This window comes from Callithrix jacchus, chromosome 7, assembly GCF_049354715.1.
Source record: "Callithrix jacchus isolate 240 chromosome 7, calJac240_pri, whole genome shotgun sequence".
Taxonomy (NCBI): domain Eukaryota; kingdom Metazoa; phylum Chordata; class Mammalia; order Primates; family Cebidae; genus Callithrix; species Callithrix jacchus.
In genome coordinates, this window is record NC_133508.1 from 151,789,370 (window position 1) to 152,077,727 (window position 288,358).

The window sequence follows — 288,358 nt, forward strand, 5'->3', positions numbered from 1 at the left end:
GTGCGAGAACAGCCTGGGGTCCCGGTGAGTGCGGCCCCTCCTCGCCGTCGAGCCATATCCCCTCTAATGCTAGGAAAGGTCCAGCATTTATTTTGAATATATCCCTAGGTTACGAAAAATTGCAGATGGAAACCATGTTTAAGATTTTAATAAGATTTTTCTTCAAATCTTAAGGATACCGATTGCATAAATTTGAAAAGTGTGCCTACCAGAGAACACACCAAAACTCGTCACTGTTCATATGATACAGTTGCTGCCCAGAAACTCGTTTAGAATTTCATCCTCGCTTTAGCTTTTACCTGGGTTTCTTTTATGTATTTATTTAGAGATGGGTGGGGCGGGGTGCTGTGGCTTCCGCCGGTAATCCCCTAGCTTTGGGAGGCCGAGGTGGGAGGATTGCTTGAGGCCAGGAGTTCGAGATCAGCCTAGGTAACATAGTGAGAGCCGTTGTCCCTCAAAAATATTTTTTAAATTATCCGGGCACACGCCTGTAGTCCCAGCTACTTGGGAAGCTGAGGGGGAGGAGTGGTCATGCCACTGCATTCTGGCCTGGGTGACAGATCCAGACCTGACTCTTAAAAAATGGGAAATACAAGGTCTTGCTCTGTTGACCAGGCTGGCCTCCAACTCCTGGGCTCAAAGAATGAGTAGCCGGGCCTACAGGTACACTCATGGCGCCCAGCTTTACCTAGAATTCTTTTAATATGTTTGTTTCTTGATAAAGACATTTGGAAGTAATCGATTATAGTGATATACTCAGCAGATAAAATAACTGGTTTGATATCACCAAAAAAGTTTATTGAGCATCTATTGGATACATTGTACTACAACAGACAGAAAATAATATCTCATTCATTTTTCCCTATTGGGCTTCCGAATGAAAAATACACACAAATGATGTTTAAGCAATACTACATGCTTCTAAAAGTTATAAATACAGTTCTTTAAATAAGATTTTTAATGCATTAGGGAAAGTCAGGTAGATTCTTTTTAAAAAAACAATTACCTGCCAATTTATTTGCTACATAAAATTAGAGTTGAAATAGATTCTCTTATGGGAGATCCATATTCATATAGAAATTTGTTTTAAACTAGTATTTTTGATTGGCTGGATAGAAATTGCACATGATCTAAAGACCCTATATAAACATGTGCAATTGAAACATAGCTATTAATATTTCATTGATTACTTTTCAGAATTGGCAACTTAATGACTTTGGTTAAAAGTTACCAGGAATGTAGCTGAATACCTTGTTGTTATATTCAAATAATTGTCATTATTTGCACATTTTATTCTCATAAATATAATTTCTCATTTTCTTAATATTCCAGTTTTCCACAACATTTGGGAAGATTTATAAGGTATACTACATTTAGGCAAAAATAACTCCCAGGAATAGTCATTGTCAAGAGCAGTTTGTATTACAACCTACAAGGTTAAGATTTTTTTAATACTTTTTTATAGTAAATTCTGGCAATGGAGAAATTAGTTGAGATCTAAATCTTACAGACCTTTTGAAGTTTCTGTTTATGTAAAAAAGTAAGATAAAAATAACTTGCAAAAATGAAAAATCCATTCTAAAAGTGTTTCTCATACAGCATTCTCTACATAAGCTCAAGTGACAAACTTTTTTGCAGTTTTCAACTCAATGTAAGTAATATGAAAAATGCAAAACTGCCACTTATTTGCATTTTGCTTTTCTTTTAAAAGCTATTAACATTAGCATCTCTTTATATTTGGTATTATGCATATAGAGCATTTACTTAACTAGCAGTATTCTAGTAGTTTTGTTCGCACGTGTATTTGTAGCCCATATTCTTATAAATCTGGAGTTGTATTAAATATTCCAAGTTGGTGGTGGATTCCTTGGTCCTTTGGGTTTTGAAAAACGGTTTGCAAAACCTGGAAACAAAAATAAAGTTGAATGAAAAAAAGATGTTTTAAATATAGAAATGAATACTTGGCTTTTAGAGTATATTATATGCAAATATGTGAACTTTTTTTAAAGGTTAGGCAGTATCTTGACCAATTTAGTAATAGATTGTTAAGTCATTATAGTAATCTAAAGTTTAAATAACAGAATACTAATAACACTTTAAATTTGTCGAGCACTTAAAAATTTAATAATGGTAATAATAGGATGAAGAACACTGGTTATATACAGCTTTTGATAATTTAGTATATAATATCATTTATCTGTGACTTTTTGTCATCCACTCCTAACCATCAAACGAAGCTGGGAAATTTTAATTTCACAAAAATAGAGCACCGTTATTTATAACATTATTGTATTACATCCAGTTATACCTCTATGTCGATCCAGAAATCCTTCAGTTTACTAAGAGATTATGGTTGAAAAGCTTAGAAAAAATAAACAATCCTGAAAAACTAAGTAGGTAAGTATTATTATCATTTATCTTTATTCTTCAAACCTTGTTCCCCCTACCTCACCCCAAAGAGGGGAAGATGAGGAAATTTTCACAACTACTTAAGGCTATTTTTGGATGCTTTCAAAAGATGTGCAGGTTGATGACGTTGGTTCTTTATCACTTTAGCAACATATGACTTTTATGACTTTTCTTTAATGGCGGTGTCTTTTTTGTTTGTTGTCTCCCAGGCTGGAGTACAGTGGCGCAATCTTGGCTCACTGCAACCTCTGCCTCCCAAGTTCAAGTGATTCTCCTGCCTCAGCCTCTCAATTAGCTGGGATTACAGGCATCAGCCACCATGCCGAGCTAATTTTTGCATTTTTAATAGAGATGGGTTTCACCCTGTTGGCCAGGCTGGTCTCAAACTCCTGACCTCAAGTGATCCACCTGTCTTGGCCTCCCAAAGTGCTGGGATTATAGGTGTTAGCCACCATGCCAGGCCTAATGGCAGTGTATTTTTAAGTTATCTTACACTAGCAACTTTAGGGGTTTAAAATGAGAAACGAAAGGTTTGAAATGCAGGGGAATAATAAAATGGAAAACTCAAAGATATTCCTAAAACTTTAATTTCATCATCATACAAATTGTATTATCTTACAAAATTGATGTAAGGATCAAATGAGATATTTGCGTAAGAATCGATTGGGGCAGGGTGCAGTGGCCTGTAATCCCAGCATTTGGAGGCCTATGCAGGAGGAATTGCTTGAGCCCAGGAGTTCAAGACCAGCCTGGGCAAATTAGTGAAACCCTGTCTCTACAAAAAAATACAAAAAAAAATAGCTGGATGTGGTGGCTTGCACCTCGGGTCATTTGAGCCCAGGGAGGTCAAGGCAGTAGAGGAAAAACAAAACAGAAAACAAAACAGCATCCAGCACAATGCCTGGCACATAGCAAGTACTCAAATGTTGCTCAGGCCAGTCATGGTGGCTCACATCTATAATCCCAGCACTTTTGGAGGTAAGTTTGGAGGATAGCTTGAGGCCAAGAATTCACATAGTAACTACTCAAATGTTGCTTAAATTTCAACCTAGAAGCCAGGCACAGTGGCTCACACCTGTAATGCGAGAACTTTGGGAGGCCGAGGTGGGTGAATTACCTAAGGTCAGGAGTTGGAGACAAGCCTGGCCAACATGGTGAAACCCCGTCTCTACTAAAAATACAAAAATTAGCTGGGCATGATGGCAGGCACCTGTAATCCCAGTTACTCAGGAAGCTGAGGCAGGAGAATTGCTTGCACCTGGGAGGCCAAGGTTGTAGTGAGCTGAGATTGCACCACTGCACTCCAGCCTGGGCAACAGAGCAAGACTCGGTCTCAAAAAAAAAAAAAAGTCAATCTAGAAAACTATGCCAGAAATGGAAGAGAAGGAGAGTAGGGAAGGGGAAGGAAGGCACATTCAAATTTGTTAATGGTGATGATTTTAAAAAATTGGTGGAGGGGACACACAGCCTAGTTCATGCACATTTTACTCTTCTGAGTGGTAAGAAAGAAGATGGAAGGAATACTTCTGGTTAAATAGTTTCACACACAATAGTCAGAATCATCCTGTCAGTACAGATCACTTGATTGTAAGCCAAGTGAATTAGGAGTAGAGGTAAGGACATATGTTAGTACTGAGTACCTAAAATTTTAGGAATACCTATATTCAGTCTCTTTCACAGATCAATAGTTTAAAACAGTTTCAAGCTACCTTTTTTTTTTACATGGGAGCCAATTCAGGGAAAATAAACTTGAACCCCAAATTTTTTATTCAGATTTAACTACTTTTTTGAGTAACATGCCCTTAAATTGATGTCGCCTGAAAAAAGTAAGTGCTGATTCTTTGGGGTTTTTTTCCAAGACAGGGTCTTGCACTGTCACCCAGGCTAGAGTGCAGTGGCGTGATCACAGCTCTCTGCAGCCTCAACCTCCCGGGCTCAAGTGATCCTCCCACCTAAGCCCCCTGAGTAGCTAGGAGTACAGGCACATGCCACCATGCCTGGCTAGTTAAAAAAAAAAAAAATTGTAGAGACATAGTCTCACTGTGTTGCTTAGGCTAGTCTCAAACTCCTGGCCCCAAGCAATCCTCCTTCCTCAGCCTCCCAAAGTGCTGGAATTACAGGCATTGAAAGTGTTGCTTTTTAAGTAGGTAAAATGTTCATTTAGGCATATTTGAGAGGAAGGAACATGGAGGCAGCTCTCTAATATTTTATCCTCATATTGGATTATATAGACTGTTGTTAAGCTAGGTAGGCCTAGAGTTACTCAAGTTGTATCACTGATTTAGAGTAAAGAAGGAAGCAGAGGAAATTTGTGTTCCAGGAAAAGTTGGGAACTTTTTCCTTTTTCTTTTTTTTTTAAATGAGATGGTCTCGTTATGTTGCCCAGACTGGTCTTCAACTCCTGGGCTCACGGGATCCTCCCACCTTTACCTCCCAAAGTGCTGGAATTACAGGCATGAGCCACCATGCCTGGCTTGCTTTTTTCATAGTTTATGCAATATTCTATGTAAATGTTTTAGCTAAATGATTTTATATAAATTATACATTTTTTTTTTTTGAGACAGAGTCTCACTCTGTCGCCAGGCTGGAGTGCAGTGGTGTGATCTCAGCTCACTGCAACCTCCAACTCCCTGATTCAAGAGATTCTCCTTCCTCAGCCTCCTGAGTAGCTGGGATACTTTGTAATCCCAAAGTGCTGGGATTACAGGCATGTGCCACCACGCCCAGCTAATTTTATATTTTTAGTAGAGACTGGGTTTCACCATGTTGGCCAGGATGGTCTCAATCTCCTGACCTCCTAATCCACCTCCCTCAGCCTCCCAAAGTGCTGGGATTACAGGCGTGAGCCACCATGCCCGGCCTAAATTACAACTTGTTAAACCTTAAAGTTAATGAAATCCAAACAAAATTTTGTGGCAAAAAAGGCAGATCCAGAGATTTTAAACATTTTGTGAAGATGACATAGGGATTCTAACTTAAGTGTGGCAGAGATTGCTACTTGTCCACCAGTATCTTTCTTTGCTTCTTCCTCAAATAGAATTGTATGTAGGCAGTTTTATATGCCCAGCAATATTACATTTCCTAATCTCTTTGCAATTTAATTATAGTACATCTCTAAGTTCTCATCAAGAGAATATGGGTTGATATGATCTGGCCATTTCCAGGCCAGTGCCTCTGAAGACCAGAAGAGTAAGAAGAGGAGGCCACACCCCCACTTTTTCCTGTTTTCTTGCCACCTACAGTCTGGAGATGGCAGCAACCCAATTTGATCTTATGAGTAAAGACAACACCATTAAGCGGCAGTCCTCAAAGTGTGATTCAGGGACTCCTAGAGGCTTCACACTCTTTCAGGGTGGTTTTGGTTAATAACAATTTTTAGTAGTAATAGCCTACCACCAATTGCTATTCTGCTTACAAAAAATTATACATGATACTTTAAATAGTATCATAAATATGTATCACATAGAATAATAGAATTTTTAGAATAATATAAAATTATCATTTTAAGTTTATAGCATATACTTAGGAGCAATTGGGTAAGCAAACCTTAAAACTGTCAGAATTGTGCTTCATTTCCTACTGTTAAATTAGTTATATAAGATTATACAGTGGCAACTGCTGTTCTTTTTATCATACTTGTATGTTTTTTATAAATTTGTTTTAGATATGAACTGGAATATCACAGCATCTCAATTTCTTCATTGGGCTGGTCATATGTATTTACTACATGCCAACACAATAATTTGGTTACCTAGCTTTATTTTTCACATATACTAGATCATTCTGTGTGACATATTAAGAGGTAGTTAAGGTTGAAAATAAAAAGATAAATTTCATGGAAAAAAATATAAACATAAGGAACTATACATGCAACCTAAAATCATATTTAAAGTTGAATCTGTTATACTATAAATGGGTAATTTAGATAATTTTTTTAACTCTTCCATAAAATAACACACATACCAAAATTCAGAAATGAGCTGGAGTTATTTGACTGAACAGATTCTGAAGGCTTGTTTGGTGGGCAAGAATTACAGATACCTAGAATCAAAAGAAAAAATATAAGGGAAAGACTAAAGACAGACCCAGATGACAGTTGGGTCAGATCACACATAATTATTAAGAGTAATTAATAATCCCAAATAAACATATCACTGTCAAATGTCAACAAAATATAGGTGCTTACAAATGAGTTGACACTATTACAAATGAGTTGACAAACATTCTCATTTGTCTTTGTGTTTTTTTCTCAAAAGGTGTCTTTTCTTTGCAAACAGAATGTATAGTAAAGCCCAACACTAAAGAAATAAGATCCAATATATCATGAATCAGCTTGAAATTCACATTTTGGCTTTGGACTTCACATTATTTTTTCCTCTGACCACTCTTAGTACATTTTTACATCATTTGTTCTCCACAATATTTCATCCATGAAAAGTCTATGATTTTTTTTATTTAATCCCCTACCCTGGAATCTCTTATTTTCATTCTACTTTCCAGCCTGATTTTTCTCTAATTATAGGTGGTTCTAATACAGGCCCATAACCTGGCATGGTGACTCATGCCTGTAATTTCAGCACTTTGGGAGGCTGAGGCGGGCAGATCACTTGAGGCCAGGAGTTTGAGACCACCCTCACCAAAATGATGAAACCCTGTCTCTACTAAAAATACAAAAAAATTAGCCAGGCGTGGTGTTGCACGTCTGTAATCCCAGCTACTTGGGAGGCTGAGGCACAAGAATTGCTCAAACCTGGGAGGCAGAGGATGTGGTGAGCCCAGATTGCACCACTGCACTCCAGACTGGGTGACAGAGCAAGGTCCTGTCTAAAAAAACATAATAATATTTAATAATTATTATTTAGGCCTATAATCTCCCAAAAGCATTATTATGCTGCTTTGTTTTGCTATTTTAGTTACTCAGAGGTATAAGTTAATCTATAAGTTACTTATAGGTCATATATATACATTGATATATTCATGTATCAGTGTCTGCAGTTTTGAAAACAGTCCCTTAAAAAGTTTGTCCAAATTTTACACATGCTTTATCTTACCAATGGAAAAAGTTAATTTAGGTTTGTATAAACTTTCTAACAAATAGCATATAAGTGGGAAGATACTGGTATTTTTGTTGTTGTTTTCAGCATTTTCAGAATGCACTGTGAGAACTGCATATGTGTGTTTGCACATGTATACCTAATACTAGAATTCTAGAAAAACCTTCACTTTCCAGCAGGTACCTGAGTATGAATTACTGGAATACATACTGAATTTCAATCAGATCCATTTAAAATACATATTTATTTTATACTTATTATATAACTATAGTAAGTATAATTATACTTAATATATTAAATTCTTAATATAAAGTATAAGTATAAAATACTTAATAAAATACTATTCATATTTAAATACTTACTATGTACTAAGGATTGGTCTAGGCACTGAAGATAGAGACGTGAATATAAAGTGAGTAAAGGTGAGGAAGTTCAGGAGTTACCAGTAATCTCTAAACTGCATAGGAGCTGAAAGTTATATATATCCTTCAGAAAGAAAACAACCATCCCAAAGGAGAATATTGGTTTTATATTGGTTTTTCACAGAGGAGGCACAGATTCCATATATATATATTTATTTTTATATATATTCCATATTTATATTTATTTATATATATTCCATATATATTTATATATATATTCCATATATATATTTATATATATCAGAGGAAATTGCTATTTTGTATTTTGGCTCATCATGGATATTTTTATGCTACCTGCCTAACCTTCATTCCCTCTTCTGATAATAGAACTTGACTTTTTCTTTAGGCAACTACTCCTCCACAATTTTCAGTTTCTGTGCTTCCAGTGGAGCTGATTGTACCTTTAGATTAAGGAAATGACCTATAACTAGGGCTGATTTTCCGTTGGTATATTGGCATGGTCACACCAGATGTACAGGTTTGACCTCATTCCTGATTGGACAGTGTCTACATGTAACAAGTGTTGAATATTAGGGTATGACACTATCCTGCCTAATCAGAACATTGACTATACTGGCAATAATTGATTCAAACAAACCAATTTGGGCAAACGAACCAAACCAAGACAGTCAGACCCTGTTAGCACTAGTCATCACAGTGTGGCTTAAAAACCAAGAAATAGTTATTTTTTTCCCCATATAAGCCTGAACTCACATGATAAAAGCCTGCCTATGAATGACCTAATACAGAGTGAGACTAAGCTGAGAAACATTAAATGAGAGATTAGGTTCTGATTACATCATTTGGACCATTGTTACAAGCCAGTATATTCCCCTTTTCTGCTTAAGTCAGCTTAAGTTAGGTTTTCTGTCACTTGCAACCAAAGGATTTCCGAGCAATTAAAGTTTCCCACCAAAAGTTGGTATCAGGCATCACAGTTGACAGCTTCCACTCTTGTCATTCTATAATTCATTCTTTGTATAGCACCTAGCATGATTGTTTTATACTTTTCTGTGGAACATGTTTAAAAATAAATAGAAAACAAAGCATAAAACATCTCTGCATGAAACCCTCTTATGGCTTCCCATTACACTTAGAATAAACTAAACTACTTACCATGCATGACCCATAAGAATCTAACTACTCCTCCCTGATCTTTCCAGCCTTGCCTTACTCCCGTCTCCTCCTTACCTACTCTCTGTAGCTAAGATGGCTTCCTTTTGAATTTCTACAATAAACCAAATTCTTATACTTCAGATATTTTGTTCCCTCTATCTGAAATACTCTTCTCTGGACCCTTTGGCTGGCTGACTGCTCCTTCATGTTTCAGGTTCAATTGTCACTTCCTTTAAAAGGGTTTCTTGGACAACTCATTCTAAAGTGGATTCCCTTTGCTATCCTCTCATAGTTACCCTTTTGTTTTCCTTCATAGCATTAGCATGTGTTATATGTATGTATTTGTTAATTTGTTTAATGTTGGAATTCTTCACCAAACTTAAGTTCCACAAAGGCAGAGCCCATATCTGTTCTGTTCACCATCTTACAGTGAACAGAGTGTAAGTGCCTTACAGAATGCCTGGAACACAGTAAACACTCAACAAATACTCATTGAATGAATAAATGAATGACACTAGGCCTAGATACTAGCTTAAAATAACAGATGAAGAATCCTAATTTCATTAAAAGTAGGACCAGCTTTACAGTTCAGTGGGAGATCCAGGCTACAGGAAGAACACATGGAATTCCACAATCATGAACCATCTGGAAGGGGCTGAGGACACATATGCAGTACAGTCTAAAGCTTCAATTTTGGGGGCCAGGATCAATTTTGAGGGCCAGATGTTCTTCATTTAAGGGCAAAAGACCAGAGGATCAAGGTAACTGAAAAATACAGCACAGCCTAGATCCAGAGAATGAACTGAGAGCTCTTTCTTGGAAATAAGACTTAATCTCCAAAAGTTCTACTGTATCTTAAAAGCTGTGCCAACCTAAATCTACCTGTAGTTTCTGTTTCTTTGCTTGATACTCTAAGCAGGGTTGGAGATGGGGAAAGAAAACTGTTTTCTGAGTTAGGCTGATCAAACCAATCTTTGGTTGACTGTTTAAGTCACTCAGTTCTTTGTACTTGGCTATTTTCTTTCCCCTGTTTCCTACCATAATTTCCTTTGGAAATGTTTGAATTCTCTTTTGACCGTCTGTAGGAGAAAAGGTATATTTTCCAACTATACTTCAGCCATCATAAGTAAGAAATCAGTTCATGTCAGAGATGAGCTATGATGGCAATGGAGCTTTTGCATAGGCAGACAGAATGAAAACCCAAAAGGAAACCTTCTTTCTTACACTATACCTTAAATCAGATTTTCTCAGTGCTTTCTGTCTCTCCCCTATTCAGTGATTAACCAAACGGCTCAAAAAAAATGTTGAAGTATCTCACCATGGTTTTTAAATTTTATATTTGTAAATAAGATTTCTAAGATAATTTCCCAGAGTTTCAGACTCAATGGAATTTATTTTCATTACAATATAATAAAAATAGTAAGCAACAGAATTTTATTGCTAAAACTTGGTAAAAATGGAAATATATCAATGCTTTGCTTATTTCATGAAGTTAACATATTTGTTTGACAATATGCTTTGCTGTGATTGTTTTCAAAAAATACAACTGAGGTGAGACTCCTGGAAATTTTAAATAATACAATTGCATGACAGCATCTTAAGAGGGGTAGAAAGTGCCAAACATTGGCTGGGTGCAGTGGCTTATGCCTATAATCCTAGCACTTTGGGAGTCCGAGGCGGGAGGATCACTTGAGCCCAGGAATTTGAGACTAAGCTGGGCAATATGGTGAAACCCCATCTGTACTATTAAAAATAAATTTTAAAAATAAATTTAAAAAAATTTTTAATGCCAAACATTGTACTAATTATTCTTATGTATTAAACAGAATTCTCCTCGATTAATATTCTCCTGCCCAATATTAGCACTGTGAAGGCTAGCAAAAAAAAAAAAAAAAAAAAGGCCTAGGGCTGATTGTTCTGATTCATAGGACCCTAGGGAGGCCCTGTTTAGGAATAATATTGTTAATCTTTTCAAAATATTGGTTGGTTATATAAAGAAAAATTACAAAATTGAGAAAACAATATTTTTAAACATAAGTACCAACTTACTCTTTTTCATGTTTCGCAAAATTTTCAAACTCTACAAAAGTGAAGAAAGGGAAAAACGTTAGTTTTTTTCCTGTGAAATTTGAAATACTTTAATCAAGTAGAAATACAGACGTGAGTGAAAGAAATTAATTTCCTTAAAAAAAGCCATGAAAATGTACAGTTATTTTTCCATCTTGCCATTTTTAATTCAGTGCAAAATCTCCAATTGATTTTATCTTGCTATTTATATTCACCCATGCAAGTATCACATTACATATTTTGAAATAATATTATCAGAGGCTGAGCACAGCAGCTCACACCTGTAATCCCAACACTTTGGGATGCTAAGGCAGGAGCACTGTTTGAGCTCAGGAGTTTAGGACCATCTTGGGCAACATAGCAAGACCCCCATCTCTACAAAAAGTGGAAAAAAAAATTAGCTGAGTGTGGTGGCAACTACTGGGGAAGCTGAGACAGGAGGTCTGCTTGATCGCAGGAGTTCAAGGCTGCACCGAGCTGTGATTTCACCACTGTGTTCCAGCCTGGGCGACAGAGTGAGAACATGTCTTTTTAAAAAGATTAATAGATTTTTTTTAAATTATGCTGTCAGACTATTGACAGGGATAGGGGGTGCTGGCAAGGTGGCTCATGCTTGTAATTCTGGCACTTTGGGAGGCTCAGGTAGGAGTTTCCCTCGAGGCCCAGGGTTCAAGACCAGACTGGGCAACATGGTATGACTCTATCTCTACCAAAAATTTTAAAAAGGTAGGCATGATAGTGCAGACCTGTGTTTCCAGCCACTTGGAAGGCTGATGCAGGAGGATCACTTGAGCCCAGGATGTCAAAACTGCAGTCCGCCATATTTATGCCACTACACTCTAGCCTGGGCAACAGAACAAGAACCTGTCTAAAAAAAAAAAAAAAGTAAGGAGGAAGGAAACTCAGCGGGTAGAGGGAATGAAATTCCTACTTCTCTCCTTTATTAGGTCCATTTCAGAATCCCAAATGGCTTCTGAATGTATCCATGATACACAGCCATTTCAATTCTAGCCAAGAATTTTTGCCAGTAATATTTTATATTAAATTTACTAAGGCCTCCTTCCGTACTGTTAGCCGTACTTCCTCTCTCACGTTTATGCTGGAGTCTCTAATTTATCTTTTCAAGGAACCTACCCAAATTTCTTTGCTCCACATTTCTTCAGCATATATGTATGTTTTTAATCTGCTTCATGGCATTTTATTCTGCTTGATAATTTTCATGTTCCTCAAAGATGTTCTACTCCAGCAGATTAACTATACTATTTTCAAGGGCAAATAGTTGTCCTTTATGACATTTCTATTTTCCTAACACCAAACAGAAATGTGCTTTTCTATGGAATAGATATTTAATAAAGTCTTTCTTTGTAACATTTTTAGGGTTTTTTTAATAGATGATTTATTTACAAGTCAGAAAATCTAGTAAAAATGCTCCCACATCCTTGTCTTCAGTCTACTCAGTTTCTAATGCTCCTCCTGGAGATAACCGCTATTAGTTTTTTATCCTCTGTACTTAGTATCCTTCCAGAGTAACTTATGAATATATAAGTAAATACACATATGTATTATATTCCTCTTTTTAAAGTCAATAAATTATATATGAATATATTGAGGAAGTCCTAATACTTTTTTAGCTGCACAGTATTCCATTTGTATGAATATACCATGATTATTTATTTAATTGGTTCCCCTAACAATTAACACTGTTAATTATGTTGTTTCCAGTCATCTGCTCTTATAGATAATGCTGCAGTGAATACTTGGTATACATGTCATTTCATGTGTATGCAAGCATATTTGTAGGATAAATTTCACTTATAGTGAAATTGTTGAGTAGAGGGTATATGCATTTGTAATTTTGATATTGCTAAATTTTCCTTCATAGAAGTTGTAACAGGCTAGGTACAGTGGCTCTCACCTGTAAGCCCAGCACTTTGGGAGGCCAAGGCAGGAGGATCGCTTGAGTTCAGAAATTGGCAACATAGGGAGACCCCCATCTCTAATTTTTAAAAAAAAAATTTTTTTAAAAGAAGTTGTACCGCTTGATATTCTCACCAACAACATTGAGTGTGCTTATTTCCCCATAGCCTCCCTAACAGAGAATATAATCAAACTTTGGGAATTTGCCATTCTGATAGATGAAAAAACAATATGTCACTGTGGTTTTAATTTGTAATTTTTTCATTACGAATGAGATTGAACATATCAGATGTTTAAGGGGCACACATGCTCATTTATTTTCTTCAAACCATGTGATCACATATTTTTGCCCGTTTTTATTTTGCAATTATTTTCTATGAATTTCTTCTTCCTTTTTTTGAGATGGAGTCTCACTTTGTCGCCCAGGCTGGGGAGTGCATTGGCACGACCTTGGCTCACTGCAACCTCTGCCTCCCGGGTTCAAGTGATTCTCCTGCCTCGGCCTCCTGATTGGCTGGGATTACAGGTGCGTGCCACCATGCCCGGCTAATTTATGTATTTTTAGTAGAGACAGGGTTTCACCATGTTGGTCAGGCTGGTCTTGAACTCCTGACCTCAGGTGTTTCACCCACCTTGGCCTTCCAAAGTGCTGGGATTACAGGCATAAGCCACTTTGCCCAGCCTATTTTCTAACAGTTCTTTATATATTAGGGTAACAATCCCTTTGGCTGTGGTGCCAGTTGCAGATTTTTTTTTTCTCAAATTTGTTCTTTGTCTTTTTATTTTTAAGGTGATTGTTTTGCCATCCATAAATTTTCTGTTTTATTTAGCTGAATTTATCTATCTCTTTTCTTCCAGCCCCTGGATTTTGAGTCATAGTAAAGGTCATTCACACTCTCAGGTTATAAAGGACTCTTTCCAGGTTTTTTTGCGTTTGTTTGTTTTTCTGAGACGAAATCTCAGTCTGTCGCCTGGGCTGGGCTGGAGTACAGTGGCTTGATCTCAGCTCACTGCAACCTCTGCCTTTTGGGTTCAAGCAATTCTCCTGCCTCAGCCTCCCAAGTAGCTGGGATTACAGGCACCCACCACTACGGCCAGCTAATTTTTTGTACTTTTAGTAGAGATGGGGTTTCACCATGTTGGCCAGGCTGGTCTCGAACTCCTGACCTCGTGATTCACCTGCCTCGGCCTCCCAAAGTGCTGGGATTACAGGAGTGAGCCACCAAGGCCGGCCTCTTTCCAAGTTTTTTAAGGTCTCTATGGGTTTTTTTTTTTTTAACATTTAAATCTTTTAGCCATTTAGAGTTTATCCTGGTATAGATGTAAGGAGGATGCCCTGCTTTTTTTTCAGGTAGTTAGCTATTTGATTCAACAATAGTTATTAAACTATCCATCTTTATCCCCTGATTTGAGAGATCACCTTCATTATATACTAAATTTCTACATATATTTGTATCTATTTCAGAACTTTCCCTTTTACTCTCTTGGTATGTGTTTCTTCTTATACACTAATATCATGCCTATATATTTTATTTATTTCTTTATTTTTTGAGATGAGGTCTCACTCTGTAACCCAGGCTGGATTGTAGTGGCGTGATCTCTGCAGCCTCCATCTTCCAGGCACAAGCAATCTTCCCACCTCAGCCTCCTGAGTAGCTGGGACCACAGGCACACACCAACATGCCCAGCTAATTTTTTGTAGTTTGGTAGAGATGGGGTTTTGCCATGTTGCCCAGGTTGGTCTTGAATCCTGAGCTCAAGTGATCCACCTGCCTTGGCCTCCCAAAGGCTAGGATTACAGACATGAGCCACAGTGTCTGGCCTATCATGCCATTTTAATTGAGGCTTTACCATATTTGAATATTTGCTAAGGTGATTCTCTTTCATTGCTTTTCTGTTTATTCATTTTTATTTAAAAATTATTTTAGACATTTATCTATTTTTATTTCTATTTATTTGCAGATTTCTGACTACTTTTGCTTCCCCTACTCCCATATGAACTTTGAAATCAGTTTGTCTAGTTCCAGAAATAAACAAGTTGGTAGTTTCATTGGGCATCTTTTACATTATAAATCAACCTTAGGGAGTAATTGATTCTTTTTTTCTTCATTTAGTTTTAGTTTTAGTTTTTAATTTTTATTTTAGATTCAGGAGTATAGTCCTGGTTTGTTATATAGGTAAACTGCATGTCACAAGGGTTTGCTGTTCAGATAATTTCATCACCCAGGTAATAAGCATAGTACCCAATAGGTGCTTTTTCTGGTCCTCTCTCTCTGACAAATGAATCTTTAAGTTGTATTTTTTTCTTCTTTTTGGTTTCCTTCTATTAATTTTGATTGTTATAATATCAACAATTAGTTTTAGTAAGATATTTAATCTAATTTTCCGTCTTAATGCTGGGGAGGGTGAAACTTGCAGTAAGGGAAACCCCCTGGCGTGTCTCCCAAAACTCGTATCTTCTTTACCTTACTCCTTGTGAAACTTTTTCCAGGAGTCTTCAGTGTCTGTTTTGAGGATGTTGAATTTTCCATGCTGTCAGGACAGCTAGTAGAATATGTTTCTATAGATTGGGCCTGCATACCTTAAGAAAAAAAAAAGGAGAAAAATGTGTTTCATTGCATACCTTCTTAAGCCTTCATGTTACATATAAGAAATTGTTAGCTTGGCTATTTTGACTATATATTATGGGTTTTTAAAAATGTATTATTTATGATTTTTTTTTTTTTTTAGAGAAAGTACTACCACTTACAATCTTCATCGGCAAGAATGAAGAAGGACTCTAGAGTTCTTTCTGGGAGAGGAGGTGGGGGAGAAAAACGATCCTGATGTAGTTCTGTGGTAAGAAAGTACACACACACAAAAAAACAGAGAAATCTATGAATTAAAAGTCAAAAGTCAACACCCTTTTTGGCTTTATATAATTTTTTTAATCAATCAATCTTAACCTACAATCACCAAATAAAAAATTATCTGAAAAATGAATGGAGCCTCAGGAACTTTGTTTTTCTACCTTGTTAGCCAATGAGCCTATGATTCATCAGAAATGTATAGCTCACTGCAGAAGTATTTTTCCAAAGACACTGAAACTGAATATAATTAAGCTTCAAGAGCTCACAACCATTTTGCCTGAATGTTGGGGATAGGGGAACATGTTAAATAAAACTATCATGATACAATTAGCCAAGTCCAGAAAGTTAAGCAGTCTTTTAAGACAAATGACCAACTCTCTTCAACAAATCAATGGTGTGAAAAAGTATAGAAAGGAGAATTGTTATATATTTTAAAAGAAAATATAAAGAAAGGAGAACTGTTACCGATTTCAAGACAAATGTAAGAAGACAAACATATAAACCAAATGAAATGTTTAGATTTTGTTTCAATTCAGATTTGAATAAACCAACTGTAAAAAGACATTTTTGAGACAATTAAAAACTGAACAGTCTGGATATTAGTTACTGTTAAGGAATTATTATTAATTTTATTGGTGTGATAATGCTATCATGCTAGGTTTTAAATTTGAAATTTTCCATAAAATGAAGATTTTCAATAATGGACATATTCTCCCATGATGTAAATTTCTTAAAATACAGATGGTATTCTACTGACATAAGCATCTCATTGTACAATGCTGAGTATTATTATTATATTAATTCCTTTTGAAAATGAAAATGTAGTAAAGTACGAGAGGTTCATATGACATTGGTCATTAGGTTTGTTTGGTTCTTCGAGTTTGTCTTATCAATAGTCTTATTTCTCACATGCTGGGTAATACACAAAAGTACAGTACTTATTTCTAGCACCTAATAAAATAACTGGCGTACAACAGACATTTAATAAATACTTAATAACTACTCTGAAGTAGTTCATTATCTCCCAGTTTGCTGTTAGGAGTAGTCTGAAAACTAAAGTTGTTCGTTAACAATCTTCTAGTAAATATCTTGCTAAAATACCATTTCATCTTAATACTCCCCTGACAAAGAACCCACGATGCCTGTTATTTACTGCATTAAATCTAAATTCCTCTGCCTAACTTTGGGTGTATGTGGTAAAATATAAGATTTGCCATTGGTGGCATTTAGCATATTCACAGTACTGTACAAGCATCACCACTATTTAGTTCCAGTACATTGTCATCACCCTAGAAGGAAACTCTGCACCCATTAAGTTGTCACTCCCTATTTTCCTCTTTCCCTTGGCCCCTGGCAGTCACTAATCTGCTTCTGTCTTTATGGATCTGTCCATCCTGGATATTTCATCTGACTAGCTTTTATAAGTCCTTCAGAATCTTGCTCCACATCTTATTTGCCCACATTTAATTTCTATATTTCATAAACTAGAATATCTATTGCATAAAAAAATTACTCAGCTGGGCATGGTGGCTAACACCTGTAATCCCAGCACTTTGGGATGCCAAAGCAGGGAGATCACCTAAGGTCGGGAGTTGGAGACCAGCCTGACCAACATGGAGAAACCCCCATCTCTACTAAAAATACAAAATTAGCTAGGCGTGGTGGGGCATGCCTGTAATCCCAGCTACTTGGGAGGCTGAGGCAAGAGAATTGCTTGAACCCGGGAGGTGGAGGTTGTCGTGAGCCGACACTGCTCCACGGCACTCCAGCCTGATCAACAAGAGCGAAAATCCATCTCAAAAAATAAAATAAATAAAATAAAATAAAAAATAACCTACTCTCCATACACATCATGGTCATTTCTGCCTTTGAGTCACTGTTAGGCTATTCCCTGTTGCTGGTATTCCCTCCTTTTTTCTGTCTATAGAAATTATTTAACGTTCTTTCTTCCTCTCAGCGAAGCTTTTCCAAACCACTCCAGTTATGGCATCCTGTTTTTCCAGATTCCTGGTGATTATAGCTAGTGCCACACAGTTATCACTTAGTGGTTCCATGTGAGTGTTAATTTTATCTACATTTGAATATAAGCATTAAGTAGTACTCTTTTTTATACATCCTGCCTATTCTAACACTGCATAAGGTACACAGAAGTTGCTTAGTAAAATGCTCATTTAATGATTAATAAAAATTATAATTTATAATATTTAAGGAGTATTTATTTGACTAGCACTGGGCTAAACGCTTTATGGCATTATCTTATTTAATCCTCATAAAAGTTATCTAAGGGATTCTATTATTCTCCTTTTAAAAATGAGAAAAGCAGATAGAGAAAGTAGGTAATTTAACCAAGGTTACACATTTTGATAATTCTTCATAGACTGGGGATTTGACTTAAAGCCTATCTGACTCTAAAGCCCATGTTTTTGTTATCATTTTTTGGTAGGGGTTTTGTTTTGTTTTGTTTCATGATGGGGTCTTGCTCTGTCGCCAGGCTGGAGTCCAGTGGTGAGATCTCAGCTCAATGCAACTTCCACCTCCCAGGTTCAACCAATTCTCCTGCCTCAGCCCCCAGAGTAGCTGGGACTACAGGCGCACACCACCATGCCCAGCTAATTTTTGTATTTTTAGTAGAGATGGGTTTTCACCATGTTAGCCAGGATGGTCTCCATCTCTTAAACTTGTGATCTGCCCACCTTGGTCTCCCAAAGTGCTAGGATTATAGGCATGACCCACCGCACCCAGCCTGTTACCATGTTTTTTAGAGACATCATCTTGCTCTGTCATCCAGGCTGGGTGCAGTGGTGTTATCATAACTCACTGCAGCCTCGAACTCCTGGCAAAGTCCATGTTTTTTAGCCTTTATGTTATGTTTATGTGTTTGAATAATATGATAATATGAATAAATATGTTAAGGGCAAATACCACCTGTGATAACATAAACAAAGTTTACATTACCAAATTAATTTCTTCTTCAATGCATAAAAGGCAAAGCTCAGGAAAGTACTGGAGAGGCAACAGCAAATTAAAGAAATACATGGCCAGAAATAATTTTTTGAATCACACTGTTAACAGTAGAAACATCCATATAATGGAAATGCTGCAAAATTTTAAAAGCTTCTCTCTGAAATAGTTTTTAAATGGTTATATATTAAGGAGCAGAATTCTAAAATCCTGTCTTCACCTTGCTTTTAACAAAATTTCTACTCTGGGAAAACCAGAAATAAATACTGAAAACCAATCAATAAATACTGGAAACTATTATGGGAACCAAGTAACTTCATGAGGTGAATTACTCTAAACTTAATGAACCTTTCTTAGAATCTTAGAGCTAAATGTCATCTAAAGCCAAGAGAAATTTTTACCTGATTTAGGACTTCGAAAATTTACACTCTAAAAGAAAAAAAGAAAGGAAAAGTGAAAGAAGAATATGTACACAAATTATACAAATTCAAAGCAAAAATGGCATCTTTGAAATTATATTTCGGATAGTTTTGAAATATAGACCGTTTTTCCTAATTTGTAAGTGTGCTGAATTATGAAATAGCATCCTTCCCTCTTACAGTGATTTTTATATACCATGGCAATTAGTCCTAAATTGATCCCCTTCTGACTTATTTCTGTCCCACCTAAAACATTTCCATGGCCAGGTGCGGTGGCTTACGCCTGTAATCCCAGTAGTTTGGGAGGCCGAGGTGGGTGGATCACAAGGTCAAGAGATCGAGACCATCCTGGCCAACATGGTGTAACCCCATCTCTACGAAAAACACAAAAATTAGCTGGGTGTGGTGGTGCGCATCTGTAGTCCCAGCTGCTTGGAAGGCTGAGGCAAGAGAATCGCTCGAACCTGGGAGGCAGGGGTTGCAGTGAACCAAGATCGCACCACTGCACTCCAGCCTGATGACAGAGCAAGACTATCTAAAAAAAAAAAAAAAAAAAAATTCCCTGAAAATTTAGAGGTAAGTTGCAGAAATTGAAGTTGCTTCATAACATTGGAAAGAGTGATTGTTATTTCCTCTGGGAGTTGTTACGATAAATATGTGTGCTTATTATTAATGACAATAATAATGATTACTAGTATGTTAGAATTATAATTTAAAAGGCAGATAATATTTGCCTATCAGCTTTGCAATTGTATGTTCTTGAAAATGTTTAATTATTTTTCTGATCTCTCAAATTTTAAGAGAATTGGTTCACAGAATACATAGAAATGTATAACATTTTTAGATACACTTTCCTCCAGAAGCAGGACACACTATTCTAAAAGGTCATTCTCTGTAACATATTATCACAGCTCACATGATACAGCCTACCAAATGACTACGGTGAACAAGTTTCCTACTTACGTATGAAACATTTATTTTTGCCTTAACTATCCTTCAAAATCAGCTCAGATGTTTCCTCTAGCACTAAACCTTCCTTCATCACTTCCAACCTGGAGGCATCTCCCACACTTGAAATTCTTTATCTTTCATATGACATCGATCATATTGGCCTTGCTATAGTAAATATAGGCAAAAATAAAGATGTGTACACATCCTATATCTCTACTACTAGACAAGAAGCTTCTTAAAGGCAAGAATTGTGTCTTACACATCTTTTTTTATCCCAACATCCTCTAGCACATTGTTTTATATGTAGTATGTGCTTAGGATTTATGGAATGATGGGTATTAAAAATATAAGGAGTAGATCTGTAGTCTACTGAATCTAAATGAACAGAGCCATAAAAAAATAGACCTTGCTTTGTCTAAGTCTCACAGAGTCATCAAATTTCTTTGGTCCAGATGTTCCACCCCATTCCAGTGATGTTCCAATTTTTACCTTCACAGCCGAGGATAAGGATTTGGGAACATTTGGTGAGAATTCTCCTGGAAGAAAGTGAATGTGGTTCAGTTCTTAGGAGTAGTCTTCTTTTAGAAATCAAATGTTGCTCAGCAAATAGTACATAAAGCATTGAAAGGACCTGAGAAGAAATCTTGTTAATTCATACTTTATTTTATTTTTTGAGACAAGGTCTCACTCTATCACCCAGACTGGCGTGCAGTGGCACAATCATGGCTCACTGCAGCCCCCAACTCCTGGGCTCAAGTGATCCTCTCACCTCCACTTCCCAAGTAGTTGGGACTACATGTGCATGCTGCCATTGCTCTGCTAAATTAAAAAAAAAGAACGTGTTTTTAGAGATGAGATCTCACCATGTAGCCCAGGCTAGTCTTGAACTCCTGGCCTCAATGAACTCCTTGAACTCAAGGCTCCCACATCAGCCTCCCAGAGTGCTGGAATTAAAGGCATGAGCCACCATGTCCGACCCACACTTTATTTTATACTTACTGAACTGTACTCACCAGCTTCCTCAACCACAATAAACGATTCAGGTGTCCGTACAGGAAGTGGAGGGGGGATTTCATCATCTATCCTTGGAGCAGTTGCTATCCAAAATGTCAGAAATATGGTAACAATTGTTAATTAGAACAATCCGAAGGAAATTTTTATATTCTAATATTAATATAAATTTACCGTAATTTATATTTAAATTCCATTGAACCACCATTATTAGTAAGTTGGCACTTGTTCATTCAAGGAAAGAGCAAAATAAATTCTCTTAAGGTACAAACTCAGGAGGTTTTTGCTTATTCTTTAAAAGTTATTGTTTGTTTTAAAAGCTCAAAGATATTTTGATTGAGTCACAGGGTGTCAGTTAACATAAAACATTAATTTTGGAAGCTTTGAATAATCTTTTACATAACTCCTTTTGTTTTACATAGACTATACAATAAAGCATTATAAAGTGCTTTGACATGTCAAAGGTTCAGTTATACATTAATTAAAACATAAAAATTTTAGCATTTCTTCAGTATATACAAAATCTGAGAATATGGGCATTTTTCTGTTTTACAAAACAATAGTATAGGATTGTTTTCTGTATTTCTATACATTGAGAGTTTTTATTAAACATTTTAAATGCTATTATAAGAAACTGCCACCAGATGGCACATGATGATATTTTTATAATCCCTTGAAAATAAGGATTTGTTTAATGCTGCAGATGCTCAGAGAAGTCTAAGGTATTTTGAGTATCTAGGAAAAGAAAATACATTTAAATGTTTAAAAATGTATAAAATAATCTAATCACAGAAGGACCTTCTTAGATCCAGATAAAACATTTTTGCAACAAAGTTATAAATGATCTACACATCTATTTATTAAGAAAATCTACAATAAATAATGTTATAGAGCAAAAGTTTTCTCCACCTCCTATCTATGTAGAATGCACTTTATAAATTATTTGATGATATATGTAAGGAGTTAAACTTGTTCTTTGCTTTCCCTCATTATCTTCCACATCAAATTATTGTAATCATCACAGGATGCTCATTTCTACTTTCCAACTAATCAGTAAAGCAGAACAATATGCATTATATACAAAAATACAGAATTATAAAAGAGATAAAACATGAAAGTAAAGGCATACATAAGATAGAATTTTTCACAAAATACTAAACATGTATTCTCATCTACAAAATTATTACAAAAGGGCAAGAAATCAGGTTGTCCTCTTCCAACTCCTAAGGAAAAGAATTCAATTTTTAGCAATATGTTCAACTCATTATAGCCACATAATTGTGTAACAAAAATTCTGGGTGGCCATGTGGTGCTATTGATCAAATTTTTTTCTGCTCTTCTTTTGCAAGCTGGTTCTATGTATTAGGAGTAAATTCTGAAGCTACAGGCGGTGGCTTGCACCTGTAATCCCAGCACTTTGGGAGGCCAAGGTGGGAGGATTGCTTGAAGCCAGATATTCAAGAACAGCCTGGGCAAGATAGCAGACCCAATTTCTGAAAAAAGAAAAATTAGCCTGGCATGGTGGCATGTTCCTGTGGTCCCAGCTACTCGGGAGGCTGAGGTGGGAGGATCGCTTGAGCCCAGGACATCAAGGCTGCAATGAGCAATGTTCATACCACTGCACTCAAGCCTGGGCAACATAGTGAGATTCCGTTTCAAAAAATATTTTTGAAAAACAGTAAATTGTGGGACTTTCATATACATTTCTAGGAATGGGGCTTGCCTTCTTGAGATGTACTCCTGTTGGTACAGATCCTGTACCAGATCTTGATTGCCTCCATTGCTGCCTGTTTCAAGGAAAATTACATGTTTGATGTTGCTATTTTCAACTTAGAACATCATTAAAACACTACTGGAATTTATTTATATGAGGAATAGCAGGAAGAAGAAAGGGAAGCAGAGGAGAAGAGGGAAAACGAAAAGAAACATTTCTATAGAAACGAAGTGAAACCTAAAACTCTATACAAACTTTAAAAAATAACTTACCTACTACAGCTGACTCTTGGTTCAGTAGTGGGGGAATATTGGTTGGAGAATTCAATGACAAAGAATCATGTGAATTGCAACAAGAAAAGAGGGATGTAGAGGATGTTGGTAACAAAGAACAGGGCGAAACAGTTCCGTCTTGCTTCTCAGGTAAATCAAGAGACATCTTAGAACCAGTACCACTTGGAGGCAATGTTGAAAAATAAGGATCTTCCGCTAAAGATATATAAGAATATACACCAAGAGCACTAGAGTCACAGTGCTTTACATTAGAGGTGTTACATATTTGGTGCTTAGATTCATACGGCAGTGAATAATTCAGTTCTGCTGAAGAAACGTGCATTACTTTTTGAGCCTGCATCTTTACAAAACAAGAATCCTGTGGTTGAGATTCCAAATAAGAAAAGTTTTCCTTGCTGTCCACCTCCTTGGTTTCTCTCTGCTGTATCAATTCAAAAGGAGTTGATTTGGTCCGTGTTATTGGCACCTTTGAATTAAAATATCTTCCTGCTGCATTTACAGGTTTAGAACTAGAACATGCTTCAAACAAAATAGAGCCCAAATCTAAACTTTGATGCTTCTGAAGAGGTTCCCCAACCGGTGGAAATGCCTTTGCCTGCCATTTCATGGCTGTGTCAGCATTTTTGTTGAAACCATAATTTAGCTCCAGAAAGTCAAAAGAAGTGCTTGATTTAGTAGGGTGCAAAACTAGCTCTTCCTCTGCACTTTTTTCAGAAGTCCTAAAGTCAAAGGAAGAAGATTCTGTGCTTTCCTGTTCTGTCCTTTGTTTGCTCTGTTGTTCTATCATTTTTGCTGCCTTTATGGTACTAAAACAAAAAGAAAGCATAATGATGATACCATACCCCAAACAGACCTCTTCCTAGCATCACAATGATGTATAAGTATGAGATTCATCTCCCTGACACAGTTAGTCAACGTTTAGGTATATAAAATTGTACTCACCTTTTTGGTAAATTAGGAGAATAAGAGTCTGCTTGGAGAGTGTGATTTTGCTCAGGAATAGAATACTTTGCTTGACTCTTTAAAAGAAATAAGTCAGAGGCTGGTTTTTAGTGAAGCAATGTCAATGAGATATTTTAATATTTAGAAGGCTGAAAAGTAATTTTTCAGGAAATATAAATATTTAAAATAATTCATGAAAGGGTTAGATTAGCTTCCAAAATATTGAACTCAGCAAGAACTTGTTCATATACTGAGATGACCAGAATAAAGGATTAATAGTGTTACAGAAACTAGAAAGGATTTGCGTATATCATCATCTTTTCAAATGTGGGAGTTTTTAAAATGTTCTTTAGTGGGTAATTTCAGTCTCAAAAACACTCTTCCTTTAGAAATCTCAGCGTCTCAGCCCTTTGTAGGTACTTAACAGGTCTCCAGACCTATTTCATCTTGTTCTACCCTTTTCCTTCTCACTATGCTCCAGGTATACTGGTTTTCTTGCCATTACTTAGTATGCCAAACTTATTTCCAAGTCAAGGCTTTTATACTATTTTCCCTGATTAATACATTTTTGCTCCAAATTTTCCATGCCTAGCTTCTTCTAAGTAGTTAGATCTCTGCTTAACCGTCATCCGCATAAGGAAACCTTCTCTGATCACCCAACCTAAAATCACACTTCTGCCCCTATCCAGCCGCACTCAATCTTCCTTTTTAAGAGACAGGGCCTCTCTATATTGCCCAGTCTGGCCTCAAACTCCTGGGCGCAAGCAGTCCTTCTGCCTCAAGCTCCCAAGTAGCTTGGACACTATAGGTGTATACCACAGTGCTTGGCTTCAATCTTTTCTTAAAATTAAGACAGGTTCTTGTTCTGTTGTCCAGGCTAGAGTGCAGTGGCACAAGCATGGCTCACTGCAACCTTGCTCTCCTGGGTTCAAGTGCTGTTTTCACCTCAGCCTCCCAACCTTTATTTTTATTTTTGAGACAAAGTCTCTATTGCCAAGCTGGAGTGCAGTGGTGTGATCTTGGCTCACTGCAATCTTCACCTTCCAGGTTCAAGCGATTCTCCTGCCTCAGCCTCCTGAGCAGCTGGGACTACAGGCACATGCCACCACACCTAGCTAATTTTTGTATTTTTAGTAGAGACGGAGTTTTGCCATGATGGCCAGGATGGTCTCAATCTCTTGACCTAGTGATCCTCTTGCCTAGGCCTCCCAAAGTTTTGAGATTACAGGCGTAAGCCACTGTACCCAGCCCAATCTTTATTTTTTTTATAGTAATTATCATATTATGAAATTTGTTACTGTGGTTCATAGAATCTTAAGATACTATTGGTTATAAAATATATCTTCATTTCAGAGATGTTAAAATCCATTTTGAACATCTCAATTGATGCAGAAAAAGCATTTGATAAAATTCATGTTGAAATCACTTAACAAAATAGGAATATAAGGAAATGTTCTCAACATAATAGAGGCCATATATAAAACCCATAACTAACATTATATTTAATGGTGAAAGACTAAAAGCTTTTCCCCTAAGATCAGGAAGAAGACAAGATTGCCAACTTTTGCCGCTTCTGTTCAACATAGTACTAAAGTTCTACCCAAAGTAATTTTTTAAAGTAATTTTTTTCTTAGGTAAGGAAAAAAAGGCATCCAAATTGGAAAAAAAAAAGGCTGGGCAAGGTGGCTCATGCCTGTAATCCCAGCACTTTAAGAGGCTGAGGCAAGTGGATCCCTTGAGGTCAGGAGTTCGAAACCAGCCTGGCCAACATAGTGAAAGCCTGTGTCTACTAAAAATACAAAAATTAGCTGGGCATGGTGATGCGCACCTGTAATCCCAGCTACTCGGGAGGCTGACGCAGGAGAATTGTTTGCTCTCAGGAGGCAAATGTTGAAGTGAGCCAAGATCGTGCCACTGCACTCCAGCCTGGGTGACAGAATGAGACTCCATCTCAAAAAAAAAAGAAGTAAAATTATCTGTATTCTCAGATGACATGATCTTATATATGCGATTCCACAAAAAAATCTGCTAGAGCTTATAAACAAATTCAACAAAGTTGCAGGATCAAATAAAATGAACACACAAAACAAGTTGCACTTCTATATGTTAGCAATGAAAAAATTGAACATTAAGGAAACAGTACTACTTATAATGGCATCACAAAGCATAAAATACTTAAGAATAGATTTAACCAAGGAGGCAAAAAACTTGTATACTGCAAACTATAAAGCCTTGCTGAAAGAAATTAAACAAGACATAAATAGACATTCTCTGTTCAAGGAGTGGAAGATTTATTACTGTTAACATAGCATACTACTCAAAGTGATCTATAGGTACAGTGCAATTCTAATCAAAAGCCCAATGGCATTTTTACATAATTTGTTTAAAAAACAGACTAAAATGTATGCAATCTCAAGGGACACTGAATAGTCAAACCAATCTTGAAAAAGAAGAACAAAGTTGGATGACACACTACCTGATTTCAAAAATTGTTACAGAGCTGCAGTACTCAAAACAATGTGGTACTGGCATAATATAGACTAAAGATCAATGGAATAGAATACAGAGCCTAGAAAAAACATTCACATATAGTGAGCAATTGATTTTTGACAAAGGTGCCAAAAACATTCACTGGAGAAAGGGGAATGTTTTCAACAATTGGTTCTGGGAAAAACTGAATATCCACATACAAAAGAATGAAGTTGGGGCCAGGCTAGGTGGCTCACACTTGTAATCCCAGCACTTTGGGAGGCCGAGGCAGGTAGATCATCTGAGGTCAGGAGTTGGAGACCAGCCTGACTAACATGGAGAAACCCAGTCTTTACTAAAACTACAAAATTATCCGGGCATGATGGCGCATGCCTGTAATCCCAGCTACTCTGGAGGCTGAGGCAGAAGAATCACTTCAACCCGGTAGGCAGAGGTTGCAGTGAGCCAAGATTGTGCCATTGCACTCCAGCCTGGGCAACAAGAGTGAAACACCGTCTCAGAAAAAAAAAATGAAGTTGAAATAAACAAACAATAAATAAAGAAATAAAAATGAAGCTGGACTTTTATCTCATGGCACATACAGAAATTAACTCAAAAATTGATCAAATACCTAAACATAAGAGGTAAAATATAAAAGTCTTATAAGAAAATGGGCAGGCTTTATGACATTGAATTGGATTTGGTAACGATCTCTTGGATAGGACACGAAAGGCACAAACAACAAAATAAAAATAGGAAAACTGGTCTTCATTGAGGTTTAAAACTTTTACACACCAAAGGACACAACAGAGTAAAAAGGCAACCCACTGAATGAACGGCAGACATTTGCAAATCACATATCTGATAAGGGATCAATATCCAGAATATGTAGAGAACTAAAACTCAACAACACGTAAACAACTCAATTTTTTTTTTTTTTTTTTTTGACACAGAGTATCGCTCTGTCACCCAGGCTAGAGTTTAGTGGTGGGATCTCAGCTCATTGCAACCTCTGCCTGCTGGGTTCCAGCAATCCTCCTGCCTCAGCCTCCCAAGTAGCTGAGATTACAGGCACACGCCACCACACCCAGCTAATTTTTGTCTTTTTAGGAGAGATGGGGTTTCACCATGTTGGCCAGGCTGATCTTGAACTCCTGACCTCAGGTGATCTGCCCACCTCGGCCTCCCAAAGTGCTAGAATTACAGGCATAAGCCACCTCATCCAGCCTCAATTTAAAAATGAGCAAAAGCTGGGCACAGTGGCTCATGCTTGTAGTCCCAGCCAGTGGGGAGTTTGAGGTGGGAGGATTTCTTGAGGCCAGCAGTTCAAGACTAGCCTGGGCAACATAATGAGACCCTGTATCTAAAAAAAAGTTTCTAAAAAAATTAGCTTGGTGTGGTAGTGCGTACTTATAGTTCTAGCTACTCAGGAGCTGAGGTGGGAGGATCACTTAAGGCCCAGCAGTTTGAGGCTGCAGTGAACCATGATGATGCCACTGGACTTCAGTGTGGATGACAGAGCAAGATCCTGACTAAAGAAAAAAGGGGCATTGGCCGGGTACAGTGGCTCATGCCTGTAATCCTAGCACCTTGGGAGGCCGAGGCAGGCTGATCACCTGAGGTCAGGAGTTCGAGACCAGCCTGACCAACATGGAGAAATCCTTTCTTTACTAAAAATACAAAAAATTAGCCAGGCATGGGGGTACATGCCTGTAATCCCAGCTACTTCGGAGGCTGAGGCAGGATAATTGCTTGCACCCAGGAGGTGAAGGTTAAGGTGAGCCAAGATGGTGCCATTGCACTCCAGTCTGGGCAGCAAGAGCAAAACTCCGTCTCAAAAAAAGGGGGAAAATGGGTGGTGAGTGGGGGAGAGCAAAGGACTTGAAGACACATTTTTCCAAAGAGGATATACAAATGGCCAACAAGACCACAGAGAGGTGTTTAATCATTATGAAAATATAAATTAAAATCACAATGAGATGCCACTTTCCACCTAATTAGGATGGCTACCATCAAAAAAACAGAAAATAAAAAGTGTTGACTGGGATATAGAGAAACTGGAACCCTTGTGTGCTGTTGGTGGGAATGTAAACTGGCACAGATGCTATGGAAAACAGTATGGCTGTTCTAAAAAAATAACAAACTAAACATAGAATTACCACATGTAATTCCACCTCTGGGTTATACCCAAAGTAATTAAAAGCAAGGATACAAAGAGATATTTGTACACCCGTGGCCATTACAGCATTACAACAACCAGAAGGTAGAAGGAACTTGAGTACCCACTGATGGATGAATGGATAAACAAAGTGTGTGTGTGTGTGTGTGTGTGTGTGTGTGTAAACATATACAATGGAATATTATTCAGCCTTAATGGGTAAGAAAATCCTGACACATATTACAACATGAATGAACCTTGAGGACATTAAGCTAAGTGAAATAAGCCAGACACAAAAGGACAAATATTTTATAATTCCACCTATATCAGGTACCTAGAGTAGTCAGATTCATAGAGAAGAAAGTAAAATGATCATTGCCAGGGGCCAGTGGGAGAGGAGAATGGGCAGTTATTGTCTAATAGATACAGAGTGTCTGTTTAGAATAATGAAAGTTCCAGAAATAGTGATCATAACTGAACATTGTAAATGTACTTAATGCCACTGTATTATACACTTAAAATGGCTAAAATAGTAAATTTAAATAATATATTGTACCACAAACAGTATCTCTTCCTCTTCTATTTCCTGGTATAGACTGTACGAAATTCGTGTTAATTCTTCCTTAACCATTTGATAGAATTCTCTGGTGAAACTGTGTGGGCCTGGAGATTTCTTTTTTTTGGAGTTTTAAAATTACAAATTCAGTTTTTCTAATCACTAAGTGGCTATTCAGATTATCTGTGTCATGCTGAATGAATTGTGGTAGATTACATTTGAGAAAATAATCCATTCTGGGCTGGGTACGGTGACTCATGCCTGTAATCCTAGCATCTTGGGGGGCCAAAGCAGGAGGATCCCCTGAACCCAGGAGTTCAAGACCAGCCTGGGCAACATAGGGAGACCCTGTCTCTATAAAAAAGAAAAATGAAAATAATGAAAAAGAAAATAATCCATTTTAGCTAAGTTGCAAATTTACATGCGTAGAGATGTTCATACTGTTCCTTTATTACCATTTTGATATCCACAGGACCTGTAACAATAGCTCCTATTTCATTCCTGATATCGTAATTTTTATTTTCTCCCTTTTTCTGTCAGTTTTTTTTAAAAGGTTTGTCAATTTCATTGATCTTGTTAAAGAACCAATTTTCTGATCTTTAAAATAAAAACCAGGCTGGGCGCCCTGGCTCATGCCTGTAATCCCAGCACTTTGGGAGGCCAAGGCAGGCAGATTACTTGAGTTCAGGAGTTCAAGACCAGCCTGGCCAACATGGTGAAACCCCATCTCTACAAAAATGCAAAAATTAGCCGGGCATGGTGGCACATAGTCCCAGCTACTTGGGAGGCTGAGGCAGGAGAATCGCTTGAATCTGGGAGGTGGAGGTTGCAGTAAGCCAAGATCATGCCACTGCTCTCCAGACTGGGTGACAGAGTGAGACTCTGTTTCAAAAACAAACAAACAAACAAAAAACCCAAACCAATTCTGATTTTCTCTATTATTTTTTTCTAATTTCATTGATTTCTGCTCTTTATTTCTTTTTCTATATTCTTGGAGTAAGACTTTAGATTATTGAGACCTTTACTGTTTTCTAATGTATGGACTCAGTGCCCTCTCAGTACTGCTATAGCTTCTGTCTCATAAATTTTGATATGTTGTATTTCCATTTTTCTTTAATTCAGTGTGTTTTTTTGTTTTCTTTGAAACTTCCTTTTGACCCAATGGATTATTTAGACGAGTGTAGTTTGATTTCCAAGTATTCGGATACTTGTCTGTTACCTTTCTCTCACTGATTTTTTTCCTTTTTAAATTATTATTATTATTATTATTATTATTACTATTGAGACAAGGTCTCGCTCTGTCACCTAGGCTGGAATACAGTGGCACAGTCACAGTTTACAGTAGCCTCGGCCTCCCAGGATCAAGCAATACTTCCACCTCAGCCCCGAGTAGCTGGGACTATAGGCACATGCCATCACACCTGGCTGAGTTTTTAATTTTTTGTGGAGACGAGGGTCCCCCTGTATTACCCAGAATGGTCTTGCACTCCTGGCCTCAAGGAATCCTCCCACCTTGGCCCCTCAAAGTGCTGGAATTACAGGCATGAGCCACCATGCCTGGTCTGTGTTACTGATTTCTAATTTGATTCCATTGTAGTCAGAAAATATATTCTATATAATTTCAGTTTTGTTTTTTTTTTTTTTGAGACGGTCTCACTCTATCAGCCAGGCTGGCATTCAGTGACTCCATCTTGGCTCACTGAAACCTCCGCCTCCCAGGTTCAAGCAATTCTCCTCCCTAGGCCTCCCAAGTAACTGAGATTACAGGTGCCCACTACCATACCTGGCTAATTTTTGTATATTTAATAGACAGGTTTTGCCAGGCTGGCCAGGTGGTCTCAAATTTCTGACCTCATGTGATCCGCTCGCCTTGTGTGGGAATGCTCCCATGTGAGACCCCCAAGCAGTGGGTCACACCACATGGTTGAGCTTGATCCCAGACACAGGCCCCCTGTTGGAGGTAGTCGAGCTATGGGAAAGAAGGACTGCAAGAAGGCTTATGTGATATACAAAAAATAACATGAGTTATTACTCTATTGTGCTGAGGTGATGGGAGGCACAGTGTCCACTTTTGGTTCTCACAGTGTCCACTTTTGTTTCTCTATTCATTATAGTTTCTTCTTAAAGTTATGACTTGAATCTTCAAAGCAAGCTGATAGTAAAAATTGCTTTGTTTATGTCTTTCCTGCACCTGGACCCTTGATATGGTATTTACAATACTGCTTGTGACTTAATGATTTATAATGTAGCCTGTGATTTTCTTGCAAAACTCCTGCCCTAGATAAATAGTTTCTTTTAAACTTTTAAACTTAGATATTGCACCTGGACTCTTGTGACTGATAATTGCACCCCCCGCTTTAACCTGATTATGTATCTCCCTGTTCCCAGCATATTTATCCAAAATATGGTGACTTGTGATTGTATTGTAAAACTTTCTGTTCCCACGAAACACTGATCCCATGACGTACACACTTCTACTTGTAATATATATAATCAGACCCTGAGTTCAATAAAGCTGTTGGTGAAGCATCTGACTTCTCAACCCTCCAGACCCCGTCTGTTCTTTCTTCTCCTCTTCCGTGCACCCCCCTCTCCAGGTTGAGACCCTCTTGCTGGCCAAGAGCCCCCCGGCAGATGTGCCGGCCTCCACAGCCTTGGCTTCCCAAAGTGCTGGGATTACAGGTGTGAGCCACTGCTCCCAGCCTAATTTCAATTTAAAAATTTTTTCAAGTTTGTTTTATGGCTCAGGATATACTCTATCTTGACATATATTTTCCATGAGCACTTTAAAAGCAGGTGTATTCCTGGCCAAGCACTCACTCCTGTAATCCCAGCTCTTTGGGAGACCAAAGTAGTTCACTCCTGTAATCCCAGCACTTTGGGAGACCAGGGCAGGCACATCACAAGGTCAGGAGTTCAAGACTAGCCTGGCCAATATGATGAAACCCCCGTTTCTACTAAAAATACAAAAATTAGCCAGGCATGGTGGCATGCACCTGTAGTCCCAGCTACTTGGGAGGCTAAGGCAGAAGAATCGCTTGAATCCGGGAGATGGAGGTTGCAGTGAGCCTAGATCATGTCACTGTACTTCAGCCTGGGTGACAGAGTGAGACTCTGTCTCAAAAAAAAAAAAATGTGTATCCCTATGTTATTAGGTACAGTGTTCTATAAATGTCAATTCGATTTTGTCTAATTCTATCAAAATTGTTGAAAGAAGAATATTGAAGTCTCTGGCTATGGCTGTGAATGATCTGTTTCTCTCCTTTAAGTTCTTCACGTATTTTGCAACTTCATTGTTTGGTCCATGTACATTTAGGACTGTTATATCTCACTGGCAGATTGACCCTTTTATCATTATATGATGTCTTTCCCTACCTCTGATAATTGTCCTTTCTCTGAAGTCTACTTTATCTGATATTAATATAGCCATGCCTGCTTTCCTTTGATTCATGTTAACATGATATATTTTTTTCTATTTCTTTGTTTTTAGCCCGCTTATATATTTGAAGTGAGTTTCTCATAGACAACATATAGTTGAATTGTTTTTTAATTATCTATGCCAGGGCCGGGCACAGTGGCTCACGCCTGTAATCCTAGCACTTTGGGAGGCCGAGGTGGGTGGATCACCTGAGGTCAGGAGTTCAAGACCAGCCTGGTCATTATGGTGAAACCCCATCTTTTAAAAAAAAAAAAAAGAAAGAAAGAAAAGAAATAATTATCTATGCCAATCTGGTAATTCACTCTACCACCAGTAAATATTGGTGTATTTAGGATTATATGTTTAATGTAATCATTGATATAGTCAAATTTCATTCTATTTTTTTTGTTTCTTATTGCTCTTTTCTTTTTTCTGACATTCTCTCTTTCCTGTATTTTTTTAAATTCCATTTTTCTTTACCTATACTGTGTTTTCTTATATCTCTTTGTATAGCCTTTTTTTTAGTCATAGCTCTAGATATAGATATAGATATACGGTATCACACTCTACTAGCTGGAGTACAATGGTACAATCTTGGCTCACTGCAACCTCCACTTCCCGGGTTCAAGCGATTCTGCTGCCTCAGCCTCCTGGGTAGCTGGAATTACAAGCACCCACCACCACACCTGGCTTATTTTTATATTTTTAGTAGAGATGGGGTTTCACCATGTTGACCAAGGTGGTCTTGAACTCCTGACCTCAGGTGATCTGCCCACCTCAGCCTCCCAAAGTGCTGGGATTACAGGCATGAACCACCCTGCTTGGCCATTTTTTTAAAATTTTTTTTGTAGAGACAATTACTATATTGCCGAGGCTGGTCTCAAACTCCTAGGCTCAAGCAATCCTCCCACCTTGGTCTTCCAAAGTGCTGGGATTACAGGCATGAACCACCACACCCAGCCAAGAGATTATCTTTAAATTTTTATTTCTCTTTGAGACAAGGTCTCGCTTTGTTGCCCAGGCTGGAGTGCGGTGGTGCCATTTCAGCACACTGCAACTCCCTCTCACAGGGTCAAGCAATCCTCCTGCCTTAGCCTCCGGAGTAGCTGCAACTACAGGCACGCACCACCACTGCCAGCTAATTTTTTTGAGTGTGTGTTTGTGGAAATGGGGTTTCACTATTTTGGCCAGGCTGGTCTTAAACTCCTGACCTCAGGTGATCCACCCACCTCGGCCTCCCAAAGTGCTAGGATTACAGGCTCCAGCTACCAGGCCTAGAGATTAATTTTTTAAGTTAAATTACGTCAAATTAACTTGTCCTTTTCCACAGGAAATATTCAGTGCACCCGTATGCACACCTAACACTCTCAATTTAGTAGGAACAAAAGATAAATCCTGCAACTAATCTAACATCCCTTGACCAAAAGCAAGTATGAAAAGTTTTTTGACATATCTAGTTTAAACATTACCTCTGTTCCAGAATGTTTATTGCTGATAACATCCATCTGTCTCTTAAATAGTTCTAATACAGCATTGTAGACCAATTCATATTGTTCCTGAAGAGCATCACAACCCAAAACAAATGAAAACAAAAACAAAAAAATGGTGAACTCCAGTATCAGATTTTAGAAATATAAACACCAATCAAATCCTAATATAGCAGACCCAAAAGTACCATCAGCATGTTATTAAACTTAATAATAATGCCTTATGCTTGTGTAGCCCACTTCAGATTTCAAAGCACTTTTATGCTGCTAAAAATAGCTAAATATTTGATATGCCTCTAACTAATGTTCAAGAATCCCAGGACTTGTTTCTTATATGTTCTAACCCTACGTCCTTATCTTTTTCTCCACCATCATTCCTCTGTTTTCCTTGCTCACATAAAAAAAATTTATTTCATTCTAGATGGATTTTTGTAAGCCACCTTCATCTTTTCTGGAAAAAGAGATAGTGGTTGGTGTGTCTATAGATAACTTCAATATCTATGCTTTAATTTGGTCCTCATAACTGCTCAATAAGTAGATAGGCAATTATACCTATTTACAGACAGTTTATCCAAGGTCATTCAGAAGGAATTTCCAGGACTTGGCTTAGAAATTTAACCTCCACACTCTTAGTTCAGTGCATTTAGATAAAGTTGCTAACATTTCATTCTATTAAAGATACCAAAGAAAAGTAAAGCACTGAATAAGGTTTGGAAATTTGTGGTTACAAAAGGATTTCACCATAGAGAAATTAGACCTCTGATATTATAAGGTTTATGAGTTATTACTACTCTGTTTTTGCCTCTCCCTGCTCGAGCACTTGATTTTGGACCTACTTTTTATCTGGATGCTTTTTCCCCGACACTTCACTCATTTCTGTATAAATAAAGAACAATTTTTTTCAAAGATAATTTTAGCAGGAAAAAATGCAGAGTCTACATCATCCAACACAACTATTAGTACAATCTTTTTTTTTTTTTTTTTTTTTTTTTGAGACAGAGTTTCGCTCTTGTTACCCAGGCTGGAGTGCAATGGCGCAATCTCGGCTCACCGCAACCTCCGCCTCCTGGGTTCAGGCAATTCTCCTGCCTCAGCCTCCCAAGTAGCTGGGATTACAGGCACACGCCACCATGCCTAGCTAATTTTTCATATTTTTAGTAGAGATGGGGTTTCACCATGTTGACCAGGATGGTCTCGATCTCTTGACCTCGTGATCCACCCACCTCAGCCTCCCAAAGTGCTGGGATTACAGGCTTGAGCCACCGCGTCCGGCCTAGGACAATCTTTAATTTTTTTTTTTTTGAGACACTGTTTCAGTGTCTTGCCCAGGTTGGAGTGCAGTGACTCAATCTTGGCTTACTGCACCTCGACCTCCAGGATCAAGTGATCCTCCCACCTCAGCCTCTCAAATAAGTTGGGACTGCAGGCACCTGCCATGATACCCTGCTAATTATTGTATTTTTTATAGAGACAGGGTCTCACTATGTTGCCCAGGCTGGTTTTAAAGTCCTGGGCTCAAGCGATCCACCTGCCTCAGGAAGTGTAGGGATTATAGGCGTCAGCCACCATGTCTGGCTAATTTTTTTTTTAGAAAGAAAAATCAAACAGGAAGCTCTCTTCTGGTTACAGTGCCATTTCCTGGTTAGAGTAGTGTCAGGAAAAACAGCTACAACTGTTAGGTTCAGTCAGTCGTTTGATAATGCCAAAATGTGAAGGCTTTTTTAGCTGTCTTCCAACTCTTAAAAGTAGGCCTGAAATGGAATTCGTTTTTGAAAATGGCGTATGGTTTTATTAGTATTGCAATTTATATAACTAGGTTTCATTCTTTTGGAGTCTTTATGCATTTACATGGATCAGCCTTCTTTCAAGTCTGACAGCATTAAACCAGCTAATGCTTTCATTTCACATACGCCTTCTCCCTCACAGGTTGAATATAGATAACACCTACAGTCAACACATGAAAAGTTATTTTTTTCCACCAGCTATTAGTGGAAAACCTATGCAGGCCAAACAGTTTTATATTAATAATAGCTCTTTATTTTTTCCCTTCAATTCACAGCTGCTAGCTTAAGATATCTGAATTGACATTGTCAGTTGTTTTATCTCTAAAACTGTTTCCATCTTCATTTGTAAGTGTTTTAAACACTTTAAGGTCTTGCTATTTAAGTAGTCAAAAGTAGTTCTAACAAATTACACGTAAGTGCCTGTTAATAAACATCAATAAACATTTGATGGTGAATGAATTCTAAACTCTATATTAAAAATGGAGACCACTTGAAAAACTAAAACCATCGGGTAAAATTACTGGTGTAGAAATATGGGTGAAATTAATAATGTAGACAGTGAGAGATTTGGACCATTCCTAATGGAGTAAACACGTGGCCAATATGGGGTAGGTTAAAAGATTGCGATACATAAATACAGCAATTTATGTATGTGTGTTTAAATATGTAACAAAACCAAATTATGGTTTTGTTAAAGTATGCAGTAGATACGCAAGTATGAGAGTTGTACAGTAAGGATCAGGAGAAACTGTGGCTATCTCTAGGTAATAGGAATATGGTTTTTTTGTTTTTTTGTTTTTTTTTTTGAGACGGAGTTTTTGCTCTTGTTACCCAGGCTGGAGTGCAATGGCGCGATCTCGGCTCACCTCAACCTCCGCCTCCTGGGTTCAGGCAATTCTCCTGCCTCAGCCTCCCGAGTAGCTGGGATTACAGGCACACGCCACCATGCCCAGCTAATTTTTTTTTTGTATTTTTAGTAGAGACGGGGTTTCACCATGCTGACCAGGATGGTCTCGATCTCTTGACCTCGTGATCCACCCGCCTCGGCCTCCCAAAGTGCTGGGATTACAGGCTTGAGCCACCACGCCCGGCCAGGAATATGGTTTTTATTTTTATTTTTCAGTGTTTCTAAAATGAGCACACAGACTGAATTCTCCATATTCTGTTACCACATCCTGAGGTAGAAATTACAAATCCCTGATTTTCTATGCTTTCAGAGACGGATTTTATCACTACAAAATTTCAGGTTAACATGACCTCGCTATCTCAAGTTAGCAAGTCAAACAGCTTGGTGAATAGTTTTACCACATCCCTTATAAGCAAGTAAGTAACATTACATTGGTGTCTTAATATTTTCTGAACAGACAGTGAAATAAACGAATTTGACCCAGGACAAGGGATACAGGAGAAATACTGGGATATTCAGAATTAGAGAAAATGGCAATGGAGCCTAGAGTACTTAATGGTAAATTGGTGTTGTATCTGAGCAGTCCGCTGGTTTTGGATACTTCACCATCAAACATAGAGATGGAGCAAGTCTCAGACACACATTCTGATCCATTCACTGTAGTTCATACCTGAGTTTGAACTAATGAAGGCCTCTGTGTCCGCATTTCCTGGATCAAACTGAAAACACTGAAGTTCTCAGGAATGATCTATCAAATTAAAGGGGAAAACATTTTATTCCTTTCAGTCCTTTGTTAATAAATTATTGCTACTTTCTCATAGTCTTGCACTTCCCTGGCATCTGCTCTTCTAACATGAGATAATATCAGAAAAATAATGCATTTTTAAAACAAATGAGGTTTCTTATCACTTGCAACATGATTTAGAGCCTGGTGTTTTCCTTAGAAAGACTAAAGAAACTCTTCAGAATCATTTCACATGGTGTAATCAAATGTCTAAATCTAGATTTAATGAGGGACAGGATTCAGTAGATGTGCAAGTATGAGAGTTGTATAGAATAAAAGAGGGTGATATAGGTCTAAAGGACATATTTTGAACTTCCCATTTCTTACTAGACATTAAAAAATGATTTATAGGTTGGAACGCAAAGTATGATTGCAGTAAGTTGAGTCCATCCATTAAAGCAGTTTGGATAAAGGAAAAGTAACTGTATAACTTAGGATAGTGGTCCCCAAACTTCAGCAGGCATCACAATCACAGCCGCTCAGGCCCCCATCTCTAGAGATTACGATTCAATTCAATGGGGTGGGGCTCCAGTAATTTGCATTTCTAACAAGTTCTCGGGTGATGCTGATGCTTCTTGTCTGGGGACTATCCTCTAAGACCCACCTACCTGGGAACTAATTTAATCACCTGACAGAGTGGGTCTACAAGTACATTTTCTAGAAAAGATGAATCATGAAGATAGACGTTTCATAGAAAAGGTGAATCACAAAGAAGAAAGCAGTGGAGTAAGGAAACGGGAAGTGCCTACTGAGGGAAACTCACCCCATCTTTTAGCAACATCCACGTGTAATCAATAGCACAAATAACACCAGTCCTTCCACAGCCAGCACTGAAATGAAAGATCACAGTAGCATGTATGCATGTATACTAGAGAGAATGGACCATTGACAATAGCTGGAAAATTTTACCAAGAGATCTGAGGAAGAAGATGCCTGGGAACAATTAAACTTTCCAAACCCCATCATTTCTCAGAGCACATTTGTCATGCCACAGGTCCTGGGCAATTTCTCAGAGCCAGAGTCTCTAGAGCGGTACTACTCACAAGTAACTTATCAGAAAAAAAAACATGAATTTAATGCTTAGGTTGAATTTATTATCATTTGTTTCTGCTATTAGCCTTTTCCCCTTTCAGTTAGAGTCCTGGCCAGACTCTGACATTTGGGTCATTCTAGGTAGAAGGTTTATACATAGCATCATACCTGCAGTGAATACATATGGGAACACTGTCATCCTCTTGGTAACAACGTATATCCCAGATGAGCTCAAGAATAGGGTCTGTAGATGAAGGTACATCATGGTCTGGCCAATTCTTGTAATGAAACTGGTAGATAGTTCGAGTTTCCTATAAAAAAAATAGCCAGACAGGAGGGGAAGAGGGACAAGGGCTGAAAAACTACCTGTTGGGTACTATGCTTACCACTTGGGTGATGGGATTATTCAGTGGCACACAGTATATACGTAACAAACCTGCACATGTTTGCCCTTATACCTTATATTCTAAGATTAAAGTTGAGGCTGGATGTGGTGGCTCACGCCTATAATCCTAGCACTTTGGGAGGCAGAGGCAGGCAGATTACTTGAGGTAAGGAGTTCAAGACCAGTCTGGCCAACATGGGGACTCCTGTCCCTACTAAAAATACAAAAGTTAGCTGCGCATGGTGGCACACACCTGGAGTCCCAGCTACTGGGGAGGCTGAGGCACAAGAGTTGTTTGGACCAGGAGGCACAGGTTGCATAAGCCAAGATTGCACCACTGCACACTCCACACTACAGCCTGGGTGACAGAGTGAGACTCTGTCTCAAAAAAAAAAAATTGAAATTATTTTAAAAATAGCCAGGATAATAAGACAACTCAAGGTTAGAACCCCACCTCATTATACCAAGACATTAGTTTGACATACTGTTTTATCTACATCCTTTTTGAAATTTATTCCGCTTTCTTTTCTATACATCTCAGGTGACCAGATGCTTTCTGAGAACAAAAGTGATTTCAGGTCACTTACTATTGGTTTGTCCCCATCTGCCTCATTCACAAGAGGAGGTAGCTGAATATGAAAGTAGTTCAAACCAGTGTTTCCCAACTGGTGTGCCTTAAATGTGTCACAATTGTGCAGCTATATTAAATCTCTTTGCCTTAGAGAAGCTGGGTAGGGCCTAGGGCAGCCCAGGCTCTCAAACTGGTTCCCAGTCTTTATGCAGTGTTCAGCTTCGGTTCACCCTACAAATATTATCATTTTTTATGTGTGCCATGGTATAGAATAGATTGAAGACATATTACACCAATGATCTCTTTTTTTATTTCTTCTTCTTTGAGACAGGGTCTTGCTCTGTCACCCAGGCTGCAGTGCAGTGGCACCATCTCAGTTCACTGCTACCTCTGCCTCTCAGGATCAAGCGATTTCTCCTGCCTCAGCCTCCAGTGTAGCTGGGACCACAGGCAAACACCTTCACGCCTGGCTAATTTTTTGTGTTTCTAGTAGAGACAGGTTTTTGCCATGTTGGCCAGGCTCAAAGTTCTCTTGAATATAAAGACTTATTTGGGACATCGAAGCCCCTACGACTCCCCATTGTCTTATGCCCAGTCTGAGCCACGCACATCTATATTTACTTGCCTGATCTCTATAGGATTTTGAGTTTATCGTTTTTATTTTATACTTACATTATTGAACTTAACTTTTAGGTTCCTGATTATATAATCAGATTTCCTTTTTTCAGCTTCCTAAAAAGAAAAAGAAGACTAAAATATTAGTTACTGTGAAGACAAGGTCTCTGTAAGGTAGACCCTGGAGGCTTTGCTCAGCTATGAGAACAGACATTTTACTTACACAGGATATGGAGAAAGGGCCAAACTGCAGCTGCATCTCTCCTGGCTCGGCCCAGTAGCGCTCACACTTTTTCTGTTGCACAAAGCAGAATGCAGTGATTTCCCTCCATATATTCTAGTCTCTTCTGGGAATAAAACCCACTCCCTCATTTGGAAGCAAATTCAGCTCTGTGTCCTTCACCTTATGTTATACGTGTTTAACCCCCTTGGGCTTACAAATCCCAACCCCTACGTTATTGGGATCTCCAAAGATGGGAAAACAAATATAAAAGGATATTTAAATTACAGACCTCCTGGGAGTCTGAAAAAGTAGAAATAGAAATCTTTGACCTATATTCAGTATTTCAAAAGAACTAACAGAAACTGTAGTTTCTGTTAAAACTAAACAGCTGTCTACTAAACAGCTGCACAAGCTAAGTAAAATACCTAGTAGTTTCCTGGTTTTGATTAGAATTGTCAACTCAGAATGGCAACAGTAGAACAGTGATATCCAGTAAAATATAGTGTGATCCACCCATGTAATTTTATTTTATTTTATTATTTTTTTCACCCATGTAATTTTAAATGTTCAAATAGATACAATAAAAAATGAAAAGAGATAAAATTAATTTTAATAACATATCTTAGCCCAATATATCAAAACATTTTGACATGTAACCAATATAAAATAATTATTAAATATTTGGTATTTTTTACTAAGTGTTCAAAATCCAGTGTACATTTTATATTTTTAGCTAATTTCAATTAGGATGCCAAATTTTGGAAATATTGTATTTCCATTTAGATTTAATAAAACTTACATTTGAAAAATTTTCACCTACTCAAATAGCTTTCTGCTAACTGAATTGCATGTCAGTTTTTAAGCTTAAATCAATTAAAATAATTGAGCTCCCCAGTCACATTAGTCGTATTTTAAATGCTCAATAGCTGTATGTGGCTAACGGATGCAATGTTGGACAGCACAGGATTAAAAGCTCCAGCTGGCAGTTAAAGATATCTGATTAATAGAAATGGGCAAGTGATTTGTGAATCTTAAAAGCATATCTTGTATTTAACTTCAAAACATAGGGTTTACTGAGAAAACAAATAAAAAGGATACTTGGGGGGGGGGAATCCCTTGAGAGTCGCGTGGCATTCCTAAACTGAAATCTAGGAAGATGACCTAAGTTGTTGTTGGTTTTTTTTTTTCTTTTTTTTTTTCTAGAAAAATGACTGAAAAAGACGTAAGTTTGGCACATTTAGGTAAGTTCTGCTGCCAATTTCCCCCTCCTTTTTCTTCTTTTTTTGTTTTTAGGTCAGCAGGTACTAGAAAGTAACTTACCTTTCCCATTTCATACTCCATGCATGCCATAACAATGATCTGGGGGATGAAACAGATAGAAACTGTAACATTCATATATAGTTAGAAACAGCAGTTAACACCTGGAGGCCCCAAGTCAGAAAGTAGTAACCATTCTTTCTCTGTTTTGTTATGGGTTTTGTGTCTTTTTTTTTTTTTTGAGACAGAGTCTCGCTCTGGTGCCCAGGCTGGAGCATAGTAGTGCTCTCGGCTCACTACAACCTCTACCTCCCGGGTTCAAGCAATTCTCTGCCTCAGCCTCCAGAGTAGCTGGGATTACAGGTGCCCACCACCACACCCAGCTAATTTTTGTAATTTTAGTAGAGATGGGGGTTTTACCATCTTGGCCAGGCTGGTCTTGAACTTCTGACCTTGTGATCCACTGGCCTCGGCCTCCCAAAGTGCTGGGATTACAGGCATGAGCCACCACTCCCAGCCCTGCTGTGTTTTTTTCAACCAAAAAAGAAATTCTGGTAACTTATAAAATATTGCTCTTACTCTTCTTTCATTCTGACAATACTTTCCCTTTCTCTGTTCAAACCAGTAATTTTGTTACCAAATGAGCCTGTCAAGGTGAGAAATTTTTAAGTTTAAAATTTATTATTATTATTATTATTTTGAGATGGAGTCTTGCTCTGTTGCCCAGGCTGTAGTGCAGTGGCATGATCTCAGCTTATAGCATCCTCCACCACCTGGGTTCAAGCGATTCCCCTGCTTCAGCCTCCTGAGCAGCTAGGACTGCAGGCGTACACCACCACACACCCCCCACCGCCAGCTAATTTCTTTGTATTTTTAGTAGAGACAGGGTTTCACCATGTTGGCCAGGATGGTCTCTATTTCCTGACCTTGTGATCCACCCGCCTTGGCCTCCCAAAGTGCTGGGATTACAGGTGTCATCCACTGTGCCCAGCAATTTTTATTATTTTTTAAATTTTATTTATTTATTTTTGAGACAGGAGCTCACTCTGTCACCCAGGCTGGAGTGCTGTGGCGCAATCTCAGCTCACTACAGTCTCAACCTCATGGGCTCAAGCGATCCTCCCACCTCAGCTTCCCAAATAGCTGGGACTACAGGCACACACCGTCATTCCCAGCTAATTTTTATACTTTTTTGTAGAGCCGGGGTTTTGCCATGTTGCCCAGGCTGTCTAGAACTCCTAGGCTCAAGCTATCCGCCCACGTTGGCCTCCTAGAGTACACCTGGCCTAGAACTTTTATTTCCTTGGTCAAGAATGGCATTGTGATTCTGACCAATTTTTTGTTCCATTGACCAATTTTTTAAAAGCACTGTTTTTAATAAAGGAGAGAATAAAGTAGCAAAAGCAACGCTCTGCTTACCAGGACACGGTATTCCCAAATCATCCTCCAGAAGTCCAGCAGGGTTGTAGATAGAGGACCTTGGGTGGCGATATAAGCCTTGGGTCCATAAACTCCCTAAAGGGGAAAAAAATTACATGGGGTGACTACAAATAGTATCCTGTTCTCACCTAGTCCTCCTGTTCCTCTTTTTTGAGGTGTCCTCACTGTGTTACGCAGGCTGGAGTGCAGTAACATGATCACAGCTCACTGCAGCCTTGACCTCCTGGCCTCAAGCAATGCTCTTACCTCAGCCTTTCCAGTAGCTGGGACTACAAGCACATATTACCACACCTGGCTAGTTTTATTTTTTGTTTTTCGTGTTTTTTGTTTTTGAGACGGAGTCTTGCTCTGTCATCCAGGCTCGAGTGCAATTGCACAATCTCAGCTCACTGCGATCTTCACCTCCCAGGTTCAAGTGATTCTCCCGCCTCAGCCTCCCGAGTAACTCGGATTGCAGGCATGTGTCACCACGCCCAGCTAATTTTTGTATTTTTAGTAGAGGCGGGGTTTCACCATGTTGGCCAGGCTGGTCTCGAACTCCTGACTTTAAGCAGTCCACCGGCCTCAGCCTCCCAAAGTGCTGGGGTTACAGGCGTGAGCCACTGAGCCCCGCCAATTTTTAAACTTTTTGTCAAGATGGGGTCTCTTACGTTGCCCAGGCTGGTCTCAAAACTTTTGGGCTCAAATGATCCTCCCCTTTTTTTAGGTATCTAGAGAAATGTGGAATGCTTTTATTTTCTTTCACTGTACCTTAATGAAGTTAGCATTGATGTAGCTGGACTCCTCATCAGAGGTTATCAGGGATAGTTCCACCCGGCTATAATCATCTATAATGAAAAAGACAGACAGTACAATTAAGAAGGCTTAGTCAGCAGATTTAAGTCAGGGCCTAACACTGTGAATAGAGTCTGCTCATGAGTGAACAAGTGCATGAATGAATTAATATTCTTTTGCAGTCACAAATAGTACAAATTAAGTTGTCAATGCCATGTTCCAAGATCAGGATCAGTAAGCAATGAGTAAAAAGAGATAGTAATGATTGAGTTTGGGAGAAAGTATGAGTTTATAGAAAGAAATGGAACTTACAGGGCAAAATATCCTTATATCTGTTTTTCTTGATGTTCTTGGGCTTCTCAGCCACAGTTGTAGGATAGGTTTTGTCTGCCTTGTATTTGGTAGATTGCCTTTTCAGATTCTGTAATAAGATTCCAAGAATAATTAATCTTCATGGAGAAATATAAGAAGCTATCTCTAAAGTGCTTTTCTTTTCCACTGCCCAAACATTCTACCTCAACCCTTTTATTATCTTCTGGGGCTTTCTCCATTCAGGACAGAGCTGCAGAGAATAAGGAGAGCGGAGTTCAGTGACATTTGGAGAAGTGAAAAGATCACACTTACTTCAGCTGAGCCACCGATAGTCACAGACAGAACTTAAAGGTGAAACTTGTGAATATTTTAAGAAACAGATATCTTCTGAAAGCAAAATATATGCTCCACTCAAAGGGCAGATATTAAAAGCTTAATTTACTTTCTTTATATATACTTTTTAGTTAAATGGTCAACTGGAAAATTAAGTTCCATTAGTGTTTTGACTTCAGATCACTTTCTTTTCTTAAGTGGAAGTGAAGCTTAAGCTGAACAACATCTCTCTATATAGCAAAATTTCAAAGATTTCAGTTCCAAAAATCAGTCACTTTTTTTTTCTTTTGAGATAGAGTTTTACTTCATCACCCAAGCTGGAGTGCAATGGCTTGATCACAGCTCACTGCAGCCTCAATTTTCTGGGCTCAAGTGATTCTCCCACATCAACCTCACCTCCCACCTCAGCCTCACCTCCTGAAAGCTGGGACCACAGGCATGAGCGTCATGCCCAGAGAGTTTTTGCATTTTCAGTAGAGAAGGTATTTCACCATGTTGCCCAGGCTGGTCTCAAACTCCTGGGCTCAAGGAATCCGCCTTCCTTGGCCCCACATAACTTTTATTACAGTATATTATCATAATTATTCTATTGTATTATTAGCTATTATTGCTAGCCTCTTGTTGTACCTAATTTATAAATTGACCTTTATTATAGATATGTATGTATAGGTAAAAAGAACGGAGTGTACATAAGATTTGGTACTATCTGCAGTTTCAGGCATCTACTGTAGGTCTTCAAACACATCCCCCATAGAAAAAGAGAGCCTACTGTAGTTTGAATTCTGGATTTTCAGAATTGGATTTGAGAGGAGAGATACGAGAGATACTGAACTGATACCTTTTGTTTGTTTGTTTTCTTTACCTTGAACCCCGAGAAGCTTCTGAACTATCTTTATAGCATATTTTTACTTCAAGATGGGAATGGATACAAGTGGACTAATTTGGGAATTTAAGGACACGTGAAAGACTATGTTGAGTTTCTACTGAAATGACACCAAATTTTCAGCTCTCCCTGCTCTTAAGAAACCTCAGAATGATCATTTTCAGGTTGCTGTTGATCCCAGGGCTGCTGAAAAGATCTCAAGTCCCAAAACAGTTTCTTTTAGAAATCTCCAGAACTAAGCTCAGTGCATACTCCTTGTGATATTGTTTTTATTTATTTTTGTTTTGTTTTGCTTGTGGACTGCTTTCTAGGGAGAATGCTATACACAAAGCCCTTTGTATAAGATAAGCTTCAATTAATTTGGCAAACCGTCGTAGATAAAGGTGATGTGTTTGTGTATGTGTGTCCTATATCTGTTTGGCTGCCTTCACCGCCACCTTCAACAATGAGGCAGAAGAATAGCTTTCATTTTTCCTACTCCTTTCCTTCCCCTGGAGTAATCTGGCTGGATGACAAAGGGAGACACTCTTAGTGAAACACCACATAGGAAATGCCTGCAAAATTGTTCATTTGTAATGCATGAAAGATTTGATTTTTTTCCCCTCAAACATCTTATCTTAAGGTCATACCACTGTGAAGGTTCCGTTTTCTTTCTTTCTTAATTTTTTTAAAATTGAGATTGAGTCTCGCTCTGTCACTCAGGCTGGAGTGCAGTGGTATGATCTCGGCTCACTGCAACCTCTGCTGCCCAGGTTCAAGCAATTCTCATGCCTCAGCCTCCCAAGTAGTTGGGACTACAGGCACCTGCCACTAGGCCCAGCTAATTTTTTTTGTATTTTTAGTAGAAAAGGGGGTTTTGCCATGTTGGCCAGACTGGTCTCGAACACCTGACCTCAAGTGATCTGCCACCTCGGCCTCCCAAAGTGCTGGGATTACAGGCATGAGCCACAGCTCCTGGCTGGCTTCCTTTTTCTCTTCCACCCCTCTTCTTGCCAGACCTCTGGGCTCTAATACCCCAACAAAGAACAAATTAGGACAGAATTAGGGCAGAAGAAGTGATAAACTACACCAGAAAAGGAAGAACTCTGAGAGTAGAAAGCAAAAGGGTATAAAAGAGAAAGTAGGGTCATGGGGATGGGTTTAAGTTTGGGAAGAAAAGATATGAGATCTAAAGGGTGAAGGTATTTCTCTGCCAACTACAAGGTAGAGGGGATGAGTTTCCTAGAGGAAGCACCATCAAGAGCAATCAGGGGAATAGTTGCCAAGAGAATAAAGTGAAGGGGCTGGGTGCAGTGGCTCATGCCTGTAATCCCAGCACTTTGGGAGGCCAAGGCAGGTAGATCATGAGGTCAAGAGATCGAGACCATCCTGGTCAATATGGTGAAACCCCATCTCTACTAAAAATACAAAAAATTAGCCGGGTACGGTGGCGCATGCCTGTAATCCCAGCTACTCAGGAGGCTGAGGCAGGAGAATTGCCTGAACCCAGGAGGTGGAGGTTGCGGTGAGCCGAGATCACGCCATTCCACTCCAGCCTGGGTAACAAGAGCGAAACTGTCTCAAAAAAAAAAAAAGAGCTCAGTATCCCTCATGAGCCCTGAAATAGGGTGGAATGTGTGAGAAACCAGATTGTGTGTGTGCTTGATAAGCTAATAGTAAGTTCATTTGGTTTGTAGATGATACTACTCCTTTCCTTTCAAGAAAGGAGAGGAGAAAGGGGGTCCTGGCCAGTATAACAAGGAGTATTTGACTCTAGAAATTCAGATTGCATCACTGCATGTGATTCTCATAGACTAGTAAATAAATGCACTCTCAAAAAAGAACAGAAAATAAAAGGAAAGCACAAGACCAGATATCTTTGCCTTAAAGGACTACATTACTGTTTATAAGTCACAGCATTTTAGAGACATTTTAGAGAGAGGAAAATCAAACTTGGCCCTGCTGTGCTAGATGGGAGAGGACAAAGTTTGGCTGTCTCTGGAACTCTGCAAGGTAGTTCCTCAGTGCCTTGCAAATATAGGTCAGTATTATGCCAAGCCTCCACCAGGACAGAAAAAGCACGAGTGGTAAGTAATGGCCCTTAGGAGCTCAGGCCTCTAAATCCAGTAGACAAGAGTACTACCAGTAGGAATGGAGGACTTCATTGTCCGAGTCTGCAATACAATCATCAACAAGGCAGGCAAATTTATTGAGGTTAGTTTCTAGGGCAATAGCGGGGCAAATGGGGGTGGGAGGCAAAAGCTAAACTAGGGTGAGTAAACCAAGAGGTTCAACCTTAGATACATAAAATACGAGAAAATGGCAAGACATGTGTTTGTTTCTGAGATGGAGTCTTGCTGTCGCCCAGCAGCGAGTGCAGTGTTGCAGTCTTGGCTCAGTGCAACCACTGCCCTCCAGGGTCAAGTGATCCTCACACCTCAGCCTCCCGAGTAGCTGGGATTACAGGTGCCCGCCACCACGCCCGGCTAATTTTTGTATTTTTAGTAGAGACAGAGTTTCACCATGTTGGCCAGTCTGGTCTTGAACTCTTGACCTCAAGTGATCCACCTGTCTCAGCCTCCCAAAGTGCAGGAATTGCAGGTGTGACCCACTGTGCTCAGCTAAGAAATGTGTTTTAAGTGTCTGTGAGTAAATGAAAATGTAGGACTAGATAACCCCTAGTGAGAGGCTGGAGATGGAGTTAGAGAAATCAGCTTCAGAGATGACGTGATACATTTATTCTGGTGGTGGCATTTTTTTCAAATTGCACCTTAATGTGCACAAAGGTCAAGAAATGCTGATAAATATGTTCAAGTGATAGGCTGCTTCGCAGGAACTGGTAGTAAACATCACAGATGTTTGTGCACTTGATCTGAAGGATGTACTATGTTGATAACTGCTTGGTTAGTATTGTTCCTGTAATACATACAGAACAAGGATGCATCTATGTCTCCTTTATAGAACCAAGATGTAGCCAGGTTTTTGATCTGTCTCAGATTTTCTAATGAGTCTCCAGAAGTTGCTACAGTATCAGTCTGACTTCTAGTGTATTTTAAACCTTTAGCACTTAAACCTGGCTTTCAGAACTAGGTATCTTCTTTCTATTAGGATTCAGTGAATGCTTCATTTTTAATAAAGGTCTTTTTTTTTTTTTGAGATGGGGTCTCACTCTGTCACCCAGGATGGAGTGCAGTGGTGCGATCTTGGCTTACCGCAACCTACCGCTGCCTGCCATCTTGGGAGGCTGAGGCAAGAGAATCTCTTGAACCTGGGAGGCGGAGGTAGCAGTGAGCTGAGATTGCACCATTGTACTCTGGCCTGGATAAAAAGAGTGAAACTCCATCAAAAAAACCCAAACACACTGAAATTGTGGCAAGTGCTGTGAGAAATAACAGACAGTGCTATTAAGAACTTATAATGGAAGAATTAATCTATTCAAAGAGGTCCAGAAAGCTTTCTCTGGCCAGGTGTGGTGGCTCATGGTTATAATCTCAGTACTTTGGGAGGCTGAAGCTACAGGATCAGCTGAGAGGCTGGAGGATCACTTGAGTCCAGGAAGTCAAGTCTGCAATGAGCTATGATCAAGCCACGGCACTCCAACCTGGGTGACAGAGCAAGACCCTGTCTCAAAAAAAAGAAGAAAGGAGAAGAAAAGAAAGCTCCCTCTGAAGAAGTGACCACCAAACTGAGATCTAAATAACTATTAGTTGGGCATAGTGGCTCACACCTGTGATCCCAACACTTTGGGAGGCTGAGGCTGCAATTAGCCATGATCACACCACTGCCCTCCAGCCTAGGTGACCAAGTGACACCCTGTCCCAAAGAGAAAAAAAAAAGAATTAATGTTATTTAGGTAAACGGGGGTGTGAGGAATGTTCAAGGAAGAGGTGCGTGCAAGGCCCTGTGGCAGAGGAAACATGGCAAGGACAGGAAAATGAGCACGCTGTAAGAAGGTGAAGAGACACTACAGAGGACACTGGTAGCCATTTTAAAGGGTTCTTTGGGAAGTAGATGAGGTTCTATTTGTGAAGCACTTTTAGCACAGTCTGGAACACAGTTCTATGGATTTGCTGTTGTGACAGTGGAAAGTAGATGAACAGAAAACATATATGAAGAAATGCAGATTAAAAATAATTATAGAAATCCAATGAAGGAAATTAACATAATAAAGTACTATTTTGGCCGGGCACAGTGGCTCACACCTGTAATCCCAGCACTTTGGGAGGCTGAGGTGGGAGGATCACTTGAGGTCAAGAGTTCTCTACTAAAAATACAAAATTAGCCGGATGTGGTGGTGGCTGAGGCTGAGGCAGGAGAATCGCTTGAACCCCAGAGGCAGAGGTTGCAGTGATCTGAGATCACGCTATTGCACTCCAGCTTGAGCAACAAGAGCAAAACTCCGTCTCAAGAAAAAGTACTATTTTATGCTAGTTATATCAGAAAAAAAAAATCATGATTTTTACATGATACAGTTTAAGTACAAAGGTTAAGAGGGTTTGAAAAAAAAACAGACCCAATCCAGACTTGCCGTTTAGTGGGTAAAATGAATATAAGACTTTCCTCTTGGGGCTGCTGTAATGATTAAATGAGCCCATATATAGCAAAGCACTTAGCAGATTGCCTAAGCATATAGTAAGTAGGCAAAATGTTTCATCTCTTATTCTCTTTTAATAAATATAATTAAGTCTAGCAAGGTGGCAGAGAAGATGAAAACTTCACATATTGCAAATTAGAAAAACTCCTTTGGAAATATATTTGGTAATACTTAACCAGTTAGAGGTTAATAGTCTTTGACTCAGTAATAACACTTTTGGGGATCTAGCCTAGGGATTAATCCAAAAGATGGGAAAACCACACGGACAAATATATTCCTATCAGTGTTATCAATAATCATGAAAAATTAGAAATAACCTAAATGCCTAACAATGGAGAAAATTTATTAAATTATTTGGGTATTACTATGTCTCTGGAAGTTTATATACTTACTGTCTTCACAGCCATTCTTCAAAGTGAATATTATTCCCACATTTTACTGACTTAATTCAAGGTCACACAGCTAATCATGGCACAACGTAAATTCACAGCAAGATTTATATGATTCCAAAGTTTTTAGGACTTCAGATGATAAAGCAAGACTACCTGAACTTGAAATTCAGTTCTACCACTTACTAGCTCTGTGATCCTGAGCAAGTTCATTAACCTCTCTGTTTCCTCATTTATAAAATGGAAATAAAAACAGTACCTTCCTCAATGGAGTAAATGAGTTGATATATGAGTGTTTAGAACAGTGTCTATAAGAGGTATAGATGCTGTCATGCTACTTTCTCTAGAAAAATTACAATAAAAAAATAATATTGGGGAGTTGGGGAGGGATAACATGGGGAGAAATGCCAGATATAGGTGTTGGGGGAGGAAGTCAGCAAACCACAGTGCCATGTGTGTACCCATGCAGCAATCTTACATGTTCTTCACATGTACCCCAAAACCTAAAATGCAATAAAACACATATATATAATAATAATAAAAGAGGTATAGACACATTCTTTATTATGATTATTATTCTTTAATTATAAAATCACGTGGACAAATGTATGTCCATGTGATGATGCTGCATCATTAACCATTAAAAATTATATACATTTTAGACCGGGCGCGGTGGCTCAAGCCTGTAATCCCAGCACTTTGGGAGGCCAAGGCGGGTGGACCACGAGGTCAAGAGATCAAGACCATCCTGGTCAACATGGTGAAACCCCGTCTCTACTAAAAATACAAAAAATTAGCTGGGCGTGGTGGTGTGTGCCTGTAATCCCAGCTACTCAGGAGGCTGAGGCAGGAGAATTGCCTGAACCCAGGAGGCAGAAGTTGCAGTGAGCCGAGATCGTGCCATTGCACTCCAGCCTGGGTAACAAGAGCGAAACTCCGTCTCAAAAAAAAAAAAAAAAAAAATTATATACATTTTAATCCGCCTGATAATTTTGGTATAATGGTGAGTAAAAATATGAGAATACAAAATTGTATCTATGCTATAATTACAATAATATAAAAAATTATATAAATGGACAAGAACTAGAAGGTCCATTTAAAATTATTGTTGGTTTTTGTGTATGTGTATGACTGGGTCCCACTCTGTCGCCCTGGCTGAAGTGCAGTGGTGCAGTCTCAGCTCACTACAACCTCCGCCCCCTGGGGTCAAGTGATCCTCCCACTTCAGCCTCCCAGGTAGCTGAGACTACAGGCATGTGCCACCACATCTGGCTAATTTTTTATTTTTAGTAGAGGCAGGGTTTCACTATGCTGCCCAGGCTGGTTTTTAGCTCCTATACTCAAGCCATCTGCTTGCCTCAGCCTCCAAAGGGCTGGGATTACAGGTGCAAGCCACCTCACCTGGCCAACATCCACAAAACAAGTTTTGATTGTTAGAATGTTGGTACTATGGTGAATTTACTTTCTTTTAACTTTCAATAATATTGTTTTATAAGAATAGCAATAATAATGAATGTTTGAAAGTACCTTTAAATTTTTCAACAGTGTAGTTGCATCCTGTTGTTCTGCTGTGCAGAAACTATACTAACTAAAGAAAAAAGAAAAAAAACTATACTAACTATGCACTTACCCTAAGACTAGGTCCTTCAAGAGACTCAGTATCATTGGATGAAGTAGAACACTATTGCATGAGAATTAATTTCACAGCTCTGAAATAAGACAGATCTGAGTAAATTTCATCTCTAAGGCTTAACAGCCAAGTGAGATTAGGCTAATTATTTAACTTCTCAGAGCTTCAGGTTCCTCATTTGTAGGTCAGTAATCACAGTTGTAGCTATTTCATAGGTTTTCTTAAGGAGTAGTAAATAAGATAATGAATGCTGATGTTTCCTTGATCGCCCCACTGAAACTATCACAATTATATTAAATATGTAATATAGTAATTAGTTGTTTAATGTCTGCCTCTCTAAGACATATATAGTGTTAGAAAATAAGCTCCACTAAAGCATGGAGCATTGCATTACATTCATAGCATCTAGGGTATTACTTTGTACACAATAAGCACTCAATAAATGCTTATATGAATGTATGAAAACCTTAGATGGGTGGTCAGTGGTAGCTTCAACTACAGAAAAGTTATTGAATTTAGTCCCGGCACAGGGAAGAGACCTAAACAGCATAGCCACTGGCTTTAGCTGACACGACACATCCAATTAGGAATACAGTCCACTCTCAGTATCTGTGGGGGACTAGTTCCAGGACCACCCCTTTCAAGATACCAAAATCCGTGGATGCTCAAGTCCCTCATATAAAATGGCACAGTATTTACACATACTATACACATCCTCTTGTATATTTTAAATCATCTCTAGATTACTTATAATACCTAATACAATGTAAATGCTAGATAAATTATGTTCTATATTTTTTATTTTTTGTTGTTGTATTATTTTTGACCCACCGTTGGTTGAATACAGGATATGGAAGTTGGGGATACAGAGGGCCATCTATATTGTGCTCTGTACAAAGATATCTGGCCAAGGAGGAGGTGAAGACTGAAATCTGAACCATGAACCTGGGGAGACGGTAAAGCGGTTAGGATGCACATGGAATCTACCTGGAAATAGAGATGCCTTTTGATAACTCCCCTAAAGGTACCATCAGTTAAGTGAACAGTGGCCTTGTGCCACAGAATCAGTCCTCAAACCTTGGAACATCAAATCCTGGGAGAATACATTAAGGGCTTAGGATGGGACGTGGAGCATGACCAGATCAAAGCACTCCAATTTAGTGGCAGCATTTACCTTGTCCAAGCAAGCAATCCAGCCTCATTCACCATGCCTCTACTCCCCCAAAACTTGCTTTCTGGTGTCTCTTCTGAAACCTTTAGATGGAGCTGAGAGGAAGACTCTATTTACCACTGGAGGACATGAGTCAGTGAACAGTGAGGTTACACTTAATCACCACCAAAAAACAAGGTCCTTAAAATCAGGAGCCAGAAAAGCAAGGAAGTGATTAATATAAAAGTCAGGATAGTGATTATGCCTTGGGCAGGGTAGGACAGGACAGGGTGGGATGAGGGTTGGGGACCTGATGGGGCAGGGGTCTTCAGGGGTCCCACAGTTTTTTGACTTGGGTGGTGGTTGCACTGCTAATGTTTCCTTTATAATTATACTTAGATCTTTTCTGTACTTTTCTAAATGTGTAGTATATTGCACAATATTAAGCAGCTAAACAATATATAACAAGTTTTTAAGCAGGGAAAAAATGAACAGATTTGTCTGGGTGTGGTGGCTCACGCCTATAATCCTAGTACTTTCGGAGCCAAGGCAGGTGGACCCACCTGAGACCAGGAGTTTGAGACCAGCCTGGCCAACATGGTGAAACCTTATCTCTACTAAAAATACAAAATTAGCCAGGCATGGTGGCTCATGCCTGTAATCCCAGCTACTTGGGAAGCTGAGGAAGGAGAATTGCTTGAACCAGGGAGGTGGAGGCTGCAGTGAGCCAAGATCACATCATTGTATTCCAGCCTGGGTGACAAAAGCAAAACTCCGTTTCCAAAAGAAGACCAGATTTATATGATTAAAAGGTCACCCGGGTGTTGAACTGAAAATTGATTGAAGGCGGGGCAAGGTTAGAGGCAGGGAAACCAGTTAGAAAGTAGCTGCTGTATTTTGATGAGAAATTATAAGGACTTTAGCTAAAAACAGGTAAAATATTAGGGATATAGTTATATTACTACATTATTATTTTATCATTATTATGCTATTATAATTATATAATATATAATATATGTAAATTATATTAGTATATACTATATATTATATTATTCTTATATATATATTATTGTATTATCATTATTGTTATTATTTTTGAGATGGAGTTTAGCTCGTCACTCAGGCTGGAGTACAATGGTGCTATCTCAGCTCACTGCAACCTCTGCCTCCCAAGTTCAAGCAATTCTCCTGCCTCAGCCTCTCAAGTAGTTGGGATTACAGGTGCCCGCCACTATGGCCAGCTAATTTTTGTATTTTTAGTACAGACAGGGTTTCACTATGTTGGCCAGGCTGGTCTTGAACTCCTGACCACAGGTGATCCACCCACCTCAACCTCCCAAAATGTTGGAATTACAGGCGTGAGCCCCCGCACCTGGCCATTTTTAAAAACACAACCAAAATAAAACAGAGGCTGGCACTAGCCCTCAGCTCACTTTTTACATCTATGCCTTGGGTTACTTTGGTTTAGGAATTATAGTCCAGGGGCAGACACATGTCTATATATGTGCTAGAACTTCCTATTTACCTCCTTACCTACTTAGTAGAGACGGAGTTTCATTATGTTGCCCAGGCTGGTCTCTAACTCTTAGACTCAAGCCATCTGCTCACCTCAGCCTCCCAAAGTGCTGGAATTACAGGTGCAAACCACCTCACCTGGCCAAGAGGGGCTGAGACTGGCCAGTGGCAGTGAGAGCATATTTTTCAAGTACCACAATATTATCCACGTTAAGCTAACGTAGGAGTTCCTAGCATAATATCTAACCACTCAATAACATCTAATTACTCAAGACTTTCAGAGTTTTCACATCTGCTGTCTGGTACCCGAATGTTAGCTCCAGGAGGCAAAGGTTTTTGTTCTTTTTGTTCACTGCTGTATTTTTGTCCTTTGAACGGAACTTGGTACATACTAAGTGCTCAATAAATAGTACTCAATAAATGACTACATTTAATGATTGTTATTAATATTTAATCATCACAATGATCCTGTGAGGATAGGTAGGACATAAATTATTATCCCCATTTTATAAGTCAGAAAACAGAGAGATTAAAGAACATGTCAAATACTTGATAATTTGCTTGGTGAAAAAAAACCATGATTTAATTTCAGGTTTGTACTTCAATTCCCCCTTTTTTTCACAACTGAAGAACTAAGCTTTAAAATTTTTATATCTCAGAAACACCAGCTGGAAGTATTCTAAAGTAGATGATAGATACTTAGACACCTATGTTAACTGATATGCCAGCTGTAGGGTGGATGAGGCCTACGCAGCTGCCATTGCATCAATAATCACATTTCCCTCAAAGGAGATTCATTGTTCTTCTGGGTAATCTAATCCACCCAACCTGAAGCTACCTTGTACTCATGCTTCTCTCCATGACCTACACTTGTCTCTACTCCCCATCCTAGCCAATCTACTTCTCCAAGCAAAAGAAGTTAAGAAAGCCCTGTTATTGAAAAAACACATGTTCTAATATCTTTTTTCATACACAAAAAGAAAAGAAAAAGGATGGCCAGACACAGTGATTCATGCCTGTAATCCTAGCACTTTGGGAGGAGAGATGGAGGATTGCTTGAAGCCAGGAGTTAGAGACAAGCCTGGGCAACAAAGCAAAAGGCTCGTCTCTACAAAAAAAAAAAAAAATTCATTAGCCAGGCATGGTGGTACACACCTGTGGCCCCAGCTATTCAGGAGGCTGAGGCAGGAGAATCACTTGAGCGCAGGCAACCGTGAGCTATGGTTGCACTGCTGCACTCCAGCCTGAGAGTAAGACCGTATCTCTTAAAAAAATTAGTAACATGAAACATAAATCACAACTCAGATACCTGGGGAAATATGGATGTTCAATTAATATTAGTGTTTTTACATCTGGAGTTGTATATGTCTTCTGCAGGATTCCTAACCAAGCTCCAAAGAACTAGCAAACAAAATATCAAAACCAGTAATTTTGAGAGAATACTCAAAATACATACAGACTACTCAGAGAAGTCAAACTTTAGGTTGCCTTTTTCTCTGTCTTCCCCTCCAAGGTCTGATATTTACTTTATCCCAAGAGCAATTTGGTCTCAGAAAATTGGACCTCCTCACGGTGAACATGAGTTGAAGGAAAAAAAAAAAAAGGAACAGAAAATTGGACCACCATAGTTAAGTAGTGTATGTAACTACCCCGAGAGGGTCACACACAGGACTCACCGTAAATTCATTTGCAAACTCCTCTCTGTTAATTTTCTTGCTTTGGGCCTCATCCAGGAACTTCTGCAGAATTTCTCTTTGGTCCATGCTGCAGAGCAAGAGAAATAGTCTATGAGTAGGTTGAGGGAGGGCATATCAAATGTGTGTCATGGCCGAGACACCTCCAAAAAGCCACTGCTGCCGCCTGAGCAGAGCATGCTGAAGGCTGTGGTTACTGACTTCATCACAAGCCCTAGAGGAAATTAGTACGTAACCAGCTCCTGTGGTCACAGAACACAGCCATCATCTCACTCCAGGGCCCTAGCGCCTTCCTTCTCAGCAAAGGAACCTGGTTACAATTCAACTTTTTAACAAACAAGAAACTAACTGGAACATAAAGTGTGGTCTCCTTAACTCTGAGATTGTTCCATTCCATTACCCAAATGCAAAACTCACCTTCTTGTCTCCCAGAGAAAGAGCAGAATTACAGGCCTCCTGCATGAGTTCTATCTCTCCCCATTTTCCTAGTGAGCACAAGGGCCCAGTTGACACCTTCTGTTTCCTTCTGTCCCACTGTCCCATATGAACTCTGCAAAGTTTAGTTAGGCCCAGAAAAGAAGACAGACCTTATTTAGAGTTACATATCTTCTACCCGGCGTGTTCACAGAAAGGTTTCTTGTCAGTGTGATCAATGAGAAACTTCTGTTCATCACAGAAGGTGTATTCAGAACTTTAAAGTCCGCTATATAGACCTCAAACTCTCTTTTAAATGAAGCAAAGTCAGATGCTTCTGACAGTTTGTCTCTCCCAGGACTGTGGAAGTGCTAACCTCCATTAAGGAAAGTGTTGATTTTAGCAAGTCTTCAACCCTCCCAGTAGACTTTAAAGCTTTACTTGGATTCTGGATATAAAGACTGAGGGTATTGGTCTATAAAGGATCTAGAGCAAGTAGCCCCCACAAGGAGCACCTGACCAGGCAGTTAGCACAATATCCTGCATCTGTAATGTGGGTAAAAAGAAACAAAAAGTAAAATCAACCACCTTGCTAACAACATTGTCACTTGCAGGGCAGAACGCCTGAAGAACTGTTTCTAAAGAACACATTTCTATTCTGCAACCAATGTCTTAGGAAAGAAATTTGTTTCAGGAAGCTATGCTGTGCATGTGGCATTTTGGCCCTGAAAGGCAGGCTCTTCTAGAAAAACCTTCCACATCTCACCTTGCATAACCTCTCAATGGATACATGTCTACCCAAGTGCCTAATTCAGTGTGAGAACACCCCAAATCAGCGTATCGTCTTTATTGAAGGCAGAAGTTCAGCAAATGTTAACAAGATTAGTCTTGATCCTGAAGAAAACTGGGAAATGTGTTGTTCGGACTTCCTCTATTTAAGATATTAGCAATCCTTTCTGTTTTGCAAAATTATTCAAACTTCCTTCAGGAAATAATGATTCTGATTCTGAACATTAAAGATAATTCATGCTTTTACTAAATACTGCAAAAAGATCATCGAGATATCTTGGTTGCAGGCAAATTAGAGACAATATTTCAAATAAAGGAACTCAATCCCAGGACACAAAAATTAAAATAAGCCTGAATTCTTCAGCAATATTTTTGGGAATAGTGTATTTCCCAAATTATCCCCATTTAGAATGAAGAGAGAATTTCTTGTTGCTCTAAGTAATGTGGTGTTCACTTTGGCTACTTTAAAACATAAAATATGGAAAAGCTTTAATTCATAAAAACACAAAATTTCAAGTTTATAGTAACTAAAACTATGTAAAAGTATGTACATAGTTAAAGACTAAAAGATGCAAAAAAGAATCAATTATGCAAGTGTGGTAGGTTAAAGTTTGCTTTTTAAAATTATTATACCATTTAAAAAACTAGAAATAAACATTAAAAAATCCATTAAGTTGTTCAACAAATGTATTGAGTACTCACTATATTCTAAGCATTTTCTTAGGAGATGGGCATACAGCAGTGAGAAAGCCAGAATATGGTAAAAAAAAAAAAAATCCTCAGCCAGTTAATAAAGCACCTGAAAACTAAGATAGAGATGTAATTACTAATCAAAATTAAACCATTCCTTAAATACCTCTGGGAAAGAAAACACAAATAAAAACACTCCAAACGAATTTGCTGAATTGCAGAGTAGCAAAGTATAATCCTAAAAGGAAAATGATTTTCTACATTTGGACATATAATTTTATAATTTCTCTCTACCCTTGGAATGTCCTCAATTACAATAAAACTAGAACTTTATTTTTATTAATTAATTAGGCAAACCTACTAATACAATTTACATCTATTTTTCTCAAGTGTATATTTCAAAACAATCTCTTACTAACTTTCTTGTTTCTGCTTAAGGAGGGAGAAGATAGAAATAAATAGGAGATAAGAAAAAAAAATTTGCTTAGATGCCTCCATTGTCCTTTTCCTCAAAATCTAAGGATCTGTAAATAATGCCTTGGCAGAACTTCACACTTTTTAAAAAAGCAAGCAGCAATTCTTAAGATTCTATTCTACTGTAAACCCAAAAGGTATAGAGACATTGTGAAATAACCAAACCTCCAAAACCCACTTAGCTACAAGGCCATTTCCTGAGCAGACCACTCGAGCAAGCAAAAAAAACACACTACAGAAGAAAACAGAAAGCTTCATTTTTTGGGGGTGAGGGGGTTTGGTTTGATGTTTTGTTTTGTTTTGTTTTGAGACAGGGTCTTGCTATGTTACTCAACTTAGTCTGGAGCTCCTGGGCTCCAGCGATCCTCCCACTTCAGCCTTCCAAGAAGTTGGAACTATTATCTTTTTAAAAATACAAGCTACTGCTTAATTTATCACACTTCCTTCTACAGATACTGAAGGGCAATAAGAGCATAATGCTTTTTGGTGAAGATTGTGTTGACTCATTTGTATCTTGTGGGAAGATAAAAGCTGGGGAGGGGAAACAAGACATGCAGTAAAGGTTGGCAAATACCTAAAAGAGTTCAGAATTTATGATGAATCATTTAAACCAGTCTGGCATAAAACCTAGGTGAACACAACAATTCCATGCAATAAAAGACTCACAAACAATTCCATACAATAAAAGACCCACCAACATTTTTGCCAGAGCCATCAAGGGTAAGCTCTCGTGGGAAGTAAATTGTAGATGCCCACCCCAAGAGGAGGGACCAAGAGCCACATCTCACTGCTGCCTCCTGTGGCTGAGGTGTTTGGTCAGAAGGAAGAACAGAGAAGAGTGCTGCTCACCATGTCACTTGTTCCACCAAGAGCGGGGGAGTATGCTAGTGTAAGGGGAAATATCAGTATCACAGAGGTCAGGAATTAGATTACAATAAACACTAATTTAGGAGAATTTCAGAGAAGACTATAAGGGCAAGATAAACTATTCAAGAGGAAAAACACTCAGGGTTCTCAGAACATCCTCTCTTTTGGATAAGGAAAAGACATGTTTTACCCTGGAGAAGATACTTACCCAACCTTAGCTTTAGTTTCTCTACACTTGCCTTTCCCTACATCCCAGGGTCATTGATTTGATATGGGATATATATATATATATATATATATATATATATATATATATATATGATATATCAATGGGATATATATATATATGATATATCAATGGGATATATATATATATGATATATCAATGGGATATATATATATGATATATCAATGGGATATATATATATATACTGTCTGTGAAACATTCAGTCCTTTGCAAGCATTCCCTTGATCACCAAAGCCTATTGGAAATTTCTCCTTAATGTCTTTTAGATTCAACCTGTCTTTTCTATTCCCACTTAGCCCCATTCCCATTTTCACATCTGGATTCCCATAGCAATAAACTTAGATTATCTTCCCATCTGTATGTCTTCCATTCTGGTATCTTCCGTTAACCAAGGCTGGATGAAAGTTCTTAAAGCTGCACTTTAATGCTAAAGTGTCAGAATAGTTACTGATGGTCCGTGGGAATGAGTCTAGATTCCTTAGCTTGTCACCAAGCCCCCCCCCCGCCCCATCACCTATCCAACCACATCGCCCACAGAACTTGTTTGTTCTACCGCTTCTTTTTCTACTTCTCACCTTTACCCCTAAGTCTCACCATGATAAAAATAAAGCCATAAAGTTCAATTACTTTTTCTTCAAAAATCTTGCCCCTAACTCTGTTTACCATGATCTTCTCCTAGTCTGAATCTCTTCAATATAAATCTATATATTGAGCTATAGAAGTTTTCTTCATTTATTCAATTTCCTAATCTCCCGTAAATTTATTTAAGAGTTTATTCCGAAGATGCCCGTGTAGTTTCAGATCTATCAAAGGCATGACAGTGTCTTCTATGCATTTGTATAACCCACTGTGCTTAACATGGTCTTCAGTATACCTAGAACAAATCTGTTGTGGTAAAGGAAGCTAGTGTGTCAGGCTTTGGTGAGGGATCTACTCTCACTTGGTTGCTCATGATACTAATCGCTCCATGTCTTTTTCCTGGCACAGTCTGTGTGTCTTGTCTCTAGCTAGGCACTTACATTATGCCAGGAACAGATGGACCTTCCTACATGGAGACACAGGAACCTGGCAAAGGGTACTTTCCTGAATGCTGCTGCCCAAGCAGCAGGGCTATTGTTATGAAAGGAACGGCGTCAGTCCTGAGCTTCAGAGTCCATCTCTGAAGGACTGCAAATGGTCAGAAAGAAATGACCTCTTTTATCTCCAGAATAGGCTTGTTTCTCCTTTTATACATGAACACACACACAGAGGAGGCTTATAAAATACCTCTAATGAAGCTTGTTTGATTTTCTCATGTTTTCACATCATCCATAGTAGGAAATCTCCCTACCCATCTTCCAATCTGCTGCTGGTCACTGCAGCATTCTGTGACTTCACTAAGCCCTTCAGTTCACCTGCTGCAGACTTCCTAGTCAACCCCCCACGTACTATACAGGGAAGCATACTCCGCCTTTGGTTTCAGAATCCTCAAGAGGCAAAGGTCAACTAATTTGCAATTGAAGCATTTTTTTCTTTTTTCTTTTTTTTTTTTTTTGGAGACAGAGTTTTGCTGTTGTTACCCAGACTGGTGTAAAATGGTGCTATCTGGCTCACTGTGACCTCTGCCTCCTGAGTTCAAGCGATTCTCCTGCCTCAGCCTCCTGAGTAGCTGGGATGACAGGTGTGTGCCACAATGCCCAGCTAATACTTGTATTAGTAGAGATGGAGTTTCACCATGTTGGCCAAGCTGGTCTTGAACTCCTGACCTCAGGTGATCCACCAACCTCAGCCTCCCAAAAATGCTGGGATTACAGGCGTGAACCACTACGCCAAACCCAAAGCATTTCTGTTTTAAGAACAAAGAGCATCAGGACTCTTCGAGCTTAGCATCCTGTTCAAATATAATCAAACTTGAAGTCTCATCTGAGTCAACCATTTATTCATTCATTTAATGAATATTTTTAATATCGATATACATGTCAGAGAATGAAGAGGATGGGTGCTACAGAAGTATACAACAAATTGTGTCAGTCAACGATCCTTTATTCTAGTGGGGACGGTAACTATACAGATAACTACAATTTAAGGCCATTTTTTGGACAAGAAACATAAAAGTGGTGCAAACAAAAGTTCAAGGAGGCAAAGACCACTTCTTGTTCTTCAAGACCCGACCGAATTGCCACTTCTTCCATGAAGGCTATGTACCTTCTTGAAGATGTCCATAGGTAGAGCCTCAGAAAAAGCAATATGAAACACTGAGACTAGTAGCAGGAAGGCGGCTTTAGTGAGTGGCTCAGTTTCACCAGAGCACTGGGATTGTAGAGAATCATGACTGAGTAAGGCTATATAGGACAGTTAGGGCCAGATCCTGGGGGAATTTGAATATCAGACTGAAAGTCAGGCTTTATTTGATGAACAGTAGGGAGCTGCTGAAGGTTTTTGTTTTTTTTTTTTAAACAACCTTATTGAGGTAGTACTGACGTACAATAAACTACACATCTCAATTAAGTATACAGTTTGATAAGTTGGTGTGAAATCATCACCCATGAAATCACCAAATCAAGATAATGAACATATCTAATTACCCTCAAAAGTTCCACTGAAGAATTTTAAAAGAATGGCATTCAAAGCAATGCTTCTGGAAAGTATTTCTTGATTAAAAAAATAAATGTCCCCTTCTGATAAAATGTTTACATCTTGTAATCTTCATTGGTATGGTATATAATTTAAAAACGAATTATACCATATCTAAAAATGAATTAAAACAGTAGACAAACCACAGCTTTGATCAATCTGATGGCAGTATATAGGACAGACTGGAAAGGGGCAGAAACAGAACAATCAAAAGCCCAACCAGGAAGCTTTAATAGTTTAGGCAGTTGCTAATAAATCCGGTAGAAGAATGAGACAAAAAGGAAATGAGAAAGACTAGCTTGGGTGAGTTGGACTGGAGAGAGAGCAACAAGGTAAAAATGACTGAGGTTTGGAGCTAGTTGTATGGCAAAGCGGGAGTACGGTGAAGAAAGGTACACATAAATAAATAATAAGCATCTGTGGGTATGGATTTGAGAAGAAGGCAAATAAATCATATTTAGGAATCACTCACATTAATGTGAAAGGTAAAGCCATTAAGAGTGGTTTGAATCTGTGAGAGAAAGGTTGAATGAAGAGAAGAAAAAACAAGCTAGAATCTTATAAACTCTGTAACATAGAGTTCCAAATTGCTTAAAATATTCCAGGCACTGGCCCTTTACAAAGTATATTGTTTTATTTATCTCTCACAAAAATCTTATTATAAGTTACCAAATCATCTCTATTTTACAAATGTAGAAAGTAAGGTACAGAGGAATTAGGTCACTTGCCCAATGTCACATAATTAGCCTATGGTGAAACTAAATTGTTCAAATCAGACAATCTGAATCCATTTCTAATTCCTGGGTTTCGGTGTCTTCTTCCTGCAGCCCAATCACTTAAGCTCTCCTAAGACAGTCTCCTAAAATACACAACAACTGGGTCAAAGCTGCTTAACCCATTTGCTGACTATAATCCCCATGGGCAACGTATCTTCAAATCTCCAGATAATGGGGTATACTTGAAACTGTTTTATGAGCAACATAGGATAAAACTGGGAGTTGGAATTATTTAATTTAGATTGACCTTGCTGAAACTTAGTTCAAATGCATAGACAAAAATTTATTTCATAAACAGAATAGCAACAGTCAAAGTAAAAATTTTGATTTTGCCTAAGAAGTCAAATACCACAAAACTCATCAACTTGAGTTTATAGGAATACAAGGGACAAAGGAGTACAAGCATCTTACTTGGTTGCCAAAAATATAATTTCTACTAAAGAGAAACAAGACATCTCATTGACTAATTGCTAAACTGTTGTGATTTAACTAGGAATAGAGGAAAAAGCATAACTTTATTTATTTTTATTTATTTATTTTGAGACAGAGTTTCGCTTTTGTCACCCAGGCTAGAGTGCAATGATGGGATCTCAGCTCACTGCCACCTCCGCCTCCCGGGTTCAAGTGATTCTCCTGCCTCAGCCTCCTCAGTAACTGGGATTACAGGAATGTGCCACCACGCCTGGCTAATTTTTTGTATTTTAGGAGAGACAGGGTTTCACCACTTGGCCAGACTGGTCTTCAACTCCAGACCGCAGGTGACACACCCAGCTTGGCCACTCAAAGTGCTTGAATTACAGGCGTGAGCCACCCTGCCCAGCCAAAGCATAACTTTAAAAAGTAAAAAAATTGGCTGGGCACAGTGACTCATGCCTGTAATCCCAACACTTTGGGAGGCTGAGGCAGGCAAATCACCTGAGGTCGGGAGTTCAAAACCAGCCTGACCAACATGGAGAAACTCTGTCTCTACTAAAAACACAATAAATTAGCTGGATGTAGTAATGTAATATTCCATTTAGTAAATATTTTGGACTTAACCAGCCATATGGTATCTGTCAGAATTATTCAACTCTGCCATTGTATAGCAAAAGCAGCCATGGACAACATGTAAACAAGTGACTGTAGCTCTATTCCAATAAAACTTTATTTATAAAATAAGACAGCAGGCCAGCTTTGACCTGTGGGCTGTAATTTGTCAATCCATTCTCTAGAGTGATGCCTGTCATACTCTATGTACATCAGAATCACCTGTGGAACTTGTTTAAAAGGTAGGTTCCTGGGCTCCAGCCTTCCCCTACAGAATCAGAATCTCTAGGATGTGAATTAGCAATTTAATACGGTCCTCAAGTGGTGTGTGAAGCACACTTTTTAAACTCTGTGCTATGCAGCTAGCTTCATCTAAGGGGTGGCCTTGCTGTCCTACATGTGGGCCAGCACTTCCTGCATCCTGCAGCAGTAAAAATCAGTAACTTTTACTTTCTTTGATCTTCCTAGTAGAAACAACTGTTTAATTTTTGTTGTTGTTGTTGATGTTTTTCCTTCCAATCTCTAAAATGCATAAAATAGTCCCTCTCAGGTGAAATTAACATGAAGTTTAGGTATGATTTTGAATGAAAATATTCAACTTAAAATAAGATTTTCAACCCAAAAGCTTCCTGAAATCCTTTAAATTGTAAAATTAGTGGACGAGATTCTTACCAAAGGACAGGGCTAAATCTTAAGGAATAGTTTCCATAGTTCTCCCTTTCTCTCAAATTATCTCCAGCAAAGGCCTGCCCTGTTGCTTGTAATTCCACTACTAACAAGTCATTACTTCAACAGAACCTCATTAAAACTCATGTGAAAACAGAAAGTAGAAAATCTCTGCCTGTGGTTTAAGTTGACAAAACAAAACAAAACAAAAAAACACAACTCTGGTGGCCTCTGGCAGCCGCTCCCAACTTTAACAATCAGTAAAAAATAACTTATTCAGCCAAGTTCAGTTCTGCTAAAATGAAAAAGGTGGGTTTTTGTTTGTTTGTTGATTTGTTTGTTTGAATGGCCAGGAATCAATCAGTAAACAAGGAAGTGATGTTCAGTCTGGTGAATAGCTCCACCTCTTCAGCTCTCCAGATTTTCCTAGGAAAGACTATGAAAATCTTACAGTCAAAGGAATGGCTTTCAGGAACTTCCTAAGAAACCAGGAAGTGATCTGCAGATACCTTTAGGAAATGTAGCTCTAATTAAGGTTTTCCTGGACCCTGGGAATGGAAAGGGTGCTCTATGACAGCAGAAGTTCTAATGATTACTAAAACATGGGCTTAGAACACCTTCTACAGTCACCACTACAGCAAAGACTGTTTTTTTTACTTTTTTTTTTTCCTGAGACAGATTCTTACTCAGTCACCCAGCTGGAGTGCAGTGGCGCGATCTCAGCTCACTGCAACCTCTGCCTCCTGGGATCAAACAATTCTCCAGCCTCAGCCTCCTGAGTAGCTAGTATTACAGGCACGCACCACCACATCCAGCTTATTTTTGTATTTTTAGTAAAGACAGGGTTTCACCATGTTGGCCAGGCTGGTCTCGAACTCCTGACCTTGTGATCTGTCCGCCTCAGCCTCCCAAAGTGTTGTGATTACAGGTATGAGCCACGGCGCCTGGCCGACTGTTTTTTCTTAGATCTCTATTAAGGTGATTCTGACTCCTTAACATACATATAAAGATGTTACAGAAAAAAAAAGACCCAGAAATTTACCAGAGAACGAAGCCAGGCTGAAATTAGAACTCTACCATGAATATACTTTATAGATGATTATGTGTAGGAAATGAAGATTAGCTTTACAGTATTCAGCAGGCAATATTTTAGGTAGCATGACTCTGGAGTCCAGCTCCCACAGGCTGAACTTCTCTCTGCTCCACTATTTCATAGCAAGAAAATCCAGGCATTTTCGCAAAGTAGGGAAGCCTGTTTTCCTGTTGGTTTCCAATTTACAAAAAGAGTCATGAATTGGAATCCCAGGTATTAGTACAAAAACAGTGCAAATACCTAGCAAAACCAGGAGCCCCAACATACTTACCCAACCTCCCTGGCCCTGGATGAACTCCCGGATGGCTCTGTTCCCATTGATCATACCCGTCATGGAGAGAGCCACCTGTCTCACCACTTCAGGGGCTGTGTGAGCCACACACTCAAGAAGTTTCACTGACACTGCCAGAAAGGCTCTCTCATAAACCTAAGCTAGAATCTGAGCCACACCAGGTCCTGCTGAGAGATTCCACCGTACTCTGAAGCATAGCTCCTGCCTGAGGAAAGACAAAGGAAGTATCAATAGAGTATCACTCAAAAAGTGCAGGAGGCTGCAGGCGCAGGGATCCAGTAAAGTGATTGTTTCTAAAACAGCGCCACATGTGCCATTGGTGGTATCTAAGGAAATCTGAGAGGGTAGATGGATAATCTTTGTTTTAATATTTTGTTATCTTAATGGGCATTTGAAAATACATAAGTAGTGCAACAGCTGGGGCTGCAAATAAAAGAAAAAAAAGAAAATACATAAGTAGTTCATCAAACCCATGATTTCAGGTCTTTGCTTAGGTTAAACACAATGAATAAAAAACAATTTGAAAGAAAAGTATTAAGTATGTGATGGCCCAACTGGTCAAATTGTAAAGGTACTGCTTGAACGACTAGGCAATGTCTGGGAAACTCTAAAGCTAAAAAAAGAAAAAAAAAAAGAGGCTGGCTGCAGTGGCTCACTCTGTAATCTCAGCATTTTGGGAGGCTGAGGCAGGCATATCACCTGACGTCAGGAGTTCAAGACCAGCCTGGCCAACATGGCAAAACCCTATCTCTACTAAAAATACAAAAATTAGCTGAGCGTGGTGGTACAGGCCTGTAATCCCAGCTCCTTGGAAGGCTGAGGCAGGAGAATCACTTGAACCTGGAAGGCAGAGTTGCAGTGAGCTGAGATCACACCACTGTACTCCAGCCAGGGTGACAGAGCAAAGAAAAAAAAAAAAAAAAAAGGCCACGTGCAGTGGTTCACACCTATAATCCCAACCCTTTGGGAGGCAAAAATGGGAGGATCACATGAGGTCAGGAGCTCAAGACCAGCCTGGGCAACACAGTGAGACCCTGTCTCTATTAAAAATTTAAAAAAGTAGCTAGGCATAGTGGCACATGCCTACAGTTCCATCTACTTAGGAGACTGAGGTGGGAGGACCACCTGAGCCTAGGAGATTGAGGCTGCAGTGAGCTATGATTGCAACACTGCACTCCAGCCTAGGTGACAGAGCAAGATTGTCTCAAAAATAATAATTAAAAATAAAAAACGGCTAGGCGCGGTGGCTCATGCCTGTAATCCCAGCACTTTAGGAGGCTGAGGTGGGCGGATCACGAGGTCAAGAGATCAAGACCATCCTGGCCAACATGGTAAAACCCCGTCTCTACTAAAAAAAATACAAAAATTAGCTGGGCATGGTGGCATGTGCCTGTAGTCCCAGCTACTCGGGACTACTGAGGCAGAAGAATTGCTTGAACCCAGGAGGCGGAGGTTGCAGTAAGCTGAGATTGTGCCACTGCACTCCCCCCTGGTGCCTGGCAACAGGGCGAGACTCTGTCTCAAAAAATAAAAATAAAATAATAATTAATTTAAAATAATTGAGTAGCTCGCTCTTTTCCTCTTTCCTTTTCAAAAATAGAATCCAAAAGCCATTCGGTAGGTCAAAGCAAGACCTGTGGGGATTTAGGGAGGCCAAGGGTGGTCAGAGCTGAATATCAGAACCCAAACAAGCTAAAAAGGACATCCATGTGGGAGGGCACCTAGATCTTGATTTCTAAATATCATTCTCCATTAAAAGAAACCAGAGCTTTCTAGAGAATGGTTTATTTCAGTTTGGGGCTAGGCAAGTATAAGATCTTCTGTTAGAAATTAAGGAATACTCGGCCTTCGGACTTCTCTGGGGCCAGCAGCCGCCCGCCTAGGGGCCCGGGGCCACGGGCTCAGCCGACTACCATGGGCTCCGTGTCCAACCAACAGTTTGCAGGTGGCTGCGCCAAGGTAGCAGAAGAGGCGCCAGAGGAGGCGCCAGCGGATGCGGCCCGGGCGGCGGACGAGCCTCAGCTGCTGCACGGTGCAGGCATCTGTAAGTGGTTCAACGTGCGCATGGGGTTCGGCTTCCTGTCCATGACCGCCCGCGCCAGGGTCGCGCTCGACCCCCCAGTAAACGTCTTTGTGCACCAGAGTAAGCTGCACATGGAGGGCTTCCGGAGCTTGAAGGAAGGTGAGGCCGTGGAGTTCACCTTTAAGAAGTCAGCCAAGGGTCTGGAATCCATCGGTGTCACTGGACCTGGTTGGGTGTTCTGTATTGGGAGTGAGAGGCGGCCAAAGGGGAAGAACATGCAGAAACGCAGATCAGGAGACAGGTGCTACAACTGTGGAGGTCTAGACCAACATGCCGAGGAATGCAAGCTGCCACCCCAGCCCAAGAAGTGCCACTGCTGCCAGAGCATCAGCCATATGGTAGCCTCATGTCCACTGAAGGCCCAGCAGGCCCCTAGCGCACAGGGAAAGCCAACATACTTTTGGGAGGAAGAAGAAGAAATCTACAGCCCTGCCCTGCTCCCGGAGGCCCAGAATTGAGCCCCAGTGGGTGAGGGGCTATTCTTTTGCTATCAGGAAGTTTCGAGGAGCAGGCAGAGTGGAGAAAGTGGGAATAGGGTGCATTGGGGCTAGTTGGCACTGCCATATATCTCAGGCTGGGGTTCACACCATCACCCTTTCTTCCCTCTAGGTCAGGGGAAAGGATGAGTCAAAGGAACTCCATCCATGCTCTGTCCAAACGCAAGTGAGGGTTCTGGGGGTGACCAGGAGGAGGGAATCACCCTACAACCTGCACGCTTTATCTGAGGCTCCATCCCCAGAATTTCCAGCTTTTGAAAGTGGCCTGGATAGGGAAGTGGTTTTCCTTTTAAAGAAGAAGGTATAATAATAATTCCCATGCCAGAGTGAAATGATTAAGTGTAAGACCAGATTCATGGAGCCAAGCCACTACATTCTGTGGAAGCGAATCTCTCAGGAATAAGGCAGTTTTTTTTTTCCCACATCTTATATCCTCATACCCATTTTTGGGATAGGGTGCTGGCAACTGTCCCAAGCAATGGGTAGTGATGATGGCAAAAAGGGTGTTTGGGGGAACAGTTGCAGACCTGCTGCCCCTACACTCACCCCGTCCCATTCTGGGTCAATGTGATTTGATTTATTTGCTCCCTTGGATACTGCACCTTGGGTCCCACTTTCTCCAGGATGCCAACTGCACTAGCTGTGTGCGAATGACGTATCTTGTGCATTTTAACTTTTTTTTTCCTTAATATAAATATTCTGGTTTTGTATTTTTGTATATTTTAATCTAAGGCCCTCATTCCCTGCACTGTGTTCTCAGGTACATGAGTGATCTCAGGGGTAAGTCGGCAGCAGCTCCAGGTGTGCACAGCAGGAATCCTTTATGTCGTTTTTGCCACCGTGGAGAGCAACGATTTGGAGTGCACAGCCTATTGAACTACCTCATTTTTGCCAATGACAGCTGGCTTTTCTGCCATAGTGTCCTCTTGAAACCCCATCTGCCTTGAAAATGTTTTATGGGAGACTAGGTTTTAACTGGGTTGCCCCATGACTTGATTGCCTCCTACTGGAAGATTGGAAATTAGTCTAAACAGGAAATGGTGATGCAGAGAGGCTAGAAGAGGCTGGGCCAGGTGAAAGGCCCAGAGAGGAAGCCAATATTAGGTGAGGGTTGTCTAATCCTAGGGCACAGGACAGGCTTTACATCCCAGATCCATTCTTCACCAGATTAGACGGGGCCTACCATGCACAACAGCGTGTGTGTGTTCATAAAACCGGAGTTGGTAAGGATAAGTTTTAAGACCAGTACCCCTCTACTTAGTCCTGTGCTGTCAAGGGACGGCTATATGAAGTAGGGTCTAAAATCCTTAACCTGTCGAAATTCTTGGGTTCCAGGAAGACACACGAGCAGGGCTTTGTGGCGCCTGGGGCCGGTGTCCTGCCCTGCTGCAGTAGTGATTCCTAGTGTCACGGTGGCTAAAGGAGAAAGGGGGTTTCGTTTACATGCTGTGAGATCACCGCAAACCTACCTCACTGTGTTGAAACAGGACAAATGCAATAGAACACGTTGGGTGGTGTGTGTCTGATCCTGGGTTCTTGGCTCCCCTAAATGCTGCCCCCCTCTAGTTATTGTATTTGTCTGGGCTTTGTAGGACTTCACTAATTTGGTGATTGCTAGGTGGCCTAGTTTGTGTAAATATAATGTATTGGTCTTTCTCCGTGTTCTTTGGGGTTTTGTTTACAAACTTCTTTTTGTATTGAGAGAAAAATAGCCAAAGCATCTTTGACAGAAGGTTCTGCACCAGGCAAAAAGATCTGAAACATTAGTTTGGGGGGCCCTCTTCTTAAAGTGGGGATCTTGAACCATCCTTTCTTTTGTATTCCTCTTTACCTATCAGACCAAATCTTCTGTCCTAAAAATGTGTCTTCCATCCTGCCCTCTTTTCTGTTCACTCCCAAAAGAGAACCTACACACCCACACTCATACACATTTAATGCTTGGAGTGTCTCCACAAGTTTTAAACAATGTATGCGAAAATCCAGAAGAAGCTAGAAACCCTCCATTCCTTGTTCCAGCCTCCTGAATCAAGACCAATACATTTGTTTTGGTGCGCCACCATGTCCGGCCGAACATTTCTTGATGTATTCATGACAAACACTTAAGACACTGCTGTAGGCCAGGCGTGGTGCCTCATGCCTGTAATCCCAGTACTTTGGGCAGCTGAGGTGGGTGGATCATGAGGTCAGGAGTTCAAGACCATCCTGGCCAACACTGTGAAACCCCATCTCTACTAAAATACAAAAACTTAGCCGGGCATGGTGGTATGTGCGTATAATCCTGGCTACTCGGGAGGCAGAGGCAGGGGAATCACTTGAAACTGGGAGATAGAGGTTGCAGTAAGTTGAGATGGTGCCACTGCACTCCAGCCTGGGTGACAGAGCAAGACTCCATCTCAAAACAAAAACAAAAAAAAAGACACTGCTGTATTTTAGATGGATCAAACTTACTTAATTTTTAATCCTAAAGCAGATACAATTGGGGGCCTTCCATATAGAAAGTGGGGTCAGGAGGCCAAGAAAGGGAATATGAATGTATATCCAAATCACTCAGAAACTTTTATGCAGGTGCTAGAAACTTAAGTCAAAGTGGCCACAAGATTGTTTAATAGGAGACGAACGAATGTAACTCCATGTTTACTGCTAGAAACCAAAGCTTTGTGTAAAATCTTGAATTTATGGGAGGGAGGGTAGGAAAGCCTGTACCTGTCTGTTCTTTTCCTGATCCCTTTCCCTCATTCCTAAACTGCAGGAGATCGAGCCCCTTTGGGCTCTGGTGACCCCATCACTGGGTGCGTTTATTTGATGGTTGATTTTGCTGTACTGGCTATTTCCTTTCCCATTTTCTAATCATTTATTAACACATGCTGACTCTTCCCTTCCCTTCTCCTTTCCCTGGAAAAATACAATGAATAAAGACTTATTGGTACTCAAAAAAAAAAAAAAAAAAGAAATTAAGGAATACTCAAATAATAATAGAGACACATCAAAGAGATGCCGTCCAGAGTGAAAGGACTCCAGCTAGTTAAAACTTGGATGATTTGAGCATCTAAATAAATACTGATGTAACAGATTATAATCCACTGAATAAAGTAAAAATTTATGGGTCCAATGCTAATAAGAAATGAATGCATTGAAATTTTGATGAGATATGGGATATTTACATAGTTTCAAAGTACCTCTCTATAAAACACTTATTAATTACAAAGGAGAAAAGAGTAACTTTATAGTGGAGAAGCCTTACAGACACCATCTTAAGTAACTAAAGTTAACATCAGTACTGGAACAAAATGAAATCTTGTGCCAGCTGATGCAATGCACTGAGAACATAGCACTACTTCTGTGATATTCCTACCAAAGGTACAGATCCTGAATTTATTCAAGAAGCATTAAACAAACACAAGTTAGGGACATTCAACAAGACAGACCAAGTGTCAAGATCATGAAAATCAAGGAAAGACTGAGGAAAAATTCCAGATTGAAGGAAACTAAAGAGACGTGACAACTAAATGCAATCTGTGACCCTGGCCTACAACTTTTTACTATAAATTACATTATCTATCGAGACAAATGGCAAAACTTGAATAAGATCTAAGGATTAGATGATAATGAATCAATGAATTTCCTGGTTTTGATTGTTAGATTTGGTTACATTAGAGAATGTCCTTGTTTGAAGGAAGTATAAAAGTATTAGGGGCTGATGAAACATCATGTCAACTCCTTACTGTCAAATGATTCAAGACAGAAATTATTTGGAACCTTGCAACTTTTTCCTGAGTTTAGGGCTATTTCAAAAAATACTTTTTTAAGGTTAGAGTGCAATGGCACCATCTTGGCTGACTGCAACTTCCACCTCCTGGGTTCAAGCAACTCTCATGTCTCAGCCTCCCAGAGTAGATGGGATTACAGTTGTGTGCCACCACACCTGGCTAATTTTTCTATTTGTGTTTGTATTATTTATTTAGAGAGAAGGTCTTGCTCTGTCACTCAGTGGAGTACAGTGGCGAGACCTCAGTTCATTGCAACCTCCCTCTGCCTCCCGAGTTCAAGTGATTCTCCTGCCTCCTGAGTAGCTGGGATTACAGGTGCACACCACCATGCCCGGCTAATTTTTGTAGAGACGGGGTTTCACCATGCTGACCAGGCATGGTGAACTCCTGACCTCAGGTGATCCACCTGCCTCAGCCTCCCAAAGTGCTGGGATTACAGGCATGATCCACGGCACCCAGCCAAAAAAATCTGTTTAATGAGAAAAAAAGTCAACTCAGCTATCAACTATGTAGGATAGCCTCAGAGCAAGCAACTGGAAATAACAGGTCCACTTCTGCCTGAATGTAGTGTAGGCATACCACCCAAACTGTGTACAGCAGGAAGAATAAAGCATAATGGTAAGAGTGTGGTTCTTTTTTTTGAAACAGAGTCTCACTCTGTCGCCCAGGCTGGAGTGCAGTGGCACAATCTCAGCTCACTGCAACCTCCACCCTCCAGGGGTCAGGTGATTCTCCTGCTTCAGCCTCCCTAGTAGCTGGGATTACAGGCATGTGCCACCACACTCAGCTAATTTTTGTATTTTTAGTAGAGACAGGATTCTCCATGTTGGCCAGGCTGGTGTTGAACTCCTGACCTCAAGTGATCTGCCTGGCTAATTTTTGTATTTTTAATAGAGATGAGGTTTCACCATGTTGGCCAGGCTGGTCTTGAACTCCTGACCTCAAATGATACACCCAGATGGGCCAGGAGTGGTGGCTCACACCGGTAATCCCAACACTTTGGGAGGCATGAGCCCTGGCACCCAGCCAAAAAAAATCTGTTTAATGAGGAAAAAAGTCTGAGGCGGGTGGATCACCTGAGGTCAAGAGTTCAAGACCAGCCTCGGCAACATGGTAAAACCCTGTTTCTACTAAAAATACAAAAATTAGCTGGGCATGGTAGCAGGTGCCTGTAATCCCAGCTACTCAGAGGCTGAGGCAGGAAAATCACTTGAATTTGTGTGGCAGAGGTTGCAGTGAGACTTGGTCTCAAAAAAAAAAAAAAAAAAAAAACACAGAAATCTTACTGAGGACTTATTATACACAAGGCACTGTTATAGGTTGTGTGAATATGTTAGTGAACAAAAAAGGTTAGATGTTTGTTCTTGTGGTGTTATATGCAGGTGGGGAGAGGTTGCTGTACCAGTAACAGCTTCCGTGATAACCAATACAGGCACATAATGATTAAATGAGATAATAATAGCACATGGTAAGTGATAGGTTAATATTAGCTGTCATTGTTGACATAAATCAGCAACCTCTCCTAGACTTAAAATCTAATACAGAGTCCAAGTGGTACTTCCAGTAATCAGCATTCTGATGAAAAGCCAGTGGGCTGCTGTAGGGCTTATCCCTCATTGCATCAGACTTGTAAACTGCCTATCATTCCTGTATATACTTCACTGCTGGACCCTGAGAGGAAAAGATGCCCACCCCAACAAAATAACTATCAAAATATGCATAGGCTGGGTGTGTTAGCTCACACCTGTAATCCCAGCACTTTGAAGGACAGAGGTGGGAGGATCACCTGAGCTCAGGAGTTCAAGACCAGTCCAGGCAACATGGCAAAACACCATCTCTACTAAAAATACATTTAAAAAAATTAGATGGGCATGGTGGCACTTGCCTGAAGTCCCAGCTACTCAGGAGGCTGAGGTGGAAGGATCTCTTGAGCCCAGAAGGTTGAGGCTGCAATGAGCTGAGATCACGCCACTGCACTCCAGCCTGGGTGACAGAGTAAGACCCTGTGTCAAAAAAAAAGAAAAAAGATATTATACTTTGCCAAGAATAAAGTACTATCAATGTGCTCTACACACACTAAGCACAGCTCTGATGAAGACCAAGCAGAATGTTTGTCAGCCTATGCCAAAAGTTTTCCATCTCTAGACAACTTAGGTTTTAGCAATTGGAGAATTCTTGCTATACCTCCTTGGAATATAGGCCCCCAAATATTTTCACAAAACATTCCTAGTCACCGTAGTGTGGGAGTTGTAAGAAAAGGAAGTTTAAAATAGAAAAAAAAAAGCAGCAACAATAGCACAAAGTAGAAACTTCACCTGTCCCTGAATGGTTTCTGCAATGACGCTTTTGGCAGAAGCTTCCAGTTCTCCGTTGAACTGGTCACCCAACATCCGAAGGCGACCAGCAATGATTGCTACATCAAAAGAGCAAAACTGCCCTATGACAGAGGGAACATATTTGTTACAATCCGTGAAGCAAAGGCAAGTCCCAGGAATCTGGGCAATGAGAAAAAGTTATCTTGCCTTTTAAATAATTTTTACATTATTATCTCCCAAGAACTTAAATGTTCTGTCAACGCCAATAGTCAGAAAGTTTCCCTTCATTGAGAATCTCTTTCACTTCAGGTGTTGCTGAAAGCTTTGAGTTTGCCTTTTGAAACTTAAAGGAAATAAAACATACTTTTTTTTTCTGAGACCAAGTCTCACTCTGTTGCCCAGGCTGGAGTGCAGTGGGGTGATCTCAGCTCACTGCATCCTCTGCCTCCCAAGTTCAAGCAATTCTTGTGCCTCGGTCTCCCATGTAGCTGGGACAACAGGTGTGAGCCGACACACCCAGCTAATTTTTGTATTTTTAGTAGAGATGGGGTTTCACCATGTTGGCCAGGCTGGTCTTGAACTCCTGACCTAAGGTGATCCACCCACCTTGGCCTCCCAAAGTGCTGGGATTACAGGAGTCAGCCACCACACCCGACCAAAAACATACTCTTATTGACCTGCAATCACCACCTCTGGCCAGGAGCCTTACCTGAATCTACTTCATCTTCACAGCCTAGGTCCCGGTTGGCAACCTGCAATGTTGGGCTCAAGAAGTCCATGAGTAGAGTGTTCACAATGCATTCCGTTTGTTCCTCAAAAGTTTGGGGGCTCTTCATTTTAGAGGTCTGCTGCCAAGTTTTGCTTTTCCACAAAAGCTATTTTCAGCCCAGCAGGAAGTTAAAGACACTACTAAATCAACAAATGTTTCTACCTCTTGTAGTTTCCTGACTGGACATGTAGTCCTGGAATTTTTCCCACTAGCTTCCTTCGAACACGACTCCGCAGAAAGATGAGACTTCTCTGAAAGGATTATCTACTTAAAAGACTTCAAGTTCTTTATCTCAGACCACACCCTAACCATGTAAGATTAATGAATAACTTTTATCATTAGCCAATCTAGAACTGAAATAGGGTTCAGGAAGAGCCTCTGGGGTAATTTCATTAAGAAATGCTTCCTTCTTAGGTCCTATATATGGTATAATTTAAAGGAAGGTTTTAAAGTTACAGTGGACCAGCATTCAACTTCTGTTTATGGAATTTATTTGCCATAACCATACAATAATTATTTACCGAACAAGGAACTATGCATGGCACTGCAAGTAATATAGAAAAATGACACAGGCACAGTTATGTGCTCATGAGGCTTATACTTCAGCAGAAATGAAAGATATTAAATGACTAATCACATAGTTAATTGTGCTATGGAGATCAGTGCACTTTAATCAGTGAGTGTAACAGGGAATCAAGACTTTGATAGTGTAATAGGGAAACATGCCCAGGGGACTGGGAAGGCTTCTTTAAAACAGTAACATCTGAGATGAGCTCTGAGGAATAAGTAGGCATTCATCATACAAAAAGAAGGCATAACACTGTTCTAGTTGGACGGGTAGCAGATATAAAGTCTGGGAAGGATAAAAAAGAAACTGAAACAACTTGGATTAGAAATAGGGACAATACAAAATATTTCACAGAGAAATTATAAGGATTAAATAAGATGACATTATGTGGAATGGCCTAGCACTGTCTGGCATACAATAAATGTTAAATGTCCTCCTTTTAGCCCAAGGCCTAATGACCAGGATGAAAGAGACCGGAGATTCTCTCTCTAGCAAAAGGATTTTCCTAACAGGCTTGGACTCCATCATTGTTTTAAGAGAACTCAGGATTGGACACTTAACTGTAGTGGTTGCCTTCTTAATGTAGCTAAACCTAGATTTTGAGTCTGGGTCTCAGAAGCAGCAATCAAACCTATCAGCAAACTTATCATTCAAACCTGTCTGACCTGAAGTTATTAACAGCTCCAACTAATGAAAGATTCAAGCATAGGCCAGGTGCGGTGGCTCACACCTGTAATCCCACCACTTTGGGAGGCCGAGGTAGGTGGATTACCTGAGGTCAGGAGTTCACGACCAGCCTGGCTAACATGGCGAAATCCATCTCTACTAAAAAATACAAAAATTAGCTGAGTGTGGTGGTGCGCACCTGTAATCCCAGCTACTCGGGAGGCTGAGGCATGAGAATCGTTTGAATCTGGAGGCAGAGGTTGTGGTGAGCTGAGACCACACAGAGTGAGAGTCCGTCTCAAAAATAAAAGATTGAAGCATAAACAGTAAGTCAGTTGTTCAGAATGGAATTTCTGTCTTGCAAAATATCAAAGCCAATCTGATGTTTTCTGTTTCATTCTAAAACGCATGTGACTGCTATACACTTATTAAAATGGCCAAATCCAGAACACTGGCAAAACCAAATGCTGGTGAGGATGTGGGCAGGAACTGTCATTCATCGCTGGTAGGAATGCAAAAGGGTACAGCCACTTTGGAAGAGTTTGGCAGTTTCTTACAAAACCAAATATCCTCTTCCCATATGATTTAGCAATTATACTCCATACTCCTTGGTATCTACCCAAAGGAGTAGAAAACTTGTCTACACAAAAAACTTGCACATGGATGTCCATAGCAGCTTTATTCACAACTGCCCAAACCTGGAAGCAACCAAGATGTCCCTCAGTAGGTAAATGGATAAACTGTGATACATACAGAAAATAGACATGATTTAGTGCTGAAAAGAAATGAGCTATCAAGACATGAAAAGATGAGGAGGAATTTGGGTGATAGTTGGACTTTGGGTAATAATTGATGAGGGAAGTTCCTCAATTATAACAAATGTACCACTTCGATTGGGGATGTTGATAACAGGAGATTATGCTTGTGTGGGGGCAGAGGGTATTTGGAAAATCTCTGTACCTTTGTTTCAATTTTGCTTTGAACCTAAAACTGCTCTTAAAAAGTCTTAATTTTTCAAAATGATCATAAATTGCTTTTAGAGTAAGAACACAAATTATGTTCCCATGTAGTTAAAGTGCCATTTTCTTTTTTTTGTTGTTGTTATTGAAGCAAGAAAAGGACGACAGAGACCTAAAGTGCCATTTTCAGTTGTCATTATCTATTGCTCATTCTCTCTAGAGACAAAAGGGCTGAAGCTTCCATTATTACTAAGTAGGCTTCAGACCTCTAACATCACAAGGGCACTCAGAGAAAATTCTAGGCCAACCTCCTCTCACATTAGAGCTAGCCACTGACAGTTTAAGGATCCTAAAAAATACATTTGTGACATACTCCCAAAACAATATATAAAAGACAACAATGTTTATGAGATCATCCAGTTGATATAAAATAGCTTGCCCAAGTTCACACATCAGTAAGTGGCAGAATATAAATTTTAAACCAAGTCTGTCTTATATCAAACTCAAGCTTTCCCACAGTAATAAACCACCTTCCTCATTTCACTATCAATATGCTTATGCTATCTTTGAAATCGAATCTTGAGGTGGCATGCACCTACAGTCCCAGCTACTCAGGAAGCTGAAGTAGGAGGATCACATGAGCCCAGGACAAGTCTGCACTGAGCCATGATCACACCACTGCACCCTAGCCTGGACAACAAAGCGAGACCCTGAGTCAAAAAAAAAAAAAAAAAAATCCAATTTTGACTCCTTTACATTGTCTTGTATAATCAATGTTGTAAAGCTACAGGAATAGATTACAGGCTCTCATTGGCAATGTGGAGTAAATTTTCCACCTTTGTTTACTTCTTCTGGACCTTCAATATGGCACCCTCCCAAACCATCCCTTTCCCTCAGCCCACGTACCTTCACCCTTGCAGTTCTAATATTGTGCTTTTAATTATTACTGAAAAATGATGAGGCCAGAATTTTTTCCTTGTCAACTTGTTTCCCTTGCCACTCTGGCTACAACAATTTACATCCCTCCCCAAAAAGCTTTGTCTCATTATATCATTGGCTTAAAGTCCAGGTTCTTGTCATCTGTACCAGATGTGCACGTGGATGAAGATCCTTGGGTGCAACTCCTCTCAACATGGAGACTTGTAACTAAGAAAACAAGCAATGTGTCCCCTCTCCCCTAAACACCCTATATCTAAGAAAGGAATATAATAATCTTAACAGAACGCCTGTTCAAAAATAGGAAGAATGGAAACATATCACAGTTACTGATTCATAACTATAAAATTATGGTAACTATGCAAATTGTTGCCTCTGCAGTGTTCCAAAACATATTGTCTCTGTGGGACCTCATTATATGCATAACATACTGTTTACCTGTCAACTAAGAATGACATTAGAAGGCCGCTGTTCTTAAGAGCACAGTATCGAATACCTTCATGGTTTGGAAAACACAAACATCTACTTATATCACATCATCAAATCCCATGTCTGCAGAAGCTACACAGGGTTCCTGGGGGGAAAAGATTAAAAGAATTAACTTCATAGTATACTTGAGCTTTAGTCATTTGGCTTATAATAAATTAGTAAAACCAGGCTACAGGAGAAATCAGTTCTTCATTGAGATCATCTTAAAAGTATATTTTCCAAAAGCAACAATTTCATATTCTATGTCTGCGTCTTATAGAACAGCAACCAAGGACAACATAGTCTTCTAAAAGCTCCGATAGTTGGGCTCACTTTAGTGTTACTATTTAGTCAGTGGCCGAGTCATACCAATTTACTCAGTTTCCACCACCTGCATCCTGTTCCCTTGCTACACTTTGAATTGGCAGCACTTCAATTTTATTTCTCTTAGTAACTAATTAAACATTCACCATTTAACTGAACCATAAAAATACAGAAAGTGCAATTCTGAAGCTGTCCTTACCTTTCCTATCCCTGAGGATCCATAGTCTAAATCAGTGGTTCTCAAGTAATGGCAATTTTGCCTCCTACCCTAGGAGACCTTTGACTATGTCTAGAGACATTTTGAGTTGTTACAACTGAGGATTCTACTGGCATCCAGTGGATAGAGGCCAGAGATAGTGCTAATAATCATTCTACAGTACAGAGGAAAGTCTCTCACATCAAAGAATTATCTGGCCTCAAATGTCAGTATTGCCACTTTAAAGAAATCCTGGTTTAGATGAAATTCCATTATTTTCCACATAGTTGATACAATATCATAAAACCCATTTCAAACATCAATCCACACATGAGAATCTAATTATTTATAGCCATTCAAGAAAGATTTGCTAATACTATGTGGCAGGCACTATGGAAATAAAAAGAAAGAATCATTCTTAAAAGTTGTTCAGGCTGGGCACAGTGGCTTATGCCTGTAAGCCTAGTTGAGGCCGGGTAACACCTGAGGTCAGGAGTTACCAGCCTGGCCATCATGGTGAAAACCTGTCTCTACTAAAAATACAAAAATTAGTCGGGTATGGTGGTGCATGCCTGTAGTCCCAGCTTTTTGGGAGGCTGAGGCAAGAGGATGGCTTGAATCCAGAATGTGGAGGTTGCAATGTGCTGAGATCACATCACTGCACTGCAGCCTGGGTGACACAGCAAGACTCCATCACAGAAAAAAAAGTCTCATTGAGAGAAGTGATGGGTGAAAAATTACCTGAAGGATATGTGTTCATCTATGTATCTAGGTAGTAGAAATCCTTGAATTAAGCTGGATGATGAAGGCTATATACTTAGATCATGTTATCTTAAGCCCTTGAAGAAATGCCTTCATTAAGTACCATGTTATTATTATTATTACTGAGACAGGTCTTGCTCTGTCAACCAGGCTGGAGTGCAGTGGCATGATCATAGCTTACCGTAGCCTCGACCTCTTAGGCTCAAGCAATGCTCCCACCTCAGCCTCCCAAGTAGCTGGGACTACAGGCACACACCACCATACCTGACTAATTTTTTACTTTTGTAGAGATGGGGGTCTCACTACATTGCCCAGGCTGGTCTCAAACTCCTAGCCTCAAGGGATCCACCTGCCTTGGTCTCCCAAAGTGCTGAGATTAAAGGCATGAGTCACCATGTCTGGATTACTATTTTTGTATGTATGTTTTTTTGTTTTTTTCATTTGACAGGGTTTCATTCTGTCACTCAGGCTGGAGTGCAGTGGTATGATCACCATTCTCTGTAAGCTCAAACTCTTGGGCTCAAGCAATGCTCCTGCCTCTGCCTTTTGACCAGCTGGGATTTCAGGCATGTGCTGCCATGCCTGACTAACTCAGTTTTTAGAGACAGGTCTCACTATGCTGTCCAGGCTGATCTTGAACTTCTAGCATCAAGCAATCCTCCCTCCTTGGCCTCCCAAAGAGCTGGGTTACCAAGAAGAGTGACTGCACGCAGTCTAAGCTCTATAAAGTCGTGCTCTCTGCTTTCATTGCAGAATACTGTAAGAAAGTCATGTGAAACCCATTCCTAACTACTCGTAGGATCGTGTACATATTTTAGTGTTTCTTCCTCTCTGATAACAATTACAACTGTTTCCCTTAACTCTGACTGCTAAATCACCTAGAGAGACAAATCAAGGCTCAACTATCATCTAATAGGCCCATATAGCCTGAACATTTGTGTATTTCCCAATCCCCAACCCAGCAGGTCTTAACTGGTATTTTAATTTTTTCCATTCTGGATTTGCTAGTCTCATATTTTACCAGCATTTTATTAGATTTGTTCTTGCCATAAGTTGCTTCAATGTACAAAATGTGGTCAGATAAGAACAGAATAAAAATTGAGGACAAGCAACAAGAAACAATGACATACTATGGCTAGAGGTATGCTCTGGCTACTATGACAGCTTGAAGGAAACCCCTAATGAAGGCAGTGAGGGTTACAGAAAAGTTCTTGAAAGAGTTCATGAGTGAGCTGAACACTGAAAGATAGACTAGGTGCTAAAGAAGATATGAGGGTGAGAAAATGTTCTAGTCAATAAATAAAAGCAGGTTTAAGTTAAAGCACAGAGGTGAAAGAAGGTGGTGTATTCGGGGAACTGCAATGCAAGTGGTTTGCTTCTACCAGAGGAGAAGGCATTTTGGGAGTGGCAAGACTTGACACCAGAGGTACATTAGATGACATTAAGGACTTTGGACTCTGGCCTAAAAAGCACGATTGGAAATATGAGAACAGTTAGGAATTTACTATAACAATCCAGGGAGGAAAAGATGACCCTCATAAATGATGAACCTGTCAGTTTCCACACATCCACCATCTTTAATTACTAACACATTTCCTAAAATTGATGAGGAAATAATCCAAATGCCATCCTCACCCCATCCCCTTGCCAACGTTTACCTTTACAACATCATCATTGATAAATGGGGTCAATTGCCAATAGGAATGAAATTAATAAATCAATCTTCTTTTGCCAAAAATGTCAGAATCCTGATTCCTAGATTTTCCACTCTCTTTTGTATCCGACATTATCTGGACTTACTGGCAGCTCTAATAAGAAAGACTAAGAAACTGTGATCGTTATTCATCTTACTCTGGACAAGAAACAAACTTATGATTTTATTTCTTCAATTGTTCCAATCACAGTTTCTAATACAGAAATAAAACTATTAAGCGTCTCGGTTCTTGTTTCATTTTGTTTCACAGAGATCTGCATTTCTGAGTTTTCAGATGTCAACAGCAGTTCTGTTAAGAACAGACAGCCAGTATCATCCTGAGCACTGAGGTATGCTTTCCACGGCCGAGCCCCAGCCCTACTCATTGCAATGGTCTGGATGTTCACTACTTGAAGAGCCATCTGGAGGGTGTCAGGATGGAATTCTCCCTGCCAAGGCAACACTTGCTGATGAGCAACTTTGAGGCTAAGCCAAGTTTTCTCAAAATAATCAGCAGTAAGCTGCAGATTGGGGACTAGCATGAGGGCTCCAGAATCAGGGAGTTCTTGTACCCTCTCCTTGTTCTCTTCAGGAATCAAGGGTCCTAAAAGAGATAGAAAACTTGTGTGAAAGATCTTCTTAATCTGTAGGAGCTAGGTTTTTAATCCAAATTCCCGAACGTACACAATATGACTTCTGTCTTTGGATAAATGGCCGAAATAACCAATGATGAACCTTTCTTGCTCACAAACGCTTGAAATTCAGGCAACAGTCTGAGATTTAGTGCCAGGATACTCTACTTTCCACCAATCACTGAAAAGGTAAAGATTCATCATGACAACATTTAAGGTAAGGACTTGCTTACCTGATGCAGTAAAGGATGGCGTTTTAGGAAGCTCTGGGCCACAACGCTCTGCCCCCTGACATTTAGAGATAGTTGCCCAGCGGGATTTGCCATACACCGGCACCAGTGTGTTGAAGTCTGAGGCCCAGCTGTTCACAGGTCTTTCTGCCGGATCCTCCAGAAGTCCAAGAGTAGGGTCAGATTTAGGGCTACACAGAATCCGCTTAACTTCATCAATGCCAACTAAGAGGAGGCGATAATAGAAGAGACCTCGGTCCCGTACAGCCATATCCTTTTCTTCCTCTGAGGTAAGACAACAGATTGAATTCATTAAAAACAAAAGCACTTTCCTCCTACCCTTGTGCCAACCAAAATAGGATAAGAAAATGAAGGGGAGAGGAAACCCCAGGAAGCATTAACATTTTCTCCTCTGGTCCCAGACATGACTCACCAAACAATGAAAGCTATTAAGAATTTTTACTATGGGTCATGGCAAGTACTATTTCCTTCTGAAAAACCTACCTATGCAGTAATACAACAAACGTCCCAGCATGTCCTGGCACTCAGCAGGTCGTGAGAGGAAAAGGCGCATCAAAGCAGTGAGTAGCTCCATCTTAACAGCTGGAAATGTCTCTGACTTCACATTCTCAACAAAGTCCTCTAACACATAAGGAGCATTAGGAATTCTTTCCCCGTGGACCCCCAGTAGCCAAATAAGTGCTTGCTTCCCCTAGGGAATAAAGGGATAAGAGCAAGTGTGCAACACTTGGCTGTCCAAAACTCAGGAGATAGTAGACAATCACTGGTTTTGCTTTTTGCTTAGCGCCAGCAGGAAAGGCATAATCTTTAGTTTACTTTATTTAATTTATTGATTCCCCCTATTGTACTCTCTACAACAAATAGAAATGAAATTCTAATACACAAGAGGAAACTCAAAGTTGAGGTTTCCTCAACTTTGGGGCCTCTGGCCCAGCTGGGGTTTAGTGTTTCAGTGGAAGCTGCTCAAAGAATTTCTCTAAATTTTTCAGGAAAGTGGTTACTAATCTAGAGTGCACATCAGAGCCATCTGTGAAGCTTCTTAAAAATATATCTGTCAGCTGGGTGCAGTGGCTTAAGCCTGTAATCTCAGCACTTTGGGAGGCCAAGGCGGGTGGATTACCTGAGGTCAGGAGTTTGAGACCAGCCTGGCCAACATGGTGAAACCCCATCTCTATTAAAAGTACAAAAAATAGCCAGGCATGGTGGTGCACACCTGTAGTACCACCTACTCAGGAGGTTGAGACAATAGAATTGCTTGAAACTGGGAGGCAGAGATTGCAGTGAGCCGAGATGGTGTCACTGCATCCCATCCAGCCTGGGTGACAGAGCTAGACTCCATCTCAAAAAAAAAAAAAAAATTATCTGTCTAGGTCCACTACCCCTGAATATTAGGTCAGCAGACCCATGATTAAGTCCAGATCTTTGTAAAAATTTCACAAATGATTCTAATTCTCATTCTAGCTAAAAACTCCATGGTCAAATCTCTGACTCAAAGCTGTTCAAGAGGGCCTGGGGGCAGTGGCTCATGCCTGTAATCCCAGCTCTTTGGGAGGCTGAGGTGAATGGATCACTTGAGACTAGGAATTCTAGACCAGCCTAGGCAACATGGCAAAACCCTCTGTACTACAAATACAAAAATTAGCTGGGCAAGGTGGTGCACACCTGTAATCCCAGCTACTCAGAGGCTGAGGCAGGAGAATCACTTGAGTCTACGAGGTAGAGGTTGCAGTGAGCCGAGATAGCGCCACTGTGCTCCAGCCTGGCTGACTATCTCAAGCAAAACAAAACAAAACTGTTCAAAAGTCGTATCAGAGTTTTATAATAAAAACCATAGATAAATCTTGTTTTTATAATTTATATGCCATCTACATCCAAAAGAGAATCTAAGGTGGCAATCAATTCTAAGAATGTCTACTTCAAACACAGAGAAGAGAGAATAATTAGATTCTATTTCAAAGGGCAGGGTTCAAGCATTCTCCCTCTACTTAGAAGTAAAGAATTACAGTCTACCTCACTATCTTGAATGTTCTCCTCACAGCCGGGCAGGGCCTGACACACAGCTTCGGTACACTGAGGACACAACCAAACCAGGTCTCGGAAAGTCTGCACCACCACTACAATACAGGCCAAGGTACAAGAGCACAGGATTAGAGCCTCCAGGCAGGGAGGAATCTTAACAACAGTAGTGTATTCAGACTCACGGTTCTGGCTGGGTTTCTGTAAAATGGGTTTTAGAGGTGTGGTCAGTGGTTAAGAAATGTAATGAAATGAGCAATAATTTCTTAAATGAATATTGCTCTTATCAGGTTGATGTAAAGATAAATGAGCTAATAATGTATGACAAAGCACTTTGTAAACGTAAAGCTGTATATACAGTTGTGAGGTAGTATTGCTGTTGAATGACACACTAAAGACAGTATAAATGGAACCACCCGGACTGGGACAATGACAAGGCAAGTAAGGTGCGTAGGGTTTAAGACAGAAGAAGACATGCAGGGTCGGCTCTTGCAGGAACTAGGAGTGAGCGCCTTCTTACATTTTGCAGCCTAGGCACCTTGCTTGACTTTCCCTAGTTCCAACCCTGCAAGCCACTGCCTATGGCATACTGCCATAAAATGAAAAGAGAAGAAAGATGGTGAAATATCGAGCAAGGTTATCCTAGTAGCCTTCATTATCTACGGTACAGCCTTACGGGCTCATGACAGCCCGAAAACTCAATATCCTATTAGATCTATAGACCCTATGCTTCTCTAACAGCAACAGATGATGATGCAAGGAAAAGTTTCAATCTATATTACTCATTCAACAACAAACGTGTTTTCAGCAACTACTATAGGCCAGGTACTTGACAAAGAAAAAAAAATTCTAGAAAAGTAGGCATTACCTGTGGTAATGTGCTCTTGTCGAAGACCCAGCAACTCTGTTAGAATCTGAACACACTGATCTGTGTAAGTCCTGGCAATGCCACCTACAAAAGAAGGTAAAGCAGAGAAAACTGCTAAGTCAAGTATTAGTGCTCAATCTAAAATCATCTCCCACCAAAGACAAAAGAAACAGAGATATCTAAAAAAAAAATCACTCCTTACTTGATGAACTAAGAATATAAGTTTCTATAAAGGGAACTTAGGTAAAAGTCATTTTTTCCATTTTTTCTCATTGACTACTAGAAAACTGAAAGCTCATAGCAAAACAATTCCCCATTAAACAAGGCTGAAAACCTATAATAACAAAGGTATTTACCTGGCAGCCACATATGAGGCACCCTTTTCACTGCAGCCCACTTGCAAAGGAGTATTTTTGCGGGGGACACTTGACAGCAGTCTCCTGACTAAGGATTTCTACTCTCCTCTTTGCTCCCTCTTCTCTGCCCCTAAATTCACCATGCTTTATTCCAAATATGAGGGTTCCTTCTCCTCCTGTACTTGAGATCCTTGAAAACTTAGCTCACCAGCTGCTTTCCGTTTTTGAGTCACTCCAGCCTTTTAAATTTGAAACAGGGTACTATGAAAAAGTCTGTAAGATTAAGGAATTATTCTGTGTTGGTCTATATTTAGCACAATACATAGCCCATAGTAGAAGCTCAGTCCATGACTGGTAGATTAACAGAGGACTTAGAGTCAGGAAAGCTGGATTTCAGTCCGATTTCTAAAACTACATGCCCTTTTGGCAATCTGATAACTGTTTTTGTGCCTGAGTTTCTTCGTCTTTAAAATGAAGTTGACGACATTTATCTACTTTTCCTGACTGTCGTGAGACTGTGGTAAGATGAAATACAGGAAAGCGTTTTGGATAGAAGACAACAAAAATTTTAAGTGTTGTAGTTTGAGTTACCTGTATTCGCCATCCTGAAAGATACGGCAACAGCAGTCTTGACCAAAAAAAAAAAAAATCTCTTTCCCCTGTTTGCAGTTACTGATCCAATTATTTAGTGCATAGCATTTTGCTTCTGAAGCAAGATTTATGCCCTTTGCCCTCTATGGTTCCTCTAACCACAGCTTTCTAGCTGACTGGTCCCGGTTCTCTAGAAGGAAAAGCAGCAGACACCTACCTATGGCAAAGATGGCAGCCTGTGCAAAGTCAGCAGACACATCCGTGCAATACCCTCGGAGCTCCTCTAGCACCTGCTGCACATTTTCATCGTTCACCAGCTCACACAGCACCTCCACTTTCTGTAGTTTGATGTAGTGGGGCTCCGAGTAGGAGCAAAAAAACTTTTTGTAGTGGCTGCTAAAGTGACCTGGCAAACTATGCAAGATCTGGCGTACATGACAAAGAGCAACAAAACAGAGCTCACGGCTCTCTGAAGAACAGGCAGCTAGCAAAGGCCCCTTGACCCGCACAAGCACATCAGTTTGGACGTGGGGAAACTTTTTTGCCAAGATCAGAAAAAGTTTGGTGGCTCCCATCACCACACCTGGGCTTCCACTCTTGAGAAAACTGTCCAACAGATTGAGAATGTCAAATAGTTCTTCCTCACTGCGGGGTTGGTAGCGTAGCAGGAAGTTCAACACTTCAGCCTGGCCCCATTGGTCCAATTTTGACATTCTATCAAAAAAATGAAACAAGAGCTATTTTAGCAACAAAACTAGGACCATCTCCATGCCAATGCCATATGAGCAGTTGGTTGTTCACCATAACAAAGGGAGAATTCTTAAAAATAGGCTGTGAGGGCCGGGCGCAGTGGCTCATGCCTGTAATCCCAGCACTTCAGGAGACTGAGGCACGCGGATCACCTAAGGTCAGGAATTCGAGACCAGCCTGACCAACATGGTGAAACCTGGTCTCTACTAAAAACAGAAAAATTAGCTGGGTGTAGTAGCAGGTACCTATAGTCCCAGCTACTTGGGAGGCTGAGGCAGGAGAATCGCTTGAACCCAGGAGGCGGAGGTTGAGTGAGCTGAGATCATGCCATTGCACTCCAGCCTGGGCTACAGAGCAAGACTCTATCTCAAAAAACAAACAAACAAACAAACAAAAAAAATAGGCTGTACCATAATCAAATCATTCTTTTCATGTACTATTTAAAGTTTCCACAGAATAGGCTTAAAATTCCAAGATGAGTACACATGCACACTCATCTAAGACCAAAGACATGATCAGCATACACTACATATACTAGGTCCAGGTTCTCTACATTTTAAGATGCTATAAATGGCTTAGTTTGAGGGATATAATGACTAGAGAAGAGTAGAACCTATTCCCACAGGATATTTCTATTTCCCTGTATCAATAAGGGAAACTAAGGCAAATAAAAGTTCTCTCAGTGAAATGCAAGGGAGTTAATAATAGTTAACTTTCTTTTCTACCACACATAAGTTGTTCAATACTTCAGTAAATTAACAAGATCCCACAAGGACGCAGATCTCATAATAAAAAGAGCACTGAGGCATCCAAACCGATTTAAGAGATGGTGGGCAATGGGCTTATTGATGACAATGCCTCCTTCCTGTTTCAGAATTTCCTCTAGAGACCTCAAGCAGTTCACAACCACAATTGGATCCTGGTCACGCAGCAAACTGTATAATTCATTAACAAGGGCACCATCTATAAAAAAGAACAAAGATAAAGAACACAGTGTATTTTCTTCTTCAGATAAAGAAGAAAAGCTTCAGAGTAACAGGGATAGAGCCAGAGTAATAGCTCCAGGCAGACAAAATTGAACTTCTCTGCTACAAAAATGACAAAAGCCATACTAAAGTATAAGGCAAAAAAACTGCCATGTCCAGACTGTTCTAAGCAGCTAATATCAGATCTCACCAGAGCCCCAGAAGATACCAAGCCCTGCATCACACTTAAAGAGATATATACAGAACTAGGGCCACATTATTATTTTCAACCAAAGCCACATATTCTTTTATAAAGTTATACGTAAGAGAGGCACATTGGCCATGATGGATTACACGGAACCTACCCACTTCAGAGTCTCCATGAAGATTATGCATCTTGGCACATCCAAGGACTGCCACTCTCCTGACATATGAAGCCTTATCACGCAGACCATTGAGAATAGGCTGTTGTATATACTCCTGCACACCAGGCATCCTAAGCAACACATTCTGGAGTTAGCCAGATCCTGAAATACTAATTTTGACATATATCAGCCCTGTTCACTTAACAGAGGGTTTAGCAGATGCTGCCTCTATCAGATCATGAAGAATTGCAGAGAATCTCTATCAAGTTTAAAAAGCCATAATTTGACTTTTCTGTTTTTTTCTTGTTTTTGTTAGAGATGGGGGTCTCACTTTGTCACCCAGGCTGGAGTACAGTGGCCTGATCATAGCTCACTGCTGCCTTGAATTCCTGGGCTCAAGCCATCCTCCTGCCTAAGCCTTCCAAGTAGCTGAGACTACAGGTGTGTGTCACCATGCCCATTTAATTTTTAAATTTTTTGTAGATACAGGGTCTCACCATCTTGCCCAGGCTGGTCTCGAATTCCTGGGCTCAAGAAATCTTCCTGCCTGAGTCTCCCGAAGTGCTGAGACTACAGGCATAAGCCACCATACCCAACCTAATTTGACTTTTCTTTTTTTTTTTTCTAATTTGACTTTTCATTTTGAATGCTGCTGCACAGGCAGCAAAAAAGATACACATGTAATTGTTTAGAAATATTTAACCAAAACTGAGGACTATTTTATTGAGGGTAAGAATGAAAAACTCCCTCTAATAAAATTGTATGATACAGGTTATCAGGCCAAAGCAACAGCTGAAAATCTGAGTTCAGCATACAATAGTGTTTTCCCCAGTATTAAGGAGCTCAAATAAATTGTGCTCTTTAAAAATCTGCCCTGCTGAGGCAGCCATTGAAGACCATACACAGAAGAGGGTACTCACCTGAGGCTGCACATGCTCCGTAACGCCAGCCCTCGCACCATTGGATTGGGGTCTGAGCAATCTTTGCACAGTGTATTGATGGCCAGGAGAGCCAGATCTGGTTTTAGGGGAGCATATGTGCACATGTACAGATAAACCAACTTCTTCTGGACAATATCTACAGTGGCACTGGCCTTCACCATTTCCATAAAAACACCAGACATGTCCAAGCCCTGAGTCATGTACCTGAAACCAACACACGTGTTAGAAAGAAGTAAAATACAAAATCTCCAACTTACAATGGAGGGAGTTTTACCTATATATCTCCTGGTTACTCAACTAGATTGTGATCTCTTAGATGGTAGCAGCCAGGAATACCTTGTCTATTATATCACACAATACTTCATACCATAGGCCTGCAATAAACATTATTCTTCTATTCATTCAACAAACACTTATTGAATTCCTAGTACACTTTGGTGAAATTCAACTTTTACATGCCTGGATGTAATATCCAGGGCTATGCTCTGGGAACATAATCTTGAAGAAGGTGTGGTCTCAGACCTCTGAGAACTACAAATCTATTAATGAGTCAGTTAAGAATGCCATTCATTACAGTATGATAGATAAGTATTTTTTATTTTTGTTTATTTTTTTTGAGAAGGAGTCTTGCTCTGTTGCCCAGGCTGGAGTGCAGTGGCGCAACCTTGGCTCAGTGCAACCTCTGCCTCCAGGGTTCAAGTGATTCTCCTGCCTCAGTCTCCCGAGTAGCTGGGACTACAGACGCCTGCCACCACGCCTGGCTAATTTTTGTATTTTTAGTAGAGACGGGGTTTCATCACGTTGGCCAGGCTGGTCTTGGACTCCTGACCTCGTAATCCACCCACATCGGCCTCCCAAAGTGCCGGGATTACAGGTGTGAGCCACAGTGCCCGGCCAATAGATAAGTATGTAAACAAATGTATTGTACAAGATACAGAGGGGATTCAGAGGTCTGACACTGGCATGAATTCAGAAAATGTTTCTTCACAGAGGAAGTAATACTTTAGCTGAATCAGCAGGAGGCCACAGGCAGATGTAATAGAAAGGTGATGATACATGCTATGAGATATGTAGACATGAGTAGGACCGGCACACATTCTTTTGAGAGTCTGCAGGTAGTTGGATTGACAGCTTGTTCCTCGGGTGCTGTGATAAGTTTGGACTTTTTTCTTTCTCAAACTGGTTTCCTACTGGAATCAGCTGAGATATTTACTAAAAATACAGATTCCTGGGTTCCCTGCCACCCTACTGAAATCAGAATCAATCCCTGGACAGGAGGAAATAAAGCACCCCAGGGGCTTTTGTGCATAGTAAAGTTTGTGAACCATAGCTGTAGGCAAGAGTTATATGTTAAGATTTGTATAATGGAAAAATTCTGTCTCCAACGACTCAAGGGGGCCTACGAGAAAGCTGGTGCAATTGCTTTGGTGATGAAGGCCTGGGCCAGAACAACAATGCCAATAAACAAGAGAAGACAGATATTTAGAATTATGAATTAGAACTATCTGACTTGAGAAATCAGGGTTCAGGTGTCCCCAAGGTTGGCTCCCATGCTTAGTCGGCTGCTGGTGGCATTTATCAACGCAAACCTAAGCCGAAGAACAGGTTTGAGGAAGACGGAAGGATGTCCGTGCTATTTCGGGCATACCTCTCTGATAAACCATTCAGATGAAAATGCCAAGCAGGCAGTGGGATACGTGGGTTTGAAGCTAAAAAAGGAAGTCTGTACTCGCTATATTATAGATCCAGGGGTCAGCAGTAATTATCGTTCAAGCCCTTGATACGGAGGAAACTACCCAGCTGAGTAACAGACGCTGCAGGTGGGAGACTAAGATGGTACTCCAAAGCAGCAGGACGAAGACCGAACGTGTAACTGCTAAGTGTGAAAGCTAATTTACCCTTTGAGAGAGACCGGGGCTAGGGAGCCCCGATGGGGACGGCAAGGCGGGCAGTTAGCACGAAGGGAAGGTGATACCTAATTACTCGCTGGATGACATTCCGGTAGCGCAGCCTATCAGCTTGAATGTGAGGATTGCACAGAGCCTTCTTCAGCTCCTTCACCACGTCCTCGGAGCCGAGGTAAGGCATCTTCCTAACAGTCACAGGGCAGCTCCCACGGCTCCCACGGTAACTCGTGGGCTCCTCCTCGTCCTGATGTGGGAGCCTGAGTGAAGGATATACGGGTCAGTGAAAAGACAAAGGCGAGATCTCGCCCCGGGCTTGGCTTCCGTAGGGCCGGCACGCTGGCTCTGACACACTGCCACGCCCTCCGCGACCCCGCGAGCCCCACCCTGAGCTCTTCAGGCCCTACCCTCGCCGGGCAGGCCGTTCGCCCCGCCCACAGATCTCTCCGGTTACCAGTAGGCCCTCCGCGGGATTTCCAGCGCCGCGGCCGACTGACCGCAGGCCCCTCCCTCTCTAGTTTCAGCCTTTCGTGCGCCTCCGCACCGTTCTCATCGCGGATAGGCCCAATCTTGTTTTTTACGGAAGTTCCGCCCCCCTGTCAAGAGACCAGAGCAGCCCTGCGGGTCTCCCAGCGAGCGACCGCTGAGCCTAGTCTGGACTGCGACCTTAGGATGCCCTTCCCCCAACCTCTCACCGTCCCGGCGCAGCCGCTCGGCTACCTCCGGTGGAGTGCGGCGGGCAATCGGAAATCGGCTACTTCGGCCTGTCTCCTCCCAGCAGCGCGCGCTTTTGAGTGCCCTACCCGGCTTCCACTCCCGCGCGCGGGTGGGAGTGCTGAGCGCCTTCCGCGATTTGGGTTCCCGGGGGCACGGTCACTTCCTTTTTCTACCCACTCTAGTAACTTTTTCTTCAACTGGGCTCTTTCCCTTAGGGTCTCTGGCCCTGTTCTTGTCCCAGCATGACTTTTATCGGGGCGCCGTTGTGGAAGTCTCAGGCAGGAACCCTGCCCCCATGGAGAGCATCCCTCTGGTGACTCCAACCCTGCCACCATGAATGGGGTCTTGATCCCCCATACGCCCATCGCAGTGGACTTCTGGAGCCTGCGCCGGGCTGGCACCGCACGGCTCTTCTTCTTGTCTCACATGCACTCGGACCACACCGTGGGCCTGTCTAGCACCTGGGCCCGGCCCCTCTACTGCTCCCCAATTACAGCCCACCTCTTGCATCGTCACCTACAGGTATGGGGCTGGAGTCGGCCTCCTAGAGCTGATCCAGGCATCTGGGTTGGGACTTTGACCTGTCAGTCTTGGAGTTATAGAATGGGGTCCATGAAGACTGTTTTACAAATACGGAAATTGTTTGAACCCAGAAATGTATTTTTTTTCATAGACTGCTCAGCAGGACCAGAAATGCATCTTTAACCTAGAATAAGAACATGATTTCCAAGTGACCGACTTGAGATATTTTAGTCCAGCCAAGGAAGCTATTGCTACCTTTATATATAAGCTAGGCCAATGTTTCCCAAACTTGCCTCATCGTTTTTTTTTTTTTTTGAGATTAAGTTTTGCTCTTGTCACCCAGGCTAGAGTGCAGTGGTACAATCTCGGCTCACCACAACCTCCGCCTCCTGGGTTCAAGCGCTTCTCTTATTTTAAACTCCTGAGAAGCTGGGATTACAGGGCGCCGGCCACCACACCCGGCTAATTTTTTTGTATTTTTAGTAGAGATGGGGTTTCACTGTGTTGGCCAGGTTGGTCTCGAACTCCTGACCTCAGGTGATCTGACCACCTGAGCCTCCCAAAGTGCTGGGATTACAGGCGTCAGCCACTGCCCCTGGCCTAAACTTGCCTCATCATAAGAATCTGCTTAATGTGCTCGGTGGTTCTCCAGCTCTCTCCCCACCCCACCCTAAAGTCTCCAAGAGATTTAGATCAGGAATAAGTTTGAGAATTGCTGACTAGACTGTTTGCTGAACTCTTAATTAAGTTATACAAAGGGTGGGATGGGGAGTGGAAGGAGGAAGGGCAGATTGCTTGGGAATCCCCATTACAGCTTCTGCTCCTGGCTGGCTCAGGATTTGGTCAGCTTTCTTCCATTCAGGTTTGGGATAGTCCCTGACCCAAGGAGGTAACAGGGAGGGGAGCCCGTGGTCACTGGGATGACTAACTGTTTCCTCAGGTATCTAAGCAATGGATCCGAGCCCTGGAGGTTGGTGAGAGCCATGTATTGCCCCTAGATGAAATTGGACGAGAGACCATGACAGTAACCCTCATCGATGCCAATCACTGTCCTGGTTCAGTCATGTTTCTCTTTGAAGGATATTTTGGAACCATCCTCTATACAGGTGGGCCTCTCAAGGAATCCCAGCGACTTCTCCAGACTAGATATTACTTTTCTTTTTCTTTCCTTTTTTTTAATGTATAGACTGGGGCCTCAAAATGTTGCCTAGGCTGGTCTCAAACTCCTGACCTCAAGTGATCCTCCCACTTCAGCCTCCCCAGTAGCTGGGATTATCAGCGTAAGTCACCACACCTGGCAGACTTTTCTTGAGCAGCCTTAACTCAATAGAAGTCTGGAGGTGCTGGAGTCCTTCTAGCTTCATCACATATGAGCATAGTGACCCCATCTCAACTGATTTCCTACTCTATTTTTTTTTTTTGAGGTGGAGTTTTGCTCTTGTCACCCAGGCTGGAGTGCAGTAGTGTGATCGAGGCTAACTACAACCTCCGCCTCCCGGGTTGAAGCAATTCTCCTGCCTCGGCCTCCCAGGTAGCTGGGATTACAGGCACCCACCACAACGCCCAGCTAATTTTTGTATTTTTAGTAGACATGGGGTTTCACCATGTTGGCCAGGCTGGTCTCAAACTTCTGACCTCAGGTGATCCACCTGCCTTGGCCTCCCAAAGTGCTGGGATTACAGGCATGAACCACTGCACCCAGCTGATTTCCCACTCTTTAAGGGTCCAAACCATGTGAAGAGTAATTGAAAAATAGAAGTAGGATGGAGCCATTTCCACAAAGAAACCATGCAGCTATACTGCATGGTTCAGTGCCAGGGTACATAATAGTTTTTTCAAAGACTTGTAAGCAAACACCCATCTATTGTTGAGGTAGGAAAGTCTTGTCTTCTTTTGTCTCTGACCTTCTGCTCCCATATACATACTCTTCCAGGTGATTTTCGATATACACCATCCATGCTGAAGGAGCCAGCTCTGACACTGGGGAAGCAGATCCATACTTTATACCTAGACAACACCAATTGCAACCCAGCCCTGGTTCTTCCTTCCCGACAAGAAGCTGCCCACCAGATCATCCAGCTCATTCGAAAGCACCCACAACATAACATAAAGATTGGTGAGTTGTTTCCTTTCAGTTTTCTGTTACCTGTAGGTAGAGAACTGGGTTCTTTGACGGTTCTCGCATCTTTCAGATCTTTGTGCGGTTCTCACTTTGTCCTACACTGACCACCTTATTTAAAATTGCAACCTGGCTGGGTGTGGTGGCTCACACCTATAATCCCAGCAATTTGGGAGGCTGAGGTGGTTGAATCATGAGGTGAAGAGATCAAGACCATCCTGGCCAACATAGTGAAACCCTGTCTCTACTAAAAATACAAAAATTAGCTGGGCATGGTGGCGCATGCCTGTAATCCCAGCTACTCAGGAGGCTGAGGCAGGAGAATTGCTTGAACCCAGGAGGCAGAGGTTGCAGTGAGCTTAGATTTCACCACTGCACTCCAGCCTGGTGACAGAGCTAGACTCCATCTCAAAAATAAATAAATTAATAAAATAAAATAAATAAAATTGCAACCAGGTGTGGTGGCTCACGCCTATAATCCCAGCACTTTGGGAGGCCAAGGTAGGAGGGTCACTTGACCCCGGGAATTTGAGACCAGCTTGGGCAACGTGGCAAGACCCTGTCTCTACCAAAAATTTAAAAATTAGCTGGCAATGGTGGTGCTTGCCTGTGGTCCCAGCTACATAGGAGGCTGAGATAGGAGGATTACTTGGGTCCAGTAGGAGGTCAAGGTTACAGTGAGCCATGTAAATGACTTTGCACTCCAGCCTGGATGACAGAGCAGGACCCCATCTCAACAAATAAATACATACATACATACATCTGCCTGGATGACAGAGCAAGACCCTATCTCTAAATAAATAAATAAATAAATACTGCCTGCATGACAGAACAAGACCCTGTCTCAATAAATGAATGAATGAATGAATGAATGAATGAATAAAATAAGTAAAATTGCAACCTACCCACCATCCCCATTCCCAACTCCTGATCACCTATACCAGTTCATTTTTTTCATTATTTTAGCAGTCATAACCTCCCAGTATACTCTATGCTTTTTAAATATGCTGTTGCTTGTTTGTTGCCTTTCACTCACTTCCTGTGGCACATGCATGTGCACGTGTGCACACACACAAGCATAAACTCCTTAAGAGCATCACTAGAAGTGGGAAGAGACTTTAGGTGTTTGTGGAACAGAGAAGCAGCAGCCAGTAGAAGAGGCTTACAGTGGGCAAGGAGGCTGAAAAGGCAGGAGGGGCTGGAGTGCTGTTAAGCCATTTTGAACTTGATCCTAAACCCAACCAAGAGCTACTGAAGAATTTTAAGTAGAAGAGGGACAATATGCACTCACCACCTTGCAGTATATTCTATAATTTATGTATTTATTGTACTTTTTATTGTCTGACTCCCCCAGCTAGAATGTAAATTCCACTATAGCAGGCTCTTTGTTTTACAATATATCCCAAATACCTACAATAATGCCTCATACAAAAGCATTCAATATGAATGAATGAAATTTGTCAGAACAGGCTGGGTGCGGTGGCTCACACCTGTAATCCCAGCACTTTGGGAGGCGGAGGTGGGGGGAATCACGAGGTCAGGAGATCGAGATCATCCAGGCTAACATGGTGAAACCCTGTCTCTGCTAAAGATACAAAAAATTAGCCTGGCATGGTGGCATGTGCCTGTGTCACAGCTACTCGGGAGGCTAAGGCAGGAGAATTGCTTGAACCGGGGAGGCAGAGGTTACAGTGAGCCAAGATCGCACCAATGCACTGCAGCCTTAGTGACAGAGCAAGACTCCATCTCAAAAAAAGAAAAAAAAAACTTTATTGGAACATAGATATTTAAGTGAGTGTTGTGTTTTAAATGAAGTATACTGAAGAAAACAGCTGTATGCTTGTTCTAGTGATTATAAATAGTATAAAACATTATTGAGGACTCTTTCTTGGAGTTGCCATTTGGAATAGTTTATGAAAATTTTTGTTTTATAAAATAAATGTAATAGATTTGGTTCCAAATTACTTTTTTAGTTGTTTCCAAATTTGTAAGTCTACAAAAGGGCAAAGATTTGCCACCATTATAAATACTTGAAAAGGACGTGTCCCAACTTTGAAAGGAGTTTCAAAAGGAGACTAAACAAAGCCATTGAAAAACTTATGTACCTTCCAGGGTGATTACCAAATTGATTAAGAAATGTCCTCTACTCTCAGGATTGCTTAACTACTTATAAAGAAATATCAATCCTAACCATTCTTAATATTTGAATGCAGAATGTTCTCAAAGAAGCAAAGCTGGCTAGGAGAATGCTATAGTAAGCCTTGATTAATTTTGCAAATATGCAATAAGCCTCTACCAACTAAGTGCCAAGTATCCAATAGGCAGTGAGGGTATAAAGATGAATAAAATATGGTGTCTGACTTGGAGGGCTCACAGTCTGGTAGGGAAAGAGCTGTAGGGAGGTGGGAATATATCAAGAGAGAAGAAAAAGCCACTACATTTGTGCCCAAGGAGTGAGATTTTGAACCATAATCAGGAATAAAGTGGATATAAAAAAATATATACTTCTTTTTAAGTCATTCACAATCTGGTTGTGGATTTTAAACTTCTTCAGAAAAGGTCTGAGAACAGCTATTAAACAACACCTCCCGTATCAGTTACCATAACTATTACCCAAATTAATGTCTCCATTTCCTTCTGTGTAAGTATTATTCGGGCCCTTCAATTGGAACTTCCACTCAAGCTTCTTCTCATCCTGGCAGTCAAATAATATTATTACCATATTTTTCTTTTTAAAGCCCTGCTCTGAGCATATTATTCTTATGATTAGAATTAGCCATTTTCCTGCTTCACACTCAGTGGCTCCCCTTCACTTACACAATGAAGTCAGAGCTCTTTAGTGGTACATATAAGACCCTCTTTTATGGCCCTTGCTTGCCCCTCTGGTATTATTTCTTACCAATTCCTTCCTTAGTAACAGCAAAAACTGACCCCTCTTAAAATGTTTTCCACTATACTCTCTCTACCTTTTCCTTGCCAGGTTAACCTTGCCCATCCTTTAAGATTTAGCTTAACTTTCCCCAGTTCTATCACCTAGTAGATACAATACTGTATACATTTTTTTTTTTTTTTAAGAGACAAGGTTTCACTCTGTTGCCCAGGCTGGAGGGCAATGGCACAATCACAGCTCAATGCAGCCTGGACCTCCCAGACTCAAGTGATCCTCCTGCCTCAGCCTCTCATGTAGCAGGGAGTGTAGGCGGGCACCAACTGCCCTACACAGTTTGTTTATTTTTGTAGAGACAGGGTTTTGCCAGGTTGCCCAGGTTGGTCTCAAACTCCTGGGCTCAAGCAATCCTCCCACCTCAGCCTCCTGAAATGGTAGGGTTATAACAGGTGGGAGCCACAGCACCCAGCCTGTACACATATCTTTAACGTTGCTTTTAACTGGTTTTTCTGGGTTTCCTTGTAGATCGTACTTCTTGAGGGCTGACAGCTTGCTTTATTAGTTTTCATAGTGCCTAAAACTCGCTAAATGCTTTCTTTTGTTGAACTAAATGAATGAGTGGATTCTGTGTTATTCCCTTTCATATATCTTAGCTCAAATGCCACCTCCTCCTTGATATTCTCCATGGATTTCTCCATGAATTTTATCTACTTTTGTTAAACATTTTGTTGATTTATTAGGATTTTCCAGTAGCTTAATTTTCTTCCTTCTCTTATTTTCCCCAATCCATGGTACCTTATTTAGGACTTTACAGCCTAGGAAAGGAATCACTGCTGGAGCAGCTGGCCCTGGAATTTCAGACCTGGGTAGTATTGAGTCCTCGGCGCCTGGAGTTGGTACAGCTACTGGGCCTGGCAGATGTGTTCACAGTGGAAGAGAACGCTGGCCGTATCCATGCCGTGGACCATATGGAGATCTGCTATTCCAACATGCTGCATTGGAACCAGACCCACCCTACCATTGGTATCCTTCCCACAAGCCGAAAAATCCGCAGCTCCCACCCCGATATCCACGTCATCCCTTACTCTGACCATTCCTCCTACTCTGAGCTTCGTGCCTTTGTTGCAGCACTGAAGCCTTGCCAGGTGGTGCCCATCGTCAGTCGACAGCCATGTGGAGGCTTTCAGGACAGTCTGAGCCCCAGGGTCTCCGTGCCCCTAATTCCAGACTCTGTACAGCAGTACATGAGTTCTTCTTCTAGAAAACCAAGCTTTCTCTGGCTGTTAGAAAGGAGGCCAAAGAGGCAGAGGAGGCCAAAGAGGCAGAGAACCCAGGGTGTTGTATTTGAATCCCCTGAGAAAAGTGCTGAGCAGTCTCAAGCTGACAGAGACTTGAAGGCCAAGAAAGAGAAACTTTCTCCCCGGCCTGTGCATCTTGAAAAGCAGCCCTCCCACCATCCTTTGCAGATGAAGAAGCAGTTGTTCCCAGACCTCTGCAGCAAAGAATGTGATGAGGCAGTGCCTTTCTGTGAGTCCCAAAAGAGGGTGACTATGTTGACTGCCCCACTGGGATTTTCAGTGCACTTAAGGTCTACAGATAAGGAGTTTATCTCTCTAGAAACCAGGAAGGACACTGGTTTAGGGCCCCCCTTGGTACCCATGGGAGCTGATGGAGGTCCAGAAGCCAGAGGGAATCAGAGCCCCTGGATGGGCCATGGTTCTCCCCTGTCCCACAGCAGCAAGGCCACCCCTCTTCCAGCTACCGAATTCAGGGGTCTAGCACTCAAATACCTTCTGACTCCAGTGAACATTTTCCGGGCAGGGTATTCTTCCAGGAACTTTGACCAGCAAGTAGAAAAATTCCATAAACCTTTGCTGAAGTACAGACTGGAGAGTACAGAATGACAACCTTGTCTGAGCCCACACTGCAGTTTTGAAGATAGTAACTGATGGCTGGTGGGAAAGAGTTTGTTTTGGGAACCTACTTTTCTATCTTTAGAGGACCCTTATGAGCCCACCCTGGAGTAGCACTTCCGAAAACTCGTTCACTGGGGTCCTCGTGCCTATGGAATCCTTCCTTTTATAATCGATTATGTTTAAGAAATACTTCTTGCTATAAAATCTTTGGAGTATGCATGAACACATTTTAGAAGACCTACAGTAACTTAATCTGTTTAACCTTGTTTAACCCAATATTTCTCAAACTTGTGAACAAGCATTTATCTCTTTCTGCACCCACATAAGAGGATGTGGGTGCAGAAAGAGATAGAGTCTGAATCAAAAGAAACAGTTATTCCTGTTGCTGTTTTGTGGTGTCATGTGCCATTCTCCATGTCCCCGTCTCTCTCTTCTCAGATCAAACTCCCTAGGTAGTTCTGTTTTTAAAATTATGAACTATAGTGCTACATGCTTCAATCCTGAATGTCACTGACTTCCCGTGACCTCCATCCAAATAATTTCCTGTCTCTGCCTCTGGGAGAGAACAGGAAAAGATGAAGAGGCCTTGGAACAGTAGTGAAAATTTTACCTCCATGTCCTTCTTGAGGATGTGCAGTTAGTCAAGAACCCAGCTGAACGTCAAGGCTATGGGTCTGATGAGATTGCTGGACCTGGAGGCCCTATGTGGCTGAAACAGAGTTACAAAAGATAAGATGCGTTGTCAGATAGTCCTCCAGTTCACATAGCTGGGATATTTGCTGCTCCCCCACCCCTTGGATTGAGTAGGGAGCCAGAGCACATAGCCTGTTTGTTTCAGTAACCGAGGAAGAGACCAAGGAGCCAGCTGGCGGGAAGGAGTTGGGGTGTGCAGTCTGCCCTGTCCTGCTCATAACCTGACAAAGTGCCAAACTAGTAAGCAGGATAACTGATACCACAGCTATGAGGTAATAGGCTTTAAGGGGGCGTGGACTTGTGGAGCTGGGTATGTGGATAAAAAACTGCTTCGGGATGGAACCTTGAGCCCTAGCAATGAAGAAGTTTCCGTTTCTTGTCAGGATTCAAGAGTTTTCTGCTTTGAGAGAGAGAAAGTTTAGAAAGCAACTGCTCTTGGGAAAGCTGTACACAGCTCTGTTTTGTCAATGACCTTTGTTGAAGTCTCCCAGGGTCCTATTAGGAGCCACAGTAGGTGAGGCATTTGGTGCAGCAGGAAACATGGGCACTGCCTAGGCTTGAATTTGTGGCACCCTGAGCCGTTGGTGAAATTGTGGAGCCTAATTCCTCATCTGTAAAATGGACTTGAGATGACCAAATTGATAAAATTCTCCTAGCTCAGTGTTTGCCTTATGATGGGTCTTTCGGATGTTGGTTCTCTTTAGTTTCTGGTTCTTCAAAGAAATTATTCTGCACATAGCATAAGAAACTTTGAAAATCATAAAAATATAGAGAAAAATTTTAATTGTGGATCAATTGATATGCTTCTAGTTTTTTTCTGTGCATGTAGATGTATTAAATATGTAAATGCTTTTCAAAGTTGGGGTAATACTGTGTATTATTTTATAGCCTACATTTTACTTTCTTAATATCTTAAGCATTTTACTCATTAGATATTATTCAAAAATGTCATTTTTAATATTTTATAATACCTCATCGAGTATTCCTTAACTAAATAAGCCATTCCCATATTCAACATTTTGTGTTGAATTTTTAAAATTGCATATATTATAATGAACAATCTTATGCATATATTTTGCATTTTTGTTTATTTCCTTAAATTACTGGAGGTAGATTATAGTTTTAAGTTCTTCATACCAATTGTGCCGAATAGCCCTCCAGAAAGGTTTTCCGACTATCTTTTCTGCAGACAGGATAGCATTAAAATACCTTGAGGACTCATTAAGTTTAAATGAGATCATGAGAATGGTACATGTTAACACAAAGAAAATCATCTTGTGTTAATAAATATTTACTAAACTGTGTGGGCAAATGTAGCCTGACTTCCTCTAGCATCCTCTAGCTGTCTCACTTCTGTGCAGCCAAAGGTGGCTGGGACAGATAAGGTACTTCTCAGTACAGAGGTACCCATATTGGCGTTATCTTCTAGCAACAACGGAGCCCATCCACTCTTGGCACATGCTGTGTCACACCTGTTCCTTGAAGTGTGTTCTATATGCATTCAGATGCTGGAGGGAAAGCAAAGGAATTTAGTTGTTGGTAGCTTGTTTGCATTTGTTTATTCGTGTGGCTTTTTTTTGGAGACAGATTCTAGCTCTGTCACTCAGGCTGGAGTGCAGTCACAACTCACTGCAGCCTCGACCTCTCAGGCTCAGGAAATTTTCCCACCTGAGCTTCCTGAATGCCTTGGGAGTACAGGTGTGCACCACCATGCCCAACTAATTTTATTTTATTTTATTGTCGAAATGAGGTCTCACTATGTTGCCCAGGCTGGTCTTGGTGTTGAACATTTGGCCTCAAGTGATCCCACCTACCTTGGCCTCCCAAAGTGTTGGGATTTCAGGCATGAGCCCCTGTGCCCAGCCATGTGTGCGTTTCCATAATGGGAAAATTCCATACTATTCTAAAATAAAAATGCCTGACTTCTTATACTAGAGATTAGCAGTTGTCTTATTTGATTTTGCAATAGTACCTCATATAAAAATGCAGCATTGTATACATTTTACCATAGCCGATTTAAAGTATTTTTAGAATCTAAAGATCCTATAGATGTATGAAGATCTCACAATTAGGCTTGAAGGTGCTGGGAAAAAGGAAGTTCCCTAGAGATCCATTAGTTATTTAATGGATGATCTGTGGGAGAACTTGTACTTTTCCACAAGGTAACTGACAATGGCTTAAGTCCCTTTGCAGGAAAAAAATCTGCCTGGCTGGCATTAGGGGACCATCTCTCACTCTTGACCTAGATTGCCCTTTGTGGTAGGAAACAGATGAGTGACAACACTTTTTTTTTTTTTTTTGAGACAGAGTCTCACTCTGTTGCCCAGGCTAGAGTGCAATGGCGTGATCTTAGCTCACTACAGCCTCTACCTCCTGGGTTCAAGTGATTCTCTTGCCTCAGCCTCCTGAGTAGGTGGGATTACAGGGATGTGCCACCATACCTGGCTAATTTTTGGATTTCTAGTAGAGACAGGGTTTTGCCATGTTGGCCAGGCTGGTCTTGAACCCCTGACTTCAGGTGATCCATCTGCTTCCACCTCCCAAACTCCTGGGATTACAGGTGTGAGCCACCACGCCTCACCCACTGTTCTTTGAAGGGATTTGCACTTGGCTTCTCTATCCCAGATAGACAGTTTTCTCTGCATTCTTGGAGTAGGTCTTAAGCAAAAGAAACTCTGTGTGGGGGTCCATGTGCATATATATAGTTTTAAAAAGTATTTTGTTTTTGAGACGGAGTCTTGCTCTGTTGCCCAGGCTGGAGCACGGTGGTGTGATCTCAGCTCACTGCAACTTCCACCTCCCAGGTTCAGCAGGTTCAAGCAATTGTGCCTCAGCCTTCAGAGTAGCTGGGACTACAGGTGTGCGCCACCACACCCAGCTGATTTTTGTATTTTTAGTAGAGACAGGGTTTCACCATGTTGGCCAGGCTGGTCTCCAACTGCTGACCTCAGGTGATCCACCCACCTTGGCCTCCCAAAGTGCTGGGATTACAGGCGTGAACCACTATGCCTGGCCCATGTGCATGTATTTTCAATGCTACCATGAGTGAGTAGCTATCAGTATGTTAGCTGCTGCCCACCCCCATGGTCCTCATCCACCACCAAGCACCACAAGCTGTTTTGTCTTAGACTCATGGTGCTTGCCCCTAACTCTTCCCCAGGGGATCCCACCTGTACTCCCAACAGAACGATGCTGCTCTCCCTTATAATCATAGTGCCTGTAGTCCTACCTATAATCTATAGCTGCCTGTCAGGGATTCTCAGAATGGTTAAGCTTGTCTTTATATTGACCACAGTGCTTTCATTTAGCTCTACGCTCCCACCTTGACTATCTCATTCCCAGGTAACTTTGTCTTCTTTGAACATATCCTTGACCCACTGGATCAGAAAAATCTCCCAGGGTCCTGGGCTTGGTTCTTCTTCTGGATAAATAGCTTATTGAATCATCTTTCAGTCACACAAAACTTCTGGCTAGCCTTGGGTTCGCCTGTCCCTTACATTATTTACACTATTGTATTATGGCCATCTTACTAGTCCTGTCTCCTCTGGTTAATTTATAACAACTTTGGAGAGTGTGGGATGAAAAGTTTGTCCCCTGTGCTATTCCATCCTCAGTGTGTTCATTGAAATGTGTGTTTCTGAGGAGCTAAGGAAATTGGGTTAAGCTCACTCACCCTACTAATGAGGCTTTGTGAGACAAAGCACCAGAGCGAACTTAGGGAGTCATAGATACAAAGTTTGGAGATAACCTGCCTTCAAGAGGAAGAGAAAGCTTTGATCAGCAGAATTTCTTCAAATTTCTACTCATCTTCCAGGTTCATACCATCTGCTTTCTAATTTCCCTCTCAATGATGGGATAAAAATCCTTTAATTACCTCTTACTAAGAAGATATTTTCTGTACTCATAAACCTTCAAGAACCCAAACTATTTAGCAGAACACTTTAGGTCCACAGGATGCAAGATGCAACTTATCCTTCCAGCCTTAGCTCCCAGGATTCTCCTGTGTGCAAAACAGTCGGCCATGGTGGAAAAGATGGAATTTCAAGTTAGATGTCTTGCGTTGAAATAGTGATCCTGTGACTTCCTAGCTGTGTATATAATCTCTAGCAAGTTACTCAGCTTTTCAGCATAAATTTTCTTTTTATAGAGGGGGAATAATAGTGTCTACCTCATAGGGTTTGGAGGAGACTGACATGGAATAAAGCAACCAAAGCACTTCACAAGAGTATCCAATACCTTTTTTAAAAAAGATTTGCCTTTGGCTGGGCACAGTGGCTAACACCTGTAATCCCAGCACTTTGGGAGGCCAAGGTGGGCGGATCGCCTGAGGTCAAGAGTTCAAGACCAGCCTGGCCAACACAGTGAAACCCTGTCTCTACTAAAAATGCAAAAATTAGCGAGGAGTGGTGGCACATGCCTGTAGTCCTAGCTAGTTGGGAGGCCGAGGCAGGAGAATTGCTTGAACCAGGGAGGCAGAGGTTGCAGCGAGCCAAGATTGCGCCACTGCACTCCAGCCTGGGCGACACAGCGGGATCCTATCTCAAAAAAAAAAAAAAAAAAAAAAACAGTTTGACTTAAACTCCCTGACATACTTAAATTCTGCTTACAGAGGAGTGACTGACATGTCCAGTGCATGCCCTGCATAACGCCATTGGCTAATCCTACCTTTCAGGCCCAGAAAAATCTGAGAGATTGGCTAATGAAGGTACTTCCTCGTGGGGAGGATCCTGGAGTCAAGCCTAGTCAAAAAACTAGTTACCCAAAGCATCCAAGGATGCAATTGTACAGATGGAAAAAGAGTAGGGTGAAATCATGATAAGCTTCAGATGCTGTGCTGAGTAGATTTAACTGTAAAATCCTAAGGCAAAGCCAAAACACCTCAGAAGAACAAGTGGTTAATCAGAAGCTCAGAGAATCCAAAGAGGTGTGCAGAGCATAGCAGTGTGGGCTGTGCACTTCAGAACATTGTGAGTAAACAAAGGGCCAGACACGATGCTTGGTCTGGTTCTAGATTCTTCCACCAAGAAGAATCTAGGGCCAAGTACCAGCTGTGTAAGCCAAGAACCTTGGATCAGTCCTGGAATTCTCCTTTTCATCTCCTACAGAAGGAAAGCAGAGCCACTGGAGAAAGGAACCATACAACTGGTATCACTACAGATTTCAGCTTCTGGTATTTTCAAAGCTGCTTCTCATCTCTTATGCCCTTGATCCACCTCCTCTCTCATGTATATCAGTGGTTATGACAAAGCTTTATGAGTCAAACTCTTTTAACATACGAAGCCTTAGGAAGACACCTTTCAGCATCAAGGATACCAAGCTGCAACACCCTGGGGCAACTTCCCTGGACCATAAGAACAGGTCTGGTCACCCATCCTTACCCCTAAAGGTGGCAGAATTAATCCCCCTATACCTTGTTTAAATCCCAGTCATTGCCAGGAGCTCAGGTCTTGAAGGCTGAGTCCTCACCCTTCCCTCCCCTTCTTTCACTAGGCTCTCAAGTCTCCTCTGTGATCGGCAAATTCCTCTATGTCCTCAGTATCTTTTCTGAAAGTCTCTGTCACCCTCCTGGCCTAAATTAAAGACTGGCTCTCCTCCGAGCACACTGCTTTCTGGCCAGCTTCTCACATACAGTCTCTTTTTCTCTCCCCTCCATCTCAAGGTAAGAAGGTGACATTGATGTCCTCTTTATTCTCCTTGCTGCCTCCTAGCCATTATTGCCATTTCTTCCTGTGACCATCTCTCCTCCCCTGAAGTGCATACCATCTAGCTATACCATCCCCTCCTTCCCATCCTCACTTATCAAGACTTGAGTCAATGACTCACAGCCTTCTCCTCCTTCACAACCCTGTCGTCATTCTGGATGATTTCAACATTCTGGCTGCTCAGTTTCCTTGACCTCCCTCTACTTCAGCCTGTCATTACCAGAAGTTTTACTACATCTGAAATCTCAATTTTAAACCTTTTCCCCTGGCTTATTTGCTCAAGTACCTCTGTGGGACTGACAACAAAATGAGACCTGAATGATGAGCCAGCCAGGTAAAGACTTGGTGGGGAGGTCTAATTTAAAAATTGTTTTTGTACAGACAAGGTCTCACTATGTTGCCCAGAGTAGGGAATGGGTAGAGGGTTCAGACAGAATCAGTGCCAAGACTTTGGGATGGGAATGAGCTTTGTGCCTAAGGAACATCAAGAAGTGAGTGTAGAGAAATGCAAATCAAAGCCACAATGTGGTACCATCTCACACCTGTCAGAATAGCTATTATTAAGAAGCCAAAATGGCTGGGCCCAGTGGCTCACACTTGTAATCCCAGCACTTTGGGAGGCTGAGGCAGAAGGATCACAAGGTCAGGAGTTCAAGACCAGCCTGGCCAGCATAGTGAAACCCTGTCTCTACTAAAAATACAAAAATTAGCTGGGTATGGTGGCAGATGCCTGTAATCCCAGCTTCTCAGGAGGCTGAGGCAGGAGAATCACTTGAACCCGGGAGGCAGAGGTTGCAGTGGGGCAAGATCACTACTGCACTCCAGCCTGGCTGATAGAACGAGACTCCATCTCTTTTTTTATTTCTGTTTTTTTTTTTTTTCCTTTTTCTTCAATTTTCAGTGGAAGAGACTCCATCTCACACACACACACAAAAAAAAGTCAAAAAACAACATTTTGATGCTGAAAATCCGCCCGCCTTTGCCTCCCAAAGTGCTGGAATTACAGCTGTGAACCACCTTGCCTGGCCACATCCTTTTTATAATGCTCCTAGTCTATACACAATTAATATCTTCACTTCCTTTTAATCAAGATAGAACTGAAAGTCCTTATTTATTTAAATATAATTGACAAATAAAAATTGTTTATATTTACAGTATACATGATTTTTTATGTATGTACTGTAAATGATTATCACAATCAAGCCCATTAATATATCCACATGTCCATAATCTTCTCTGTGTGTGTGTGTGTGTGTGTGTGTGTGTGTGTTTATACATTTGAAATCCTACTCTTGGCAATTTTTAAGTATTCAATTTTTTTTAATTTTTAAATATTTCCCACACAACATAGATGTATCAAGTATCCATGTTTATTATTCTACAGTTCACTGCTCACAGATGTTCTAATTTCACAGATGATATCAGTGGCGGTGAATATTAGTAAATTCAGGATTTTTTTTTTTGAGATGGAGTCTTGCTCTTGTTGCCCAGGCTGGAGTGTCGTGGCACAATCTCAGCTCACTGCAGCCTCTACCTCCTGGGATCAAGCGATTCTCTTGCCTCAGCCTCTCAAGTAGCTAGGACTACAGGTACCTGCTACCATGCCAGGCTAATTTTTGTATTTTTAGTAGAGACGGGGTTTCGCCATGATGGCCAGGCTGGTCTTGAACTCCTGACCTTTGGTTATCTGCCCACCTTGGTCTCCCAAAGTGCTGGGATTATAGGTGTGAGCCACCATGCCAGGCCATGTCTTTTGGAAGTAACACTGAAGACATTTTCTGATGGATAGAACGAGGGAGGGAAGGAAAAGGCATTATCATCTTCATTTTAAGTATGAGGCTCATTAAGATGCCCACCATCATCCCTAGTAACTACCAGAGTCAGGATTCCTATAGACATCAGGCTCTGAAGCTCCTATTTTTCTATATGGGACATCCTAGGAGCAGTGAGGTTGGTCAGGGAAAAGCCTATTTCACATGAGAGAATCTACCCTCTAGGGTTTTCATAGATCACATTCACCTATCCTACCCTCAGTGAAGAGAACCACTTGTTAACTACTTACAGGTTGCATCAAAGTGAATTTACAAAAGTAATAACACAAAAAAATTAGTTAAATTCACAGTCAGTGATGATGAATGTTATTTTGAGGTTCCATCTTTTTAAAATAGAGATGAGGTCTTGTTACGTTTCTCAGGCTGGTCTCGAACTCCTGTCCTCAAGCAATCCTCCTGCCTCAGCCTCCCAGTCCTGAAATTACAGGTGTGACCAATGTGAGGTCTCCCTCCCTCCCTCCCTTCGTCCTTCCTTTTTTTTTTTTTTTTTTTTTGAGACAGGATCTGACTCTGTCACTCAGGCTGGAGGACAGTGGCACAATGTCTCAATCTTTTAGGCTGAAGTGATCCTCCAACCTCAGCCTCCCTCCCAAGTAGCTGGGACCACAGGTACACACCACCACACCTGGCTAATTTTTAAATTTTTTTTTTTTTGTAGAGATGAAGTCTCTACAAAAAAAAAGAGATGTTGTCCAGGCTGGAGTGCAGTGGTGCTCTGTTGCCAGGCTGGTTCTTCAACTCCTTGGCTCCAGTGATCCTCCTGCCTCCGCCTCTGAAAATGCCGGGATTACAGGCATGAGCCATTGTACCTGGCCCATTTGAAGTTTCTTAACCCCTGTTCTATGATTAACTGATCCTGATACTTTGAGCACTCAGAAATTTATTCAGCAAAACAGTTATAGCACCAACCATGTATAAGGAATTGTGCTGGGCAGGGGACACTTCATTAGGGTTTTTTGATTTCTGAGTTTTTGGAAAGTGCAAAATGACTTAGCACAAATAATATTCAATTACTAAATTTCAAGTTCCTGTTCTGTTTCATTGCCCTTTTCATTATGGGTCTCTGTGTGCCTTCCCAAAGCATTTATTTTGGTTTTAGATGTTGCTTGAAATTGATGATAGGGAAAGACATATAGGATGCAGATGCTAAACGCTGTGTAACAGTTGGTCAAAGAAAAGGTGAGAATCTCAGAGTTGGGGTGATGAGTTTTTTAAAAAGAAAAGGTGAGAAGCTACAGAATACAGGGGACATAATAATGAGAAATCATGACCAAAGAAAAGGGAGAAAAAGCACTATTCCTTGCTTTTGCTGAATAAACGGTTAGTATATGAGAACAGTGAAAAAGAGTAAGATCATTATGTATAGAAAAGGGAAACATTAGAAATGATTATGGGGGAAGGAAGGTCTGAGGAGTCATAAACATGGGTTGCATAAGGAGTCAAGGCATTTGTTTTTTCCCCACAATAGTCTCTGGGTTGACCCTTGAAAATTAGGACAATGAAGGGTCAAATCTCTTGTACCTTGTCTCTAAAAAACCTCCCTCCCTACCACCTCACTTTTTTTTTTGAGACAGGGTATTATTTTGTTGCCCAGTCTGGAGTGTAGTGATAAGATCAAAGCTCACTGCAGCTTCAGCTTCCTGTGCTCAAGCAATCCTCCAGCCTTAGCCTCCTGAATAGCTGGGGCTACAGCTGTGCACCACCATGCCTAGCTAATTAAAAAAAAAATTTATCCTTCAAGACATCTGAATAAAATTGTTGTAGAGACAAGGTCTCACTATGTTGTTCCCTTTTTTCACTGAGATAAAATTGATATAACGTATTATTAAACATTTTAAACTGGACAGTTATTAATTACAAGGAAAAAATAGTAAATGTACTGTGGAGAAATCAGATCCTTTACAAAGTGATCAGAATTAGTATCACCAATGAGGGACAGAGAGACATTATGTGTCTTTGGATATAGTATCTTGAGGATACAGTATCATCCATGCAGTATTCTGGCAAGAAATGGATTACCTTAATCTAATTATGAGTAAACATCAGACAAACATAAACAGATACCTAAAATGAGGATATTGAACATTTTATTACCCCTTCACTAGAAAAAGGCTCGTATTCTTCAAGAATATCAAAGACAAAGAAAAGCTAAGCAACTGTGCCAGATTAAAGAACATTAGACAGACATGACAATTAAATGTAATATATGATCCTAAACTGGACCTTATGCTAGAAAAGAAAAAAATGCTAAGAAAGATGTTATTGGATTCACTGACAACATTTGGAAGATGGATGGTAGATTCAAGTGTTACAGCAATGTTAAATTTCCTGGAGTTGATAATTATATGTATTTTGTTTATATATGAGAATGTACTTATTAGGATAGTCAAGTATTACGGGGTAAAGAAGCATGATGCATGCAATTTACTTTCAACTGGTCAGAAAAAAATATGTATGTGTGTGTGTGTAATATATCTTTATGTATCTATGTATCTATTTACATATGCCTGTATGTATCCATCCATCCATCCATCCATCCATCCATCCAGACAACTGCCAAGTGACAAAGCAAAAGGGGCAAGATGTTAATAATCTGAGTAATGGGTATATGGATCCTCTTTCTGTTACTCTCGCAACTTATCTGTATGTTTAAAACCCATATAAAAAGTATTCTGGGTTCTGGCTTTAAAAAGAATCATTGAGGTTCTCCTCCTGTTGGTTCAAGGGATTTTTCTGCTTTTTATCCTTTACTGCAGACCTTCACTCTAATCTGGTTTTCCCAGTTTCACAACCTGTTGACTTCTATTTAAATTCTCTTTTTCTCCCTAGCCCCTAGGATTCATTGTTTGAATAGTTTGCCTAGCTTTTTGGTTCAGCTTCTCTCAAGACACAGCCTTCTTGTCAGCTTCTCTTATTAGGTCTTAAGCACTGCCACCCTTGGGCAAGTGACTTCTTGCCTTCAACACTGAATCCAGGCTCTTGGCCCCAGCGGGATGTTATGCCCTGAATGAGACTTGAATGCTTCCAATTGCTAACGGCTCCATCTCTCTCTCCAGCTGCCCTGACTTTGTTCAGGAGGATATATTTCACATATCTGCCCCTTTCTTGCCTTCTTTCCTGCTTAATCAAACGCTCATCATCGTTTTCTGATTAGGATCCCTTTCTCCAGTCTTTACCCACTCCAGCCAGCCATCTTCCTCACCATCACCAGTTCTCTCATATTACCTGTCTGAATAAACTTCTTTTTTGAGATGGAGTCTGGCTCTGTTGTCCAGGCTGGAGTGCAGCGGTGCGATCTTGGCTCACTGCAACTTCCGCCTCCCGGGTTCAAGCAGTTCTCCTGCCTCAGCCTCCTGAGTAGCTGGGATTATAAACATTTGCCATCACGCCTGGCTAGTTTTTGTACTTTTAGTAGAGACGGGATTCACCATGTTAGCTAGGCTGGTCTCAAACTCTTTACCTCCAGTCATCTGCCACCTTGTGCCAAAGTGCTGGGATTAAAGGCATCTGCCACCGCGCCCAGCCACCTGTGTGAATAAACTAGCAGCCTCTACATTGCTTTTCTTTCTTTCTTTTTTTTTTTTTTTTTTTGAGACGGAGTTTCGCTCGTTACCCAGGCTGGAGTGCAATGGCGCGATCTCGGCTCACCGCAACCTCCGCCTCCGGGATTCAGGCAATTCTCCTGCCTCAGCCTTCCGAGTAGCTGGGATTACAGGCACGTGCCACCATGCCCAGCTAAGTTTTTGTATCTTTAGTAGAGACAGGGTTTCACCATGTTGACTTGGATGGTCTCGATCTCTTAACCTTGTGATCCACCCGCCTCGGCCTCCCAAAGTGCTGGGATTACAGGCTTGAGCCACCGCGTCCAGCTACATTGCTTTTCAAAATCGAACTCAATTTACCTTACTACTTCCACATCCTGCCACTTCTCTGCTTAACTGTAAGCTCCTTCAGGGCACAGACCATACCTTTTTTTCTTTGTATCCTTAATTTCTTTCTTTCATTTTTTTTTTTTTTTTGAGACAGTCTCGCTCTGTTGCCTAGGCTGGAGTGCAGTAGCACTATCTTGGCTTACTGCAGCTTCTGTCTCCTGAGTTACAGCTATTCTCCTGCCTCAGCCTCCCAGGTGGCTGGGGTTATAGGCACATGCCACCACGCCTGGCTAATTTTTGTATTTTTAGTAGAGATGGGGTTTTACCCAGGTTGGTCTCAAACTCCTGAAACTCAGGTGATCCACCTGCTTCAGCCTCCAAAGTGCTGGGATTACAGGCATGAGCCACCACACCCAGTCCCTTAATTTCTTACATAATGCCTGGCACACAGAAGATGCTCTATAAATACTTACTGAATGGACAAATAACTAAACGTTGAAACTTCTTTAACCTTACTGTGCTCAAATATCAGTTCTGATGTTCTTCTCCGACTCTCATTTATCTATATCTGCACACAGGTTTTCCCCACTAGGCTGTAAGGTCCCTGAGGGAAAAGACCATGTCTTATTCACCTGTCTCATTCATACCTGACCCAGTGTCTAGAAGTGTATAGCACAGAGCAGGCACACAAGCAGTTTGCTGGATGAATGAATGAAGGATACTAAAGAGGAGAAAATACAGACTTTAAGAAGCTCCCCGTATAGTGAGAAAGACAGATGACCTAAGAGCAATTAAAACAGAGGTTAACAAGTATATATAAAGAAGGTACACGTTAATTTAAGTAGTCAGATGATAATGCAGAATTAGAATAAAATAGGAGTCAACCAGTAAAGGCTGGCTAGAGGTGAATTTTGAGAGAGATTTAAAAAGAGGAAAGAGACTAGATTAGGAACACATCAGAGAGTTGGGTTGAACCAAACACGGTAAACCATTAGTGTGTTTCAAGCTTACATTTTGAGCCGGATCTGTTCTACCCAGACCACAGGTTTCTGCCTTTTTTTCTGGCTCATCAAGCAGGCATGTGTATCCACACTTTTTGTCTTGATGTTTCCCAGGTCAGCCCAATATGAGGACTTTAAGGTCTTTAAGTAGTAGAAGGAAGTTTCTGTGAAAATATGCAAGCAAAATTGCCTTGAGGGATTGAACATTTTTGCTAACCCGGATTCTCTAGGGAAATCAACTTCCCTGTTCCAGATAAAATGGAACCGCTCCCAGTGTTGTTAAGCCGAGTGAAAGCCAAATGACTTCCCTTAAAAGGTACTTCAGCACATTTCACAAAAATTATATTTTTGTGTGTGTGACATAGGGATCCAAGGAAATCAAAGATGTTCATAAGTGAGATCTGAGAAACAAAACTTGGTAGAATTTCGTCTTAGCCACATCTGCCTCCTCCTCACAGAGTCTATGCAAATACCAACGGTGCAGGACAGCCACTTTCTAGGGCTCAGATCACTGCTGCCTCCAGCCCTTGTGTGGGATGGAAAAAATGAAGAGGTTACAGTCTCCCTAAAAATGCCCCCCTCCTCAGGAATCTGAATATTTTATGCCTCAGGAGATATATCAGAAGTACTACAGAATCTCTTGACTTTGGGAAATCCCAATTGCTTTTCTATTAGGATTACCTAATTTTCACAGTGTCCGTTTTCTCAGAAATGTTGTGCCCAACGAGTTCTGTTTCCTAAATACCCAGCCTTACTTCCTTCTGGTAAAATCAAGAAAATGATGCTAGCATTCGCTCACTGCATGTTTTGAGCGTTTGAGTTCAGGATACAGCTATTCTCTCTCCCAATGTAAACGCAGGATCCCAAGGCGGCAAAGGGAGACTCCCCCAAGGGGCTCTTGACGTACAGGGAGACTTGCAGATGTGGTACACAGATGTCACATTGCTAAAACGTCTCTAGACAGCAACGAAACATCAAAGCCTGAACTGAGGCAATCCCTCACCGGCAGTGGAGCTTCTCTGCTAGCCACTGTTTTCCCGCACACTGCCCAATCTCTGGGGGTGTCACACTAGGCTGTGGTGATGTCACACTAGCTGGGATGACATTTTACAGTTGGATCACCTACCACCGCCAGCACCTTTAAATTAACGCGAAGTCGACGGTGCGGAGGGGGCGAGAAATCCGGCCCCAGCACTGGATCCACGCTGGCTCCCCACGGAGGCCCACCCGCTCGAAGGCCCACCCACTGCCACTGCGATCAGTACTGTGCGGTCGTCTTAGAGAGTCCTTTCAGCTGCACTTCCGCCTCAGTAGGTGTCATGGCGCGGGGCGGGTGAATAGTTCCGGCGAGGCGGGGCCGGCCGGGTAGGGGGTGGCCGCTCGGCGCTCCGCTCGTCTGGTCTGGCGACAACGGCGGCTGCGGAGTAAGGGGCCCAGCGGTAGCCCCGGACGGCTGCCGGAGGCCGAGGCGGGAGCGCGCGGGGCTGAGGCGGCGGCGGCGGCGGCGGGAAGGGGCTGGGTTGGTGGAGCGGGCGGGAGGCTGAAGAGGCTCCCCCTGCGGGACGGGCGCGGGGACGGCTCCGGGGGGCGGGGGCCGGGGCCCGGGCCGGCTCGCGCGGAGGGTATGATGACCCGGCGGCGGGGCCCCAGATCTCGTCTCCTCCGCCGCCTCCTCACGGCAGCCCCAGCTCGCGGCTGAGAACCAGACACACCGGCGGTGAGTGGGGACGGGCGGTAGGGGGCCTTGGCGGGGAGCGACTTCCCCTCAGCTCCCCGAGGCTGGGCCAGGCCGGCCGCCGGCTCTCCTGGGGCGCCCAGCCTGCGGGGGGCGCCTTCCTCTGAGGGCCCCCGCTCGCGACCGGGCTCCGCGTCCTGCGGCCCGTCCGCTCACGGCCGCCGAAGGGATTGCGTTCCCAGGAAGGTGGGCAGGTTTCGGGGCAACTCCCCCTGCCTCCTGCCACTTCTCGCCTGGGCGTGTTGTCCTTAAGTGACAGGGGACCGCCTCGCGTCTCCTCGCTCTGCCGGTTTTTTCCCCGGCTTTCGTGGCAGGTTCCCAGTGCGGCTTGTGCGTGTGTGTTTCACAGCTCCGCTTATCACGATGGTTTTGGGTTATTTGTGCTCTTTTGGACCAGGAAGCAGTGCCTGGAGAAGACGACCGTGGGGTGGGTGTGGAAGCTTTCCTGTCCTCTCCGCTGATGTTCTGTAGTTAGTCTTGAGGCTTGAAATTCGTAATGACGGTGGAGATTACGTGAGACCAGCCCACCTCCTATCTATCTGTACGAGGCAGATCTGGAGGTCCGGCCCAAAGGGAAACTTTTGCCGTCGCCACTTCCAAAGCTTGCTTTCTTCCTTTTTTTTTTTTTTTAAAGGGAAAGGTGGGGAAACAACTGGTAAGGCCCATACTGTTCACAGGTCCGTGGGGAGGCTCCCCTTTTTGTGCCTAGCAACGAAGACCTGGAGTTCCGTCTCCAGGAGCGTCGGTTTAACCTCCAGTTTGTTGTGGTGACGAGCTGTGAGCAATGACCTGTGTTTATGCTGGGCGAGCTTTCTTTCCTGCTTGGGGAGGGGGGATGAAGATGGGAAGATGGGGGTAGGGAAGAGGAGGAAAAACCCGCAAGCTCCAGTAAGTCTTGTCTTTACTTAACCACTGATTGCGTTGTAGGTGGACTCATTTAGAGGCAGTCCTAGATGCTTTTTCTTGTCTATTAGTGACACTTTGGGAATTCTCAGTAATTGCATCAAAATAATACGTTGAGCTGTAGACTCTACTGTCCCAATCTGTCCTTTATCTTGTTTCTTAGTAACTGGTGAAAATAGTAGTGTGGCTTCCTGCTCCTGATGAAATGGGGTTAAATTAAGTGGCTGATGCCCTCAGCAAACCTACAATTTTCCTTTTGTTTGTGTGAAGCTATTTTTGATTTCTGGTCTGTAGGGTTTTTTTTTTGGTAAGATTATAGAGAATGCAAACTATTACCAGGTTTTTTCTTACAGAAGCCTAACGCTTTCTGTAAAACATTTAAAAATCTAACAAATCGTTTTACCTAATTGTCATTATTCAGCTGGTGATTTTGGATCTTTAATATGTCAGGGTTCCGTGTTACAATACTGGTATGATGAAGGGTGTCATTGACTTCAAGATGCTGTTCCTGGCTTGAAGGATATTTTAGTAAAGTACTTGTGGTTGGAACTGGAGGCAGCCAAGCCAGTAAAGCATCTTAGAATAAAATGGTGAATGAGAGCGTATAAATGTACTGGCTCTGGTTGGCAAGTAGGACTTTTGCTGGTGATACCTTCATGAATAGCTTATCCTATCTCTCGATACTCCTATCTCTTGACACTAGAGTTTTGTGGATTTTAGAGCAAGTTCATTGGTAACTTGAGACTTAAAACCAAACCAGAACTTTCTTCTAAATTAAATAAAAAGAAGAGATAATCTCAAAGTTTCCAATTCTTTTGAAAATAGACTTCTTTCATTCTGTGCTTTTGTTTTTATAAGCACAGCTCCATCAGTGATTCGTTGGTAGAAATCAGTGAGTCATACTGGCCTTGTAAAGTTCTTACACTTGGAACTTGTGCAGCTTGTTAGTTATATATTGTAAACTGGTCTTGTAATTTGAAGTAATTTTGCAAACATAAGCTGCTTGATCTGCTACCTGCCTGAATGTGTAACAGCAGTCTGTATGTTTTAGGTCTTTTAAAAAAAGTTTTCTATTCTCTTGTTTTCTTCCCTTCTTCTCCCTTCATGCCATTCTGAACACAAGTCATCAAGATTATATTCCTTTAAGTACCACTTCAACAATCACTGGTTTGCCTTTTGGTTCCTTTTGTTTTTGTTCCTGATCTTCCATTTAGTTGTTGGAACCCAGCTCCCAAATGCCTGATATATTCTGTAGTGCATAATTTGGCACTTTAAAAATTTATGTCCTGTTTTCATATTTTTCTTTTTCATTTGTCATATTATTTCAGCAACATTCTAAGTTCTTTGAAGGTAAGGAAACTTACATTTCTTTTAGATTCTTTAAGGGTACCTGGTACATTGCTTTCCCAGAGTGCTTAAGGAAAAAGAATTAGAAGACCTGGAGTCTTTCTGCTACTCATTAGCTCCAGGTAAAACTCATTTGGCCTTTTAGGATCTGCTTTTTTTTTTTTTTTGAGAGAGAGGTTCTCACTCTGTCACCCAGGCTGGAGAGCAGTGGCAGGTTCAAGTGATTCGGGAGACCTCAGTCTCCCCAATAGCTAGGATTCTACGTGCGTGCCACTGTGCCTGGCTAATTTTTATATTTTTAGTAGAGATGGGGTGTCACATGTTGACCAGGCTGGTCTCGAACTCTTGACCTCAAGTGATCCATTGCCTGGGCCTCCCAGAGTGCTGGGATTACAGGCGTGAGCCACCACTCCTGGCCTGGATCTCCTTTTTCTCATCTTGGAATTAGGGAGTTTTAGAATCTTTTAAGGTCCTTTTATATTTAAGAGTTCCAGTACTTTTTTGCCAGTGTTTTCTGCTCCAGTTAAATATATCTTCTTACTTGACAGAGTTTTTTATTTTTCCACATCCCTTGGCATACTAGCATAGCAAAAGTTATCTCATTCTTCTGAAAGAGCCTCTTCCATCTTCCATTTTCCAAACTGCTATTGCCTTACTTCAGTCCTGTTTTCCTTCACCCTTTGCTGGCCTGTTGTTTATGTTTCATATTGATTTTTGCTTTGTTAATTTGAACTTTGTCTTATCCTGGAAACTCCTCAGGGTATAATTGTCTTAATTCGAAGCTTTATAGACCTATATCTAGACTGTCATGTGCAGGTACTAAAATGTAGTACTTTTTTACTAAATACAGAGCACTTTTTTTGTTGTTGCTGTAGTCATTCCAAATAAATCTAAGTGAAGTATTGATTTTAATACAGAGCAGCACCTTCTGCCACACTGAAGAAGTGAGCTTTAAGCAGAGACTAGAAGAGTAAGGAAAAGTTAGGAAAAGAAAAGGCTAAGAGGGGTAAGTGAAGTTTGGAGAGGAAACATGTTAAAGGAACTAGGGCTAGCGAAGACAAGGCCTACTGTGGGAACCCAGAGAGACTTGGTAGTACTGGAAGAGAAAGTGCCTGGGGAAGAGTGCAGATGAAGCAAGGCTAGGCAAGTAATCATGGTCCAGATCTTGCAAAGCCTGGTAATCCAAATTAAAGATTTCGGTCTTTGTCCTAAGGTTTTAGTAGGGGATAGATACACATTGTTTTTCAGATGTGCATTTTTTTCTTTGTTTTTTTTTTTTTTTGAGACGAAGTCTCACTCTGTCACCCAGGCTCGAGTGCAATGACGCAATCTTGGCTCACTGCAACCTCCACCTCCAGTTCAAGTGATTCTCCTGCCTCAGCCTCCTGAGTAGCTGGGATTACAGGTGAGCGCCACCACATCCAGCTAATTTTTTGTATTTTTAGTAGAGACGGGGTTTCATCATGTTGGTCAGGCTGATTTTGAACTCCTGACCTCATGATTTGCCCTCCTCGGCCTTCCAGAGAGCTGGGATTACAGGCATGAGCCACTGCGCCTGGCCTCAGATGTGCATTTTTAGAAGCTTCAGTTGTAAGGTGAAGAATGAATTGGGAGAGGGGAGCTTAGAAAAGGGGCTTGAGCCTAGCCTCATGGCTCACCCCTGTAATCCCAGCGTTTTTGGAGGTTGAGGATCACTTGAGCCTAGGAGTTTGAGCCCAGCCTGAGCAACATGTGAAACCCTGTCTCTACAAAAAATACAAAAAAATTAGCTGGGTGTGGTGGCGTGTACTTGTAGTCACGGTTACTTGGGACGTTGAGGTAGGAAGATTGAGCCCTATAGGTACAGCCCGCAGTGCACGAACTGTGATTGTGTACTGTACTCCAGTCTGAGTTACAGTGTCTTAAAGAGGGGAAGTCGAGAGTATAGTTTGGAGGAGACCAGTTAAGTTGTTTAAGTACAGAATTGTGCAGTGTAGGGGTGGAGAAAACTTACAGCAGTAGAGAGATTTAGGTGTTCTGTTGAAAATAATTTTTTTTTTTGAGACGGAGTTTTGCTCTTGTTGCCCGGGCCAGAGTGCAATGGTGCCATCGCGGCTCACTGCAACGTCTGCCCCCCGGGTTCAAGTGATTCTCCTGCCTCAGAGAATCTCCTGTAATCAGCTGGGATTACAGGCATGCACCACCACACCTGGCTAATTTTGTATTTTTAGTAGAGACGGGTTTCTCTGTGTTGGTCAGGCTGGTCTCAAACTCCTGACCTCAGATGATTTGCCCACCTCAGCCTCCCAAAGTGCTGGGATTACAGGCATGAACCACTGCATCCAGCCAGGAAGAATTTTCTTCCTGAACTGTCTTGCTGTGTTTTTACAGAAGAGGTACTCTTATCTGTAAAAATATGTATCAGAGTGTGTGATAGAAAATATGTACTTCTGTGTTCATGTCATCTGAGGATAAGTGCTAGAGCAAGAAATCAATATGTAGTACAGTTTTTAGGTCATTTGGGTAACCAACTGTTAAATTGTATGAAAGACGCAAGAGGACTGACATTGAACAAAAGCAACAGGAATTTATTATTGATGTGTGTTGGGAAAAGGTTACTGAGGGGTAAGGACAAATCATTGGAAAATGATTACCTTGGTTGTCATAACCAACTGTTTCATTCAGGGTTGTAGTACTTGGATTCCTCCTAATAAGATTATCTACCTATAGTGCTTATAGTGTGGAACACCCAGTAAACAATGTTAAATGGGTGTGACAATGCCAGGGAGTGGGGAAGTTATTAATCTGTTTGAAAGCCTTGGATTCTAGCAATTATCTTTTAGTAGTAAGTACCAATGGTTTTTTGCCCATCATTGCTAATTTGGTATTAATGCACGGGGCAAATTTGTCATTATGTTGAGATGCTTAAGTCCTTGGAGAGTCAGGTTTGAAATGTAAAGACTTCATTCATTGCTGAAGTCAAGAGGTGCAGTGTTTTCAGGAAGTCAGAAATAGCTTTTTATACCAGGTACGGTGGCTCATGCCTGTAGTCTGAACATTGTGGGAGGCTAAGGCGAGGGGATTGCTTTAGACCAGGAGTTTCACACCAGTCTAGGCAACATAGTAAGACCTCATCTCTGAAAAAAAAAAAAAAAAAATTAGTCAAGTGTGCTATGTGTCTATAGAAATTAGCCAAGCATCCTGGTGTGTGCCTGTAGTCCAAGCTACTTGGATGGCTGAGGTGGAGGATTGCTTGAGCTCAGGAGTTCGAGGTTACAGTGGGCAGTGATCACACCACTGCATTTCAGCCTCGATGACAGTGTGAGAACTTGTCTCAGAAAAAAAAATAGCTTTTTTTAAAAAAAATTTTTTTTTTTAATTTTATGTTCAGAGAGGTACATGTACATGTGCAGGTTTGTTATATAGGTAAACAGTGTGTCACAGGGGTTTGGTGTACAGATTATTTCATCACCTATGTAATAAGCATATACCTTATCCTCTCCCTCCTCCCACCATTCACCCTGATGTAGGCCCCAGGGTCTGTTGTTGGCCTCTTTGTGTCCACATGTTCTTGTTCTTTAGCTCCCACTTGTAAGTGAGAACATGCTTCTGTTCCTGTGTTAGTTTAGGATAGTGGCCCTCCAGCTTCATCCAAGTTGCTTGTTGCTGCAAAGGACATGATCTTGTTCTTTTTTATAATTGCATAGTATTCCATGGTGTATATGTACCACATTTTCTTTATCTAGTCTACCATTATGAGCCTTGAGATTGATTTCATGTCTTTGTGAATAGTGCTGCAGTGAACATGTGTATGTGTCTTTATGGTAGAATGACTTATATTCCTTTGGGTAACCCAATGATGGGATTGCTGGATCTAATGGTAATTCTATTTTAAATTCTTTAAGGAATTGTCGCACTGCTTTTCACAATGGGTGAATTAATTTACACTCCCACCAGGAGTGTAAGTGTTCCCTTTTCTTCACAACCTTGCCAGCATCTGTTATTTTTTGCCTTCTTAATAATAGCCATTCTGACTGGTGTGAAATAGTATGTCATTTTGGTTTTGATTTGCATTTCTCTAATGATTAGTGATGTTGAACATGTTTTCATATGCTGGTTGGCTGCATGTGTGTCAAGAAATAGCTTTTTAATGTATTTATTGGGTAGCTGTTCATATTGAATTGAAAATATTTGAATTCAAAATATTTGTAATTTGCCTTATAGATTCTGATATATAGTAAGTTTTCCACAGATGTTAATAGTTTTTTTTTTTTTTGTGGTTGTTGCTGTTTGAAAGCTCTCCACATAGGAAGAGAATCGCCTCCCCATTTGAAAAGGCAATTTTGATGGAACATAGTATCTTTATCCTGTGTCTAGGAATTACTATTTTAGCTGAGTTTCAGAGTAGAATATAAATAAGAGTCTGTTGGTTTATCTACGCCATTTTCATTTTGTATTTTCTTCTCACCTTGTGTTAGTTGAGGTCAGAATGAGTCTCAGCCATGTTCTAAGAGCTATGGTAGTCTGATACTGACTGACTATTCGTACATCACACCCTTGTTGTGGGGGAGACCAGTGAAAGAATTCTGAGTTGTCCTTTCCCTTTGGGTGAACTAAATTTGTCTTTATGGATAAGAATTATAATCATTTAATATTAAAACATTCTGAAACATGTCCTAGAACTTAGGCTTTTTCCAGTGCCCAATGTGACAAGCTGAAATCGTAAGTAATCTTTTATTAAGTTTATTGGGTAGAAAGTCGGCAATAATGTTACTCTGCTAAATGCAGAACTTTGTAGATTACCTAGTTGTGAATACTTTTTTTTTTGAGACAGAGTCTCGCTCTGTTACCCAGGCCAGAGTGCAGTGGTACGATCTTGGCTCACTGCAAACCCTGCCTCCTGGCCTCAAGCGATTCTTCTGCTTCAGCTTCCTGAGTAGTTGGGATTACAGGCGCAAGCCACCATACCCAAGTAATTTTTGTATTTTTAGTAGAGACACAGTTTCACTATGTTGGTCAGGCTGGTCTCAAACTCCTGACCTTGTGATCTCACCTTGGCCTCCCAAAATGAATACGTTGTTAAAAATTTGGTATTTCATGAATTCTTTTCAGTATTATTACTTTATGACCCCCTATTCCTTGACAGTTGCTGCAAACTGCAGATTTTCTATTTAGATTCTTCACTAAATACTTTTAGTTACATAAAAGTTGAGTTTGTTTCTTGATCGTTAAAATTAGCAGGTGAACAATATTAGCATTATTAATGGAAAACATTTAGAAAGTTTGCTTCCTTTTCTGGTTCAACAGGTTGGCTTAATGGCTTTAATTTTATGATGATAAGAAATACTTATACATATATTTTAATAGGTGTATTTTGTAAAGAAGCTACTTGGTTTCAGATTTTTCTTTTATTATATTTGGTATTTAAGTAAAGTAGGAGAAAAACAAAAACAAAAAGACAAAAAAAAAGAAATAAAAAAATAAAGTAGGTAGAACAAGATGATTTGGAAATTCAGCCTCACAATTAAATTGTACTGACCTTAGCTTTTAATTTGTACTTTCTCTTCTCTTCAAAATTTATATAAATTATGGAAACTCATTCTTAAAGTAAATCTCAACTGCATTTTAGAAATTGAAGGCAGAGGATTTGTTCTTTCCAGCTGACTAGTCCAGTGCAGGTGGTTTCTACTTGTCTTCAGGTGCAAAGAAATGTACATACTGCCTGTTGATGTTCTGTAACATCCTTTGTCATGTTTCCTTCCTTGTGTGTGTTTATTCTCTTATGACTAGTAACATTACACTATACGATTGAAGTGGAGACTTCCCCCATGAATCAAGGACCACTCAGATAAAAAGGAAGAAAGACATTAAAAAAAAATTAAGGACCAAGCATTTGAAAATAATGCAGTTGAATATGAGTGGTAGGGAGTTGTATTTACTAGATGTGAGATTGGTAGGCAGCGGTCAAATAATTCATCCAACAGATATTAAGTATGTATATATTGTCTTTAGTAGGCTTTGGTGATATGAGAAGAACAAGGCAGAGGTGGTGGTACATGCCCTGGAGCTTATACTGTAGGTTGGAATGTAGCATTAAAGAAATAATTTCAAGTTAACAGGGTGCGGTGGAAATGATCGTGGGGAGTGTTTGTGTATGTGGCAGAGGTGTCAGAGAGCAGTTTTCCCAGCAGAAACTCTTCAACATATTTAGAGGGCCTAGAGGTGAGTGGCTTTCCAAGAACTAAAGGAAGAAGGGCAATGTGGCTAGAGTCGGTGATGGTGGGGATCAAAATGGAGTGTTGAAAGGCAGCACAGCAAGCAGATTTTGGAGTGCATTTTAAGGCAGGTTGAGGTAGATTTTTTTGAGACAGAGTCTAGCTTTGTTGCCTACGCTAGAGTGCAATGGAGTGAACACAACTCTCTGTAGTCTCAATGTCCCAGATCCAGATGATTTTCCTGCTTCAGCCTCCTAAGTACCTGGGACCACAGGCATGTGTCACTGTACTTGGCTTTTTTTTTTTTTTGTAGAGATACAGTCTCCATTATGTTGCCCTGGCTGGTCTTGAACTCCTAGGCTCAAGTGTTCCTTCCACCTTGGCCTCTTAAAGTGCCAGGATTATAAGCTTGAGCCACTGTGCCTGGCTTAATTTTTCTTTTTTTTTTTGTTAATGCTTCCCAGACCGATCTCAAACTCCTGACCTCAAGTGATCCTCCTGCCTGGGCCTCCCAAACGGGGAATTACAGGCATGAGTGACCATGCTTAGCCAAGTTGAGAACATTGGACTTTATCTCCAAAGCAGTGAAAAACCCTGCAAGAAGGGGAAGCAAGATGGTTAAGAAGGGAGAGCAGTTATCCGATTTGCATTGTTTAAAAGCAAAGATCTATTGAGTGCAATTAAGGAGATTAGTTTGGAGGCTACTGGCAGATTGAACTAGAATGGTGCCAATAGGGTTAGGGAAAAATGACTGATTTGAAATATACTTAGGAGATGAAATGGATAAAATAGAGATTAGATGTGGAGGAATAACAGGAATGAGTCAGGATGATAGTATTAAATATGTGCTAGAGACTGTCACTTTACATGTATTAAATTGTTTAATTCTTAGAAGAACTCCATGAGGTAGGTATTGCTATCACCATTGTGTAGATGAGGAAACAGACATCCCTGATTTTTTTTTTTGGAGGCAGGATATCACTCTTTCACCCTGGCTGGAATGCAGTGGGGCCATCACGGCTCACTGCAGCCTCCATCTCTGGGCTCTGGAGATCCTCTCCCTTCTGCCTCCTGAATAGCTGGGACTACAGGCATGAGCCTCTATGCCTGGCTAATTTTTTTTTCTGTGTTTTTTTTGTTTGTTTGTTTGTTTTAGAGATGGTTTTACCGTGCTGCCTAGACTTGGAGCTCCCTGATTTCTGGCTTGAGGAATTGGATGAGTGATGGCATCTTATAATTAAAATAGAAACTGAAGGTGGGGTGGAGGCTCATAAGTTTAATTCTGAACGTATTGAATATAAGATGTTTGTAAAATAACCAAGTTGCAGTGTTCAGTAGTCATTTGGATATAGGGTTTGGAGTTCAAAAGAGAATTCTGGGTTAGAGATAGAGATTTTAGTCTTTCACAGATGACTAATCTTGAGGAGTAATTATTAAAAATGGGGAAGTATAGAGCAAGGGAAGAGGGATACTGTGGAGCCCTAAGGCATCTGAGGGTCACATGGTTGAAAATGGAGAAGATAAATGTGAAATGGCTTGCATGCTAGGTCAGATGTTTGGACTTTATTCTGGAAAAATAGCTTTCTGTTTAATCTTTGGGCTTACTGAGCTGGAGGTGTCTGTGGGATATACAGGGACAGAAAGCTGGACTGTTCTTACTTCCTTTCCAAATATTTTTCTAAGAATAACTTCCCTGGGTTCTTCAGAAGATACTCTAGCTTTCTTATCATCCTGGTTACTTTTCTTTTAATTTTAGTATTTTTAGAGACAGGGTCTCACTATGTTGCCCAGACTGGTTTTGAACTCCTCAGCTCTGGAGATCCTCCTGCCTTGGCCTCCCAAATTGCTGGAATTAAAGGCTTGAGCCACTGTGCCTGGCCCATCCTGGTTACTTTTTTCTCTTGAAATGTGGTAGATAGCTGAATGCATTTTATGTATGGCCTGAGCAGAGTGGATAATCTTCACATTGTCTAGCACATTCTGTACACTGTTTCTATGAATATAGGTCAAGATTGAATTAGTTTTTGAGAGGAGGAGAACATCATGTTTCTTTTATCAAGTAAAAGGTGTGCGTGTATGTGTGTGTGTGTGTGTGTGTTTTAAATCTAAGCCTTGTATCTCTTATTCTTGTGGTCTAATTCTTCTTTTCTCTAAATGTAGGTATGGCATCACAGTTGCAAGTGTTTTCGCCCCCATCAGTGTCGTCGAGTGCCTTCTGCAGTGCGAAGAAACTGAAAATAGAGCCCTCTGGCTGGGATGTTTCAGGACAGAGTAGCAACGACAAATATTATACCCACAGCAAAACCCTCCCATCCACACAAGGGCAAGCCAACTCCTCTCACCAGGTAGCAAATTTCAGCATCCCTGCTTACGACCAGGGCCTCCTCCTCCCAGCTCCGGCAGTGGAGCATATTGTTGTAACAGCCGCTGATAGCTCGGGCAGTGCTGCTACATCAACCTTCCAAAGCAGCCAGACCCTGACTCACAGAAGCAACGTTTCTTTGCTTGAGCCATATCAAAAATGTGGATTGAAACGAAAAAGTGAGGAAGTTGACAGCAACGGTAGTGTGCAGATCATAGAAGAACATCCCCCTCTCATGCTGCAAAACAGGACTGTGGTGGGTGCTGCTGCCACGACCACCACTGTGACCACAAAGAGTAGCAGTTCCAGCGGAGAAGGGGATTACCAGCTGGTCCAACATGAGATCCTTTGCTCTATGACCAATAGCTATGAAGTCTTGGAGTTCCTAGGCCGGGGGACATTTGGACAGGTCGCTAAGTGCTGGAAGAGGAGCACCAAGGAAATTGTGGCTATTAAAATCTTGAAGAACCACCCCTCCTATGCCAGACAAGGACAGATTGAAGTGAGCATCCTTTCCCGCCTAAGCAGTGAAAATGCTGACGAATATAATTTTGTCCGTTCATATGAGTGCTTTCAGCATAAGAATCACACCTGCCTTGTTTTTGAGATGCTGGAGCAGAACTTATATGATTTTCTAAAGCAAAACAAATTTAGCCCACTGCCACTCAAGTACATTAGACCAATCTTGCAGCAAGTGGCCACAGCCTTGATGAAGCTCAAGAGTCTTGGTCTGATTCACGCTGACCTTAAGCCTGAAAACATCATGCTGGTTGATCCAGTTCGCCAACCCTACCGAGTGAAGGTCATTGACTTTGGTTCTGCTAGTCACGTTTCCAAAGCTGTGTGCTCAACCTACTTACAGTCACGTTACTACAGGCAAGTGAGAAATGCTGAAAAAGCATATCTTAGGCTAGAGTTCTGTCCTTATATTTAACATATACCCCATAGACTACCTATAGTAATGAATTTGTTTATAGATTCTGAGGTCGAACTAGGATATGTTTTAGCTCAGTCTATGTGTGTGGCATTCTGATATATGACATTTTCTTATTTCTGAAAATTTGTCTAGCACTGGAAAAATTATCTCAATCTGATTCTGAAGGTTGTTACTAGTTGAATTATACTAGCACCTGGTTCTTTCTTTAGTACCATTATACCTCATTTTCCTTATTTGTTTGTTTATTTATTTTTCAAGATGCAGTTTTACTTGCCACCCAGGGTGGAGTGCAGTGGTGTGATCTTGGCTCACTGCAGCCTCTGTATCCTGGGTTCAAGTGATTCTTCTGCCGCAGCCTCCTGAGTAGCTGGGACTACAGGTGCCCGCCACCATGCCTGGTGAATTTTTTTGTTTTTAATAGAGATGAGGTTTCACCATGTTGACCAGGCTGGTCTCAAACTCCTAACCTCAGGTGGTCCTCATGCCTTGGCCTTCCAAAGTGATTACAGGCATGAGCCACCATGCCTGGCCATTTTCCCATTTTAAAGAGTCTTGAAATATACAAATATATTTACTTATTTATAATGAATATGAGCATATGCCGCTGTTTTTTCCAAGCTCTTATCTTGTCAGGTAAAATAACTTGGGAATAACTCCAGATTTAACTCTAGTAACATTTTATTCTTTTACATTTTCTTCTATAGTAGCATAAATTGGATTAGATGATTGCTACAGTTTCTTCCTGTTTTAACATTCTCTAAATACTTTGAACTTATTTGGTTATCCTTGAATGGCGTTGACCCAAGTACCTTATACTTTAATGATACATATTTCTAGGTTGATACTTCTAATGTAGCTTCCGTTTTAATATATAATAATTATTGGGACAGTATTTAAATGCTGATATATACAATTTTGTCTACATCATAACCAAGGCTTTTAAAATATGCTTTTGTCAGCACCTATTTACTTACTTATCTAGTTATTAATTTTAAGGAATCTGATATTTAGTTTTAATGGCCATACATTAAATACAAATCACGTAAGCATCCAATCAAGAAGTGAAATAATAAGCACATAGATAACCTACAGAATATGTTTATAAGGAGCTATGTCCAACATGCTACAGCCAGTAATGAAATTTGAGGAAATAGAAATTCTGAATTAAGAATTTTATAGTATGTGTGAAAATAATGCGAGGATGTTTTAACCCATACAAGGACTCAGAAAATATGTCATCTACATGTTTCCTTTTTTAAAAACATTGTGGTAAGACCTTGATAATAGGAAGTTTACCATTTTAACCATTTGGTACCACTCAGTGTGTTAAGTACATTCACAGTGTTGTGTAACCATCACTGCTGTCTGTTGAGTATATTCACAATGTTGTGTAACCATCACCACTATCTATTTCCAAATATTTTCGTCAACCAAAACAGAAATTCTAACCATTAAGCAATAACTCTCCATTGTCCCTTCTTCCTACCACTGGAAATCTCAATTTGACTTTGTCTCAATGAATTTGCCTGTTCTAGATAGTGCATGTAAGTGGAATCATACAATATTTGTCTTTTCGTGTCTAGTTTATTTCACTTAGCATAATGTTTTTGAGGCTAATCCATCCTGTAGCATGTTTCAGAACTTCATTCCTTTTATGGCTGAATACTATTCAATTGTTTGTACGTACCACATTTTGTTTATCCATTCACCTGTTGTTAGATACTTGGGTTGTTACTACCTTTTGGCTGTTGTGAATAATGCTGCTATGAACATTGGTGTACAAGTATCTTAGTCCCTATTTTCAGTTCTTTTAGGTAGATAGCTAGGAGTGGAATTGCTGGGTCACATGATAATTCTATGTTTAACTTGTTGCAGAACTACCAAACTTTTCCACAGAGGCTACACTATTTTACATTCCCACCAGCGGTGGATGAACTTCCAAATTTCTCCACGTTTTCTCTAATATTTGTTATTTATTTATTTATTTAAAAACTGAGTGTCACCATGTTGGTCAGGCTGGTCTTGAACTCCCAACCTCAGGTGATCCGTCTGCCTTGGCCTCCAAAGTGCTTGGATTACAGCGTGAGCTTGGTTATGATATAGACAAAATTGTATAGACAAAATGCCCAGCTATTTGTTATTTTTTTTAATTAAAAAAAATTGTTTATTTTTGCAGAGGTAGGGTCTCCCTCTGTTGCTCATGCTGGACTGCAGTGGCATGATCATAGTTCACTGTTAGCCTCCAACTGCTGGGCTTTAGCAGTCCTCCCACCTAAGCTTCCCAAGTAGCTAGGACTGTAGTCGCACACCACCATACCTGGCTAATTACTATTTTATTTTTTGTGGAGATGGGGTTTTGAGGGTCTCGTCGTAGCCCGAACTGGTCTCAAGCAACTGGCCTCAAGTGATCCTCCTGCTTCAGTCTCCCAAAGTTCTGGGATTACAGGCATGAACTACCAGTCGTGGCCTTGTTTTGGTTTTTAAAAAATAGCTGTTTTTTTTTTTTTAAATGGAGTTTCACTCTTGTTGCCCAGGTTGGAGTGCAGTGGTGTGACCTCGCCTCAGTGCAACCTCTGCCTCCCAGGTTTAAGTGATTCTCCTGCCTCCCGAGTAGCTGGGATTACAGGCACCCACCTCTTTAGTAGAGACGGATTTCAACATGTTGGGCAGGCTGGTCTGGAACTCCTGACTTTAGGTAATCTGCCCACCTCAGCTTCCCAAAGTGCTGTGATTACAGGTGTGAGCCACTACGCCTGGCCAATAATCGCCATTCTTATGGGCGTGAACTGGTATCTCATTGTGGTTTTGATTTATATTGTCCTAATGATTAATTATGTTGAGCATTTGTTTTATTTTGTTTTGTTTTGAGACAGAGCCTCACTTTTTCACCCAGGTTGGGGTGCATTGGTGTGATCATGGTTTACTGCATCCTTGACCCCTCAGGCTCAAGCCATCCTCCCACCTTAGCCTTCTGGATAGTTGGTGCTATGGGCACACACCCCCACACCTGGCTAGTGTTTTGTATTTTTAGTAGAGAATGGGGTTTCATGGTGTTGCCCAGACGGGTCTCAAACTCATGGGTTCAACTGATTCACCCGCCTCAGCAACCCAAAGTGTTGGGATTGCAGACATGAGCCACAATGCTCAGCTCGGCATTTTTTTTTTTTTTTTTATGTGTTTGACATCTGTAGGTCTTCTTTGGAGAAATGTCTATTTAAGTCCTCTCCTCATTTCTTGAATTGGGCTTTTTGTTGTTGAGTTGTATACTCTATATACTAAATTTTCATCCTTTCCTTGGGTTGCCTTTTTACCTGTTGATAGCGTTTAACATGGAAAAGTTTTTAACTTTGGTGAAATGCAATTTTTCTACTTTTTCTTTTGTTGCTTGTGCTTTTGGTGAAATATCCAAGAAGTCATTGTTAAATCAAAGTCGTACAGATTTTCCCTAAGAGTTTTCTTAGTTTTCTTCTAAGAGTTTTATAGTTTCAGCTCTTATATTTCAGTCTTTCATTCTTTGTTGATTTTTGTCTATGGTCTGAGGTACAAAGCTAATGTAATTCTTTGGCACGTGACTATTCAGTTCTTCAAACACCATTTGCTGAAAAGACTGTCCTTTCTGCATTCGGTGGTTTTGGCACCCTTGTTGGAATCATTTGAACATATATACAAATAATTCTTAACTTCTATTGTTATACCTTTTTCAATTTTGGGCTCTCCATTCCATTAATCTGTATATGTCTGTCTTTATGCCAGTACCACACTGTTTTTTTTTTTTGAGACAGGGTTTTGCTCTTGTTGCCCAGGCTGAAGTGCAATGGTGTGATCTTGGCTCACCGCAACCTCTGCCTCCTAGGTTCAAAGGATTTTCCTGCTTCAGCCTCTGGGTAGCTGGGATTAGAGGTATACACCACCACGCCTGGCTAATTGTTTTAGTAGAGATGGGGTTTCTCCATGTTGGTCAGGCTGGTCCTGAACTCTGATCTCAGGTGATCTGCCTGCCTCGGCCTCCCAAAGTGCTGGGATTGCAGGTGTGAGCCACCATGCTCGGCCTCCACGTTATTTCATTATTTTGATTACTGTAGCTTTGTAGTAAGTTTGAAATTAGGAAGTGTGAGACCTCCAACTTTGTTCTTTTTCAAGAATATTTTGGCTATTTGGGGTCTTTGAGAGTCCATATATATTTTAGGATGAATTTTTCTGTTTTATACAAAAACCGTAGTTGCTTTTTATTAGGGATAGGATTGAATCTGTAGATCGCTTTGGCTAGTATTGACACCTTAATATTAAGTCAGTACATCCTTCTTCCTTTTTTTTTTTTCTGAGATGGAGTTTTGCTCTTGTTGCCCAGGCTAGAGTACAATTGTGTGATCTTGGCTCACCACAACCTCTGCTTCCCGTGTTCAAGTGATTCTCCTGCCTCAGCCTCCCTTGTAGCTGGGATTACAGGCATGCGCCACCATGCCCGGCTAATTTTTTGTATTTTTAGTAGAGATGGGATTCCTCCTCTTTGGTCAGGCTGGTCTCAAACTCTCCACCTCAGGTGATCCGCCTGCCTTGGCCTCTCAACGTGCTGGGATTACAGGCATGAGCCACCGTGCCCAGCCCATCCCTATTTTTTAATATGTTTTTACAGTTTTAGAAAACCAATATTTTTTATTTGAGGTGAGGTAAAGAAACTCTTAGTACCTTTGTTTTCTGGTTTTATGCTGCCCTAGGCAACCTTGGCTAATTTTAAGAATCTCATCTCCATGTATTTATGCCTTGAGAGATTTAGGTTCCAACTACATTTGCTTTTTAATACTCTCCTTTGAGCAGTCTCACCACCAGCCACACCCACATACATATGTAGCATACTCTACATGTGTACTGAAGAGTTGAGGGCAGCATACCATTTTGAGGGACTAGGTAGACCACAGCTGAAGGAGGAGAGCTGATGAGCTCTTCCTTTCTGTATTGACTGTGCCTGCAGGTGTTCTGTAACTATTTGTTTGCCCTGTCAAAGATGAAGTGCATTCTCTTGTGGTAACAGAGCGGGTTTTAACTTGAAAAAGGGAGAGCAATAGGAGCTAAAAATCATTTGGCTTTGTTATAAATGGGGCATGTTAACACAAAATAGAAAGAATTACTTGACTCCTTAGTTTTCTCTAATGTGTAATTCATTGATTAATTTTCAGTGTTAGGTTGCTGATCTTTGTATTCTTTTGTTATCCTTTTAATTTAAGCTGTCAATTGATTCATCTTGGTTTTGTTTTTATAGAAACTAAAATTTTCAAATCTACAAAGTTATCCTTCGACAAAGCTTTCTTTAAATTCACTGCATTATAGTTGTTGACTATAATTTTAAGTGGAGCCAAGTTTGCCTCTTAAAAACAGGAGTTCATTCTATGTATTACTGAGTAATTACTCTGTATACTTAAGTTCAGTATCCAGGACTTGACTGTGTTTAGGATTGAACATGAATGTTCTGTTGTGTCACAGTAATACTTGGTAATGAGCCTAAGGCAGATGGAATAGCAGCTCAGGCATTCCTTCTTTATCACTAGTTTTATCCGAAGTGGTCCTCTTAAGCTTCTTTCATGTTGCTTTGTTGCCATATTAGAGTCCATTAAGTCCTTACCCTTCTGTCTTTGGAAAAGCCCTCTGTGACATTCTTTTGGCTGGTGAAGCATTCTGACTCCAAAGCTAGCCCTCTACCTCTCCTTTTTAATTTACATTGCTTTGTCTTGCTGATAACGTGCCAAAGTATTATCAGTTCACATAAATTTGCCACCCTGCTGTCTCCATTGGCCCTGGGCATGGCTAAATGACTGAGGCATTGGAAATAATATACTTTATTGTCTGGCTCACTGTAAATGTACACAGACTCCACAAAGCTCCTGTCTTTGGGGCCTGAGTTTTAGCGACAAAGGTTTACCATGCTTACAAGCTCAGTGTTTTTCCCTATTGAACAAACTAGCCAGCCTTTATTTCAAGCTGAATCACTTTGTTATTTATGGAAGGAAAAGGTTTAGAGGAGAAAAACATATCTTTCATTTATCCTAGACAAATAATCTAATTTCCTCTGACAGTCAAACTATAGTTTCACCGAAGCCACTGATTCAGGAAGTTAGGTTTTATGTAACACCTCTAATCTGGTAAGTAGGTTTGATGTCTCTGAGATAGGAAGAAAGAAACAAGAATAATCAGAGTGATTTGTGTTAAGTGATCCTAACCTTAGCCTGCTCTGGGTACCAGGGAAATTAACCTCAACAGTGTTGGTTAGAGGAATTTTTCAATTTAAAGAAATTGGAAGCTGGGGAATCACAAGGCAGGGATTGCTGTTTCTGTCACTTGGCTTTAATAACCAGAGCCTGTTTAGTATTTGTTTTTGAAGGATGGGATATGTCTTCAAAGAGGAGACTTGCCATGTTCAAAGCATAATTAATGCTATTTTCCTACTGACGTGCATACTGCCGGTTTTAAACAGTTTCTTTTACTTTCCTGTGCTTCTGTAGATAAATTGCTTTTACTGCCCAGTTGTTAGAATGTTACAACTGGAAAGGGACCTAGAAGAGTGATTATCTAACTCCATTTCCTTATTATACAAATGAGGTAGAACCAGAGTTTTGGTGTCTATAAAGTTTATATTGAAAGATTAAGAAATAATGAGGCCAAGAGGAAAGATAGAATGAAAATGTAATTCTAGTAATTATAATCTGCATTCATAGCTTAAAACATTCAGTCCTTAGAAATGAACCTGCTCTAATGATGCCTTACTGTTCCGTAAAGTAGAAAATAATTAACTTGTCTTTTTGCTTTCTAGAGTTTGGGTAAGTCTAACATTTATAGGCCCAAATAATAAAAAGCTCTCAATGGAGTAAGCAGCCTTCTTGTTTTTTTGTTTGATTTTGAGACAGATTCTCAGGCTGGAATGCAGTGGCACAATCATGGCTCAGTGCAGCCTTGACCACCTGGGCTCAGGTGATCCTCCCACCTCGGCTTTCTGAGTAGCTAGGCTATAGGTAGGCATGCACTACAACCCCTGGCTAATTAAAAAAATTTTTTTTGTAGAGATTGTGTCTTGCCGTTTTGCCCAAGCTAGTCTCAAACTCCTGCTCAAGTGATCCTCCTACCTTGGCTTCCCAAAGTGCTGGGATTATAGTTGTGAACCACCGTTTCTGGCCTTATTACTATTATTTTTTAAAATGGCTTTCCTTTTGCCATTTGCCTTTTCATAAGGTAGATATGGCAGAGTTGCTGTTTTGACTGAGCTTTTGCTGGAAATCCTTAGCTGCTTTTGTCACTCCAAAAGCAGGGTGAGACCAAATGAAAAAACTTTCAGCTAATCTTCAGTTTATTTGTTTTTAAAAAATGAGACTGGGGGCTGTGGAAGTGATATTTTCCTTAATTTCCCAGAAACTTTAAGCTCTAGCAGTTATCATATATTATTGCTACCCGTTTTTTCCCTCCCAAGACGGAGTTTTGCTTTATGCCAGGCCGGAGTTCTGATTTGTGCCCAGCATAATCTCGGCTGACTGTAACCTCCATTCCTCGCCGGCCCCCCATCCTCCCGGTTCAAGTGATTGTTCTGCCTCAGCCTCTGGAATAGCTGGGATTACAGGTGCCTGCCACCATGTCCAGCTAATTTTTGTATTTTTATAGAGACGGGGTTTCACCATGATGGCCAGGCTGATCTCAAACTCTTGACCTCAGGTGATCCACCCACCTCGGCCTCCCAAAGTGCTAGGATTACAGTGTGAGTCACGGCACCTGGCCTATTATTGCTTCCTTTTAAAAAGGAAGTTATTGAGTGGTCTGGCCATTCTCTCTGACCATTCTCTCTGACCTACCTTTTGGACTTTAAAATGTCTTTCTAGTGTAGTAGGAATGGCAGAGTCAATATGCTGCCCTCCAATTGATGCTTCAGAATGTTCTAAACCCAGATTTTATTTTGGCGCATAGCCAGTTGTGCTCCCCCTGCCAGCTATTTTTGGCGCTGTCATGAACTTGGAAATTAATGATTCCTCTCACAAGGAGTAGCAAATTTTGTTCCTTTTCAATTTTAGAAAAGCTTTTATGTTGTTTCTGGGTACTCTTACTAGTTTATTAATGTGCCTGTCAAATTGTACAGTGTTAAAAACATGCCATTATGGTTGGGATTTCGTTGAACTCTGAAATTCCATTAGTAATACGTGCCTCTAGCCACTTACAACAGGAATAACACTTTTGAGGGTTATTTCTTTGATAAACAAAACTACAGTTCAAATCAAATACTACAAAAACTGATGATGTTGGTGGTTCTACCCATACAAGTGTAAGCCTGAAGAAGCCTGGGCGGACTGCTATTTCTGTTTAAGGATCAGAGAAGCTTTCAGGCCCTGTGGAGTCCCCAGATGTACTGTTTTCTAAGGACTACTATTTATGTATAAATACTTGGGGAGGATTTTTTTTCTTTCTATGCCTAGTTTGTTTAGTTGGAGAGGAATATTGTTATTTAGAGAAATTACTTTAAATTTTCCCTGCTTAATCCTTGTCTTCCTTCAGCCCTCTGCACATGTACACAAAGCAACAATAAGCACATATCACTTGAAAATTTGAGAAACCTAGGTATTCTGTGTGGAAACATGGCCAGTTAGATGGTTCTTCATGGAGAGAGATCTGTTTTCCATTTAACTCCTGTTACGTGAAGAATCTGGATCTGGATCTGTATCTAGAGTGTCCTCATAGATTGTAATTCCATGGATTATAAGAAGGAAAGGAAACTATTTGGAGAAGATGATCAGGTGCCTGAGAGCAGAGAGATCTTGGATCCAAATAGCTTGGGTACCATCCTTTTTTGTAAAAGTATTATTATTATACTTTAAGTTCTGGGGTGCATGCGCAGATCTTGCAGGATTGTCATATATGTATACACATGCCATGGTGGTTTGCTGCCTCCATCCCCCCCGTCACCTACATTAGGTATTTCTCCTAATGTTTTCCCTTCCCAATCTCCCCACACCCTCTGCTTTTTTTTTTTTTGAGACGAAATCTCGCTCTGTCATCTAGGCTGGAGTGCAGAGGTGCAGTCTTGGCTCACTGCAACCTTCACCTCCTGGGTTCAAGTGATTTTCCTGCCTCAGTCTCCTGAGTAGCTGGGAATATAGGCACGCACCACCATGCCCGGCTAATTTTTGTATTTTTAGTAGAGATGGCATTTCACCATTTGGCAAGGCTGCTCTCTTAACTCTTGACCATGTGGTCCTCCTACCTTGGCCTCCCAAAGTGCTAAGATTACAGATGGGAGCCACCACGCCTCTGACCCTCTTTTTTTTTTTTTTTTTTTTGAGATGGAGTCTTGCTCTGTTGTCCAGTGGCATGGTTCTCAGCTCACTGCAACTTATGCCTCCCAAGTTTAAGTGATTCTTCTGTCTCAGCCTCCTGAGTAGCCATCATGCCTGGCTAATTTTTGTATTTTTAGTAGAGACAGTTTCATCATGTTGATCAGGATGGTCTGGAACCTCTGACCTCAATTGATCTACCTGCCTTGGCCTCCCCAAATACTGGGTTTACAGGTGGGAGCCACTGTGCAGGCCAAGGGCACCATCCTTTAGTAGTTGTGTAGCCTTGAGCAAGTTACTTAACCTCTTCGTGCCCAGTTTCCTCATCTGAAAATGGAGATAATACTTTTATTACATAGAATCCAAGATGCCATTGATTATAAGATACAACAGTATTTATGTACCACTTAAAAATTTTATTGCTTTTCATTTTAGAATTGACTTCAGGTGATCCACCTATGTCGGCCTCCCAAAGCACTGTCATTAAACTGAAATATACCATCATTTGTAAGAACCTTCTTAATTTCAGAGGTTCTTAGAATTGATGGCATATACTAATTCTTTGATAGGATTCTTGTAAGGGTTAAGTGACTCAACATTTATAAAGAACTTAGAACAGTGCATGGCACATAGTAGGTGATATTTTTGTGTCATTTATTATTAGTGTTATATCTATTATCATTTTCTTTTTGAACCCACTTATTGCTTAAGTAGTCACAATTAGACAAATGCCCTTATATTCCACCATGTCAAATATAGATTTATATAGATGAGTATGTACTTTTACTTATTGAGAAACAGTATAATATGTAATATACTCAACTCTGGAGCCAGACAGCAGGAATTCAAATCCTAGCTCTGCCACTTATCTGTGACTTTAGGCCATTAACTTAAATCTTTCTTTTTGTCAGTTTCTTCTTCTATAATGGAGATAATAATTCTGTTTTAGATGTGTTCGTATATATAAAGGTCTGAGTTTATGGATTACCTTAGTCATCTCTTTAAGGTTCCCCAGGGTTATGTTTCTCACTTGGAGTATTAATGAAAATGAATATTTCTAAAAATCACATTGAGTGTTCAAAGTTTTAAAATAATGGTAATATAATAATGTTATTATATCTAACACTTAACTAGCATTTACCATGTGCCATGTACTGGTCAAAACGCTTTCACATATTTATTTAAACTTCATAACTCTATGTGGTGGGAACTCTTACTGTCTCCATTTTATAGATATGAAACCTGAGGTACAAAGAGTTCAAGTAATATACCTACAGCTATTAAATGATGGAGCTAGGATTCAAACCCTGAGAGCCTGGCTCTAGAGAATGTACTGTCAACACCATGCCTCTTCAGGAAGCAGTTTTTATTTTTTTCTGTCATGAAGGGGTATTTATTGACCAGGCCTTTTTTTTAGGCGAAGTCTTGCTCTGTTGCCCAGGCTGGAGTGTAGTGGTATGATTTCAGCTCATTGCAACCTCTACCTCCTGGGTTCAAGCGATTATTTTGTCTCACCTCCCAAGTAGCTGAGATTACAGGCGCCCACCATGATGCCCAGCTATTTTTACATTTCTAGTAGATTTGGGGTTTCACCATGTTGGCCAGGCTGGTCTTGAACTCCTGACCTCAGATGATCTTCTCACATGGACTTCCCGAAGTGCTAGGATTCCAGGCATGAGCCAGTGTGCCCAGCCAACCAGGCCTTTTAATTGATTTTTTAAAAAATGATTGTAAAGGTGCCAGAAATAAAAAGAAAACTATCTATTCTCCCTTATCTGTGATTGCAAAATTCAAGAAACTCTCATAATGAAAATTTTTCTTTAAGTTTGGTATAAATTCATTTAATTGGCAAGACCTGACTTGAACCATTATAAGGCTATTTGAAGTCTTTAGCCAAATTAGTATGACTGCTCTATGTTTTGTTGCAGAAATATTAACATGTTTGATAATAGGGCACTGCCCTGAACTCCACTAGGATTATTATGTAATATATACTTTATGCTCTGTATTACCTTTCTGAGATTCAAAATATTCTGAATTCCAAAAGACATCTGGCCCCGAGTTTCAGATGATGGATTGTATACCAAAGACTTTTCCATTTCATTGAATAAATGTTCCTTTAGCTAATACTAAAATAGGACTTAGCCATGTACTGAATTTTCCCAAATAATGTTTATTTTTATTTATTTATACTTTTAAAATTTAACAGGTTTATTTATAATTATTATAAAGTTGAACCGCTGAAATTTGTTCACTGAAACATTTTAACTTGCATTAATGCTTTATGTCTCCGCATTTATATTAAAAATTCACACACAAACAAATGAAAATGGAAAAAGTGCCAATACTTGATTTCTGTCCCCTATTTTTCCACTCGCAAACATATATTTAGGTACCTTTTGACCCCATGGAAAAAAATTATCTAACATTCAGAACTACCAATAACAGGAAAAAAAGGTGTTTTTTTTTTTTTTTTTTTTTATTGAGAATGAAATGTTTCCCATTATAGCGGATTCTTAAGCATGCTCTCCATATATGCGGCATGCTAGCTGGATGTCTTGGCATAATTGTTTGGCATGGATAGCACGAAGGTTGGTGTCTTCAAAAAGGCCAACCAGATAGGCCTCACTTGCCTCCTGCAAAGCACCGATAGCTGAGCTATGGAAGCCTAGCTCTGTTTTAAAGTCCTGAGCAATTTCTCGCACCAGACGCTGGAAGGAAGATTTGCGAATCGGAAGTTCAGTGGACGTCTGATAACGTCTAATTTCACGGAGTGCCACAGTACCATGCCTGTAACGATGAGGTTCCTTCACCCCTCCAGTAGAGGGCGCACTCTTGTGAGCAGCTTTTGTAGCCAGTTGCTTCCTGGGTGCTTTACCACTGGTAGATTTGCAGGCATTCTGCTTTGTATGAGCCATGGTATAGAGACCTCCTTACTTACCCTCCTTCTCCTTCAGCTGGAGCTCGGCAAGCGAGAGGCAGCACTGGCATTGGAGAGTGACAGTGGCGTGGTGGCACGGCAGTGGCGGCGGCTACGAACACAATTCATAATGTTTATTTTTTTTAATCAGATATTTTTTGTTTTTGCTAGAGCTCCTGAAATTATTCTTGGGTTACCATTTTGTGAAGCTATTGATATGTGGTCACTGGGCTGTGTGATAGCTGAGCTGTTCCTGGGATGGCCTCTTTATCCTGGTGCTTCAGAATATGATCAGGTAAAAGTGTTTATTTGGATGGAAATAGAATGCAAGTAGTTACTTGTGAAATAGATTCTAGAGAAAGAGAAGTACTAAGTACTAGTGTAGTGTTTAGATGCTAGAGAAAGGGTAGTCCAATTACTACTCAAGAACTTTTTAAAGAATAGTAGAATTTTCTCTTCTTGCTTCTCAGGCTAAAGTATGTTTGCAATTCTATAATAAAAAAGAATTTTATTTTATATGACTTAAGGTTATACTTTGCTAGATCTGTAATGATTTATTAGAAACTTAACTTTCATTAACTAATGTACTTTGTGAATTAGGAAAGTAGAGTAAGGATGAGGAACTGGAATTTTAAAAGGTGAACTTCTACTCACAGAGAGCTATTGTAATTTCCTTTTACACATGATACACTGAAGTTCTCTCTTCAGACTGAAACACTTTAGGTCCCAGAAGCTGTGACATATTTGGGTCTCTAAGAGTTAGAAAGGAAATCACCTGAGTTGTAGTAATATGTGATCTGTATCTCAAAATAAACAAAATTTAGAAGATATGCTATAATTTTCTAAGGAATTGGTCCATGAAGAGAGAATGTTTTACCATGAAAGTTAATTATGAATTCTCATTTCTTATTTTTTATTTTTTGTTATTTATTTATTTATTTTTATTTTTTTTGAAATGGAGTCTCACTCTTGGCCAGGCTGTAGTGCAGTGGCATGATCTTGGCTCACTGCAACCTCCATCTCCTAGGTTCAAGTGATTCTCCTATGTTGGCCTCCTGAGTAGCTGGGATTCAGATGCCCGCCACCAGGCCCGGCTAAGTTTTGTATTTTTAGTAGAGATGGGGTTTTACTGTGTTAACCAGGGTGGTCTCAAACTCCTGACTTCAGGTGATCTGCCTGCCTTGGCCTCCCAAAGTGCTGGAATTACAGGCATGAGCCACTGTGCCTGGCCTTCTTGTTATTTTAAAAAAAAATGTTTCTACCCTCTATGATGTAAGCTCCGTGAGGGTCGAGATTGTTTCATATCACCAGTATCCTTAGCTCCTAACGCTGTATCTGGTACACAGTAAGTACACAAGGTTTTTTTATGTTTTTAATTTTTATTCTTTTAGAGACAGAATCTTGCTTACTCACCCAGGCTGGAGTGTAGGTATGTGTTCATAGCTTACTGTAGCCTCCAGCTCCTGGGCTTAAGCCATCCTCCTACCTCAGCCTCCCAGTACAGGTGCATGCCACCTTGCCTGGCTAATTTTTTCATTTTTAGCAGAGAGAGAGATACTGTTGTATCAGCCTAGGCTGGTCTTAAACTCCCAGGCTCAATGTATCTTCCCGCCTTGACCTCCCAAAGTGCTAGGATTACAGGTGTGAGCCACCATGCCTGGCCTTTATTGTCAAATATCTTTACATGTCCGTAAATATACTTTAAATCCTATTAACTGGAAACCAAAATACCATTCAGACATTGTAAACATCTGAATGGTATTTTGGTTTCCAGTTAATAGGATTTTAACAGGAAATCATCTGAGTTGTAGTAGATTCCATAGATTTGAAGTATTGGAAGTCAACAGGAAAAGCAAAAAAGATTATAGCCAAAATTGTTAAAACTGGGTTTCCTTGTAAATAATAGATACGGTAGCTGTGGATGGGTTAGTATATATAGGTATGTACAGAGAAATTTCAGTTGTATTGATTGAAGAATTGATTTCTTCCTTTGGCTAAAGTTAATAATGTTTTATTGTAAAAGTCTTTAATAATTTCCCTTTTCACTCCAGATTGATATTTGATGGTTTTGATGTTTCAGATTCGTTATATTTCACAAACACAAGGCTTGCCAGCTGAATATCTTCTCAGTGCCGGAACAAAAACAACAAGGTTTTTCAACAGAGATCCCAATTTGGGGTACCCACTGTGGAGGCTTAAGGTCTGTCTTCCCTGTTATGCTTCCCATTCCTGTACTCTACCCCTCACCCCCCAATTTTGAATTCAAAGTTTAGTTATTAAATTCTTCAGGTAGAACAGGGAAAGGAGAGGGGGAAACATTGTGAAAAATTATTCATCGTACCTGTTTGGCCTTATCCATTTGAAAACAAAACATTAAGTGCTAGTTCAGTTAGTTGAGGTTATTTTGTGTATGTTCAATCTGCAGCTGATAGGAAGTTTGGAGAGTAGTGCTCACCATTAAGTGATAGAAGAACTAGACGTATTTAGTAAAGACTGATTTTTAGAGAATTCTCAATATATGATAAAAATCATGAAATTTTTAACTGCCCACATTCAGGCCATTCTCTATTTTTTCTTGAAACAAATGTCTGATTTTTGCTTCGGAGCTTACTCTCAGCTTCAGAAATATCTGAGTAATTTGACTTACCCCATGACTGTGCCTCTGAGCCTGTTGAACAGTTAGCATTGGAGATAGCCGTTCATTTCAAAGTAGCTTTAAGAGGTCAATGGTAATGTTCCTTTTTACCTGACATTTTTCAGGCACTATGCTATAACATTGCTTGCATGTTTATTTTATCACTGTTGAAAGGGTGGCTATATCAAGGTCACATCTCTCCACTGGAAGATTTTGTGGTTGTGAATTACTTTCATGGGTACCATCTATGGTTGGCAAGGTGATGACATTTGTCTCTTGTATTCTGGCTTTAATTTTGGATAAAATGTGAAAATAACATACAGATGGAATTTTTAAAAAAATCTTTATTTTATAGACACCTGAAGAACATGAACTGGAGACTGGAATAAAATCAAAAGAAGCTCGGAAGTACATTTTTAATTGCTTAGATGATATGGCTCAGGTGAGTATAGAAGTTTCAGAAAGTCAGACATTTAATGGATTTTTCAATCAGAGACATGCTTCTTTGTTTATGCTAAAGACAAATTTAATGTTATTTTTCTAGTATTTTTGTTTTTATAAAAAATGTGCTAATCTGCCATGTATTTAAAGAAACATTTAAATCCTAACAGAGTATATTTTTGGAATCATATATTTCTCTCTTGCTTTACTTAACTGGTCTTGTAACATAGCAGTGTTTTTAAAAGATTACTTATGAAAGTTTCTTGTCCCATTTTCTCTGTTAAATACTTATGAGCCATTTTATATTACAAAATCTGAACAGTTTATACTTATGTCATTTAATCTTTTCAACAATAGAAACTTCTATATTTAGGTAGTAACAATCACTATTGCTTAACTTGTTCCAATTTTTTTTTTTTTTTGAGATAGAGTCTCACTCTGTTGCCCAGGCTGGAGTGCAGTGGCATGATCTTCTCTCACTGCAACCTCTGCCTCCTGAGTTCAAGCAATTCTCCTGCCTCAGCCTCCCAAGTAGCTGGGATTATAGGCATGTGCCCATGCCTGGCGAATTTTTGTATTTTTTTTAGTAAAGACGGGGTTTCTCTGTGTTGGCCAAGCTGGGTCTTGAACTCCTGACCTCAGGTGATCCACCTGCCTTGGTCTCCCATAGTGCTGGGATTACAGGAATGAGCCACCGTGCCCAGCCCCCAAATTTTTAATGATAAGAAATTGTTTAGCTTTCTTCTACCATTGAATTTAGGTGAAGATTTTAATTAAGCAGAATAAAAAAAGCTTCCTCCTGTGAAAATGATTACACTGTCATAAAAAGAATTTCCCCAGGATTCTCTTTTGATCATTACACACACACACACACACACACACACACACACACACGTTATGTGTTTCATATATATATATGAACATATACATATATGATCATTAATATATGTATCATATACGATCATTACATATGTAATGATAATATATATCATGTAATAATACATAGTTTGGGAGAGACAGCATATATATATAGTTTGGAGAAAAAGCATATTTGTGTGTGTGTGTGTGTGTGTGTGTGTGTGTGTAGTTTGGAGAGAAAGCGGCTATGTAGTGTCAGTACTAAAGGTTAAGTGAAGAAGTATATACAATATTTCTAAATTTTCTTTGGAAGGTGAATATGTCTACAGACCTAGAGGGAACAGACATGTTGGCAGAGAAGGCAGACCGAAGAGAATACATTGATCTGTTAAAAAAAATGCTCACAATTGATGCAGATAAGAGAATTACCCCTCTAAAAACTCTTAACCACCAGTTTGTGACAATGACTCACCTTTTGGATTTTCCGCATAGCAATCAGTGAGTATGGAATATTCTGAGGCTTTTGCCATGTGATTTTTTGTTGAGTTACCGCCTTATCAGTGACACTATCAAGTGAGCCAACCACTTTGGTGCTTATAAATCTGGCTCAGCAGTGCTTTTCTTTCTCATTGAAACATTGTAAGATAAAAATTAGATGTGTATTTTTCTTCATTTTTGTGATTTTCTTCATTCTTATGATTATAAAAATTCTTGATTTATTTATCTGAAAGTGATTGGAAAAAAACTTTGATCTGTGTTCATCTTGAGTAATTTTCTCTCTGTTTAAATCTCAGCATTAATTTAGTGAATCTTTAATCTCTTTTTCAGTGTTAAGTCTTGTTTTCAGAACATGGAGATCTGCAAGCGGAGGGTTCACATGTATGATACAGTGAGTCAGATCAAGAGTCCCTTCACTACACATGTTGCTCCAAATACAAGCACAAATCTAACCATGAGCTTCAGCAATCAGCTCAATACAGTGCACAATCAGGTATTGAGTAAATAATTTTGGAAACTCAAGCTTAAGTGGGATAGGACCTAGTAAGAATACAGGATAAGGTAAAGAACCAATTTTTGTTTTGATGGTCTTATTGCTTCTTAAAAATTTTCTACTTGGCAAAAGTTGATGGAAAACAGGGTAGACTGATAATACCTACCAGACACAGACTAAAAAAGTTCAATATAAAGACCTAATCCATGCCCTCATATATCAGCATTGTCAAATAAATGGGGTCTGACTGTTGTACTACTTACTGCTGTTAGTTGTACTAACTTTAGCCAAATAACTTTCTCCCTGTTAGCAGAAGGATTTTATATCTCTTGTTACTATATTGAAAGTTTTCCAATCATTAACTTTAAGGGTAATTTTGCATTTGTTTGCTAGCCAGTGATATTTGCGTTTAGGTTTGTTTCTGAAGTTGTAAACTTCCCAATTTCTTAGCTAGGTCTACTTTTTAAATAGAAGAGGGATGACATTTGGTGGGATCTTCCATCCAGCAGTATTTTGTGCAAAAGTAGTTGGGATTTATATAGCCACAGCCAGCACGAGGACCATTCGTCATTCTTTATTTGCTTATTTGACCTTATAATATGCCTTCGATTAAGGGAATGGGAAAGTTTCTTAAGCAGAGAGTTATTTCAAAGGCAGTTAACATTACTTTTTAAAATATTATTCTGTGTTTTTCTAGATAAATTCTGTATATGTAAAATTATTGTGTGTCTCTACTTAACACCAGTGTACATATATCATCCTTTTGTTTTTAGGCCAGTGTTCTAGCTTCCAGTTCTACTGCAGCTGCTGCTACTCTTTCTCTGGCTAATTCAGATGTCTCACTGCTAAACTACCAGTCAGCTTTGTACCCATCATCTGCTGCACCAGTTCCTGGAGTTGCCCAGCAGGGTGTTTCCTTGCAGCCTGGAACCACCCAGATTTGTACTCAGACAGATCCATTCCAACAGACATTTATAGTATGTCCACCTGCGTTTCAAAGTAAGTGGGGAAATGCCTGTATCATATTGTATTGTATCAGACCTACCTGCTTTAGGCAGCTCTAGTTGTTTAGTTCTGATCTTTGAAAAGTTTTAAGTCTTGTCTCTGATGATGAAGGTAACTAAAATTGGGTGATATCACAAAGTGGATTTTCCCTTTTTACATTGGATATTTATCTAATTATAATGCTGTCTGATGTATTATAAGGGCTCACTTTATGTTTCCTTAATTGAATTGCCTGATACCAGTTTTCTTGCCCATTGAGCCCTTGTGTCAATGTCATATATCTTATACAAGCATGTATCTGTCAATATACAGAATCTATACAACTTGAAAAAATTTGTTGTAAGCAGAATTGCTAAATACTGGATCTTATTCCCCATATCATTCTATTATAAAATGAAATTATGTTCCCAATAAAAAATGATTTTATTCTAAAATGTAAAATTCATGTTTAAGAATATGGAAACGTCTTAAAGTGCTTAAGAAAAATCATTATTGAACTAAAAAATTCTATAGGCTGAGGTGCTTGTCTGGGGAAGGCATTAAGATTATCTGCTTCAGCTTACGAATCATATAGTTCCTGCAAACTCCTGTCAACAGAGGAACAGAATAGCTGAAGGACGAGGCTGAGTCCCCATGTTGCAATAAGATTTTAATTTTCACATTCCCATCCTTCTTATTTTCATATTGTTGTTCTGTAATCTAGTCTGTCCAGTTTCTTTTTTCTGAAATATGGGAAATGTGTGTTCAATCATTTGGTAAGCCATTTAGAAAAATATTACTTTAAGGTTAAAATCTGATGACACGCTTGACTTACCCAAGAGAAGGTCAGTGTCAGTACCCTGTGAGAATAAACCAGGATTCAGGTGTTTCGTATCACACTTTACATAGAGGCAGGTAGCATTTTTACATCAGTTACTTATTGACTGTGACTCTCTTGTTTGTTTGGTTTCTGACAGTTGGAGCAAGCAGAAGGAAAGAGGGGCTAGAGGAGTCTGACAGATTACCAAGAGGACAGGAAAGCGATAGCGATGTAAACCGGGGAGAAACCACAGGGAGAGTGGAGGAACAGATTTGAAATCCGTAAATGCACACTTAGCCTAACTTACCAAATTATTTTCTGCGTATGCTTCATAATAGTAAATTCTGTACTTGAGGTTGTCGTATGTTGAGTGATTCTTTTACTCAGCTTAGCAGATTAGTCACTCCTTTCAACCACTTTTTCCAAAGAGTTTCAATGGAACAATTTTCAGATGTGGACCCTGAAGTTTTCTGCTGCTTCTCAGATGATACTTAAGAGATGAAGCAGAAGAACTTTTGAGTTCCTTTAACAAAACAAAATACAAACTAAGGAAGTTAGAGGGGAAAAGTGGGATAACCCTTTTCGGTAGTATAAGCTTTGGAATTTTTTTTTCCTATCTAGGAAGTCTAAATAACTTGAGGAGCTAGTAGAGCATATTTAAAATTTTCCAAATGAAAAAGGAGTTTTAAAATTAAGGTGATGATGAGGGTGCTGATATTTATTACCATATGCCAGATAATGTTCTAAGTGCTTTTACATATGTTAATTCATGTTCACTAACAATTCTAGGAGGTGAGTAATGCCATTTTCCCCAATTTATAGATGAGAATTTTGAGCATTATTCCTTCATATGCCCAAAGTCTTATAACTAATTATTGGAGAACCATGATTTGAACCCAGGCAGTGGAATTCACAGCTTCTGTATTTTGAAGTATTATTTCTTATTGCCTCTTAGTTGCCAGCCACCGCTAGTTGCTCATTTCTGCCCAACAGTGTTCTGTTCCAGGTTGCCCACTTTTCTTGTACCATCTGTTCTTTTATAGGATGCCTATACTTAGAGGAGGATAGAACCTCATCAGTTAGGCAATTTATTGTTTTCATATTTCCATAGTTCTTTATTTAAAGAACTGTGTTAAATAAAACAAAAATAACAACAAAAAATGAAAGTATAATCCTTTTTAGGTCAGAAGCCAGGGAGAGCCTTCCAACAGTATTGCCTTTTGTTAATGCTTTGTTTCCAGTTTTGGGCTAAAATACAGTAGCAATCTAATGCATTAGAGTCACAATTGTAGGCCGGTACTATACATACTACTTTTCATACTATGCTGGTTGACCAAAATAGATACACATTTGGCTCAGTGGTAACTATTGTTCTATAATTTTGTCACCTTTTGCTTTATTGCCTTGGGAGCCATAGATGAGCTTCTGTCATGAATATTTCCTCCTAAATTTTACCAATTTGTAAAATCAATTTTTATACAGTACCAATGTCTTGTAGTTAGGCATGTGTCCTTGTCCTACTATAGGCAAGAATTTTGTGTGGCTTAGCTTTCTTATTAGATAACATTGCCTAAGGAAGCATGGCTGGCAACTTTTTAATCTTGATATATGAATTTGTTACTTTTTATTTTTATATAAGTAGAACTTTAAAAAAGATACTGTTAGTGTTTTAATTCTGATTTTACTATGCCCTCTTATTTTGTACATTGCTGGATTGTATTTTTCTTCATGACAACTTGTAATTAAGTTACTCATAAGTTAGTGAACTGGAAAATTAGAAGACTGATGATGATTCTTGCTGAAAACGGCAGTATTGTGGTCTATGAGTTATGCTCCTTTGATACCTTCATAGTAATATTAAGAAAAATTAGTTGGTGATAGTTGAGAAAATGTCACTGAAGAAGTCTTCTAATTAAAATTTTTGTATCCTCACTTAACAAAATTGCATACGTTAGTGAATTGGAAGTGTAATAGAAACTTAAGTTCTTTATGTTGCAAATTTTGATAGAGTAAGTACAGAATAAACTGAAGGCTCTCAAGTCTTGGCGAAAAGAACTGTATTTAGTTGCGCTTTTCCCCAGAATGAGATCTGTTTGTAGGAAAGATTTATTCAACATTTGTTCTGTGAGCATAATGAATAAAAAAATAAAGAAGACATGATCATTGCTATAAAGGCACTGTTATAAAGAAGAGTTACTGATTTTCCTTGCTGTCCATTGACTACAAAAGAGCCCAATTAGATGTCAATGACAAGAGTTGATTTCTAAAATAAGTAGGAGAAAGTTTCTATAAACCAGAATGTCTGCTTTTAAAATACTTTTATCCTAGGCATGATTTTTCAGTTCATGCGTGGTTAAGAATGAAATAATACGACTGATTGTGAACTAGGTTGTATTTTTTGAGGTGTGGGGAAAACACTCTAAATAAAAAGGTAACTTAGTTTATAAATTATAGAGCTTTCATGATCTTTCTTATCTTAATTTACTAAAAGTTATATTTAAGCCTTTGCTTTTAAAGATTAGATTTTTAAAAACAAGTTTTTTTTTTTTCTCCTAGTGGATTAAAAAGTGAATTATATTGCTGGGTGTGGTGGCTCATGCTTGTAATCCTAGCACTTTGGGGGGCTGAGGTGGGTGGATCACAAGGTCAGGAGTTTGAGACCACCCTGGCCAATATGGTGCAACCCCATCTCTACTAAAAATACAAAAACTAGCTGTGGGGTGGCTGTAGTTCTAGCTACTTGGGAAGCTGAGGCAGAAGAATCGCTTGAACCCAGGAGGTGGAGGTTGCAGTAAGCCAAGATGGCACCACTGCACTCCAGCCTGGGTGGTAGAGTGAGACTCTTGTCTCAAAAAAAAAAAAAAAATTGAATGTAATTTACTAAGTGAAGGTTTTTTTTGTTTGTTTTTGCCTGTACTGTTAATGGGGATGGGATGGATATTGTGTTTTAAATTTTGTAGCATAAAAAAAATTTAGAATTCTCTTAAGCCAACCCTCACTGTATCAAACATCTTTCCATTAACCTAATCTGAAGGGAATAAGTCTCCCTTTTCTTAACTTCCAAGACTTGTATGAATGAAACTTCTTTGTCCTAAGTGTCTGGGATGAAACCTGAATAGTGGATTATTTGAACAGAAAGGCTAAAAACAAAATAATCTAAAACAAACAGTACTCCCAGACCTAGCAGAACTATTTAACTGTGATACTGTTTTGATACTGTTTTCAACAGCTGGACTACAAGCAACAACAAAGCATTCTGGATTCCCTGTGAGGATGGATAATGCTGTACCAATTGTACCCCAGGCACCAGCTGCTCAGCCATTACAGATTCAGTCAGGAGTTCTTACACAGGTAAAAGCTAGAGCAATGTGGATGCTCAATATTGCTGCAACACTATTGAGATTCAGATATTTTGTCCTAGAAAATGGTATTTCCTTTGACTCTAAGATATTTCTTGGTCATGATTCAATGGACTTAAAATGAAACATCTCTATGGAATAATATACTTATTCCTAACACTATTGCACCTCTGCTATTGTCTTCCTTAGACTTACAGGGATAAATATCCAGACATTCTTGAGAAATGGTCTTCTGAGTAAGTTTACACTTAATTCTGTGGGATGAAGTTTTTCTTTTTTGGTTTGTTTGTTTTTTAAATCTTGTAGCTCATATAAAGATAAGTATGCAGCATTTTGATTCTAAAATATAAGGTTCTACTTTTGCACCTTTTGTGTCCCTTTTGCTCACTCTTAGAATTTCATCACAGTTGAGAGGCTGGATCACATCAGGATGCCTCTTCACGTATTGCATTCCTTCATTCCTTGTGTTTAACCAGACTGTAGAAAGCTTTAAACCTTTATACTTGCTACAGAACGTTCAACTAAGATGATAGAGAAAATTGTGAAATATTTAAATAGCAACACACAGTATATTTTATATTTTATATGTAAATGTTTGTGTCCTATGACACATAGGAAGTTCTCAAATCCAAAAACCCTATTTTGTGAACAGGAGGAAGAATTCCTAATAAATGTCTTTGTTTCATAGAACTTATCCCTGAATCTAGTCCAAGGAAGATTCCTATACTTATTTGCTTTAGGCCTTTGGCATTTGACTTTGTGGGCCAATGCTGTACAAAGTTGAAGGGGGAAGGTTGTGTGTGGTATATGCATTTTAGGTGCTATCAAATTATTATTGTTTATTAAGTAATAACTTTGGGGGGAATGAGAACCCTTCTGAATCCAGATATCCTGCCTCCGTGTTTGTTTCACTCACCTGCCTAATCTACGTTTCAGGGAAGCTGTACACCACTAATGGTAGCAACTCTCCACCCTCAAGTAGCCACCATCACGCCGCAGTATGCGGTGCCCTTTACTCTGAGCTGCGCAGCCGGCCGGCCGGCGCTGGTTGAACAGACTGCCGCTGTACTGGTAATTCCCTCACTTGATTGTGTTACTAACGGAGTTTCTTTGGTTTCTTTCTTTTTTGTTTTTTCCTGTTTGTTTTTGTTCTGTTTTATTCTGGTTTATTTTTCAAAAAAATTTTTTTGCTTAGTCTTTGCAGAGGGCATGGAAGCATGTGCCATCTTGTGGCTGTGTTTTTGCTACATCTTTTAATGTCTCATTGTTTTCCTTCCCAACATTTGCTGAAGCACTGTCTGACTCTGATGGTTGTGTGGCTCCGTAAGGAGCCAGATCCCTTCATTCTTCTTTGCCAGGCTAGTGTGATACAAGCTCTCGATGTAGCCTCAGAAGAGCTTCAACACTGTTACTTGTTTTCTGCCTTATCTTTGACCCTGTGATCCTTGAGAATGAAGGAAATGGCCTTTAATTGGGCTCAGCTACAGGTACCTGGATGGCCAAAATTGAACTCCTTGGCAAGATAGCTTTCTCATTTTTTGCTGTTTTAATGTTCTAAAACTTTTTGCATGTGGAAATGCTAAGATACTCTTAATTTATTGCTTTATCAGTTGATATTAACTATCCTTCTGTAGACACATGAAGATAGCTCTTTTTGCCACTCATGATCAGTGGCAGCTTATATCTTACATTTAAAGATATTCCCTTTAGAACGTAGATCATATTGTAGGTCATACTATTGGTTAAAATTAAAAGTGAACACATTTTTAGGAGTTTTGGGAGGGATTAATTATTTTACAAATAGATATTTATACAAAGGATGAAAATATGACCAACAAACTATGCAAATGCAATATATTTCTTACTAAAAGTCATGGGGAATAGTTATTTAATATAGCTACAATTGCAGTATTGGGCTTAGAGATAGAAAAAACAAACAAAACTTGAGGTGTGTTTCAGGATCTATAAGCTTAAGAGTGATTTTTTTGTATGTGTTTTGGTTATATGGGGGAGTTAGAGTTGTTGACTGGATATCCAGCATTTCATCATTTGAAATGTAAAATTAGGTAAGCATCCAGAAACCTGAAAGGCACTGTTGAATCCTGTTATTTCTCAGTTTTCAAAGTAGTTTTAAATTTCTTTCGTTATTTCTTAAGTATTCATGTGAGTGAAAACAGTTCCAGAAACATAGTTGAAATTTGGTTTTCAGTTTAAAAGTCTTGTCACTTCCAGATTAATTTTCTTGTAAGCAGAAAACCTGAGTGTGAGGGAGTCAGATATATTTCCAACTTGATTGATCCAAGCCACTGGTTTTAACTCACTCATTTGTAGTTTCAAGGTTGGAATGTTAGTTGACAGTTCTCCTTTGCTGCTTCTCTTAAGTTTGCACTAGCCATTTGCTAAGCTTTGCATATTTTTGTTCTTCTTCTGTCAAAACAGTTCGTCGCTTGGAACGCCAGATTTCTGCCTCACGTTGGAATGTTATTTCTTGCTTTGTATTAAACTACATGCTTTGTCTTGTGCAGGTGTTGGCTATGGAAAGACGCATGGTGTGACTTAACATACTTCTCTTATTTTTTGTTTTGTTTTGTTTTGTTGTGTTGTGTTTTAAATTTTGCTTATGGTAGCAGACGTGTTTGCAGTTTCTCTGCTTTGAAGGCTTCTTGTTTGGAACCGGTATTTGTAACAAGTGGATCTGTTACTTGCAGAAATATTTTTAAAACAGTGTGTTGATGGTCTTACAATTTGAAATTCAAGAAACAGAACCATATGTACCCAAGCATTGTAGGTAATCGTACTGCAAAATTCAAGTTTAAAAAGGAAACTTCCAAATCTGTTCCCTTTTTTTTTAAAAAAAAAAAATGCCAGAATTTCTGTGAGGAAGTATGGAAAACATTTGTTGCTCAGTTTATTGCAAGTGACATGGCTTTTTAAAAACTAGAAATCATTTATTGTAGTGATTAGTTTTTATGTGAAAATATTCCTGCAAATGATACATAAAAACATATTTTAGGTAACTATTAGAAACAAAATATGATGCTGTCTGCATCTATTTCATAAACATCTTTTTGCCTTATTTTAAAATTCCATTTTGTGGCTATAAATGATGAAGTTAGCTTTTTCTTGCTGACATAAGATTTCTTTTCCCCAAAAGGATTAGGCCTTTGGTCATCCACATCTGACTCCATTTTCCAATTACTACCCTTTTAAAAAAGGGAACACCTCTGCCCTTTGTTTTATGAGTTGTATCGATCTGATAATCGGATTGGCAGTTAGATGAAAACAATTTTAATCTTAAGGGAGTCCTCTTAACTCTTTTTAGGGGTATATTTTAGAATTGTTGTAAAAATGAAACTTCAGCATTTAACCAGCTCTTATCTCCAAACTCTCAGACTCCTTTTCTCTGCAGTATAATAGAAGTTCTGAGCTGCAGGGATCTTCTTTTCTTTAATACCTGGGTGGTCAGGTTATGGGGGTGGGCAAGAGAAAGCAGTATGTTTTCTTTCCCCGTTCATAAGACTTATAGCTTTGAGCACCTCGGACCTTTCTTTTTTAATCTCTGCAAGCTAACAATCTACAAGCAACTTCTTTTAAGATATGAATTTTTCTTTCTTTAAAAAAAAAAAGAAGAAAAAGCCAAGAATGAGTCAAGTTTGGATGTTTTTTGTGTGTGTTTCCTTACAGCAGGCGTGGCCTGGAGGGACTCAGCAAATTCTCCTGCCTTCAACTTGGCAACAGTTGCCTGGGGTAGCTCTACACAACTCTGTCCAGCCCACAGCAATGATTCCAGAGGCCATGGGGAGTGGTCAGCAGCTAGCTGACTGGAGGCAAGTGCCCTATGTTACTCTGGGAGATTTCTAGGGGACGATCCCATAGGGTGGGAGCACTTGATAATAAGGAGAGAGACAAAGGAAAATTTGACTCTGTTGGAAGCCTTTGGAACCTATATCAGGCTAGGAAGATGGTCTTATAAGAAAACTTTGAATATAGGAAAACAGCTTCTTAAGGTCAGGAATCATTTCTTCCAGATTTAAAGAGAGTCTTAAGTGATTAGAAACCATATAGTGAGATCCTAAAGCCTAGTAATCTAGGTCCCCAACTTTATTTTTTATAATGAAGAATTTTTTTTAATTTGTGTGTGTGTGTGTGTGTGTGTGTGTGTGTGTGTGTGTATATATGGGGTGCATGAGATGTTCTGACACAGGCATGCAATGTGAAATAAGGGCATCATGGAGAATGGGTTGTCCATCTCAAGCATTTATCCTTTGACTTACAGACAATCCAGTTATACTCTAAGTTATTTAAAAATGTACAACTAAGTTATTACTGACTATAGTCACCCTATTGTGCTATCAATAATAGGTCTTATTCTTTTTTTTTGGTACCTATTAACCATCCCTACCTCCCCATTAGCCCTCCACTACTCTTTCCAGCCTCTGGTAACCATTCTACTGTGTCCATGAGTTCAATTGTTTTGAGTTTTAGATCCTACAAATAAGTGAGAATAATGCGGTTTGTCTTTCTGTGTCTGGCTTATTTCACTTAACATGATCTTGAGTTCAGTCCATGTTGTTGCAAATGACAGAATTTCATTATTTTTGTGGCAGAATAGTACTGCATTGTGTATATCAATCACTTTTTTTTTTATCCATTCATCAGTTGATGGACATGTAGGTTGCTTCCAAATCTTATTGTAAACAGTGCTACAATAAACATAGGAGTGCAGATATCTCTTTGATATACTGATTTTCTTTCTTTTGGGTATACACCCAGGACTGGGATTGCTAGATCATATGGTAGCTCAATTTTTAGGTTTTTGAGGAACCTCCAAACTGTTCTCCCTAGTAGCTGTACTAACTTACATTCCTACCAGCAGTTGTTCCCTTTTCTCTATATCCTTGGCAGCATTTATTATTGCTTGTCTTTTGGATATAAGCCATTTTAACTGGGGTGAGATAATATCTTATTGTAGTTTTGATCTGCATTTCTCTAATGATCAAAGGTGTTGAGCACCTTTCATATGCCTGTTTGCCATTTGTTGTTTTTTTTGAGACCAAGTTTCGCTCTGTTGCCCAGGCTGCTGTGCAACGGCGTGATCTTGGCTCACCTCAACCTCCACCTCCCAGGTTCAGGCGATTCTCCTGGCTCAGCCTCCCGAGTAGCTGGGATTACAGGCATGTGCCACCACGCCTGGCTAATTTTGTATTTTTGTAGAGACAGGGTTTCTCCACATTGGTCAGGCCGGTCTCAAACTCCTGACCTCAAGTAATCTGCGCACCTCTCCCTCCCAAAGTGCTGGGATTACAGACGTGAAACCATTTGTAAGTCATCTTTTGAAAACTGTCTTTTCAAATCTTTTGCCCGTTTTTTTGATTGTATTATTAGAATTTTTTCTATAGAGTTGTTTGAGCCTTTTATTTTTTTTTATTTTTTGAGATGGAGTTTCGCTCTTGTAACCCAGGCTGGAGTGCAATGGTGCGATCTCGTCTCACTGCAACCTCTGCCTTCTGGGTTCAGGCAATTCTCCTGCCTCAGCCTCCTGAGTAGCTGGGATTACAGGCATGCATGACCATGCCCAGCTAATTTTTTGTATTTTTAGTAGAGACAGGGTTTCACCATGTTGATCAGGATGGTCTCGATCTCTTGACCTCGGGATCCACCCACCTTGGCCTCCCAAAGTGCTGGGATTACAGGTGTGAGCCACCGCGCCTGGCCTTGAGCCTTTTATATATCCTGGTTATTAATCCCTTATCAGATGGTAGGTGTTCAACTTTAAAAAAATAAAATGCAGTTGCATTTTGTGTAATTGCTTTTGATGTCTTTTTAGTCCTGATTTTTCAGTGGTTTTGGAATTCACTCTTCTTTCTTTCTGTTGGCACAGGAATGCCCACTCTCATGGCAACCAGTACAGCACTATCATGCAGCAGCCATCCTTGCTGACTAACCATGTAACATTGGCTACTGCTCAGCCTCTGAATGTTGGTGTTGCCCATGTTGTCAGACAGCAACAATCTAGTTCCCTTCCTTCGAAGAAGAATAAGCAGTCAGCTCCAGTCTCTTCCAAGTAAGTCTGTGTTATAGCTGATAGTTAAAACTGTGTCAGTTTGAAAGATACATCGCCTGGTATTTGGAAGTGTATAGATACTTTTGATATGAAGCAGCAAGTAGCTGCCCAATTGAGGAAGAGCGAATCATTTCATCTGGGCATGTACACCAGGTGTGTCCTGGTTATGATGGTCTTCCTCTCTGCTGCCACTTTGAATCTAGGGCATTTTGTGATGTTTTTACTTTACTTTACAGAGTAAAATTTAATCCTGGAATAAAGGGCTTATGAAAGTAAAACTTATTTTGTATTTTGGTGTTCTTGTCCCTGGAAACTCTGGCCATCGTGGTGCTTATTTTCATTGGAACTTACATAGTTAAATGTATTTGCTTAATGATTAAGTAAAAGGGAATAAGGGAATCAAGAGTAAATTGGAAAGCAGTCTGGGGAAATGATGTACAATTTGGAAGGCCACGGACTGAGTCACCTTCCCTTGTGAACTTTTTCTACAGGTCCTCTCTAGATGTTCTGCCATCCCAAGTCTATTCTCTGGTTGGGAGCAGTCCTCTCCGTACCACATCTTCTTATAATTCCTTAGTCCCTGCCCAAGATCAGCATCAGCCCATCATCATTCCAGATACTCCTAGCCCTCCTGTAAGTGTCATCACTATCCGAAGTGACACTGATGAGGAAGAGGACAACAAATACAAGCCCAGTAGGTAAGATAAGTGAATGGTTCTTGGCTCTGTTGGTCTTAGACTGTTGGCTTCAGGCAAGTGGGCCCAGTTTTGGCTATGAAAGAAAGGACTGGTGGGGTGCGGTGGCTTACGCCTGTAATCCCAGCACTTTGGGAGGCCGAGGCTGGCAGATCACCTGAGGTCAGGAGTTTGAGACCAGCCTGGCCAACATGGCAAAACCCCATCTCTACTGAAAATACAGAAATTAGCTGAGTGTGGTGACACATGCCTGTATCCTAGCTATTAAGGACGCTGAGACAGGAGAATCTCTTGAATCCAGGAGGTGGAGGTTGCAGTGAGCTGAGATCGTGCAACTGCACTCCAGCCTGTGTGACAGAACAAGACTCCACCCCGCTCCCCCCAACCTCCAAAATAAGGAAGGGCTGGAGGAAAAAAAAGACATTTTGGAAGCATAGCCTTTGATGGGGCTTTTGGTGTTGGGCATACAGAAAAGAGGATGACCTCTTGCTTTTATCTGAGAAGGTAGGATTCCCACATGAAAGTAACTTAGGAGACTTTACAGAGTCATATATAAATGAAGTTTAAATGAACTTGAAAGATAAAATTAAGAATGAATTTAGAGCCTATTAGTACAAAATGACCAACTGTAAGATGGTAGACGCACCATTACAGGAGGTGTTAGAGGCGTGGACTCTGAAGTCATTCCATCCTGGGTCTAAATCCTGCCTTCACCACTCATCACTTCTTGTTTGACCCTGGGCAAGTTCCTCATCTCTCTATTTCTTAAGTTTCCTCATCTGCAAAATGAAATTAATAGTACCTACTTCATAGGATTGTTGTAAGGATACAGTGAGATGTATGTAGAGCATGAGAGTAGTGCCTAGTATGTAATAAGCACTCAGACGTTTACTGCTGCTAGTATTATCATCATTATTACCATCTTTATCATCATTGTTATTATGGGAGAACCAGCTACGGACCATCTAAGAAACTTGCTTAAAAGGGCAGTTGAAGACGGGCATGGTGGCTCATGCCTGTAATTCTAGCACTTTGAGAGGCCAAAGCGGAAGATACTTGAGTCCAAGAATTTGAGACCAGCCTGGGAAACAGTGAGACCTCATCACTACAAAAAATAAAAACAGTTGGGCATGGTGGTACATGCCTGTAGTCCCAGCTACTTGGGAGCCTAAGGTGGGAGGATAGCTTGAGCCCAGGAGGTTGAGGTTGCAACAAGCTGTGATCACTCCACTGCACTTTAGCCTGGGTGACAGAACAAGACCCTGTTACATACCAAAAAACCCCACAGCAATTCAATTTTCATGTATTTTTCTACTCCTCAGCTCTGGCCTGAAGCCAAGGTCTAATGTCATCAGTTATGTCACGGTCAATGATTCTCCAGACTCTGACTCTTCTTTGAGCAGCCCTTATTCCACTGATACCCTGAACGCTCTCCGAGGCAATAGTGGACCTCTTTTGGAGGGGCCTGGCAGAGTTGTAGCAGATGGCACTGGTACCCGCACCATCATTGTGCCTCCACTGAAAACTCAGCTTGGTGACTGCACTGTAGCAACCCAGGCCTCAGGTAAGTATATTTCGCAGCTTCAGTTGAATTCTCCTTTGATGTGTGTTTGCTTAAATATTTTGCTATAATCCACTTATGTTGGTGGTAGAGACCAGTGGCATAGACATTCTTAAAGAGTCCTTAATTCAGAAATCAGTTTCCTGGAATGTGAAATTATTTTTGGCCATCACTTTATCTTCCTGTGTTTATTTTGCTTGGATTAATATAAAAATGAGATTGTAGTCTCAGCAACACATTCAATGCTGATGGGAGAGAGCAGACAATACGTGTGATATTGCAAGAAGAATTAGCAGGCAGTTAGGTTTGCCTGATTTGAATTTGGCAATTGAGATGTGGACAGGACTTGATAATATTAAAAATGACTACAAAAGTGTTTTTGGAAAACAGTATATCTTTTAGATTTTTTTTTCTCACCCAGTATCATAGCAGTGATGCTTTTGTTGGTTTTATTACCAGCCTAATTACTTCATTTTCTTTGCTCTGTTAGATACTGGACTTAGGCTCCCTGGTTCAGTTACTGTTTTAGTTGGGGTAATGGTAGCTGCAGTAACAAATCCTAGATTTTTGTAGCATAACATAATAGAATTTTACTCCTCTCTTATGTAACTTCTTGGTATAAGTGTTCAAAACCTGAGCATCCAGTCAGAAGGAGAAAGAAACTTTGATGGAGGCACATACATCTTAACCTCTTTAGCTTGGAAATAAGTGGAAATAATGAATACTTCTCACATGGCCCCACCTAGATGCAAGTGAGCCCAGGCAATGTAGTCTTGTCAAGGCAGCTGCTTTTCAGTGACAACTTCATACCAAGGAAGAAAATAGCGAAGTTTAGCTGTCAACATAAAGCTGGGCCATACTTGTATAAATTATGTTTTATTATATAATTATCTTACTGCCATAGATATGAACAGGATTATAATTTGAGGGTATTGTGTTACACCTCTGTGTGATTCTTTTTTTTTTTCTTTTTAATAAAAAGTTTTCTCTTTTTTTATTCATCACACCTGCTGTGCCATGTGTGATTCTTCTTAGAAGTAAACAGTTGTCCCGTTGCAGACAAGTGAGAGAGCTTTCTGATGCCATGCTACTGAATAGAATTATTAGGACCTCTGTGTGCTCTTGGGTCCAAAGAATACAGACTATCACATGAGACAATGAATAAATGCTCCAGTTTTCCTAATGAGCACAGAATGAAGCAAAATTTCACATTCAACTGTCCTGTAATTTCTTAGAATTTGAAGACTGCCCAACAAGATAGAATTTTGCCTTCTTTTAAACCCTTTTGACACTTTAATATCCTAAGAATTACTAATAGCTTTCTCAGCTTCACATGATCATTTCTGGGCTTGTTATATAAAACAATAGACTCTTGGACAGAGGGATGGTGTTTTAGCATATTTGTATTTCCAGTAATTCCTTGTATATAACAAATGATTATAGTTATAATTTTTATTCAAGTGAACATTTTGAAGATCCTGTGTGGATCTTTGTGCCAAGACAGAAAGGAAATGGGTTATACAGGTTATTTTCTTCTGGTGTAAACTATTAAGCTTGACCCTTTCTTAGGTCTCCTGAGCAATAAGACCAAGCCAGTGGCTTCAGTGAGTGGGCAGTCATCTGGATGCTGTATCACCCCCACAGGATACCGAGCTCAACGTGGGGGGACCAGTGCAGCACAGCCACTCAACCTTAGCCAGGTAAGTGCTACAGGCTGCTGCCTTCTGTTTGGGTCCTGCACTGTTGTTACTTTCTGGAGAACCCTGCTTCTGGCTGGATCCTGAATAAAGCCAAATGAAGCCTTTTCTGTGTCAAACAATTTTGTGTTCTGTGGTCTGTGTTGTATCTGCATGTGCTACGTCTCTTCATTCACTCTAAGCGTGTTTGGGATGTACATTCTAGGTTTTCCATCATACCTCCCTAAGTCAATCCTGGAAGATTAGAGAAACGTCTGGGATTTAGAAAGAGCCTAGGATGCTTTAACCATTCCTATGATAGGCATATGCTTTGAAACCAAATTCTCTTTACCTTCCAGGCTGTAAATAAGCTTATTCTTACATTGTTTACTTGAGTTAAGAGACTGTAAAAAGCTCATTGGCCACAAAATTCAACTGGTTCTAGGTCCTGCTTGTTGCTGGAGTCTGGGATTTGGGACTTCCCCAATCTCCAAACCACCCTTGGTGTGCCCCAACCCTCCCTTCTGCTTCTCTGATTATTTGATTCTATTTGTGTTCACTCTTTTCTCAGCTAAAATTCAAATGCTTCTATGATATTCACCAGTAGTGAGAAAGTGTCAGTATGAAGGGATGTGAGAGAGAGAGCACATGCAAGTGCAATGTGAGTTTGAGTTAGTGCATGTGTTTTAGGCTCCACATTTCAAGAGGGGTATGAAGAACTTGGAGGAGGAGAACAAAATAAAGCAATGGTAAGATAAAAAGGTTAGGAAAATTCAAATTTACTGATGCCAGAATAGGGTGAGTTGAGTCACCAGTTATTAACTTGCAGGAGTGGGGAACCCTATGATCTCTTGATTCTCCCGCTTCCTGTCATACTGATAAGCGAACTGCTGTTACCTGAGCTAGGTTAGGGTCTGTCTGGCTAAGAGGCAGAGGGATGGGTGGCTGACTTCTGACAGCATTCAATGCCAGTCTGGGAGAATTATTTATATGCTATACCAGTTTGGAAACAGTACAAGTCAGGACCTGAGATCTTAAGTTGGCCTTTGGTGCCCTGAGCTGGAGTGACCTCAAGATTCCTCACTTCTTTCGTTTTCCAGAACCAGCAGTCATCAGCGGCTCCAACCTCGCAGGAAAGAAGCAGCAACCCAGCCCCCCGCAGGCAGCAGGCGTTTGTGGCCCCGCTCTCCCAAGCTCCCTACACCTTCCAGCATGGCAGCCCACTACACTCAACGGGGCACCCACACCTGGCCCCAGCCCCTGCTCACCTTCCAAGCCAGGCTCATCTGTATACCTATGCTGCCCCCACCTCTGCTGCTGCACTGGGCTCTACTAGCTCCATTGCTCATCTTTTCTCCCCCCAGGGCTCCTCAAGGCATGCTGCAGCCTATACTACTCACCCCAGCACTTTAGTGCACCAGGTCCCTGTCAGTGTTGGGCCCAGCCTCCTCACTTCTGCCAGCGTGGCCCCTGCTCAGTACCAACACCAGTTTGCCACCCAGTCCTACATTGGGTCTTCCCGAGGCTCAGCAATTTACACTGGATACCCACTAAGTCCTACCAAGATCAGCCAGTATTCCTACTTATAGTTGGTGAGCATGAGGGAGGAGGAGTCATGGCTACCTGCTCCTGGTCCTGAGTTCTTAATAATGGGCTATGGTGAGATACTCCTTTACCCTCTTGAGACTTCTTAGCCAGCAACTTGTTCTGCAGGGGCCCACTGAAGCAGAAGGTTTTTCTCTGGGGGAACCTGTCTCAGTGTTGACTGCATTGTTGTAGTCTCCCAAAGTTTGCCCTATTTTTAAATTCTTTATTTTTGTGACAGCAATTTTGGTACTTGGAAGAGTTCAGATGCCCATCTTCTGCAGTTACCAAGGAAGAGAGATTGTTTCAAAGTTACCCTCTGAAAAATATTTTGTCTCTCTGACTTGATTTCTGTAAATGCTTTTAAAAGCAAGTGAAGCCCCTTTTTATTTCATTTTGTGTTATTGTGATTGCTGGTCAGGAAAAGTACTGATAGAAGGACTTGAAATCTGATGACAAGAAAGAAAAGAAAAATCATTACTGTTTATAAACTCAGACTTACTTGCTTATTTTATTTTAAAAGCAGCTTACACAAGTCTATATTTTTACATATCCTCAAAGTTTCATCTGTTTATTGGACATTTAAACTTACAGAGTTTGAGTTTTATTTTAATGTCATATACTTAATGGGCAATTGTTATTTTTGCAAAACTGGTTACGTATTAGTCTGTATTACTATTGGGATTCTCTCAGTTGCTCCTGTGTTAGTTATAAAGTAGTGTTTAAAAGGCAGCTCACCATTTGCTGGTAACTTAATATGAGAGAATCCATACCTATGTGAAAGCACCAAGTATTCTTTTTAAATGAAGCACCATGAATTATTTTTAAAATTATTTTTAAAAAGTCTTTCTCTCTGATTCAGCTTAATTTTTATTAAATTGGAAAGCTATTAAGGTGGTTATTATTATATGGTGGTGGTTGTTTTATTATATGCAAAATCTCTAAGATACTGGCATTGATGAGCTTTGCCTAAAGATTAGTATGAATTTTCAGTAATACACCTCTGTGTTTTCCTTATCTCTCCCTTCTGTTTTATGTGATTTGTTTGGGGAGAAAGCTAAAAAAATCTGAAACCAGATAAGAACATTTCTTGTGTATAGCTTTTATACTTTAAAGTAGCTTCCTTTGTATGCCAGCAGCAAATTGAATGCTCTCTTATTAAGACTTATATAATAAGTGCATGTAGGAATTGCAAAAAATATTTTAAAAATTTATTACTGAATTTAAAAATATTTTAGAAGTTTTGTAATGGTGGTGTTTTAATATTTTACATGATTAAATATGTACATATTGATTAGAAAAATATAACAAGCAATTTTTCCTGCTAATCCAAAATGTTATTTGTAATCAAATGTGTAGTGATTACACTTGAATTGTGTACTTAGTGTGTATGTGATCCTCCAGTGTTACCCCGGAGATGGACTGATGTCTCCATTGTATTTAAACCAAAATGAACTGATACTTGTTGGAATGTATGTGAACTAATTGCAATTATATTAGAGCATATTACTGTAGTGCTGATTGAGCAGGGGCATTGCCTGCAAGGAGAGGAGAACCTTGGAATTGTTTTGCACAGGTGTGTCTGGTGAGGAGTTTTTCAGTGTGTGTCTCTTCCTGCCCTTTCTCCCTCCTTCCCTTATTGTAGTGCCTTATATGATAATGTAGTGGTTAATAGAGTTTACAGTGAGCTTGCCTTAGGATGGACCAGCAAGCCCCCCGTGGACCCTAAGTTGTTCACTGGGATGTGTCAGAACAGGATTAGTAGCTGTGTTGTGTAAATGCATTGTTCTCAGTTTCCCTGCCAACATTGAAAAATAAAAACAGCAGCTTTTCTCCTTTACTACCACCTCTGCTCCTTTCCATTTTGGATTCTCAGCTGAGTTCTCACAGAAGCATTTTCCCCATGTGGCTCTCTCACTGTGCATTGCTACCTTGCTTCTGTGAGAATTCAGGAAGCAGGTGAGAGGAGTCAAGCCAATATTAAATATGCATTCTTTTAAAGTATGTGCAATCACTTTTAGAATGATTTTTTTTCCCCTTTCCCATGTGGCAGTCCTTCCTGCAAATAGTTGACATTCCTAGTAAAATATTTGCTTGTTGAAAAAAACATATAACAGATGTGTTTATACCAAAGAGCCTGTTGTATTGCTTACCATGTCCCCATACTATGAGGAGGAGTTTTGTGGTGCCACTCGTGACAAGGAACTCACAGAAAGGTTTCTTAGCTGGTGAAGAATATGGAGGAGGAACCAAAGCCTGTTGAGTCATTGAGGCTTTTGAGGTTTCTTTTTTAACAGCTTGTTTAGTTTTGGGGCCCTTCAAGCTGTGAAATTGTCCTTGTACTCTCAGCTCCTGCATGGATCTGGGTCAAGTAGAAGGTACTGGGGATGGGGACATTCCTGCCCATAAAGGATTTGGGGAAAGAAGGTTAATCCTAAAATACAGGTGTGTTCCATCTGAATTGAAAATGATATATTTGAGAGAGAATTTTAGGACTGATTCTATGTAGACAGAGATGGTGTCAAGGAGGTGCAGGATGGAGATGGGAGATTTCATGGAGCCTGGTCAGCCAGCTCTGTACCAGGCTGAACACCGAGGAGCTGTCAAAGTATTTGGAGTTTCTTCATTGTAAGGAGTAAGGGCTTCCAAGATGGGGCAGGTAGTCAGTACAGCCTACCAGGAACATGTTGTGTTTTCTTTATTTTTAAAAATCACTATATTGAGTTGTGTTTTCAGCACTATATTGGTCAAGATAGTCAAGCAGTTTGTATAATTTCTGTCACTAGTGTCATACAGTTTTCTGGTCAACATGTGTGATCTTTGTGTCTCCTTTATGCCAAGCACATTTTGATTTTATTGTTTGAACACAGGTCTAGTTTCTAAAGGACAAATTTTTTGTTCCTATCTTTTTTCTACAAGGGACAAGATTTGTTGTTTTTGTAAGAAATGAGACGCAGGAAACAAAACCCCATTCCTGCACCCCAGTCCAACAAGCAGATACCACTTAGGAGTCCAGACTCCACAGAAAAAGATAATACCAGGAGCTTGTATTGTTAACTTAATCATCTGACTAGCAGTGTGTGGCTTTAAAAACTTTAGAGATTTTTCAGTCTTTAGTCTGCAAACTGGCATTTCTAATTTTCCAACATATCCACCTGTGTCTGCTTAATGTGTATGTGCTCACATGTCTTTTAGATTCTGTCCCTGGGGCTTAACATTGTTGGCCCTGACAGGAAGGAGGGAAGCCTGGTGAATTTAGTGAGCAGCTGGTCTGGGTCACAGTGACCTGACCTCAAACCAGCTTAGGGCTTTAAGTCCTCTCTCAGAACTTGCATTTTGAGCTTCTCCCCTTTCAGGTGAGAGAGGAAGCGTGGAAGGGTTCAATGTGGCCACTCTGGGCTCAAAGGGACACTTGGTCACTCCGGAGTTTTTAATAGCTCCCAGGAGGTGATGCCATTTTCAGTGCTCAGCTGAAATACCAACCCCAGGAATATGAACTCCCATTTCAAACAGTCTGGCCATTCTGAGCCTGTTTTTGTGATTGCTCATCCATTGTCCTCCACTAGAGGGGCTAAGATTGACTGCCTTTAGCCATGCAAGCACAGTAAAGTGTGTTTTATTCAGCATTATTATGGAAAAATTTGCTAGTTGAGATGGTTTGTTTTAGGATAGGAAATGAAATTGCCTCTCAGTGACAGGAGTGGCCCGAGCCTGCTTCCTATTTTGATTTTTGTTTTAAACTGATAGATGGTGCAGCATGTCTACATGGTTGTTTGTTGCTAAACTTTATATAATATGTGGTTTCAATTCAGCTTGAAAAAATAATCTCACTACATGTAGCAGTACATTATATGTACATTATATGTAATGTTAGTATTTCTGCTTTGAATCCTTGATATTGCAATGGAATTCCTACTTTATTAAATGTATTTGATATGCTAGTTATTGTGTGCGATTTAAACCTTTTTTGCTTTCTCCCTTTTTTTTGGTTGTGCGCTTTCTTTTACAACAAGCCTCTAGAAACAGATAGTTTCTGAGAATTACTGAGCTATGTTTGTAATGCAGATGTACTTAGGGAGTATGTAAAATAATCATTTTAACAAAAGAAATAGATATTTAAAATTTAATACTAACTGTGGGAAAAGGGTCCATTGTGTAAAACATAGTTTATCTTTGGATTCAATGTTTGTCTTTGGTTTTACAAAGTAGCTTGTATTTTCAGTATTTTCTACATAATATGGTAAAATGTAGAGCAATTGCAATGCATCAATAAAATGGGTAAATTTTCTGAATCATGTGGCTGTTTTTGACTTCTGTTATAGGATACAAAGGGGATCAACAAATGACATCTTTGAAGTAGCTAAACATACTGTATTTGAACATCAGTAGAGTATTAAGAGACAATTTCATTCTTCATACAAATCTCCATACTGGAAATGAATAGGGTTTGGTAGGGAATACTTCCCAAGGAGGCAGTGGTGTCCAGGGCCCTTACTTGACATCATCTGGATCTGACCCTTTGAAAGAAGTAGAAGACTTCTGAGACAGGCTAATTAAGCTTTGCTTCCTAACGTGTTTTGCCAAATAGCAGTAGCAGAATGAAAAGATGAGTCACCACAGGAAGATGGTATTTTTTTCCCTCCTTTCAAGCTGTACTGTTAAAGTCATGGTCCTTTTTAGAGAAGGAACCTCTCTGATCAGATTCTCTTGATTCTAAAGTGAATAGAATTTCTCCCAATAAAGAAATAGGGGTTTGTCTGAATTACTGACTGGACATCTCTGAGTAAATGCTTTATTTATTTATTTTTTTTTTGGAGACAGAGTCTTGCTGTGTTGCCAGGCAACAGGCTGGAGTGCAGAGGCGCAGTCTTGGCTCACTGCAACCTCCACTTCCCTGGTTCAAGCAATTCTCCTGCTTCAGCCTCCTGAGTAGCTGGGACCACATGTGCACACCACCATGCCCTGCTAATTTTTGTATTTTTTAGTAGAGACGGGGTTTCACCATGGTCTTGATCTCTTGACCTCATGATCCTCCCGCCTTGACTTCCCAAAGTGCTGGGATTACAGGCTTGAGTCACTGCGCCCGGCTTTATTTATTTATTTTTTTGGTCCATGTATCAGGCAGGGTCTGCCTTATGGTGGCCATTAATTCATTTTGTGCTCCTGCAGCCTTAATTGGGATATAGAAAAGTGAGAAACACTCAGAAATACCCTTTCGGGTCACAACCAAGAGAGATAACCAATGTCTTTTCTCCCAGTAGTAGGGAAGTCAGAATACATTTATTTTCATTTAGACTGCAACATATACACACACACACACACACACACACACACATTTCAGATTCACCCCCCTCCCCGTAAGTGAATATAATAAATCAGTGTGAACTCACTGAACACTCCTCGGTTTTGGTGAGAGAATATACCTGGCCACTTCCAAGCAAAAGAAAGCCGTGTAAAACAGTGCTGCTGTCAGCCTTACTTCCAGACAATCAGTTAATTTACTACTTCTCAATGACCTGTTTGTTTTTTTTTAATCTCAGTTATATTTTCTTCCTTGGGCTAAATCAGATATTCGCATAGCCCCCAAAGTAGTAACTGGATAGTCTGGGGGGAAAATCTGCATTTTAGTTGTGAAAACCCCTGTAAATTCACTGGGCTTGCTTTGTGGAAAATTTTCCTCATGGGGTGAAGTCTAAGCCTTAGTTTCCGTATTAATCATAAGAGATGACACTAGGTGCCTAGCACAAGGTGGCGCCAATGAGCTTCAGAAGAAGTTGGGCTTGACCACTTGGGCCTTTTTTTCCTGCTTCCTCCCCTCATTCTCACCTCCCTGGCTTCCAGCTTCTACTGAACAAGGCAGAAAATCCACTCTATTATTGCAGAAAAGGGAAGGATTAACGAAAGATCTTAGTTTCTTAAGACGTCAGCACTGGTGAAGCTCTCCTAAAACAGGAGTGGCGTTTGCCGAGTTTTCTCCAGGGTCTCTGCTTCCTGCAGCTAGCTTCCCTGCGTGACTGCTCAGAAGGCCTCTGCCTTGGGGTTTCCATCTCTTTCCCCTGCAGGGGAGCCTGCAGCCTAGGCGGGAGGTGGTTAAGGATTCTGGCTGCTGTGCAATGGGGCCATCTGTGTTTGATCAATCCTGGCGGGAAGGAGGGGGTGGGGGCTGTAAAGAGACTGAAAGCATTCCAGAGTCGTGAGAGAGAGCCAGAGATCAGGAGAGAAGGCACCGCCCCCACCCCGCCTCCAAAGCTAACCCTCGGGCTTGAGGGGAAGAGTCCGACTGCACGTTCCTTCCACTCTCGGAGCTGCCATGGGGCCCAGCACCCCTCTCCTCATCTTGTTCCTTTTGTCATGGTCGGGACCCCTTCAAGGACAGCAGCACCACCTTGTGGAGTACATGGAACGCCGACTAGCTGCTTTAGAGGTGAGGGACTCCTTTCTCTTCTAGCTCAGCCTAGGAGAATTCCAGGTCTATTGGTTCAACCAGTTTGTTAGGGATCTGGGAATAACAAGATAGGCCTCTGCAAGAGCCTACAGAAAATTCTCTGTTAGTAAGAGGACCTTCAGAGTAACAAGCCCTCCTCTTTTCCCACATAGAACAATTTCAAAGCAAATAGACTTTTGCCTTTTACCTCTGGGATTAGATAGAATAAGGGAACACAGTGGAAACGAGAGCCAAGATTGTGGAGCTACATCTCTGGAGGAGCTGATGATGCTGTTGAAGTTGGAGGTTCCCAGAGAATCTGCAACTTCCTGTCTTCAACAGGTTGAGATCTGTAGCGTTTTAATTCCCCAGAGAAGAACTGCTAAGGGAGCAGAGACCTCTTCCCATCTTCATGCACTTAGACCTACCTAGAGCCTCAGATGACTCTGGCACTGCTCACAGAGAACACGGGCTGGAGGACATGGGGTCAGGGTAAGGGCCTAGGTGGATCTCAGCTAGGCTCTCTGCACATTTAGCACCTCTGCACATCTGGTTTCCTTTCCTGCAGGAGTGGAAGGGGATATTGAAGCCTGGCGGAGTTTGTTCTTTTTCCCATTCCTGGCTCCCGGGTTGGGCCTCTCCCTGCCTGGGAGTTGTAACCCTACAGCCTCCCTCCTGATCCCCCATCCCTTCAGGAACGGCTGGCCCAGTGCCAGGACCAGAGTAGTCGGCATGCTGCTGAGCTGCGGGACTTCAAGAACAAGATGCTGCCGCTGCTGGAGGTGGCAGAGAAGGAGCGGGAGGCGCTCAGGACTGAGGCTGACACCATCTCCGGCAGAGTGGACCGTCTGGAGCGGGAGGTGGACTATCTGGAGACCCAGAGCCCAGCTCTGCCCTGTGTAGAGCTTGATGAGAAGGTGACTGGAGGCCCTGGAACAAAAGGCAAGGGAAGAAGAAATGAGAAGTACGATATGGTGACAGGTAGGTGATCCGAAAGCAGGCCCCTAACTCTCACAACGGATATTCTTCTTCCTTCCTTCCTTCCTTCTTACTCTTTTTTTCTATCTGGCCGAGACCACTGTGGCTCTGTCTTCTGGAATCTGTTTCGGAGAAACCTCTGTAATGCCAGGTCTATTAAGGAGAGTTCTGGGGACCCAGGCCCCTGTGGTACCCGCTTCTCTCAATTTTCCCTTAGAGTGGAGGCATCCAGTGGGCAAATGCTCACTATTCCCCAGATCGCCCACCCTCGGGGAGTTCCTGCTGTAGGCATCTAATTCTTGCCTCTATTTCCTTTCCCTGTGCTTTTCTCATCAGACTGTGGCTACACAATCTCTCAAGTGAGATCAATGAAGATTCTGAAGCGATTTGGTGGCCCAGCTGGTCTATGGACCAAGGATCCACTGGGGCAAACAGAGAAGATCTACGTGTTAGATGGGACACAGAATGACACAGCCTTTGTCTTCCCAAGGCTGCGTGACTTCACCCTTGCCATGGCTGCCCGGAAAGCTTCCCGAGTCCGGGTGCCCTTCCCCTGGGTAGGCACAGGGCAGCTGGTATATGGTGGCTTTCTTTATTTTGCCCGGAGGCCTCCTGGAGGACCTGGCGGGGGTGGTGAGATGGAGAACACTTTGCAGCTCATCAAATTCCACCTGGCAAACCGAACAGTGGTGGACAGCTCAGTATTCCCAGCGGAGGGGTTGATCCCCCCGTACGGCCTGACAGCAGACACCTACATTGACCTGGCAGCTGATGAGGAAGGCCTTTGGGCTGTCTATGCCACTCGGGAGGATGACAGACACTTGTGTCTGGCCAAGTTAGATCCACAGACACTGGACACAGAGCAGCAATGGGACACACCATGTCCCAGAGAGAATGCTGAGGCTGCCTTCGTCATCTGTGGGACCCTATACGTCGTCTATAACACCCGTCCTGCCAGTCGGGCCCGCATCCAGTGCTCCTTTGATGCCAGTGGCACTCTGACCCCTGAACGGGCAGCCCTCCCGTATTTTCCCCGCAGATATGGTGCTCATGCCAGCCTCCGCTATAACCCCCGAGAACGCCAGCTCTATGCCTGGGATGATGGCTACCAGATTGTCTATAAGCTGGAGATGAGGAAGAAAGAGGAGGAGGTTTGAGGAGCTAGCCTTGTTTTTTGGCATCTTTCTCACTCCCATACATTTATATTATATCCCCACTAAACGTCCTGTTCCTCATTCTTCAAATGTGGGCCAGTTGTGGCTCAAATCCCCTCTATTGTTACCAATGGCAATCAAATTCTTACAGCTCATTTGTTTCATACGGAACTCCAGATCCTGAGAAATCCTTTTAGCGCTAAGAGTCAAAAGCCCCAACCGTTCACTCCTGTTCTCCTGCCTCATGTCAAGAAGTTTCAGGCTAAGGGTGACCCAGACCCAGAGTGCTGACCTTGCATGGGGCAGGCCCAGGGAGCAGGCAGCAGTGTTCTTGCCCTCAGAGGGGCTTGGGGAGAGAGGACTAGGAGATGTCCAGCTCTGCCCTCTCTTCCTCGCTCCTCCCTTCAGTGTCCTGAGGAACAGGACTTTCTCCACATTATTTTGTATTGCAACATTTTGCATTAAAAGGAAAACCCGCTACTCCTCTCCTGTGTTTGTTTAGGGGAGCCCTCAGATCAAATTTCCCCGCTGACCGTCCATTTTCTCCCTCCCAACCCATCCCCACTGCTTGAGCCATGTTAAGGACTTGGCGGGGCTCCCTTTGCTGAGGAGGAGCTTACTGTGAGGCGCCTGGGGGAAGCGGCGCCATCCCGCCACTGTCGGAGGCTGGACGAAGGCCTCCGTCCACACCCACCGCCATCCACAGCCGCCAATCCACGGCAGCCACCCCAGAACCTCAGTGGCACTGTGCCTCTGGCTGTGAGACACTGGGGCCCAGGGCAGAGCTTCCAGTTCCGATTCTCAGAGGATTTTGAACTAGCAAATGGATGCTAGCTGCATTGCAGTCTGGTGTAGAAACCAGAGCCCTGAATGCCTGTGTTTTGAGTAAGAACCTAAGGCTCCCCTGCAAAGTGAACTCTGCCCCGCACCCCAGACCTCCACTCCCACCTCCAGCATGGCGCTCCCGCAGGGCCGGGTTGCACAATTGTTCTCGGTCTGAACCGCTCTGATTTTCCTGCTGCCACAGCGTCTGCGGTTTGGGCAGGGAGGAGGGGCAATGACCGTGTCCCAGATGTTGGCCTGACCCGGTCCGCAGTCTTCGCCTGCCTTCCTCTTCTCCACCCTCCTCACGCCCACCTACCCACTCCAGCCCTGAACCTGGCCGAAGCCCGTCGGGACGGCAGGAAACTTAACCCTCTGTGGCTCACACCCTGGCCTCTGGCGTTGGATTGCAGAGGGCAGTCGGCGGAAGGCAGAAGGGAGAGGAGGAGGAAGGCTCCAGGCTTTGGACTCCAGGCTCCAGGAATCTGCTGATCGCTGCACCAGGCCCCCACCCCAGCGCCACCCTCACTGCTGCGAGCTCAGCGGGCAGGGGCAAGGCTGGCTGGTGGGCAGGAACCACTGCTTTCATAAGGAGCCCACCTCAGGCAGCCCTGGGGTCCTCTTGGTTATTTGCCTTAGCCAAGTGCGGGGGAGGGGCACAGTCTTCTTCCCAAAGCGCCGCCCTCCTTCCCGCCCCAGGTGGGGTGGCTTCGCCAAGGGCCTGTGAGCCTCCCTTTGTCTTTTCTTCTCTCCTCAGGCAGAGCTGCTCCAGACGTAGGTTGATGAGGAACGGGAAAGACAGACGTGAGGCACCTCACAAAGGCGCTATTGTGGGAGCCCGGGGCGGGCAGGGGCTCTCTCCCATTCCATTCTCTCCTAATGTGGGGCTGGCAACAGTAATCACCACCTGTCAGCCCACAGAGGGGTCTGCCCACGGAACAGCTGGCTGCCGAGCAGTGGTGCACAGGGAGGGCTGCGGGGGGGGGGGGGAAGGGGGGGAAGGGTGTTCTCAGCTCAGGCCTGGAGAATGGGGTCTGGGCCACAGGGCTGGTAGCACAGCGCGGGGACTGTGGGTGCCCCGTGTGGAAAGGGAGCTTGTCTGCTCCCTGGGGTGACTGTGTGTATGTGTGTGGGGGGGGAGGGCTCCCGTGTGGTTCAGAGGTGCTCGTCTTCTCCCTAGTGTGACTGCGTGTGTGTGTGTGTGCCCACGTGTGGCAGAGGAGCTTGTCTGCTTATGTGGCTGTGTGTGTGTGTGTGTGTGTGTGTGTGTGTGTGTGTGTGTGTGATGGGAGGCTGTAGGGTTGGGCTGTGTCTGGAGTTACCTTGTTAGAGCACCAAACCCCAGGAGCGGCTCTGATGCCCTTGACGAGAGCATAACCTGACACTCCGTGTGTATAAATGACGTCAAAGGATGTGTATTTGAAGTACATGCGTAACACCTTGTCACTTCTATGAAAATCAGGTTCTTCCGCGTCACACACGCGTGCTTGTCTTTGTGGCATCTATCTTTGCCTGATTCCTCCATGAGAAAGAAAAGAAAGCATCCTTTTTCTTTTAGGCTTAAATTTTCTCTGGAAAAGTTCACTCAGGCTTTTCTGAAAGGGCAACAGTCTCTGGGGCCCTCTCGTTTATTACTTTCCTCTTCTTTCTTTTTGGCTCCTGCTCAATAGTTGGTGCCATTTTGGAAGCATTTTGGAAGGTGAGTAGAACTGTGTGGGCGGATCCAGCGAACTGTCCAAATTCATGAAACTGAATGATACCCTACTCCAGGAGGCAGCCCCCGTCGCTAAATCCTACCATCCGCTAGTAGCCCCGTCATCCACCTCACACCCTCCGCAACCCATCACTGGCAGAAATAGGTTATGACCTCTGATTTGCTTGCAAAAGACAGTGGAAGGCAAAGGGCCTAGTAGAGGAGAGAGGGATTAAAAGTCCAAAGAGAAGTCCCACATCTGCCCTGATGCCTAGCCCTGAGACAGTAAACACCCAGGGCTGGGGATGTCGGAAGGGCACCAAGAGCCAGGACAGGCTGCTGCAGCAGAGGCAGCTGTCTGCCGGTCTTAGGTCCAGATGTGGCTTCTCCATCACAAGGCCTATCCACAACACTGGGCCTCAGGGTTTCCTGCTTTACCTCCTCAGCTCCCCTCTTTGTTCTTAATATCCTCTCTTCTCTGATGCTGGTCTTAGCATCTGCCTGCCAGAGAATCCAAAGTGTTTGTCTTGTTCATTTTAATCAGGAAGCTGGGCCAATGCTGTGAGCGCCCTGGACGGTGGAGAGGGAGAGGGCAGAGATGCACAGGATGAAGTTGTTGATTCAGCTGTCAGCGTTTCCTCTGGGATGGGCTCTGAGCTAAACAGAAAGCAAGCCCTTTCCCTCCTTTTCCTCCTCCTCCAGTCTCAGATTTTCTGGGCCTCTTCTCATCTCTGCTTGAACAGGCACCCCTTCCCTGAGGCTCCTGGGGGTACACCCTTCCACTGCTCCCCACTCCTCCAGCTGGTATAGAGGAAAGGATGGCCATTTTGAGAGCTGCTGAGACTGTCCTGGTATTTCTCAGGGCTTTCAGGATGGGTCTCTTGAGGGCCTGCCACCCAGCCTCTCTGTGTCTGCCTTTGCTGTGTGGTCTCTGGCCCAGGAGAACTTTTCTATTTCTCTGGCTGGAGAGCAGGGACTGTCCTGCAGCTTCGCTCCTGTTGGCAGCTGTGGCCTCCGCAGGCCCGGTTGCCCCCACAGCCCGGCCGGTGAGCTTTCCTTTGCCTGGTCTTTAACTTCTTCTCTTACAATGCAGACCTTAAAAAATTAAATCTTTATTTCTGGATTTTACAACTCCACAGAATTATAAATGTGGAAGCCAATGTATTACTTTAAAGGGCAGAGTGAGAAAGTAAAAACGCAAAACTCTCAGCACTGTCTCCCCAGAGCTTGGGTTCTGACCACGCCTATAGCTGACACCTCTCCAGGATACTCCAGCATGACCTCTGGGGGTCCACCCAGCTCACATTCCCTCTTCTCTGAGATGAGACATCCTTACTTCCTGGCCATAGCTATGTGGCCAGAGGGAAACACATCAGACTCCCTCCTAGAGAGTTAGAATTGCAGGTCAGAGATGTTAGATCTTAGGAAGTATTTGGAGGCATCTTTGCCCTGCTACCTAGAGGCAGTGAAAGCCCAACTGGAGGGAAAAGGACAAGAGGAACCCTAGGGAGAAGGTAAGGTGGGAGGGAGGAAGCAGCTGACCTGGGCTTATGTTACCCAGACCTTGTCCCCGGCCGTCAGTCCTGAGGTCACGGCACAGTTTCTGGCTCTTGGGTTCTGCAAAGTGCCTGTTAGTATGAGTGTGTTTCTGTTTCCAAAGACCCAAAGACGGCTCCTCCTCTTTACCTGCCCCACCAAAAACATCCCCTGTTCCCTGGACTGCTAGGCAAATAGTCCTGGCCCCATAGTCAGGGATGTCCAATCTTTTGACTTCCGTGGGCCACATTGGAAGAAGAATTGTCTTGGCCCACACATAAAATACACTAAGGATAGCTGATGAGCTAAAAAAAAAAAAAAATCATGAAAAAATTCATGATGTTTTAAGAAAGTTTACCAATTTGTGTTGGGCTGCACTCAAAGCCATCCTGGGCCACATGTGGCCCATGGGCTGGGGGTGGAATGAGCTTGCCGTATTCCTCCCTTCACATGACCCAGAGGACTCACTAAAATAATAAAAGAATTTCCCTCAAACCTGGCCCAAATCATTCTCCCAAGGCTCACTCAAGTCACACCTCCTCCACGACACCTTCCAGATGACCTAGTCAGTTCCACATTCCCGCTCTGTTCATCCATGGTCTACCGTCTTCCCCCATCAGAGCCTGTAGGACAGTGTTCTCAGGGGCAAACTTACGTATTAGAAAGAGCATAAACCTTGGGGTCAGAGCCCCTGGGATCACAGTCTGGCTCTACCACTTACCAAAGTTACTTAAGGCCTCATCTATAAAATAATATCTACCCAATAGGGCTGTTGCCATCAGGATTATGGATGAAATATGCAGATTCTGTAGTAGTTCGCACAATCAGTGTATGGCAGCTCTAAAACCTCACTTCCTTGGAGAGGATTTTCTGGCCCTTTCTACTCCCACCCACCCAGGCCAGGACCCTTTGCTATGGGCCCCTGTTCACCCCGGGCATAGCCCTTTTGGAGCCTGCACTGTGCTGTTTGCTCGTGTTTGTGTCCCTAGGGCTTAACACAGAGCCACTTGCTGAATGTATAAAGCTGTATGTATTCATGCTTCTCCGTTAGACTATGAACCCTTGGAAGCCTGGGCGTGTTTGTCTCCTAACTCAGGACTGAGCTTGGGAGTGGCACATTGCCAGCAAGCAGTACATGTTCTTGGTGGCATTTTTCAAGTCAGTTGGTATATTAGTCTGTTCTCATGCTGTGAATAAAGACACACCTGAGACTGGGTAATTTGTAATGGAATGAGGACTGGGCATGGTGGCTCACACCTCTAATCCCAGAACTTTGGGAGGCCAAGGCGGGTGGATCATGAGGTCAGGAGTTTGAGACCAGCTTGACTAAATGGTGAAATTCTGTCTCTACTAAAAATACAAAACTTAGCTGGGTGTGGTGGCACATGTCTGTAATCCCAGCTACTTGGGAGGCTGAGGCAGGAGAATCTCTAGAACCTGGGAGGTGGAGGTTGCAGTGAGCCAAGATTGTGCCACTGCACTCCAGCCTGGGGAACAGAGCAGACTCTGTCTCAAAAAAAAAAAAAAAAGAAAGAGGTTTAATTGACTCACATTTCTACATGGCTGCGGAGGCTTCACAATCATGGCAGAAGAGCAAGGGACATCTTACATGGAGGCAGGCAAGAAGCTTGTGCAGGGGAACTCCCATTTATAAAACCATCAGATCTCATGAGACTTATTCATTACCACAAGAACAGTATGGGGGAAATCATGCCCGTGATTCAATTATCTCCACCTGACCTCACCCTTGACACTTGGGGATTATTACAGTTCAAGGTGAGATTTGGGTGGGGACACAGCTAAAACACACCATTTGGACAAAGACGAGCTCCAGATACAAACTGAAAACAGTCACCTTTCAGTTGCAGAAGGTATTGGTCTTCCCACACAATTCCATTTCCAACATCTAAGGGGAAACTCTAGCTAGGCCAGCACATTTATTCCCTGAGAACCCAGGGGTGGAGGATAAGAAAACTGCACAAGGTAGCAGAAGACCTAGGGGTTCAGCGCCTTGTTCATAGCAAGCATCCTGGAGTAGCCGAACCTGTGTTCTCACCCCAGCCTGGCCACTTGCCAGAGTGTGATCTGGTACAAGCTGCTCTACCTCTGTGAGCCTGATTTCCTCATCTATGAAACAGAGATAATAGTACGGACTTCACAGACTGCTGTGAGTATTCAATGAAATCATCTCTATAAAGCAGTGAGCCCAATAGCTGGCACACAGTAGGTGCTCAGTATACCTTATGATTATTGTTGTTACTAAGGTCGTCATCATCGCGTAAGTCTTTTCAGTTAGCAAAGTGGCCTCATATAGTTACTGTCCTTTGATCTACACAGTAATCCTATGAGATGAGCAGGTGTCAGAAACCTGAGGATACAGAGATGAAAATGATTCATCTAAGGCCATACAGCTGATAAGTATTGGAGCCAGAGCCTATGCCACAGAGACCCTGTGAAGGAGAGAGCTCTAAACTCAAGTTGCCTTCAAATCCTTGCTCTGCCACTTGCGAGCGTCATCCTGTGCAAATACGCCCTACCTCAGAGACTTGTGAGGAGTGGGTGAGCTAGTGTATTAGTCCGTTCTTACGCTGTTATAAAAAACTACTTGAGACTGGGCAGTTTATGAAGAAAAGAGGTTCAGTGACAGTTCCCCAGGCTGTACAGGAAGCCTGGCTGGGAGGCCTCCAGAAACTTACAATCATGGCAGAAGAGTGAAGGTCAGGCAGCAAGTCTCACTTGGCTAGCAAGAGGAAGAGAGAGCCAAGGGGGAAGTGCTACAGACTTTTAACACTGAGATCTCATGAGAACTCACTTTCACAAAGCTGCAAGGAGGAACTCTGTCCCCATGTCCAATCACCTCCCACCAGGTCTTTCCCCAACACTGGGGATTACAATTCAACGTGAGATTTGGGTAGCGACCAGAGCCAAGCCACATCAGCTAGGGTTTATAAAATGTCTAGCAAAGCATCTAGAAGAATAGACGTTCAATAAATGTTCATTCCTAGGCCCTGACTCTTGCGATTTTTTTGGGGGGGTGGTGGGGGACAGGTTCTCATTCTGTCATCCAGCTTGGATGAGATCTCGGGTCACTACAATCTCTGCTTCCCAGGCTCAAGTGATCCTCTTACCTTAGTTGAGACCATAGGCGCATGCCACCACACCTGGCTAATTTGACTCTCGCTATCTTGATATGGAAGAGGATGCCATTGATCATCTCTGCTTGGCATTATAAACCATTTGTCCTGACCCAGTGGCCCTTCCACTCCTTCTTCTTCCATTTGTATGCTGTTGTGTAGGAAGATGTGGCACCTGTTTCCCACCACAGAGCTCTGTGTTATCAGTAACAGCGGGGTTGACAGGTGCCTGCACCAGCCGTGAGGGAAGAAAGTAAGGTGCATCAAAACATCTTCCTTTTCTCTGTGCCTGGACCACCTCTGCCAGCAACTGTGTGTGTGTGTGTGTGTGTGTGTGTGTGTGTGTGTGTGTGTGAGAGAGAGAGAGAGAGAGAGAGAGAGACAGACAGTGCTCCCAAGCTGCATTTTTCCTTCGATCACATTTTCTCTCAGAGATATTTTACTTGTTCAGCCTGTGTCCCTAGAATTCACCATTATTAACTTTTTGGACTTACCTCGCTGTCGATTTTGACAGATCCTTCGGTGACATTTTGGTGCACTTCATCTTATGGATATTTATTACTGTCCAATTGTACATAATTCTGGTTTTGTAGCTGATGTATTTGTGTTCCAGACCTGTATATCCATGCAGTTGTCAAATGCATGAGCTGTTGTCTATCTATTCTGATTGTCCTTTTTGGGGAAGGAGGATACAGCTCGGGCGGGAGTAAGATGAACTTTCTGTTTCTATGTAATTTGTCCCCGTGGCGAGTTTCCTGGCTCTGCTCCTCACTGACCGTGTAACATTGAACAAGATGCTAACCCCTCTAGGACTCTTAGGAATCATGTGCTTTGGCTTCCTCTTCTTACAGTGGGAGGAATTGAAGTCCAGAGCAGCTTTTGAGGGCAGGGACCATGCCTTATTCATCTTTCTATCCCCAGGATCCAGACACAGTCAAGTGGGTGTCCAGCAAATGTTTTGTAAATGAGCTGAGTGACTAGCTCCCAGTGACATCTGTGATTTAGCCCCCCTTGATTACTGAGAGTGATTATCCACATCAGTCACCGTACTGTGCATCCTGCCAGGGTGCCTTCAGAACCAATCATGCTATGTAGAAGGTGGCTGTTACGCTTTTCTACTTAGGGTTTCTGCTCTCTCCTGCCTCACTGTCAGCTGTCAGTTCTCCCTGGAGCCACTGGATCCACTGTGAGGAATCTCTGTCACTGTTTCGAGTGGGCTGTCCACTCTAGTCTGGGGCAGAATAGGAGTAAGAGGGCTTTGAATGATTTAAAAGTTGGTGCACGTAACAGGTACCTTTATTGCAGTCACAAGGATTATGGCAGAGTAGCCCACAGACAAGAAGCATTGGCTATTTTAAGCTGGGAGAGGGCTCACTTAAGTCTGATCCCCTTAAGTGATGCAACTATGTCCTAACTCATGCCCCTGTCCAGTTCCTTCTATGCATGGTGTTAGTTTACTCAGTGACTCGTGAAGCGGGTGCATGTTTAATGCTGGTAATGATTGAGGAAGCCATGGCTCTACCCCTTGGAATTTCTACCCAATGATCTAGATTCTTAAGCAATTTTCCTGCCAGCGTAGAGGAGGTAAACATACATAGATCTGAGTTTCTCCTCTGATTACTAATTATGACCTAGAAAATTCCCTCCTTTTCTCTTCTGTGTTCTTTCTAGCCCTTTTTAATCCTGATTGATGTAAAATGTTTTTTATGGCCATATATTACTTAGACATCTAGGGGAAATTGTAAAAATGTAAACTGAAAATACTCAAGGATAATTAAGTAGGAGAGGGGGTGACAGAAATGGCAACTGTATTGCTGGGTTTCAAATTGAGATAGGAGTAATTCCATTTAAACCAAACTTCGATATTCACTCGAAAGCCTGTAAATTTCAGATTTATTAGTCTTAAATTGTGATTTATGTCCTGTGGGTTTTTAATGAGGGCCAATGCTCTTATTGATTCACAGTCTGGAAAGGATCTGCTGGCTTACTCTCTCTCTGAAGGCCATGTAGTTGAAGGTCATGGAGCAGAGGTCCATGGTTCAAGTTGCAGTTCAGCTGTTTTCTGCTTGTGTGATCTCAGTTTCCTCATCTGCAAGATAGCAATGATATTAATATCTCCCTCACGGGATGGTGTGATGACTAAATAAGATGATGTATGTGAATGCAGTTTGTAAATCACAAGGTACCCAAATGCCAGCTGCTCTCATTATTGATTTAATACCTAGCATTGAGTACCTAGTGTCTGTGCTGGGTTTTGGGCAGCCACGAAATGGGACAGGCCAGAAGCCCATCTGGCAAGGAAGAGCAGAAGAATGATGTGCAAAAGAAAAGTCTTTCTCCTTTCCCACAGGTAAACACCATTCTTATATTAATATTATTCCCATGACCTTTCTTTTTTTTAAAGACAGGATATCTATGTTGCCCAGGCTGGTCTTGAACTCCTGACTCAAGCAATCCCCCTCAACCTCCCAAAGTGCTGGCATTACAAGCGTGAGCCACCGGGCTCAGCCCCCATGACTTAAAAAAACATGTTTGTTGTGTATATGTTTACCAATATAATTTATATACTTGTTTTGTATGTTTAAAAAATGCACGTCATTCATGCAATAGAAATTGCCACATTATTTTTGAGCTCGCCCAGGATGACACACACTGCTCCGGCTCATTCATTTTAACCATCTGTAGACGAGTAAGTCTACTTCCCTGCTGCTGGCCATTTTGGTTGTTGCCACCTCTCACTGCTTAAAATAGTGCAGAGCAAATGACCTCGTTCATGTTTCCCATGCCTAGGGAGAGTCCCTCTAGGAGACCCCTAGAGGTGGAAGCACTGCCATGTCACTGGTGTGTCTGTCCTCAGTTGTACTGGATATTGCTATAAGACTTTCCAAAGTTAATGTGCCACTCAGTATCCCTGATTCCTCTTGGCCTACCAACGCCTAGTGTTACCACATGTGTTGATTTTTGCCAGCTTGATGAGTATAATGTGGTATCTTATTATTATGCTAATTATCATGTGAAAGAAGGAATTTTTAGGGTAAAGGAAACATTTTAATTTTTTTTCTGAGAGTGATGTCAGTCAGATGGCTGGTTGGTGATGCCTGGCATTCATCCCCTGCACACAAAAGGACCAAGGCAATGAATAAACAGCTGAGATCTGACCGGAGTGTTGAAGAGAGTGGAGAGCTGGAGCTCAGCAGGGGAGAGGAGTTGCACTGGTGGTGAGGGGAAATCCAGGAGGGCAGCATGGAGGCACCCTGCTCCTGTAGCCTCACCTTCCCCATCTGAATCAGATCTGTTTGGAGACAGGTGGGACTTTCCATTATGAGGAAAAGTGAAGCAGAAGATCTCCACCAGCCCCTGTTGTCGCTAGAAACACTTAACAATCCCACAGTCCTCACAAGGCCTAGCAGCGGCATCACCCTAGATTAAGAGCACCAGGTATACACTTCCCATCCCTCCCCCACCATCTGTGAGACAAGCTGCTGTGGCACAATGACATCTTAAGACCACAGCCAACCTTTAGAGTACATCCTCCTCTGGGGGCTGAAAGCCACTGCAGCTGCTCAGCACTGGGGCTGTCTTCATTCCACCAAGCCCACATGATTGGCTAAATAGCACAGCACTAGCTGCATGGAGTTTGGACTGTGATGCTGCTGGTCCTGCACAGCCAGGAAACCAGACCCTTAGCCCCACTGCCAGCTGGAAGAATGGTCTGGCAGTCCTGCTTAGGGTGAAATCCCCCTTGAACTAGCCAAGCTGCTGCATGCCCTCCCTCAAGCCATTGAGGCCTCCAAGTAACTGACAGATCCATGGGCCAGCAGAGGGGCTATATACACATGCACAAGGCCTGGGAAACAGCCCCGCAGAGCTCACACCATGCACTGCAGATATGTCCCTCAGCTGCCCAATGGTCCTGTGCCCCCAGTGAGGGCCTGAGAAACAGTCCCACAGGCTGCCCCTGGTGTGCACATCCCCAGGCTAGCCAGACTCCCAAGAGCCCACACCTTGGACCTGAGAAACAGCTCCACAGGTCATCCCCAGCAGACATGCATCCAGGCGAGCTGAGAAGCCATGTGACCATGACCTGGGCTTGAGAAATAGCCCTGTGGGCTGCCCCTGGCAGACATTCCCCCAGGCTAGCTGAGCAACTGTGCACCTGCATCCTGAGCCTAATAAACAGCTCTGTGAGTCTCCCCCAGCAAACATTCCCCCAGGCCAACCAAGAAGCTATACAGCTCTGTTCTGAGCCTGAGAAACAGCCCTGCAGGCTGCTCCTGGCAGACATGTTCCCAGGCTGGCTGAGCAACTATGTGCCTATGCTCCCAGCCAGAGTAACAGCTCAATGGCCCAAACCTCAGTGAGTCAAATCTCAAGTTGGGCAACCCACCATGTACACACATGCACCCGCAACTTGAGAAACAGCCTGGCAAGACCACCTGTGGCAAAGCTGCACCACCATTGCAGCGTAAGCCACTGATAAACTTGCAAACACCACTAGTGTAAATTACAGCTGAAGAAACTACATGGAATCTACACTACTGCATCCGCCTAGAACCAAGACCAACATACTACACTGAACTGACACCCCAAGACCCATTCTTATAAGTCTTTCCCTGCAAAACCTACTTCATAAAATTGAAAGAGGCAACTTTTCCAGCAAATGCATGGAAATCAATGTAGGGACACATCCAATATTAAAAAAGAAAGAAAACATGACATTTCCAAAGGAAAATAATAATTCCCCAGTAAAGATCGCAATCAGAAGGAAATATATGAAATGCTAGAAAATGTGTTCAAATAATCATCTTAATGAAACTCAATGAGATACAGGATTCAGATGATTCAATGAAATCAGGAAAACAATTCATGGTTTGAATGAGAAATTTAACAGAGACAGATATAAAATGAATCAAATGGGAATTCTAGAATAATTCAATAAATGAAATAAAAAATACAATTGAGAGTTTCAAAAACAGACTAGACCAAGCAGAGGAAAGAATGTCTGAACTTGAAGACAGGTCTTTTGAAATAATAAAGGCAGATGGAACAAAAAAGAATAATGAATTTAAAAGAATGAAGAGGCCAAGTGTGGTGGCTCATGCCTATAAACCCAGTACTTTGGGAGGCTCAGGTGGGTGGATCACTTGAGGTCAGGTGTTCGGACCGGCCTGGTCAACATGGTGAAACTCATCTCTACTAAAAATACAGAATGTAGCCAGGTGTGGAGGTACATATCTGTAATCCCAGCTACTCTGGAGACTGAGACATGAGGATCACTTGAACCTGAGAGGCAGAGGTTCCAGTGAGCCAAGAGCATGCCACTACACTCTAGCCTGGGTGACAGAATGAGACTCCAGTCTCAAAAAAAAAAAAAAAAAAAAAGAAAGCCTACAGGGTTTATAGGAGACACCACTAAAGCAACAAAATTTCATGTGATGGGTGTTCCAGAAGGAAAAGAGAAGGGAAAAGGTGAGGAAAACATGTTTAATGAAATTATAGATTTTCTAAGTTTTGGGAGAGAGATGGACATCCAGGTCCAGAAAGCTCAAAAAACTCCCAGATAGATTTAACCCAAACAGGTCCTCTCTGAGGCACATTGTAGTCAAATTGTCAAAAGTCAAAGACAAAGAATTCTAAAAGCACCAAGAGAAAAGTATCAAGTCAGTTATAAAAGGATCCCCATTAGACTAACAGTGGATTTCTCAGTAGAAACCTTACAGGCCAAGAGAGAGAATGGAATAATATAGTCAAAGTGCTAAGAGAAAAGAACTAGACAGCCAAGAATATTATACCTAGCAAAGCTATTCTTCAGAAATGAAGGAGAAATAAAATCTTTCACAGATAAGCAAAAACTAAGGGAATTCATCACCAGTAGATTAACCTTATAAGAAATGCTCAAGGGAGTCTTACATCAAGTGAAAAGATGATAACCACCATCATGAAAACATGCAGAATTTTAAACCCACTGATAGAGCTGACACACAAAAGAGAAAGAGAATGTAATCAAATCTTATCACTACCGGCCAAGCATGATGGCACACATTTGTAATCCCAGCACTTTGGGAGGCTGAGGCAGGAAGATTGCTTGAAACAGGAAGATTGCTTGAGTCTAGGAGTTCAAGACCAACCTGGGCAACATATTGAGACCCTGTCTAACAAAAAAGAAAAAAAAAAGAAAAGAAAAGAAAAAAAAACATTAGCCAGGCATGGTGGCACCCACCTGTGGTCCCAACTACTCAGGAGGCTGAGGTGAGAGGACTGCTTGAGCCCAGGGAGTGCAGGCTTCAGTGAGCCATGATTGTGTCACTGCACTCCAGCCTGGGCAACAGAACAAGACCCTGTCTCAAAAACAAAGAAACAACAACAGCAACAAGACCCTTATCACTACAGAAAACCACCCAACTGTAAAAATAGTAAGACAGTAAATAAGGAACAAAGGATACAAAAAATAACCAGAAAAGAATCAATAAAATGACAGGAGTAAGTCATCACCTATCAATACTAACTTTGAATGTAAATGCACTAAGTTCCCTATTTAAAAGATACAGATTGGCTGAATCAATTTTAAAAAGCAAGACCTACCTATATTCTGCTTACAAGAAACTCAGTTCACCTGTGAAGACACTCAGAGGCTAAAAGTGAAGAGATGGAAAAAGGTATTCTGTGTAACTGGAAATCAAAACCAAGCAGAAGTAGCTATAATTATACCAGACAAGACAGACTTCAAGTCAAAAGCTGTGAAAAGGGGAAAATAATACTAAAGGGATCCATTCAGCAAGAGAATGTAAACATTTCTGTATGTGCATCCAACAGCAGAACACCCAGATATATAAAGCAAATGTTATTAAACTTAGAGAGATAGATGAAGCCCAGTACAATAGTAGCTGTGGACTTCAGCACCACTCTCAGCATTGGACAAACTATCTAGACAAAAAAATCAATGAAGAAACACTGGATTTAAACTTCACCACAGACCAGATGGACCTAACAGACATTTACAGGATACTTTGCTCAACAGCTGCTGAATACGTAATTTTTTCGTCAGCACGCAGAACTTTCTCCAGGACTGACTATATATTAGAACACAAAACAAATCTCAAAATTTTTTTTTAAACTGTAATTGTATCAACTCTCTTATCTTACTACAATAGAATCAAACTAGGCATTGAAAACAAGAGGAACATTTGAAACTATGTGAGTACATGAAAATTAAACATGATCCTGAAATGAATGAAGAAATGAAAAATGAAATTTAAAATATCCTTGAAACAAATGAAAATCAAAACACTATATACCCAAACCTATGGGATACATGAAAGCAGTATTGAGGCAAGTTTATAGCAATAAATTTCTACACTAAAAACCTAGAAAAATTTCAAATAAGCAATCTAACAATGCACCTCAAGGAACTAGGAAGACAAGGACAAACCAAACTCATAATTGGTAGAGGAAAAGAAATTAATATGCTGGGGGTGGTGGCTCACACCTGTAATCCCAGCACCTAGGGAGGCCAAGGTGGGCAGATCACCTGAGGTCAGGAGTTCAAGACCAACCTGGCCAACATGGTAAAACTGTGTCTCTATTAAAAATACAAAAATTAGCCAGGCATGGTGACGTGTGCCTCTAATCCTAGCTAATCGGGAGGTTGAGGCATAAGAATCGCCTGAACCTAGGAGGCAGAGGTTGCAGTGAGCTGAGATCGCTCCACTGCACTCCAGCCTGGGCGGCAGAGTGAAACTCTATCTAAAAAAAAAAAAAAGAAATAATAATGATCAGTGCAGGAATAAAACAAAATTAAGACTAAAAATATTTTTGTTCAACATAACAAAAAGTTGGTTTTAGCTGGGGATGGTGGCTCATGCCTGTAATCCCTCTCTACTTGGGAGGCTAAGGTGAGAGGATCACTTGAGGCCAGGAGTTCAAGACCAGCCTGGACAATATAGTGAAACCCCATCTCAAAAAAAAATGTGTGTGGTTTTTTTTTTGAACCATAAAACTGACAAACCATTAGCTAGGCTAAGAAAAAAAAAGAGAAGATTCCAGTAAGTATAACAAAAAATGGAAAAGGAGACCTTGCAACAGATACCACAGAAATACAAAACATCATGAGAGATTATTATGAATAGCTACACACTAATACATTTAAAAACCTAGAGGACATAGATACATTCCTGGGCACATACAATGTACTCAGATTGAACCAAGAAGAAACAGAAAACTTGGACAGACCAATGATAAGTAACGAGATTAAATCAGTAATTAAAAAACCTCCCAAGAAAGGAAAGTCCAGGACTGGATAGCTTCGCCCCTGAATTCTACTGAAACTTTAAAGAAGAAGTAATACCATTTCTCAAATTATTCCAAAAATTGAAACAACCAGAATTCTTCTTAATCATTCTGTGAGGCTAGTGTAGCTCTGATACCAACACCAGACAAGAATATAACAAAAAAAGAAAACTAAGTTTTTTTAAAGGGAAAATGTGGGAGCTGGGCAGAGACTAAAGATGTAATGGAGAAAGAGGAGAATGAATGAAGCTGCTTAGGAGTAGGGAGGAAGAGTAGGAAGGAGAAGGGACAAGGCTTCTCAGAGCTCAGAGCAAGGGAACAGATATCAAGTGGAAATGGAGTTTATGTCAGAGTGAATCCATCTTGTTGAGAAGGGTATAGTAAATGATCCGCAGAGGGCAGGAGGATGGGAGTGGTTGCGAGTCTGAAGAGAGAAGAGCAGGAAGTGAATTTGATATGAAGCCAGCAAGAGATCACTGAAACATGGCAGTGAGGAAGTGAGGAGCTGCCCGAATCCGCAGTGTACCTACAGTCAGTCTCCTCATTGCCGGCATCTCTGTTTCCTCTTCCTTCTGGACAATATATGTCAAATACTAACAACTAGCAACTCCTTATTATTATTAGTTTTTGAACCTTACTATGTGCAATTGATAGATATCTTCCCAATTCACAACTACCTGTAATTGCACGATAGGATTGAAGCAAAAAAGAGTTACAGATGTTAATTGGTGTAAGATTTCTATAAGTAGGTACCATGTGGTGTGGCTGCTCAAAAAGATGATACTCCTTGGCTGTGTGGGAAGTAGAAAAGTTCCTCTTGTTAAAGAATAAATCATGAGTGTGCTAATAGTCTTTGTTAAGCCCTATCCTATGTAGCTGTTAGACATGCCATACTTACAGACATGTAGTATATTCTATGTCCTTATACTTTAACCAAGATATCTGTGCTGGACGTGCTCACAGGCATGTCCCAGCCGGCAGCCTATGCCCCTTACTTGTTTAGAAAAGTTTTAAGTCGTTAGCCAATAGGGTTTTAGTTTAGATTGTGAGGTCTGGCTCCTGCCAACAGAGATCAGACATAGCAGTAAGGACGACCTCAAATGCATAGGGGATAAATACGCTTTTTCTTTGTTCATTGTACTCTCCGGCAAAATGGCAAGCGAGAGTACCCTTCCTGCAGTCCAGGAAGTCAAAATTGCTTTGCTAAGAGATCCGTTGTCTCAGTGCTAATTTTTCTTTATGGCACAGAGCGTCTGTTTTTAACAGGCTGCATTAGGAGGCCAAAGAAGCAGTGTTCTTTTCTGTCCGAGGTAAGGATGATAATCATAAGTGCTGCTATTCATTAGGCACCTACATGGGCCAGGCTCCCGTGAGATGCTTGCATGTATTCTTTTTCATCCCCAAAACAATCCCAAGAGGTAGATGATATGATCTTCACTTTATAGATAAGAAAATTTAGCCTCCAAAAGTTTCAGTTGCATGCCAACGTCCTTATTTCCAAGGAGAAAAATAACACCTACTAAAGAAAGACCTAAGGAATAAGAGTGCTGTCTTCAGTAGCAGAAAGTTCGTCATCAGGCAAAGGGACACTACTTGTTATATCTGGCCCTAAAATGTAGAAATAGGCTCAATGGATGTAAATCACACAAAGAGAAGTTCCATTTAACAAAAGAAAGAACAGTCAGCCATAGAACAAAATGTTACGTGTTACCTTTGGTGGTAGTGAGCTCTCGGTTACTGCAGGCGTTCAAGCAAAGGTTGAATGAATGTTGGGCAAAGCCGTACAGAGAATGCAAGCATTAGATGAGGAATAGAACTAGACGCCCTTCTTGATATTTTCCAATGTTCAAATTTGGTTCCATTTTTTTTTAGCAATATAAAAAAGAGGTAAGGTCAAAGAGGGAAGAGGCTCAAAGATGCCAGAATGGCAGGCCATGTGGCAATCCTCCACACACTGCATTTAGAAAATGGGAGGGGTTCTTCTGGACATTGGGATGAGGAGTAGAAGTGAGGCTTTGCCTTGTTCCACCCACCCCTGACAGCCTCAGGTGAAGTCTCCTGGAGAAGTTACAGACAGAAGTTTAGTGAGCGCATTTCTGCCTAAGCAATTCTGCATCCGTTTTTCACCAACTCAGGCTCAGGCAGGTGGCTGGCTATGGTTTGAATCTGATTTGTTTGCATTTCTGTGGCAGGCAACTGCTGTGACTGGTTGCAAAGGGAGAGATTTGCTTTGCACATAATTTAATTCAAGGGTTAGGTAATGAGTTTGCTCCCCCTTAGACGAGGAGAATCAACATACTTCTTTCAATCTTATCTGTGCTTGCTTACTAGTGGGAGGGCTGCTCTGTGGACCTTGTTAGATCTCTGGTGCATGTGATCGCTACTCGGCGTGATTTACTGTACCTCTTGATATTAAAAACCTTTGAGTTAGACGAGAGAAATGAATAATGCTGTGTAGTGAATTTATTAATGAATTTTCTTTGTGCTCCCAAAAAGAAGGGACTGGAAAAAAAGGCTGTTGGATCTGAGAAAGACCACAATTCTCTGCAAGTCAGGGTTCTTGATGACTCTGAAGAGAAAATAATCAGAAGTCATTTAAAAAAAAATCCCATATCCCGTTCTAGTTAGGGATTGTCATTAATTTCAGGGTAGAAGACGGCTTGGCAGCTCTCTGGTATTCTTAAAATAGAATAAATAGGCAGCCATCTTAAAATAAACAAGAGGTTTTGATCTAGGGTTTAAGCAATCTTGGCTGGTTTCTGATTCGCATATATATGTATAATAAAGTATGCCCCTGTTCCCAAGGTTGATTGCTGGGAAGCTGAATTCATGAAGAATTAAACTCTGCTCAGTGACAGGTGAGGAGGCAGTGGGACTTCCTGTCAACTCCTCCAGGTGTGTACCTGTCTATACACCCTCACCTGCTGGGTCAGGGTGTCTTGCTCCAAACTAGTGACCAGGGCCAGCTTCCTGGCCCTGTGCAAGCGCACAGGGCCCTGCACTTAGAAGGAGCTGAGCTTAGCTTAATGGCCTGCTGTTGCTGTCTTGAAATTCTTGGTTTTTGAAAAAAGGACTCCTTATTTCCATTTTGCACAGGACCTCCAAATTATGCAGCCAGCCCTTCCAGTGGCTGTTCCATTGTCAAAGGCTCTGTCTTGTGATCATCTGCTCTTTCCCAACTCAGCCTTTTCTCAGGGCAAAGTGATAAGTTTGCTCTAAAATCATATGTATTGAATAAAAGTACGTATGTGTTTGTCTTTTAGGAAGACAATTTATGGCTTTTGATGCCCTAATTAGAAAAGTAATACAGGTAAATTGTAGGAAATTTGAAAAGTACAAAGAAGAAAAAAATCATCCATATACCCCCCACACAATGATATATCCTTCTAGCTTTTAAATGTATACATCTGTTTCTTTTTGGCTTTCCATCATTGGAAATATCAGAAATAATGTTTGGGAAAATGCTTTTTAAAGATTACTAACACAGCATGAGACTGTCTCCCATATTATAATTTTTGCTTCAAAAGTTTTTTGTTGTTGGCCACATACATAGTGTTGCCCTGCACAAAAATGCCGCCCTTCACTCATTGATCTCTTCTTTTTGGACCGTTTATGTTTACTACAAATAACACTTTAAAGATAACACCTATATATGTAAGACAACAACAACAAAAAAGATGATTTATTTAGTTGTTTATTTATTTTATTATTTATTTTTTGAGGACTGCAGTGTATATTGGGCTCAGACCAGGAGTCCATGGGTCTTGAGGACCTCCGTCTGTCTGTCAGTTTTCTCCACGGTTTTTTAGCGCCTGTTTCTGTGGCCCAAGAGCTGTTTTCCCTTCCTGCAGTGGATCCTGGCCTTTTCCTTCCTCTCCTCCTGCAGGTGGCTGTCACTGCCTGCCGCTTCCAGCCTGCCTCATGAACCCGCCGCCACAGGCAGGCCAGCTTTCTTGTAGGCTTCAGATGCACCATCCGGAGGGCTGCAGGAACTTCCTCAGCTGTTTCTTGTCGCAGGGCCATGGGATCCCAGCACACACTGTGGGGTGGTCTCGGGCGGCTTGGCCTCGTGCAGCTTGGCCTCGTGCAGTCCAAAGCAGATAGCTGGGGGCCCGGGGAGGGTTGGTGTTCATCCGCTTGCGGAGCAGGGCCAGGTACTTTCCCTTGTTTCTGCAGAAATTGCCAGAAATGCTGATGCCCTAGCCGCGCAGGACCCCCACCCTCCGGCCCAGCTGTGCCTGCTTAGCCACGATGGCCCCAGGTTCCCAGGAGGAGCACCAGGACCTGCCCCCGTTAACCCCCCAAGCCCCACCTGCCATCTTCGGCAACTGCTTGGGGAAACAAAACAGATTATTTTGGGGGGTTGAATTCCTAGAAGTCGAACCTAGTAAGAACTTAGGCACACATCGCAAATTGCTTTCTGGAAAACCCTTGCAATTTACAGCGGCTCGGGAAGGAAGGAGGTGGGCGCAGGAGAGGTGGAGGAAAAGGAGTTCTGCTTGTGCTTTGTGCTTTGTGGGCCAACAGTCGACGTTCTCTTTCTTTTGGTTCTGGCTGGGCTGCACTCCAGTGATTTAAGATCAGAGCTCGCTCTTCCACAATCCAGAACTCTTTGCTGGAAGGGGTGTGTCCCTGGGGCTCTCCTGCCTCCACCAGCGCTGAGCGGGTGGTCGGGGAGCTCCCAGGAGCTGCTTCATATTCAGTCGCAGCAGGATCACGGCACTGATGCCCCTGCGAAGTTGCCCCTGGGAACATTTTCGTGTGCTAGGCTTGGTTTAATGTCACGGTGCTCTTCCCAACGTCTCCCGAGGGGAGAATAGCATTCCAAGCGAGATAGTCTCTAGTGAGGGTCTCTAATGAGGAAAGAGCCGCAGAGGAGGCCCTTGCTCCCGGGCAGCTGCTGCTGTCTCCAGATTAATTCTGAATGTCCGTGATCCCTGCGTTCGCACAATGAGGCTGCTAGTCGCTGTCATGATCATTTAGGCTTCTATTTCGGCTTTTGTGAGGGGGGATGTGAGCAGCTGGTCTGTTTACTATTGAGGCCTTGGCCTGTCTCTGAGGGAGGACCTACCATGCTGCTGGTGGGGCGGGAGCTCTCCAGATCTCTTTGAAACCCAAGTTGCAAAATCTCTGGATGTTTCCACTCTGGGTCTGTGGCCAGGGTGACTTTCCAGAGACTGAGTTGTGCTAGTGGGGAGAGAAGAGGGGAGGAGTGTGTTTGGGGAGGCTGGGTTGAGAAGTGGCATTTATAGAGCAGCTGCGCGGCAGACCCCAAGGATCGTCAGCCCCTGCAAGGCTTCCTTTGACCCTGCGGGTCTGGGGCAGGGAAGGAGGAGGGCCAGGGGTTCTCTTTACATTTGGCTGCCCCGGTTCTTCTGTGCTTTGGATGACCTTCTCTTCATGTGGTGACTTTCCCATCTGCTAGAGATATACAATTGTGAGTTCCACTATTTTCCTTGAAATTTCTGCCTCTGCTCATGAGCCCTCTTGCCACAGTCCCACTCCTCCTTCTTGTGCAAGGTACTGCTGGCTCCAGGGCTCGGGTGGGAGGTTACACACACTGGTTGGACCCACACCAGGCAAGAGCCACCAGGGTCAAACCGCTAGCCTTTTGGCTCCTCCTCACATGTTCCCCTCCTACTTCTCCTACCCAATCCCCATGGGAAGAACAAAAATCTCTGGTCTCTGCAGCCCACCGTGAAAAATGTCATCTGGAGGGAAGCCACGCTGCCAGCGAAGGAAGTGGCCTCCTGCCTTCCTCCGCCTCTGGTTCTGCCCCAAGTCAACTCAGTAAACAACAGCTTCTTAGATTGGAGTCTGTGGATGCAGTCTTATGTTCTGCTAGTTCTCCAAGAATTGCTGGGATTTTGACTTTTCAATTTTATGATAAGCTTTGCAAAAACTCGTACCATTTTATAAAGAAAAAACTTAAGTCTGTGTTTTTGCATATGTGTTCCTCAGGATCTAATGAAATTTTTTCTCCTTTAAAAGGGACTGCATCTTAGACAAGTTTGAGAAACGCGGCACCGTGCCTCCAATGCAACAGCGCCTTTGTTGAGCCAGTAACCTAATGGTAAACCCTGCATAGTAGGTCCTTCGGCTCCTCCAGTAACACTTTGAGCTAGGCATCCCCATCTTCCAAAAAAGGAGGGCAAAACTAAGAGATAAAATGGCTGGCCAGTGCCACACAGGCCAGGAGGCCAACATGCAAAGGCCAGTCTGATATCAAAGCCCATACTCTTCATCCTGGGGATGCAAGGCTGGCTCAACATACACAAGTCTATAAACATAATTCACCACATAAACAGAACCAAAGAAAAAAACCACATGATTATCTCAATTGATGCAGAGAAGGCCTTTGACAAAATTCAACAGCCTTTATGCTAAAAACCTTCAATAAACTCGGTATTGATGGAATGTATCTCAAAGTAATAAAAGCTATTTATGACTAACCAGCAGCCAATATCACACTGAATGGGCAAAAACTGGAAGCATTCCCTTTGGAATCTGGCACTAGACAAGGATGCCCTCTCTCACCAGTCCTATTCAATATAGTACTGGAAGTTCTAGCCAGAGCAATCAGGCAAGAAAAAGAAATAAAGGGTATTCAAATAGGAAAGGAGGAAGCCAAATCATCTCTATTTGTAGATGACATGATTGTATATCTAGAAGATCCCATCGTCTCAGCCCAAAATCTGAAACTGAGAAGCAACAGCAAAGTCTCAGGATACAAAATCAATGTGCAAAAACCACAAGCATTCCTATACACCAATAACAGACTTAAAGAGAGCCAAATCAAGAACGAACTGCCATTCACAATCGCTGCAAAGAGAATAAAATACCTAGGAATACAATTAACAAGGAACGTAAGGGACCTCTTCAAGGAGAACTACAAACCACTGCTCAATGAAATAAGAGAGGACACAAACAGATGGAGAAACATTCCATGTTCATGGTTAGGAAAAATCAGTATCATGAAAATGGCCATACTGCCCAAAGTAATTTATAGATTCAACACTATCCCCATCAAGCTACCAATGACCTTCTTCACAGAGCTGGAAAAAACCACCTTAAACTTTATATGGAACCAAAAGAGAGCCCGCATAGCCAAGTCAATTCTAAGCAAAAAGAACACAGCAGGAGGCATCACACTACCAGACTTCAAACTATACTACAAGGCTACAGTAATCAAAATAGCATGGTACTAGTACCAAAACAGAGATATAGACCAATGTAACAGAACAGAGGCCTTGGAGGCAACACAACATATCTACAACCATCTGATCTTTGACAAACTTGACAAAAACAAGCAATGGGGAAAGGATTCCCTATTTAATAAATGGTGTTGGGAAAATTGGCTAGCCATGTGCAGAAAGCAGAAACTGGACCCCTTCCTGACACCTTACACTAAAATTAGCTCCAGATGGATTAAAGATTTAAATATAAGATCTAACACTGTAAAAATCCTAGAAGAAAATCTAGGCAAAACCATTCAGGACATAGGAGTAGGCAAGGACTTCATGACCAAAACACCAAAAGCACTGGCAACAAAAGCCAAAATAGACAAATGGGACCTAATCAAACTCCACAGCTTCTACACAGCAAAAGAAACAGTCATTAGAGTGAATCGGCAACCAACAGAATGGGAAAAAATTTTTGCAGTTTGCCCATCTGACAAAGGGCTGATATCCAGAATTTACAAAGAACTAGAACAGACTTACAAGAAAAAAACAAACAAGCCCGTTCAAAAGTGGGAAAAGAATATGAACAGACACTTTGCAAAAGAAGACATACATGAGGCCAACAAACATATGAAAAAATGCTCATCATCACTGGTCATCAGAGAAATGCAAATCAAAACTACATTGAGATACCATCTCACGCCAGTTAGAATGGCGATCATTAAAAAATCTGGAGACAACAGATGCTGGAGAGGATGTGGAGAAATAGGAACACTTTTACACTGCTGGTGGGAGTGTACATTAGTTCAACCATTGTGGAAGACAGTGTGGCGATTCCTCAAGGACCTAGAAATAGAAATTCCATTTGACCCGGCAATCCCATTACTGGGTATACATCCAGAGGATTATAAATCATTCTCCTGTGAGGACATTTGCACATGAATGCTAATTGCAGCACTGTTTACAATAGCAAAGACCTGGAACCAACCCAAATGTCCATCGATGATAGACTGGACAGGGAAAATGTGGCACATATACACCATGGAATATTATGCAGCAATCAAAAACAATGAGTTTATGTCCTTGGTAGGGACATGGATGAACCTGGAGACCATCTTTCTCAGCAAACTGACACAAGAACAGAAAATGAAATACCACATGTTCTCACTCATAGGTGGGGGTTGAACAATGAGAACACATAGACACAGGGAGGGGAGCACTACACAATGGGGTCTTTTGGGGGGAATAGGGGAGGGACAGTGGGGGTGTGGAGTTGGGGAGAGATAGCATGGGGAGAAATGCCAGATGTGGGTGAAGGGGAGGAAGGCAGCAAACCATACTGCCACGTGTGTAACTATGCAACTATCTTGCATGTTCTGCACATGTACCCCAAAACCTAAAATACAATAAAAAAAGAAAAAATATATGTACTTTTAAATAAAATAAAGCCTACCGCACCCAGCATTTCCAGTTAGTCTCCCATTCAAGCACAAACCAGGCCCAACCCTGCTTAGCTTCACAAGAACAGGCACGTTCAGGGTGGTATGGCTGTAGACCCTACTCTTCTGTTTATAAGGCTCTCCCTGTGGGAGGCATTGCAGGGATGAGAGTGGAATGTGGTTGCAAAAATTAACTCCAATATTGTCTGTAACCCACGAGAGGATGTAACACATATACACACACGTAACTAATAAAGATTGGACTGCAACTACTGCTAGAAACCAAAAGCAAGGAAGTGCTTAGAACAGAGGAAAAGATGAGCTTTAACTTCATGGATCAGGTTCAAAGAGGGTGGGATCACTCAGGTTTCAACTTGCATTTGATTGAGCTTCTATTTTGTGCAAGGAATTGTGCTGCACACTGTTCTGCCTTCAGAGTGCTCTACTGGGGCGGACAGATGAACGAATGGACAATGACATATGCACGGGATGGGGAACCTCCTGGCTGGGGGTGTTCTTCTCCTCACCTCAGGGTGGTTAGGGAAGCACTTGAGCAGTTAGCAGAGAAGGAAGATGTATTAGTTTGTTCTTGTATTGCTATAAAGAAATACCTGAGGCTGGGTATGTACAATGAAAAGAGGTTTAATCAGCTCACAGTTCTTTAGGCTGTATAAGAAGCATGGCACTAGCATCTGCTCAGCTTCTGGTGAGGCCTCAGGAAGCTTTCAATCATGGCAGAAGGCAGAAGGGGAGCTGGCATCTCACATGGCAAGAATGGAAACAAGAGAGAGTGTGAAGAGGGGAGGTGCCACATACTTTTAAACAACTGGATCTTGTCTGAACTCGCTCATCACCAAGGGGATGGTGCTGAGCCATTCATGAGGGATCTTCCCGCCCTCCCCCTGCCCCGATATAAACACCTCCTACCAGGCCCCACCTCCAACACTGGGGATTACATTTCAACACGAGATTTGGTGGGGACACAGAGTCAAACCATATTAGAAGGGAAAGGGGATATACGCTGAGTACAGAGGAAACAGCTGTAACAAAAAGGGAGTGAGAGGCTGTGGGCCACACAGGGAGTTAGAATCAGTCCTACATCACCCAGGAGTGGGTGTTGCTTGGATAGTGGCTGTGGGAAAGTGAAGGAGATAGGCCTAAGTGCAAATCACAAAGTTTTTAAGCTTTAGTGGGGAGACAGGTAGTTTCTGGCAACCTGTTGTAGATGTTAAGAAGAGGAGTTATAAAGAGTTAACAGACTGGGCAGATACTTCAGGAAGGCCAGATAGGAGACTCTTAGAGTAATGCAGGTGACAGATGGGGAGGTCTCAGTTAAGCCTCCTTATTGCACTCACAGTAAAGACCCAGAATCATTCAAAGGAACTATTCCAAGGCCCCACGCAGGCTGACCCGTTATCTCCACTTAGTATTCTCTGGCTCAGACACACTGATCCTTGAACACACCAGCTATGATGAATTCAGGGCTTTTGTGCCCCTCTCTGGAATGTCTCCTTTCCAGGGAAGCCTTCCTGGCCATTTTATTTAAAGTAGTTCTCTACCCTCAACTCCCTGTTCTGTTTCCATATTGTATTTTTCTCCATTCACCACAGTATAGCTTTTACTTCTCTGTTTATTTTCTGCCTCCTTCCAGTAGAATGGAAGCCCCTTGAGGGCAGGTATATGTCTGTCTTGCTCACTGCCGTCTCACCAGATGCCTTCAGCCTGGCATATAGTAGGTACCTATAAATATTGGCTAAATGAGTGAATTATTCAATTTCATAGATGAAAGAAAAAAATCTACAAAGGCAGGGTAGTAGCAGTGGGGTTGAGAACAGTGAAGAGGTGGGGAAAAATTTAGGAGGGATTGTTGACAACAGGACCTGGGATTGCTGAACGTGGGGGCAAGGGAGAGAGGAGCCAAGGGCTACTGTCAGGTGTCTCAGCTCCAGCACAGGGTCAGTGGAGGGCCATTTCAGCAGCTAGGAGACTGGTTTGAACTATGTCTGGCGGGGTGTGGTGCCTCCTGCATGTAATCCCAGCACTTTGGAAGGCTGAGGCAGAGGCATTGTTTGAGCTCAGGAGTTCAAAACCAGCCTGGGCAACATAGTGAGACTGTATCTCTAGTTAAAAAAAAATAGCCAGGGCCGAGCCCAGTGGCTCACGCCTGTAATCCCAGCACTTTAGGAGAATGAGGCAGGCAGATCACAAGGTCAAGAGATTGAGACCATCCTGGCCAACATGGTGAAACCCATCTCTACTAAAAATACAAAAATTAGCTGGGCATGGTGGTGTGTGCCTGCAGTCCCAGCTACTTGGGAGGCTGAGAAGGGATAATCACTTGAACCTGGGAAGTGGAGGTTGCAGTGAACCAATATTGCACCACTGCACTCCAGCCTGGGCAACAGAGTGAGACCTTATCTCAAAAAAAAAAAAAAAGAAAGAAAGAAAGAAAAAGAAAAAGCCAGGCATGGTGACATGTAACCATAGTCCCAGCTACTCAGGAGGCTGATGTGGGAGGATTGCTTGAGTTTGAGAGATTGACACTGCGGTGAGCTATGATTGTGACACTGCACTCCAGCCTGAGCGAGATCAGTCTGAAAAAAAAAAAGTGAGATCCTGTCTCGACAAAAACAAAAACAAAAATGACAAACATGTCTGGAGGATCCCTTGAGTGGATCCCTGGAGTGGATCCCTGGGAATTTCCTGGAGTTACTTTGGGGAATCATCAAAGGGAAGAAAGGTGGAGCTGAGGAACCATGCTCCAATCAGAGAAAATTAGTATTTATTTTGTGTTTTATTTCTTGTTTTGGTTTGGTTTAATTCTTCAGTCACTGAGATCAAAAATCATAATAATTTATAGTTGGTGCATTCTTACAATGTTCTGGATATTAGGCTTAGCATTTAAAACTAAATCTTCTTGTTTCCTCTTTGTGACAGTTCTATAAGGGTGACACTATTATCCTCCTTATACAGCCTGGGAAACTGAGGCAGAAGAGAGCTTAAGTAACTTGTCTAAGGTCACAGAATTAGTAAGTGAAGAGTAATGCAACTCCTGAGTCCACAGGCTAAAGATGGAAAAGAATGTGTAGTCTGGTGTAGAACAGAGTATCATCCTTATTACTGATGATGGCTGTGTCAATCAGTTTTCACACTGCTATAAAGACACTACCTGAGACTGGGTAATTTATAAAGAAAGGAGATTTAATGGACTCACAGTTCTGCATGGCTTGGAGGCCTCAGGAAACTTACAATTATGGCAGAAGGCAAAGGGGAAGCAAGGCACATCTTACATGGCTGCTGGGGAGAAAGAGAGTGAAGGGGAAGTGCTACTTTAAAGACCATCAGATCTTGCTAGAACTCACTCACATCACAAGAACAGCATAGGGGAAACCACCCCCATGATCCAGTCACCTCCCACCAGGCCCCTCCCTCGACACCTGGGGATTAGAGTTCAAGATGATATTTGGGTGGGGACACAGAGCCAAACCATATCAACAGTGCTCACCTCTAGAACAAATTGAGGTTGTTAGCATCCATCCCAGAAACCAAGGTGAATGGGCTCTCAGGGCTGGTGCCTGCCTGGTTTCTAGTCAGGTAGAGTCTGGTGGGAGCACCCTGCTCAAGCAGGCTCTTCTGACAGGTAATGAAATGTCACAGTGGAAAGAAGCGCTCCCCTCCCCACAAAGCATGAATGAGGGTGTGCTCCTGTTGAAAGTGTAATGCTGGGTAGGGAGAGTTACCAAAAATGGAGAACAGTGGCTTGCAACCAATAAAAACCAACTGCTGGGACTCCGGCGCGCCAGGCCCGACCGCGGCTTCTCGGCTTAACACCTCCACTTGCAGCGACCGACTCCGAGGCCACCTCCAGCAATGGCCTTTGCAAACCTGCGGAAAGTGCTCATCAGCGACAGCCTGGACCCTTGCTGCCGGAGGATCTTGCAAGATGGAGGGCTGCAGGTGGTGGAGAAGCAGAACCTTAGCAAAGAAGAGCTGATAGCCGAGCTGCAGGACTGTGAAGGCCTCATCGTCCGCTCTGCCACCAAGGTGACCGCTGATGTTATCAGTGCAGCTGAGAAGCTCCAGGTGGTGGGCAGGGCTGGCACAGGCGTGGACAACGTGGACCTGGAAGCCGCCACAAAGAAGGGCGTCTTGGTCATGAACACCCCCAATGGGAACAGCCTCAGTGCTGCAGAACTCACCTGCGGGATGATCCTGAGCCTGGCCAGGCAGATCCCCCAGGCGACGGCTTCGATGAAGGATGGCAAATGGGAGCGGAAGAAGTTCATGGGAACAGAGCTGAATGGAAAGACCCTGGGAATTCTTGGCCTAGGCAGGATTGGGAGAGAGGTGGCTACCCGGATGCAGTCCTTTGGGATGAAGACGATCGGGTATGACCCCATCATTTCCCCAGAGGTCTCGGCCTCCTTTGGTGTTCAACAGCTGCCCCTGGAGGAGATCTGGCCTCTCTGTGATTTCATCACTGTGCACACTCCTCTCCTGCCCTCCACCACAGGCTTATTGAACGACGGCACCTTTGCCCAGTGCACGAAGGGGGTACGTGTGGTGAACTGCGCCCGTGGAGGGATCGTGGACGAAGGCGCCCTGCTCCGGGCGCTGCAGTCTGGCCAGTGTGCCGGGGCTGCGCTGGACGTGTTTACGGAAGAGCCGCCACGGGACCGAACCTTGGTGGATCATGAGAATGTCATCAGCTGTCCCCACCTGGGAGCCAGCACCAAGGAGGCGCAGAGCCGTTGTGGGGAGGAAATTGCTGTTCAGTTCGTGGACATGGTGAAGGGGAAATCTCTCACGGGGGTTGTAAATGCCCAGGCCCTTACCAGCGCCTTCTCTCCACACACCAAGCCTTGGATTGGTCTGGCAGAAGCTCTGGGGACACTGATGCGAGCTTGGGCTGGGTCTCCCAAAGGGACCATCCAGGTGATAACACAAGGAGCGCCCCTGAAGAACGCCGGGACCTGCCTAAGCCCTGCAGTCATCGTCGGCCTCTTGAAGGAGGCTTCCAAGCAGGCGGATGTGAACTTGGTGAACGCCAAGCTGCTGGTGGAAGAGGCTGGCCTCAATGTCACCACCTCCCACAGCCTGGCAGCACCAGGGGAGCAGGGTTTCGGTGAATGTCTCCTGGCCGTGGCCCTGGCAGGCGCCCCTTACCAGGCTGTGGGCTTGGTCCAGGGCACCACACCTGTGCTGCAGGGGCTCAACCGAGCTGTCTTCAGGCCAGAAGTGCCTCTCCGCAGGGGCCTGCCCCTGCTCCTATTCCGGACTCAGACCTCCGACCCTGCAATGCTGCCTACCATGATTGGCCTCCTGGCAGAGGCAGGCGTGCGGCTGCTGTCCTACCAGACTTCACTGGTGTCAGACGGGGAGACCTGGCACGTCATGGGCATCTCCTCCTTGCTGCCCAGCCTGGAAGCGTGGAAGCAGCATGTGACCGAGGCCTTCCAGTTCCACTTCTAACCTTGGGGCTCACGGGTCCCCGCCTCTGGGGCTTTTCTGAAGAAACCTACCCACTGTGATCAACAGGGAGAGAAGATCCACATTCTTGGGCTGAACACAGGCCTCTGACACTGCTTACCCGGCGCTCGTCTGACCCTGTGGTACAGCAGTAACCATCTTCTAATAAAGACCCTACCCGCAAAAAAAAAAAAAAAAAAAAAACCAACTGCTGGGAGAAACACTCACCAATTTTTGAAGATCTTAAACAGAGGACCTAAACTAGGAGAGGGAAGACAAAATCATCAAAAAGGAACTGTCCACTGGGGACTGTGGGGAGCCCCTGCCCCATCTGAAGGGCAGCTGCTGCCCTGGGCCAGCCAGTTCTCGCCATCAGGGAATGTGGGCTCAAGGTTGCTTCATTTTAATTTTTTTAAAAAGCCAGAAATCTGTATTTTTGTGCAAAATCATGTGACTTTTAAACGTTGTAAAAACTCCCCAAACCCTATGCAGTCTAAACCAGTAACCTCACAGGGCTCCATCTGGCCTGCATGGTGTGGTTTGTGTCCACTGATAAGGACTCTTAACTTCTTTGGGCCTTGAGAATCTGATGAAAGTACTCTTTTCCCAGAAAAAGAAATGCCTGAACAAACACACAATTTTGGGTATCATTTTCGTGTATCTCTGCGCCCTGGAATCATCCTTTTTTAAAGGCACATTTTGTAAAGGTAAGTGGGCTTCGTGGTAGACCTGAGGTCTGAGAAGGTACAAGCTGACAGGGGTATCTGGGTGAGGTGTGTCTCATATCTGAATGAGACAGTGGTGTTTTTGTTGGGGTCAATATATCCACATCTGTGTGCCTATGAGTCCTGCTCTGTACCCACCTTTCCTTAGCAGTCTTGGTTAATTCCCTCTGTATCAGTAAGGTCGGACAGGGAAGCAGGGAAGAGGCCCAAGAGGCCTGGATACTGGTCTGGAGAGGGCAGAAGAGCAGGTATGAAGGGAATGAGGGAGGCTGAATGTGGGGGGTGGTGGGACTTTTGAGCTGGACTTTGAAGGGTTGATAGAATTTAAAAGAAAGAATAAATTCTTTTTCTGCTCTTGGGCAAGGATTTAAAGTTGGAGTGCCCTAAATGCCAAAACTGTCTGCATCTAGGACAGGTGTTACATTCAGGAGGCTTGCCTTCCAGCCAAGCATGTGCCGTAGCCAGACTCCTGAACTTTCACAGAAGGCTGACAGCCCATCTCCAGCCCAGGCTATTGAATAAGGCTGCCCTTAATTGGTAACGGGGAGGGGCTGTTACCCCATGTACTTGTCAGCATAACACTGAGCTCCCTGCAGCTCAAAATTTACCAAATGCTTGGTGGTGAAAAATAGCATTCATAGAGATAAAAGACATGCATTCCCACCATTCCTATAGATTCCATTAGTCTTATTCACAGATAAGTCAGACCTCCAGAGACGGGAGCATATTGTTTTGGCCTCTGGCTAGCTAGCTCTATTGAACAAGGCTGAGCATTTATGCCACTGGCCTACCTCTTTATGTACTTACCATTAAAAGGATTAAGGATGAGGTTCAGTGTGTCAGGCAAATTTCCACTTTTTGAATACTTGCGTGGCAGCCCCTCAGATGGCCCCCAGCGATCCTTGTCACGCCTTTGTGTAGTCACTTCCCACATAGAATAGGGTGACCTGTGTAGCTATAAGTTATACCCAGCATGATGGAACATGACTTCTGGATCCAGGTCATAAAAGGAATTGTGGCTTCCACCATGTTCTTTCCTATACTGCCCACTCAGGAGGAAGTCAGCTGCCATGTTGTGAAGATACGCAAACAGCACAATGGAGAGGTCCATGTGGTAAAGAACTGAGGCCACCTGCTAACAGCCAGCAATAACTCGCCAGCCGTGTGAGCGAGCCGCCTTAGAAGTACATCCTCCAGCTCCAACTGTTGTAAGCTTTTTTAGGATACCACTTCCATATCTCGAAATAACAAGATTATATTGCCGCTTTTTTCTGTTTTAGACATTGTTGATTTCCCACTTTTCCATTTTTGTAGTGAGAAACACAAATTACCACAAAACTTAGTAGATTAAAACAATGAGCATTTATTATCTCTCACGGTCACTTTCTTCGTCTCCTCTCAATATATGATAGTGTAAATCTGATCAACCTGTATATTGGTATGCAGTCACATGCCACATAACAATGTTTTGGTCAATGATGAACTGCAGAGACGACAATGGTCCCATAGCATTGCAATGAAGCTGAAAAATTCCTATTGCCTAATGAGCACAATGCATTACTCAGGTGTTTGTGGTGGTGCTGGTACTGCACTGCCAGCCATGTAAACATCTAGCACGTACCCAGATGCCCATCAACGACAGACTGGATAAAGAAAACGTGGCACATGTACATCATGGAAGACTATGCAGCCATAAAAAGAAGGAGTTCACGTCCTTTGCAGGGACATGGATGAAGCTGGAAACCATCAATTCTCAGCAAACTGACACAAGAACAGAAAACCAAACACTGCATGTTCTCACTCCTAAGTGGGAATTGAACAATGAGAACACATGGGCACAGGAAGGGGAACATCACACAACGGGACCTGTTGGGGAGTGGGGGCTGGGGAGGGATCGCATTAGGAGAAATACCTAATGTAGATGATGGGTTGATGGGTGCAGCAGACCACCATGGCACGTGTATACCTATGTAACAAACCTGCATGTTCTGCACATGTATCTCAGAACTTAAAGTGTCATAATAAAATGTCTAGCACATACAATTATGTACAGTACATAATACTTGATAGTGATAAATGTGTTGCTGACTTATGTTTTACTTTTAATCATTGTTTTGGAGTATACTTCTTCTACCTATTAAAAAAAAGTCAACGGTAAAACAGTTTCACTTCAGACAGGTCTTTCAGGAGGTATTCCAGAAGGCTTTGGTATCATAGGCGATGACAGCTCCATGTGTGCTATTCCCCATAAAGACCTTCCAGTGGGACAAGACGTGCGTGTGGAAGACAGTGATATTGATGATCCTGACCCAGTGTAGGCCTAAGCTAATGTGTTTGTGTCTTCGTTTTTAACCAAAAATTTACAAAATACAAATATTTAAAAATGTTAAGAAGAAAGCTTATAGAATAAGAATACACAGGGAATATTTTTGTACAGCTGTGCAATGTGTTTAAGCTGTTATTTCAAAAGAGTCAAAAAATTAATAAAAAAATTTAAAAAGTATATAAAGTAGATGCCCTCTCTTCACTCTCCGTGCCTGCTCTCCTGCTGTCAGCCCGCTCCGCTGCCTGCCCCGCCACCATGAGGGAACCGGCCATCTCCTTGCCACAGACTTCCTGGCAGGAGGCATCGCCGCCGCCTTCTCCAAAATGGCCATGGCCCGGATCGAGTGGGTCAAGCTGCTGCTGCAGGTCCAGCACGCCAGCGAGCAGATCGCTGCCGACAAGCAGTACGAGGCATCTCAGACGACATCGTCCGCATCCCCAAGGACAGGTGCTGTCCTTCCGGAGGGCAACCTGGCCAACGTCATCCGCTACTTCCCCACGCAAGCCCTCGACTTCACCCTCAAGCATGAGAGCAAGCAGATCTTCCTGGGAGGCGTGGACAAGCACACGCAGTTGTGGAGGTACCTTGTGGGTAACCTGGCCTCGGCGGTGCTGCCGGCCCGACCTCCGTCTGCTTTGTGTGTACCCCCTGGATTTTGCCAGAACCTGCTGGATAACTGACGTGGAAAAGTCAGGCATGGAGTGTGAGTTCCGAGGCCTGGGAGACTGCCTGGCGAAGACCACCAAGTCCCACGGCATCCGCGGCCTGTCCCAGGGCTTCAGCGTCTCCATGCAGGGCATCATCATCTACCGGGCCGCCTACTTTGGCGTGTACGATACAGTCAAGGGCGTGCTCCCCGACCCCAAGAACACACACATCGTGGTGAGCTGGATAATCGCGCAGACCCTGACGGCGCGGCCCGTGTGGTCTCCGACCCCTTCCACACGGTGTGGCTGTGGATGATGATGCAGTCGGGGTGCAAAGGAACTGACGTGATGTACACGGGCACCATCGACTGTTGGAGGAAGACCTTTAGAGAGGAGGGGGGCAAGCCCTTCTTCAAGGGTCCGTGGTCCAATGTCCTCCGGGGCATGGGGGTCGCCTTCGTGCTGGTTCTGTACGAAGAGCCGAAGAAGGTCATCTAAGGGCGTCGGCCTCCTCCACACACACCAGGGGAACCAAGAGAACCGCTAGAATCCTTAACCATGTGGATCGTGGACCTTCAAGAAATTCGTCTTTTTTCCAGCCGGATCCTGTCAGCAGCCAGCCAGGGAAAGCTCTAGAAAAGGGGCACGTCGTGATCCAATCATTGACACTCAATTCCATGTCTTGGAGGGGAGGGAACCATGGCGTCCTTGTGGGCCTGGGGGCCGGACACTCCAGTGCTCAGACCTAGAGTCCAGATGATAGTAGGACCCGAGTCGTGTTTAAGTATTTATTTAAAACGAAAGAATCATGTTTCCCAATTTGTACTTAAAAAAAAAAAAAAAGTGTATAAAGTAAAAACGCAAATAAGCTAAAGGTAATTTATCATTGAAGAAAGAAAAGTTTGGGACAGATTGGCATAGTCTAGGTGTACAGTGTTTCTAATCCTTGTAGGGTCTTCACATTCACTCAGGGCTCACACACTGACCCAGAGCAACTTCCCATCCTGCAAGCTCGGGTCATGGTAACGGCCCTATATAGGTGTACAGCTTTATCTTTTATACCACACTTTTACTGTACAGTTTCCACACTTAGGTGTGTTTAGATCCCCAGATACCATAGAGTTACAATTGCCTGCAGCACTTGGGACAGTAACATGCAGTGCAGGTTTGTAGCCTAGCCGTGCAGTAGGCTGTACTGTCGAGATTTGTGTAAGTACACTCTGTGATGCGTGCACGACAAAAATCCCTTTTTATCATGAACCCTTTGTCAACCCTCGAATTCCCTTTTGAATGAGGAGGAGCATAAGTACCTGATTTTTACCCAAGGTAGTCAAAAGCTAGCATATCAGAGAGTTGAACACAAGGCAAAACTCTTGAGAAGGAGCCAAGAATCTGAAGTCAGCAATGAAAGAAAAATCCCACAAACCAAAGGAGCAGGGGTGAGTTAAAAATGTAGAGGTGGATCCAGAGCTGGAACCAGGGATAAGTCAGAAAAGGTATAAACTCTAGGGAAGCCAGCAGTCTCCCCGTAAGCTCGCAGGGCTTCTCAGCTTGCTGAGGTCCAGCGGAGGCATGTGGTTCTGAGGGGTTGTTGAAGCCTCTTATGTCCCACTACATGCTGGACTCTTTTTTCCTCTCCCCATCCCTGCTGACGCTGGGCCCCCCATCCTGCTTCTCAGGGCACCTCATTGCTCTTGTCATTATTGGAGGAAGTTGGGGAGAAAGGAAATGAGGTAAAGAATGAAACGAAATTAGCTTTACAGTAATCTCATTAACAGATGCTAGTCTCATTTTATAGAGAGCATAGAGCTATGTATGGAGTATTATTTTAAGAAAGCTGGAAAATTCGTTGTGCCCAGGGGAAGAGGTGTCCCTTCTTCAGTCCATGTGAATTCCTTCAGCTGTGCACTTCCCTCCATCCTCATATCTCCTTCGCTAGGACCCCCTTCCATCAACTTTCCCTTCTCTTCTGCATCTTCCATCTCTTCCTGTCTCCTAAATCCTTTCCTCTGCATCTACCCAAGTCGTTCTCGTCCTTTAACGATTTCTTCCTGCATTTCTCTAGCGCTGCCTTTTTCCTTCCTTTTACAGACAGCTTTCCTAAAAATTCTCTGCACCCGCCGCTTCTACTTTCTGTTTCTCACTCCATGGTGGTGGGGGTGCACTCCCTGCTGTTACCAGTAGCCTTTTGGTTGTTATACTCAACTCAGTCTCGATGTTACTTAACTTATTTGCACTATCTGTTGACCCCTGCTTCCTACTTCTTGAAATGGTTCTTCTTTTTGATTTCCATGATTCACTTCTTGTTTTTTGAGATAATATCTCACCCTGTCACTCATACTGGAGTGCAGTGGTGTGATCTTGGCTCACTGCTGCCTTGAACTCTTGGGCTTAAGCAATCCTCCTGCTTCAGCCTCCTAAGTAGCTGGGACTGTAGGTGTGTGCCACCACACCTGGCTAATTAAAACACACACACACACACATTGGAGAGACAGAATTTTGTTACGGTTCCTAGGCTGGTGTCAAACTCCTGGCCCCAAGTGATCCTCCTGCCTTGGTCTCGCACAGCCCTGGGATTACAGGTATGAGCCACCACACTGGTCTCATTTATTCTTAACCTTTTCTTTCCTTTTTCCCACAGGTTGTAATTCCTTCTCCCGTCCCTTAAATGCATGGTTCATTCTTGACTCTCTTCTCTTTTCATCCTTTAAATTTTTCCAGATGTATTGTCACTTCCTGTGGTTTTATATGGCAGAGCTGCCAAATGTAGATATTTCCATCCAGGGCCCTCTACTGAGAGGTGTATGTGTGCACAGCCACCTTCTGTGTCCCCTGCCCGTTTACCCAAGGCTGTCCCTCCTCCTGGATGTCATTTTCTGGAGAATGACATGGTCAGCTACTCTGATTTCTGAGTCAGGAACATGGACATTATCTCTGACCTTCTCTTACCCCTTTTCTACTCCATGTCCACTCATACACCAGTCAACATAACCCTGGACTCTACCTCTTGCTGTCTTACAGCCTGAGTCTCTTCTCTGCATCCACCAAGTTCAGATTCCATCCACTGCCTTAGTTCAGACCTCCAGTGCTCATGCAACCTCCTGAATGGCCTCCTCACCCCCAAGATTCTCTCCATTAACCCATCTCCACATTGTCCCCGTGGTGGCTACTAAAGATACATATCTGTGTGTCATGTTCTCCTGGGTAAAAACCAGATCTGGTCCCTGCATTTAGGGAATCTCTGAAGTCCCTGTCTTGGTCTTGAAGACCCTTCAGAGTGGACTGCATCTCTGGCCTCAGCCTCCCCAGCTGCCTGCCATGGGACAGCCCATGTTGGCCTGTACTGAGCTGCTTGCTGCTTTACGTGCCAGTGCTGTTGAACTTGCTGTTTCCTATACCTAGAGTCTTCATCCCTACCTTCTTCACCAGGTTGACCCATATGCATACTTCAGCACAGCTCAAGCCTCCTTCTTCCAGCCTTAGCTTACACAGCCTCCTCCCGCTCCCCCAGGCTGGGCGAGGGACCTTTCCTCTGGGTTTCTCTGTTGTCACCTCTGTCGGACACTGTCATACTATACTGTGATCATTTGTTTCCTTGTCTGTAAACAAAGGCAGGACATATTTTTTGGGGGAAGCTTATGCTGGTACTTAGCACAGTTTGACCTGTTGCAGATGTTCAACCAATGTTTATTTATTTATATTTTTAGAGACAGGGTCTCCCTCTGTCACTCAGGCTGGAGTTCAGTGGTGCAATCATGGCTCACTGCAAATTTCAACTCCTGGGCTCAAGCGAGCTTCCTGCTTCAGCCTCCCAAGTAGCTGGGATCACAGGCAGGAGCTGCCATGTCTTGCTAATTCTTTTACTTTTGTACAGAGGGGTCTCTCTCTGTTGCCCAGGCTGGTCTTAAACTCCTTGGCTCAAGCATCCTCCTGCCTTGGTCTCCCAAAATGCCAGGATTCCATGCATGCGCCACTATGTCAGGACCCAACCAACATTTGTTGAATAAATGAATCAAGGAATGACTACTCTGCAGAAGAAAGTGTTGTCAGTTCCCTTACTTCACGAAGCTGATGCTTAATAATAACAAACCTCAGGTACACAGGACTATTCTACCCCTCATCTCATGCCACAGTGTCACCATTGGTCCATGCAAGACCTCTGCCATCCATTCATTCTTTTATTCATTCATTCCTTTTATCCCCATCCCCTGATCACATACCATTTTAATTTGTTTAGTGTTGAATCTTGAAAAGTATGTATGCTTGTTTTGTGGGAGCGGATTTTTAGTTTGTGAGACTGGGGCTGTGATATATAGCTCATTCTGTCTTCTATTCAGGATCATGGTTTTAAGATTCAGCCACGTTGCTATGTGTATGTCTAGCTTATTCCTCTTAACGGTTTCATTGTTCTCCTAAAACTAAATATTTAAACAGCATTTTAGTCCTCATGATTTTTGTTTGTTTATTTTTATTTTACTTTTTTTTTTGAGACGGAGCTTTGCTCTTGTTACCCAGGCTGGAGTGCAATGGCGCTATCTCGGCTCACCGCAACCTCCGCCTCCTGGGTTCAGGCAATTCTCCTGCCTCAGCCTCCTGAGTAGCTGGGATTACAGGCACGCACCACCGTGCCCAGCTAATTTTTTGTATTTTTAGTAGAGACGGGGTTTGACAATGTTGACCAGGATGGTCTCGATCTCTTGACCTCGTGATCCACCCGCCTCGGCCTCTCAAAGTGCTGGAATTACAGGCTCGAGCCACCGAGCCCGGCCTATTTTTGTTTTTAAATTTGATGTTCACATCAGCAATGTGAAGCAGTCAGGACAAATATTAGTGTCTCCATTTTACTGCTGAGGAAACTAAAGCTCAGAGAAGTGAGTGATTTGCCCTGAGTTATACAGCGCTTCTGTGGCAGAGTCTTCTTGTGGGTCCCATCTTCCAACACCACATTCAGGGCCTGCTCAAGGATCACACTCCCTTTTCATGTGAGTGTGGCCCAGAGCTGGTCCCAAGGAGGAGGAGACAGGAGCCTACCCTCACGGTCAGGGGCAGGAGTGTCCTTGGGCAAACCTCATGAGACACCTCCCTCCCACCCACGTTTCTGCCTCCTGAAAGCAGGTTAAAATGAGTGTCTCGGCAGTTGGGAATGGAGATGGGGTGGGGGACACTGTGCAAAGGCAACAGCTTTCAGGGTGGTGGGGTTCACATGAGCTAGGGTTGTGGGGTGATTGCTAATTGTGTATAATAGATACTTGCCTTTCCCTTCTTCAGCCATTGTGAGTCACCCATGGGAAAATGGCCTCTCCCAGTTCCCTGGAATTTACCCCACCTGCCCACCATCATCATGACTGTTTTGTCTTAGGGGCAGCTGTGTTCTCTGCAAGTTGTAATACATGACATCTGTGCTTGTTTTTCTAAATAAGGAGAATTATAAGGCTGCGAGTGAACGCCTAGAAGGAACCAGGGGAACTCTCTAAAGTCCTACTCATGAGAGTTTTCGGAAGCTCAGCCCATTGCCTTTTATCCCTGCCCTCTTTACATTACTGGAAAAGTCATAATTATAATCAAAACTGAGATTCATGATGGTACCATGATCCCCTTTTAGAGAGAAAATTGAGGCTCAGAGAGGGTAAAGAACTTTCCTAAGGTAACACAGCAAAAAAGTGTCACAGCTGAGACTCAGATCTAGATCTTCTGATCACGGGCATTATGCCTTATCCACTACACCCTATCAAGGGCAGATGTCCACTTTCTTAGTAGGAGAATTCAGGCTGGTGCCCAAGACTCAGCATGAAGATGATCCCATAAAAAGAAATTGCTCGTATTTATCCAACGAGTAACCTAGCTGGGTATGGTATCATTCATTATTTAGCAACTGTGCCGGAGCCCCTCCTGGGTGTGCAACCAGCTCTGGGTAAAAGAGAAAATCCACATCTCCTTCTGTCTTCAGAGTAACAAAGCCATTTCCCAGTGAGTCGTAGATTACTAATTAAAATGCACACTCTACTAGGCTCTCTGGTTAATTCTCTCCCAAACCAGGCAGGGATGGAGGTGGGGACGAATTTGTTGCAGGATTGAAAGAAAGCAGAGGAGAACAAAAAGGGGGACAAAAGGAATGGAAGGGGGAGAACAAAAAGCAAAGAAAGGAAGGCAGGAAGGCGGGATGTCAGGAAGAAAGTGGAGGAAAGCACGAGGAAGGGAGGAACATGTACCTATTTGCCTCAAGGAAAACAGGTAAATTTTCTAAGTCTTTAGCAAGTTTACATTTGCTAGTATTTTACAGTACATGCTATTTCAGGTATGTGATTTTTTGAGCCACAAAAGGATCTTGGGTTTTAAGTAAAATATTTTTATACAACTTTATAAATGAGAAAGCAGATTCTGGGAGGTTAGGGATTACTTAACCCTGGAGATAACCTAGAAGAACTGGAAAGACTAAAGTTTTGTTGCCCAGCAGATTTGGATTCAAATCTAGACCATCTGTGATTTATCAGCTGACCTTAGTCAAGTTACTTAGCATCTTGGAGCTTTGGTTTCCTTTCCTGTAAAATGAGGATCGTGACAGCTTCCCTTAGGGTTATTTTGAGGATTAAATAGGATATTGCATGGCTGTACTAGTTCATTCTCACACTGCTATAAAGAAATACCTGATACTGCTGGGCGCAGTGGCTCACGCCTGTAACCCCAGCACTTTGGGAGGCCAAGGCAGGCAGATCACCAGGTCAGAGTTCAAGAACAGCCTGACCAACATGGTGAAACCCCGTCTCTACTAAAAATACAAAAAAATTAGCCGGGCGTGGTGGCGCATGCCTCTAATCCCAGCTACTAGGAGGCTGAGGCAGGAGAATTGCTTGAACCCAGGGGGTGGAGATTGCAGTGAGCTGAGATCGTGCCACTGCACTCCAGCCTGGGCAACAGAGCAAGACTCTGTCTCTAAAAGAAAGTACCTGATACTGGGTAATTTATAAAGTGGTTTAATTGGCTCATGGTTCTGCAGGCTGTACAGGAAGCATGGCTGGGGGGGCCTCAGGAAACTTACAATCATGGCAGAAAACGAAAGGGAAGCTGGCACACATTACGTGGCTGGAGCAGGAGGAAGAGAAAGAGACAGGAGGCACTACATACTTTTACACAAACACATCTCATGATAACTCACTCACTATCACAAGAACTAGCAGAGGTGAGAGGCTTTATCAAAGGAGAAATCTGCCCCCGGGGCCCAGTCGCTTCCCACCAGGCCCCATCTCCAACACTGGGGATTACAATTTGATGTGAGATTTGGGCGGGACACACACCCAAACTGTATCAATGGCGTACACAAAGGTCTCAGTAATTGCTAGCTATCTGGGTTTTTATATGATTCTTCTCATCACTACCACTGCTATTTAACTAAAGTATGTGACAGTGTTGGTATTTATAATAGTACATACACAGGCCCACACCCCCACTTCCCTAACGTAACAGAGCTAGGAATGTTGCAGGCAGGTTGGCCGTGGCATCTGACGTTAGTATCAGCACTCCTCTACAGTATCTTGCTGCCCATCTCTCTGTTTAGCACCTTAAAATACAACTAGACCATATTGTATGCCTCCACGACTCTAAAATTTTTTCCACTTCAAAATGATGTTCGGGGGCAGGTGCCGTGGCTCATGCCTGTAACCTCAGCACTTTGGGAGGCTGAGGCGAGGGGATCGCTTGAGATCAGGAGTTTGAGACCAGCCTGGGAAATAAGGCAAAGATTCCGTCTTTACTAAAAATACAAAAACATTCCCAGGTGTGGTGGTGTATGCCTGTGGTGCCAGCTACTCAGGAGGCTGAGGCAGGAAGACTGACACTTGAGCCGGGTGGGGCAGAGGCTGCAGTGAGCAGAGATGGGGTTACTGTACTCTAGCCTGGGTGATAGAGTGAGACCCTGTATCAAAAAAAAAAAAAAAAAAAAAAAAAAAGATATTCAGATATCTTAAGGTTAATTGTTCAGAATATTCTATTATCTCTACTGCTTGTAGAAGGACTTGTGTGCCATCTGTATTGTAGCCTAATTCCAGGGTGTGATATGTCCTCTAATTATGTTTAAGTTTGAATGTACAATCGATTCTGTACACACAACAAATTAAGAAGCCTAAAATAATGGGCAGAGTTTAATGTTGAAATTAATCTTAAAGCAAAGTTAATCAACACATAATCATCTTTGTGCTCCATAGTGATTACGTACAAATGAAAGTTATTTGTGTAAATGAAAATAATCAGGAATATTTTATGCAGTCAAACCAAGCCACTTGCAGAGCCTTTGAGGGAAGAGCAGTGATCCTGGATGTGGGTGTGTAATGAAATTAGAGCTGCCAGTGTGTCTGCACTGCTGGAGGAAGGGACTGGCCACTGAGTCCCTAAGACATTTGTTATAATCCCTGGCAGTTGTAAGTGTTCATTAATTGCTAGCTCCTCTTCCATATCCACTTTCTCTTCTTCTTTCCTTCCTTTTCCCATTATGATTGTTGTTATTACATTAATATCTGAGCCTTAACTAAACTGGCCCCAGGACCACTGACTCAGTTCCCAGGGTTGAGAGTGAATATGCAGTAGGAGTTTGGAGACACCTGTTCAGGCACCTGGGAAGAAGAAAACAACTCCGGGAAAAACAACTTTAGTATTTGTTAGAAAGATCTAGTAACAAATGATACTTTCAGATAAGAAACGCCATGAATAAAGGGCAAGTCTGTAGTTATTCTGAGCAGTCTGCGGTCATAAGAGTTAAGGGAACAGAGCAGCAAGAGTGGCAGAATGAAAAGGTGGCTGTACCTATCATGGGGCCGTATTATGGGGTAATGACATGGATTAGATGTTTTGAGGGACTGATGCCTCGCCCTCAGTAATCCCTTTGAGAATCCTTCCTGCCTCAGACTACCTACTCATTAAAGAGAAGCAGAAAAAGCCAGTGTGTGGAGAGAGAAGAGTGGAAGAGCAGACGGAAGCAGAGGGAAGAGTCTTTTGTGATCCCAGAGTGAGGAACAAACAAGAAATGGCTGATTTGGTTTCCGTGGGTTTTCCAAGTCCTGGTTCAACTCCCTCCTGACATACGTTCTCCCTGATCATGGGTTCTGTAAGATACTCATATCCATATCATTCATTTTCCTACTTTGTTTAAGCTAGCTCAAATGGATTTTTGTTACTCAGAACCAAAGAATCTTTGTTTTTGAAATAGGGTCTTGATCTGTCACCCAGGATGGAGTGCGGTGGTGCAATCATGGCTCACTGCAGCCTTGAGTTCCTGGGGCTCAGGTGATTCTCCCACTTCAGCCTCCCAAGTAGCTGGGACTACAAGCACACACCACCACATCGAGCTAATTTTGTTTGTATTTTTTGTAGAGACGGAGTCTTGCTATGTTGCCCAGGCTGCTCTTGAACTCCTGGACTCAAGCAATCTGTCTACCTTGGCTTCCCAAAGTGCTGGGATTACAGATGTGAGCTACCGCACCTGGCCTAACCAAAAGAATCTCAACCAAAACACAGCTTAATCAGGCTGCTTTCTCAACCGTTTGACTAAAGGAGGAAGAATCTGGATAATTTTATTGGAAGATAATCTTGCTCAAAATAGATTGCTGCTTCCTTCTTATAGGCAAAACCATAAATAAGTTTATTTAATTATCTTTAAATCATTTTCCTCCTCTCCTTTCTGGTTTTGAGTAATTAGGCTGAATGGGAATGGGTGACTGTGGTGACAGGGGCAGGGGCAGGATACAAACTGCTGCACCGCAGACTTTATGTCTTGTGTGATGTTGTTTTCTCAGAACAGCAGCAACTGTGTCCAGGGCTTGGCATCTAAGGGTCAGTCTTCCCTTAGCTGCCTCTGCTTCTGCAGACTCTTCAAGGGCTTCAGGAACCTACAGCTGCAGTTCTTACTGCAGGACCTGGATACCCTCCCCTTTCCCACCATCCCTGCCCTGGATTTTGAGTTGAGAACCACTCTTAGAGCTTCGCGTTAATGGGCTAGTAGTATGGTTTGGGTCTGTGTCTTCACCCAAATATAATCTTGAATTGTACTCCCATAATTCCCATGTGTTGTGAGAGGGACCCAGTGGGAGATAATTTAAATCATGGGGGAAGTTTCCCCCATACTGTTCTTGTGGTAGTGAATAAGCCTCATGAGAGCTGATGGTTTTATCAGGGATTTCTGCTTTTGCATCTTCCTCATTTTCTCTTGCTGCTACCATGTAAGAAGTGCCTTTCACCTCCCACCGTGATTCTGTGGCCTCTTCAGCCACGTGGAACTGTAAGTCCAATTAAACCTCTTTTTCTTTCCAGTCTGGGGTATGACTTTATCAGCAGCATGAAAACAGACTAATACAGTAAATTGGTACCAGTAGCGTGGGGCATTGCTGAAAAGATACCTGAAAATGTGGAAGCGACTTTGGAAGTGGGTATCAGGCAGAGGTTGGAACAGTTTGAAGGGCTCAGAAGAAGATAGGAAAACGTGGGAAAGTTTGGATGTTCCTAGAGACTTGTTGAATGGCTTTGACAGAAATGCTGATAGTGATACAAACAATAAGGTCTCAGGCAGAGATGAGGAACTCCTGGGGAACTGAAGCAAAGGTGACTCTTGTTATGTTTCAGCAGACAGACTGGTGGCATTTTGCCCCTGCCCGGGAGATCTGTGGAACTTGGAACTTGAGAGAGATGATTTAGGATATCTGGCAGAAGGAATTTCTAAGCAGCAAAGCATTCAAGAGGTGACTTGGGTGCTGTTAGGAGCATTCTGTCTTAAAAGGGAAACAAAGCATGAAAGTTTGGAAAATTTGCAGCCTGATGATACAGTAGAAAAGATAAATCCAGTTTTTGAAGAGAAATTCAAGCTGGCTGCAGAAATTTGCCTAAGTAATAAGGAGCCAGATGTTAATCCCCAAGACAATGGGGAAAATGTCTCTAGGACATGTCAGAGGCCTTCATGGCAGCCTCTCCCATCACAGACTCAGAAAGCTAGGAGGAAAAACTGGTTTCATGGGCTGGGCCCAGGGTCCCAGTGCTGTGTGCAGCCTAGGGACTTGGTGCCCTGCATGCTAGCTGCTCCAGCCATTGCTAAAAGGGACCAACGTACAGCTCAGCCCATGGTTTCAAATGGTGCAAGCCCCAAACCTTGGCGTCTTCCATTTGGTGTTGAGCTTGTGGGTGCACAGAAGTCGAAAATTGAGGATTGGAAACCTCCACCTAGATTTCAGAAGATGTAAGTAAGTGCCTGGATGCCCAGGCAAAAGTTTCCTGCAGGGGCAGGGCCCTCATGGAGAACTGCTGCTAGGGCAGTACAAAAGGGAAATGTGGGGTCCAAGCCTCACACAGAGTCCCTACAGGGGCACTGCCTAGTGGAGCTGTGAGAAGAGGGCTGCTGTCTTCCAACCCCAGAATGGTAGATCCACACTGACTGCTTGTACTGTTCACTTGGAAAAGCCACAAGCACTCAACAGCAGCCTGAGAAAGCAGCCAGAAGGGGGGCTGTATCCTGCAAAGCCACAGGGGTGGAGCTGCCCAAGACTATGGGAACCTACCTCTTGCATCAGTGTGACCAGTATGTGAGACATAGAATCAAAGGAGATAATTTTGGAGCTTTAAAATTTGACTGCCCTGCTGGATTTCAGACTTCCATGGTCCCTGTAACCCCTTTGTTCTGGCCAATTTCTCCCATTTGGAATGTCTATATTTACTCAATACCTGTAACCCCATTGTATCTAGGAAGTAACTAAATTGCTTTTGATTTTACAGGCTCATAGGTGGAAGAGACCTGCCTTGTCTCAGATGAAACTTTGGACTGTGGACTTTTGGGGTTAATGTTGAAATGAGTCAAGACTTTGGGGACTGTTGGGAAGGCATTATTGGCTTTGAAATGTGAGGACATGAGATTTGGAGGGGTCAGGGCAGAATGATATAGTTTGGCTGTTCCCCACCCAAATCTCATCTTGAATTGTACTCCCATAATTTCCACATGGTGTGGGAGGGACCCACTGGGAGATAATTTGAATCATGAGGGCAGTTTCCCCCATACGGTTCTTCTTGGTAGTGAGTAAGTCTCATGAGAGCTGATGGTTTTATCAGGGATTTCTGCTTTTGCATCTTCCTCATTTTCTCTTGCTGCCATCATGTAAGAAGTGTCTTTCACCTCCCACCATGATTCTGAGGCCTCCCCAGCCATGTGGAACTGAAAGTTCAATTAAACCTCTTTTTCTTCCCAGTCTTGGGTATGTCTTTATCAGCAGTGTGAAAATAGACTAATACATCTGTCAAAAATGACTATTGAGGGAAATGGAGAAATCATTTCTTGTGGGGAGAAGGAGTTCTCAGCTCACTTCAACCTCCATCTCCTGGGTTCAAATGATTCTCATGCCTCAGCCTCCCAAGTACCTGGGATTACAGGCATGTGCCACCAAACTTGGGTAAGTTTTTTGTATTTTTAGTAAAGATGGGGTTTTGCCATGTTGGCCAGGCTGGTCTTGAACTCCTGGCCTTATGTGATCTACCTGCCTCGGCTTCCCAAGTGCTGGGATTGTGGCAGGCCATTTCTCCCTGACAATCACACAGACAGGCCTGCATAGCACTCCAGTTACACAGACAAATTTCCACAGAGCTGCTTTAACATGAGAAAATAGTTAAACCTAGGGAAATCGGTGCCCAGACGTCAAAGCTAGAAGTAAAATATATGACCGGCAGGAGTCTGGCATGGGCTTCTCCTGTGTTGGAGCAGATCAAAATAATAGAGACAGCCTTACATTCCTAGTGCCAGGACCTGTTTCGGGTCGACGAAATCTGAGACAAGTCAAGCTAAAAGAGGCAGCTGCTCCAATAGATTTATTGGAGAGTCTAAGGCAGCTCTCCAGACCAAGCTGTAGAGGAGATATAGAAATAATCACTCTGGTACCACAGTAGAGAGGCCTTGAAGGTACTAGGGCCCTCCCCGCTTAATTGGACTTAGCAAGCATTTTCTTTGCCTCTGACCTTCTAGTTGAAACAAAATTAGTTATCAATAAACATAGGTGAATTCCTATGTTTATTCTATGTAATAATTCTATGAATTATCCTATGTAATTCAAGTGCTATATTACACATAGGCACACAACCCCAACCTATATAAACGCTAAGAAAATTGTAACACTTTGAGTTAGTCTGGTGGAATTATCTCCAACCTTCCCTCTGTATCCAGTTACAGCAATAAATTCCTGGCTTACCTGCTTCTTGCTATTGAGCCATGAGAAAACGCAGCCAGACCAGCTCGGTGCTGGGAATGGGACTACAGGTGTGAGCCACCGTGCCCAGCCAAGAAATCAGTTTGTAATAAATGCAAGTCCATATTCATTTATTGCAAATAGATTCCATGCATCTGAGAATAGCGTCAAATATGGACTTAATTTAAAAATATATATAGTTCTTAGTTTTTTTCTTTGTCCCCTGTGACAGAAAAACTCAGATACCAAGCAGTTTGGTTGGAGTGGTGAGACACGTGGCTTGACGGGGAAGGGGCTCCAAATGTGTTCTCTATTTTGGAAGTAATTAAAAATCCAGGAAGTACTTACATATATGAGCTCAGCAGGAGGGTTAGGCCCCAAGTTTGGAGCAGGTGAGAACTTTGTGCATGTGGGGGATGACTGTTGTGCGGCCCAGAGACACCCTCTATAGAAAACATGGAAGTCGAACGTCTGAGTCTCATCTAGCTGCACTGTGTAATGGATTTCTGAATGTGAAATTCTGGGACCACCCAGAATACTTTATATTTGAGAAGATCAGAAATTCTAGAAGAAAGACTTCTCTGGTCATCTGGCCAGTAAGCATTTGATAAACACTTGTTTGGGCCACAACACTGAACTGGGAGCAGCGAAAGACATGAGAGAGACACCAGAAGCATGGACCTCAGGGTGAGAACCTCATGTTTTACTCATGCAGCCTTTATAAAGCACCCGTTATGTGTCAGACACTATTCTGGTCATTAGAATGAAGCAATAAACCCTTCTCCCATGAAGTTTCAGTCCTAATGGAGATAATACAGGAGTTAAAAACGAATTCTTTAGCTAGATAGTGAGGGTAAGAAGTCCTCGATAAATTTTTCCTTTTAAAGAAAAGCAGCCCCAAAATCATTTTCGTTTCTCACAAAGAGTTGCCTGTGAAATTGAGCTGCAGACAGAGAAAGGCAGATTAGAAGCTTGCACAGGTGAGTACCGGCAGTTGTGCCAATAAGAAAGGGGCTACGTGGGTCTAGGCCCGTCCAACATGGTGGCTCCATCTTCCCTTTTCCTTTCCTGCCATGTGTGCAGCAGGAAGCAGACAAGTGGCAAGCCTATTTGCATAATAAGATTAGGGTGGGGTGGTCAGCATCCCCTCGCACTATGTAAATGTTATACCTGGTCCAACCAATCTGTGGGTGCTATGTAAATCAGACACCACCTCGAGCCTGCCCATAAAATCCAGTGCACTCCAGTGCACTCTGCTGCAGGCTGGAAGTCCCATTTGGGCACCCGTCACTCTCGAAAGAGAGAGAGAGCTGTTCTCCTTTCTTCTCTTTCTTTCTCCTTTCTTTTCTTTCTCCTCTGCTCCTAAACCCACTTCTTGTGTCTGTGTCTTCAACTCCCTTGACGTGAGACAATGAACCTTGTGTATTTACCCCAGACAATGATGCCACTTCAGAGAGAGATGAAAAACAAGCAAAAAAATAAGTTAATTTAAAAAATTACATATATTCATATCTATCTCATTACTCTTTTATTTCCATCCTTCTCTGGAAACTAGCCTACATATGAAGGAGAATGAAGGAAATAAGAGAGAGTAATGAGACAGAGTGGAGCTAGGGACTAGGATTATTTTAAATCTGGGGGTCAGGGAAGGGCCCTGAGGCCTGAATAATGAGGAGGAGGCCACCAGGGGCGAGTGTATTTTAGTATAGAGGCCCTGAGGAATGTTTGAGGATGTAAAGAAAATGGCACCCAGCAACCCCATTACTGGGTATATATCCAAAGGACTATAAATCGTTCTACTATAAGGACACATGCACACGAATGTTCATTGCAGCACTGTTTACAATAGCAAAGACCTGGAACCAACCCAAATGCCCATCGATGATAGACTGGATTGGGAAAATGTGGCACATATACACCATGGAATATTATGCAGCAATCAAAAATGATGAGTTCGTGTCGTTTGTAGGGACATGGATGGATCTGGAGAACATCATTCTCAGCAAACTGACACAAGAACAGAAAATGAAATACCGCATATTCTCACTCATAGGTGGGTGATGAAAAATGAGAACACATGGACACAGGGAAGGGAGTACCAAACACTGGGGTCTATTGGGGGGAAGAGGGGAGGGACAGTGGGAGGGGAGCTGGGGAGAAATGACAAATGTGGGTGAAGGGGATGAAGGCAGCAAAACACACTGCCATGTGTGTACCTATGCAAATGACTTGCATGTTCTGCACATGTACCCCAAAACCTAAAAATGCAATAAAAAGAAAAGAAAATGGCAGCAGTATGATTAGAGAGTGAGAATGAAGTGAGGGAGGAGGGCAAGGGCCAGACCATCTGATCCTGTGTCTGTTCCTTCCCTGAAAGGAAGGAGTTGCTTTCATTCAACCTAAGGACAAGCCTCTGCAGAGTTTTAAGCGAGAAAGTAATGCAAGCGGATTGAAACTGTAAACCCCCCCAGCTGCTTCGTGGGGAATGGAGCAGCAGTGGAAGCTACCAGCAGGGAGCCTGGTTAGGACTGCAGGCTCTAAACCAAGAGTAAAATTCTAAGTCCCCACTGACCATCTGAATGGACCCCTCCTCTTGGCCAAAGGTATTCCAAAGTTGGTTCACGCCATGATGGGAGAGGGGGTCAGACGTGCCTCATTATAACCTCCTCTCTTTTGGAATTCAGGGAAAGCTGATCACCATTAACATCAATACAGACCTTAAGTCTGATACGAAACATTAATAATCTATTCTCTCTGAAGCCTGCTACACAGAGGTTTCATCTGCATAATAAAACTTTGGTTTCTACAACCCCTTATCATCATAACTCAGACATTCCTTTCTGTTGATTCCAGGTCTTTGAATAATAACTTAACTCTTTCAACTGAACACCAATCAGAAAATTTTGAAATCTACCTATAACCTGGAGGTCCCATCCCCATCACTTCGAGTTGTCCCATCTTCCTGAACCCAATCAATGTATGTCTTACATATAATTGATTGATGTTTCATGTCTCCCTAAAATGTATAGAACTAGGCTGTGGCCCAGTGGAGTCGTTCAAACCCGTAATCTCAGCACTTTGGGAGGCTGAGCGGGGAGGATCACTTGAGCTCAGGAGTTCGAGACAGGCCTAGGCAACATGGTGAAACCCCATCTCTACAAAAAATATAAAAATTAGCCAGGTATGGTAGTACATGCCTGTAGTCCCAGCTACTCAGGAGGCTGAGGTGGGAAGATTGAGCCTGGCAGGTTGAGGCTACAGTGAGCCAGTATCATACCACTGCACTCCACCCAGGGCAACAGAGCGAGACCCTGTCTTAAAAACAAACAAACAAACAAACAAACAAACAAACAAACAAACACTAGGCTGTGCGCAGACCAGCTTGGGCTCATGTTCTCAGGATCTCCTGAGGGCTATGTCACAGACCATAGTGTCACTCCTATATGACTCAGAATAAATATCTTCAAATATTTTACAGAGTTTGACTCTGTTGACAGCAGTAAACTCAGAGAAGGAAGTCCGGGGGTTAGGACGGGGTGGCGGCAGTGGGGATGGTGAGATGGAATCTTATTTAATATATAGTCTGAGGGGCCAGGACAGGTGTTTCCTGTGGGTGGGATGAGTGGAGAAAGTGAAGATGACTCAGAATTGTGGCTTGAACAAATGCAGAGTCTCCAACTGAGACTGGGGGAAGGAGGTTTTTTGTTTTTGAGATGGGATTTCACACAATCTCCGAGGTTGAAGAACAGGAGCATGAGCTCTCACTACAGCTGTGAACCCCTGGGCTCAAGTAATCCTCCTGCTTCAACATCCCAAGTAGCTATGCTCACAGGCACATGCCAGCTAATTTTTTAGACTTCTGTAGAGATGTGGGGGTCTCACTATGTTGCCCAGGCTGGTCTCAAACTCCTGGGCTCAAGTGATTCTTCTGCCTCAGCCTCTCAAAAATGGTGGGATTACAAGCATGAGCCATTATGCCCAACCTGAAGGGGTTGTTTTAATGGGAAATTGAAGAAGAGGCTTGGAAGAGAAAAATGAAGAATACCATATTGGACGTGTTAAGTTAGTAGTGCTTTATTATTCAACTTGGTTGGACAAACAAATTATAAACAGGCAGATCAAAGTGAATATTATAAAAAGCATGGTATCCACAGAGGCCCCTTCAACTCTTACAGTGAAGGATCCTGCAGCTCAAAGCTCCACCTTCAGCACTTACATGAATGAATGTGGACATGATCTTAACTCCTCAGATCCCATGTTCCTCACCTGTAACAGACAGATAGATAAAAATAGTATTCACTTCATAAGCCTGTGGTGAAGGTTGAAAGAGATTCTGTATATAGAATACTCAGCACTGGCACATAGTAATATGTTAATAGTCAATGAATATTAGCTGTTGGTATTCAATGAATATGAACTATTGGTAGTTGTATGCATTTCCTAAGACTGCTGTAACAGATTACCATCAACTGGGTGGCTTAAAATAACATAAGTTTATCGTTTGACAGGTCATTGGCAAATGAGAGAGATTGTGCTCTCTCTGAAATCTGTAGGGGAGAATCCTCCCTTGCCTCTTCTAGCTCCTTGGATTGCCGGCACTTTGGGATTCCCTGACTTGTAGATGCATCACTGTCATCTCTGTCTCTCTTGTCATATGGCTCTTTTCTCCTTGTGTGTCTTTTTTTTTTTTTGAGACAGAGTCTCACTCTGTCACCCAGGCTGGAGTGCAATGGCATGGTCTCAGCTCACCGCAACCTCCACCTCCTGTGTTCAAGCGATTCTCATACCTCGGCCTCCCAAGTAGCTGGAATTACAGGCATGTGCCACCACACCTGGCTAATTTTTCATATTTTTAGCAGAGTAAGGGTTTCTCTGTGTTAGTCAGGCTGGTCTCGAACTCCCGACCTTAGGTGATCTGCCCACCTCAGCCTCCCAAAGTGCTGGGATTACAGGTGTGAGCCACCACACCCAGCCAACTCTCCTTGTGTGTCTTTGTGTCTTCACATGGTGTTCTATGTCTCTCTCCTCTTTTTATAACAACAACAATTATTTTTGAGTAAGATCCCAGCCAACTGTATGATCTCACTGTAACCAATTCCACCTGCAAGGACCCTATTTCCAAATAAGATCACATTCTGTGGTCCTGGAAGGGAGGGACACAATTTGACACAAAGTAGTAGTATTAGTGTTATCCTGGATAATACTTATTTCCATATCTTGGTAGAGGGCCCTGCCAAACAGAACCATTTACAACCAGTTCTTTCAATTCCTGTAACAGCCTTTGTCTCTAATAAAGAACTTGATTGTATGTGGTTGGAATTTTAGCAGAAAGATTGAGATGATCTGTTTATATTTAGAATTATGGAATTTTTAGTAGGTTTGTGGTGACCAGGATTCATTTAGTCCAATTACCTCATTTTATGATTCAGAAAACTGAAGCCTAGAAATATGATGTGATTTGGCAGAGGGCACATATCTATAGCACCCAAGCCAGTAGAGAAATCTCATCGTCTAAGGTTATTTCTTAAATAATATTTCCCCCATTATGGTTATTTCATCTACAGTCGAATAACATCAAATTTCATTACCTTCATTCCTTCCTAATCACAACTCCCAACCATCTCGCCTGCCTGAAGTCCAAACATATCTTCAAGAGGAAACGTCAGACAAGAAGATTCAGGAATCAGGAGGGAAAAAAGATGAGCACAAGATACCCCCGTCCTTCTTCAGCTGGATTCAGAACGCTTAGTGTTTCCTTCCTATTTAACTCTGGAGAGGTTGTGCAGCAATTGGGAGAGGCTGAAAAATACGAAACTCAAGGCTGGGTGTGGTGGGTCATGCCTGTAATTCAAGCACTTAGGGAGGCCAAGGCAGGCAGATCGCTTGAGCCCTGAAGTTCGAGACCAGCCCGGACAACGTGGTGAAATCTCATCTCTACAAAAAAACAAAAACAAACGAAAAAACCCTCTAAACAAATATGACCAGTTGTTGTGACTTTGTTTGTAGTTCCTGCAGTCTGGGAATGATGTTGTTTTAAGCAATTCATTTTTTAAAATCTTTTATTCTTCTTATTTTTTGAGACAGTCTCTCACTCTGTTGCCCAGGCTGGAGTGCAGTGGCGTGATCTTGGCTCATTGCAAACTTCGCCTCCTGGGTTCAAGTGATTCTCCTGAGGGACTGTGTATGTTAACTTCTCTTCCCGGCTCCACAAGGGGCATGGTTTCAAAGACAGGAACTTCCCAGCGCCATGCCTCCATCCACCTCCCCATCCCGGAACCTAGAGTTCTTTGTCTAACTTTCCTGTGCTCTGGCTAGGTAACATTCCAGGTGAGCTTCCTTTGTTCAGAGAGCCCGCCAAAAGCACTGGAAGGAGGGGCTCTGTTGTGGGCCCAAGCAACCAATCTGGGATCAGAGTCAAAGATCAATCACTCCAGAGGAAGTTTGAAAGAACTCCTCTCATTGGACAAAAACATGAATGGGGCGGGAATAACTTCAAAGTTATAACCCCACTGTCCCTTACCTGTGTGGATTTCCCTCTCTGGGATCCCCTCCCACAACAGCATAGGAGCTCTCTCTACTTCTCTCTCTTTCTCTCTCTGCCTAATAAATCACTGTCTGCAAAACTCTGGGTCTGATATTTACTTAATTGGTAAAGTCACTACCCCACCAGGGCCTCTTCTCCATTCCTGGGGCAAGGAAGCTCAAGAACCTTGGCACATCCGATCGAGGAAGTGAACGGAGTCCCATCCCACGACCCAGTTACACTCCTACCTCAGCCTCTCGACCAGCTGGGACCACAGGTGTGCACTCCCACACCCAGCTAATTTTTGTATTCTTAGTAATGATGGGTTTCACCATGTTGGCCAGGCTGGCCTCAAACTCCTGACCTCAATTGATCCACCCACCTCGGCATCCGAAAGTGCTGGGATTACAGGTGTGCGTTACTACACCTGGCTGGCAATTCATTTTTTTTTAAATTGTACTTTAGGTTCTGGGGTACATGTGCAGATCATGCAGTATTGTTGCATAGGTGCATACATGGCAAAGTGGTTTGATGCCTTCCTCCCCCATCACCTATATCTGGTATTTCTCCCCTCATTATCTCTCCCCACCCTCCCCACCCCCGCTGCCCCTCCCCTAGCCCCACTCCTACTAATTGCAGTGTGTGATGCTTCCCTCCCTGTGTCCATGTGCTCTAATTGTTCAACACCCGCCTGTGAGTGATAACATACAGTGTTTGTTTTCTCTTCTTGTGTCAGTTTGCTGAGAATGATGGTTTCCAGATTCATCCATGCCCCTATGAATGACACGAACTCATTGTTTTTTATGGCTGCATAGTATTCCATGGTGTATATGTGCTCTTTATCAATGATGGACATTTGGGTTGGTTTCAGCTCTTTGCTATTGTAAATAGTGCTACAATGAACATATGTGTGCATGTGTCTTTAAAATAGAACAATTTATAATTCTTTGGATATATACCCAGTAATGGAATTGCTGGGTCAAGTGGTATTTCTATTTCTAGGTCCTTGAGGAATCATCACACTGTCTTCCACAATGGTTGAACTAATTTACACTCCCACCAACAGTGTAAAATTGTTCCTATTTCTCCACATCCTCTCCAGCATCTGTTGTCTCCAGCTTTTTTAATGATCACCATTCTAACTGGTGTGAGATGGTATCTCAATGTGGTTTTGATTTGCATTTCCCTAATGACAGTGATGATGAGCATAAAATATGTTCATATGTTTGTTGGCCTCATATATGTCTTCTTTTGAAAAGTGTCTGTTCACATCTTTTGCCCACTTTTGAATGGGTTTGTTTGTTTGTTTCTTGTGAATCTGTTTTAGTTCTTTGTAGATTCTGGATATTAGCGCTTTGTCAGATGAGCAGATTGCAAAAATTTTTTCCCATTCTGTTGGTTGCCAGTTTGCTTTAATGATTGTTTCCTTTTCTGTACAAAAGCTCTGAGTTTAATTAGATCCCATTTGTCCATTTTGGCTCTTGTTGCCATTGCTTTTGGTGTTTTAGCCATGAAGTCCTTGCCTGTGCCTGTGTCCTGAATGGTTTTTCCTAGGTTTTCTTCTAGGGTTTTTATGATGTTAGGTCTTATGTTTAGATATTTAACCCATCTAGAGTTAGTTTTAGTGTAAGGTGTCAGAAAGGGGTCCAGTTTCTGCTTTCTGTACATGGCTAGCCAGTTTTCCCAACACCATTTATTAAACAGGGGATCCTTTTCCCATTGCTTGTTTTTGTCAGGTTTGTCAAAGGTCAGATCATTGTAGATGTATGTTATTGCTTCTGAGGCCTCTGTTCTGTTCCATTGGTCTCTGTTTTGGTACCAGTACCATGCTGTTTTGATTACTGTGGCCCTGTAATATAGTTTGAAGTCAGGTAGTGTGATGCCTTCAGCTTTGTTCTTTTTGCTTAGGATTGTTTTGGCTATGTGGCCTGTCTTTTGGTTCTAAATGAAGTTTGAAGTGGTTTTTGCAGTTCTGTGAAGAAAGTTATTGGTAGCTTGATGGGGATAGCACTGAATCTATAAATTACTTTGGGCAGTATGGCCATTTTCATGATGTTGAATCTTCTCAACCATGAGCATGGAATGTTTCTCCCTCTGTTTGTGTCCTTTCTTATTTCATTGAGCATTGGTTTGTAGTTCTTGAAGAGGTCCTTTACATCCTTTGTTAGTTGTATTCCTAGTATTTTACTCTCTTTGTAGCAATTGTGAATGGGAGTTCATTCTTGATTTGGCTCTTTTTGTCTGTTATTGGTGCATAGAAATGCTTGTGATTTCTGCACATTGATTTTATATCCTGAGACTTTGCTGAAGTTGCTTATCAGTTTCAGGATATTTTGGACTGAGACGATGGGGTCTTGTAAATACACAATCATGTCATCTGCAAATAGAGACAATTTGACTTCCTCCTTTCCTAATTGAATACCCTTTATTTCTTTTTCTTGCCTGATTGCTCTGGCTAGAACTTCCAGTACTATATTGAATAGGAGTGGTGGGAGAGGGCATCCTTGTCTAGTGCCAGATTTCAAAGGGAATGCTTCCAGTTTTTGCCCATTCATTATGATACTGTCTGTAGGTTTGTCGTAAATAGCTTTTATTATTTTGAGATATGTTCCATTGATACCTAGTTTATTGAGAGTTTTTAGCATAAAGGGCTGTTGAATTTTGTCAAAGGCCTTCTCTGCATCTATTGAGCTAATCACGTGGGTTTTGTCTTTGGTTCTGTTTATGTGGTGAATTACGTTTATAGACTTGTGTATGTTGAACCAGCCTTGCATCCCAGGGATGAATCCTACTTGATCATGGTGGATAAGCTTTTTGAGGTGCTGCCGCAATTGGCTTGCCAGTATTTTATTGAAGATTTTTGCATTTATGTTCATCATGGATATTGGCTTGAAGTTTCCTTTTTTTGTTGAGTCTCTGCCGGGTTTTGGTATCAGTATGATGTTGTTCTCATAAAATGATTTGGGAGGGATTCCCTCTTTTTGGATTGTTTGGAATAGTTTCAGAAGGAGTGGTACCAGCTCCTCTTTGTATGTCTGGTAGAATTCGGCTATGAACCCATCTGGACCTGGGCTTTTTTAGTGCAACAAAACAAGTTGGCGTTAGGATTTTTACCTTTGGAGTGAACTGAAGGCTTAAATACCATATCAGTTAGGATGCTTTCAGCAGCAACCAACTTACTAGCTCAATAAAATGGCTAAAACTGTAAGAGTTTTGTTATATCATGTAATGAGAATAGAGTTAGAGAATTCAGGGTAGTTCAACAAGCCTGGAGTGTCTTCTCAGGAATTCTGTTGGCAGCAGCTCCAGGGATAATTGCATTAATCATGCCTTTCTATTTGCCATATTTCTGATACTTTGACCTCTGGGGGTCTTGCTGACCCTTGAGAAACTGTCCTTCTCAGGGCTAGTCAATTCCTGGAGACCATAAACCACTTGCCCAGGAATGTGCCTTTCAGGTACGAACCAACCCATCCAGAAGCCACACCCCAACCACCTCCTTTGTGGGCCACTATCTACCTGCCCTGATAACCCCAGGATCAGGTACCAGGCAACTAAGGGCAGTCCCTATGCCCCGGAGCCCACTGAAAGTATTGAAATTAGCTGATCCTAAGCCTGCGAACTCTGCCTCATTTCCTCCATCATGTAGAATCCACAATAAAGGCTCTTGCCCACACCCGCCTGCTCCCTTTCTCCTGACTAACCCTAGTGCTTCCTTATGTGACCCGACGTGGTGCCGTGTGTTTCCTCCTCTTGGAACTGTGAGCAACAAACTGTTTTTTCAGTTGTAATCATTAACTGGTCTTTTGGCCTTACCATATCTCAATAATAATAAAACCTACATTTAAAAATATTAATATCCCCACATCATGAGTCCAAAAAGAAGAATGGGCTGGGGAAGGAACACCCTCCTTGAGCACAGGGGGAGGGTGAATGTCAGAAATGAATCCCAGTTCTGACAACACAGGAGCTGAAGGGACCTTGGATGTTGGATAGGCGGTTCCCACTGTCTGTCACAAGCCCTAAGAAAATACAAATAAGAGAAAAGAACAAAACTGGGTCAATCTAATCAAAAAGGCTTTCTGGAATGCATGAGCCCCCAGTGAGATCTAAAAGTCCTAGACGGACTTGGTGTTGTGGAGCAAGATGGCAGTCAGGGCAAGGAGAGACAAGAAGCAGATGAGTTCCACCTTGCCAACAGTGGGAAACAGATATGCTTAATGTGAGTAGGGAGGTAGCCTTGGCCAGGAAAGTTTGTTTGAAGATCCTGGTCTGTCTTGACTTTAAATCACTTGCCTTTGGAATGGACGAGAACAGACATCTCATCAAGTGAACCAATCTGACTGCAAGGAGCACCCGAATCCATCTCCACTCAGAAATCCTGGTTACAGTTGCTACAAGATGTATTTGACAGGGAACAGTGGGTCATAAGATCTGTTTCTGCCTCCTTCCTGTGACTCACTGGATGACTCAAGGTGAATCTTTCCCCGTCTCTGAATATCTGGCCCCCATCCATGAAGAACGGAAGATCACATCAGTATTTCCCTTCTGCAAGGTTGGACCCCCCTGCAGTGACTGTGCAAAGACCACCAGACTGCTCTCTCTGCCAGCTCACTCTTCAGCCTTTCTGGCTCTTTCTCTGCTCTTCCACATCCTTTTTGCAAATAGAATTGTTCCAAAACAACCCAGGCATGTGTCCTGGGGACAGCCCTTCCAGCTACCTCTGAGCTGTGGGGAGCAGGCCTGACATTGCTTGCTATTAGCAACTCCTGTTTGCAGGATAAAGAAAGTGAACCTGAGTGCAGGCTCCCGTGGGCTGGGGCATTTTCATTCTGCAGCAGGTCAGCTTGCATTCCACTAGGGGGCTTTGAATGTTGATAGGCATTTCTTTCCAGGTGCCCTTCTCCTTTCTCTACAGTGCGGGAGTCCCTGTAGGACCTTCCACTGGCGTCCTACAGAGAGTATTACTCTTCTCATTGTTTTCCTTACAAATTAGTTTCTGGATTTAATGGCTTTGGTTGCTGAGCAGATTCTGGAAATTGGGGCAGAGAGTGGAGTGGGGTGATCTGCAGAGCCCATTATGGGCACTGGGTTATTGGCAGCTTGGGATTTAGGTGGAATTAAATCTCACCTGTTTCTTGGGGAATTTTTAGGATGGGGGTGGACCTTCTTTTCCCCTAGAAAGAATTGTGTTTGTTGTTATTGCACGTTTAAGAAACTTCTAGAAATTGTAGCACTGGAATACAATAGATAGATAATGCAGGTTCTTAATGGGATGTGGGGGAGTGTTGTTTAGTTGTAGGAGGATTTGTAATAATAGGATTAGGGATTGAGCGTTACCTGAGGACTGTTTTATTAATGCAACAGAACATAAAGTTAAAAAAAAAAAAAGAGAAAATCCAGGGGTGTCTTAGCATCAGAAGCGTTGGAACCAGAGCGACTCCATGTTGAACAGGGGCTGGGTAAAATGAAGCTGAGACCTGCTGGGCTGCACTCCCAGGAGGTTAGGCGTTCTTAGTCACAGGATGGTTACAGTTAAGGGAACAGGTTAATAATGTTTACCAAACAGACCCAGGACTTCACGGACCCAAGAAATGTCTTGACTTCCTGGTATCTTAAGCACAAAAGCATTCTTAGTTTAGGAATACATTTTGCTTTAAAGATGGTAATACAGATTCTTGCAAAAGTCAGTACCTACACAAAGATTAACAGTCTGTTGCCATAAGCCCATGTAACAGGCCACATCCCCCTCATGATTTTTTGCCTTGTTATCTCATTTATAAACAGGCATTGGACCTAAGGTGGACGCCTTCCTCTCTTCCTGCTTTTGGAAAAGCCCTGCTCTGTCCATGGAGCAACCATTCTTTCACTCCCTGACTGTCTTAATAAACTTGCTTCCACTTTCCTCTGTGGACTCACCTGGTATTCCTTCTTGTGCAAGACCTTCTTTCCAGGTGCCCCTCTCCTTTCTCTACAGTGCACCAGTCCCTGTGGGACCTTCCACCGGAGTCCTGCAGAGAGACGATTACTCTTCTCATTGTTTTCCTTACAGATTAGTTTCTGGATTTAATGGCTTTGGTTGCTAAGCAGATGTTGAAAATTGGGGCAGAGGGGTCTGGATTGGGACCCCTCTCCCGTAACACTAGTGCTAGGAATATGGCCACAAGGGTGTGCAGGGTGAGTGGACAAAGGTGAGAAACACTGTTCCCGGAAGGACAGGTTGGCATGGGGTGAGCACCCGAGGAAGTAACAGGGTCTGTGAAAAATTGGTGGGAGCTGGTAATCTGAGTGATTCATCTTTGAGTTTAGGATGGGTTAGTCATTTCTGCAGTGGGCTGGGACCAAGAGGTGCCCATCCGGCTGGAAACTGCTGCTGAGTGGGAGTTCCCACAAGGGGTTGGAGCTTTGAAATTGGAAGATGGAAATGAACAGCCAAATGAGCAGCAAGAAAAACAGCTACCCTTTTAAAAGTGGAATTTGGGGATTGGAGAAATTATGCCAAGGAGATTGTACCATTAATCTCCTGATTCAGACAGAAGCCTTTGGGGAGATGCTTTGTAATAAAAACCAGACCAGAAAGCAGGCAAATTGTTCTTTAGCATAATAAGGCCGGGATAATTACTTCCTTAAGAGTAGGGTCAAAGCTGTGTTAATGGAAAGAATATGCACACTTTACATATCCTAGACTGCAGTCTTCCTAAGAAAATGAATGGCAGAGGGGTGTTTGCTTTTAGGTCATTCAGGGAAAGCAGACTGCAGCATCTGCTCATGGAGAGGAGCTGAAATGGAGCTGAAACATCCATTTCTGCTCATCATGCCTCCCCGGACATATGTGTCACATTCAGAGTTCTCAGCTGATGACTAGAACCGTGGGTGGAGGAAGACCATACTGACACCCACATGAGGAAATGGCAGGACCCAGAAGAGAGTGGGCTGAAGTTTGCCTCACCCTATAGGAGAGGAAGAATATCCCGACTGAGGAAGGACTTAAAGGGAGGACTGTGGAGGGGAAGGAGTGGGACGAGGAAGGGAGTTAGAGAACGGGGAACATTCTACCAGAGGCGTTGCCTTCCCTCATGTGCAGATAATGGTAGCTATCCTTTATTCAAGGAACTACTCTGTTCTAAGCTCTTTTACCTGGGCGGTCTTGTTTCCTCACAATAATACTAAGAGAAGGCACTATTTTCTCTATCTTCGTTTTATAGATGAGGAACCGAAGGATTAAAAAAGGGGTGTCCAGTCATTTGGCTTCCCTGGGCCACACTGGAAGAATTGTCTTAGGCCACACATAAAATACGCTAACACTAACGATAGCAGATGAGCTAAAAAAAAAATCACAGAATGTCTCATAATGTTTTAAGGAAGTTTATAAATTTGTGTTTGTATAATTTCTCTGATCCCTAAATTCCTCCACATGCAAAGCCATCCTGGGCCGCGAATGGCCCATGGGCCACAGGTTGGACAAGCTTGAATTTGAAGTTCATGTGGCTTGCCCAAGATCATTCCCCTAGACAGCGGTGGAACTAGGGTCTGTCTGAGGCAGTGTGGCTCTAGAACTCAGTCTCTGAAACCACACACTGCACTGGTACAGAAATGGAAGCTAAATGGTCACAACCTTCAGTGCTCCAGGTCTTTCTAGCTTTGGAGAACTTCGATAAAGAAATGCTTCAAATGCCGTAAGAGATATGACTATACAGTTTGTGTTTGCCCAGAACGAAGGCGTAAACATGAAAAAATGAAAAAGGCAAAAATAAATAAAATGCCTGTATAGCCTGGCGAAGACTGGCCAGGCCGTGTTAGGAAAGAGGAGAGTCCATGATCAGGGGTCACCTGACATACCCCAGACAGCTTTGATTACCCAGGCAGAGAGGATGACCAAATGACAAGTAATTTGCCTGCTATTTGGAGATTTGGAGGAAGTAGGAACCTGTCACATGTATTACAAGGTTGGCACTCTGGTGAAGGTGGTGCCTGTGTGCCATATCACGTGGCAGCAAATGAGGCTTATCTCCAATAGAGGCTCAGGACAGAAAAAAATCACAGAAGAGCTGAACCCACCTTAGCACCCACCGTAGGAAATAAGAATAAATAAAAGGTTCCGCTTCAAAGCTTTCCTCTTAGTTCGTTATGAATAAATAATAGCTTCTTCAAAGGTTAATTGACTTTAAAGCTTTTGCTAATAATCTTAAAGCAGCTGTTAGTCATAATAAAGGAGTAGGTCCATCCTGTGTCCTTAGTTCTTACCCTTTAACCTAGACATTTACCCTGACATGCCTGGACAAGCCCAGGTGAGTCTTAGGTCAAAGCTTATTCCCCTTCCTTATTTAGAAATGTCATCGCTTCTCTAAGCATTCCTCAAGTTCCTCTTTTCCTTTGTTCTCCTCTGCCTTTACTTCTTTAGAAAATTTCCAAGTTTTAGTCAAGCATAGACTGTCAAGCATTCTGGCCAATGGAAACTGGACACAGCAGTAGGGCAATTGTGTTAGGTAATGAAAGTTATAAATATCCCTGTCTCCCTTGTTCAGGTGTGCTCTCGTGACAAGACTGTTGGAGAGTTGCACCCTTCCTGCAGGAAGTAAAACTAGCCTTGCTAAGTCATCATCCATTGTCCCCTTGTGGATTTTTTCCTGATGTTATAAACCCACTTCCAACACCCACCCACCTGTCGACCTATAAGTCAGTGCTCTTTGGGCAAGTGCATGTGATGGAAACACGCCTGGGCTCAGGCAGGCCTTCCAGAGAACAGAGACAGAGACACTGGAGGAGAGCAATGAAGGGCCTCTGATCGATTGTTCAATATGCTGTTACTGGTGGCAAATCCATATGAATCTGTAATTCTTGCCTCCTCAGAAAAAAGAATTCGACTGAGGGGCATAAGACCAAGGGAAGTTTTAGAGCAGGAGTGAAAATTTACTAAACAGCTTTAGAGCAGGAATGAAAGGAAGTAAAATACACTTGGAAGAAGGCCAAGCAGGCAGTTTAAAAGATCCAGCGCATGGCTTGACCTTTGACTTGAGATTTTATATATTGGCATATTTTGCGGTCTTGAGTCCCTTCTCCCCTGATTCTCTCCTTGGGGTGGGCTGTCCACATGCAAAGTGGCCTGCCAGCACTTGGGAGGGGCCCCATGCACAGTGTGTTTACTGCAGCTGTGCACATGCTCACTTGAGGCATTCTTCTTTTGCCAGTCAAATGTTTCCAGAAGGTCACATCCCAGTTAACTCTGCCATTTTGCCCCTTAGTGCACATGCTTGAGTCCAACTTGCCCAGCTCCCGAGATCTTACTGGGAAGCTGCTGATCATCAGTTTCAGGTGTTTTCTCTCTATTGGGAGACTGCCTTTCCCTGGCAGTGGCTGCAACCAATTATTGTTTTAGAGAAGTGGTGTAACAACCACCTGACCATCACCTGACGGTTGCCTGATGTTTCTGGTTGGGGGGCCCTGCTCACATATGACTAGTTACCTACTGTAACACGCTGACCTAAAAGGAAGAAGCTGAGGCAAAGTTCATACAAGTTGAGAGTTCCTTTGGCCAAGCTTGAGGATTGTAACCTGGCAGCAGAGATTCGAGTTGCCGTGAGCATACACTCAAACTAGTGGTCGTTACAAGTAGGTTTCTAAAGGAAAAGAAGAGGCAGTTCGTAAGTTGTTAATTCTTGGTAAACAACTTAGGAACTGTCTCCTCTTTACTGATGGATTGGTTGATTGGCTATGTGTCATTCTTTGCATCAGAAATTCCATTCCTTTAAATGGAATTTGTGATACAAAGAATACAAAAACATGAAGGTTATTGGTGAAGTAGCTAGTCAGGAACAAAATGCCTTTAAGCAGTTGCCCCCAGGCAGGCATGGGTGTGTGGGTACCCTCCTCACCTAACCCAATTCCCATACTCATGTTTCTCTGGACCGGATACATTTTGTAGACCTCATATACCTCAGGCTGCTCTGAGCTATTTTTCTTTTCTCAATTCAATCAGCAAATGTCACTGAGCAAGTACTATGAGTCAGGCATGGTGTTAGGTGGTGAGGATAGAGCGCCTGGTTTATGCCTTCAAGGTTTTAACAGTATTGTACACCAAAAATAAAACACTAAGCTCTCAACTGGCTGATGGACCCTCCCTTCAGCCAAGGGTATTCCAAAATTAACCTGAAAAACTATTCGGGCCATGATGGGAGGTGGAGGACATGCCTCATTGTACCTTCCTTCTGTTGGAATTCAGGCACAGCTGACCAGCATTAACATTAAAACAGAGATCTTAAGATTGATAAAAACAGACTCTTTTAAGTCCCATAGGAAACATTTGCAACCTCTTCTCTGAAGCCTGCTACCTGGAGGCTTCATCTGCATAACTGTGGTCTCCACAACTCCTTATCTTAACCCAGATTTTCTTTTATTGATTCCAGGTCTTTATATAAACTCTTTCAACCAATTGCCAGAAATCCTTTGAATCTACCTATGACCTGAATGTGGGCCCCTGCCCTGTCTCACCTTCCTGAACTGAATCAATGTACAGCTTACATGTATTGACTGACGTCTGATGTTCCCTTAAAATGTAGAAAACCAAGCTGTAGCCCGACCGTCTTGGGCACATGTCCTCAGGATCTCCTGGGCCCGTGTCATGGCCATTATGGCTCACTTATATTTGGCTCAGAATATGTCTCTTAAAATATTTTACAGACTTTGTCAACAGCACAGATAGGTAAATAATAAAGCAAAATATAACTGCATGTGGAAAGTGGGAGCGAGCCCAGTGTGCTAGCGTGGGGTGAGGTGAAGTCAGACACACAGTCCTGGAAAGGAAGATATCCAAACTGACACCTGAAGGTGAATAGGAGTGAGGCTGTCTCAGCGGGAGGGTTGGTGACTGCGGTGGCAAACTTTCTAGGTAGAGCAAACAGTTTGTATAAAGGCCCACAAGTGAGACAGATCTTGGTGGGGAGCCTAGTTCCTTCTGGTCAAAAGCAGATGTCAGGAGCAGTGAGCCAAAGCAACATCATGAATGGTCTTGTAGACTCTTTGAAGGAGTGTCAAGCTGGAAACAGTGGCTCATGCCTGTGGTCCTAGCAATTTGGGAGGCTGAGGCAGGAGAATCACTTGAGCCCAGGAGTTTGAGACCACCCAGGGAAACATAGTGAGATCCTGTCTCTACAAAACATTTTTAAAAGTTAGCAGGGCATGGTGGCATGTGCCTGTGGTCCCAGCAATTTGGGAGGCTATTCAGCCTGGGCAACAGAGAGCAAAACCCTTTCTCAAAAGAAAGGAGTGTGGACTTTGTCCTGGGGTAAGGGACAGGCGCTGAAGATTCTTAACAGCAGGAGGAATGGCATCAGATCTGTACTGAGATCACTCTGGCTAAGGTGTGGAGGGTAGCGGGAGGGAGACCAGTTAGGGAACTACTGAAGTTTTCCAGGTAAAAGATGACAGTGGCCTTCAGGACTGTGTAGGATATTTCAAGCCCAGGGGAGAAATCTATGGGTGTGGTTTAAAGGCAGGATTTCCTTTGCCAGAGGCCAGGGGCCAGGGCACAATCCAGAAGTGCCAGTGTGGGCAGCTGCAGAGGGTAAAACCAAAAATCTCAGGGCTACAGGTGCCTACAGTGAGTGAGGAGATTTGGAGGATGGTTCTGGAAGAGACCAGAAATTCCATTAGATGTAGAGAGGTGTCAGATAGATATTCTTGGGCTAAAGCCTAAGTGGCTTAGTGTGCCATCCAACCAGACAGGAAGTACAGGCGGATCCATAGGATGGGAATTAACTTTCCTGCGGGATCATCTAAGGGAGTCTAAGAGCCACGGAACTGAAGGCATGGTGGTTTCAGGAAGTTCCAGGGATGATAATTTCTCCGGTTCTTTATTCAGTTTTCTTATAACTTTATAATTTCTCTAGATTTGTCCTTTTTAACCTCGGGTTGCTTTTTTTTTTTTTTTTTCTATAAAGATTAGTGGTAAAACTCAAGATGCAAAGGTTATTCTTGTTTAGAGAAACCTGGTAGGAATTAAATTGGGAAGACTGTGTCCTGCTGGGTGGGGGTTTTGTGGAGGGAGGAGTCTGATAGAAGTTGATGACAACTGGAAAAAAGGAAACAAATTAATTAGCAGGCCTGAGGAAGAGGGATTATGTCATTTTAACATGTCTACACTGCTCCCTCCAAAAGTATAACCCTAATCCTAATAGCTTCACTTGCCTAATGTGCAGCAGGTCAATATGCTGAGATACCAGGCACTGCAGCAGAGAAAGAGTTTAATAATCGTAGGGCAGCTGAATGAGCAGACAGGAGGAAATCTCAAATCCACCTCCCAATTTGGAGCTGGGAATTTTGGGGGGTTTGGAGTGGGCCAAGGTGTAGGGATCACTGACAGGTTGAAGAGTGCAGGGTGAAGTCATGGGTCAGGGAGAGGAAGAACTGCATTCTCATTCTCGTTTGGTTCCTCTCTGGGGGGTGTCTTCAAATTTGTTGGTTTCAGGATTTCCACGGGAATTCAGGATCCGAAGAACATCTTAAACAATTCTTAAACAAAAGCCTTATGATTTCAAGGTCAGAAATCCTGCCTATGGGAGCAAGGGGGATGAGAATGGTCAGTATCTAGTGTTACCGGACTTTCAGTTACAAGGATGTGGGCCAACGTGCAGCCTGATTAATAAGTTTTTTTTTTTTTTTGAGATAGAATCTCACTTTGTGGGGCAGGCTGGAGTGCAATGGCACACTCTTGGCTCACTGCAACCTCTGCCTCCCAGGTTCAAGTGATTCTGCTGCCTCAGTCTCCTGAGTAGCTGGGATAACAGGCATGCAGCACCAGGCCTGGCTAAATTTTTTTTTGTATTTTTAGTAGAGATGGGGTTTCACCATATTGGTCAGGCTGGTCTCGAACTCCTGACTTCCTGATCTGCCCGCCTTGGCCTCCCAAAGTGCTAGGATTACAGATGTGAGCCACCGTGCCCAGCAATACTTAATTACAGCTATAATTCTACCCAGGACCTGGCAGATGACTCCTGTGAACCCTGTGAAGGCAGTTTAAAGGTGGAGCGGAATTCCTGTCACCTTGAATGTGTACCAGCCTGAGTCATTTGCTTCTAATGACTAGAAGGTGGTGAGATGGTCTGGGGCTTTTGAGGCTACATTATAGCAGGCATTGCTGCTTCTGCCCTGCTGTCTCCTGGACTATTCACTCAGGGACAAGCCAACTGCCATGTCATGAGGACACTCAGGTAGCTCCATAGAGGCACTCATCTACAGTAACCAACCTGACATGACCATGTCAGTGAGCCACCTTGGAAGGAGGCATTCCAGCAGTCTTCCAGCTGAGGCCCCAGAGCTTCCTGCTGGGCTTTGTCTAAATTCACGACATGCAGCAACTGTGAAGTAATAATTATTTTAATCCACTCAGTCATGGGCAATTTGTTACATAGTGATAGATAATTAATACAGGAATACAGGTAGATCTGGACTAAGAGGTGACTGTAAATGTTTAACTGAAGAGAAAACCTTTTATTCCCTTACAGTGGACTCTTCCACATCAAAGCTCCATCCATGTATTTACTCACACATGCATCCATGAACCTTCTCTTCATCCATCCATTTGCCACCCTCCCATCCTTGCATGAACACACCGAACTACCCAACTGCCAAACTAACCATCCATCCATCCATCCATCCATCCATCCATCCATCCATCCATCCAACAAATGCTCCATGAGAGCAAGAACTCTGTCTTCCTTATTCATTTTTATGTCCCCAATGTCCAGAACAATGCATTTCACATAGCACTCAACATATAGTTGTTAAATGAATGGGTAATTAATGTTTTTCCAATCTTCAGAGAGTTCTCAGTGTAACAGTAACAGATGAGAATATCAATAATTGGAACTCAAAGAACGCTGTAGCAGAGATGGATATGGGTATCCACAGGACAGAGGAAAGGCATGTGATTCGGGGCTATAGGGGTACAGTGAAGTCAAGAAAGATCCGATGTTCAAGCTGAGTTTTAAAGGATAAACAGAGTTGCCCAGGAATTTGGGGCAGGGCTGGCCTGAGAACATAAGGAGTATATGGAGAGTGGCTGGCTGCATCGTGGGTGCCTGGAATTCATTATTCTCTTTATCTGAAGGAGTGTGGGGCAGTCAGAAGACACAGGTGTAAGGAAGCTGCATGACCCGGCCTCAGGAGCAGCGGGAACATCTATCTTCAGGGTAGTTCTGCACCTTTAAGAAAATCCAGTCCCCCTTTAGGCACCTCCACTCGACCCAACACCAACAGGCTTATTCTCATCCTCACTCATCTTTTCTCCATGTTACTTTTTAACTTCTGTAATCTTGGTCTGCTCATACTTGGGTTCATTTTATCTGCCTGTCTGGTTAACACATAATTACCTTATAAGACTCAGGTCAAGAATCATCTCTTTTATGATAAATTTTCGAGACCAGTCTGCCCCCTGGTAGACTCGACCTTCTCTTACAGCCCCATCCTTGCCTTTCATCCTGCTGGTTTCAACACCTACTGCTGATGGACTCATGCTCTTGGCTTTCCCAGTTGGAATTCCCCAGAGAGAGAATCTGATTGCTTGGTCTTCCCTAGTTGTGGGTTATTAGTGTGCCTGAGGTCTGGCTGCCTTCAGGACAGATGCCTGTCCTTGATCCAATCAGCTGTGGCACAGGGAGATGGGCAGGGATATGAGGTACAAAATGGCCCCCTAGGGCTGCCTGTGCAGCGGTCTGACTGCAGGAAAATCCCCTGAAGAGGGGCTGTGAACTCTAGGAGGACAACGGCAAGCACAAGGTTTTGGATCTTGTAGCAGACAGCTGTTGGTGCCCGACATCACATCCCCTTGGCCTACCTCTGGCTTTAGTTGCTGCAGCAGTGGAGGGTTCTGGCAAGCTCAAGCCAACTGTTCAATGAGAGGTTTCACTTCAAGCATACTCTACCTTCTGCCCCTGGGAGTCTCGCAGGCCAAAGGGCTTCACTTGAAGAGGGTCGATGGCTGACATACTCCAGGTTAACCTCATGCATTGGGGTCTGGAGTGGTGGGTCACTGTTCCAGACTCCCACCTTTCGGGTGGACAGCCCGGAAAGTGCCTCAGGAAGCATCTCCAGGTCTTTGCAGAGCTGAATCCTTGTTGCCTTCCACAGTGGTGTCCCTGTTGTGCCACACACTGGCCTCTTCTCTTTGTCTCTGTTTCTGCTCCCTCACTCTGGGGACAACCCAGACAACCCCATGAAGGATCTGCATCCAGGTCTTAATCTTAGATTCTGCTCTCAGGAGACCCAACTGAGATTTATTCCGAAGGCAAGAGGGAGCCCTGGAAGCCTTTCTTCCCCCACTTTCTGATAATAATCCTGTAATGAACTCTAGGCGTTCTGCTGGGTGGAGAGGATGTAAGCACAATATGTCGCAGTCCCTGGACTCAAGGAGCTTATGACCTCCTCCTCCTCCTCCTGTAAACTTTTCAAAGTGTTTTTATTTCCATTATCTCATTTGGCCTTCTCAGCGACCTTTCCAGGAAAGCAGTGCAAACATCATTATCCCCACCTTACAGAAAAAGCGAAGAGACACAGAAAGGTCAAAGCAGTTTCCAAGGTCACGCAGCTGGTGAGTGGCCTTTTAGGCAATTAAAATCTCTGGCTGACTCTATAAATTACCTTAGTTACTCTGAGAAAGCAGTGGTAAAAGGAACACACTTGCTGTAATTTAATTATTCACTTGCCTTCATTATTTTTTCTTTGTGTTCTCTGTTTCTCCTCCACTTTCCAAATATTGTACTGGCTTTTAATCAGTGCTATGTAATTTCTTCTGTGAAACTAGGTCAATGTACAATATGTTAACATAGCTTTTCTTTTACAGTTTAAACAAAATTCTTGCAAAACTGAAATTTAAAAGAAGGAAAAATCCCTTTGACTGCAACTGCATAATTCTTTACCCATGACGTGATGGGATTTGCATTTTAGAGCGACCAGTGTGGAGAGCGGTGTGGAGGAGAGCCTGGAAGGGCACAATTACTTTCCCTCCCAAGGTGCTTCAACCCCTCTCCACAGCTTTAAATAACATCTTTAGGCTGGTGACTCACACAGTCTTATCTCCAGCCCCAACTTCTCTTCTGAGCTCCAGATTGGCATACCAGCCCCCTAATTGACATCTCTACTTCGATGTCTCACAGGCACTGACACTTAACAAGTCCAGAATGAACTCGATTTTCCCCAAACTGTTTCTCTCCCAGTGCTTCCTCTCTTGGTAAGTGGCTCCACTATACCCAGTTGTTCAAGCCAGAAACCTACAGGTTGTTCTTGATCTTTTCTCTCTCACCCTTCGTATCAAATCAGTTAGCAAGTCTGGCAACTTACACCTTCCAAATACGTCTCAGATCTGTTGACCTCACCCCATCCTGGCCACTGTACCACTCAAGCCATCGTCATCCTTTGTCTGAACTATGGCAGTGCCCTCCTAACCGTTCTCTCTCTTTCCCGCCACTCTTGCTTCATATCGAGGCGGAGGTGGTCGTGAAGGGAGACATTTTCCTTCCTGCTGCCTTTGTGTTTCCATATAGAGGCACCACCGTTAGATGAACAGTCCCGGCCACTCTCGATGATCTGAGTGGCAAGTTTAGGAGAGGGAATTAGCACGAATTGCTTATCTAGTTGCCTTCTTTCACCACGGGATCTACCTGCCTCAGGCAGGCTGTATTAGTTTTCTAATGCTGTGTAACAAATGACAAAAAAAAAAATCAGCAGCTTAAAATAACATGCAAATACGGTTGCACAGTTTCTGTGAGTCAAGAGTCTGGGCATGGTTCAGCTGAACCCTCTGTGCAGGGTCTCCTAAAGCTATAATCATGTGTCAGCCAGGCTGCGTGATCATCTGGAAACTTGACAAGGGAAGAATTAGCTTAATTTTGTTGTTCATTCAGGCTGATGGCAGAATTCACTGACTCAAGGTTGTATGACTGAGAGCCTGCCTTTGCCAGCTGGTGGCTGGAGGTCACCCTCAGATCCCTTTGCAGTTCCTTGCTATGGGCTTCCTCAACATGGCTGCTGACTTCATCAAGCCAGCAAGAGGAATCCCTTGACCCATCCTGCCATGGCAGAGTCTTACTTAAGGTAGTGCAACCGTCGGAATGACACACCCTAAGCTTTGCCATATAATATAATTTAAGAGAGTGACAGCCCATCATTTTTGCCATATTCGATTGGTTAAAAGCAAATAACCGGTTCTACCTGCATTCATAGGGAAGGAATTACACAAAAGCATGGACACCAGGAGAGAGTGTCAGGAGGGGGACGAGAGCAACAGTCTCAAATGATGTAGAGATTTCAAGGGGGAAAAGAGTCCATGGACTTGGCAACTAGGAGGTCAGAAGTGATTTTTAACAAGGACAGTTCCAGTGGAATGTGGGACAGAGAGTGAAGGGGAAAGAAGGCAGTGGAGGCAGTAAGTGTAGACGTATTCTGCACAAAGTTTGGTTGTGAAATGAGGAAGAGGGGCTCGTGCAAAAGAAATGCAGAAGCCGTTTTCAGTCACACACCTTCGGAGTCAAAGTTTCTTCCAGGGATACTGTGAGTGACCTACCAACCAATATTTCATTTAAGTCTGTGAAATGCTATGCAAATGCTGAAGAATGATTTATTTCCAATTATGTGGTCACTTTCAAAATAGGTGTAATGTGATACTGAGCAAAATTTATGTTCTGTAGACCTGGGGTGAAGAATTCTATAAATATTCACTGAGTTTACTTGTTCCAGGTCTGAGTTCTAATCATAGATGTCCCTGTTAATGTTCTATCTCGTTGATCCGTCGAATATTAACAATGTGGTGTCAAAGTCTCCAGCTATTATTGTGCAGGAGTCCAAGTCTCTTTATAAGTCATTAAGAACTTGTCCTATGTATCTGGGTGTTCCTATACTGGGTACACATATATTTATGATCATTGACTCCTGTTGTTGCATTGATCCTTTTATCATTATGTAATGTCCTTCTTTGTTTCTTTTAGTCTTTGTCACTATTAAAGTCTATTTGGTCAGAGACGAAAGTTACAACTCCTGTTTTTTGTTTGTTTGTTTGTTTTGTTTTTTTGCTCTCCATTTGATTGGTAAGTTTTCCACCAACCCTTTGTTTTGAGTCTTTGTGTGTCCTTGCTTATGAGATGGATCTGGATACAGTGAACCGATGGGTTTTTACCTTTTATTTAATTTGCCTGTCTGTGTCTTTGATTGGGGCATTTAATCCATTTAAATTGAGGACTAATATTGACATTTGTGAGTTTAATATTGTCATTTAATGCTAGCTGGCTATTTTGCCCATTAGTTGATACAGATTCTTCATTATGGAGATACTCTTTACCTTTTGGTAAGTTTTTGGGATGACTGATGCTGGTTGTTCCTTTCTGTGTGTAATGCTTCTTTCAGAAGCTCTTGTAAAGCAGGCCTGGTGGTGATGAAATCTCTGAGTGCTTGCTTGTTTGTGAAAAATTTTATTTTTCCTTCACTTATGAAGCTTAATTTGGCTGGATATGAGATTCTGGGTTGAAAATTCTTTTCTTTGAGGGTATTGAATATTGACCCCCACTCTCTTCTAGTTTGTAGGGTTTCTGCTGAGAGATCTGCTGTGAGTCTAATAGGCTTCCCTTTATGGGTAACCTGACATTTCTCTCTAGCTGTCCTTAGAATTTTCTCCTTTATTTCAACCCTGGTGAGTCTAACGATTATGTGTCTTGGGGTTGCTCTACTTGAGGAATATCTTTGTGGTGTTCTCTGTATTACCTGGAGCTGAGTATTGTCCTGCCTTACTGGGTTAGGAAAGTTTTCCTGAATAATATCCTGAAGAATATTTTCCAGCTTGGATTCATTCTCTTCATGACATTCAGGTACACCTGTCAAATGTAGTTTAGGTCTGTTCACATAGTCCCATATTTCTTGGAGACTTTGCTCATTCCTTTTTACTCTTTCTTCTCTAATCTTGTCTTCTCATATCATTTCATTAAGTTGGTCTTTGACCTCTGATATCCTTTCTTCTGCTTGATCAATTCGACTGTTAAAACCTGTGCATACTTCGTGGAGTTCTCGTATTGTATTTTTCGGTTCCATTAATTCACTTATATTCCTCTCTAAATTGTCTATTCTCGTTAGGATTTCGTCAAACCTTTTTTCAAGGTTCTTAGTTTCTTTACATTGGGCTACAACATGTTCTTTTAACTCACAGAAGTTTTTTATTATCCACCTTCTGAAACCTAATTCTGTTAATGGAATGCACTTGTTCTCCATCAGGCCTTGTTCCCTTGTTGATGAGGAACTGTGATCCCCTGTAGAGGGAGAGGCATTCTGATTTTAGGTATTCTCAGCCTTTTTACACTGGTTTCTTCCCATCATTGTAAATTTATCCACCTGTCATCTTTGTAATTACCAGCTTTCAAATTAGGTCTCTGAGTGGACGTCCAACTTAGTGATTCCCAGCGCCGGAATCTGAGCAACCCACTGTGCCGGCTAAAACAGCGGCGTCAAGATTCATGGTGCTTTTCTGCCTGGGAATCTCTGGTCTGGCTTCCTTCTTGAGTCCCTTTTTCAATCAGCTGAATAGGCAAGTCTGCCTTCCTGGAGCTCCAAACATTGACCAGAAGGGGACCCGGTCCCGTTTACTCTGCACTGAGAACCGCCGCGCCGGCCACAAGAGTCATGCTGGTGACCCGTGGGGCTCCTCCGCTGGGAATCTCCTGGTCCATGAGCAACAAAAATTCATCTGAAAGTGTGGCATCCTCTTGTTCTCTGCGCTTTCACTGGGAGCTACAATCCTGAGCTGCTAGTAATCAGCCATCTTAGCTCTCTCTCCATAACACATTTTTTTCTAATTGACTACTAGACTTGATTATGTTGCATAAAATTTAGATTCTGTGACAAAACGGTGAGCCTGAAGTTCTGAGACAGTAATTGTGGAGAAAAAGAGAGGGCTTTGGAAAAATGTTTTAACAATAGAAAATAGTTGAGCAAGACTGAGGGAAAGAATAGAAAGAGAAGGGTGGAGATCACACACTGAGAATGACTGATACAGCCATGTCTTTAAGGAGGGGGAGGTAGGGCAGAAGTGACAGGGCTGGCCTTGGACAGGTGGAGGGCCATTGCTTTCACTGAGGCCAGAGGGAAAGGGGTAAAGATGGAAATGAAGAAAAGGAAGTTGCATGAGTGTCATGCAGGAGGTGGAGATAGTCAGTCCAATCCTGGTGGCCTCTGTGTTCTCTGCTGAGGAGGAGGTAAGGTTGTTGGCTAAGTCTGAGAGCAAGGAGACAACAGGAGGTAGCGTGCACATTTGTCTGGTCATAGTTTCCTGGCTTCTTTACAGCACTACAGGCTCTATTCAAGTTTCACTGACTGTTCCAGTAATATTATATAGCAAAAGGATTCAATTTAGGATGACACTTTGCATTATTTGTTATGTCTCTTTACTCTCTTCTAATCTGGAAGAGTTCCCTCAGTCTTTCCTTTGAAAATTATAGGCCAGTTATTTTGTAGAATCTTCTTCGACTTGGGCTTATCTGTTGTTTCTTCATGATTGTACATATAACCATAAACACATGTACATATACATATAACCTACATAGGTTATACACCTTGGGCTTATGTGTTGTTTCTTCATGATTATGCATATAACCATAAACATATGTACATATACATATAACCTACATAGGTTATACGCCTTGGGCTTATCTGTTGTTTCTTCATGATTATACATATAACCGTAAACACATGTACATATACATATAACCTACATAGGTTATACGCCTTGGGCTTATCTGTTGTTTCTTCATGACTATACATATAACCATAAACACATGTACATATACATATAACCTACATAGGTTATACGCCTTGGGCTTATCTGTTGCTTCTTCATGATTATGCATATAACCGTAAACATATGTACATATACATATAACCTACATAGGTTATACGCCTTGGGCTTATCTGTTGTTTCTTCATGATTATACATATAACCGTAAACACATGTACATATACATATAACCTACATAGGTTATACGCCTTGGGCTTATCTGTTGTTTCTTCATGATTATACATATAACCGTAAACACATGTACATATACATATAACCTACATAGGTTATACGCCTTGGGCTTATCTGTTGTTTCTTCATGATTATACATATAACCGTAAACACATGTACATATACATATAACCTACATAGGTTATACGCCTTGGGCTTATCTGTTGTTTCTTCATGATTATACATATAACCGTAAACACATGTACATATACATATAACCTACATAGGTTATACGCCTTGGGCTTATCTGTTGTTTCTTCATGATTATACATATAACCGTAAACACATGTACATATACATATAACCTACATAGGTTATACGCCTTGGGCTTATCTGTTGTTTCTTCATGATTATACATATAACCGTAAACACATGTACATATACATATAACCTACATAGGTTATACGCCTTGGGCTTATCTGTTGTTTCTTCATGATTATACATATAACCGTAAACATATGTACATATACATATAACCTACATAGGTTATACGCCTTGGGCTTATCTGTTGTTTCTTCATGACTATACATATAACCATAAACACATGTACATATACATATAACCTACATAGGTTATACGCCTTGGGCTTATCTGTTGTTTCTTCATGATTATGCATATAACCGTAAACACATGTACATATACATATAACCTACATAGGTTATACGCCTTGGGCTTATCTGTTGTTTCTTCATGATTATACATATAACCGTAAACATATGTACATATACATATAACCTACATAGGTTATACACCTTGGGCTTATCTGTTGTTTCTTCATGATTATACATATAACCGTAAACATATGTACATATACATATAACCTACATAGGTTATACGCCTTGGGCTTATCTGTTGTTTCTTCATGATTATGCATATAACCATAAACATATGTACATACACATATAACCTACATAGGTTATACGCCTTGGGCTTATCTGTTGTTTCTTCATGATTATACATATAACCGTAAACATATGTACATATACATATAACCTACATAGGTTATACGCCTTGGGCTTATCTGTTGTTTCTTCATGATTATACATATAACCGTAAACATATGTACATATACATATAACCTACATAGGTTATACACCTTGGGCTTATCTGTTGTTTCTTCATGATTATACATATAACCGTAAACATATGTACATATACATATAACCTACATAGGTTATACGCCTTGGGCTTATCTGTTGTTTCTTCATGATTATACATATAACCGTAAACATATGTACATATACATATAACCTACATAGGTTATACGCCTTGGGCTTATCTGTTGTTTCTTCATGATTATACATATAACCATAAACACATGTACATATACATATAACCTACATAGGTTATACGCCTTGGGCTTATCTGTTGTTTCTTCATGACTATACATATAACCATAAACACATGTACATATACATATAACCTACATAGGTTATACGCCTTGGGCTTATCTGTTGTTTCTTCATGATTATGCATATAACCATAAACATATGTACATATACATATAACCTACATAGGTTATACGCCTTGGGCACAAGTATCACAGGAGTGATGCTGTGTTCTCACTGCATCCTATTAGGTGGTACACGAGTCTGTTTGTCCCATTACTGATGATGTTAACTTTGATGATTTAATAAGTGGTATCTACCTGACCTCTCCCCTTTAAGTTATTCTTTTTTTTCCTTTGTAATCAGTAAGTATTTTGTGAGGAGGTACTTAGTCATTATGTAAATACCTCTTCTTTATCAAACTTTCAATTTATTCCTTTATATCAGTAGTAACTCATGGTTTTCATTTTATTCATAGGGTTATCATGTTACTAATATCACTTATTTTCATGATTTCTCCACCAGATGCAACAATTGCAGTCACCTCCAAGCTGGTTTTGGGTCTCTTTTGATGCATCTCTACCATTCTTTGAACACTTTCTTACTTTTTGGCAAAACAGGATGCCCTAGGCTCATTCTGTACTTTCCCTGCCCTGGTCGTGTGCTATGGACAGAATTGTGTCTCCTCAAAATTAATATGTTGAAGCCCTAACCCCCAATATGACTATATGTGGAGAGAGGGCCCCTAAGGAGGTAATTAAGGGTAAATGAGGTCATACAGGCAGGGCCTTGATTTAATAGGATTAGTGTCTTCAGAAGAGACCAGAGAGAGCTTGTTTTCTTTCTCCCACCAATGAAGGACACAGTGAAAAGTCAGCAGCTACAATCCAGGAAGACCGCACCCTCAAGAATGGAATCACCTGTCATCTTGATCTTGGATTTCCCAGCCTTCAGAACTGTGAGAAATAAATATCTGTTTCTTAGGCACCTAGTCTGTAGCATTTTGTACGGCAGGCCCAGCAGACTAAGGCATCATGGAATTAGCCATTTTTCTTTTCCTTTCCTTTCCTTTTTCTTCCCTTCCTTCCCTTCCCTTCTCTTTCCCCTTCCCCTTCCCCTTCCTCCCTCCCTCCCTCCCTCCCTCCCTCCCTCCTTCCTTCCTTCCTTCTCTTTCTTTTTTTTTTTTTTTTGGCAGAGTCTTGCTCTGTCTCTGGCTGGAGTATAGTGCTGGGATCTCCACTTACTGCAACCTCGGCCTCACAGGTTCAAGGAATTCTCATGCCTCAGCTTCCTGAATAGCTGGGACCACAGCTGTGTGCCACCATGCACAGGTAATATTTTTGTATTTTTAGTAGAGACAGAATTTCGTCATGTTGGCCAGGCTGGTCTTGAACTCCTGACCTCAAATGACCCACCTGCCTCGGCCTCACAACATGCTGGGGTTACAGGTGTGAGGCACTATGCCCAGCTGGAATGAGTCCTTTCTCTAAGATGCCCTACTTCCTTTTACTTGAGAATAGTATTTAGAAGCCACAGACTGGGTGCTGCATGTGCTCCTTACAATGGAGATGTTGCTGCTTTCTCGGGAGGCAGAGATAGAGAATATATGTACATGCACATGTGTATATATAGGTATCTATTTTTATATCTATTATTTATATTAAAAACCACTCCACTACCTCCAATTCCAGTTCCAAGCCACAGTGTTCATTCTAGTTTTCTCCCTTTCCATTTTTGTAATTCCCATGTCTAACAGTAAGAAACCTAGCTCCATTATTCTTAACATGTTATTTGTCCAACTTCCCTCTATGTCGTCACCTCCCCTTGCCACTCCTGTGCAGCAAGGATCTCCTTCTCACCCCTTTTGAGCTCTTCCATCCAGCGAAGCTACTGCGACTGCCCCCTGTGATGATGCTCTCTTCACCTTGTGTGGCTCCAGGACTCTGCATCAGGCTTCTCTCTCTACCACAATCCTCCTCTCCCTCTCAAGCTCCAATACCCATACAGTGATGTCCCATCCCATGTAAACATCCTTCTCGTTCCTCTCAGGGCCTGACACCCTGTCCCAGGTCACCTTTTTATGCAAATGCATAAAAAGACCTTTGTTCTACTGAGGTCTTAATACCCTGCACTGGGCTGTACCCCCACATGCATGCTGTCTTGTTTTGGGCTGTATATTGGTCAAGGTTATTCAGAGAAACAGAACCAATATGATGATAATTGGCTCATGTGAGGCTCATGTGACTCAGAAGGCTGAGAAGTACCACAGTAGGCCATCTATAAGCTGGAGCCAGGAAAGCTGGTGGTGTGATTCAGAGTTCAATGCCTGGGAACCGGGAGCGGGGTGGGGGAGTGGGGGGTGGGCGGCAATGGTGTAACTCCCAGTTTGAGGCCAAAGGCCTGGGATCTGGTTGGGAGAGGCGCTGGTGTCAGCTTCAGAGTCCGTAGGCCCAAGAGCCAAGAGCTCTGATGTTCAAGAGCAGGGGAAGATGGATGTCCCAGCTCAAGGAGAGAGAGAGAAAATTTGCTCTTTCTCTACCTTTTTGTTTAATCTGGGCCCTCAACAGATTAGACGATGCCTGCCCACACTGGGGAGGACAGATCTTCATTACTCAGTTTCCTGAGTCACATGCTAATCTCTTCCAGAAACACCCCACAGACACACCCAGAATTCATGTTTCACCAGTGATCTGGGCATCCCCTAGCCCAGTAATGTTGACACAGAATTGACCATCACAGCCGGCTTCCACTGAACACTGCAGACTGGGTTGCTTGAGCAACAGAAATGTAATGCTCACAGTTCTGGAGACTTGAAAGTCTAAGATCAAGGCACCTGCAGATCTGGTGTCTGGTGAGGATGATCTTCTTGGTCTGCAGGTGGCTGTGTCTTACATGGATGGCTGAGTCTTAATCGTGTCCTTACATGGCAGAAAGCAGACAGCAATTCCATATCTCTTCCTCTTTTCTTTCTATATTTTCGAACCAAATTTTTTTTTTTTTTTTGAGATGGGGTCTTGCTCTGTCACCCAGGCTAGAGTGCAGTAGCATGATCACGGCTTACTGCAGCCCCAACTTTTTGGGCACAAGCGATCCTCCCACCTCAGCTCTTGAGTATCTGGGACTACGAGTGTGAGCCACTATACCTGACTAACATTTGTGTTTTTTGTAGAGACAGCATTTCACCATGTTGTCTAGGCTGGTCTCGAACTCCTGAGCTTAAGAGATCTGCCCGCCTCAGACTCCCAAAGTTCTGGGATTACACGCATGAACCACTGCACCTGGCTTCCTCTTCTTTTCTCATTCACGAAGAATCTACGGTCATGACCTAATTATCTCCCAGAATCCCCACCTCCTGCCGTCACACTGGGGATTAAGCTTCAACACATAAATTCTGGTGGACACAGATATTCAGTCTCTATCTTCCTTACTCTCTTGGACTCTGACATTTTCTCCTCTGTGGACACCATCTCTCCTTACCCTGCTCAGGCTCCATTACCCTGCTCTCCTCACCCCACACAGGCTTTGATATTCTGCACTAGACCTGCCCCCTCTTCCCTTGTGAAGCCAATTCACCTTAGTCCGGCTCTGACAGCCTGCTCTGGGACACCACAACTGCCTCCTCTTTCCCAGTGTGGATGTCTAATTTGGCCCTATCTAATGGCTTTGGAACGGAATTGTTCACGAAGGTAAGAGAAGAGGAAGAGGAGTAGGAAAAGAAAGAGTAAGCCCTTTATCAACTGACTCTCCAAGGCAGAAGCCAGAAATTCTGTTTCCCCTTTCAGCAGCCCTTGTAAATTAGGCACAGACATGTGAATCTGCCAACAGCTGGACCCATATTAGTTTAGATGTGAATGACAGGGGAAAGCAGCATTTACCTTGTGGTAAGTGTGGTGGTGGAGGTTTCAGCTTCTCAGACAGTGGTGATGGAGCTTTTTGCATTCAATCCTCAGTGAGAGCCGCTGTGTGTGCGATGAGTGGCAGGGACAGTGATGTCTTTTGTCTTTTTTTTTTTTTAATTTGAGACAGGGTCTCGCTTTGTTGCCCAGGCTGGAGTTCAGTGGTGTGATCTCGGCTCGCTACAACCTCAACCTCCCAGTCTCAAGCAGTCCTGTCACCTCAGTCTCCCAAGTAGCTGGGACTACAGACGTGTGGCATCATGCCTGGCTAATTTTTGTATTTTTTGTAGAGATGGGGTTTTGCCAAGTTGTACAGGCTGGTCTCAAACTCCTGGGCTCAAATAATCCACTGGCCTCAGCCTCTCAAAGTGCTGGGATTACAGGGGTGAGCCTCTGCGCCCAGCCAATGTTGTCTTTATCGGAGCCCCTGCAGAGTTTGGGAGCATCGTTCTCAATTGTGTCGCCTCTGAGCCCATTGTGTGGCTCTTCTAGAGATTCTTTGAATTATCTAATCCTTTTTAATAGCTTCCTTTTTAAAAAAAAATTCTTAGAGTGGATTCTGTTGTCTGCAACTAACAACACTGATCTTTTTTCTTTTGTATCCCTTATGATGCCATTGTAAATCTTTGCTAACGTGACAGTTCTGCAAGAACTTCACTTTCGCCAGGGCCTCTACTTCTCTAGGTGATGCAGTAAACAAATATTTACTACGTCAAAAGAGTGTTTATTAACTTACAGGCTATTTAGTCAAAAAGCAGGAACTCATTTAACCGATCCTTAATGTGTCTAGCACTCCAGGATTTACACATCATAGATATTGAACTATCCTTAAAAAATATGCACACTTCAGCAGTGTTTTAAAATCAGAAGTACCTATCAGTATCATCAGGGAGACTTTTTTTCTTTTTTCCCCAAATGACTGAGCCTCTCCCAGGGAAATTCATATTTGGTAGGTGTGGGTTGGAACCCTAGGAACCTATGCTTTATAAAAGCTCCCTGGTTGATTTTCATTCACCACCATAACAAGAGTATTTGAACTAATAGGTCTTAACCTCATGGTGCTGTCTATTTGAGTGGATGGATAACGCAATCAGGTAATTAGCAGAAATTTAGGGAGGTCCCGTGGTTAGTGAAAGGGGCACCAGGCTCAGAGGCTCTATGGTGGGGACTGGAAGTCAGAAAAAAGGGGGCTAGTGGCAACTTAGCAAACCCTCTAAGAGCTTGGAACTAAGGTAGCCTTTAGAGATAAACAAATAAAAACAACTTTCGGCTGGGCGCAGTGGCTCACGCCTGTAATCCCAGCACTTTGGGAAGTCGAGGTGGGCTGATTGCCTGAGCTCAAGAGTTTGAGACCAGTCTGGGCAACATGGTGAAACCCTATCTCTGCTAAAATACAAAAAATTAGCTGGGTGTGGCAGCATGCACCTGTAGTCCCAGCTAGTCAGGACGCTGAGGCAATTCTCCTAGAATTGCTTGAACCCAAGAGGCGGAGGTTACAGTGAGCCAAGATTGTGCCACTGCACTCCAGCACGGGTGACAGAGCAAGAAACAACTTTCAGGAGATGTAATCATATGTCCATGATTTGTTCAAACCAAGAGATTGTTTGTAATATGAGATTTAAGAATTTGGGAACACCCAAAACACCTTAGGCGAAATCTTAAGGAGGCAGGACTGAAACGTGTTTGTCACTTAGTGGTAGTGACCTAGTGATTAGGTTCTAATCATTACATCCGTATAGGAAAAGTAAGTGTACTCTAAAGAAGATGGGTCAGGTTCAAACCTGAGCACTTTGGGCTGGTCTCTGCACGTAGTGAAACATTCTCAAAATCCTCTGTACTCATATACCACCCCCTCATTATGGCAGCTGTTCCCCTAAAGGCTCTCCCTGCTCTCTTTCCAGACCGCTCTGATCCACTTGGCTCCTTCTTCACTCCTCTTGCCTTCTGAGTCTCTTTTTCCCTCTGTTGCCATGAGTCTTGTAACGTTAACCTGATTGGCTTTTACCCTCTCCATTTCACACATAGCCTAATCCCAAAAACAGAGAGTAGAGGAATTTTCTTCAGAACGCAGAGGGAAGGGGAAAGACTAAAGACATTCATATTTTTGTCTTTACCTGAAATATAAGAATTTCATTACTAAGGTTCTTTTGATAGGAGTATCCAAAATCAACTCAAGCTCTTTGAAGTCAAAAGAACAATTTATTGTATATATTCATGGAATCAAAAAAGAGCTTGACTAAGCTGTCTGAAAGGGCAAGAATCAAGGCATCTCTAGGGGCTTAACATGAGATATCTGTGGGTCCTTCTTTTAGGATAAAGGTCCCAGACTTTTCACTGTGACCCACTGAAGAAGAGCAAAACGTTGAAAGCTTTCAATGATTTCCAGCTTCCGGAAGACAAAGCCCTATTACATGAGTGATCACTGTACTAAGTTGCAGGGGGAATATGCATACCTATATGCGTGTAAAGGGTGTGACGGTCGTTATTTGAACTGTAATGAATAGTTTCAAAGTCTAATTATTGAAAAATCCTAGGCCCAAAAGATCACTATGCAGAACAAACTGGTAATTCTAAAGCTGAACAAGCATGAAACCAAATTTATGGTAATTTATAATTAATCACCAGTGTGACCAAGAAACTCACAGGCAATTCAAAGCAACACTGGTGAAGCACTGACAATGAAGTCCTGGTTTGTACCCCAGTGGCAGGAATTCCAGCTCCCCATGTGCGCGTGCATTGTGAGAGCACCCCAGTGCTGACTCCTTGGCCTGGCAGGCAGCCTCCATAGCAGAATACAGAATTAGAGTTCTCTGGACACTCTATTTTATCTTTTTCATTAAGAATTTTTTAAAATAGGTTTTTGGGAAACAGGTGGTGTTTGGTTACATGAGTAAGCTCTTTAGCGGTGATTTCTGAGATTTCGGTGCACTCATCACCAGAGCAGTGTACACTGTACACAGTGTGTAGTCTTTTATATCTCACCCCCCCTCCCACCCTTTCCCCCGAGTCCCCAAAGTCCATTGTGTCATTCTTACTCCTTTGCTTCAGGACACTCTTATAACAATCATTTTAGTTTGTGAATTACAGATTTTAGAAACCCCTAATGATCACTTAGTACATGATTAGGAAATAGCCCCTCATGATATATACAAATTTATGACTTTATGTATAAAATCATTTTCACCCGAGAATTTTCATATGAGGATCTGCATTTTGGGTTAGTTTGAAGGTCACCAAGAAGCTCCTGTAGTAATTTGGGAGTCACTGCTCTGGAAATTTTCCATGAGCTTGTCTGAGCAACTAACAGCTCATCTTCCTCAGATCAAATCTCCAATTCCCGAGGCTGAGATTCTTAGGGACCCAGCTTGAGCCAGGCGTCCACTCCAGCCAGTCCTCTGTGGGGTTGGGAGAGTAGTGAAGAGAGGTGAAGGACCTCTTAATAAAAAGATGTTTTGTTTGTTGGGACTGCCCTGAGGGTGGAGAGGGCAATTCCTAGGAGGGGGTGATAATATCCACGAGTAACAACAATAAATACGGTGTGAAGGTTGTAAAACTTACACCATACCTTGCCCTTCCAGAGGGAACTGTGATCTATTTGTTTTTGTTTTTTATTTTTAGAGATGCTGGCTCTTGAACTCCAGGCGTCAAGGGATCCTCAGGTCTCAGCCTTCCGAGTGGCTGAGATTGGAATCTTTATTTTTGCCTCCAGCCTTTGGGTAGCTTGAAGAAAACTCTAGATTCAGTTCAAGACAAACAATGTAAACGATACCTCTGTGTAGAAATACGTGGTTTCCCAGCTTTCAGAATCTTCTGGGCCCTCACCCCTGATCCTGACTGCCCCGTTGGAAGCATGCGATGGTGCTCCTGGTTCCTGGAGTCTCCAGGGCTCTGTCTCTTATCTCTAGCCCAGTCACTGCTTGCATGGCTGAAGCCAGCAGCTAAAGGGATTTGTGATTTGGCCTCTCAGCCTGGCCAGGGCTCCACATTCCTCGCTGGTGGACTCAGCTGTCCATTAGGGTTCTCGATGGGGCGGAGCTCCTTCTGGGTTTCTGTTCTGTCCCCCACCTGGCTCCCTAGACCTAGTGGTCTGCTCATGGTCTTCTCTGTGGTGGAACTCCAGGAAGGCAAAGCCTCCAGAGCTGAGAGGAGCACAGGAAAGCAAATTACAGCCTGGTTATGCCCAGCAGGCTACTGAGCCCTCATGTCTGTGCTCTGCCACGTGAGGTCTCTGTGTTTTTAGCCCTTTTCATTTCCTGGATATTTCAGAAGCTCAGTTCCAACTGTGGTGTGTGTGTGGTAGGTGGCTTGGGAGGTGTGTGTGTGTGTGTGTGTGTGTGTGTGTGTGTGTGCTGTGTCATATGTATATGGTGTGTATGTACATGTATGTAGGTATGTGCTGTGTGGTATATATGTGATATATGGTATGTATGGTGTGTAGTAAGTGTGGTGTAGTATGTGTGGTGTGCATGTGTGGCATATATGGCATTTGTATGCATATGTGGCATATGGTGCATATGCGCAGTGTGTGTATGTGTGGTACATGGTGTGTATGTGTGGTCCATATATGGTATGCGTGGTTGGTGGTACGTGTAGTGTGGTATGGTGTATGTGTGGCATATATTGTGCATGTGTGATGTGTGTATGTGTGGTATGTGTGATCATGTGTGATGGGGGAGTGTTCTCATTTCTCTCTCTTTTTCTCATCTCCTTTCCCCATTATCCGTCAGGACTGAAGGAAGGCTTTCCTCACTGGGTTCTATCCTGCATCTACCACAGAGAGAGCTTCTGAAAGCTGGTTCCTGCAACACTAAAGGGGAAGCTAAGGGAGTTTGGAGGATGATAGCCTGCGCTTATGGAACGACTGCCACGTTCCACGTGCCTCCTAACCGCTTCTAAGTGTTACGGTGCTTGACGTCTAGAAAGAATTCAATAATACCAGGTTTTGCATATATTGGCTCATTAATTTCTCACAGCAATCCCCTGAGGTCAGTGCTATTATTACCCCATTTTAAAGATAAGGAGACTAAGTCCTAGAGAAATTCAGTAACTCGTTCAAGGTCACACAACTGGTAAATGGCAGCACATGGACTCAGCCCAGATATTTCGCCTCTAATTTTCTCATTTTAGTCAACTGGCAATTCCTCCTCTCTCAAGACAATAGCCTGAATCTAAAAATTAGTGCCTTGTGGAGAAATCTCATTTTAAATGTCAATAGCAGAATATTAGCTCTTTATTCCTTTTTGCATTATTCTGTAACATTGTAATCTCTCCCAAGGCAGAGGAATGCTTGGGCCAATTGAGGGAAAAGGTCATATTCTCTGAAAGGCAAAAGAGAAAGACACATTAATAATTTTTCCAAATAGTACCCTCTTTACAATAATAATAACAATAAAAACAATAGTGATGATACAGAAGCAGAAAAATAGGACTGTCACCGGGGCACACATGGCCAAGTTGACTCACCACGATCTCCTCCGCAAGGCTCTTCTGATGCACCAAAAGGGCCTCAGCAGAGAGGCGTCCCAGGATGCTGAGAATCCCCTGGAACTCCTAGGCGTCGCTGCTCACTGAGGCACGTTCTGCCCATGTGGTCTCTCTCAGCCACAGGGAGAAGATGCCCTCATTAGGTGCGCTCAAGATTCTGTCTTGTTTGACAGTTGTCTTCTAGGGTAACTAAATAGACTGGCATCCTGTGGCTTGGGTAATGGGGGCTGCCCCTTTTGGTTGAGAAAAAGTAAAGTTTCTGAACCAACAAGACTGAGGACAAGACATAGGAAATGGCAAATTAACCAAGACAAACCCTCTCATGGGACCCAGCTGAGCAACCAGATGTCCCCACTGTGTCTCTGTGTGAGGTTGGGGTCCCTGGACAGAAGAGCCTGAGACAAAGGCTGTTGTGTGAGGATTTCTTGGGAAAGCAGGAACCCGGCAGCATGAGTGAGAGTCAGAAGGAGTGAAGCAGAATGAAGAGAAGGCTCATTCAAAGACACACTGGTAAGTGGGCTACTCGCTGATTGCCTGGTCGCACTGACCTGCCTGAGAAGCCGTTCAAGTTCTCACAATTGTCTATCTGGAGGAAAGAAAGAGAAGCGTTCAGTTAGTTCCCATCCCTGTTTGGTTAGAGATTTGCACCTCCACAAACTGGCCAACATTAACCCTGTCGTTTCCAGGTTTCCCTAGACACAGTGAAGCAAGCAGGGCTGGGATAATGAGGATCAGGTTTGAGCTGAAGATGGTCTCAGCTCGTCGAGGACTGACAGCTGCATGAAACGGGGGAGGTAAGGCCAAGAGTGTCTGGGAGATGCAAAAGAGGTATGTGTGGATGAGCCTTCTTCAAAGTGCACAACTGGCAGCGTGAGCTCCGCAGGTCACCTCAGCCCTCTGGGTGTTGTTTCCTCACCCATAAAGGTGGGGCAGGGGAGATGCTCAGCATGATGCAAAATCTCCAAAGGAGACCCAAGAAGAAAGAGGGTAGGTCGGGTACCAGCCCAGCAGGTAGGAGAAGACTGCCAGGGAAGGCGTGTCTCAGGGGTCAAGTGAAGGACGTAAGGCTGGGCAGAGGCCTGTGAAGGCTCTTAGGATATGGGGGCAGTGGAAGTTCACTTTCAGTAGAACAGCAGGTGATTGGGGAATTGAGGAGGTAGCAGCCTTTGATGTGTAGTGTGATGTAAAGAGTGGCAAGAAGTGTGGGCTCCGATCCCAGCTCTGCTACTGGCAGTGTGACCGTGTATGTCCACCGTCCACCTGCTCCAGGGTGCCAGTTCTCTATCTGTAAAGAGAAGGAGATATTTAGGGCTCTTAGAGGTTTGCGTGTTTCCTCACAGCAGCATGGGTGAGAGCAGAGGGGCCTCGTTGGATGGAACTGGTGCTTGTAAGCTGACCCAGCTGTGGGTGTGGATCTGAGCTTTTTATGCCTACAGAACTAGGTGTGGATGTCTTTACTGATGTGGCAGGCAGATATTCAGTTCTAAGATTCTGGATGAAATAGCAGGGTTTCTACAGATGGTAAAGCTGAGAGGAAGCTGGACTAAGTAACAGCAGGCACCAGGGAGGTGATTCTGGTGTTAGTCAAGCCCAGCTATCTAGAAAGGTTTCATGATCTGGGCTCCGTTATGCTGGGAGGAGGGCTCACTTATAAAAGTAAGGCAGGCCTTACACCAGTCCTTCCAGGTGACTACTGAGGCAGCAGTGATAGCTGACCATCAAAGATGCAAGCTGTCCTTCCACAGTGTAGAGGTATTGTTAGGATGCCGTTGTCTAGTTAGATACCATGTTCCTCAATCTACTGACTTCAGCTGTACCCACAGGACTAGCACTGGGCAAAAGAATGTAAGCAGAAATAATGTATGCCATATATAAGCTAAGGAAATGAATTATCAGCGGTGCCTTACTCCACTCCTTTCCCATTCCAAGCCTTAGAGACTGCGTGTTAAAGAGGATAGCATCATAAGGTGGAAAGAGCCTGGATCCCTGAGTCACTGGTTGGAGGAGAGTTGCCTAGAAATATTCTCATTGGTCTTTTCATGAACAAAAAATAAACTTGTTTTCTGTTAAACCAATAGTATTTTGGGTTGCTGCCATGATAGTTAGCTTATCCTATCTAATACAGTGATCTTAGACCCTTTAAATGAGCCCCAAAGCAGGAGGTCAGTTGTTTGGAAACCTGAAACTTGGGGAACCTAAAGATGAGCCCATTGATCAATATTAGATAGTATTTATTACTAATACATGCCAAACTTTCTTCTTGGTTCTAAGGATACAATGTTAGGATGACAAAGTCCACACTCTTGCAAGGCTTGCCTGCCAGTGAAGGGAGACAGATAACAAGCTGAGAAACTAAATGCATTCTTTGTAGGCTCAAAGTATAACTTATTTTTTGTCATCCACTGCCTATTCAAAGTATATTCAGTGGTCGAGATATGTTCCTATAATGGAAATGTGGATAGATCTCATTCATGATAGTTCTACCAACTCCTAGGTTATAGACAACTCCTTTAGTCACTTTAAGTTGTAAAAACAGCCTGTTTAATAACTGGAATGTTTGGTGAAAAACAATGATTAAGTGCTTCTATTTCATCCAAAGGTTGAATTAGCACCTTTGAATTATGGCCTGTAGTTTATGGCATCCTGACTCTGGGGAAGGGGTTGTAGTTGTTTTTTTTTTTTCTCTCTTATTTTGTCTTCTCTCCCATCTTACCTCTTCCTGGCTGGTATATTGCTTCTTTCAAAGGGGTAGTGTGTGTGAGGGGGTGCTGGTGATGGTAAGGGATGGGGCAGTCCTTGCGAGAGTGGCCTGGGAGATTTTGTGTTCTTTAGGCCTGGTAGATGGTTAAAGCTGACTATTTGGCCCAGATGGACACATCTTAATTGTGAGACTTTATTTGCTATTCTTTGTTAGCCCCTAGGAAGAATAGGCCTCTACTTTCAGTTTCTTCTTCTTGTTGGAATTACTGCCTCTTCTAGGTGCCCACATTGGGCAGAACCCAAGATAATAGCTCTCTGATTTTTCTTGCAAGGTCCATATTGGTCCACAGAATATATTCAAGCATCTCTCTTTATAACAGGCTCTGAAAATGCAGACTGGAACCAATATAACACCCTCTTTCCTGTTTTCCCAGACTAACCACTTAAGTTTTTTCAGTGAGTCAAGCATATGTTTAATATCTAACACTCCTCTCACCTCACCAACTTGAGAGAATACACAAAATGCTCTCTAACTGGTTCTCGAAAGCTCTCTCACTCCAGAATTGAAGGAGGTAGCACTCCCCATTTTTTACCTTTCCCCTTGAATAGAAGGAGTTGACTCTCATAGGACAGCAATAACCCCTTCCAAAGAAATCCTCCAGGGGTCTTCATTCTGAAGGTCTCCCACGTATACACATTGATATGATTTGGCTCTGTGTCCCCACCCAAATCTCACATTGAATTTTAATCCCCAGTGGTGAAGAGGGCCTGGTGGGAGGTGATCTGATCATGGGAGCAGATTTTCTTCTTGCTGTTCTTGTGATAGTGAGTTCTCATGAGTTCTGGTTGCTTAAAAGTGTGTGGCACTTCTCTCTTTGCTCTCTCTTTCTCCTGCTTGCCATGTGAGACTTGCCTGCTTCCCCTTCGCCTTCTGCCATGATTATAAGTTTCCTGAAGTCTCCCCAGCCATGCTACCCATACAACCTGTGAAATTGTTTGTCTATTAAACCCCTTTTCTTCATAAATTTCTTCAAATTAGAAGGGACCTCTTCACAGGGCAGCAGGAGAGAGAAGAAGTGAACAAGACTAATAAAACACTTATAAAGCCATCAGATGGTCTGAGAACTCACTCAGTATCACAAGAACTGCCTCCCGACCCAGTCACCTCCCACCAGGTCGCCCCTCAACACTGGGGGATTACAATTTGAGATAAGATTTGGGTGGGGACACAGAGCCAAATCATATGATCATAGTAAGGAATTTGGGTTTTATTTTAACTGCAAAGGCAAGCTGTTGGGGAGCAGGAGGGTTGAGGCAGGGAATGACCTGATCGATTTATATTTTAAAGAGGATAATCAATGACATGAAAAGAAAGAAGGGAGGATTACTATAGAATGAAAGAGGCTTAATGGACAAAAGCAAACACTATGTTTAGATCTAGTTTGCATCCTTATTCAAACAAACTAATTGTAAAAACATATCTTTGAGGCAACCTAGGAAATTTGAATATGGGCTTGGTATGAGAGAGATGATACTATGTAATTATTATTTATTTTGTTAATTGTGATAATAGCATAATTTGGGGCTAAAAGAAAGTCTGTTAAGCATATCCTGAGAGAGGTAAACAGATAAATAAGAAATAAGAAAGTCTGTATTAGTTTGAGATGCATAACGTGGAATTGGCACGGGGTGATGTGTTATGATGACTAGGATTTGCTTTGATATATTTCAGAAAATAATTAAATAATTGGGGCTTTATTATACTATACTTTTATGTATGTTTTTGAAAATGCATATTAAAAATAACAAAGGAAGAGATCTGTCTGTTGTGTGGATAATGCACTGCAGGGGAAAATAGTGGAAACAGAGACCAATTAGAAGCCTTTGCAGTAAGCCAAAGAGAGAGAAGAGATAATGGTGACTTAGAGTGGTAGTCATGGCAGTGGCAGCCCATCTGAGTTTCTGCTACCATCATGCTGGCTGCAGCCGGGAGGTGTGGCTGGGAATGCACATTCCACGCAGCCAGCAGGAGCTGGGGACAAGTGGGAGCCCTGACCCAACAGGGGCCTGAAGGCTGGGGGCCAGGCTGCCAGTCCCACAGACCAGAGTGGGAACTTGTGGTGCCTCTTCTGGGCCTGCTCATGGGCACCCAGGGACCAGTCAGCATGCACTTACTCCTCACTGAGGCCCATAAAAGCCCTGGGCTCAGCCAGAGCTGAGCAGATGTCAGAATGACCAGCTGCAGAGAGGATTAGGATTTTTTTTTGAGCTTTTACATTTGCATTTATTCTTCATTTAACTTTTTAAAGCACTAGTATAGTTAAATTAAAACAAAATATTAAAACAAAAACAAGAGCAAATAGTGAGCATATTATGATTACAGTCCTTACTCATTCACTACTGCACATAAAATGCCAGCAGGGAGTGTTGTTCACTGGCCCATAAAGAGGTCTAGCACTGAACACCACCTCTGGGGTGATGGTCATCACCCTCATATTCTTCTCCATTGTAATGGTGCTGTCTTTCCTGATTTGGATCAAAGTCCACCAGTTCTACTTGATCCATCTCATCAGTCTCTTCCATTCCTTCCTCTCCGGTAGGAGTCTTTCCAGCAAAGACAGTTTATCAGGAGAGAGAAAGCCATTCTCAGGAAAGTTTACCTTGAGTTCAATGATTAGGTGACCCTTTTCATATGGTCTATGATAAATTGGCGTGCCTTCATTTAATACACACTTGGTATCTCCATGCTTGACAATCTGACCTGGGTGAGAGGTGATGACTGTACTTCGGTTGTCAAGATTAGATAATCAGCTTTTGGAAGCCACACAATGCTTCAACCAGCTGTGTGTTCATACACATGAAAAGGTCTTATCCTTGTCAAGTAAAAACAGCACAGTCCTTCTGATCTAACACAATGATAATATCTCCTGGCTCTAGTCCCAGTTCTTGGTCATCGTGGAATGTTATCTTCTGGCCATCTTTAATGCCTTTGTCAATATGAACTTCTAGAAGTTTCTTCTCTTGAACGGTCTTCCTTCCATTGCAGCTTTTACATCTATCTTTAGGACTGATCCACACCCCATGGCCCTGGCACTTCATGCACATAGACTGAATTTGCTGAACCATTCCTTTTTTTGTTTGTATGTTTATTGAAGGCCTTACTGGCAAGCAGGAAATGTGGGGAAGAAGCCTTGAGGTTGGGGTGCGGTCAGACATCTCCTGACCAGGTCCATCTCTGATGGGCCCCGGTCATCCGCCAGGGGGCTGGAAGAGTGCCAGCAGAACCACGAGGGTGATGAGGACGACAGCCACATCTGGGCCCACAGTCCTGCATTGAGGCCAAGCATGTGAGGGTGCCCCCGTCCACATGTGGGTCTCTGTGTGTGCACGTGGTGTGGGAGCGTCCCCACCCTGCTGTGGGTCTGTGTGTCTCTGCCTCCTGTTGGGTCTGTGTGCCATAGAGGAGAGAGGTGGGGTGGTGTGTCCTGCCCAAGTGCAGTGCTGAACTCTTTATGGGGCAAATACATGGCGGACATGGATGAGCTAAAGAGAAGGAGAGAAGAACTGCAGCCTTTTGGGGATCCCAGACATGGGAGCTCCCAGAGCCAGGGCTATGACTCCCTCTTTAAGGCCCTGTGGTTCCTAGAGTCTCCAAGCTTCTGGGTGCCACTGTGTTCCGAGTGGCAGCTGTGGAAGCTGCTTGCTGTGTACCCGGTCCAGCTGCAGCCCTGCAGAGAGTCTGCACTCATGCTCACTTGTTATATACTCTTCACCACTCCACACCTGGCTCTCCCTTGGCAAGTGTGGGATCCAGGTTGGTAGCATGAGTTGAGTGCAGTGTGCCAGGCTATGTGGGTGGAATGAGCCCAGTGGGCCTGAGCAAAACCTGAGAAAAGATGCCACTGGGCACAGAGGTTTCTGGTCAGAAGAGTGACTCAAAAACCCTGCAACAGGTAGGAGTTGGGTTGGAGCTGGAAATGGAGAGAGTTTAGAGATAAAGCCAATAGAGCTTGCAGATTGGAGGTGAGGGATAGGATAGTAGCCCAGGTAAGACTAACAGGAAAGTGACTTTGAGAACAACGTAGGCCCATTTCTTCCATCCCAGGGCTTGCATTTTCTCAAATTAGTCCCCACCAGATTAAAGGATGTTGGGAAAATGGGGAACGAATACTTTTCTAATATATATATATATACACACACACGTATATATATATATACACATATATACATATATACACATATATACATATATACACATATATACATATATATTAGAAAAAAATATATGTGTATATATATATATTTGAGATAGAGACTTTCTCTGTCACTCAGACTAGAGTACAGTAGTGTGATCTCGGCTCACTGCAAATTCTGCTTCTGGGGTTCAAATTGATCCTCCCACCTGAGACTCTAGAGTAGCTGGGACTACAGGTACATGCCACCACACCCACCTAATTAATTTTTTGTAGAGCCAGGGTTTTGTCATGTTGCCCAGGCTGGTCTCAAACTTCTGCGCTTAAGCAATCTGCCTGCCTCTGCCTCCCAAAGTGCTGGGACTCAGGCACGTACCACCGCACCCAGCCATCTAGCCATCTTCAAATTATGTATGTCTTTTTTTTTTTTTTTTTTTTTTTGAGACAGAGTTTTGCTCTTCTTACCCAGGCTGGAGTGCAATGGTGCAATCTCGGCTCACCGCAACCTCCGCCTCCTGGGTTCAAGCAATTCTCCTGCCTCAGCCTCCTGAGTAGCTGCGACTACAGGCGCACGCCACCATCACCAGCTAATTTTTGTATTTATAGTAGAGACGGGGTTTCACCATGTTGACCGGGTTTGTATGTCTTAAATTAAATTTACATTCTTGGAATTGGGGCTGGGCTGAGCCCAATTTAGCAGGGCAAGGGCTAAGACGTTTGAAACAGCTGGAAATTCTGTAACTCTACAAGGGGCAGACAGCTGGAAGAAATTACTTCCTGTTAAAAATTGTAGTTCTCAGCCATCAGGTAAAACCCTTGCCTTATCAGCTCCTGGGATTAATAATTGTTTTAGTACTAGGCCATAGCATAGTACATTTCAGCAGTGGACACTAGAAACACAGATTCTTAATTTACTCTTGGTTACATCAATTATGCAAACACATGTTTAGAGGCTAGAATGACTTTGTCAGCATTTAGGGAGCTTTAATTCAACCACAAGTACTGGATCCAGCAAAGGAACCCCTGGCTGTCTGAGATCTGCCCTGAGGCAAAGCTGTTTTTTAGCTGTTTGTTTTTGGTTTCACTTTTCTCTTTTCCTTTTCTGTACAACTGGTAATACAAATGGAGATGTGCATCTGTCACTGTGGATCTGTCAGTGGCTTAGGTTTTCAGGACACAATCTTATTTAATGGAACGAGGTCTTTTTTTTGCCTAAGTTTTCCCCCTACATGTGAAGCATTTTGCTGTTGTTGTTGCTAAAGTGCTGTAATGTCCTAGTACTAAAATAATAATAAAAATGACAGCAGTAACAAATAGTGCTCTTATTGATCGTCAAGAGAGTAGGCTCTCAACAGTAATTGGAAGGCAGCTGGAGCAGGGCCATATGGAGCGGGCAGACCTCACCCCTCATAGGCAGCAGCAGCTAAGCCCATTTTGTATTCTACATCCACCCTGACCCTTGATTTCTACTTGGCCTACCCCATCATGTTGTTCTATAGAAAATCAGGTCACCTTGTACCTAACTTTTCCCTGGCCAATATTTAGCAGTTTACTGAGCCTATAGTGTTGTATCTAACCCTTGCTCAGCCCAGCTGTGTGTACTACCATTAGGGAACATCATAAATCACCATTTAAGGACCATAATATCCATCTACTTGCCAGAGCACCAAGTCATCCATTCCCTTGTGTCCAAGTGGCAGTTGCAAACTCCTGGTATAGATTCCTCATTGTCTTCCTATCAGCTTCAGCATCTCCTGAGGACATGAACTCATTGTTTTTTATGGCTGCATAGTATTCCATGGTGTATATGTGCCACATTTTCCTTGTCCAGTCTATCATTGATGGGCATTTGGGTTGGTTCCGGGTCTTTGCTATTGTAAACAGTGACACTATGAACATATGTGTGCATGTGCCTTTATAATAGAATGATTTATGATCCTCTGGATATATACCCAGTAATGGGATTGCTGGGTCAAATGGAATTTCTATTTCTAGTCCCTTGAGGAATCACCACACTGGTTGAAGTAATTTACTCTCCCACCAACAGTGTAAAAGTGTTCTTATTTCTCCACATCCTCTCCAGCATCTGTTGTCTCCAGATTTTTTAATGATCACCATTCTAACTGGTATGAGATGGTATCTCAATGTGGTTTTGATTTGCATTTCTCTAATGACCAGTGATGATGAGCATTTTTTCATATGTTTCTTGTCCTCATATATGTCTTCTTTTGAAAAGTGTCTCTTCATGTCCTTTACCCACTTTTGAATGGCTTTGTTTGTTTTTTTCTTGTAAATCTGTTTTAGTTCTTGGTAGATTCTGGATATTAGCCCTTTGTCAGATGGGTAGATTGCAAAAATTTTTTCCCATTCTGTTGGTTGCTGGTTCACTCTAATGATTGTTTCTTTTGCTGTACAGAATCTCTGGAGTTTAATTAGATCCCATTTGTCTATTTTGGCTTTTGTTGCCAATGCTTTTGGTGTTTTAGTCATGAAGTCCTTGCCTATGCCTATGTCCTGAATGGTTTTTCCTAGATTTTCTTCTAGAGATTTTATGGTGTTAGATCTTACGTTTAGATCTTTAATCCATCTGGAGTTAATTTTAGTATAAGGTGTCAGAAAGAGGTCCAGTTTCTGCTTTCTGCACATGGCTAGCCAGTTTTCCCAACACCATTTATTAAACAGGGAGTCCTTTCCCCATTGCTTGTTTTTGTCAGGTCTGTCAAAGATCAGATGGTTGTAGATGTATGATGTTGCTTCTGAGGCCTCTGTTCTGTTCCATTGGTCTATATCTTTGTTTTGGTACCAGTACCATGCTGTTTTGATTACTATAGGCTTTTAGTATAGTTTGAAGTCAGGTAGAATGATGCCTCCAGCTTTGTTCTTTTTGCTTAGAATTGTCTTGGCTATGTGGGCTCTCTTTTGGTTCCATGTGAAATTTAAAGTGGTTTTTCCAGTTCTGTGAAGAGGGTCATAGGTAGCTTGATGGGGATAGCACTGAATCTATAAATTACTTTGGGCAGTATGGCCATTTTCATGATATTGATTCTTCCTAACCATGAGCATGGAATGTTGTTCCACCTGTTTGTGTCCTCTCTTATTTGTTTGAGCAGTGGTTTGTAGTTCTCCTTGAAGAGGTCCTTTACATTCTTTGTCAGTTGTATTCCTAGGTATTTTATTCTCTTTGTAGCAATTGTGAATGGCAATTCACTTTTGCTTTGGTTCTCTTTAAGTCTGTTATTGGTGTATAGGAATGCTTGTGACTTCTACACTTTGATTTTGTATCCTGAGACTTTGTTGAAGTTGCTTATCAGTTTCAGGAGATTTTGGGCTGAGATGATGGGGTTCTAAATATACAATCATATCATCTGCAAAGAGAGACAATTTGACTTCCTCCTTTCCTAATTGAATATTTTTAATTTCTTTTTCCATTCCTGACTGCTCTGGCTAGAGCTTCCAGTACTATATTGAATAGGAGTGATGAGTGGGCATCCTTGTCCAGTGCCAGATTTCAAAGGGAATTCTTCCAGTTTTTGCCCATTCAGCATGATATTGGCTGTAGGTTTGTTGTAAATAGCTTTTATTATTTTGAGATATGTTCCATTGATACCTAGTTTATTGAGAGTTTTTAGCATAAAGGGCTGTTGAATTTTGTCGAATGCCTTCTCTGTATCTATTGAGATAATCATGTGGTTTTTGTCTTTGGTTCTGTTTATGTGGTGGATTACATTTACAGACTTGCGTATGTCAAACCAGCCTTGCATCCCCGGGATGAAGCCTACTTGATCATGATGGATAAATTTTTGGTGTGCTGTTGCAATGGGTTTGCTAGTATTTTATTGAAGACTTTTACATCTGTGTTCATCATGGATGTTGGCCTGAAGTTTTCTTTTCTTGTTGAATCTCTGCTGGGTGTTGGTATCAGGATGATGTTGGTCTCATAAAATGATTTGGGAAGGATTCCCTCTCTTTGGATTGTTTGGAATAGTTTCAGAAGGAGTGGTACCAGCTTCTCTTTGTATATCTGGCAGAATTTTGGCTGTGACCTCATCTGGACCTGGGCTTTTTTTGGTTGGTAGGCTATTAATTGCTGCCTTGACTTCAGCCCTTGTTATCAGTATATTCTGAGTTTCAACTTCTTCCTGGTTTAGACTTGGAAGGGTGCAAGTGTCCAGGAATTTATCCATTTCTTCCAGGTTTACTGGTTTATGTGCATAGAGTTGTTTGTAGTACTCTCTGGTGATAGTTTGTATTTCTGTGGAATTGGTGGTGATGTCCCTTTTATCATTTTCTATTGCATCTATTTGATTCTTTTCTCTTTTCTTTTTTATTAATCTGGCTAGCAGTCTAGTTTGTTGATCTTTTCAGAAAACCATCTCCTGGATTTACTGATTTTTTGAAGGTATTTTTGTGTCTCTATCTCCTTCAGTTCTGCTCTGATCTTAGTTATTTCTTGTCTTCTGCTAGCTTTTGAGTTTTTTTATCTTGCTCCTCTAGCTCTTTCAATTTTGATGATAGGGTGTCAATTTTTGATCTTTCTTTGCTTCTCATGTGGGCATTTATTGCTATATATTTTCCTCTAGACACTGCTTTAAATGTGTCCCAGAGATTCCAGGACATTGTGTCTTCATTCTTGTTGGTTTTGAAGAACATCTTTATTTCTGCCTTCATTTCATTGTTTATCCAGTCAACATTCAAGAGCCAGTTGTTCAGTTTCTATGAAGTTGTGTGGTTCTGAGTTAGTTTCTGAATTCTGAGTTCTACTTTGATTGCACTGTGGTCTGGGAGACTGTCTGTTATGATTTCCATTCTTTTGCATCTGCTGAGGAGTAATTTACTTCCAATTATGTGGTCAATTTTAGAGTAGGTGTGATGTGGTGCTGAGAAGAATGTATATTCTTTAGATTTGGGGTGGAGAGTTCTGTAGATGTCTATTAGGTTTGCTTGGTCCACATCTGATTTCAAGTCCTGGATATCCTTGTTAATTTTCTGTCTCATTGATCTGTCTAATATTGACAGTGGAATGTTAAAGTCTGCCACTATTATTGTGCAGGAGTCTAAGTTTCTTTGTAGGTCATTAAGAACTTGCTTTATGCATCTGGGTGCTCCTGTATTGGGTGTGTATAGATTTAGGATCATTAGCTCTTGTTGTATTGATCCTTTTACCATTATGTAATACCCTCCTTTGTCTCTTTTGATCTTTGTTGGTTTAAAGTCTATTTTATCAGAGACTAGGATTGCAACTCCTGCTTTTTTTTGCTCTCCATTTGCTTGGTAAATCTTTCTCCATCTCTTTATTTTAAGCCAATGTGTGTCCTTGCATGTGAGATGGGTTTTCTGGGTACAGCACACCAATGGTTTTTGACTTTTTATCCAATTTGCCAGTCTGTGTCTTATGATTGGGGCATTTAGCCCATTTACATTTAAGGTTAATATTGTCATGTGTGAATTTGATCTTGCCATGCTGATGCTAGCTGATTGTTTTGCCCATTAGTTGACACAGTTTCTTCATTGTGTCTATGCTTTTTACCATTTGATATGTTTTTGGAGTGGCTGGTACTGGTTTTTCCTTTCTATGTTCAGTGCTTCTTTCAGGAGCTCTTGTAAGTCAGGCTTGTTGGTGACAAAATCTCTCAGCAATTGCTTGTTCATAGAAGATTTTATTTCTCCTTCGCTTATGAAGCTTAGTTTGGCTGGATATGAAATTCTGGGTTGAAAGTTCTTTTCTTTTAGGATGTTGAATATTGGCCCCCACTCTCTTTTGGCTTGTAGGGTTTCTGCTGAGAGATCCACTGTGAGTCTGATGGGCTTCCCTTTGTGGGTAAACCTGACCTTTCTCTCTGGCTGCCCTTATAATTTTTTCATTCATTTCAACCCTGGTGAACCTGATGATTATGTGCCTTGGGGTTGCTCTTCTTGAGGAATATCTTTGTGGTGTTCTCTGTATTTCCTGGACTTGAATATTGGCCTGCCTTGCTAGGCTGGGGAAGCTTTCCTGGATAATATCCTGAAGAGTGTTTTCCAGCTTGGATTCATTTTCTCTGTCACATTCAGGTACACCTGTCAAACGTAGTTTAGGTCTTTTTACATAATCCCATATTTCTTGGAGGCTTTATTAATTTCTTTTCACTCTTTTTTTCTCTAATCTTGCCTTCTCATTTTATTTCATTGAGTTGATCTTTGACCTCTGATATCTTTTCTTCTGCTTGGTCGATTTGACTATTGAAACTTGTGTGTGCTTTGCGAAGTTCTCATGTTGTGTTTTTCACCTCCATTAAGTCATTTATATTCTTCTCTTAGCTGTTTATTCTCGTCAGCATTTCATCAAACCTTTCAAGCTTCTTAGTTTCTTTGCATTGGGTTAGAACATGTTCTTTTAGCTCAGAGGAGTTTGTTATTATCCACCTTCCGAAGCCTGTTTCTGTCAATTCATCAGACTCATTCTCCATCCAGCTTTGTTCCTTTGCTGGTGATGAATTATGATCCCTTGGAGGAGGAGAGTTGTTCTGATTTTGGGTGTTTTCATCCCTTTTGTGCTGTTTTCTTCCCATCTTTGTGGATTTATCTACTTGTGGTTTTTGTGACTTTTGGTGGGGTCTCTGAGTGGACATCTTTTGTTGATGATGAATTTATTTCTTTCTGTTTTTTAGTTTTCCTTCTAACAGTCAGGCCCCTCTGCTATTGGACTGCTGGAGGTCCACTCCAGATCCTGCTTGCCTGGGGATCACCTGTGGCAGCTGTAGAACAGTAAGGATTGCTGCCACTTTCTTCTTCTGTTATCTTCATGCCAGAAGGATACCCACCAGATGTCAGCCTGAGCTCTCGTTTATGAGGTGACTCTTTGGATATTTGGGAGTAAGGGAGCTGCTTAAGGAGACAGTCTGTCCCTTATAGGACCTCAAGTGCTGAGCTGTGAGCTCCATCGTTCTGTTCAGAGCTGCTGGGCAGGTATGTTTAAGTCTGCTGCAGTGGAACTCCTAACTGCCTTTTTTCCCAGGTGCTCTGTTCTGGGAAGGTGGGGCTTTATTTATAAGTTCCAGATGTGCTGCTGCCTTTTTCAGAGATGCCCTGCCCAGCGAGGAGGCAGCCTAGTCACAGTCTGCCAGCAGAGGCATTGCTGAGCTGCTGTGAGCTCTGCCCAGCTGCTGTGTGAACTTCCTTGTGGTTTTGTTTATAGAGGTATAGTTAGAATTGCCTTGGTAATGGCAGTTTGCCTCAGTAATGGCGGACTGCCTCTGTAATGGCGAACTGCCTCTGTAATGGCGGACTGCCTCGGTAATGGCGGACTGCCTCTGTAATGGCGGACTGCCTCGGTAATGGCGGACTGCCTCTGTAATGGCGGACTGCCTCTGTAATGGCGGACTGCATCTATAATGGCGGACTGCCTCAGTAATGGTGGACTGCCTTGGTAATGGCAGATGCCCTTCCACCAACAGAGCTAGACCATCCCAGGTCCAGCTATGCTTGCTGCAAAACTCTGAATCCAGAGCATTTCAGATTGCTGGTCTTTGTGGGGGTGGGGCCCACCAAGCCAGGTCACCTGGCTCCCTGTTTCAGCCCCCTTTTTTTTCAGTTGAATGGGTGGCTCTGTTTCCCAGGTGTTCCAGGTGCCCATGAAACAGCCAGCCAGATTTCTGTGAGTTTTTGTGTGGAGACCCACTGCGCCACAGCCATGCTGGAAGCTTGTGGCACTTTTCAGCCTGGGAATCTCCTGGTCTTTGGGCAGTAATAACTCATTTGGAAATGTGGCTTTCATTCACCCTCTGCATTGTTTTCGCTGGGAACTGCATTCCAGAGCTGTTCCTATTTGGCTATCTTCCCACTGCCATACTTCTTTAGCTGTAAAGTGTAATGCGAGTGCCTTGGTCAGAGGCAATGCTGTGTGGAATACCATGACAGTGGATAAGGCATTCTGTGAGTCCATGGATGGTAGTCTTGGCAGAAGCATTCTGTGCAAGATAGGCAAAACTATCCTGCACAGAATATATACCTCCAGAGTAAGTGTCTATTCCGGTGAGGACAAACCTCTGCTTTTTCCATAATGGAAGAGGTCCAATATAGTCAACCTGCCATCAGGTAGCACTGCCATATTGAGGGCTCACTGTTGGTCTTTGCTGCTGGCAAATTGGACACTCAGCAGTGGCCATAGCCAGGTTAGCCTTGGTAAGTTGAAGTCCATGTTGTGGAGCCCATGCATAACCTCCAACCCTGCCACTATGGCCACTTTCTTTATGAGCCCATTGGGCAATGACAGGGGTGGCTGAGGAAAGAGGCTGAGTGGTGTCCACAGAATGGGTCATCCTATCCACTTGATTATTAAAATCCTCCATTGATGAGCTCTCACATGGGACACAAGTATCTTCACAGTTTTTGACCACTCAAAGAAGTCCATATACACGCATACACATACACACACACATAAAGGGGAGTTTATACATATATATGCACATACATATATATGGATATATGGATATATGGATATATGTGTGTATATATATATATATATAGAGAGAGAGAGAGAGAGGAGTTTACTAAGTATTAACTTACATGATCACAAGGTCCCACAATAAGCTGTCTATAAGCTGAGGAGCAAGGAGAGCTAGTCTGAGTTCCCAAAATTAAGGAACTTGGAGTCTGATGTTTGAGGGAAGGAGGCATCCAGCATGAGAAAGATGTAGGCTAGGCCAGTCTCTCCTTTTCATGGTTTTCTGGACTAATATTTTGTATCCTTGAGTCCAATCAAGTTGACACTCAGTATTAGCCGTAACATATGGCTCGAGCAAATGAGTTATGCCAATCAGATTTTGTCTTTGGAGAGTTTCAACCAACCAAGCCACTGACTACTACCAGTCACTCGTGGACATTGATATAGGAAGGTCTTAAAAACTCAGGGGCTGTAATAGCCGTTGGGCCCATATGTAAGTTGCTGAAAGGGCCATTGTCTTCTTAAAATGCCTGAAAAGAGAAGGGACTGGAACAGACACAAACTGATGAAGAACTGAGAGAATATGTGACTGCCCCTGAGAGAGAAGGAGACAGAGAAAGAGAAGATATCTGGTTTATGTTCTGACTTTCAGTTCTAATTTCCTTGAGCCTGGCTGTTCCTATTTCTTGTGCATTCTCCCTCTCTCTGTTTCTCTCTGTGTGTGTGTGTTTAAATGTTAAATGCTTAAAATTTAAACTTTAATCCTTTTGAGTATGTGACTAAAAAGGCTGTAATTAGAAGAGGAATTGGTACCAGGAGTGGGGTTTCAAGTGACAGAGCCTTAAAATGTGGGACAGTTGTGGTATCATTTGGAGGAGATATAATTTAAAAATAAATTAAAATATGAGAATTTTGCAGCCTGTGATTCTTGGTGAAAAACTACTTAAGTATCACCTGCAATCCCTTGAGACCCAGGCCATAAACATACAAAAGGTGAAGCTATAGGAGGCTTGACAACTGAATTTAAGAATAATGAACCGGATTATTTATTTTCTATCCAGAATGCCTGTGTATCAGCAAATAAGAAAAGCAAGGTGATTATGTAATCCTGGTGCAGGAAGCCCATTTTGGCTGGAGCTGGAGCTCTCTAATTACTTAGATTCAAATGCAGAAACTAATGGGCCTTGCCAAACTGGTCTAGTCCTAATTTTCTGCCTCATTGAGTTTCTAGTGCCAAAGCTAAAGCTGTGATTGACAAAGATGGATATTTAGGCCAGTGGAAAAGGCTTATCTAGAAAAAGGAGTTGCTAGAGAACATGACACTCCCACAAGCTCCTCCAAGGCATTTTTTACTCTGTCTTTCCTATAAAACGAGAAGATCCCTTTCCACTGGGAGGCAAGTCTTAGGACTGAAGTATGGAAAAGGAAAAACAGATTAGGAGAGAAATAGCTACCACTTTTTGTCTACATTCCTTTTATACCAAGCGGTATCAGCCATCAAGAGAAGGAAAGTCAGATTGAAGAAACGAATTCTGGGTTCTGAGTAACAGAAAATTGATGAGCCTGGTCCTCAGGATTTATTTCAACTATTAAGAATATATAGCCTCCCGAGGACATTGGGAGTACTGAACCCAGTATCAGCCAGGGTTCCCTGTAGCTTCAGGATTAAATATTTGCTTATTTAGTCCTAAATAGCCACTATATGGTTCTTGTCCTAGAGAACTCTTTCCTTCCTCTGTTTTTCTAAGTAAATGATTGTTTTCTGCTGTCTTCTGTTTTTGTTCCATTGTTGAATGTTGGGGTTTGGCAGAAGTTAAGTTTACCATTTAGTTCATATATTGTAGGAAGATGCGACATCACCTTTGGACAGGCTCCCACAGAACTAGAAAAGGAATGGATATAACCTGAATATTGTGGATTCTGAGGCAGGCAGGCAACCTTTGCGATGCCCTTGAGATACTCACTGCCTCTGAATGAGGAGAAGAACATGTCTTCAAGTTATTTCCTGTGGGGAGAAGCTGTATGATTTATAGTTGTAAATGTGATCAATTAGTCAAAAGCACCTTTGACAATGTCCAAACATGGAAAAGCTTATGTGTGCCGGGCATGCAATTTTTTTTTTTGAAGTGAAGTCTCACTCCATCACCAGGCTGGAGTGCAGGAGCACCATCTCGGCTCACTGCAACCTCCGCCTCCTGGGTTCAAGCGATTCTCCTGCCTCAGCCTCCTGAGTAGCTGGGACTACAGGCGCGTGCCACCAGGCCCGGCTAATGTTTTGTATTTTTAGTAGAGACGGGGTTTCACTGTGTAGCCAGGATAGTCTTGATCTCCTGACCTCGTGATCCACCCACCTCGGCCTCCCAAAGTGCTGGGATCACAGGCGTGACCCACTGCGCCCAGCCAAGGGACAGCTTTATATGCTGGAGGGACACCTAACCCAGGACAGCAAATCCTATGACTTACATTGTCAGGGTTGAATGGATAGCTTCATCAAAGCACTCTTTTTCCTGAATTTTGAACAAGGAGACATTGGGTCTATTCACTTGGAGTGAGCTCTTCAGTTGGGTCCTATACATAGGGGCATGATGAGTATACAGGAATGAAGTAGGGGACCAGGGGAGAATGGGGCAGACACCTGCAGACTGGTGACTCCTGAGAGGGAGAGACAGGAGTCTCTCCCTCCTCCCTCTGCTGCTTCTGTTCTTAGTGGGTTTCTCCTGATTTTAGATCCTCTCAAATCTGGCAATATTTTCCTTTTCTGTTCCTGGACTTCATTGGCTTTCTGTTTTCTTACAATAAATCCCAATCTGTAGCAGAAATCTAGCAGTCAGGAGACAGATCTAGGTGGAAATATGTTTTTCAGATATGGCTACATTTCTGTGGAATCACCACCTGGGAGTAGAGGAAATCACCCAAGGAGGGTGTAGAGGGAAAAAGAAAATGTTGTATTCTGATCATTACGAATACCTCATATTACATAGTGCACCGCAAGACATTAAATGTTTGCATATATTATTTTATTTACCCTTCTAAACAATTTCGTAAAGCAGCTGTTAGGATTGTCCGAATTTTACAAATGAACAGAGGTGATAAAATGGTTTCGGTTATTAATACTTTGCCTGGGTTGCACAGGTCTTCTGACTGAGTTCACTTTTCAGCTCACATTAGGAGCAGAAAGGACTCAGAATTCACAGGGCAGAGCTACATGCACTGGACCAGAGTCCTCCCCTAGGGGTGGGTACCACTCTGTAATCATAAAGACCAGTATTATCTGATGTTTACAGAGAAGCTGGCAGGAGAGGAAATGAATTAAATGAAGGATGCTTATCCCAGGGCTCCTTGTTTCCCTTGGTGGGTCTCCTTCCCCACGCCATTACTAGCCCTGCTGCTCTCTAGCCCCTTTGAGGGAGAGCACTGACCTGCCCCATCCTCAGAGAAGCAAGAGGCCTGTGCTGCAGTTTTCCCTCCCCATGGCCAACTCCTGGTCCTTTGGGGCAATGTTTAACGCCCCTAAATTTTCCCACTTGGGTTGGGTAGCGGGGAGGGATGGTAATGTGTTGTGAACTGAACACGAGCCCAGGAATCTCGTCCAGCGAGAGGGTCCCAAACCTGGAAGAGAGCGTGTGCCGGAAAAAAGGAGATAGAAAAGGCGAGGTCTGGAGGGCTACACGCACTATGCTCATGCAGCAATTTTATTTTTGCAATGTGTTTCATTATATACTTTTCTGAAGTTAAAGTTGTTTACGCCAGATTAACGTACTTAAATTACAGTAAGCAAGTTACTCCCAGTAAGTAAGTTAAGCCCAGTAAGTAGGCTACGCCCAGTAAGTAGGTTACGCCCAATAGGTCAAGGTAAGTAAATTACAATCACGCCCTGTAAGCTATGGTAAATAAGTTACAGTTATGCCCTGTAAGTTACCGTAAGTAAGTTAGTAAGTTACAGTTACGCCCTGTAAGTTACCGTAAGTAAGTTAGTAAGTTACAGTTACGCCCTGTAAGTTACGGTAAGTTACCAAGTGTAAATATTTAAGTTGATATTTTGCAATGAAGGTAACACGGGTCCAAAATGAACATGAGACAATAAACCATAAGAAGCCGAAAGTAGACACAATGCCTCCCAAGTTCTCATATCCATAAAGTAATGTCTGTTGATTATTTTGAATAACATATAGTTCCTCTCTCGGTTCCTGCTTTCCCTCAGCTCGACTCCCCCAACCGGGGATCTGTGTCCGGGCTCAAGCTCACCGTATGGCGAGGCCCGTTTCCTAGGGGCCTCACACGGGAGCGATCCTCACAGGTCTCCCTTAGTAATGGTGCTCTGTGGGAAAAGGGTTACATGGGCAAAGGATTTGGGAAATGCTGAGTTAAACAAACAAAAGACATTTCCTGACCACAGTTCTTAGAGTGTTAAATGTGTACGTGTACCTCCTAGAAGGTCATATTTTGGGAAGACCTTCTTCCCCAACTTACTCGACCACAGAACAGCTTTCTAATGCACTAGCCTTTTAAGCAGAAGCAGGGAAGGGGAAAAAGACTGTGGAGGTGGGAGGCATCCAAGAACTTCACCTCAAGGGTTAGCAAATGCCTACTCCCTATTCATGAGCAATGGCCTTGAGTGGAGCTCTCCGCTGATAAGTGGGGGTTTGTTTGTGTGTGTGCGAGTGTGTGGTTTGTGTGTTTTGTGTATCCACCCACACACATAGGCACAATTCTTGGCTGTCAACTCAAAGGCAGGAGCCGGATTGATTTTTATAACTTTGCTCTTAAGGTTTCTCATCCCCTAATATTTGCTCAGGTCTCTTTGGGGACTGCACATTAAATAAGGCACACCCTGCCTCACAGCGGCTCCAGTTGCTTGCTGTGGGTGGTGGGGCCGGGGAACTCATTAGGATTCTCAAAGTTTAGGAAGGAGCAAAGGCCAAGTTAAGAGGACACCTGCCTCCTGACTCCTTGCGGGGCTGTCTTTTTAGCGGCCCAACCTACTGAGGACTCGTTGGAGGAGTCCTCCTAGGGAACTTCTCCTACATTGACACCCTCTGTCTATTTTTGAACCCCTAATTACCCTTTAAACTTGCTGTGGTTTATTTTTAGACGTTTCTCATCCACCTCATTAACAGCTCTTAAAAGCTCCTGTCTCATATTTCTACCGTTGTGTCCTTAATTAAACACAGTGGCTTTTGTTGTCTCAGAACACTGGTCTTGTTTAGAATTGAAATGAGATGACTCCGAGCCACTGCCTAACTGCTTTTCCGGCATTCCTTCCCTTTCCTCCAATCCTTCTGTCTGCCATGGGCTGTCTAGAGCCTTGTCCCCAGGGTTCTCTCTGTTCTGTTTTGGTTATTTTGTTCATAATCAAGGGCTGAGAATGCAGTAGGAAGCATGGGATTCTGACGGCTCTGTCTGGTGTTTCGGTTCTGTTTTGTTTTGCTGATTTCTGCGGGAGGGCACCGTTGGGCTCCTTCCCCATCTCTACCGGAGTTAGGAAGAAAGAGGAGCGTTAGGTTTTTTTTAAGCTTTGCATCCAACGTGTGAACAGAACAGCGATACTTGATTAAATGCACACCAGGTCTCCGATCCCTGATCTGACACCTGCTGATCCTCTTCCCTCACCGGGAAAGCACTATGTAATTACCTTTTCCTGCTGGTCCAGTTTATATTCAAACCTTAGTGGGACTGATCAAAATATTGAGAGCATCCATCATCAAAAGGGCTCGACGTGAGGTGCTGCCTCGCAGGGGGAGGAAGACTAGGGTGGGGCAGAGGAAGCACTCGCAGTCTGGGGACAGTTAGTGGCACAGGCCTGGGTAGCGTTTGTGGGGGCACCTGCACTTTGGCCAGGGCACGGCAAGCCCACTTGGTGGTCTGTCCTTTGTGGCCTGGGTCCAATCTACCCTGTGGAACTCACAGTCTCCCAGGCAAGAGAGAAACCTGTCGTCTATGCTGCTGGCTCAGTGGGTGGGCACAGGCTGAGGTGGTGCCCATGCCCTTCACAGGCAAAATAGAGCAGATAACACCAGGCTCCTCTAGGCTTGAATCTCACTTTCTCTCCTTGGCCTTGGGCAAGTTACTTTACTTCTCTTTCTTGCATCGTCTTCCATAGAAAGAGGAGGGAGGCGATACTGATAGTACCTACCTCAAAGTATTGATGTCAGAACTAAGTCAGATAATGTATGTAAAGAATTGGCACAGTGACTGGCACATCATAATCATGTAACAGATGACAGCTGCTGTGCTATTGCAAGATAGTGACCATTCTGGTCCTACGTGGCCATTTGAGACCATAGGGGCAGTGAGAGAGCATTGTGGGTCATTGCGATGATGTGAATTTTATCCTGTAAAAGAACTTGTCTACTCATTCACTCATATGTCTGTTTATCCAACAAACACTTATCAAGCACTTACTATGTGCCAGGGACTATGCAAAGTGGGGACAAAGTGGGGCTCTGTGTGGGGTGTCAGCTCTCAGGCAGCCTCTACTCTGATGAGGGAGATCCTACTATAACATACATTAGAATAAAATATGTACTGGAAAGAAGACACAAATGCTGGGCTTACAAGGACAAACAAGAAGGAGCTAACAGTTATGCCCCAAGAGGCACAGACGCATGCAAGATAGAGGAGGGAAGTTTAAGCAGGAGCATGAAGGGTGAGGAAGGTTTCAAGGAGCAAAGAAGGGAGGGAAGAACATTCTAGAATGAGAAAGTGGCATTAGCAAAGTCACGTAGACGTGAAAGTGCATGGGTATTTGGAGATGTACCCTGGGTCAAGAGAGAAGGTGATCATGTAGGGCCCAATGATGGCTGCACGCAAATGCCATGTTAGGGAATTTGAAGGAACTAAGGTCTTAAGAGAAGTGACGTTAGACCTTTGTTTCGGAGAGCTAGCTAACTGGGGGTTTATGAAGTAGATTGGCGGTGGGTCCTAACCTTTCACTACCACGAAACCCCTCTCGTTAATTGACTCCCATGGATCTGGCAGTTTGATTTTGGACATTTAGCATATTACATTTATCAATAGTCTGTGATGCTTCATTGGGGTAAATGTATAGTTTCCAGTAGTTCTTTTAAATACTGAAGACCCCTAGACATTCTAAGAGTGCCAGGCTAGGAACCAAAGGGGGTAGAGAGGTAGAAAAGCAGATGTCTGAAGACCCCTTAATAGACTCCTAGATGCCCAGGATAGAAGGGAAGAAGGCCTGAACTAAGGCAGGTGCAGTTTCTGAAAGGTGGGGATAGGTGTGAGATGTTCTGTGGGCAAAATGGACAGAATTCAGTGAGTGCTTGGGGCCGAGGTGAGGGAGGAATAGAAAGACGAGTCGAGGTTGGGCATGGTGGCTCATGCCTGTAATCCCAGTATTCTGGGAGGCCAAGGTAGGAGGATCCCCTGAGCAGAGGAGTGCAAGACCAGTCGGGGTAACTCAGCGAGATCCTGCATCTCAAAAAAAAATTTTTTTTTTAATTAGCTGGGCACAGTGGTGGGCACCTGTGGTCCCAGCTACTCAGGAGGCTGAGGTGGGAGAATAGCTTGAGCCCAGGAGAAAGAGGCTGCTGTGAGCTATGTCCTTGCCACCGCACTCCAGACTGGGCAATAGAGCCAGCCCCTGTCAAAAAAAGAGAGAGAAAAGAGAGAGAAGAGAAGAAAAGAGAAAAGAAGAGAAGAGAAGGAAAAGAAAAGCAAAGAAAGAAAAATGAATCAGAGCTTCTGGGCCTGGGGATAAGAATATTAACAAGAGGGCTGGGTGCGGTGGCTCATATCTGTAATCCTAGCACTTTGGGAGGCCAAGGCAGGCGGATCATCTGAGGTCAGGAGTTTGAGACCAGCCTGGCCAACATGGCGAAACCCTGTCTCTACTAAAAATACAAAAATTAGCCAGACATGGTGGCGGATGCCTGTAATCTGAGCTACTCAGGAGGCTGAGGCAGGAGAATCACTTGAACACGGGAGGCGGAGGTTGCAGTGAGATTGTGCCATTGCATTCCAGCCTGGGCGACAAGACCGAAACTCTGTCTCATAAAAAAAAAAAAAAAAAAAAGGAATATTAACAAGAGAGGGGACATGGAGGGGACTGGTGGCTGGGTGGAAGGAGTGTCAGTTGATAGTTGATGCACTGAGTGTGAGCTCGCTGCAGCCTCCTATGTGGAGTTCTTCAGCAGGAAGTTGGGAGCTTGGGAGAGAGGTCAGTGCTTTGGGGCAACGCAAGACATTTTCTCATGGGCAGAGAAACTGAGGCTCACATAATCTTCAATCCACACAATGGCTAGGACTAGTGCCCCCATCTGACACCTCCATTTACTTACCTTCTGCCCCGATCAGACCCCAATCATCTAGAATCTGCTTCCTAACATTCTCCTGTATCTGTCCTTCAGTACTTGGGAAAGGCTTGCTGACTATGGGAAAGGAAAGGTTGGGTTAGGCAGAGGGGTGTGAAGATGTGCCCAGGCCAGGGCAGCGCTCCACCACTGCCTCCTGCCCTGCTGACACCGAGCCTGCAGGTTTAGAACAGATGCTCTCAGTCATGAGCAACCTGTCTGCTTCTGCTTTTGCTCTGTGGTCATGGGAAGCAGATGGTTCACCCTGCTGTAGGGGGTACTGAATGGCAGTAGCATCGGTGTGGGGTGACCTTCAGGGCACTGGGCAAGGCCTGCAGAGTGGTGCCTTTGCTAACACCCCCTCCCGTGCAAGTCTGACAGTGTGTTGCCCATGGGGCTGCCAGCCAAATGCCTGAGGGGGAAATAGTCACGCCCCCAAGCTGTTCATGAACAGACATAAGTAGACACACAAGCCCCATCAGGTGGAATTTAGAACACAGTCCCGCTGTGAGCTGTGTCTGGGTCAGGGTCTTCTCGACTTAGGAACAACCATCCCATGCCAGGTACAGCCAAATCTCTAATTCTGTGCCTGATGGTCGTTGATGCACGTGCCTGGACTCTGCTGTGCATCAGAATCACCAGCCAGCTTGTGGAAGTGCAGATTCCTAGGCTCCAATCCAGTGCATCAGAACTTCTGTGGGTAGCAATTTACATTTGTAGCCAGCTTTTTAGGTGGCTCAAATACACAGTGAAGTTCGAGTCGCTGATGGAGAGCGTCCTCTGCTAAATCACACCAAGACTTCTTCCTTGCATTGTGCATCATAGAACATGCTTGTGGGGCTACTGTGTTACCTGTTTTCGGAATCACACTGGGTATTCTGAATCTCAGTACTTGGCTCTGATCTTGGCTCACGTGTCCTCCCCTTTTGGCTGTAGGTGCCTCATCTCTGACAGGCTCCTATGATGGGGCACATGGATGTGCAGGGCAGCAGCAGGGACCCAGGCAAGAAAAGAGCATGAAAGAAACAGGACACCAGCTTCTAATAAGGGAGTGTGCCCAGCACTGGCTCAAGGTGTGGGAGGGAAAGCACTAGAACCCTTCCTAGAACCCTCTAGTTTCTAGGAAGGCTTTTCTGGAGAGGCTGGAGTTAGGCCCCAAGAATAAGTGGGATTAGGTTTCCTGAGGATAGAGTATAAATAAAGCACGGTGAGAGGAGGGGGTTGCATTTGGCCATAGAAATGGGTGCTGAAGACCCATGAAGTGTTTTGAACGCCAGATTAATGCATTGTCGGTTTCATGTAAGGCAAAGTGATTGGTAATTTTTAAAGCTCTTTGCAAACGTTAATCATTCCTGTCTCCTTCTGTGGGCAAAAGGCAAGTCAGTAAAAAATTATGAGTAATGGGGGATGCCTGCCAAAGGTTTTAGGATGAATAAGGCATGAGGGAAGGGGAGAACAGCTTTTTAGGGGTTCAGAAGTAGTTGTCCAAGGGCTGAATCTGATTAGTTTGCGCAACAGTGTTAGATTTTTTTTTTTTTTTTGAGATGGAGTTTTGCCCTTGTCGTCCAGGCTGGAGTGCAATGGCACAATCTTGGCTCACTGCAACCTCTGCTCACTGCAACCTCCGCCTCCCAGGTTCAAGCGATTCTCCAGCTTCTGCCTCCCAAGTAGCTGGGATTACAGGCGTTCACCACCACACCCAGCTAATTTTTTTGTATTTTTAGTAGAGACGGGGTTTAACCATGTTGGTCAAGCTGATCTAGAACTCCTGACCTCAAGTGATCCACCCACCTTGGCCTCCCAAAGTATTGGGATTACAGGCATGAGCCACCATGCCTGGACTATTTTTTGGTTTAGTTTCAAATTTGAATTTGAATGTCTTTAGATAGAGCTCTCACCTTCCGGGTCCCACAATCTGCAACTCTACCTTTGTTTTACAGCCTCACGCATTGACCCCTGCTTAGCCCCAGAAGGTATTAGGGTTTTTAATCTCTCAATTGACATAGAGGAGAGTGAAAAGTTGAAATTCCAGTAGGAGAGATGACAGCAGTGGGAAGTAGTGAGGGCCCAGAGAGAGTGGGGCAGTGAGATAAGAAAGAAGGAGACCACACAAAAGAAGAAGTAAATAGGGTACATTGATGGTTGAGGGCGATAGGGGAGTGGAGGATTAAACTCATGGGACAATGCTGCTGAAGTCCCCAGAGGCTGAGGAGCGGCTCTGAAGGATGTATTGGGTTTAGGTTGTGGCAGGACATCTCAGGGCCTTGGCTAATGGCAGGTGAGAGTTGGACCTGGTGCTAAGAAGAATAATGGCAGCTGGGGACGCAGATCAGCCCTGGCATGGAGGCGGTAGGTGAAGTGAAGGTGGAGGTGAGGGGGTAAGAGTGTGCAGGGAGAGGGTGGAGGGCTGGGGGAGCCCAAGGACTGGGCCTGGGGCCTTCTCATTGCAAGGAGGTGTGTAGAAGAGTCAGGATGGCAGCAAAGCTGGATCCCATGCAAGAGCCAAAGTCGGATAAGGAGAGGACCTCCAGGAAGGAGGGGCTGATTGGCTGCAGGGGGCACTTCGGGGGCCGAAGAGAACGTGCATTGGAAACACATCCTTCAGTGAGCCATTGGCTTTGAGCGTTGGTGAGCAGGTCAGCAGGGGTGAGCATCCGTGTGGTTGGGCTCTGCTCCCTCAGTAAGGGGACACTGAGGCAGTGGAGCTCCGGCTTCGACTGAGGGGGTGGCATGGGCTCCCAGCAAAACCTGGCTATAAACTGGACAGTGGAAGGGTGGCCTCTGCTCTGACCTGTCACTGTCTTCCCTGAGCGGCTCTGCTTGGCCAACGCTGAGCTGTTCATAGTTGTCCCACACTGGCTCACTCTGTGCTTCTCGCTAGATGGCCTAGAAGACCACGGCCCTCTCTGCTCCTCAGGCCGGGAGCTGTGCTCTGGTCAGTAAGCTGCGGCTGCTGGAACTTCTCTGACTGCGGAGGCCACTTCCACTTCCAGGCTGGCTGAACACTCACCAGTTTTCTGCTTGCTCTTTAGTGGCTCCTCCTTGTAGCTCAGCACCCCATGAGGCTGAAGAGGCGGCTGCTCAGCTGTGGCTGAAAGTGAGGAAGCTCCCTTTAGGGGGTAAGGGTTGGAGCTTGAGATGAAAACTGTTTGGTGCTGCTTGGCTTCACATTTTCCCCCGAAGTGAAAACCCAGCTGGTTTGCTCCCCTGGTTTGTCTCTGAGGCGGTATCTGGTATTTATAGAAGACCGAGCCAAGGGCCAATCAGCTTAGAATGGAAATGCCTGAGCTGGAGTTCTCTGGAGCAACTGTCTCCTGGCTTTCTCTCTCCCTGGAGTTCAGCTAAGGTTTTCTCTCGAAAACTTTCAAGCCCTGTGAAGTTTGAAGCGATACAAATGGGGGAATGGACCCTCAAGCACACTGACTGTCTTCTGTGAGCATGGACATCTTGTGTTTTTTAATGGTGATGGCAACAAGGTAGCTAGAAGAGCTCAGAGAACGGTCCAGTCAGGGGCGTCAGGAGCAGCTGCAGCGGCCAGCTCTCAGGGTGATGGGCACTGCCTCCTGCGGCCCAATGGGGGGCATCAGGAGCAGCTGCAGCGGCCAGCTCTCAGGGCGATGGGCATTGCCTCCTGCGGCCCAATGGGGGGCATCAGGAGCAGCTGCAGTGGCCAGCTCTCAGGGTGATGGGCATTGCCTCCTGCGGCCCAATGGGGGGCATCAGGAGCAGCTGCAGCGGCCAGCTCTCAGGGCGATGGGCATTGCCTCCTGTTCCTGCAGCCTCTAGGACCTCCTGCTTCTGAATTATGTGCCTGTGCTAACCTACTGGGCAGGAACCAGAATTGTTGTTTTTAGTATGTACCTTCCAGCTGCAAGAAAAAGGAATGGTGGGATAGTTGACATTTTAAAAGACAGCTGGAATGAGTGAGATATCAACTGACACATTCAGTAAATGTCATCACTTTTGTTCCTCTTCCGCGTTCCGCGCTAAAGTTATTCTAGATTAATTACCCGGCCACTTGATTTATTCCTTACATCCCCCTCCCTGCTCTCGGCCACCCTCTCCAGGACTAAGAGCAGCACAAGTGGGCGGGCGCGGTGGCTCACGCCTGTAATCCCAGCACTTTGGGAGGCCAAGGCGGGTAGATCACGAGGTCAAGAGATCAAGACCATCCTGGTCAACATGGTGGAACCCCGTCTCTACTAAAAATACAAAAAATTAGCTGGGCACAGTGGCGCATGCCTGTAATCCCAGCTACTCGGGAGGCTGAGGCAGGAGAATTGGCTGAACCCAGGAGGCAGAGGTTGCGGTGAGCCGAGATCGCGCCATTGCACTCCAGCCTGGGTAACGAGCGAAAACTCTGTCTCAAAAAAAAAAAAAAAAAAAAAAAAGAAAGAAAGAAAAGAGCAGCACGAGTTACCCAGTTGTAAAGGCTTAGTAGGGGCCTTCAGAGAAAGAGGAGGCTGTCCAGGCAGCTAGGCTGCAGGACGTTCTCATGGTGGGGTCAGAAGCCAAGCCTGACCACTGCTATGAAAGTTGTCATCCCTCTGTTTTACAGACAAGGGAAGTGAGGCTCAGAGAGGGTAAGTGATCCAGCTAGGGCAGACTGGGGAGGCTTGAGGAGCTGGAATTTAACCCAGGTCTTCTGGCTCTAGGCTCTTGAGCTTATCAAATGTATTGGTGTCAAAGAGACAAATCTATTTTCACATGCCAGGTAGCGACGGGGATTAAATGAACTGGAGAATACAATTTCACAGCCCCTTGTTGCCCCCACTTCCTTGTCAGGGAGAGGGAGAGCCAGGAACTGGAGGGCAGCTACGTGTTAGCGTCTGGGAGGCACATGAGGAATCAGTCTGCACAGTACATCAGGTATATTTGGATCATTCAGCAAAGAAAGTTCTTAGTAATTTAAGGAAGAAAATGCATGAAGTTTGTCTGGCTCTTTGATTTCACAATCCATTTTAACTGCTGTGTGTCATTGTTGGTCATTTTTCCAGAGAGATGGAAGACCATGGTACAAAGGGCCATAGCCCTTTCAACTGCGATTAACAAGTCCCCTGTCATCTCAGGGACTCACATTTCCACAAACAGAATTTCTAGCCCCAGATTTTCATTCCTTATTTCCCCAGCCTGAAGGTTCCCATAGACCTGGCCCAGGCACAGATTGCAAGGTGAAGCCACACAGAAAGGCAAAAATGTTACATGGCTTAGGAAAGCCTGGGGCGTCTGCCCACATTGGTGCTCTGTGTCTCTCTGGATAATCTCTGATGTGTCACCAAAGTTCCCCAAACTGTGTGGAAACAAGAGCCACCTCAGGGAAAAGAGTCACATATCCTCTCCATTCCTCCCCTCATTACTAATGTACTGTGAGTTTGTTGTCCTCAGCTGAGATCGCTGCAGGAGGTGATTCACAACTCTGGTACTGAAAGGAAAGATGCAAGAAGGCAGGAGGGATGAGCTAGCCTGTGGGAGTGCCTGAGTTTGCAGAGTTCCTCTGAACCCTCCATATTCTGTGTGCCCTCTCCTGTGGCAGCTCATCAGTTCATCACCAAATTTCCCTTTTCATCAAGTGTCTCATGGCTCGGGTTTTGTCTGGAGCTGCATATTGTAGTGTGATGAGCTCTCTTGCCGTTTTTTTTTTTGAGACAGAGTCTCGTTTTGTCACCAGGCACCAGGCTGGAGTGCAGTGGCGCCATCTCAGCTCACTGCAACCTCCACCTCCTGGGTTCAAGCAATTCTCCTGCCTCAGCCTCCCGAGTAGCTGGGACTACAGGTGCATGGCCCCACCCCCAGCTAATTTTTTATTTTTAGTAGAGACAGAATTTCGCCATGTTGGCCAGGCTGGTCTCCATCTCTTGACCTCGTGATCCAGCTGCCTCGGCCTCCCAAAGTCCTGGGATTACAGGCGTGAGCCACTGCGCCCGGCCTCTCCTGCCTTTTTGAAGCTCAACAGTGCTTTTCAGTAGAGCTGCAAAGTTATACTGACTTCATTCTTCTTTGCATTATCCATCATTTGCATCATCATCAATGCGGCGTGACTGGCTGGAGTTGGGTTTCACGGGCAGATCCCACAACTCTTTAGCGGCTCCTGGAGGAGTAACTGGTATGGGGGATCAAATTAGCGTGCATGACTGATGGTTTTCAAAGAGGCCATCACTGGGCCCTCTTCCTGGAAGGGATGAGGCTAGGGTTTCAGAGGGTACCTTTAGGAGTATACCATGAAGGGATATGCATAGATGTCTGGGTTAGGTAATACTTCTCTAGGATGTCTTGAATCTCTGATACATTTCGAGCTTTGCTCTTGCCGTATTACTGAGTAATTTCCTATTTCTTCATTTGTCTCCTCTGAATTGTGAGCTCCTGAAAAAGCTATGTTCTATTAGAAGGCACTTAGCATCATGCTTAAGCATGTGAGCTCTGGGATTTAATTATCTGGGTTCAGTTTCATGATCTTGGGCAAGCTCTTCACCCTCTTATGGCTGGAAGGAGAATTGGAGGAGATTTTGCATGGAAAGCACTTAGAACAATGCTTGGCATGGCGTATAGTAACTGCTTAGTGTATGTTAGTTATTAGTATTCTTAAATTTGCATGTCCTCAGCTCTAGCATGATACCTGATATACATTAGATGCTCAACATGTCTTTTGAGTGAATAGATGAGTAACTACCTATGGGTATGCAGAAAAAGAGGTGAGCCTGCCATAATGGGAGTAAGTCCAGGTGAAGTGCTTGAGCATTCTGGGGCTGAGGTGGAGCAGGAGAGAGAAGCTGGGCTGCAAGATTCAGTTCTGTTGTCAGGTTGGGAATTGGGCCAGGACATTTACAGTTGTGGGAGATGATTTTCACAGGAAACTAGTAAGAGTTGAGTTTAGTGTAAAAGGTTTAGTTAGCTAGGTTTGACCTCTACATATACTTGGTTCTGTACGAAGGATCACAACATGTGTTTATCAGTAGGGTTCCCAGAGCAGAGGTGGATTTATGGACAGAACGTCAGCAAATGGCACCTTGTGGAGTGATTATAGTGTCTTCAAGAGTTAGGTCCCTGACAATACTACCCAAAGTAACCCACGGATTCTAGGTAATTTCTATTAAAATCCCAATGATGTTTTTTAAAGAAATTGAAAAATTCATCTTAAAATTCCTATGGAATCTCAGGGAACCCTAAATAGCCATAATAATTTTGAAAAAGAACAAAGTTGAAGGACTCATTCTTCCTGATTTTGAAGCTTACTTCAAAGCTACAGTAATCAAAACAGTATGGACTGGCATAAAACAAACATATAGACCAAATAATTAGAACAGAGACGTTAGTAATAAACCTTTACATATATGGTAAAATGATTTTTGACAGAGGTACCAGGACCATTCAATGGGGAAAAGGACAGTCTTTTCAACAAATGATGCTGGGAGAATTGGATACCTACAAGTGAAAGAGTAGAGTTGGAGCCTTACCTTACAGTATATGGAAAAATTAATTCGGAATGGATCAAAAGCCTAAATGTAAAGAGCTAAACCTATAAAACTCGTAGAAGAAAACAGAAGAAATCTTTATGACATTGAATGTGGTGATACTTTCTTAGATATAATATAAAAGTCACAAGCAACAGAAGAAAAAAGACAAATAGGACTTCATCATAATTAAAAACTTTTGTGATTTCATCAAAGGACATGATCAACAGCGTTAAAATGCAACCCACGGAATGGGAGGGAATGTTTCCAAATCACATATCTGGTAAAAGATTAATCTCCAGAATACATACAGAACTCCTACAACTCAACAATAACAACAAACACAATCCAATTCAAAATGGGCAACGGGCTTAAGTAGACATTTTTTCAAAGAAAATACACAAATGGCCATTAAGCACATGAAAAGATGGTCAACATCACTAACCATCAGGAAAATGCAAATCAAAACCACAATGAGATACTACTTCACACTCATCAGGGTGGCTACTATCATAAAAGTGAGGGTTGGTGAAGATGTGGAGAACCTGGAATTCTTGGGCAGTGCTGATGGGAATGTAATAAAATAGTGCAGGCGCTATGGGAAACAGTATGGGCTTCCTCAGAAACTAAAAACTGAATTACTGTGTAGTCCAGCAATTCTATTTCTGGGTATACACCTAGAAGAACTGAAAGCAGGGTCTCAAAGAGATATTTGCACACCTGCAGTGTACAATAGTAGCATCATTCATAATAGCTAAAACATGGAAGCAACCCAAGTAGCCACTGATGAGTGAATGGATAAGCAAAATGTGGCACATCTGTACAATGGAATATTATTCGGCCTGGAACAGAAGGAAATTCTGACATATTCTGCAACATCTGTTGAGGACATCATGCTAAGTAAAATAAGCCAGCCACAAAAGAACAAGCCTGTGTATTCCACTCATATGAAGTACTTAGAGTAGTCAAATTCATAAAGACAGAATATAGGATGGTGGTGGCCAGGGGCTGGGGGACGGGAGGAATGGGGTGTTAGTGTTTAATGGGTAGAGAGTTTTAGATTTGCAAGATGGAAAGACCTTTGTGGATGGAGGTGTGGATGGTAGCACAACAGTGTGAATATACTTAATGCCTCTGAACTATACAATTAAAAATGGTAAATTTTATGTTATGTGTATTTTACCATAGCTCTTTTCAAAACATCAAGGGTTGAGCTGAGGGGAGAAAAAAAAAACAGTTGGTGGCTTGCAAACATAGGTGAAAATGGACTTTTGTGAATCAAGTTATATTGAAGCAACTTGAATTCACTTGTTAGGAAGAATCATTTTAGGAAGCCTGTGATTGGTCTGTTTGTGTCCATCAGCATTTGCATCGATCAGCTTTGCTCGAGCACTTCTCCATCATGATTCGAATCACTTTCTTTTCCCTTGACCTCTAAAGGTTGATGGTTCCCAAAGAACCTCTTTTTAGGCTCCCTTGTTGTCCTCGCTTCGCAGGGTCAGCCTCCTGTCTTCACATCGCTTTGTCGTGTACGGTTTCTGTGAACTAATGTCTCACACCTGACCTTGCTGCCGGGCTGCGTCCTGAACTGCAGCTATTGGCTGGACATCCCTCCAGCATCTCAAACTGAGTTTGGCCCAAACTGGGCTCATCATTTTTTTTTGTTCTGCTGAATTTCTGGTTTCTGTGGAAGGCATAGAACACTTGGTTTCCAAGGTATAAAAACATACACTTGGGACACCCCCTTTCCTCTCCTTGTCTTCCAGATGAGCTCAGCTGTCAGCCATGTTGCGTTTTCCCTCTGTGACCATCACATTTTTAAAAAATAGAGATGGGATCTCACCTTGTTGCCCAGGCTGGTCTCAACCTCCTGGGCTCAAGTGATCCTCCCACCTTGGCCTCCCAAAGTGCTGGGATTACAGGTGTGAGCCACCATATCTGGCTGTGACCACCACATGTTGCACAGGTGCCCTGCCTGTGTCTGGGTCAGCCCTACACTCCCTCTTGAGTGGATGGCCACAATTGCCTTGCCATCTCTTCACCTCCAGTCTCTCCACACGGGCTACGAACCAGCCAGGGAAAAGCTGGGGAGAGGCTGGTTCTGTTCCCTCTACTAAGGAATCAGACCCCTGGATAAGACTCATACTGAAGGAGAGCAGAACGTGGCACGGATCATAAAGTCCCAAGTGGCTTCTGGCTGAGAAATAGCCCAGGGAGGAGAGGCTGGTTAAGTGGATAGAGTGAGACTACTAGCCTGAGTTTCAAAGTCAGAGGAGCAGGTGCCAAGCCACCAATGGAAAGTGGGGCAGCAGATCCCGTTCCCAGAGGAGGCTGTTGGCAAGAGCAACGCAGGGGCCAGGTCTAGAGTCTGATGGAGTGGGGCTCAGAGCCGGGGACAGCAGGGCTCCATGGGCAGAAGTCCTGTACTCTTCCTGGGCTGACCAGTGCAAGCAGGGTGGCACTTGAACTCAGGGAGTTCACGGTTTCCCCTCGATGCGGGGTAGTGCAGCCTAGGAATTCCTGCTCTGGACCCTCACTTGTATGGGCCCCTCAGTCTGCAATATGCCTCCTCCTTACAGCTTTCACACCTCCAAATCCCACTCAGCCTCAATGCCTAGAGCAGAGCCACTTCGCACCTGAAGTTGCTACTTATTCCGCTGAGTTGTGATGTTCTTTCCTCTTCTTTTTTTTTTTTTTGAGACACAGTTTTGCTCTGTCACCCAAACTGGAGTACAGTGGCAGCATCTCTGCTCACTGCAACCTCCACCTCCTGAGTTTAAGTGATTCTCCTGCCTCAGCCTCCCAAGTTGCTTGGATTATAGGTGCCCACCACCACATCCAGCTAATTTTTGTATTTTTAGTAGAGATGGGGTTTCACCATGTTGGCCAGGCTGGTCTTGAACTCCTGACCTCATGATCTCCCTACCTCAGCCTCCCAAAGTGCTGGGATTACAGGCGTCAGCCACCTCGCCCAGCTGATGTTCTTTCTTGGACCTCTATAGGCTTTTACTTCACCTCCCTAACTGCGCTTCCATTTTCTACCTTGAACTATTGTTACTCAATGCCATTGTACTAGACTAAAAGCTTTCTGTGGGCAAGTCATTTGACAATGAATAGAACACATGGACGCCTGTGTTAGTGTTTCTGAATCCATCGTTCAGTAGCTGTCAGTCTCCACAGGCCTGTTAACGTTCACTGTGGTCTTCCCAGGTGCTGCTAACTCAGTATTTTCAGTTTTCTTTCCCCAGGGAACTTGAGCCTCTTATGTTTTGGGAGACCCTATCAGTAGTTCTGACAATGGACTGTGAAGAAAAGCATTCAGGCCAGTA

The 288,358-nt window shown here is 42.5% G+C and overlaps 7 protein-coding genes, 1 long non-coding RNA gene and 3 pseudogenes across 39 annotated transcripts; 6 read left to right on the top strand and 5 right to left on the bottom strand.

Annotated features, from left to right (window-relative positions):
- Window positions 1-776: 776 nt before the first annotated feature.
- Window positions 777-56,622, bottom strand: PTPN22 (protein tyrosine phosphatase non-receptor type 22). Of its 4 annotated transcripts, XM_078332802.1 has the most exons (22): window positions 56,447-56,622; window positions 44,298-44,406; window positions 43,962-44,038; window positions 43,191-43,286; window positions 41,835-41,873; window positions 40,515-40,586; window positions 40,349-40,408; window positions 38,889-39,031; window positions 38,452-38,518; window positions 37,575-37,652; window positions 34,196-34,282; window positions 24,126-24,202; window positions 23,163-23,989; window positions 21,179-21,262; window positions 20,655-20,701; window positions 19,197-19,224; window positions 15,735-15,818; window positions 15,451-15,566; window positions 11,051-11,081; window positions 7,160-7,233; window positions 6,373-6,450; window positions 777-1,903 (listed from the first exon to the last, which is right to left on the bottom strand). In XM_078332802.1, exons 1-21 carry the CDS (start codon window positions 56,531-56,533, stop codon window positions 6,379-6,381), a joined length of 2,355 nt encoding a protein of 784 aa, XP_078188928.1. In that variant the 5' UTR covers window positions 56,534-56,622; the 3' UTR covers window positions 777-1,903; window positions 6,373-6,378. The 4 variants fall into 4 exon arrangements, 3 of the variants coding, with proteins under 3 accessions (XP_078188928.1, XP_003733579.4, XP_002751302.3); XM_003733531.7 differs by lacking the exon at window positions 7,160-7,233; XM_002751256.7 differs by lacking the exon at window positions 7,160-7,233 and having other exon boundaries at window positions 20,571-20,701.
- Window positions 56,623-66,109: 9,487 nt separating this feature from the next.
- BCL2L15 (BCL2 like 15) lies at window positions 66,110-76,100 on the bottom strand. Its single transcript, XM_017975037.4, is given in 4 exon segments — window positions 66,110-66,546; window positions 66,548-66,616; window positions 75,074-75,195; window positions 75,783-76,100. Coding segments are annotated over 4 exon segments (633 nt in total). The 5' UTR covers window positions 75,910-76,100; the 3' UTR covers window positions 66,110-66,231.
- Window positions 68,264-69,075, top strand: LOC118143095 (protein lin-28 homolog A). Its single transcript, XM_035252506.2, has one exon. It carries the CDS (start codon window positions 68,326-68,328, stop codon window positions 68,950-68,952), a length of 627 nt encoding a protein of 208 aa, XP_035108397.2. The 5' UTR covers window positions 68,264-68,325; the 3' UTR covers window positions 68,953-69,075.
- Window positions 76,101-82,562: 6,462 nt separating the features above from the next.
- Window positions 82,563-114,623, bottom strand: AP4B1 (adaptor related protein complex 4 subunit beta 1). 13 transcript variants are annotated; one of them, XM_078332819.1, is made up of 13 exons: window positions 114,453-114,623; window positions 113,325-113,478; window positions 100,825-100,923; window positions 92,125-92,313; window positions 90,129-90,353; window positions 89,209-89,339; window positions 88,694-88,841; window positions 87,346-87,842; window positions 86,182-86,265; window positions 85,308-85,411; window positions 83,781-83,988; window positions 83,280-83,561; window positions 82,563-83,018 (listed from the first exon to the last, which is right to left on the bottom strand). In XM_078332819.1, the coding sequence occupies exons 4-13, from the start codon at window positions 92,235-92,237 to the stop codon at window positions 82,591-82,593; spliced, it is 2,220 nt and encodes a 739-aa protein (XP_078188945.1). In that variant the 5' UTR covers window positions 92,238-92,313; window positions 100,825-100,923; window positions 113,325-113,478; window positions 114,453-114,623; the 3' UTR covers window positions 82,563-82,590. The 13 variants fall into 13 exon arrangements, with proteins under 13 accessions (XP_078188945.1, XP_078188943.1, XP_078188939.1 ...); XM_078332817.1 differs by having other exon boundaries at window positions 114,441-114,623; XM_078332813.1 differs by lacking the exons at window positions 100,825-100,923; window positions 114,453-114,623 and adding exons at window positions 113,996-114,075; window positions 114,222-114,360.
- DCLRE1B (DNA cross-link repair 1B) lies at window positions 92,872-102,841 on the top strand. 2 transcript variants are annotated; one of them, XM_009001931.5, is made up of 4 exons: window positions 92,872-93,292; window positions 94,233-94,398; window positions 95,226-95,408; window positions 99,103-102,841. In XM_009001931.5, the coding sequence occupies exons 1-4, from the start codon at window positions 93,104-93,106 to the stop codon at window positions 100,200-100,202; spliced, it is 1,638 nt and encodes a 545-aa protein (XP_009000179.2). In that variant the 5' UTR covers window positions 92,872-93,103; the 3' UTR covers window positions 100,203-102,841. The 2 variants fall into 2 exon arrangements, with proteins under 2 accessions (XP_009000179.2, XP_078188948.1); XM_078332822.1 differs by lacking the exon at window positions 94,233-94,398 and having other exon boundaries at window positions 99,103-101,765.
- Window positions 105,935-164,971, top strand: HIPK1 (homeodomain interacting protein kinase 1). Of its 15 annotated transcripts, none has more exons than XM_078332803.1 (16): window positions 105,935-106,265; window positions 125,654-126,731; window positions 139,183-139,306; window positions 141,092-141,211; window positions 142,002-142,088; window positions 143,259-143,443; window positions 143,774-143,936; window positions 144,710-144,935; window positions 148,970-149,091; window positions 150,036-150,170; window positions 152,784-152,926; window positions 154,981-155,163; window positions 155,655-155,861; window positions 157,181-157,422; window positions 158,989-159,119; window positions 160,196-164,971. In XM_078332803.1, the coding sequence occupies exons 1-16, from the start codon at window positions 106,160-106,162 to the stop codon at window positions 160,682-160,684; spliced, it is 3,741 nt and encodes a 1,246-aa protein (XP_078188929.1). In that variant the 5' UTR covers window positions 105,935-106,159; the 3' UTR covers window positions 160,685-164,971. The 15 variants fall into 15 exon arrangements, with proteins under 15 accessions (XP_078188929.1, XP_078188930.1, XP_078188931.1 ...); XM_078332804.1 differs by having other exon boundaries at window positions 152,787-152,926; XM_078332805.1 differs by having other exon boundaries at window positions 143,774-143,834.
- Window positions 108,223-111,802, bottom strand: LOC144577076 (uncharacterized). The gene is made up of 2 exons (XR_013520346.1): window positions 111,667-111,802; window positions 108,223-108,387 (listed from the first exon to the last, which is right to left on the bottom strand). It is a non-coding gene; the product is annotated as an uncharacterized LOC144577076 (long non-coding RNA).
- Window positions 164,972-166,957: 1,986 nt separating the features above from the next.
- On the top strand, window positions 166,958-169,713 carry OLFML3 (olfactomedin like 3). The gene is made up of 3 exons (XM_002751262.8): window positions 166,958-167,103; window positions 167,799-168,084; window positions 168,418-169,713. Exons 1-3 carry the CDS (start codon window positions 166,990-166,992, stop codon window positions 169,236-169,238), a joined length of 1,221 nt encoding a protein of 406 aa, XP_002751308.1. The 5' UTR covers window positions 166,958-166,989; the 3' UTR covers window positions 169,239-169,713.
- Window positions 169,714-197,113: 27,400 nt separating this feature from the next.
- On the top strand, window positions 197,114-198,998 carry LOC100412268 (D-3-phosphoglycerate dehydrogenase pseudogene; annotated as a pseudogene). Its single transcript, XR_013520347.1, has one exon. The product of XR_013520347.1 is annotated as a D-3-phosphoglycerate dehydrogenase pseudogene (transcript).
- Window positions 198,999-200,493: 1,495 nt separating this feature from the next.
- On the top strand, window positions 200,494-202,991 carry LOC100388943 (ADP/ATP translocase 3 pseudogene; annotated as a pseudogene).
- A 55,927-nt stretch (window positions 202,992-258,918) lies between these two features.
- Window positions 258,919-260,003, bottom strand: LOC144577077 (dnaJ homolog subfamily A member 1 pseudogene; annotated as a pseudogene).
- Window positions 260,004-288,358: the final 28,355 nt, after the last annotated feature.

Coding starts and splice junctions, on each gene's coding strand:
- PTPN22 (XM_002751256.7), bottom strand. CDS start 56,533: ATGGACCAAAGAGAAATTCTGCAGAAGTTCCTGGATGAGGCCCAAAGC. Junction 24,203..34,195: donor ATAAACATTCTGGAACAGAG/GTAATGTTTAAA, acceptor TTTCTTTTAAAG/AGTCAAGCAAAGTATTCTAT. Junction 1,904..6,372: donor CAGCTCATTTCTGAATTTTG/GTATGTGTGTTA, acceptor TTTTGTTTCCAG/GTTTTGCAAACCGTTTTTCA.
- LOC118143095 (XM_035252506.2), top strand. CDS start 68,326: ATGGGCTCCGTGTCCAACCAACAGTTTGCAGGTGGCTGCGCCAAGGTA.
- DCLRE1B (XM_009001931.5), top strand. CDS start 93,104: ATGAATGGGGTCTTGATCCCCCATACGCCCATCGCAGTGGACTTCTGG. Junction 93,293..94,232: donor TCTTGCATCGTCACCTACAG/GTATGGGGCTGG, acceptor CTGTTTCCTCAG/GTATCTAAGCAATGGATCCG. Junction 94,399..95,225: donor TGGAACCATCCTCTATACAG/GTGGGCCTCTCA, acceptor ATACTCTTCCAG/GTGATTTTCGATATACACCA.
- HIPK1 (XM_078332803.1), top strand. CDS start 106,160: ATGAGTCAAACTCTTTTAACATACGAAGCCTTAGGAAGACACCTTTCA. Junction 126,732..139,182: donor TTACAGTCACGTTACTACAG/GCAAGTGAGAAA, acceptor TGTTTTTGCTAG/AGCTCCTGAAATTATTCTTG. Junction 149,092..150,035: donor AGTCAGGAGTTCTTACACAG/GTAAAAGCTAGA, acceptor TCTACGTTTCAG/GGAAGCTGTACACCACTAAT.
- AP4B1 (XM_009001933.5), bottom strand. CDS start 113,383: ATGAGCCAGAAAAAAAGGCAGAAACCTGTGGTCTGGGTAGAACAGATC. Junction 87,843..88,693: donor GCCCACCATCTCTTAAATCG/GTTTGGATGCCT, acceptor TTTTTTTGATAG/AATGTCAAAATTGGACCAAT. Junction 83,019..83,279: donor GCCATCCTTTACTGCATCAG/GTAAGCAAGTCC, acceptor TATCTCTTTTAG/GACCCTTGATTCCTGAAGAG.
- OLFML3 (XM_002751262.8), top strand. CDS start 166,990: ATGGGGCCCAGCACCCCTCTCCTCATCTTGTTCCTTTTGTCATGGTCG. Junction 167,104..167,798: donor GCCGACTAGCTGCTTTAGAG/GTGAGGGACTCC, acceptor CCATCCCTTCAG/GAACGGCTGGCCCAGTGCCA. Junction 168,085..168,417: donor GAAGTACGATATGGTGACAG/GTAGGTGATCCG, acceptor TTTTCTCATCAG/ACTGTGGCTACACAATCTCT.